General features: G+C 38.8%; 1 protein-coding gene and 2 long non-coding RNA genes across 4 annotated transcripts in view; 2 read left to right on the top strand and 1 right to left on the bottom strand.

The window, feature by feature from the left end:
• Nucleotides 1-41,150, bottom strand: part of LOC123478836 (uncharacterized) — a 45,740-nt gene extending 4,590 nt beyond the window's left edge. Inside the window, exons 1-4 of the long non-coding RNA XR_006654198.2 lie at nt 40,933-41,150; nt 40,551-40,846; nt 9,367-9,520; nt 1,824-1,936 (exon numbers count right to left, since the gene is read on the bottom strand). This is a non-coding gene — a long non-coding RNA (uncharacterized lncRNA). The remainder of the gene's footprint in view (nt 1-1,823; nt 1,937-9,366; nt 9,521-40,550; nt 40,847-40,932) is intronic.
• A 1,791-nt stretch (nt 41,151-42,941) lies between these two features.
• Nucleotides 42,942-83,847, top strand: LOC123478896 (uncharacterized). Its single transcript, XR_006654301.2, has 3 exons — nt 42,942-43,093; nt 57,424-57,510; nt 83,234-83,847. It is a non-coding gene; the product is annotated as an uncharacterized lncRNA (long non-coding RNA).
• Nucleotides 83,848-122,802: 38,955 nt separating this feature from the next.
• Nucleotides 122,803-270,075, top strand: MAN1A1 (mannosidase alpha class 1A member 1). 2 transcript variants are annotated; one of them, XM_024551843.3, is made up of 13 exons: nt 122,803-123,060; nt 123,319-124,173; nt 166,717-166,813; nt 168,973-169,088; nt 177,047-177,127; nt 211,564-211,658; nt 246,350-246,473; nt 248,649-248,742; nt 254,345-254,460; nt 258,607-258,826; nt 259,580-259,752; nt 266,895-267,010; nt 267,380-270,075. In XM_024551843.3, exons 2-13 carry the CDS (start codon nt 123,559-123,561, stop codon nt 267,504-267,506), a joined length of 1,974 nt encoding a protein of 657 aa, XP_024407611.2. In that variant the 5' UTR covers nt 122,803-123,060; nt 123,319-123,558; the 3' UTR covers nt 267,507-270,075. The 2 variants fall into 2 exon arrangements, with proteins under 2 accessions (XP_024407611.2, XP_045044658.2); XM_045188723.2 differs by having other exon boundaries at nt 122,803-123,106.
• The last annotated feature ends 18,283 nt before the right edge of the window (nt 270,076-288,358 follow it).

The following is a 288,358-nucleotide window of genomic DNA, read 5'->3' as shown; positions in this document are numbered from 1 at the left end:
GCAACAAAAGATAAATATTAAATTGTACATTATTATTATTTTTAAATAATAAAGAAGAATATTCAGTATACCTTTTGTTTAAAACTATATATACATGTATATGAACAATGTTAAGTAAAATACGACAAAATATTAATAAAAGCTGTATTCAAATGAGAAGATACAGTTTTTGCTTCCCTTCTTGTTTTTCTATGTTTACCAAGTTTTTTGCATTGAATATGCATCGTCTTACAATCTAAAAATTAAATGTTATTTTAAATATATTTATTCACTATTTGATGAATAGCTACCATGTGCCAGAAAAGAATGAACAAAGCTTACATTTCATTATGTAACCACACTATATACTGATTATTAATGTATGCATATATTCTGTAAGTGCAAAAAAATAAACTGGAAGGATATATACCAATTTCATGATAGTGGAAGTATTTCAAAATGAAGAGAAGGCAATAAAGCTATGGAAGATTAGAAAGAAATTTAAATTGTGTCCATAAAGTTTCATGTTTTTAAAGAAAAATTATCTAAAGCAAATGATAGGATGCCATCATTTTTCAGTTATGGGTGGTAAGTATGACCATCTTGGGTTTCTTTACTTTTAAAAGATCAATAATAAAATAAAATGTAAAACTTTTAGCAATAAATACTGCATTACAATAAGTATTATAAAAAGCAGTGGACATGAAAATGATGTACTCTATGACTGAACAATTCCCCTCCAACTTAAATGAGTCCATATGTTCACCAGGAGACACATTTAAGAATGTTTATTGCACCTTTACTCATAATAATGCAAAACTGGAACCAATACATGTGTCTATTAACTATAGAATGGAGAAATAAATTATGGTATTTTTAAACAATGCTAGTGAGATATAATTAACATACCAAAACATTCACTCGACTTAAAATGTTCAATTCAATGATTTTTAGTAAATGTACAAGGTTGAGTAACTATTATCATAGCCTAGTTTTAGAATATTTTTATTACCCTAAAAGTTCCTCATGTTTTTTACAGTTGATACCTGTTTTCACCTTCAGTTCTAAGCAACCATTAATCTACTTTCTTTCTCTATAGAATGTCCAAATTGTGGTATTTTCTTACAATAAAAGCAAATTGTAGCATATTTTTATAAAGAAAAATTATAGCTACACTCAACAACACTGATGACTCTCAAAGACAAAACATATAGTATAAGTAGACCAACAAACAAAAATATCATATTTTGCCATGTATAATGTGCACTTTTTTTGCCCAAATTTCTGAGGGAAAAATAAGGAAGCACATTACACATGGGTAGTATCTGAAATACCTTGTATCTGCTCTTGTGTTTTGTAATTAATTGTTATATAAAATTTCTTGTACCATAATGTGTTCAAAAATAAATGCTAAAATTCTTTTATAATACAAAAAACAAGCATCTAAATATAAATAAATAAATAAATAATTGAATTAAAAAATTAAAATGAAAGGTTTTCTTCCTGAAAGTTTGGAACAAAAACATGGTTGTGCATTATACACAGCAAAATGCGGTAGCTTATGCTCTATGATTCCATTTGTAAGTGTTCGAGGAGAGTAAACACAATTCCATAGCCCCAAAGGTTAGAATAGTGATTATCAGTAGAGGAGTGTTGACATGGAGTAAAGGAGGAAGTGCTGGAAATACTCTACCAGTCGATCTGGGAGACGGTTACATGGGTATGTACATATGTGAAAATTAATCCATCCATTCATTTAAATATTTTTATTTTACACTTCAATAAATATTAAGAAAACTAATACCACACCCACACCAATTTTTGTGTCTTAAACCCTTGATTACCTCATCATTTCCTCCCTCCCCTTTTGCATCTGTTTCTAACATGACAAGGCCAAGTTGAATGTGAAGCTTCTGAGACATGTTCCTGAAACCAACCAGGTATTTAGTGAAAAGACCTAGGAAAAGACAAAGTAAATGTCATAAACTCATCTTTGCCTTCTCTTCTCTACTGATTTACATTTTTTGAATTTATGTTCTATGACAATAGATATGAGAAGAGGAAATGGGTTTATAAAGACAATAAAGCAATAATGCAAATAAGAATAAAGCACCCAGTTTGGCTGAAAATAACTATAAAACCAGTATCACAGCCAGACTATTATAATTTTTTTTGAAAACTGGAAGGAAGGAAAAAAGGAAAGAAGGAAGGAAGGAAGGGAGAGGGATTTTCCATCCACGCTGTTAAATTACTTAAATTTTGCATGCCTTAAAATGTAAAATGTACTATGTAAAATGATAAGATTGCAAGATTGAAAGAATTTTCCTTTTGAATGCCACATTTAACACCTTACAGTAGTAACACACATGCTACTTTTAGACTTAAAAAGTCTAGTGTCTGGATATTACAATGTATCTGGTATTCAAAAATCAGCAATAGTAAAACCTCTGTGGTGTCTATGCCCTAGGTAGTGTGCTTCAATATTAAGTCAATCACAGGAACTCTACACTACAAACCCACCTCTAAATACACTGCTTAATCTCAGGGCAAGGACACCATCTACTACATGGCCACATTCTTTAGGGAGTTCCAGTGGATTGAAATCAGTTAATCAATACCTATCACAACACCTGTGCTCAATAGTGTGCCTCTGAAATACCTACTGTCCATTTGAGGAGACTGTGGGAGAGCACTATTTAATGACTTATCAAAATTTTCTTAGCATCGCTTCAATATCATTCTTTAATAATGTAGCCATTTTCAGAAGAGAGTTGTGCAAGCAAACAGGAGCAAATTTGAAACAATTCTTTTATTAGGAAACCAGAGTGCTGTCTCATTATTTCCATGCCATGTTCTTTCTCATTCTATTTATACCTATTTCCAGATTAAAATCAAAGTATGAAATGTAGCCATCAATATCTTCTGAACAATAATAATCTTGAGTATCTGACAGGTTATGATATTATTGAGGTAATAATCAACAACATTTTAGTTGAGAGTGACAAAAGAATCAACAGCAATTCAACCTACCTTTTTAAAAGGGGGAGGAGCTAATTTATTACATAAGTATATAAGAGTTGAGAGTTTAGTACCAATTTCAGGCTTAGCTAGTTTCAGGTCTTCAATCTTCCATCACATCTCTTTCTCTGCTTCTTTACACATTGACCTCAAACTTCTTTTACAGAAGAAGCAAAGAACATGACTTCAATAAGCCCCAACTTGTATTTTCAATACAGTTTATCATCCAAAAGAAAATGTGACCTTTCTTTCTGCTCCCCAGCCCCATCCCAAGGGCTGACATATCAAATCTTAAGGAAAATTAACCTAGTTTTGGGCACATGCTTGTTTTTGGAAAAAATCACAAAGGCCAAGAGCAAGGCACAAGTAATTGACCATTCTGGTCCTAAGGCACCCCTGAGGCAGAGAAGAGAGTGCCCCATGACGTCGAGCTCCCATAGGGCTACATGGAGTTGAGGAGAGGATATTCAAAAGAAAACTGATGCGCTGCTACTGAGGGAGAAGAGGTGCTGAGAAAGCCAGATGTCTACTACTGTCATCACACTTACGAGCTAATTCTTTCCATGTTCTCAGCAGAGGTTTTCTGGCAAACAGAATGCGCAGTTCTGGTCTTCTCCAGGGAAAGCAATGAAAACTTTACTGCTGTCGGCCATCAAGAAAACTGAAAGTCATTTGAGAGGTTCAGATGTAGGGAAGAAAAAATTACATTTATTGCTCATAAAGTTGGTAATAAAAATCATGAAAATTTCCTGAGGAAAAAGTCATCCTCCACCCCCATCCATCCTGCATACATTTTGACAGTTGACTTGACCTATTTTTTTTAAACATGGATATTTTGACTTGGCTGCACTACAATGATAACCAAGAGGTGTAAAATTACTGTTTTTGTTTGTTGGTTTGGTTTGGTTTGGTTTGGTTTAATGATGTGTTAAGAGAAACTAGTGCCTCCAAACTATATCCCATCACCAACTCGGCTTCCCCTGATGAAGCTGGGTGAGTGGGGTCAAGCTGAAGGATGGGCTGACAGTGTCTGCTCTGCACAATAATTGATTCTCAAAATCATGAGAAAAAAACTAGAAGGAAACTTAGTTGAATATTTTTCTAACTACAAACTTGGCATGTCAAAATACTGCTAAATATTTAAAATATCTAAGCCAAGAAATCATCAAGGAAAGATGGCTAGATTTCACTGCCACAGTGAACATCATTGTTAACAAAGTTATGAGAAAATGGAGAACTAGTAAAAATAATTGTAACATATATAATGAACATAGGATTAATACTTTTAATATAGAGCTTTAAAATCAATAGGAAAAAGGCAAATGCAGCAGTAAAAATAGTCAAAGAACATGTAAAAGTAATTCTAAAAGAAGTAAATGAAAAAATATAATCCGATGACATGTGATGAGATGTTCAAATTCATTATTAATAAAAGAAATAAAAATTAAACAAATTTGACTTTATATTGGCAAATATTAAAACACTTAATAACACCCACTGCTATTAGATGTTTAGATTGGTGCAGCCTTTCAGGAAAGCCATTTAGCATTATGTATAATTTTAAATTTTAAGTGTATATTCTCCTTGACCCAGTATTTCTGCTTCTGAAACTTAACAACAAAGGAGGGAAAAGAAAAGAACCATGTGGAAAGATTGTTAGTGTGTATATGCGTGCATTTGAGTGTATATGTTTGAGAGCATGTTCTTTAAAAGGGTTTGGAGGTTGTCTGTTCATAATGATAAACAGGTGTAACCCCTAAATGGCCAATAACAAAGGATTGATTAAATAAGCTAAAAATCCTTCTCTAAAATGGATCCTCTAGAACTTTTACATGGCGGTGTTGATCTCTGTGTGGAGACTTAAAAAGATGTCCTTGGATTTGCTCACCTTTTCTTTGTTGGGATTTGTTTTTTAAATGTACATACGACTAGGAGATCAAGATTCAGATCACCTATGTCCACGTTTGTTTCTCACTCCTCTTTTGGGGAGATTCTCTATTTTTCCATCAAATATTTTAGTGGGTAGAGCACCCTTCTTGAATGGCCAGACTACATACATGGACATCAAGATCTCTGCTCTTCTCTAAACAAAATGTTACAAAATTGCAAGCATGCCTAATTTTCCTGGACAGAGGATAAGAGACAGTAGAATTTTGCAGAATATTTTATGCTCTGAATTCATCCTAGTAGTAATGTGTATAAATTATCTCATAAGATAAAATAGTAAAGCCCAAGCTCTAAAAACAAGTAAACCAGTTTATCAATCAAAACTTTCCAGAATAAGAAGAAATCATCACATGACTTATGACCAAGAATGTCCCCACTACACATTCTGGGATCTAAGGACCTTCTGGCACACAGAGTTATAGCTGATGGGTATGGGAAGAGCCTAGATCAGCAAACAATATGAATGATGTGTTCTCACCTTTTAAGCACACAAATATGAAAAGTATTAACAATGATTATATCTAAGTAGTAACATTACGTTGATTTTTATTTTCTTTGTATATAATTCATAATATTGTTTTAACCATTTGTGGTTAAAAATAACACCCTTCTTTTTAAGTTTCTAAAAAAATTATCTTTGGGAATGATGAAACTCTTTATTGTTTAATTTGTACAATTTTTCAAAATATACCCTTGTCAAAACAACTGTAACTAAAAGGCTGTGTCAGTATGTTGTGTATTTCTTAAGACAATCGTGTTCACTCTTTTGCATCCATTGCCTTATTTCTGCTAGCCAGGGATTTTCTAGAAGTTTCCATGACATTAATTGTTATTACAAGAAAAAAGAATATATATGGGAAACACTACGATAAGCAAAATTAGGCAGGTTTCATTGCTTCAGACCTCAGAATATTAAATATGCTAACATATATAATATTTCCAGATTTTTTCTAAGTAAGCTCCTCACTGTATTAATCCTCCAAGGAACAGAGTAAGGCAAGAATTGTGGCTTGTTCTGATCTTCCTAAACTTCTCACAACTCTATTTACAGGTGGGTCCCACCTGTGGTACATTTCACCTCATTGTTTTGAGGCAGTCCTCATTAAATCAAGATCCTATATGGCTAAAGATGGGACTTTTTTTTTTCCAGTTCCCATCTCATTATACCTATCCTCAATTTCTTTAAGATCTTATTTATTTTATTTTTCAGAGAGAGGGAAAAGGAGGGAGAAAGAAAGAAACGTCAGTGGGAGAGAGAAACATCAATCAGTTGCCCCTCATACAAGCCCCAACCAGGGACCAAACCCACAACTGGGAATTGAATCAGTAACCTTTCACTGCAGAGGGTGATGCCCAACCAACTGAGCTACACTGGTCAGGGCTACCTGTCCTCAATTTTTGACAAGCTGGACTTCTACATCTTTAGAAGTGTCTTTTTCCTTGATTTTTCTCTATTGTCTCAGATGTCCTCATTTAGTTTCTTTTGCAGTTGCTGTTGCATTGTTGGCTACCTCTGCCCATTTTTCTTCTTAAAAATGTTGATTTTCCCTGGAGATTCTGTATGGCAACCACTGTTTTGACACCAAACACTCCCTGGGTGATTTCATCTTCACCAACAATTTCAACAAGCAGTTCTCACAAGCTCATGATTCATAAATCGTAAAGAACCTTTAACCCAGATCTATGTTCTGGGGTTGATGTTTATATAAACTGCCCCCCCTTAATATCTCTCCTAGGAAGTCCTACAGGCACATCAAACTAAATCCATATACCCATAATGGAAAAGTGTTTTTCTCCTCTTGTGCAACATTATTTCCCACATCAGCAAGTGACATCACTCATCCACCCAGCTCCAGCAGCTTCACTTATTTCTCTCCCTCACATACCAAGCCATTAATAATCAATTTCTGTTGATTTGCCTTCTTAAAGATCTACATCTCCCCATCCTGAAGGCCGTTATCTTAGTTCTCAACACCTTCATTTGTCACCTAAATTATTGCAGAGTTAGCACTCAATAAAAATTTGTTGAATAAATGAATGACGTTCCTTAAGTCCTGTCCCTTTCAATTCATTCTCCTACCTATAACATGGTGATCAGACTAAAACTCAAACGGAACATCTCGTCTCTAGGGTAACTGCTGCCCCAAAGAATACAAACAAATTGCACTATGCACATCAGTTCACGCGTTCTCTTCTTCACCTCCCTAGCCTACTTCCCTACTCACAGTACATCCTCCAGCCAGTCGTAGTAAACAATGTACAGATTGTTTATGATCTTAAGTGATACCAGAATAACCTTTCTCCTCTTTCTTCCCAAACCTCATCTGGACCTAATTCTTACTCCACATTCAAGATTCAACTAGAATGTCATCACTCTAAGAAAACTTCCAATTTGCCAATATTGAGTTAGGTGCCCTTTTTATAGGACTCTGTATTACTCTGTTGATTTCTTTAATGTCTTTCTCATCACTCTAATGAGTTCTCCTGATTAACTTACTGTCATATCCTTAAAAGCAGGATTTATAGGTTGTACATCACGTCATACTCAAGAATAGCCGAAGATCTGACACACAATAGGCCACACGGACTAAAAGTTCCAGTCTGTGTAATAGAGACATTGTCCTACCAACTTAACAGAATTATCAGAGGTTCAAATATAGAGTTGCCAAATAAAATACAGGACATCAAGTTAAGTTTAAATTCCAGAAAAACAAGAAATAAATTTTAGTATAAGTATGTCTCATGCAATATTTGGAACAAACACTAAAAAAAGATTGTTGTATATCTAGAACTCAAATTTAACTAGGATTCTATTTTCCTTCTAAATCTGACAACCCCAATCAAATAAGATTGTTTATCTATGAAAGTGTTTACAATCTATAAAAGTTTCTACAAAAATATAAGGAAATATAAGGTCTGTTCTCTCAAAAATCCATTATAGCTTTGAAATGAATAATGAGAGAAGTTTCCAGGTCAAGCTTCTATGATTTTCATTCATTATTGACGTATCTTGCTATGTGAATTTATTAGCTCTTCTTAAATTAAACAATATTCTTCTTGAAAATAAAAGTAATTTCTTCAGGAAATATGTTTAATCTCAGGCAACCAGACATCAAAATGCATGCTGACCCTTCACATGATCATTCAGCTAGAGAAGAGACAGAGGGAGGAAAGGAAAGAGGGACTTAGAGCATTATGCTAAGTGAAATAAGCCAGACGGTGAGGGACAAATACCATATGATCTCACCTTTAACTGGAACATAATCAACAAAAGAAAAAAGCAAACAAAATCTAACCAGAGACATTGAAGTTAAGAACAATCTAACAATGGTCAGGGGGGAGTGGGGAGGGGACAGTGAGGAGAGGGGATTACAGGAACTACTATAAAGGACACATGGACAAAATCAAGGGGGAGGGTGGGGGTGGGGGAGGGAGGTGGGTTCGCCTGGGGTGGGGTGGAGGGATGGGGAGAAAAGGCACACAACTGTAATTGAATAACAATAAAAAATTAAAATTAAAAAAAAAGAAAGAGGGACTTAGCACTGAGCTTGTACTCAAGTAATTTCAAGAGATGAAATCCTGGAGCTACTTCTTCTTTTAACACAATATCTATATTTACTACCGTAAGTTTAGAACTCACTGATCCACACTGATTAATCTAAATAAAGTAGTGAAACGTAAGTTTTCTAATTATCCACTTGATTTAAGATGTTAGAAGCATCAATACAAACTAGAAAAGTAGCTGTCCTAGAGGAAGCTAAGATGCCTACTTCCTCAATAACTCTCGTGTGTCCCCAGCCTGGCATCCATTTTCTCCTCTTTAAGAAACACAGTACCAATTCAGGTGATTTCTAAATGTCAACAGAGCTCTAACACAGTGAAAATTTATGAACTATTCACTGATATATCAGTCTAAAGGCATTAGCAAAAACAAAAGGTTTAAAAGTCTTATTTGTGTATAAATTTATCAAGTGAAATGTATAACTGCACTTGTTACTCTGTTATAATTATGTAAGTCTAGTCCACCCACAGAGAACAAGGAAGGCTAACAAATTTGAGTGGAGGCAGAACATAATGTTTGGAATTGCAATAAAATTACAGAAGATCCACAATTGGCTATGTTCACATAGACGGAAGGGCACAAAGCTCCATCTCTCCTCCCCCCTTCTCTTCGTTCTTTCAGAGGATGAGGGAAAGAGGAAACTAATTGAGAACTGAGCTTAGATGGCACAAGTGCAGGGACATCGGGAACAAGGACAATTATAGAATCAATAGACGACAAGAGATTTAAGAAATCACTCCAGGCAGACACAAATTACCACTGCTTAACAGATTGCCCTCGCAAGTGGTGAAGTTAAAGGACAGATGTCCGTGTTTTGCACACACCGATACCATAGAGGAGACTCCCAAAATATAACTGACCTTAAGTACGTGAGTAAACATTTTTCTCTGCTCATCCTTTTAACGTGCTTTTGGTCGTTGTCACTCATTAACTCCTCCCAAGCCCTCAGATTGCTTGGGCTCTGGGGGAAGAGTGTCCAGAGACCTCTAGGGCCCCTAAGATGAGACCTAACACCTGGAAATGAGAAAGAGTTAGTCATTAAAGGAGAGGAGAGGCATTTGAGGGAGACCTTTATTATTCAAGGGAATTGTTCACCATCCTGGCTTCTGATGAGAACTGCACCCTCCCCCCACTCTGCCACGGGAACCTCCAATAGGGAACTTCCTTCTTCTTAAGTGGTCCTGCCCTTGGGGCCACAGTGACTGGTCCAAGTGGCAAGTGTTCTAACATGGGCCAGTCATCCTCCTCCTTCATGATTGAAGGAAATAGAGTCTGTGGTGTTGAAGGGAGGAAAACGTCAGACAATAAGCTGTTGGCAGCCACGTTCAAGGCCATGTGGAAGAAATGTAGTGCAGAAACTGAATGCAGCCAACAAGCAGACAAACGAGATCAGAGGCAGCTGGCAGAGCCCTTGCTCTATTCAGGGCCTGGTTCCACCGTGTTCCTGCCCTTCCCTGCTTTGCTCAATTTATGTGAGCCAGTAACGCCTCTCCCTTTCTCTCCCAGGTTTTTTTACACTGAGTCTTTGCGGATGTGAAATCACTACAACATTAAAAACTGAAGTTCGCAATGGCAAGGAGCAGTGGCATAACTGGTAAAATGTCTAATGGGGGCCCCCAATCTCTGTCTCTTTCTAAAAGACTATAAAAATGTGCCACATTATAACAATCCAGGCAGACTGCACTTTTTCTCTAATGATTTATGGCATCGTTAATTTGGGAGAGGCCTTTATATGAGCAGAAAAGAAAAGTCTGAATTATAATAAGGGAAACCTTGATAAGTAATGTGTCTGGTATTGATTATACTCTCATGGATATTTGATCGGACATTTATAATTTGGCTATTCAACATCTCGGGAGGGTGGGCTTAATTTTTACCACCCAGTAGACAGAATTATGAACTTGTCCACAGGCCGGGCAGAGCAGCCTTTCACAGTCTGTGTTCTGAGAAGAGATGCATGCTCACGCTGGCTCAGGAAACACTGCCTAGTGGAGGCTTCCTCTTGGAGATGCACAATGCTTATTAACAGATACAAACAGTATCAGTAAATAAATCTGCTTAATTTGTATAATAGTTAAACAAACAAACTTATTTGCACAAGGAAAGATTTGCTTTGTTCTTCCCACATTTAACAACCCCCAAAGCAGTTTTCCCTTAATGCCAGTAAACATTTAAAACCACTAAGGGGCCCTGGCTGCTGTGGCTCAGTGAATAGAGCACCAGCCTGCGAACTAAAAGGTCACCAGTTTGATTCTCATACATCTTGTACATCAAGGTTTCTCTCCCTCCCTTTCCCTCTCTCTGAAAATAAATAAACAAACAAATAAAACCACCAAGGGAGCATACTGTATAGACATAAACTGAAGATTTCAGGGAGTTTTGCCCACTCTCTTGTGATGGAGACTCACTGAAAGATTCAATCACATGTTCCAGTACCATAAAGTCACAAACAGCTTTTAAAGAGATGCAGGCAATTTTTTTTCGAATCAAGTACATTTTTGGTATGCTAATAGTGTTGTGACTTAAGGTTAGTGATCAATTGAAAATTTTGTCTCCAATTTTTACCAGACCCTTCTAAGCCCAAGTAGGCAGATGGAGTGATTTAGCCACAGTGGTGTTAGCTTCAATCCTGGAAAAGGACAAAACAATACATCTCTTGCAGGGAAGAGCAACTAGCTCTGTTGGATGAGAGAGCAAGGTCCAAAGCCACCCAAGGCAGGTCAGGAGGATGAGGGTCCCAAATTTGGTCCCAAAATAAGGGTGACAACAAGAGCATGAATCCAAAAGTCAGATGATTGCTGACTACGTTAGCATAGAAGGGGTTGAGGGAGAATCGTGGGTGATGATGGGGTTTCTGCTGCGGCCACAGGTGGGTGGAGGACTGAAGATCAAATGAGCACCTTCTCATCCTATCAGGCCAGAAATTCAGTCTGAGTAAAGAGTCAGGGAAAGAAGACATTCTCTGCTTCTTGCCAGGCCAGCTCCTTTTTCTGATGTCCTCCCACTGTGTCTGATTCTAGAGCCCCAAGGGCATTTAAATCAGCACAAGGTGACAGAAACAAATGCACATAAGAAACCTGCTCATTCACAGATAAGCACATCTACCCAAGTGTGGAGAATCGTTTAGAATCATTTGAAACTAAATGAACTGTCAATACACACTGGCCGATAGCGAGTCGAGATAAAAATTGTGAAGTTAGTCTTGGCCTCACCTAGGCAGAGTAAATACAAAATTAAATCCACTAGAAGGCACTTAAGATGTGTTAAAATGACAGTTGGCTCTGAGGATGTGAGGGATGCAAGATTAATTTCCCTTTGAAAAAGGGTTTGTAACAAAATAGCCAGTAGTTCTAATCATTAGAAATAATTATAAGTGGTACATAAATAGATTCAAAGGCCTATATAAATAACTTAAAAAATTCATGAGCTGCCATCCTTTACTAAACTGTATATAATTTGGCAATATTTTAATAACTTGACAGCACTATAATACAATCAGCATTTCTAGAATAAATCATTTCTGCTTTTCACTACTGAAAACATAACCCAAAGCTTTTTTACTAATCCCACTCATCTTTATTCAAATACAGGAAAGGCTGTATTCAGCCATATCTAAAATGTAATGGAATAATTCTAGGATAAACTAAAGATGTTATCTTTATTCTTTTCTAAATAAATCTTATGAATATGTGTGATACATAATTCTCTCTTCTCAAAAAATAATTAAATTGTAATTCTTAGTAATTTTATACTAGCCCCCAAATTGCTTACATACTATAATGTTTCATCTCCTTCGGCATTACCTTGAATTCCTAGGGGATGAATGACAAGTAAAGATGGGTTGCTTTGTGAATGCTTTCCTATGAACTAAGGATACATATATATTTTTCTGGAACTTCAGTTGCTTTCAACCTGCCATTATTAACAACATCAGAGTAATAAATTTTTTGTATAATAATTTCACTTATTTTCCTACTAATGCAGATTTAGGGATAATCTATTCTTTACCAGCTCCCAATAAGATAAAACATATGACATTAAAGAGTAATTTGGATATTTTATTGACTTTATATTTTGGCAATGTTTCATGCCTCATTTGCCTGAAAGCTCATTAGATTAGTGCAGCACCATGTTTTAATGCAAATAGGTTCAGACTTATTTTTCCAAGTAAGTTGATCCCTGCTTATTTTCTGTATTTTCATGCTTGAGTTAATAAATTGCAAAGTTTCCCTCTTCTCTTTGCTCTGTTTTCCTTTATATACCATTTGTTGGAGGTTTTCTATTTTAAGAGAGAGGGAGGTGATGACAAGTAAATTATCCCCTTGGGCTTGTGAAATAAAGTTGGCCCATCTACAATGTGCAGTCTCAATCAATTCTTATATTTTACAGAGCCTTCAATTTGTGACAGGTGTGTGCACTAAAACTAGCATATCAGTGGGGAAGGAACCAGAAAACAGCGGGTGGGGACATGCCTGGCAAGGACAGCAATGGGGATTGCATCCTCTCAGTCAGTCCAATCACCACAGCCATGTGGGCTTGGAGGCTAGTAAGGCCCCAACTCTACTAAGACTTCATCACGCCCCGGAACGACTCCAAAAGACCTCCAAATTTCCCTTGAGAACCCCAGCAGAAGGCGTGTTTTCAAAAACTGAGCTGTCCCTTGAACTTCTTGGTCATCCAGCTTCATCCTCCTTATGATTAATTAGGTTACACTTGAATCTAACTAAAATATACACTTTCTTATAGAGTAATCTTTGGATCAGAATAAATCAGTTTCATCTCAATGAGTCTTGCTGTCTGGTCATTGGTCTCAATCGTCTGCATTTTGGAGGCATTTGGGAGTTGCCTGAAACATGAAGGTTTAAATGAATACAGGCTAGTTATCTCTCCTTCCACTGCCCTACTCCTTTGATCACTACCTAGACATCAATTGCATACCTTCTTAAGTATCTGAACTACCTTCTCTTTTCCGCGTTGAGTCTACAAATCCTTTACCATCCCCCCGGCCTTCTTCTGCTCCAGCTCTTGCTGGAGGTCTGGTCCTTTCACTCCCAGCTCGGTGCTCTCACCTCACCCTGACCACAGTAGGGAAGTATCGCTTGTCCCTTGGGTAGCCAGTAATCATATGTCACCTCTCTGCATTATCTGATTTTTCATGTAGTATGTTTTAGCTCCCCAATAAGAAAGCAGGTGCCTGATATATCTGTCATATCTCTACACTCAATAGTAACCTAAAAGGAGTATGTGCTCAGAAAATTCTTATTAGTTTGTTAACTTCCCTTATCATACAGCATAATTTAGACAAAACAAGAACATAAAGCTTTGTACCTTTCCTCCCTACTCTATGTTAAATTCATATCTATCATCCACATGCATATTCTTTTTCAAATTAGATGTTTTTTCATGGACACTTCAAGAACCAACCCCATTTTACCACAGTTCTAAAAACTGAGCTTCAACTACTGGAACTTTACCAGTACCCAAGGGAAACTTTAAAAAGCCCCTTCCGTTCAAATGTCACAGTATTTTCCTTCTTTCCCCATAGGGTTGTCTTCATTAAATTTGTGGAAACTGTTCTCGTCAAGATGGAGGCAGGTAAATACACTTTGCCTCTTCACACAACCACAGAAAAATTACAACTACACCTCAAAAGAAATAATACCCAGAACCATAAGAAAATCAAGCTGTGTGGAAGTCTGACAACCAAGGATTTAAAGAAGCCATGTGCATCCAGATGGGTAGGAGGTGCAGAGATTCAGAGATGAGCAGAGAGGCACAGAGCTGTGGTGTATTGTGGAGAGGCTGCGGGGGTGGAATGGGCAATCCCACTTTCATGTGTGGTGGATGAAAATTGGGAGGGATACCTTGGGAGACAGTGATCCCAGCCCCAGGCCAGACCACACAGCCCAGGGTTCCAGGACCAGGAAGATAAATTCCCATAACTTCTGGCTGTAAACACCAGTAGGGGTTGGGGTGGTGAAAGAAACTGCTGAATTTTCAAGAGACTCTGCTTAAAGGGTCAGCATGGATTCAAAATGTATTCAGCCTCACCCTTTCTGGGATTCAGCACCAGGGCAACAGCTAGAAGGGTGCCTGTCACACAGGGCAAGTGCCAGACAAACCTCCAGAAGCCAGGCAGCAGTGCTGTCCCTCTCTGAGCCCTACACACACACACCAGACAGAGCCACAAAGACGTGAGGCAGGTTACCCCACCCTGGGGATTACCTACATCTCTGCCCCACACAATTTACAGGTGTCTTTTTTACAGTAGGCCATGCTAACACAGGGAGTCAAAGCAGCTCTACCTAATACACAGAAACAAACACAGGGAGATTGCCATATTGAGTACACAAAGAAATATGGACCAAATGAAAGAACAGAACAAAACCCCAGAAAAAGAATGAAACAAAATGGAGATAACCAGCCTATCAGATGCAGAGTTCAAAACACTGGTAATCAGGATGCTCCAGGAACTCACTGAGTATGGCAACAACATAAAAAAAATCCAGGAAGACATGAAGGTTACACTAAGTGAAATAAAGAAAAATCTACAGAGAACCAACAGTATGGAAGATGACGTTGGGATTCAAATAAACAATTTGGAACATAAGGAAGGAATAAGCACTCAACCAAGACAGCAAGAAGAACAGAGAATTCAAAAAAATGAGAATATAAAGTGCCTCTAGGAGATCTCTAAACATGCCAACAACCAAATCATAGGGATACCAGAAGGAGAAGTGGAAGAGCAAGAAATTGAAAACATATTTGAAAAAATAATGATAGAAAACTTCTCCAAGGTGGTGAAGAAAATAGGCAGAAAATAGCCCCATTCAAAAAACTTGTATGGGATCCAGCATGGAGCCCTCAGTCAAGGTTCCTCAAATCACTTTTGTCTCAAACAATTTTAGCCCCCCAAACAGTACCTTTCATTAGTTGGTTCTTTATAGTTAGTGTCAATGCTTCCATATGCCTACCTATATATGGTAATATGGTAGAGAGAGTTTACTATTTCTATTTTGTGGATCAGGAAATTAAATCTCAGTGAGGTTAGCATGAATTGTCCTTGTCACTAGTAAATGATCCTCACAAACTACAGTTATTTGAACATTTGTCTGAAGATTCTTTCCACCACACCAGTCTGACTCAGATAAACCACTTTCTTCTCATTGATTCCCATTTAGAGTCAAAGTAGCCGTGCTGGCCAATATCGTAACCACTAGCTATGTGTGGCCATTGGGCACTGGACCTGGAGCTAGCACTGCGTGTTGAAATGATAATACTTTTTGGATATAGATAAAATTTATTTAACAATTAACTCCCCTCCGTCTATTATTGATGTGGCCACTAGAAACTTTTTAAATGCAGCAAGTATTGTATTTCTATTAGACTACGCTATAAGAGTCACCATAATTTGAATGCTATGCTCCCTCCCCACACCATCGCACCCAGCATTCTCCATTGCTGCAATAATACTCAGGTTAATATGACTGAGACCTAACTCTCTGAGGCCAATTAATCAGTAGCACCTTTGTAAGAAGCCATTGTCTCTCACCATATATCCCTTCAGTAAAGCAGATTGATATTTCCCTGTATCTACTACAGCTTGGTGGTTATTATAGCCCCAGGGAGTGGCATTGGCTCAATACGTGAGAGGCTAAGGCAGGGCTATTAGTAAAATAATATCTTTCCAGTTAACATAAGCAATGTAAAATTAAGAATGTTAATTTGTTTCAAACTATCATCATAATGAAAAGTATTTGACAAAATTGAGTATTTACAGAAAGGTCAAGTACTGTTAACAAAGTTAATTTCACTTGGTGTCCGCATGTTACACTCTTGTTTCTGACTCATGAACCAATTGCTTGAGTCCTTCAAAGTTCTCAAAGTAGATATAATAGAAATGGATTATGACATTTTTACCTGCTAACTCAGCATTGAAATTTTCACAGTGTCAGGTGGGAAATTAATTATCACATTACTTTTTACCACTGAACAGCTGTCAAAGAGAACAAAACCATGTCAAGCAGAAGCAAAGTACAGAGATGGAGCATTTGCGACACCATCTCTGGTCCCAGTGTGAAGCAGAAAGTGTAAGACAAGTTCAATATGTTTCCCCCAAAGTTAATTCACACAAAGTATGAGTGTAATAGGATAAATTAAATGAATTTACTATTCAGCCTGCTTTTAATCATGTATCAAGAAATTAATTTCGTCACATTAAAATGTAGAGAGATTTATCAAGTAAGGGTAAAAGTCGCAGCTCGGAAATCAAACTTCTGTAACAGAGATTCATCCTTACCTGGATAATATCCTTACTCGCACTAATGAGAATAAGTCAAGTCAGATTTCCCCCTAGTTACAGGAGGGATTCAGATCATCGATGCTTTAGATGCCGTGGCCCCTTGTGGTCTGGCTGTAACGTGATCAAGCCAGTTGCCAATTGAAAGTGTTTAACTATAAAAGATTATATCCGCAGGGTCTTGTGTAAAATAGACATGTTTATTCATAATGTAAGTATCCCCTATGTGATTTGATTTGTGAGTGACCGGAAAGATCCCTTCAATAAAAAATATTTTATGAATGGATTCCAAAAGTTCCTCCTAAGTAAAAGTCATCCATAAAATCCTTGTCCCCATCATCAGTATTTTGGGAATAAATCCAACTCATTTACTTCTCAGGGTGGTGGTGTCAGGGAGCCTCTGTCATGGTCTGGAGTAGAAAAGGGAAGGAGGTGGATATTAAAATCTATAGGAAGTGGGGGGCCATTTCAGAAGGGCTAGAAATAGGAGAAGGTATTAAAAAAACTTAACATTATTCTTCAATGTTTTCCCCAGGAAAAGAATTAATAGTCTTGAAAAGATGGCTGGGGTCTCAGGTTCACCCTGTACAAATCATGTGAAAGAGAAATGTATACTTTGCATCGATCCTGATCATCCCCTTGAGTCTTTGATGCTAAATAATTTTTTAAGAATACTGAAGAGCTTGGTGTTGTAAAGGAAAATCACCTGGGTAACGATTTCAAGATGCCAAGAGTCTCAGCACCCTGCTCTTATCAACAGCTGAAAAGCCAATAAGTCTTAATTGTCTCTAAACAATCTCCAGCTGTGTAACCTTCTTTCTGTGCAGAATCTTTATAAAAGAAAGGCCCATAAAATAGTTTTCTAAGCGCCATATTTCTGCTGAGATTTAAATTTCAATTACAAAGAGAAATTATATCTCCCATTTGATGCAAATGCATTTGAACATGTTATGACTATAAAAGCAAAACCTGCTTAATCCTCTCATAAACTTAGTAATTTTATAAAACTCATATTGTTTCCTATACATAAAGTGTGAGTGACAATCAGCATTCCAAACAGTAGCTTAAGTCAGAAACACACTACTTCATAATACTCTCAATGTTTTATCCTTCCATTTACTCTGTATAACAAGCACAGTGAAATATGCCTCCTGTATTTTAAAAGTGAAAATAGGAGTTTATTATTCTACAGTTTCTGGATCTCACTGATCTAATGTTCTACACAAAAGGCATTCAGAACTGTATTTTATACTTTTTTTAAGTTTGCACACCAATATTTCCTTAAGTGTATCCTGGCTTACAATATAAATCTAAACATTTTAAAAACTAAAAAAAAAAAACCCACTTCTTTTAGTCTTAACAATTCCAATTGTTATGGAAATCTAATAGCCACTCAATTCTCCCTGTAATTACAAATCAAAGTGGAACACTTTGGTTGGAAATAACTCGCCACTCTCCCTAAGGCCTACCGGTCAATGAACATTCCCTAAGTGTTGATGTGGAAAGACCACAACTCCAGAGAAGATGGAAAGAATTTGCATCACGAGGTGGTTGGAAATCCCAGTCTCCAGAAGGACTGAGATTGCCAGGGAGAAGGATTTGACAGTCCCTTTCCATGTTAGAAACCTATTTCCTGTCCTCAGCACTCACTTCCCTGCCCTCCTACAGGAAGCTTTGGGAGTCTCCAGATGTATGAGCTCCTCAGTGACATCCATTTCTCCCATCTTCTTGTGCCAACAGGGGACAGTTTGGATGTTACAGATTCCTAGGAAGTGAGTGAGGAGCCAAGAAGATTGAGAATGAAGGCAAAAGAGCTTTCTGCCAAACCTCTTTTATTTACCGCACACTTTTCCAGAAATACTAAGGTTGGTGGTAAAGAATTATAATATTTGTTCATATTAATGTTTTAGGAACGTTGTCTGAATAATCTATGTATATGTAACATATAATAAAGCAGGATATTAACATGGAATCTAAAAATAGTATCTGCTTTCCTGCCTTGCTCACTATTTCTAAGGAGAACACAAGCTCTCATTCTTAGAACTCCCAGAGTTATCTTTGCCTCAAAATTGGAAGGCATGAGGGAAAAGTTGCCATTCACTAATTATGTAACAAAGAAAATTCTGCACATTATGCCAAGACATTATGCAGTAGGTGGTGTTAACATGAGCAGCTTTTATCTTGAGAAAGTACAAACCCCATTGGCTCCTAATTAATAACTGCAACCCGTAATATGAAGTCCTATTTTAGTAGAGCTTTGTGTATTTTTAAAGAAAACTTCATTTGTCTCTCCTTCTATAAACCGGGCCAAACAATCAGTTGCCAATGCCTTTTCTTTTTTTATTCTTTTCCCTCAAAGAAGAGAAGGCAATAATAATAGTCTTATAAGGTTGACTCCACATGAAAGAACTAAATTCACAAGAATGAAATTTTTTCACAAGGGAGTTTCCCAGCATGGTTGGCAGAGATTAATATCTGGGAGTAAGTAGACTACAGACCATTTGATAAATTTTGTTTTAAACATCGTCTCTAAAGACTGATTTCAACAAAACCAGAACAAAATCTGTCTTTTTAATTTGCAGTCACACCATGTAAATCGGGCTTTTACAGAAATGCATCAGTCTCTGGGGAACGATTAGGGAATTGATGATACAGGCATGTTTCTGACAGCACCGCCGAGTGCCAGGCAGGAAGGAAATCTGCGCGCTCACACCAGCCCACCTGCTCAGGCCAGGTGAGCAAGATGAAGAGGTGGCTGAACTGGGCTTCCAGCAGGACAGGGCTCTGATGCTGCACACTTCAGGCCACATGAGGTTCTCTGTGGTTTTCCCACATTCTTGCTCAGAGAAAACAGTAAAGCCCTCAGTAAGCATTTATTGACCAGCTCTGCAAACCCTCTAATACCCTTATGCGAACATTTTGTGTCCTGCAGGACGCGTGAAAGGACATTACTGTGATGTAACCATATTTCATCGCAGTGTTCTGAAGGACATAGAGCATTCTTTCAACCGTTCATGAGCACCTCCAGAGTATCATCTTTAAAGAAAGGGGTGTGCTGGTTCGGACATCAGCAGGGCCACTAAATCAACTGAGCACACGCTGTTCAGGCGATTCTCTGCTACAGTACTGAACGAGGAGCCTTTACTTTGAAGCTCTCTAAGAATGAGAACAGAATGGGCTGGCAATGAAATAAAATGTCCATTTACAATGGTTATCCCAACTAAAAATGCGCAAAGCAATATAAATAACACCCACAGAAATTGCACTTTGGGCCTACTGTTTAGCTGCCAATCATTTTTCAATAAGATACAGATAAAATCCTAGCTATAATGTTGCTGCCCTAGTTGTGAACAAGATCTTTTTTCCCTTAATTAATTTTTTTAATTTAAATTAATGTTAGCATAAGTACCTCCCCAAAACTGTTCTAATTCTAGAGAACATGGTGATATAAAAGTTATATTAGAATGCTTTAGACTAGAGTAAAATGGAAAGATATGTCCACCCACTCTGGTTGGCTCATGTTAAAATGGGCTTACAATATTTAAAAAAGGAAGGATGGATTGATGGAAGGAAGAAGGAAGGAAGGAAGGAAGGAAGGAAGGAAGGAAGGAAGGAAGGAAGGAAAGGAAAAGGGAAAAAAGAGGGAGGGAGGGAGGAAGAAAGGAAGGAAGGATTTCGGCTTCAGGTCTGCATTTCATCCAGTCTCCTCCCATCCCCTTGCAGCCCTAACTTTCCTGGATCTTGAACCCTTTCTTTTCACCCTGTATCCCTGCTCCTGTTGCTCTGCTGCTCCATCCTAACAGACACCTAGGCTTGATTCACTTTCTGTGTTTTAATGTCAGCATTGTCCATCCACGACCTGACTTGTCACCCTATCACTGACCTTTAACTTGTAAGACCATGGGATGGAGGCACCCAGGACCTCATACCACACTGAGTCCCAGGGAGACCACTTAGAAGACAAGACTCTTCTCCCAATTCCTACCTGAGGAAAGGACTAGGCAAGAGACTGCAGAATGAGAAGTTCAGTGAGACTGGGAAAGCCAGCAGATGTTGGCCCTGCCTTCTGGGCTTCATCCACTTGTAGGAATTGGAAGCTTAAACTCTATGACACGTAGCCTGATGCAGCCTCTGAGTCCAGACTACAAGCCCAGAAGATTATTAGAAGCAACAGCTCTCCAGCCCATGGGGTCTAAAATAATCTTGGTACCTATAACCCAGCCTCCATATTCACCTCAGCCACAGCCTTCCCCCAAATCCCTCCACAACTGCCTGGTTCTATGCCCAATTTCTGGTTTCTAACAGATTTCCAACTGGGATTAGAACTCTGTCCTGATGCCAAATGACGACCTGCGTGCTAACGGCATAATCGCTGGCAGTCCTCTTATCCAGCATGGAACCTAGGTGCTGTCACTTGCTGCCTTGGGACCCAGCCTCAACCCAGACCTTTGGTGCCAAAACATTGCTACCTCACAAAGTATCATGAAAGCCAAAGACTTCAACCCCAATTATGCAGTAAGAATTCTTAGGTATCAATGTCCAGTCTTGCCTCCTTCAACACTGTGAATGATCTACTGCTACTTCTCTGCTCACCTAAACCCTTCAGCCCTCCTACAAAGTCAGTCTTCACATCCCTGATCCTGCCCTTTGCTAGCTCCTTCCCCTTCCCCTTCCCCTCAAGCTATATGTCCTGGTGACGTCCACATGGGTTATAACAAGGACATTAGGAGAACGTTATTGTCCAAGAAGAAAAAATAGGTTTCAGATTTCAGAAGTACAGTATTTCTGATAATGATAATAAGGTCTGGAGCTGAATATCTTTTGCATAGAGTCAAGGAACCTGAAAGTAAACCTGTAACAAGGGTCTCTGCACAAATTCTGAGACCCTCGTCATGATAGAAGTGTGATAGAATGGAAGATAAAATTACTCAGGTGGTCTGTGGATAGAGAAACTTCGCCTGGAGGTTGCTGAGAGGGGTAGGGAGAATTCTGAGAGAGCCCCATGACCTCTACTCCTCCCTGGTGTCCCGTGATGGTGCTACGTTATATAGCACATGGGATTTGCAGATATATTTAAGTGTATTCTTGGTTGACCTTAAAACAGGGTGATTATCCAGGTGAACCTTCTAAAAACAGAACTATTTCTCCAGCCAGTCACAGAAGAGGAAGTGGGAGAGTAGAAGCACAGGGGGGACTCGATACATAAAAAGCTCTCTGTTTCTGACTTAAAGGAGGATGGAGCCACATGAAAAAGACCTGAGAGCAGCCTGTAGGAGGTGAGATCCACCTCCTTCCCGTGGGCAAAAAGAGCACAGGGCTTCAGCCCTACAACCACAAAGAACCGAATTCTGCTAACAGTGAGAATGAACCTGGAAGCATATCTTTTCCCCAGAGCCTCCAGAAAAGAGCCCAGCCCAGACAACACTGATTTTGGCCTGCGAAATCCTGAGCAGAGAACCCCATCAAGTTTACCTAGGCTTTGACCTACAGAAAAGTGAGTTCATAAATGGGTGTTATTTTAAACACTAAGCTGGTGGCCATTGGTTATGCTCCAATAGCACAGTAATACAATGATAAGGATGACAGTGATGAGGATGAGAAGTTGACATGCGCAAGTGGTTGGCATCAGGATATTTAGTAGTACCACAGATGATTCTAATATGACATCAATCATGAAAAGCTTTGACCTAGAGGTTATATGTTTTATATGCAGGTTATAATCATCAATATACATTAAAAACTAAACATTAATACTAGATATTAAGATGTAGAATGTGTTTTTCCCTTATCACAAATTTTTCATTGTCACTTATTAATGTTTAAGAAATAAAATTAGTTGTATCAAAAGACTGACTCTTGGTATATTTATACTAGTATTAATTTTATTTTAAATATAAATTGTGATAGATAAGTGGATAGACATATAGAGTCATAAAATTAATGAGCTTTCAACATTTTACCAGTACTTCCTTATCATCAAAGAGATTTCTGTTGCATTAGCTAAATATTGGTAAAACAACATTATCGTGTAATGATCTTGTTTCTATAGTAAGTCTAAATCAATTTAGAGAATATACCACCTTATAAATGAATTGATTAATTAGATCAGTTATGAATTTTAATGTAAAATTATGATTACAAATTGTAAGCAAAATCATATTTTGTAATCGTTTAGTGGAAATGGAGAGGTATTCCTTATAATTGTGATAGAAGGAAGCATCTGATGCTATGAACAAAATTTTACACTGATTTAGTGTTTTAAGTGAACCAAATAAAACCATTATCTCAATTACTTACAATTTATAGAACTTTTATATCTCTACAATTAGGTGATGTCAAGTTGCCCTTAGAAATAGCCTGACACATCTGAGTAATAAATAGTAACTTCTGAATTTACTTGCAATTCACTTATTCAGGTAATTTTGCACTAAATTCCCTGTTTTAAAATTCACTACCCAATTAGAATTTTGTTATTTCCTGGCTATGAGGTTTAGCCTTTCTAAAAAATGTGTACTTTAATTTTCTCCTATAGTCATAGATAAAAAGGTACCTCCGTGGAGCTTTGTCAGCTTGAATACTTGAAAATGCTAATTGATTGTAAATAAGAATATGATTAACCTACAAGGAGAAATGAGGATGTGGATATCTTAAAAATGAAGAGAACTTTAGGGCTAGAGAAGAGCATAGGTAAGGTAACATGGACATGGGAACAAGAAAGGCCAAAATGGGGCTAAGTAAACAAAAAAGAAAAAGACCTGAAGAAAATATAGCAAAATATTACCCCTTGTGCAATAAAACAAATAAAAGAAACAAAAGCATAAGATTCAACGGGGTTTTGTAAGAATGCATTTACAGATGAAATTATTGTCTTGTAGAAAATCCTAAGAAATGTACAAAGCAACTAGAATCAGTAGGTGAATTTAGCCAAGTCACAAGATACAAGGTCAAAATTAAAATGTCAGTTGTATTTTCATTCATTGGCAGCAAACAATTGGATAGTGAAATTTAAATACTTTCATTTACAATAGTATCAAAAACAACATCTACATTGACACAAGAAAATGTTTAAAATATTGTTAAAGATCTAAGTAAAAAGAGATATAACATGATTTTAGATTGGAAGAATCAATATTATTAAGGTGTCAATTTGCCTTAAATTACTTGATAGATTCAATGCGATCCTAATCATAAGTCCAACAGACTCTTATAGACCCTTGCAAGCCAATTTTAAAATTTACCTGGAAATACAATGTTCCTCAATAGTCAGAACAATCATGAAAAAGAAAAAAACTACAGGACTTAGACCAGGTAACCTCAAGACTTAATCAAAAGCTACAGTAATCAAGACAGAGTGTATTGGCATAATGACAGGCAAGTACATCGACGTGAGAGAATGGAGAATTTGGAAATAGACTACAGTTAAAACATTCAAGTGGTTTTCAACAAAGACACCAAAGCAACTTTAATGGAAAAAGAAAATCTCAGTAAATGGTTCTATGGTAACGAGATACCCATGAGAAAGAGAAAACACAAAAACCCTGACCTCCTCTCTGAAACTGTACACAAAAATTAATTCAAGAAGAATTACAGGCCTACAAGTTAAAATGAAAACTTTAAATATTCTCAAACAAAACATTGAAAAATATCTTTATAAGTTGAGATAGGCAAAAAATGTAAAAGAAAAGTCACAGATGGGAAAAAAAATATTTACAATGCATATCTGACAAGGAACATATATACAGAATATAAAGAAGTCCTATAACTCAGGAATAAAAATACAACAAACAGAAAAAAAAAAAAACCCAGAAAGGAACAAAACACTTGAATAGAAACTTTAAATGAGAAGATATCTATGTGTCCAATAAGCACATGAAAGCATCTTTATTCATCAGGAAATGCAAAATAAAACCACTAGAATGACTAAAACAAAAGATTGACAATACCTCATATCGAGGAGGATGTGAATCAACTAGGACTCCTGCACATTGCTGGTGGGAGTGTAAAATGCTATAGTCACTTTGAAAAGTAATTTGGCATTTCTCACATACACCTACCTTCTGATTCAGCAATCTCACCCCTAAATAATTACCTCCTCAAGAAAAAAGAAAAAGACGAAAACATATTGTGGAAGAAGATTTGTACAAGAATGTTCACAGTAGCCTTAACTGGAAACAATCTAAATGGCATATATCAACTGGTAGAATGAACAAATGCAATAAAATACTATTCATCAATAAAAAGCAATAAATAACTGCAATATGCCCCAACACAGATGACCTTAGAAAACACCATGCTGAGTGAAAGAAGCTAAATGTAAAAGAGTGTATGCCATGTGTTTTAATTTATATGAACTACGAAAACAGGCAGAACAAGTCTGTGGTAAAAGAAAATCGGAAAGAACATCAGAAAGGTTGCCTCTTGAGTGGGGGGATGGATGGAAAAGTGTCTTGAGGGAGCTTTTGGACTCATGGGACTTCATATTGTGTTTGGAGTGGTTGTTAAGCAGGTACACAATATAGTTGTCAAAGTTTCTTACACTGCACACTGAAGGTCCACACACATTGCTGCATATAAACTATACGTCAACACTGTCGTGCCAACCAAAAGGAGTGTAAAAGTGTGACAGAATGTCACCCTTTGTTAATGCAGATTACTGAGTGTACGGCAAAGAATTGTTCTCGACATTTTCTTGTATTTACAAAAAAAATATTTTAAAATATTTTAAGGTTAAAATGTGTAAAATTATATTTAAGTCAAATGAGTACTTCCTACTCTAAGAGAGCTTGCAAAATAATGGGAATCAGACAAGTACATAAATGTTGGCATTTCCCAAGGATTATTATGACAGCAAAGACTGTTTCTCATGTTTCTGAGGTACCAGCATGTCTGGGATACAAGAGATTGGATCTGAAATGGGAGCCATTCCCAGAGCCCTAATGAGTTTACTTTGGGATATGACTACAGTGTCCAAGAGCACCTGGGCCTTTGTCTTGGGCCACCAAAATTTACAGGAAGCAACTAATAACTATTTTTAAATTTATTTCTTTTAATATATGACATTTGCATGTTTGCAGTATATACTCCCTTTCAGAAACTCAGAAACAAGGGAGCTCAGCACCTGGCTACAAAAGTAACTAATAAAAATAGTCAGGGACCAGATGGCACCTGCTGAACATAGCACTGTCTGAAAGAGAAAAAGCAATGTCACGAATCACACAGTTGGTGAGATTGTTTTTCATTCTGCTTGTCCTGGGCTCTAAAACTGGTCTGCTCTGAACTCAAAGGTCACCCAGTGAATGTTTTCCGCTCTAAATGTGCCAACAACTGGGTTCTAACTAATGAGGGGAAAGGATCCTTAAACACCAAAATTATGCTTGGATGTGTTTTAGTTGGATGTATGTCCCAGCCTTCATTCACAATGTTATTGTGATGGAAGCGTTTAGTTGAACTACATGACAAGTTCACTTATATTCCTCTGGGTGTTTCAGATACTGTTTCTGGATAAAACTGTATCATCAGAGAAATCAGTACTTCAACAACATTGCTTTGGTGCCTTTGAAATTACCTTTCACACACTTCTCATATCAGATAGGTTTTAAGGATGGCAATGAGGACATTGCCCACAATATCATAAGGTTCCATGTATGAAGATCCCACACTAAGGTGCCAGTGTTAGGGATGCTGTGCCTCCTCTGGACAGTGTTGTGATGGTGCATGATTCTTTCAATAAACAGCAATCTCCTTTTGCCTTAGCCACTAAGAAACTCAGAATTAGTCCTGGCCAGGTAGCTCAATTGGTTAGAGCATTGTCCTCATATGCTAAGGTTGTGTGTTTGATCCCTGGTCAGGGCACATACAAGAAACAACCAATGAATGTATAAATAAGTGGAACAAAAAATTGATCTCTCTCTCTCTCTCTCAAATCAATATTTTAAAAAATATTTTTATTAAACAACCTATCAGATGCACAGTTCAAAACACTGGTAATCAAGATGCTCACAGAAATGAATGAGTATGAACGCAAAATAAAGGAAGAAGTATGGGTTATACAAAGTGAATTAAAGAAAAATATACAGGGAACCAATGGTGAAGGGAAGGAAATCAGGACTCAAATCAATGATTTGGAACAGAAGGAAGAAATAAACATTCAATCAGAACAGAATGAAGAAACGAGAACTCAGAAAAATGAAGAGAAGCTTAGGAACTTCTCTGACAACTTTAAATGTGCCAACATCCAAATCATAGGATGGCGAGAAGGAAAAGAGGAAGTGCAAGCAACTGAAATCTTACTTGAAAAAATAATGAAGGAAAACTTCCCCAATCTGGTGAAGGAAATAGACATACAAGTCCAGGAAGCACAAAGAGTCCCAAAGAAGTTGGACCCAAGGAGGAACACACCAAGACACATCATGATTACATTATACAAGATTAAAGATAAGGAGAGAATATTAAAAGCAGCAAGAAAAAAGCAGAGAGTTATCTACAAAGGAGTTCCCATAAGACTATCCACTGATTTCTCAAAAGAAACCTTGCAGGCAAGAAGGGGCTGGAAAGAAGTAAAGTCATGAAAGTCAAGGACCTACATCCAAGATTACTCTATCCAGCAAAGCTATAATTTAGAATGGAAGAGCAGATAAAGTGCTTCCCGGATAAGGTCAAGTTAAAGGAGTTCATCATAACCAAGCTCTTCTAAAATGAAATGTTAAAGGGACTTATCTAAGAAAAAGAAAAAGAAGATGATCAAAAATATGAATAGTAAAATGACAACAAAATCACAACTATCAACAACTGAATCTAAAAAACAAACTAAGCAAACACGTAGAACAGGAACAGAATCACAGAAATGGAGCTCACAGGGAGGGTTATCAATGGGGAGGTGGGGGGAGAATGGGGTAAAAGGTACAGGGAATAAGAAGCATAAATGGTAGGTACGAAATAGACAGGGGAAGGTTAAGAATAGTATAGGAAATGTAGAAGCTAACTTATATGTATGATCCATAGACATAAAATAAGGGGGAAAATGCTGTTGGGGGGGTGCAGGGCAGAGGGGAATAAAGGGCAGAAAAAAAATGGAACAACTGTAGTAGCATAATCAATACAATATACTTAATTTTTTTTAAACCTCAGAATTAAATTTGCAATCCAGTTCTGGAATTTTCTATAAACTTATTGTATGATTTATTTTTATCTATTTAGTTTATCATGATATATTACTATATTCATTTCTGTTAGCTTCCTGAAATCCTTTCTTGGAAGAAATAAGATTATGAATAATTAAATTTACAAATTCATCAGTCATATGGCTATTTTTATTTATTTATATCCATAGCTACTTCCAAAAAGGATTTCAATTGTCTCCATTAGGTATAACTAAAAATAAATAGAAGCTTAGATTGTATTTACTTCAGTTTCATTTTGCTTCCTGGAGGTATGACACACACACAGACCATTTGGGTGAGTACTCACTGTGAGACCTAAAGAATGAACTGCAGTAAAAGATAAATTATTTACTCCATAGAGATCATTGAAGACATAAACTGGCTGTTGTTTAATGCATAGAGATAATTTAAGAAATTGAGTTTTTTACTTAGGATAATTCAGGACAGAAATAAGAGACATCTTTTCAGGTATCTCTATGGATGGACAAATGGCATTACTAGACAAGCCACCTTCCAATATCTTGACAGAGAGAAGACTCCCTCCAGACCTTAGTCATGACCCTGGGGGGTTTGGGAAAAACTCCCAGACTGAGAAGATTAAATTTCTACCATCCCTGAAAAGTAGGAGGTTGAAATGGAAATTACATTTTTAGAATAACAGAGTTCTATGTCCTGTACGCCTTAATATGTATACATACTGAGGCTGATAATATGAAGCGGGATGATATGTTTTTTCTGTATACATGCATATGCCCATGTGTATGAATTATATATGCATAATACTTCTCTGAGGAAAACTGGTAGTAAATATAGAAGCCAGTTTTTGTTTAAAGCCTATATTTTACCAAAAAAAATTCCTATACATTTTCCTGTGGGATTAAAACTGGCATTATTTTTTGTTTGTTTTCATCAGAAAAGGTAAAGTGGTTTGTTTTATGTAATACAGTTATTTTTAAATAAATATTAGGAATATCAATAGGGACACTTAAAGTAATTGACATGATATATTTCTCCAAGTAGAAAAATCTTTTACTGTAACTTCAAAGTATTTGGGGGAGTGTTTTCTTTTGTTTCCAGGTGAAAAGTTGTGCCCTAAAATTGTTAAATGAATAATGAAGTTGATACAGTAGGTCTATGATAATGAAATAATCAAAATATTCTACATATTGTTTGACCTTGAACATTAAAATTTATTGAGTAACGTATGGTATGCTTGTACCATACTGAGCCATCTTTTCTTGCCCTATTTTCACTGTCACCTCCTCTTCTACAAATACGACCCTCTCTTGAGTCTAACACATGGAATAGATAAATTCTTCATTATGGCAATTTCATGTAAATGCTTTTTTCTCTCCTGAAATCATGGGTCAGATAAATTATTTAAAAATAATTAGCAGGAACTGATTGTTGTGTGTGTGGTGCTCAAGACCCAGAAGCACACATATCACAACTACAACTATAATGCAAATCCACCAGCAAACCCTTTACCGGATCAAGAGCATGGCTTTGTCCGTACACTTCCTGCAGCTTGCTGTGGATTTCTGCCATAGGACTTTCCCATCTTAATTCATAATATTCTGTTTACAAAAGCATCTCCTTACCTGGACCATAAACCCCCTGAGGGCAGTAACAGTGCCATGCGGTCTTTGTATCCCCCTCAGTACCCAACACAGCTTTGTGCAGATCTGCCCTATAACAAGTGTGCGCTGAATTAAAACGATTTGCAACATGACCTAAAGGGAAAGTCTATTTACCCAAGGTCTCACTTACAGTAATTCATTTAGGTAAACAACCAACAGTTCAGCCAAGAACTGGCACGATACAGCAGCCATGAAAAGTTGGTGCTGCCTATTCATGTGTTTCTCTCCGCTGCCTGTCGTGCGTCTCAAATGACTGCAGAGCCGAGGCTCTGATGGACTGTCCTTGCCATTAGCCCGTGGCCATCTGTCTTGCCAGACTGCGAATGGCAGTAGGTCAAGGGATCCAGGCATGGAGCCAAAACCAGGAAACCAGGATACAGACAAGAATGAGGGTCACAACAGTAATGGGGTTGGTCAAAAGTCACTAAGCAAATAAAAGTCAAAAAGACACTGACAGCTAAGGCCACAGAATGCCAAAGGGCCTAACAATGAGCAAACGGGAAATCAGCAAAAGTTGAAGCTTAGCCCAGAGTGGAGGGTTATTATGCCCAAATGAGGTTACACACAGATGGAAAGATAAACTTACAGGATTGAGAAAAGTTACTTGTCGTGTAACTTTAAATAATAGTCCCACGACCAAACCTACAGTGCACTTTGAGCTAAACAAGTTTTTAATAAACCTTGTAATATCCAATGAGAAGCACGATTATGTTGCATTGTCTTATTGTCTGATAAAACATTAATTTATTGCATTTCAACATTTTACATTGACCATAATTTTTACTAATCTTTTTTGGATATTCTTCTGTTTTGGAACACATCAGGAACTTCAAAAATATAAGATACTTGACTTAAGTGGCACTTAAGAGAGTCCACTCTATATATTGTTTTTTTATCATATTAACAAGCAAACATCTAAGCAAACAAAATTCGTCCATCTCTTTCCTCAGCAAGACCACATCTGATCTCCTTACCCAGCTTTGTGAGGCCTTCTGTAACCTGGCTCCACCCTACTGTTCCAACTGATTTTTCCAGCCTTAACTCATACTATTGGTAAAGAATGAAGCTATCCCTCTCGACTTGCTCTCCTCCATGGCAGAAATAAAGAGGAAGCTACGGGTTCCATTAGCTCTGCATCAGTCTGAGCCTTCCTGAGCTCCCCTCACCATTGGCAGGAGTAAGGAGAGGACCTCAGTCCCAGCATGTTCCTGGCAAGTCCTCTACATTTTCCTCCCCTGACACACTCACAGCCTTGCCACCACCATATGCCTTGACACCTCTGGGGCGAGTTTCTCCCCTGTGTCTGTACACATATGTCAGAGAAGGCCATTTGAACCTCCAGGTCCAGACTCATTCCCAGAATCATGATACCATCTCTCATCATACTATTGCTCTCCTTTCCTCACTTTTCTTGTAACATTTGACATAAGATACATTTTCCTTATTAGGTGGCTGTCTGTCTTCCTCAGCTAAAACACAGCCTCTGTGAGGACAGGAATCTTTGTCAGTTTGGTTTTCTGCAATATCTTCTCTGATGAGAACAAGGCCTGGAACAAAATCGGCACCAAATATTTTTTCTAATGAATGGATGAAAAAAATATTTGAACAGTCTGCTCTACATGTTGGATACAAGCAAATATTACACTGTTCCACCACTCCATTCGAATAGTTCCTGATACTGCAGCTGGGAGCCCTCCCTCGCTCCTGTCTGCAAACCTATGTGTCAAGACCCAGCTACCACCCCTCCTCTTCCAGAAAGCTCTCTCAGCACTCCTGCTGCAGGTATCTTGTCCTCCTCTGAACTGCCATGGTACTTGCTGTCACTTAACCATTAGTCATTGCCTTGCCTGTGCCAGCTCTGCACAGCTATGTAGAACCATTTTCTATATCTACTGTGCTTATTTAACTTATCACTTTTAATGTGTCTTCTAAACTGGATTGTGACATGATAAGAGCAAGAATCTTAATTTTATCTTCCTTATTTTCCCTACAAAGCCTTCCACAAAATAGGAGTCCAGCAGATTGTTGCTGAATAAATGACTGAAATAATTTCATTTTAAAGGCAAAACAAATATAATTTTCAGTTACCTATTGTAAGGATGGGATTGGAGCTTCTCTTTGTTGTTGTTTACCTTTGAGTAAAAATAGAATAATAGATGTGAAAGTATTTCAGGAAACATGTCATAAGTTAGAAACAGTAGAGCAGTGTGAAACTGCCTTGGGACAGGCTTAATACCACAGTAGGCCTTGTCTACCCAACATCCATTTACTCTACCCTGGCAAACCCTGACATCATTTGGGTGTCCACTCTCCCCTGCACAGTCATATGCCTTAGGGGAAATTGTCGAAGACTCATTCCGAGGGAGTGAGTTCTGAATTCTATAAGCTAACTAAGGGGGTCCCACTGTTCTTGCCATCGGTTGTGTTACTCATTTGATGCAGTTCAATCTACTGAAAAATGAGCTACAGTCTATTGGGAGACTTCTGGGCAAGACTCCTTGACCTTCAGAAAAAACGTGATGGAAAAGACAGCTCCATCTTCTGTCCTGGACATTGTTCTTTGTGGGTGCGATGCAGCTATCTCGTGTGCAGGCAGAGGCTAGACTGAGGACAAAGACAGCAAAATGGAAGTCCGAAAAGAGGGAAGGAGCCTAGGTCTTTGTTAGCTGAGCTAACCACCCTACAAGCCATTCTTCTTTTGACTTTTTTCAATGAGATAAAACATTTCTATATTTTAAGTCAATTGGAGGCAGCTGCTTTCTGTTACTTGCAGACACAAGTACTCTACATGATGCAATGTTTTAAATGTTTGCTCAGAATAGAATGGGAACAAAGTACTGGACATAAATGTTCATAGCAGCCTTAATAATAGTTGCCAAAACCTGGAAACCAAAACCCAAATGTCCATCAACTGATATTTGGATAAGAAAATTATAGTATATCCACGCAATGGAAGGTTACTCAGTAATAAAAACAGAACTCTTGATACATCCAACAGTATGGATAAATCTCAAAAGCATTATGCTAAGTGAAATAAGCAAGCCACAGAAGGCTACATAGTACAAAATTCCATTTATCTAATATTCTAGAAAAGGAAACACTACAGTGTGATGTTTAATCTTATATGGCAGCCTGGCCAGGCCATGGTAGTCGGTTTGTGCTCAAACACCTGTCTAAATGTTACTGTGAAGGTATTTTTAAAATTGCGATAAAATATACATAACAGAATTTATTATCCTAACCACTTTTCAGTGTATATATGTTCAGTAGTGTTAAGTATGTTCACATTGTTATACAACCAGTCTCCAGAACCCTTTCATCTTAAAAAATTGCAACTCCATACCCACCCGTTAAACAACAACTTTCCATTTTACTCACCCCCTGCTCCTGACAACCACACTTTCACTTACTGTCGCTACGAATTTGGCCACTCTAGGTATCTCATATAAGTGGAATCATACAGAATCTGTCTTCTTGTGACTGGCTTATTTTACTTATCCCAATATCCCCAAGCTTTACCCATGCTGTAGCACATGTCACAGTTTCCTTTTTAAAGCTGAATAATATGACATTGTATGTACATGCCACATTTTATTGACACATTCATATGTGGATGGACACAGCAACTTGGGTTGCTACCACCTTTTGGCTGTTATAAATAATGGTGCTGTTAACATGGCTACACAAATATTTCTTTGAGATCCTGCTTTCAATTATTTGGGGTATATACTCAGAAGTGGAATTGCTGAATCATATCGTGTGAAGATTTTTTTTTTGAAGTCATTAACATTTAAATCAGTCAACTTTGAGTGAAGCAAATTATTCTCCATAATGTGGCTAAGCTTCATCCAATCAGTTAAAGGCTTTAAAAGAGAAAGCTCAAGTGCCCTCAAGAGAAAAGGAATTCTGCCTTTAGACTACTTCAGACCTGAGCTGCAACCCCAGTTCTCCTTTTGGTCTCCAGTTTATAGGCTTGCCCTGTAGATTTCAGACTTGCACTCTTACAGTCATGGGAGGCAGTTCCTTAAAATAAATCCCTCTAGATAGATTAGAGAGAAACAGAGATGATAGAGATAGGAATAGAAAGACAGAGAGATAGAGAGGTAGGTAGGGAAATAGAGAGATAGGGAGAGATAAATAGACATAGCGATATAGAGATACAACCCTTTAGTTCTGTTTCTCTGGAAAACCCTAATACATATAGGGACAGAAAACAGATTGGTAGTTGTAGGGCCCAGGTCTGGGGAAAAACAGATTTACTGCAAAGAAACAGAAGAGAGTTTTTTGCAATGAGGTGAATATTCTATATTCTGCACTGTCAATTACAGTAGCTGCTAAACACATGTGACTATTAAGCACTTGAAATGTGACTAGTCTGTATGGAGATGTGCTGTATAAAGACAAATCAGATTTCAAAGACTTTGTGTGAAAAAATAATGTAAAATATCTCATAACTTTTATATTGATTACATATTGAAATGATATACGAGGTGCTGGAAAAGGTCCAACCACTATTAATATGAGAATGGTTTGTGCAACATCGATGTAACCTGGCAGCCAGGGAGAGTGGACTGGAATGTGCATGCGTGAACAATGACAACTTCACTGTACTAGTCAGTGAGGGCAGTAGATGCCCTTGAGTGAGCAATGTACAAAGTACTGTGTGGTCGTCAAATTCAAAATGATTAAGCGAGTGGAGCAACAAATCTGTATCAAATTTTGCATCAATTTTGAACATTCCTCCATGGAAACTATTTTGATGATTCAGTAGGCTGCAGCTACAGGCAACTGGTGATTGGCAGCTTTATCATGCATCAACACACCCACTCATGCATCACATCTCATTCAGTTTTTTGGTGAAACATCAAATCACCGAGGCAACACAGCTACCATGCAGCCCAGACATGGTGCCCTGCAACTTCTGGCTTTTCCCAAAATTAAAATCACCTTTGAAAGGGAAGGGATTTCAGATCATTGATGAGATTCAGGAAAATAAAACAGGACAGCTGATGGTGATTGGAAGAACTGTGTGAGGTCCCAAGGTGCCTACTTTGAAAGGAATTGAGGCATCATTGTCCTATGAAAATTGTTGCTTGTATCTTCTTCAATAAATATCTCTACTTTTCATAATACATGGCTGGGCAGACCTCATGTTTTTATGTTTAGTTAAATAAAATATATATAAAATATATCATTAAAATAAATTTCACCTGTTTTTTTCTTACTTTTTAATGTGGATACTAGAAATTTAAAGTTATATATGTGGTTTATATTATATTTCTGTTGGGACATGCTGTTCTCTATCTTGATTGTGATGTTGGGTACATGACTGTATACTGTACCCAATACTGGCAAAGCTGACAAAACTCTTTTTTTTGGCACATTATGCTTTATTATTTAAAGAAAGGTAAAAACACAACTGAAACACACAGAAAAAGATTTGTGTAGTATATGGAGAAGGTGCTGTAACTGAATGTGTCAAAAGCTGACAAAACTCTTGAACTGTGCACTCAAAAGGATGAATTTTATTGCATGTAAACTATACTTCAATAAACTTAATTTTAAAATATGGGCTGGGAAAAATAGAAACAATTTTATCATACAAAAAAGTATTACATTATAATATTTGTATTATGCTGGTCCCTAATGTTGTATCTTTGCTTGTGCTGTTCCCAGTGTCTAGAAATAACCTTATCCATTTGTAAAGAACTGGCTGAGTCAGTTTCATGCATCATCCCCATTCCTGCTCTTTCCTGCCACTCTGATCTGTCTTCTCAAATCCTTACTGCAATGACAGTCCATTTAACTCTTCCCTCATAACATGAAATTTGAGCTTGTTGGGTCAGATACCAGTCATGAGAGTAGGAAGGACTTAGGAGCAGTGATTGTGTTCAAAGGGTAATGAACTCAAAACATGAGATCCTGCTAGTTTGGTTTCAAAGACCAGGACTGACAGCCCAATGCTACAGCTCAGCTCAGAATGTTTTCTAGGTGTTATGGGGTATATTAGGTATGTCTTCCTAGCTGGAGCAAGTTAACTAAAGCCAGGAACCATGTCTTATCCTTCTTGGACAACATCTGGGATAAAAAACTGCCCTTGACCTTGAGGTGCCAGACTACTGTATCTGACACTGATAGCAGCCCCTGTCCTAATTGAATCCTGGCCCTTCAAGGACTCCATATCCCCTGTGGCTCTCTCAAGGGTATCTATTTCTTCTCTCACACCTCATGTACCTCAGAATCTATACAGATTGTTGGTGTCTACCTTATTTCCTCTTTGATGTTTCCAGAACCATAGTTGTTCACCGTCTTGGAAAAAAAAGAAAGTTCTTTTAAAGAACATGAGTTTATGCTATTTCACCTCCTTCCTTTCCTCATCATATCTGGAAACTTCATTGTACACCCCTTATTGTCAAATCTTTGGAACCTGGTTCACATTGTCCTCTCCACTCTTGGTCCTGCTGTCAGTGACCCAAAGGGACAGCCCATCCAGCCCCTAAATTAACTTAATCTGGTTAAATTTAGCTGATAAACTTGCGCAACATGGGTAGAGATATTTAGCTGTCTACAGCTCCTGTTCCCTAATTCCATTCTTTCTCTTCACCAACCTTTGACGTTCTGGGGGGAATCCACTGAAGAAGGAGAAAGACCTGTACAAGAATAGGATGCGTGAGATACTAAAAAGATTTGAGGCTCTCCGGAAGCCTGCAGGGGGGTGATTTGTTTCAAAATGCTTATGGTTCCCCTTATAATTTAAGAATTTTTATACAAGTAATATCTTGTAGTGAGAGAATGTTGAATAATATAGGCAAAGAGAACAAAAGTTAAAATAACCCATAATTTTACCAACCGGAGGAAATCACTGTTATCCTTTCAGTAAATATCTCTTCACAGACTTCCCTTTCTAAGCATTGAAATTTTCTTTTTAATAAAATGCCAACCTGGGAAATTATAACCTGCTTTTTACATTTGAAATTGAGTAATGTCTTTCCAAATTAAAATATTTTCCTTTATATAATCACTTTTCATTTTATACCATAATTTATTTAACTAATTCACAATTTTTGGCCATTTAGCTCATCTGCAGTTTTTTTTTGTTATTATCAATAGAATAAAATGAGCAACTTTGTAGCTAGATCTTTATGTACATTTGTAATTTCCTTAGAGTAAATTCCTATAACATAATCTCTGGGTTAAAGAATTTTCAATGTTACATATAATAATGTCTAAATATATTTTAGATAGAACATCTAAGATCTGTGAATAACTACGTGTTTTTACATCTTACTAGACTATTGTGTGACAGAATTTCCTCTCTAAGATATATCAACAAGTAACTAAACTTTGCTGTCTGAATTAGTATGAAAGATTTTTGTTTATTTATTCATTCTTAACATTGCTGGCCTTTCTCACATTCATTCAACAAATGTTTATTTAGCATCTACTATGTGTGAGACACTGTGCCAGATGCTAGGAATAGGAAGTGAGTAAATAAATAAATAAATACAAAAAGACAGAAAGATAAAAGAACAGGTCCTTATGTGTAACTAGACCACACACCACTACAGCCTTTCTGAAACCTAATAAACACTACCAATATTTGGTGCTGAGGAAGTACTGTGTGAGAATTGTATTATTAGATTGCTAATATCATTAATTAATTATTTTCCTTTTTTATTTTTCATTATAGAAAGGACTTCTGCAGTCCTATTAATTCTAACTAAACTCAGTTTGATTTTTCTAATTTTGCCAAGGAATTAATGTTGGTCCTAGTCAAAAGAAAGTCCCTCCACACTATCATTGTGTTGGATAAACTCTACACAGGGCACAAATGGTTGAAGTTCAGACCTCCCCCCCAAGCCCCAAGGAAATGCACTTTTCAACCTCAGGAGACATCTTATTGGATGAACATATCAGACTTATTTTTCAAATGTTATACACTTATGCAGTAAGTGGGGGAAAGAAATACTCTTTCAGTTCTCTTTGTAATCAAAACAAAAAATCCATACAGGATAATTTTTTTCTTACTAAACACTGTTTAAAATGCATTATTATACCAAAGAACACAATTTTTTCTATATTTCAACCACAGCTGAAAAAGTAAAAGTTTTCCACTTATATTCAGCTTTAGAGTATTCAAAGCACTTCTCCATACTACTCATTTGAATCTCAAAACAACCTCGGGGAGTCTTCAGACTCAAAATATTACCTATTTTTGCAGAGAAGGAAACCAAAGCTGAAAGTAAGTAGCTTACCCAAACTCACACAATTATTATGACTCAAATATGCTGCTCAGAAGTCAGTTTAGCCATAATATAATCAAAGAAGCCTTTGAAAAAGTCTCATTCAAGACCGGACTAATTTGTCTTTCCAATGGGTTCCCATTGCCCGTGCCTGTCCCTACTAAAGCACTCCTTTCACCAGAGCTTCTCAAACTTCAGTGCCCATGCAAACCACCTGAGAATCCTGTTAAAATGTCCATTATGATTCAGTTGATTTGGGAGTGGGACCTGAGATTCTGCATTTCTTACCAAATCTGAGTGATACTGATATTTCTAGTCTAACACATATCAGTGGATCAATAGACTGTTTCTTGTTTTATTTTGTTTTGTTGTTAATTCTGCTGCACTCCGCTGAAGCTCCAATAAGGCCATGACCTATGCATTTTTAATCACAGCATTCCCAGCATTTAGCTCAAGATTTGACAAGTTATAAATGTCTCAGTAAATATGAAGTGAATGAATGAATAAGTAAATTAACAAAGAAATAAATAAAATCCATCTTTGCTAGCCTAGAGTTGTTTCCCTTATGTGAGGCTCTCTCAAAATCATGCGCCAGGACTACCCCTTGCTTTTAACTACCACACTAATTAAGGTGAACTCCAGCTTCCTTAAGAAACTCATCTCAGTGTCTAGGCACACTAGAGTGCTGTTCTTTTTTTCTTGCTCCCCTATGTACATGCGTGTTCCCATTGTGGACAGGAGAGGGAAAGCAGGGAATGCTCTGTTCCATTCAGTCATCAGAATCCAGGCTGACAGAGGTTTGGAGACCTTCAATGTCACCTTCAAAATCAATATTTAACTGGCACATGCAGCCTGGAAATAACCTATCACTTCTGCCTCTATTCCAAGAGAATCTGTGAAATATAGTCTTTGGTTAGGTAGTTGCTCTCTACCAACAATATACTAGAGAAAAGAGCAGGAATGTCAGGTGGACACAGCCCCCTCTACTTCTATATGATCCGTGTGACTACCCACTGCCCTTTAATGGCACTCCACACTTCCCCAGACTGTACGACAAATCAACGATTTTTCCCTTTCCCTGAATCTCCTTTACCCCCCTCAAGCTCCCTCTGTTCAATGCCTACCCATCTTTCAGTGCACACCTCAAAACATAGTGTTTACGCAGTTTTTCCAGATCTCCTAAATAAATATGTTATCCCTCCTTTTAAAAATCTTCCTCATCCTTCGCACTTTTCTAATTATTTCTAACACATTCTATCATGCATTTCAGTTACGGATGTACTCATAAGTGTCCAAAGAGCAGGAACTATCCCTGAATCATCTTGGTAGCCTTCTCCACATCTAGGAAAAAAGCAATCTTACATATAACAGTAATTCACTAAATAGTGCCATCTATAAGTTGAACTGAAACCACATACAATAAATATAAAGAGCTCATCTGGTAAAAAGCCTTGCTCTCTGTTTTCCAACACGAGGAGACAGCTATAACTCCAAAAGTGAAACAAACTAGAAGAACTACCAGTGCTCAAAAGCTACAAATATAGCTAGAGCCATGGTATAAAATGAAGTACTTCTGGTTCATATACTTCTACTGAGCAGCGCTGTATTTTATACACTCTTTCTTTAATGGTTCAGACATACAGTCCTTAACATCACATGGAGACTCATAACCTTCAGAATACAACATGAATCAGCTGGCTGCACTGCAAAGGGAATATAAAATGCCATCAAGAATGTCCTAACTGAAACAGTAAACTTTTAAAGTACAAACAATTCATCTGTTAGCAGCCTGGCATTTGGCTGTCTAGAAAGTAAATACATTAGAAAGATATCTGTAAAGAGATTCCATTACCTGAGTAAGTGAGAAATTTTCAGTCATGGGTGTATAGCAGATCCAGGGCAGGAGTGCGGTGATCTAGCCTTTTCGCACTGGACGCTGCATAAGCAATCCCTTGGCCCTAATGTGAAGACTTTCTAATTGCCAGTCCTTGAATCTGTAACAACCTCCTTAGGCTGAACCAGATTTGTCCTCATTTACCAGCTAATGGGGTGTGGATTATTAAATATACAATCTACTGGGTTGGCCAAAAAGTCTGTTAGTTTTTTTCCATAAAATAAAACACACATTTTTCACTTTCAACAATAACTTTATGGATTCTGATATTTGGAGTATGTCGGGTATCTCCCACTATTGACTTCTAGTGGGTGGAGGCCAGGGGAGCTGCTAAACATCTTCCAATACATAAGACAGCCCCACAGCAAGGAATTATTTGGCCAAAATGTCAATAGTACCAAGAAACTTTGCAAACCACCTTTGACACATTTGATCAGTCACAGTACCTTTTCCACACACTGCACAAATCTTTTTCTGCATTTCAGTTGCATTTTTACCTCTCCTGAAGTAATAAAGCATAATATGCCAAAAATGTTGTGTATTTTCTTCCGTCTTCAATATTAAAATGACTACACAAAAATTCACCAATTTGGATAAGTTTTTTTTAATGCACAATGATATGTCAGCTGTCACAATACAATCTAACAAAATTGTTTCAAATGATGTTAAAGACAACTAAGCACTACTAGAGCCATCTTACAAAAAAAAAAAAAAAAAAAAACCCTAAATGACCTTTTTGGCCAACCCAGTATAAAAGAATGTCATTAAAAATCTAAGTCTGAAAACAAATATGAGCCCCATTATCTTACCTTCTGGTTCTTCAAAACCTTGACTAAATGGTCTGGTTTTCTTCAGGGTGCTCCAGGGAACCCAGTGTCTGAGCTTAACTGCTCACCCAGAGAAACAGTTTCTGCTTTGGCTTAAGAACAGCTGTGACTTTTCATCTGAAACCTGGAATCAGCCGCTTTCTACAGCTCAAACTTTTCAGGGTGCAAATGGCTACCTTAGAAGGGAGCAGCAGTTAAGAAAATGTAGGTAGAGACTTTTCCCATGTGAAGAGATCCTCTTCATTCTTTACACTTCCCTGTTGGTTTTCCAATTGGCCCTGTACACAAAGAGCACAGACAGACTCAAGAAAGGTAAATCACTGTAGATTGGAAGGTGGCATTTCTAAAACGCAAGGGAACCTACATATGAGGCTTCTCTTGGGAGCTACAAGATGAGTAGATCTCCACATCCCCAGCAGAATCTTGAAAATTTATACAGAGGCATTAACTGGGCTCAGTCGGGTTTACCATCCAGACGGTCTCAACAAAACATTACTCTGTCACAGCTGTGTTCTGGAAAACTGCTCCCCCGTGGGAATGCTGGGCAGAAAGTACATTCTGAGGGTGTGGAGGGGGTGAAGAGTCTCTCATTGCCTGCATCCAGCTCACAGGTCAAGCAGCAGTCAGGTCCTTTTGAAGACCGCCTCTAACACTCCGCCCCTCATAACCCAACCCTCCCCAGCCTAAGAGACTTCATAAATCAGTGGTTCAGATCATGGGGCTCTTAGTAAGAAAAATGGGTTACTTATTTAGGGCATCATTGTCTTAACCTATGTTTCCTCTTGCATGTGCCTACATTATTGCTGTGTATCCGCCCGGAAGGCAGCCAGACAGCTGCCACCTGAGTGCCCTCCGTATTAAAGAAACCCCTTGCTGACCACGCAAATTGCAGGAACACGGTGTGTAAGATTGTAAGAGCTGCTCAGGAGGGGTGGAGTCCTACAGGAGGTCTTCGTGAGCACATGACTTCCGTTCAAGAGAACATGATCGCTGTTGGACTTCGGTTAAGATTTGGCCAGCAGTCGCGGAGATCTACTTAGTCACTTGCCAGTCCCAAGACAAGCCTCGTATGGCAGTTGCCTTGCTCATAAAAACTGCCACCTTCCAACCAGGAGTGGTCTGCTTTCTTTGGGTTCTCCTTGCCCTCTGTGTCTCAGATTTCACCTGGGGAATTTCTGAGGCTGTGAACCAACATTTCCACCACCACCACACACCCAACTGTAAAGCAAATGAGTGCAGAAGAATAAAAGAGAAAAAAAAGTAAATGAGCAAAGTTCCTTGCTGGGAAAAGGGGAAAACATAGGATCAGAGTAAGAACTTTACACCTTAAACACTGAAAAAATTATAGTGCAATCATTCCATCACCTCTGGTATATGTAAAGGAACCTCAACAAAGTTCTGATTTCTCATGTTGATTACTCAGGGAAATATAAAATGTGAAACTTTTTCCAAAGAATATTAGATACCACAATTTTATGGGTCTCCTGAGACAAAGCTTTCCTATTAAGTAGTCCCTTAGGATCTTGGGGCTACAGAAAGTAGTTAGCACCTAATTCTATGGCTGTCACTTTAAAAGGTAAGATTTCTGGGAATTACGACAGGTAATCCAGCAAACTGAATTTATTTAAGTTTAATCATTAATTTATCGATTAAACTTAAGTTATTAATTAAAAGGGCATCTGAGGATCTTCCATTTGACCATGGTGGATATTGCAGAGGACACAGAGTTAAGTAAAGCAGCAGCCTTACCTTCAAGGGGTCAATTGGCTGGGAACTTTTGTTGTAGTTTTTGAGTGCAGATGCAGTAGAAAAAGGTTTATAAAGTACAAAAGCAATGATAGGACACAGAGGAATATAAGTTCCCAAAGGACGTGAGGGTTCAGAGGATGGAAAGAAGATAACTGGGTGGATGGAGTAAGAAAAGAATTTATAAATAGGGTTTGAGAAAAGTCTTAAGACGTGAAGGATGGCAAGTGTCTTGTCAAAGGAAACAGAGGTTAAGGAAATTGATGTAAAAAAACAGCATAAACAATAGCATTCATCATCATCATCATCATCATCACAATTGGCATTAACTGAGTACTCACTTTATGTTAGGCACTGTGCTTAGTTTTTTTACCTGAGTTAACTCCTGTAATCTTCACCACAATCAAACTTAGAGTCTATTATTTGCATTTTACAAAAGAGGAAACTGAAACTCTGGTCAATTGCCCAGGACCATATAGCTAAAAGTAACACAATCTGAAACTGAGAATAGTTCAGGTAACTGAAAGATCAAGCTTGAATAGAGCATTTAGTGCATATAGGTAAATAAAGGGAACTAAGTCTAGCAATGGGGGTCAGAACTTCCCCAGTTTCCAAATGCTGAAATAAGGACTTTGTGCTTTGTTGGCAGGCAACAGGCAGCTCCTGAAAGGGGCTGAGTGTGTTTTGACATTGCCCAAGCTAATAGCATTATGAAGACCTACTGCGGTGGAAGGATCTAGAAAGACAGTAAGACCAAGAAGTCACTGCCAATTTTCCAGGTAAGAAGCAAACTTAGAGTGAGGGTCTTGATAATGAAATGAGGTAAGAAGTGTGGTAAACATAAGAAGGTCAAATCAATAGAACTTGTCCATTGACTGAGTTCTAGAAATCTTAGAGAAAATAGGAAGTGAACAGCGGCTCCCAGATTTGGGGTTAGAGGCTAAAATGGTGGTTTCAGAAAAAGAAATAAGCAAGGAAAAAATGTTGATGGGAAAACAATACATATAAAAGCCTCCACCTACTACTGCTCTTCCTCCTCTTCTTCTTCCTCCTTTTCCTTCTCCTCCTCATCATCATACCATCACCACCACCATAGTCTACAAGTGATGGCACTTAGTCTGTACCAGGCTACATTGTACACATGTTAATAATGTAGCACTAAAAGCCAGGTATGAAGTGCACACTAACAATGTCCTCATTTTATAAAGACAGACATGGAGGTGCCCATGCCCCCTTTGTCAAATATTAATTGACCATAAGAACATTGGGTTTTTTCTGGGCTCTCTATTTTGTTCCATGCATCTATGTGTCTGTTCTTATGCCAGTACCAGACTGTTTTGATTACTGTGGACTTGTAGCATAGTTTGATATCAAGTATTGTGATCCCTCCTACTTCGTTCTTCTTTCTCAAGATTTGACCAAGTGGGCATGAGCATACAGTGGAGTAAAAATAGCCCCTTCAATAAATGGTGTTGGGATGACTGGGCTGGTATGTGCAAAAAAATGAAAATAGATCACCAACTTACACCATACACCAGAATAAACTCAAAACAGATAAAAGGCTTGAATATAAGTCATGGCACCATAAAAGCCCTAGAGGAAAACATAGGCAGTAAAATTTCAGCTATCCCACTTAGCAATATTTTTGCCAATACATGTCTTAAGGCAAGGGAAATAAAGGAAAAAATAAATATATGGAACTACATCAAATTAAAAAGCTTCTTTACAGCTAAAGAAACCATCATCAAAATGAAAAGGGAACCAACTGTATGGGAGAACATATTTCCCAATGATACATCAGACAAGGGTTTGGTCTTGAAAATACATCAAGAACTCGTACTATTCAATACCAGGAAGACAAAAACCCAATTAAGAAATGGATGAAAGACCTGAACAGACACTTCTCCAAGGAGGACATACATATGTCCCATAGACATATGAAAATATGCTCAACCTCACTAGTCATCAGAAAAACGCAAATTAAAACCACAGTGAGATATCATCTCACAGCAGTCAGAATGGCCATCATTAATAAATCTACAAACATCAAGTGTTGGTGAGGATACAGGGAAAAGGGAATCCCAGTGCACTGTTGGTGGGAATGCAGACTGCTGCAGCCACTGTGGAAAACAGTATGGAATTTCCTCAAAAATACTAAAATGGAACTGCCTTTTGACCCAGCAATTCCACTGCTGGGAATATACCCCAAGAATCCAGAATCACCAATTCAAAAGAACTTATGCACCTCTATGTTCATAGCAGTGCTGTTTACAATAGCCAAGTTCTGGAAACAGCTTAAGTGCCCATCAGTAAATGAGTGGATTAAAAAACTGTGGTACATTTACACAATGGAATACTACACAGCAGAAATAAAGAAGGAACTCCTACCTTTTGTGACAGCATGGATGGAACTGGAGAATATTATGCTAAGTGAAATAAGCCAGCCAATGAAAGACAAATACCATATGATCTCCCCTATAAGAAGACCCTAATGAACAAGAAATAAACTAATGAACAAGATAGAACCACGGGCAGGGAAACATGGAACAGACTGACAGTGACCAGAGGGGAGGGTGATAATGGTAGAAAGAAGGGGAAGGGACTAGATAAAGAGCATGTATGAATGAATGACCCATGGACATGGACTACAGTGTGGGAATTGACTATGGGTGTGGGGGATAAAATGGGCAGAGAAGGCAAAGGGGGAAAAATTGGGACAACTGTAAAAGAATAACAATTAAAAATTAAAAAATAATAAGGAAGTGAAGAGATAGGAAAATGACTTGCCCAAGGTTACATCATTAATGAAAAAGCAGTAGAGCCTGAATTACAAACCTAAGCATTCTGGCTTCAAAGTCCACCTTGAAATTTTTTAAACTGAGTGAGGGGCAAATATCCAAATGTTCTTGTTGGAAAAACTTTTTTATTGGTGCTTCTCAGTAGTGTTCATAAGGGAAATTAGGCTTAATAAACAATCTCATACTTGCTGGGAGGACCTCTATCCATGATAGTACATGCAGAATATCAGTACTGAAGCCTTCCCTTGTTTCTCCTTCCACAGGTGGCCAGGTTTTCATTGGCTTGTACCTCGCAGTACTCCATTAATTTTGCAGAGGCTGCCTGCTAGGATCTGTCTCCCCAGCCCGTGTAATCCTCATTCTGCCCTTTATAAGTAATAGGGATATTCTCTGCTTTACAAAAGAGTATGTGACCATTCACACCTTTCATTCTTCAGGTCTAATACATCTGGACAATGTGTGATGCTGCCTGGGTTTTGTCTTTTCTTCAACAAGGCAATTTGAAAATATTTACACACAGGGTTTTACATGTGGTGGAGAATTCAGCTCTTGCTGTGGAGCTGGCTGCAGAGGAATTGTTTTCATTTTGCTCAATTACAGTCTTCTCCAGTGTCTTGGGTGATATATTTGTTTGATTTCTTTGTTTCTCTTTTCCTGGTTCCAAACAATGAAGTTGGGCCACTTGGGATCATGAGACAGTGAGCCACACCCAAGAAGAAAAGGAAAGGAAAGGAAAAGGGAAAGGAGGCCAAGAAGCCCCCAAGAGCCACCTGACATCTGGTGGCATAAGGAACCAAGTGGCTGAGTGAGGCAGCAGCTGGCCTGGGCCTTGCCTCTTGAGGCCAAGTGATGTAAAGCTGGCAAGACTGGGAGGGCACAAGAACAACGTTCCACATCATTCTGGACAGGACTCCAGGCCCACAAGCCACAGGTAGTGCAACATTGATGCTTTAGGACTTTCCCCCCAAACTTACTATGATAAGTTCTTTAAACATATAGAAAAGTTGAAAAATTGTTACATTGATCATAAGTATTTCTATTGCTTAAACTTGACAATTGTTAATATCTTTTAACATTGTACTATTTAGCTTTATCTGTGTGTGTACACATACATGAGTATACATTTATATATCTATGTATACATATATTTGTTTTACTGAACCATCTGAAAGTACCTTACAAATATCATCGTATTTTATTTATAATCATTTCAGCTTATCTCTAATAGAAATGAAAATGTTCTCCTTAAATAACATGCAATTATACCTCAAAAAACTAATAAATGTTTAATGTTCTCTAGTGTCTAGACAATTTTTTAATTTCTCATATCATTCCCAAAACATCTGATCAGGATCTAATCCTGGTTCAACTTTGCATTTGGGCGTCACGTCACTTCATTCTACTTTTTAAGTGTCTTTTTACTGCAGCATATTCACAGAAAAAAGCAACAAATCATGTGTCCAGCTCAGTTTTCACAAAGTAAACATATGTGTAACTACCACTCGGTCTGAGAAATAAAGTACTACCAGCTCCTCAGAAGTCTGCCTTGTGCTCCCCAAAGTGAACCACTACTCTGACATCAGTTACTAGTGATGACTTTTGCCTGAGTTTGAACTTTACATAATGGCCTCAAATACTTACACTTTGTTTTGTCTGGTTCCTTCCAAGCAGCAACATGCTTGTTCAATCCAACTGCATTGTCGAATGTAGCAGTAATGCCCATATTCTCAACACTATACACTTTTACATTTTATTAATATTCTATAATCTATTTGTCCATTATTGATTGGCCATTTGGATATCCTTTTCTGCAAAGCATGCTAAGTCTATGCACATTTTTAATTGGGTTTCCAATGACTTTAATTGATTTAAGAGTAATTTTTATACTAAGAATATGAGCTCTTTGTTACATATGTGTGTTCCAAATATATTCTTCCATGGTGGCTCACCTTCCGTTCTCTTAACTGTGTTTTCTGAGGAGCTATTTATTTCAATGAATTTCAATATTTCTTTTTATGGCTAGTGTTTTTTGTGTCCTTTTAAAGAATTCTCTGCCTACTCCAAAATCATAAACATATTCTCCTTTTGTTATCTTCTGTGAGTTTTACTGTTTCTCCTGTTACATTGAGATACGCAATCCATCTGGATTTAGCTTTTGAGTGTGACATGAGATAAGGGTCAGACTCATTTTTTCCATATAGATATCCCATTGAACCATTCCACTTATTGGAACAACCATCCTTTTTTTCTCTTCACTGCTGTGTCAACATTATCATACATCAGGTGACCACAAGTTTTAAATGTTATATTTTCAGTATAATTCAATTAAAAATTTTTAATTGCCAGTGTTATTTCCTCTTTGACCCATGGATTCTTTCCAAAAATTAGGGATTTTTAAAAATCATTGCATTACTGATTTCAAGTTTAATTATGATGCTACAATAACAGAAAAGTTGTGAAAAAAATCCTAAAATTGGGTATAAAGGAATAGCATTTGGCAGAGGAGCGCTTCTGATGAGAATGGTTTGAAAGGCTGAGCAAAATATAAAAATCAGCAACATGGTCTAGGAAATGAAAATAGCTAACAGAGGACAACAAATGGAATTATAAAACAAATACTGGATAGACCCTATGAAGAGCAAGAAATGAAAGGAAAGGAAAACAGATGGAATAAATAAAAAACAAGGGGTTATATGATAGTCATAAACTTAAGTGCACAGTAACTATAGTAAATGAAAAGGATCTAAAATCTCCAATTAAAAGAAAAAGATTGTCAGATATATTTAAAAAACAAACAATTCTTTCTTAACTTAAATATAAAGATGCACAAAACCTAAAAGTAAAAGAATGCACAAAGACATAGTAAGAGTATTAGTTTGCTATTGCTGCTGTAGCAAATTACCAGAAACATGGATGAAAACAACACAAATTTATTATCTTACCATTCTGGAGACAAGAAGTCTGAAATGAGTCTTTTGGGCCAAATTGAGGTGTCAACAGGGTTGTGTTTCCTCTGAGGCTTTAGGGGAGAGTCTGACCTTTGCCTTTGGCAGCTTTTAGAGGCTGCCTGCATTCCTCGTCTTGTGGCCCTATATCAGCAATCACATCACTCCAACCTCTGCAGCTGTTATCCCATTTCTTTCTCTGGTGCTCCTAGTTGTCATGTATGGAACATGGCCCTTACCAATATAACAGCACATATTATTTTCAAGTGCATATGTAACATTTATTCAAACTGATTATGTATTATATATTTTATATTATATTATAATATATATTATATGATTACATGACATAAAGTAGCTATCAACACATTTTAATGAATTTACATCATTAAGAATATTTGACCCTGCAATTCCACTGCAGAGATTATACCCTAAGAACCCTGAAACACCAATCCAAAAGAACCTATGCACTCCAATGTTCATAGCAGCACAATTTACAATAGCCAAGTGCTGGAAGCAACCTAAGTAAATGAATGGATCAAAAAACTATGGTACATTTACATAATGGAATACTACTCAGCAGAAAGAAAGAAGGAGTTCCTACCCTCTGTGACAGCATGGATGTAACTGGGAAGCACAATGCTAAGTGAAATAAGCCAGGCGGTGAAAGAAAAATACCATATGATCTCACCTATAAGTGGAACCTAATCAACAAAACAAAGAAGCAAGCAAAATAGAACCAGAGACAGTGAAATTAAGAACAAACTGACAGTACCCAGAGGGGATAGGATAATGAGGGGAAAGGAGAATGGGTTTTCAGGAACATCTATAAAGGACATATGGACAAACCCAAGGGAGTTTGGGATCAGGAGTGGAAAGTGGGGATGGCTGGGGTGGGGAGGAGTGGCAGGGGGGAAATGGAGACAACTATACTTGAACAACAATTAAAAAAAGGTAAAAGAAATAAAAAACAATAAAAAATAAAGAACATGGTGTAAAATACATTCTTCCCTTACATAAGCACCAGAAAACTAGTTTTGCTGTATTTCTCTGAATTCCAGGGACTCTATCTTCTAAATGTGATAAGAATGCATTTTAATCACAAACAAAAAATTAAGGTATTTGAATTCAGTACTCCTTTGGGGACTTATCCATCTCATTTTCTTTCTGAAGAGCAGAAGCATTTAGCTGCACTGAGTGAAGTGGGGACAATAATCATAAGTGTATTTACAGCTAACCCTTAGTATATAAAAACATGCTCCTGACTCCTAAACCCAAGGAGAAAAGTTGGGTGAGATTTTAACCTTCTTGAGTGCAAGGTCATGGGCTGTATATGTGGGATCTGCAGTGAATTTTTCAGTGGCCTGGAGTGGGTTGAAAACCCACTTGCTAATTTTTAATTATATGTTTTTGGGCAAGTCAGTTAGACACTCAGAACCTCTGTCTCTTCTTCTATAAAGTGATCAAAGTAATAGTAGTTCCTTCTTTTTTTGGAGTGAAGGTTAAATGAGATAAAACAGGTAAAACAATATAGTGCCTGGCACGTTATGTATACTCAGTAAATGCCAGCAATTTCTATTTCAATCCTAGCCCTCTGGTAGTGGTCCTTAGAGGACCACTGAATGACCTAGAGAGACATAGACCCAGCAGATGGGAGGGCAACGGGTAAACTTTACCTCTTTGACACTTTTAAACCTGAGAGTGGTTAAGAGATTGCAAGGTTAATTTGTAAAATTTTCCTGATTCTGCCCCCTAACCTCCTAGGACCTAAAAACCAGATGGTGAATAGGAAAAAATATCTATCTGCTATATTAGGATAGAGATACACTGTACATTTGTAAATGTGTGTGTAAGCCATCTTCTGTCGGGGGTCTCGGTAGGTGCATCCCTCTATCACTATCTATACTCATTCGCAAACATTTATTAAGCACCTCCTGTGTTCCTGTCATTAGGCATAGCAGCAGGTATGCCAATAAAGGCCTATACCAAGTGCCAGCGCTCTATCTCCTTTACGCGTTTATGTCATTTAGTCTCCACCAACTCTGAAGCGTACACTGTTGTCCTAACTTTTCAGACTAGGAGATGAGACACAAAAGGTTAAGCAATGTTTTGAAGTCACACTGCTAATTATTAATGATTTAGTCCTTGTTCTCATGGTGTTCACAGACTACAGAATAGACAGGGTTTGGGGGGTTGTTTTATTTTTTATTTTTTTGAATATTTTTAAACTTTATTAAATGTAATACTATCCAAAAACTGGCAAGCATCCAGGTAATCAGAAATTAGCTGGATACACAATTTTCATTTAAGCATCTGCAGTCTTGTAGTCACTGCCTCTTTCTGTGTCTCTAGCATTTCTGGCGTCTCATTGTTTGTCTATATAAGAAATATAATAGCTTCTTGTCCTAGTAATTTTGAGGGCTTTTAGTAGGTTAAACCAGAACTCTTTTAAAATCTATGAGAAATACTAATGTAATTCTGTTCTAAAAGAGAAGAAAACATAAAGTGTGCTAATTACAAGCATAAGTAGATTAACTGACAATTTTGTTAAAAGTGGTGTTAAGAAAGCTGAAATATTGTGCATTCCATTAGCAAAACACCAGCATATCCGATGTTTGTTAACAATAACAAAGATATAAAACATAATATGTGAGGGATTATTTAATGACTACCAAAACACCTAAAATTAAGTGCAATGCCTAGGAACATATGATTCAGAATGTTACTAATTAAATTGCAATCATATCAAGAATATTATTTTAACAAACATGTGAGCAGCATAATTTCCACATTCTGGATGTGATCATTGTTGACATAATGGGTGGGTCCAATGAGACTACATCTGGTTTTGGACTTTAAAATGTCAGTGGTACATATTTTAAGATGTAATATAAATATTGCCTTAAAGGAGATCATTCTCAAGAAACCACAGTCTTGCATGAAGGAAATACACCTGGAGTTGTAGAATATAGCTTCCTAGAGTTAAAAAGGATCTTGCAGTTTCCTCAGAATTTTAGGGTGGAGAATTTAAATCAACAAATACTAATAATCATCTGAGCATCTACTCTGTGTGGGCATCTATCTATACATGGGGCATAGATGCCTCTTCATAACATTTTTTTAAATTTTTTGTGTATTGTGTGCTTTTTCTCCTGCCATTTCTTCCCAATACACACACACACACACTAAAATATACTACAAGAAAAAGAATATTTTGAACTTCCAGCCAAGATGGAAGCATAGGTAGATACACTTTGCCTCCTCACACAACCAAAAGAAGGACAACAATGAATTTAAAATAAAAAAATAACCAGAACTGAGAGAAAATTGAACTGTATGGAAGTCTGACAACCAAGGAGTTAAAGAAGAACATTCATCCAGACTGATAGGAGGGGTAGAGCAGCTGGAGTGGAGAGGATGCCCAGCAAGGCAGCTGTGGGAGCCCTTGGAGGGGGGCGATTGGGCAGTGGCTGGCAGACCAGGCAGTCCCACATTTGCATGCAGATAAACCAGGAGGAACAACTGGGGAGCAAGACAGACCATGCAACCCAGGGTCCCAGCATGGAGAAATAAAGCCTCAAAACCTCTGATTGAAAAATTCTGTGGGGGTTGTGATGGCAGGAGAAATTCCCAGCCTCACAGGAAAGTTCATTGGAGAGACCCTCAGGGTCCTAGAATGTACACAAAACCACCCACCTGTGAATCAGCACCAGAAGGGCCCAATTTGATTGTTGGTAGTGGAGGAAGTGACTGAAAGGCAGCCGAGAGCTGAGCAAGCAGCGTTGTTCTCTCTCTGACCCCTCCCCCACATACAGTGTCACAACACAGTGACGTGAGTTGCCCCACTCTGGTGAATACCTAGGGCTATGCCCCTTACTACCTAATAGGTGTACCGGAACAAGGAAATATGGCCCAAATGAAAGAACAGAACAAAATTCCAAAAACAGAACTAAATGATGAAGAGATAGCCAACCTCTTAGATGCAGAATTCAAAACACTGATAATCAGGATGCTCACAGAATTGGTTGAGTATGGTCACAAAATAAAGGAAAATGTACGGGGAACCAACAGTGAAGGGAAGGAAACTGAGACTCAAATCAATGATTTGGAACAGAAGGAAGAAATAAACATTTGATCAGAACAAAATGAAGAAATAAGAACTCAAAAAAATGAGGAGAGGCTTAGGAACCTCCAGGACATCTTTAAATGTTCCAACAGCCGAATAATAGGGGTGCCAGGAGGAAAAGAGGAACCGCAAGAAATTAAAAACTTATTGGAAAAATAATGCAGGAGAACTTTCCCAATCTGGGAAAGGAAATAGACTTCCAGGAAGTCCAGGAAGCTCAGAGAGTCCCAAAGAAGCTGGACCCAAGGAGCACACCAAGTCACATCATAATTACATTATCCAAGATTAAAAATAAGGAGAGAATCTTAGAAGCAGCAAGAGAAAAGGAGAGAGTTATCTACAAAGGAGTTCCCATAAGACTCATCAGCTGATTTCTCAAGAGAAACCTTGAAGGCAAGAAGGGGCTGGAAAGAAGTATTCAAAGTCATGAAAGTCAAGGACATACATCCAAGATTACTTTATCCAGCAAAGCTATCACTTAGACTGGAAGGGCAGATAAAGTGCTTCCCAGACAAGGTAAAGCTAAAGAAGTTCATTATCACCAAACCATAATCACCTGACATGTTGAAAGGACTTATCCTAAGAACAAGAAGATGATCAAAAATATGAACAGTGAAATGACAACAAACTCACGACTACCAACAACTGAACCTAAACAAACACACAAAAAAACCTCTAAGCAAACAACTAGAACAGGAACAGAATCACAGAAATGGAGATCACATGGAGGAATATTAGCAGGAGATGGAGTGGGGAGAATGGGGAAAAAGGTACAGGGAATTAGAAGCATAAATGGTAGGTACAAAATAGACAGGTGGGAGTTAAGAATGGTATGGGAAATGGAGAAGCCAAAGAACTTATATGTACAACCCATGGACATGAACTAAGGGGTGGCAGTGCGGGTGGGAGGGAGGATGCAGGGCAGAGGGGAATAAAGAGGAGAAAAAAATGGGACAACTGTAATAGCATATACAATAATACATACTTTAAAAAAAAACATGTTTATAAAGTTCCACCCATAAGTCTAGAAGAGTTTTCAGCGAGTTTACACATGTAAACATTTACCACAATACCTGTGGCATTCAATAAATGCTAATAGTACTATTGAATATTTTTTAAAAGAATATTTTTGTCCTATCTTAGAATGTCCATATTTTGTGGTCAGTACACAATTGATAGATGAATAAATGGAACAAAAACAGTAAGACATAGCCTTCGCCCCTACAGGGTGGCAGCGCAATAGAAGAGAGTGCATTGAACTGGGAGTGCACACCTGGTTCTCTCCTTGGCTTGTCACCCTCAAGAAGAGGACCTTATTTTGCTCATGTGTAAAGCAATTGGACTATCTCTATTTTCTGTCAGGCTATGGAACCCCTCCCTGGCCAAAGACCAAATCAAACCCATCCTAATTTCATCAACTCTACAGCAAATTTCCTAAAATGAAGCATCAACTGGACATCCCCTAATACCCCTAAAGAAAGTTTATCAGATGCATTTGTCTTCATATCTGAGTGCACATGGTGGTCCCAACATTGCACCAGTGCCTTTCTCCTTTGGCTTGGGGCCCTGAGTCTGTCTCTTGGTGTAAGAGGCCTCTGTCTAGGCACTAGGGCAGGAGTTGGGGGGATTGTCTAGGACGTGGACGAGACCAGACAGCAAGGGAGGAAGGGCCAAGAAGAGGTGACAGTGTCCTCAGGGCCAGTGGACCTGGAGAGCAAAGGGCTGAAACAGTTTGTGTACACATCTGGAATGTGTTCTGAACAAGAGCCCAGCTGCAGGCAAGCAACACTCTGAGGCTGGAGAGTAAGGCCTGCGGAAGATGGAATAAGCAGCAGGATGAAAGGGTCTTTCTTTCCCCCTTTTTCCCCACAGACCACTTCCTCCTGTCTCTTTAATCTTGTCTCCCTCTTTCCGTGCATTTCCCCAGATGGAAAAACATCTCCTTCTCTTCCTTTATCTCTTCCTCTTTTCCCTTCAATTTTTCTTCACTCCTTCCTTTCATTCTTCCTCAAAAGTCTATAATATACATTTTGAATTGTTTTTATGTGTTAGACCAAATAGTACGTTCTATTTTCATTTTTTAAAAAAGAAATGAAATAATTTAAAATTTGTATTTTTTTCCTTTCTTAAAGAAAAGTGGCCCAAAGTTTGTTTTAAATTGTTCTGTGCACGCTCATTGCCCAAGATTATGTTTACCCTACAGGTCAAAGACCCCCAAAATAGATAGATTCCATACAAGACCTTTTGAACTCCTGCTTTCTACAGTTTTGTCCCCAAGAAGATTTGGTTTCTTTCTTTCTTGAATTCAGAGCAATATTATACAATTTGAGTCTATGGGCAAAAGTTAATGTCAGTGCAATTTGTGGAAGCTAGAATTTCACCCTGTCTTACACAGGACACCAGCCCAAGAACGCACATGCTGTATATAAAATAAACCATGTCTTTAGTAGGTGAAGGATTTGCCCATATGAAGGCAAGTGCCTCTTTCTCTGGTCACCTCAGTGTCTTAGAGGAAGAATTTAGGCTCCCCAAGGAAGGCCTGCAGATTGGCCTTTTGCATGGATTTCATGGGCTGTTTAGTTTGTGCAGTTATTTCTTAAAGAAAAAGATAGGATTAGGGTGCTCATGATCTCAGTTCCCAGACAAGCACTATAGCCTCATCCCAGACTAATGTGTCTTGTATATAATAATAGCTCCCTTTATTATGCCCATACTGTGTGATAATTATTATATACACTTATGTAATTTATTTCACTCACTGATTCTCTCAACTATTGTATATATGTGTGTGTGTGTGTATATATATATATATATACATATAATATGTAAGTGTCATTATTTCTACTTTAGAGATCAGGAAAATGAGGCTTGGAGAGGGCCAATAATTGACCCAAGTTAAATCGATGAGATGAGATGAGATTTTGACACAAGATCCCATGTTATTTCTACCACATTGTATTTATCATTTAAAATAATTGGCCTGTCATGTCCCTTCCTAACTTTAAGAGACTCCATGATCTCTGTGAAATCAACATTTTCATAAATTTCAAACAATATCCTGTTCATTGTCAGATTTTTTTTATTCAAGTTAGTTTTACTCTCCCCATATGTGCTCTTTCCAAGGAAATTTTCTCAGCTTATGCCTCAGAACCTTGCTTTCCACTATGGTTACTCACTTTGGATAGCAAATGCTTTATCTAGCTAAATCAGTCACCATACTATTAGTCATTCAAGTACGCAAAGCTGAGCACAGAGCACTGCCCATGGTAGATACTAAAAATGTGTGAAGAGGTGAATTGGATCTGGGGAATTCAGGGAGCGTGAGGAGTAACCAGCATGGATAAAATGAAGAGCGGAGACTGGTCTTTTCTGAGGAATTGGCTTGCCCGGTAGAATGTGGTCAGATTAGGAAAGAGGCTGAAAGCCACGCAAGTAGTTTAAACTTGATGTTTCAGGCAAGAGAAAGCCAATAAAGATATTTAATTAGCTGTGTGGCAATAAGAAAAGTGACATTTCAGAAAGATCCACCTCACAATATGGTGCAGGATGAACTACAGCTGGAAAGTGACTGGAACCAGATGCACCAGCCAATGAATGACAGAAAAATTCAAGCATGAGCTAATGATGGCTCAGACAGGGAGTCCAGGTAGAAACAGTAATGATGTCTCAACGGATAACATTTATCTGTTTAAATTACTTAGAGAGCTTAAGTGGTGCTGTAGTTGCTAATGTGTTTAACAATGAAAAAAACTGATATATTACACAATATTTTTTCTCAAATCCTTGCCATTTTTTCTCTCAATACACCGGAGCCATTATCTACTCGACAACATCCCAATAAATGACTTTGTTAAAAAGCTAATGCTTGGGAGAAAATTCCAGTTTTCATTACAAGTTTATTAACAGGCGCAGCTGTGGAGGGGCAGCTGGCATCAGAAGGCCTGGATTTTGATCCCAGGTCTACCAGTTAGAAGCTGTGTGGCTTTAAGCAATTTCTTTCACCATTCGGAACTTCAGGGTCCTCAGTTGTAAAACGAAGATTACAGTACCTTCTAATCTACAAAATAATGGCCACATTTAAATGAAAAATAAACATACATGAAAGTACTTCATGCACTTTACAGTGCAATGTGAGTGCAGAATTTTTTTGTACACTATTATATACGTAAATTGAAACTAAGGCATCTATTGGTATGATCATGTGATTTTTGTCTTAAAGGTTTAATCTCCAAAATATATAAAGAACTCACATGTCTCCACTCTAAGGAGACAAACAACCCAATTAAAAAATGGGCAAAGGATTTGAACAGACACTTCTCCAAGGAGGACATACAGAGGGTGCAGAGACATATGAAAGGATGCTCAGCATCACTAGCCATCAGAGAGATGCAAATTAAAACCACAATGAGATGCCACATCAAACCAGGCAGAGTGACCATCATAACTAAAGGAACAAACAACAAGTGTGGGAGAGGTTGTGGGGAAAAGGGAACCCTAGTGCACTGTTGGTGGGATTGTAGACTTGTACAACAACTATGGAAAACAGTATGGAATTTCCTCAGAAAACTAAAAATGGAACTGTCTTTCAACCCAATAATTCCACTGCTGTGATTATATCCTAAGAGCCCTGAAACACCAATCCAAAAGAAACCTATGCACTCCAATGTTTATAGCAGCACAATTTACAATAGCCAAGTGCTGGAAGCAACCTAAGTGCCCATCAGTAAATGAGTGGATGAAAAACTATGGTACATTTACATAGTGGAATACTATGCAGCAGAAAGAAAGAAGGAGCTTATACCCTTTGTGACAGCATGGATGGAACTGGAAAGCATTATGCTAAGTGAAATGAGCCAGGCGGTGAAAGACAAATACCATATGATCCCACTTTTAACAGGAACCTAATCAACAAAACAAACAAACAAGCAAAATATAACCAAAGACACTGAAATTGAGAAAAGGTTTACAGTGACCAGAGGGGAGAGGGGAGGGAATTTCAGGGGAAAAGGGTGAAGGTTTTGCAGGAACAATTCTAAAGGGTGCGTGGACAATAATGAGGGGGGGTGGAAGCAAGAGGGAGGTGGGGAGGGCTGGGGTGTTGGGCTGGGGTCAGGGGAAAAGGCAGAAAACTGTACTTGAACAACAATAAAAAATAAAATAAAATATTAAAAAACCCTAAGCTCTCACTCCTTCAAAATGAAACTTCATAAAAGATGTCTATAGTCACTCATTTCCTACAGGTTTTGGGGTGCACCCAGCAGCAGAAACTTGGAGGAAGTGGCATCAGGTGACATCAGAAATACTGTCAATCAAGAACAGGCCCCCAGGTAGGTCTGATGAATAGCAGCCATGACGCATGACAAACAGAAAACACACGAGGACTTGGGGAAGTGGGTTGGGTCTCAGGAAGGCCACGCACTGGGTCCTGGCATCTTGGAAGTTCAGGCCAGGGAGGATTTTCTGGAATGAATCCAAACCCCAATTTCAGAAAAACTTAGAAACAGAGAAACCAAGGCAAGAGCTTAGGCACAAAGACAAAAGCAGAGACAAAACCGTGCTACCAGAGATGGGTTACAAGAAAAAAATTTGGCATTAAGGAATAAGGCAACAATTTAGCTATGGAACCAGCAGTTAAGAGGTGAGCCATACAGCCATGAGAACCATACAAAGCTGAGCTGCCTGAGCTTCTGTGCTGGCCTAAGGTTCTGGATATTTCCCCTCTGCAGGCAAGGTTGATATGTTTTTAAACTTGAGTGCCGGAGGTTCTATTTATACCTATTAAATTTCATCTTGTTTTCTTTTGGCCCATCAGTCCAGCCTGTCAGTATCTTTTTGAATCTTGACACTGTCATCCAAGTAATTAGCTGTCGCTCCCAGCTTCATGTCATCTTCAGATTTGATGAGTGTGCCTTCCATGCTTTGCTGCTGGTTTTTTAAAAGTTTGATAGGGCCCTGTGGCACATCCCTAACAACTTCCTTGAGGAGATAGCCAGCTTCAAAGCCACTTCAGACACTCTCAGTGAGCCACATTTCTTCACCTTCCAGCAACTCTCAAACATCTTGCTAAAAGCCCACAACACTGAAAGTCTAGCTCTGCCCTCAATTTTCCACTCTCCACTCCCCTCTCACAGTTAGCTACCTCTGCACACCTGCTCACCTCCTCCCCCACTTCCTCTCACCTGCGATTTACAGTCACTATTTCTGCCAAGGTCCTCCCCTCACCCGGCACCTCTAATCTCCCCCAGGTCTTTTAATGCATTATTTTTCCTCTCTGTTTCCCACCTTCTCCCTTTTGCCAGCTTCTCCCTTAGCCTAACACGAGGATTCTCAAAGTTTTAGCATGCGTCAGAAACTCCTAGAAAGCTTGTGTGTGTAATAACAGGTTGCTGGAGACCAAGAATTTGCATTTCTAACAAATTCCCATGGTTCTAACATGTGGCCCTTGGAGCAGTAGCATCAACATACCTGGGAGCTGCTTACATATGCACATTCTCAGGCCCCACTTGGGACCTGGTGAATCCAAAATTAGGGGGCTAGATCAAGCCCAGCAGTCTGTATTTTAATCACTCATCCAGGGGAGTCTCTTGCAGGCTAAACAGAACATTACTGGCCAGGGAAATTTGAGTTCGGATCCCTGCTGTTTCCCTTCCTATCTGTGTACTAAGGTCACATGGCTTACTGTCCCTATTCCTCAATAGTTTAATCTATAAACCGGGAATGATAATACCCCCCTCTGTGAATGGTAATGAAGATTAAAGAAGATAATGTAGGTAAAATGCTGGCTCAGCGCAATGTCTAACTATTCAATCAATGGAAGCAGCACGTATTTGCTTCATCTATTAGTAAAATCCTGTATCTCTATCATCATATAAAAACAAAAGTCCTTCCCTCTATCCCATGTCACACTTTAACCTTCACAGCAAAGCCCATAAAAATCTCAACTCTCATTCTCCACTTTCTTCCATCTCATCGCTCCTTAGGTTGCCACAGTTGGCTTCTGTCCTCAACACTTCGCTATGGTGGCCTTGCTAAGATCATCAGTGTTCAAGTTCTGAAGGGAGTGGACTCCGCAGGTGTCATTTTTCTAATCTCTGTCTCCTTTGTTTCAGGACACTCTCACTTCCCTTGGGGTTTTTTGTTTGTTTGTTTGATTTTTGGGGTTTTTTGGCTGTTGTCAGTTTTTTTTATTTTTATTGTTATTCAATTACAGTTGTCTGCCTTTTCTCCCCATCCCTCCACCCCACCCCAGTCGAACCCACCTCCCTTTCCCACCTCCACCCTCCCCCTTGATTTTGTCCATGTGTCCATCATAGTAGTTCCTGTAATCCCCTCTCCCCACTGTCCTCTTCCCACTCCCCCCTGGCTATTGTTAGATTGTTCTTAACTTCAATGTCTCTGGTTATATTTTGTTTGCTTTTTTCTTCTGTTTTACATAGCTACTTTTTCATGATGCTGCTCCTATCTTCCTGCTAATTCTGTCTCAGCCTTTTTAACTGGGTCCTCCCCCCATTAACAGCCTTTCGCTGTTCACAGTTGTCTTTTGTTTCTTCTTGCCCATGACCACGGCTTTGCCTACCACCTATCTACCTTCCCAGACAAGAGCCCTCTGGAGCCCCAGACATCTCCAAATGACAACTAGATAACCCAACTCAGAAGATCCGTGGCCCCTCAAAGTCAGCACAACCCCAAGAACAAACTCACTGTGCTCCTCCACATCTGTTTCTCCTTCTCAATTCCTTATGTTCCCAGATAGACTGGGAGCTCTTGCAGTCAGAGTCAGGGGCAGACTACTGATTAACTGGCCTCAGAGCCAGTTAAACTCTTAATAATGTGTGTATTTATTGAATGCATGAATCAACAAAGTGAATTGCCATATTATCTAGTAACTTTCATAAAAAGAAATTTAAAATTCTCATAGGAAAAAAGGAAATGAACTACTTTCTAAACTCACAGTTGTTCGGAGATATCACTTCTTCTAGAGCTTGATTTTAAATTGACCAGTATTTAGTGCCTGAAATATGCCTTTCCCCATTATTAATAACTAGAATACTTACCTGTTCAAGACTCTGGATACTTCTCTTTATAAATCGTTCAAAATTACCAAGAATAGTTTCATAATCAACCAGTAAGCACTTTAATTCTACTAGAATCTGCTTTACCCAGAGACTCAATTACCTTTCAGCAGTTAAGTGTGTTCTCACTATTGCTTATTGGGGTTTCTGTTCCTTTTTAACTTTGTTTGTTCTGCTGTTTTTAGTTTGAAGATCATTCTCCCTAATAGAAAAAACAGAGGTGAAATCAAAGTTGAGGAGTTTTGTTCTCTTGGTCATTTAGCCTTACACCACCCATCCCAACTCCATCAAGCCTTTACCCCTGCCTGATTCTTTAATTCAAAAATATAGTTTCCAGTGTACTTTTTAATCATCCTTAGCATTTCATCATGACGACATTAGACTTGCTGATTATATTCTTACATTTTTAGCCACTTTAGGAATAATCATTACTGGCAATGAGCCTATCCTTCAATCTTCTGTATCCTGGCCAAAAGAGATCAGGGTGAAGAGATGAAATGGGGTAGGTAGGGAGCCAGGCTGAGAATAGAGCAGGTGTCCCCTGCCCGGGGGAGGTCCAAGTAGTACAAGCAGCACAGATATCAGACGGACACAAATTCTGAGCATCAGATCTCAGTTACCAGAAAAGGCAAGCCCTGGGCTAGCCAGATGTCTCCTGCTGAACCAGGCAGTCAAGTATTTTAGCTTTTCAAATTTGTTGTTATTTTAATTTCAGATTTGCCTTATCTTAATTCCAGATTGGTATTTAATCAGCAGTGGTTTGGAACATTTCAGCTTTTAGTTTCTTACGAAGTTAAGTATTTAATGATCTGTAAACAAACACTTGAGATGCTACTTAAAGGGCCTCTAATCCCTCTGTACTTTGTTAAATGAATGAATTCACTCCTGAATGTATCTTCTGATTTTCATTCCGCTACTAGTATGGAAAAAAAAAAAACCCTGCGTCTGGGGGTGCTGGAGGTTAAATATTTTGTGCTTTTTATTCCCCATTCTAGCTGGGAATAGTCTTTTCGTGGACAATCCTTGGCCATCACACCTGGGAGGTAAAGTGAAGGGAGGGGAAATGAAAGCAGGGAGGTGCAAGTATAGGGTTAGGAATACACAAGGGCTTTGAGGGAGGAGAACCTGTGTAAGTACAGATTAAAATCTAAAAGAAACTCCAAGAAGAAATTACAGGAATGAGGGAGATTTAAACACACAGGTGATTTTATAGGCAAAAGGGAATTAAAAGCCAGAGGAAAGAAAACAAGCAAGGGAAATGGACCAAAGGTGAGTAGGGAAGACAAGGCTGTGATAAAACAACTGCCCATTACCTACACTCACTTCGGATTCCAAGAATGAGATCGATATTCTGCAAGTTGTAATGCCTGGAGTACATCCTTCTGAAATATGCACTGACCCCTGAGACCTCCCTACTACTTTAGACAATTTAATTTTATCCATCGTAAGGAAAAGAACCATGTCTTACAGGACTGTCAGATTTTCTTCTTTTTTTTTCTTCTTCCTCTTCTTTTTCTTTTTTGGTAGCCACTCATGCCTTTTTGGTCCCTTCTAGAATCTCATGTTTGGGGATTATAGTTTTTGAAAAATCTGCCTCTCCCTAGACGTTAAAGTTCTTTCCCCTGGCTATTACATGTATCATAGTGTAGTCACTTCCACTTTAGCAAATAATCTTCCCTTGTTCATCAGACTTAGGTCCAGAGCAGCAGTTCCCCTTTTTCAGTTCTAAGAAATCAAACTGTCAGAAGGGCAAGTCAACTATTCTCAGATGTTCTTCTTCCAAGTTATTGCCATCATTGTCTCATATTTGAAAATCTGTCATGATGAGATTTCAGCCACCATCCTCCAAAATGTGTCCATCTAATTCTAACCTGAGGTCATAGAAGTAGAAACAGATCCACACTTCCAGGCTGACTGTGATCACAGAAGCCATCACCGTGCAGGCAACGCCACCAAGAAGCATTCTTGGTCTGCCTAACTGCCATGGTGTGGAAGGTGAAACTGGGCAGGTATCTTAAGACAAGGTCACCAGTGTTAAGTTCTAGCCTGAAGCAATGGGAAAGGCAGAAGTCACAGGGAAAGCAAAACTGGAGGTGATGAGGCAAGTAAAGACCCCAACTGCCTGGAGGGGAGTGTGCAAAACATCAAATGTGAGCTGCTTCCCAAACGGTGGGAGCTGACATTGAAGTGTGGAGCTAAGAGTTCATTAAAAAATAATAATATATATATATATATATACAAAAACTGCTTGAGCAACCCAGTAGAGCTTGTTTGATCCAGGAGGGATTTGTGCAGTTGTGTTATTTTACAGGTTCATGAAAGCAGCATCTCATCTGTTCACTCACTAGTCCATCCTTGGGGCCTAGCACAGACACTGGCATACAGTAAGTGCTCAAGAAATTAGTAGTGAGCCAATCAAATAATCGTGTTTTCAACTTAAAAAAAAAAAAATAAACCAGCATAGTTGTGGTGCAAGGTGATTAGAACTGATTTCAAGGGCCCATGTGAAGGTGGAGATTATCATGAAGTGCTGAATCCAGCCATTTGGCCAGGGTCTGTCCTCTGTCAGAGTTACATCAATTACTAATCCTCTTGCAGTTTCAATACTGCTAAACAACTTCTGCTTCTACAGATGAGAGAAACAGTTCTAGGTACTTTTACTGTAGCACTTTGCCATAGACATCTTTGCCACAAGTATTTTGGACATATAACTAACTGGCCATAAGGCAATTTTGCCATAAAAAAGATACGATTATGACAAAAAAGAGGGACATTAAAAGGGACACAACGAAACAGGAAAAAATGAATAACAAAATTGAAAAGACTTTTTTAATGTGTGTAGATACATGCCAATACCGCACAAATAACTGATCGCGTGCTGTGGATTGTGCCTAAGCACTTGTCTTCTTCCTACGGGAAATGTGCGTCCAACTCCGCACCTGCCAAGAGGGCCCTTGGCTTCTCTTTCTCCTCCCCGTGCAGTGTGTATCCAAATAAGAAAACAGCTCTGCGGCAAATCATCCTCATCTGGAAGGAATGCTAACCAGTCTAAGACTACCACCACATCTACTTGTTATTCTATAGACCATTATGAGGGCTGGCTAAGATTTATGTGTAATTTAAAAATGAAAGTAACTGAGAACTTTGTCAATAGAGATATGAAACCAACCAAAGAAAAGAAAACCCAACTGTCAACCAGTTATTTTCTCTTGTTTTACAACAAAATTGCCATACAGCCAATTAATTATGTGGTGAAAATGTTTACTGCAAAAATACCATGACAAAGATGTCTACAGCAAAGACGCCATGGCAAAAATATCGAACCTACATTTCATATAAGTATAAATCAATTACCCACTTCAATTACTTTTTTGAAAGATTTTTTCCTAAACAAAATTAATCTGAAACCTTAAATAATTCTGTTAAATGTGTTTTCACCTTGGTTTAAAATTGTTATTAGTAGGAGCCTTCTGAAAGGCATTAATTGGCTTTTTGAAAAATTTGTGTGCTGCAAAAATGAATGGACTTCATACCTATCTGAACTGTATAATTATTTAAGTTCACCAATTCCAAGCTACAATTCCTATCACAGTAATAACCCTACTACCATCACTTACGTTGAAGTCTGCCCAATGGGTTAAAAAGATTTCTGCTTATCATAACACTGCAGAGTAAGATGTTTTCATTTGATAATCTTTGCAGCAACAGAATACAAATAGCCAACTCTTTGTGACTTTAAAATGTTGTGAATTTTTGAACCCCACTTCTGTAAAAAACATTGAACACTTTCTGTGCTGGTTGCCCAATCCTGACAGCCACCCTCCTCTGCCCTGCAGCTGAGCACGGTGGGCACCTAGTAAACCACCAGAAGGTATCGCAAAGGGTGAGCGCTCAAGAAGTCATTTCCCATGGATGGATGAGCTTTTCTGGGGTTCTCTCCTGATGTTGACTTGCTTTGGGGATGATTATCTGGTGGATAATCATGTCTTTGATGTGGAGAAAGCTGAGCACAAGGGAAGGTCATGAAAAGCAGGAAATGGGGAGCAGCACCTCGGTTCAATCTTTCTCAGATTGTCGCTGAGACACAAGCCACGGAGGCTGCATTTGAGTGGATGATAATAAAAGCTAAATGCATGGGAATCATTCCGAAATGTTGTACTTTATAGAGTGAAAGGAAAGAGGACTTAAAATGGGTCTTAAGTAAGTGAGTGAGAAACCTCCTCTCTCTAAACCTCTTTCTTTCCAGGTACCCATAAAATGCTAGAATTCTACACTTAGCACACACACACTCATGACCATGATTGGAACAAAGAAGAGTAAAAGCATCTTATTTTCTTTACCAAATCCCTTTCCCTTATTTTTAGCCCTTGGGGCTGTGGCTGGTTATGGGATTGGGCAGTTAGCATGCTACCGAATGAGGAACGAATAGAAGTAAACTCTGATGCTAAGCAAAGGTGAAGGTTACCCATGAATGCAGGACATATGATCAAATGGGAACAATCATCCTAGATATGGTATGATTCTGACACCAATTCCAATACGTAGAGGCTTTCCCATACCACCAGGCAATTCTTGGATACCAGCTGAGTGTCCTATAATTCAACTCAATTCAGACACTATATACCTGGAGGTTGCATCAGATCCCACAGGTCAAGGACTCAGTCCTACAAGACCACCTTCCACTTAGAGGCCAATTGCAAGTTGCCTATGTTACTTATGCTTCTGACCTACCAGCTATAGATCAGGGAGGGGTTCCAACAACCCCCTCCTTGGGTTTGATTACTTTCCTAGAGTTTAATTAGTTGCCTCATAGAACCTAGAAAAATACTTTACCTATTTCCAGATTACCAGTTTATTATACAAGAATATAACTCAGGAACAGCCAGAGGAAGAGACCCATAGGGCAAAGTGTGGAGAAAAGGCACAGAACTCCCACCCAACCTCCCAGTGTATCCATCTCCCTGCATCTCCACCAACCCTCAAGCTCTCTGAACCTGGTCTTTTGAGGGGTTTTTTATGGAGGCTTCTTTATGGAGACACAATTAAATCACAGATCATTGGTGACTGAATTCACTCTCCAGTCCTTTTACCCTTCCTGAGGGGCTTGAGGGAGGTATTGAAAGTTCCAACCCTCTAATCACATGATTGGTTCCACTGGCAACCAGCCTCCATTCTTAGGTCACCTAGGGGCTTTCCTAAAATCATTTCACTAACATAATGAAATGCACCTGGATCACTTTCTAGACTTAGAAAATTCCAAAAGTTTTAGGAACTATGTGCCAGGAAGGGGGATAAAGACCAAATATGTATTTCTTACTATAAATCACAATACACATATGGACATGCTGGAAAGCAAGAGGAGCTCTAACGCACTATGAGCAAGGTCAGGTAGGAAAAAATGGGATCTGAAGCTGGAAGTCTATCTAAAAGAATGAGAACAGACAAGACAGACAGAGCGAGTTCAGGACACTGAACCTTCAGAGTGTCACCTGACACAGTGCTACAAGAAAAGGGCATGCAATCCATGTGTGCTGTCTTGGGCAGGAGGTTGGGGTGGGGGCGGTTAAAGGGCATCATGCTTGTTAAGACATTTTTAGGACCATACTCCCAGTTCTTTATATGCCGACATCATAACATAAGCACTTAGTGTGTGTGTGTGTGTGTGTGTGTATTGAGAAGTTTATTTCTACCTGGTCCCTTAGGATTCACAACAGCTACTACTTGAGCATAAGGTAAGACCCAGCGTTGGGCTGAAATAAATGCTGTTCTTCATATCAGTAATTCATGCTCAGAGAACGTGTGTTGTTACCGAGAGCAGAAAAGTGAGCTAAATAAAGGCTCTTTTTCTATAGGGTTTATGACATTTGAAGAATTATGTAGGTTATTGTTAATGTCAAATAAGAACCCTCTAACAAAATAAGAAAAATGCTCTGAGGGGACCTGAATTACACATATGTGGCATATGCCCCTATCTGCTTAACCAACGCGAGTCACAGGGAAGGGATATGTGGACATAAAACAGGAAACAGGAAACAAACAGAACCATTTATAACACATAAAAAATGGGAGGCAAGAAAGCTGGCATGCGTGAGGTGTAGAAAAAGAATACATTTGTACCTAATGCCTCTGGTGAGTTGTTCAAGAACACCTCACCCTTGGAGGAGGATTCCCTTTAATTCCGTCAAGGCTGGTGTCTGCATGGGTGATGTGCCAAGTAATTGTCCGGTCTCAAGTTCACAGTGTTGTGAGGCTATTTTAAAGATGAATGGGAACATAAAACATATTTTGTCCTATTTTCCACTTTAACTCTGTCTCTGGAACAAAACTTGTACTTGAAATGAAACAGAGAAATGTGATCTTTATGAGTTACAGAGGTGGTTTCTTTTCCTTCACACCACTGACAGTAGAACAAAAACATTTAGAGAAAGACAGCCCAATGTCATGGAAGTGTGTGTGCCTTTGTTCTCTCCGTGGTACACCAGGGATTTATGGAACAGCCCCCCAACCAAAAACAGGACTCCATTTAGGCTCTACCATCACACTCCAGTGCTCTTCAACAGCTAAAAGAGTTTTGCATTTCTTCCCATAGGAACTATAAACTCAAAAAGAAAGATTCTTCTGCAGCACACTCTATCAATAAATTGTACCCGTTGTACTTTCTGAAATAGTTACTTCTTAAAAATGTATGCTAAGAAAAAGTTAACAGGAAAAAAAAAGAGGCCCTCCACTTACGAATTGCTCTTTTTTATTCATACGGCTTATTCACACCGCCCCAGGACCAGGCAAATCATCATAATCTTCCTCACAGAGATACACAATCCCACCTAAGAATTACTGTTTTCCTAAACCAGTGAAAAAAGCCAAGTGTTCATTAGATGCTGAGATAAATCATCTGTATTGCTCACATGTGCACCCTGGCAATTCCTTCTGAATTTCAAGGTTATTAATAATTTCCAAACTCAAGTTGGTGCTTGTATTTTAATATAGATTATTTGTACTCCTCTGCTGGTGTCATTTCTTTTGATTTAATCATTATCTCGTACAGGCTGGCACTAGTCCATTCAGTACACTCATGGGAACCAAGCCATCATCCCACATAAGAATATCAATTATGTTTTGAAAGCTTACAATTTGACTCATGCAGAAACCACTGCACATGCATCATGGTGCTTTCATAAAGGCTCTTTTATTTACTCTAAACAGTATTGTTCCTTTCACTGTTTGGTCACATAGCAACTGTTTAACCTTCTTACGTCTTTTCAAGAAATCTTAAAGAACAAAAAGGAAATTCTGACCTCAAGAACATTTTTTTCCTTATAAAAACCAGCTCCTGTATGAATAGCTGAAAGGAGGCAAAGCTTCAAAGCCTCAGCCCGAAGTGCCATAAATACTGAACTGGAGAGATGGCTTTCAACCTGGTCTGATCGATCAGCAAAGGCAAGGCACTCTCCGCCAGCTTATGTCTTCTTCACAAGTTTTCTCCTCGTGCTTATACAAAAAGGATACTGAGCCATAATTTCTAGTAGATTTCCTGCTTCAGGCCTCTTAGCGGGATTCTTACAGTAGAAGCTGGACACACACTCACACATTCACTCACACACACTCACACCCTCACACACTGCCCCACTCCTTCACTCAGGATTATCAGGACTCAGCCCTGAGCCAGCTCTGCTCCTCGCACTGCTGATTTCTGGAAGCAGAGAGAGACTCACATAAGCCCAACATCTGCCCCCACCATCAGAAAGGAAAGTGCCTGCCTTTCTCTACCCCTTTTTAATAGGTCCATCATGAACTATGTCCAACCCCTCTGCTCAAGCCCTCTGATCCTATAGACCAACCACTTGCATCCTCTCCATACCCATGAGCTAACCCAGCAGCACCAGCACACAGATGCGCAGGTGCCTGCACACACACACTCACAGCAACTTCAGGCCAGCCACCCTTCCACCTACAAGACCACATACCCTGTGACGGAGACAGCAACAAGGATGCAAAATCACTTCACCTCCCCAAACCAAGCCCAAGGCCCTGAGTTCAGAGGAACTGGTACATGTTGCTGCCTGGGGGCTACCGTGCAGGAGCCAGAGCCCCGTGCTTCTCCAGACACATAGTCATCGAGAAATCATGAGCACAGCTGGACAGTAGAGAGTACAGATGAACAATCGCAGTACAGTTGAAAACTGCTCTGTGCAGCCGATTATCCAGAGTACCATGCTCTGCCAGGGTCAGTGTGGTAGAGAGAAGCTGTCAGCCCAAGCCGTTCTTCTAGGATCCGAGGATGGGCTATGTCACCTCATGTACAAAACTCCTCATTAAAAATGGCCCAAACCAGAAACTGTATCACACATGAGAGAAGACCCTCAGAATGTTCGTTCATAACCCCATCCTTGGTGGTCTACAGTGCAGGTTTGCCTGGATCTGCTTGCTGTACCTCTGAGGATGAATTTTGAAACATGGTCAAATGGTTTTGGTCATTTACTCACACTTTAACTCTTCAAAATAAACAAATGAATTATCTTTGTGAATAGTTCTTCAATGTGCATTTTTTTAAATTTAAGAATTGACCTCATATATTTCGTCAAGCTTTTTCACTTACACATTTTATTAAATATTATTTGATAATAATTTTTATAATTAAATATTCTTTGATAACTTTTTGGCATTTATTATTTTAATTAAGCATTAAACACTCAGGTCTAATTGGGGACAAACTTATCTATGGCATGGATCTGATAAAGCCTGGGGAAGCCTAGGGCCCCCCTTGCATCATGGAGACTTTTTTTTTCTGTTCTGTTATCAATATTTAATATATGGATTTGTTCATTGTCACTGATGCTTTCCAGTTCTTGGAAATTTATGTAATGGTCTTTATTAAGCCTAGGTGTGCTACTGTCTGGCTGATTGTGAAATATTATTTACCTCATTTGTAAAAATATACAATTCTTTACTAATGCAGAACTACAGCCACATTTGTTGTTAGAATCCCCATATAATTCTCATGATTATTCAATTCTAATTTTTAGGCTAACAGAGCATGAGCAGAGCTTATAATCTTTAGCATCCTTTCTCTTATAATCTTGTGAAGACACTTGTCAAGAGAAAAGTGCAACAGGACATCGGTCACACAACAGATGTTTTGATACAAAATGAAAGGTTGTTGACTGTCACTGGCCGTTACCTGCAGACTGGGAGCAATTATAGGTTAAGACTACGCCCCCAAGCTGGTAGCTCTCACACAGAACCTTCTCTTTAGCACCACCATCAGACTTAGGATCTGTTCAAAACTCCCTGAAAGATCAAACTGTAATTTAAACACTTTAAAAAGTGTATGATAATGAAATAAAAACCCACCTTACAATGATTTGAAAGCACATTCTGCAGCTAAAGAAAGAAAAATATCCCTCCCATACATTGATGACATACCTTCATTGTCATGAATTAATGGCCGCAATAATTACCTTGTTTAGCTGTCTGATGATTTGTAGAAATATTAGATTATGATCAATAATTCTGATAGTAAAAATCATTGTTTTGGTAGTTATTCCCTGGTTCAATCAGTTTATATTTAACAATTCCATCTAATAAATCCTCCCTGTGGTTACTTAGCACCTTGGCAGTTTCAGTGAGAAGCTCTTTCGGCAAACCAGATGTTTCCTGGGAAAACTACTAAAAACTCCCTGTGACTGACAGACAATTGGAAACTCCTTTGAAAATATTCCAGGGTATATCATACCCACCACGTTCTATAGTGTAGAGCTTTGAAACATTGATAATTCATTTGTTTTTGTAAATGGGTGTAGAGGGGTTCTCTAAAGAAAATTCTACACCCCATCCAAGGATCTTTTGAGTCATCTCAGTAGTGAATTGACATGGCCATCCACTCAGGCATGAGTTCTAGTGAGATTGTAATAGCATCAGCAAAAATTAGACTGGCTGATAATGGAGGAAGATGAGGTCAGGAGAGATTTCTAGAGAATGTGACCCCTGATAGGATTCTGAAGAACAAATGGGCTGGACCTTAATAGGAGAAAGGGAGGAAAGGTGCTCCAGACAGAGGGAACAGCATGTGGAAACAGAACTTGCATATTGTTGAGAATGGGAGAAATGAGGGTGCCAGAAACGGGAAGTATGGTGGGGAATGAGGTTATAGCACACAAGACAAGCCATGAAAGACATTGCGCATTAAACCAAAATGCCTGATCTTTATTCCGAAGAACATAAGAGCTCATTCAAGGATTTTAAAAGCAGGAATGTGACATCATATGATTTGCCTTCTAGAAAGATTACTGAGGCGACAGTGTGGAGAATGAGAGTGGGTGAGACTGTAGGCAGAGGACAGTTCAGAAGCTATTGAAGCAACACCAAGGTGAAAGGGCACAGGGAGGTAGTGACACTGAGAATGCACAGAAATAGAGGGATGCAAAGGTATTTAGCAAATAGGATTAACAGGACAGATGGAAGATAAAGAAAAAGAGAACAGAATTAAGAAGAGTACTCAGGTTCCTGGTGTGGGACATTACATGAAAAGTCGTGCCAGTTTTGGAAATCTGGAATCCTAGGATAAAATCAGAATCTTATACCAAGATAACAAATTTGACTAGGAACATGTTGAATTTGAAGTGCAGGTAAGATACCCAGGTAGAGCTATCATATCAGCAATTGGATTACATGAACAAGAAGGTTGTGAAAGACATCAGGACTACAAGTACAGATTTGAGAATCATCAATGCATAAGTGGCAAAGGTAGGCCATTGGTTTAAAGGAGGTCGCCCAGGGTAAGTGAATAGTGATGAGGCAGAGAGCCAGGGGTGGAGATCACTGCCCACCGGAAAAGCACCAGTAACCTTCACTGTATCCGCTGCACTGGAGTATTGGGGCAGGAGGCTCACAGCAATGAGTTAAGAAGTGAGTGGCAAGTACTGAGGCTGTCAAAACTTTGAATTTCAGTACCACCAATGCAGAAGTGTGGGGGACAGTGCGCTCCTTATCAGGGGGTTTAGTCATCAGTAAGAAAGCTAGGAATCTAGAATGAAGTCAGTAAAATAACTGATGTAATCGGAGGCTGGATTAAAGAAGTGCTGTATCTGGAACAAAAAAAAAAATTCACAGATGGAGTATTATACTCAATTCTGGGCATCACACCTTAAATTCCAGATTATTAATGGACTTGAAGTTCGAAGATTTGTTCCTCCTTTCCATAACTACTGCAACAAATGAAGAAAAGATGCCAGGGATTAAGTCAAAAGAAAAACCAGAAACCTGAACTTATTATTAGGACAAGTGTTGGGCTCTCTACAAAAACGGCAGAAAATGGTGGCGCCTCCTCCCTCTCCACAGTCTAAGTTAAAAACAGCCAGGCTTACAAAGGTATGGCTGACCTGGCACACTCATCCAGGAGTTACGAAAGTTGGAAATTAAAGCAAAATCGTGGAATTTCCTGGGGCCTTCTAGAACACAGGCTCCATTCTGACCTCCATGTGCTCACTTCCTAGTGAAAGAGACAGAATAGAGCCTGCTTATCACCTTTGAGATTAAGTAATCCTAGTCATTGTGAGAACCTTGGCTCAAAGGTTGTGATTCTCAACAACCAGGTTATTTTTAATATATTTTATAGGTTATGCTATTACAGTTGTCCCAATTTTCCCCCTTTGACCCTCTCAACCCAGTACCCTCCTTCTCTCCACCAATCCCCACCTTAGTTCATATCGATGGGTCGTGCATGTAAGTTCTTTGGCTTCTCCATTTCCTATACTATTCTTGACATCTCCCTGTCTATTTTGTACCTACCAATTATGCTTCTTAATCCTTGCACTTTTTCTCCTATCCTCTCCCTTCCCTCCAGCCCCCCTCCAGCTAATATCCCCTCTCTGCCCACCTCCAGCTGATATCCCTCCAAATGATCTCCATATCCATGATGCTGTTCCTATTCTGGTTGTTCGCTTAGTTTGTTTTTTATAGATTCAGGTGTTCATAGTTGTGAATTTGTTGCCCTTTTAATATTCATAGTTTTGATCTCCTTCTTTTTCTAAAATAAGTCCCTTTAACATTTCATGTAATAATGGCTTGGTGATGATGAACTCCTTTAGCTTTCCCTTGTCTGAGAAACACATTATCTGCTCTTCTATTCTAAATGGTAGCTTTGCTGGATACAGTAATCTAGGTTGTAGGCCCTTGCTTTTCATCACTTTAAATACTTCTTACCACTCCTTTCTACCCTGCAAAGTTGATTTTGAGAAATGAGCTGACAGTCTTATGGGAATTCCTTTGTAGGTCATTCTCTGCTTTTCCCTTGCTGCTTTTCAGATTCTGTCTTTATCTTTAACCCTTGGCATTTTAATTATGATGTGTCTTGGTGTGGTCCTCTTTGGGACTTTCTGTGCTTCCTGGACTTGTACGTCTATTTCCTTCACCAAATTTGGGGAGTTTTATTTCATTATTTTTCCAAATAAGTTTTCATTTTCTTGCTCTTCCACTTCTCTTTCTGGCACCCCTATGATTCAGATGTTGGTACGTTTAAAATTGTCCAGAGGTCCTAAGCCTATCCTCATGTTTTTTTTTCAATTTTTTTTTCTTCCTGCTGTTCTGATTGAATGCTTTTTACTTCCTTGTATTCCAAATCATTAATTTGATTCTCTACTTCACCTTCTCCACTGATGGTTCCCTGTAGATTTTCTTTATTTCACTTAGTGTAACCTACATTTCTTCCCTTATGTTTTTGCCATACTCAGTGAGTTCTTTGAGCATCTTGATCACCAGCATTTTGAACTCCGAATCTGACAGGTTGGCTATCTCCATTTCATTTAGTTCTTTTTCTGTTGTTGTTTTTTTTTTTTTCTGTTCTTTCATTTGGGCCATATTTCTTTGTCTCCTCAATTTGGAAGCCTCCCTGTACTGGTTTCTGTGTACTAGGTAAAGCTGCTTTGCCTCCCTGTCTTAGAAAAGGCACCTGTAAATTGTGTGGGGTAGAGCCTTAGGTAGTCACCAGGGTGGGGCAACTTGCTTCACTGCTCTGTGGCTCTGTGTGGGTAGGGGGAGGGCTCAGAGAGGGGAATATGCCACTGCCTGGCTTCTGGAGGTTTGCCTGACACTTGCCCCATTTCCAGTCACTTCACCCACTTCCCATATGCAACTGGCACCCTTTCAGCTGTTGCCCTGGTGGTGAACCCCAGAGTGGATGAGTTTGTGTACGTTATAAGTCTCTGCAGCCTTTTAAATAGACTTTCCTGAAAACCTGGCAGTTTATTCTGCCACCCCAACCCCCACTGTTTTTTACAGCTAAAAGTTATGAGGATTCAACTTGCTGATTCTGGAACCCTGGGCTGTGCAGTCTGGCCTGGGGCTGGGATTGCTCTCTCCCAAAGTATCCCTCCCAATTTTTATTTATCACATGTAAGTATGTGTCTGCCGATTGAGCCACCACCACTGGCCCCTCTCCACACCACAAGACATCTCCGCTCCTTTCCACCTGTCTCTGTGATTCTGCCCCTCCTACGCATCTGGATGGATGTGGCTTCTTTAAATCCTTGGTTGTTAGACTTCCATACAGTTCAATTTTCTGACAGTTCTTGCTTGTATTTGTTTTGAGATATACCATATCTTGCTGTGTGTGATGCACATCACATTTTTGTGCGCATTATACACAGGATTATTATGCCCATTATTATACCCATGATATGTTATCATTATACTCATGTATAATGTGCATCCTTATTTTTACCTCAAAAATTTGGGCAAAAAAGTGTTCATTATACACAGCAAAATACAGTACTTGTAATCCTCTCTGTGGTTGTGTGAGGAGGCTGAGCATGTCTACCTACCCCTCCATCTTGACTGGAAGTCTTCAACAATCAGATTAGCTGCAACTCTTCCTCTCAGTAAGGATTAACAGAAAAAGTGGGTGGCAAAACAACAAAAGTGTTCACACCCACCCTCTCTCCACAGAGAAGGAATATTCCCCTGTGTATGGAAACATGTGGAAAAGAATGGAAAGCTCCTCCCCCAGTGAAGGGCAGCACCATCTCAGCAGATCAAGTGGAAAATACAGAATCTAAAATTATGTGTTAGCTGAGAACTTTTGGAACAAGAGAATTATGTCAAAATGGATGTTGTTTGGAAGAAAAAATAGAACTTCTTTGCATAACCCAAGATGAAGAATAGGGCCAACAGATGAAAATAAAAGACAGAGTAATCAACTGTCCTACTTTTCCAGGAGTGACAGCTATCACAGAATGCAGAATTTTTTGTTAAATCCAGGACATTGCTGGGCAAACAAGAACAGTTGGTCACCTGGGATGACAGATTTCAGCTGAATTAAAGGAAGACAACTTTTAACAGCCACAGCTGTCCAATGGGAGGCAACAAGTTCACTCTCACTAGAGAAACCCAAACTCAGGTCAGCAGGAAGCTGCCAATAAAAGGAAGGTGAGAGTGGATGACTTTCCAAGGCAAATATTTCTACGGAATTCAGGACTTCATGAGGTGTGTGTCAAATGAGGGGATAAATTCCATGAGTCACCAAGGAAAAGAGTTTCTTTATTTTCCAACAGGCCTCATATTCTCTGTATTCATAGTTTTTTCTCATGGCTTACTGCTCATAGCTTAAAGCCAGTAGGAAGACCAGTGCTGGTGCCCTGCCCCTGGGCCAGCCTTAGGGTCTCAATTAAAGGAGAATAATCAGGATCCGCTCACAGGAGCCACTGTGAAGGAGGCATAGCATCCTGCTGTCCAGGCCTTGTCAAAATCTTACTGAAATATAAGCATTATCAAATTAATTATTGGTTTGCTTTTGGTATCTCTGTAACAACCTTCCTCTAAGAAATGTGTTCATTCATGTATTTTGTAAAAATATGTATTTGTGTATATATGTACCTGTACATATTTACACAGTTTAAAGGGAAGGGAAGAAAAATTTAGCTCTGATTCCAATCTCAGTTCTTTTCTATTCTATTTTTCCACCCACACCAGCATGCCTAATACACACATGCACACACATTTATATTTTTCTTCTAGCAACTGCATTGCAAATAAGATACTCTCTACAAAGGTCTTGATTTGACTTGCTATAGTAGACTATGGTTGAATTAAACAGTGATTGAACTGGGGAAGGGAAGTTAGTTCACTCACACCTCTCTCTTAGTTCCTTCTTAATTTATCGAGGGCCTGCTTTATTTTGTGAGAGGTGGGGTGGCAAATACTATAAAGGATATAGTCTGTCTTATCTTCAACTTGTGAGATTAGCAAAATGTCCTTGTAACAATTTAAGTCCCTAGTTTATGACTAATTATGCCTTTTATACACCTTTAAGCCTGGGGACTGAGGCCATTGATGAGTTGCAGCTACAAGGGACAGAGCCTATGTTTGGCTTGCAGGAGATAGGAGCGGTCCACAGTTATCAAAAAAAAAACCCCAAAAAAACCACACCTTATGTTTGAAATGACTACATGTTCACATTTTCTCAGGACAACCCCAGTTTACTCGTGTTATCCCAGCATAATTGTTAACAGTACCCAGCTTTGGACGGTTAGTTAAAAGATCGCACTACAAGTAGTGCCTCTGTTGGCCATGGTCAGAATAGAGGCTGAAATTGCACAGCCGGTGGCACTAGGTTACCCGTCTCGGCCTTTTGGAGTGTTAGGTCTCTAACACACACATGCTGAGTTTAGGTCTCAAGCAGATGTTATGCCTAAGTACATATGGCAATATTTTTATTACTATTAAATCATGATTAAAAAACATTTACAACCACTCAAAGAAAACACATAATAAAATTAGAATTCAGAATGTTTCCCAATAATACTTTGTTTTGTTTTCATGCTTGTTTAACAACAGGAGAGTGAAGAATAACAAGGTCTGGTTGATAGTGGCGAATTTTAAAAATGGGATACTCTGTTTAGCAATGTTGTTCATTTTTCCTGCCAGACTGACCAAACCCACCCTAGAAAAACAGAAAGGCTGAGATTCTCATAGGAACGCCCATTCTATTTTTCATTATCAGTGTGCTTCACTGGTTGACCACAATAGTTTAGTGGCTAGATGACAAAAGTCAAGTCTGCAAATAGCTGTGACCCAGATACCTAAGACTTCAGAAAACTGGAGACAAGATCTGGAACTTAGCCAGCTGGCCCCACACCGGGAAATTTTCCAGACTTACAGGGCAAGTGAAAGATGGTGACATTCCCAAACAAGCTCAGAGATGCCACCAATCACTGCCAACATGGTAACCTGTACTTACTGCTTAAGAAGGAGACTTTAAAACTGCGGATCATATAGAAAAAGAAAAGACTAGAAATGTGTGACCAGAAAAGGAAGAGAAGAGTGGGAAGAGAAGGTGGGAAGAGGAGGGAGATGGGAAACATAGACCCAAACTGAGGCTGGTCCTGTGGGAGACTCAGACCCACCCAAGAATGAGGGCAGCCCATCAAGAAGTCTCCTTCACTGAGGGACTAGAGAGCTATACTAACATGAGAGAGAGTCCGGCTGACCAACTCCATCCACTTCACAAAAGCTTTGTTGTTGGAGGGCAGAGAGGATTCTAAATACAGTATTGTGTCTATCACTCAACAAATCCTTATTGAGCATCTGTGATGTGTCAGGCACTGTTCTAGATGGGGGCAGGAGACACAGTCAACAAATGAACAAATACATGTACAAGATAAAGTCAGACAAGTGCTACGAGGAAAATAAAGGAGAGTAATATAAGGGCACCGTTATGGGAAAAGGGAGAGAATATTTCAGCTAGAGTCACCAGAGAAGGTCTTTCTAAAGAGATGAATCTGAATGTAAAGGGATGAATCCTGTGAGTGAATCAGCTTGTAAGATAGCATTGCATCCATTGGATTGGTCTGCATGGAATTCAGTGGTTCTCCTTACAAAAAGAGTTTCATTGGAGAAGTGGTGTAGATGCTGTGTAGGGGTGGGAAATGAGGTGGAGATACAGTAAATGTGGGGCAAGGCTGTGGAGACAGAGATTGCAGATAATGGCCCATCGGAGAGCGAAGCTTCCTCAAAATTGAAAGGATATGAGCAACTGCGTGAGAGTTCCTTCCTGGAACATTGCTGAGAGGGAGAGTTAGGCATGCAGAAAAGAGAAGAAGGAAAGTTCTCACAAAATCAGCAGGGAATCAGATCCAGAACACATGTAGAGGCTGGTCTTTGACAAGAAAAGGGATACTCCCTCTGTATTAACAGGAAGCGAGGAAAGGAAGGGACTACTGCAGGGCTGGTCTCATGGGTCTGAAGATGGAGAGTTGAAGGGGGTTTCCATCCCATTGGCTCTATTTTCTTAACAAAGGAAAAAACAAGGTCAACAGTGAGCGTGAGTGCTAAGGGAAGGTGTGCAAGGCTGGAGGTGAGTGGAAAAAGTGTAAACTAATTACTTTGGGAGTGCTTAAGTTTGGCAGGGAAATACCATACTGTCACACAGTGCCAGGTGCCTACATAAGACACTTAACTGTGATGATCAAGTTATCTAGTGAAAAAATCAAGCTGCCTGGTTATTGGCTTTTCTCCAACCATACACAATTGTTCCGATGTAGGTACAAAGAAGGTAGATAGTGGGCTCACCCTGTATTAAAGTTCTCCAGGTGAGCGTGAGAGGCAGAGAAGTGAGTAAAGGAATTGAGATTCTCTATAAGGATATGATTATGATTTGAACCCAAAGATCTAAGCTGAGCAAACAGACAAGTGGATGACAGCTGATAGATAATGAAGTTGTGGTGGTAATTATGGAGTGGGTGTCTCAGGAAGGAGGCACCAAAGTGGCAGTAGGCTGTGGTGAAATAGTGAGGTATAAGTTAGTGACTTCAGTGGTAGTGAAGGATGCAGGATGTGTTGTGGCAGTGAATGGCTAAGGTAAGGTGAAGAAGCTAGAAGAAGGAGTTTCATAAAAATAAGTGCAGAACGAGCCGCCCCACGCACTAAGAAAAAGCCTGGAGGAACTGTGGCAGAATTGGCTTTCAAAAGCTATGAGGCCAGGATATTATTACTGAATGGAGTGTAGTCGGTAGAATGTCGCCAGGCTGTGCACAGTGATTAAGAATATGAGTTCTACAGTCAGACCACCAGGGTTTGAATCCTAGCTTCTCCACTTCACACAGAGCCCCCCTGCACAACAAAAATAACAGCCAGCACTTCCATGGTGTTTACTGAGCACTTTACATATATTTATACCTCACAATAACTCAGTGAGTCAGGCATTCATATCTACGTAGGCAGATGTGAACAAGTTTCCTGGCCTCTGTAAAGTTCATAATGATATGATAATGATAGTTTCTACCTTATGGAGTTACGGTGTGTGTTCAGTGAAACAATCTGTGTGAAGTGATTAGCACACTGCCTGGCTCAGTAGAAGTGTTCAGGAAACGTTAACCGACGTTGTTCGATGGGAAGAAAAGGGTCGGCCACAGAGGAGCAGAGCTCCAGTGAGAAGGACTGACACTCTGACAGCAACACTGGGAACCAAGGACACCGACCCACTTCTGGCCTTGAACATGGAACGTGGAACAAACACACAAATCAAATAAAAATAAAATCGTGGCTGAGAGGATCCAGGTAGCTTCAGGCAAAGAAAAGAACCAGAGGAAGGAGTCAGAGAAAAAAGCTAAGAATATTGGGGAGTTTGTTGCTCAAGAAAGAGGAGTGTTAGAGTGGGGGTAATGGAGGGTGTTGGGCGGGAAGAGAAATGGACAGGGGAGTGCGGGTGGGGCTGAGAGTCCAGCAGGACCTCATCACACCCGTGCGTGCGTGCACACACACAGGTCTGACGGCCTGACTTCAGATCTCAGCCCTTGAGAAAGCTGTGACTCCACTTTGTGGTAATGAGACCAATGGCCATAAAAATGACAGCCATCCAAAGAGGAAAAGCAACTTGGCAAAACAGGAAACAGGTGGCCTATTTTCAAAGAGCAGTGTGTGCATTAATGTGACCAAGCAAGATGTAGCCTTGAGTCCAGCAAACATTTTTTGAGTGTTTACGGTATGTAGGGGGGACCCCAAAACACCTGGAATTAATTTATTAAAAATTTTGTATTTATTCGTACATGTTTAAACTCCAGTCACCTTCAAAGTACTCTCCATTTGATGTAATACCCCTATTGAGACATTTTTTCCACTGCTCAAAACTGTTTTCGAACTCATTAGTTTTGATGCCTTTTAGTGCTTTTGCCATTTTTTTGTTTCACCTCTTCCACATGGGCAAAACATTTCCCTTTGAGGACTTTTTTCATCTAGGGAAACAAACAAAAAAAAGCCACTTGGGGCGAGATCTGGTGAATAGGGAGGGTGGGGCATGGGGGTCATGTCGTTTTGGGTCAAAAACTACTGAAAACAGTGCAGTGTGGGCAACTGTGCTCATAAATCACCCATCGTGGAATGGGCAAACGTGTTGAAAGTCTTCAAAAAAGAATTCACTGAAGTCGAATGCAGCCTCTCACGCCAGCTAATGCACTGAAACACATGGGTTCCTAAACCATTCACCAGTGGAGGAAGCCTATACTACAAAGGGCCCACCCTCCAGACAATAATTCTGGGGATTTTTTTCAGGGCCTCCCCTTATATGCCATTAGACAGCAGATAAGATGGAATATCTCAGAATCCTCCATCCTGTTTACAGCTGGGGATGTAACGGTTACCCTGAAGGAGACAGACACGTCAGACACACCTGCCCGTAGTCTTTCCCTTTGTTCCTTTCTGTAGTCTGCCTCAGTGGTTCTCAAAGAATTGCTGTAAAGAATTTTACCCTTAAAACCATGTAAACAATTTTGTGAGGATAATTTAAAGGATTTCAAGAGTAATTCTGATTTTGCCTCAGACACTAACTGTATAGCCCAACTTCCTGTTCCCAAATTTATTGATACATAGAGAAGCTTGCATTGTGGATGATAACTCATAAAACAGAGACAACAGGCAAGGTGGATTGTTCCTAGTCCCTCTGGTAGTTGGAGAGCTCATTGCCCTAAAATCTCTTCTAAACATTGGGTTGCAAGGCAGTGGTACGTTGGCAACTTTCTAACAGAGTATTACATCCAAATAAAGAGAGGATGTCTCCCCTAACCGGCTTACAGAACACAAATCTTGGAAGTACAGCTGAGGTAGGAGGAAAACCAGAGGTGGAAGGACATGGGATAGTGAGAGTAAGGCTTCTCATTGATTGATGAAAACTGTTTTTGTGTGGTATATATAGAGAGAGGGTGGGGCAAAATTAGCTTTGGGGTATATTCTTGTATTATTACTTACTGTATTATTCTCCATACTACACACATACACACAATATTCTTGGTGAAAGGAAACTGATATGAGGCTAGACTCCCACATGATCAGGTAGGACAAGATTACAGATGGAAATTCTCAAAATCAAGAGAAATATTTAGGTGGTGGATTTTAGAAGGATTTGTGGGTGTTTGGTTGTTTATATTTTTGTTACTTGTTTACTTTTGATTTTTAGATCAAAACATCATTAAGCACACCAGTTTATCTGTCTTTCGAATGAACTTTAAATTGTAAGAACTTTTTGCCATTCCACAGAACTCTAATAATGTTTAAAGATATACGAATGCATATAACTGCAGCACCCAGCAATACGTTTTTAAACCCCTAATGATTACATGAGATCAAAATTACTGGCTAATTTATTCACAATTCCAGGTAATAGAGGCAAAAGTCAAAACCATTATATTAGATTAAGTAGACAAAACATTTGGGTGACTGAATTGGTTTAGTTCTCCACCATTACATTTGACAAGGTAGAAACAAAATTAAAATGGCAATGGAAACTTGTTTATGGTTGATAAACTTAGTAAATGATTTCAGAAAACATAATAATAAGGGAATATGTTCTTCCTTTGGATTTTGAAACTATACAGCTACAACGATGCTTATTTTGTTCTTTGTTAATAGAGAACATATACAGGTTACATTGTATTGTAACATTGCAGGTAACAATAAAGCCAAGGCAATGCTAATATCGCTAAAAGAGTATCTTAGAAAATGATACATTACAATGAATCAACTTTTATGTACATTATACCACTGAAAATACCTTAATAAGCAAAACTGCTTCATATGTAATTATCAGAGGACCTTGCATCTTGTCTTTAATAGTGTTGGTACACATGTATGTATTTGAAATATGTGTGGCTAGTAGACACAGACTTAATTTCTAAAGTATATCCTGGACCTAAAATTCTATACTTGGGAAATTCTATTGTCAAAATCTATCAGAAAGAAAATAAGAAATCATCATCACAACTGATTCTATTTTCTAGATAATGAAATTGAGTGGCCCTCTCAAATCTCTGTAAGTTAGAACAGAATCTCAGAGTTATTTTTATGACTCTAAGAAAACAGCTAATTTTCTTTTCATCTTGATTCATTCTTTTTCCATTTATTGAGCACCAACTCTCTATCAGTTTCTATGTTTCCAGACACTGAGAGATCAGAGATAAAGGTCCCTGACCTCCAGGAGTTTGAAGAGGAAAATAATTACAATATAAATGAAAAAGTTCTACGAGCCAAGCCCAGGATTTAAAATGAGCTCACAGGACAGACGAGTGAACTACTGAGAAGTTTCTTTGAGGAGCTGATTTCTGAAGGATACGTGGGCATGAAAGGGGTAGGAAAGTGTACCAAACAGCAGTAATAGGATTTTCAAATATACACAGGAGGATGAAGACTTGGCCTTTTCCAAACTGAGGGTGTGAAGACAGCAAGATACACGTGGCAGAGTACATTAAGACAAGAGTTTGGAGAGTCGGAAAAGGGCCAAATAAAAAACTTTCTTTATTTCTGAAGACACTAAATAACTATTAAAGATGTTAAACTGAGAATGACGTGATCTGATTTGTTCGTTTAAAAAATTCCTGTATTTTAAGGAGAATGGATTTTTTAATATATTTTATTGATTATGCTATTACAGTTGTCCATTTTTGTCTCCCCTCCATTCCCATCTGCCCTGTACCACCCTCCCACTATCATTCCCCCACCTAGTTCATGTCCATGGGTCATACATGTAAGTTCTTTGGCTTCTCCATTTCCCATACTATTCTTAACCTCCCCCTGTCTATTTTGTAGCTTCCATTTATGCGTCTTATTCCCTGTACCTTTCCCCCCATTCTCCCTATCCCCCTCCCCACTGATGGATTTCATTAGATCAGGGCTGGATTTTAAGAGAGTAGTATGGTCAAAACCCAACCAGTGACAAAGGGAAAGAAGTCAGAAGATATCGAGGGTGTCAAACTGATAAAACTCTGCCACTAATTAGACATGATATGAAGGAAAAAGTTGAAACCTAGACTGTGTATGAGTTTATCTCGGATAACTGGATAACTCCTGGTCCATTGAAGGAGAGAGCACACAGAAGAAAACCAGGTTCAGTAGAGATTCCAGTTTGACCAAGTTCCTTTGAGGTCCTGTGACACAGTCAAGGGCAAAAGTCCAGGACAGAAACCTGGGTTGTAATGTGGGTCGGAGGGTCATCAGCCTGCAGGTCATCACGGAAGCCAGGAAAGTAAAAAGCCTTTCTTAGAAAGTGTGTAGATTCAGTGAAAGGTCTGAGCACATACCACTGAGGATACCAATGTTTACGGAAAGGTAAAGGAAGAGGATGCCAAACACCTATCATTGAAAACCACGGAAATTTGTATAATAAAGAAGGAGAATATTTCATAGACAAACTGGATAATAATACTGAACATTGAGGAGCGATACAGTAAGAAAAAAAGATGAAAAAGGGTCACAGTTACCAACCAGGACCCTGGTGATTTGGAAAGAGAAATTTTAGTTAAATGATGAGAGTGGATTGCAGTGAATTCAGCAGCAAAAATGAGGTGAAACAGTGGAGACAACTAGCTTCTGGGGAGAATTTCAGCTATAAATGAATGGGAAAAAATCACCTAGTGGACAAAGGGTGTTGCAGAGCCAATGGGGGTTTTGCGGGAATGTGGGTTTGTGAAGGTGTTTCGTTTTCCCTTGTTTTGTTTGACAGAGGCCTCAGCGGGTTTCTATGCGGAGGAGGAAACCTGACAGGACAATGATGCAGGAGAAAGGGAAGAATCAAAGGGAAGAATCACAGTCGTTGGTAAAAGATGCTCGACTACACAGAGAGGAGTGGGATCAATGGAACGACTGAAGACTAAGTTCCTGACCGTAGGAAAAATAATCCCTCTAGCGCGAGGGAGTACGTTACATTCTGGTCTAGCAGCAACATTCTAGTAGAAGCGGGTGGAGAGACAAATAGGAAGTTGAGAGAGTTGACTCCTGAGAGACTTTCTGGGGTTTAGGGGATAAAGTCATCTGCTGAGAGCTGTGGGGGAAGCCCATGGGCCTGGGGAAAATTGTAAAGGTCTGAAGTAACTTAACATATTCATGGATGTGCTTGTTTGCTTGTTGGTAAATAGCTTCATAGAAAAACTAGTAATTTCACCATTTAAAACTTTTGTCAAAATGAAAGAGTTAAAAACTATATTTCTACTCCCCTAAGTTTTGTTTCTTAATTTCATTCGAATCCTTGTTCCCTGCCAATAAGCAGCACCAGCACTGTCAGAATATTCCACACAGTCGGCAATATGCTTTCTATTAGGCGAATTGCAGCTCTGTTGTAACAAGTATAAAAAATTATTGTCCAATATATTTGCCTTATGTTTACATTTACCAAACATTCTATTTTTTTCCAAGATGGTGGGAATCGTTTCTAATACCAGTGGTGCGAGACAGGCCTAAGAATATTTTAATAGGAAAACTGTATAAATGTAGTTTTTATGTGAAGAAAATACAATGTAACCACAGTGTACCTAAAGCCTTAACAAAGAACATTATAATAAACTTTGACTTGTAATTTTTTTTCTTATCCTGTCATTTTGTTTAAATTCCACTTTAATTGCATTTTTAATTATCTGAAAGAGAAGAGTAAAAATCAATGACACAATGATTTGCGCATAGCCACAGTTTAGCTTAGATTACAAATTGGTGATATATAACTTCGGTAATTGAAATATGCTACATGAGTGAGATTGTAAGGAAAAAAACCTGTATTTCATATGTGGTTAATAGTTGAATTCCTATGAAGTCACATTCCTAAGCCAAAAATAATGATTTAAATCTGAGCAAGAACTTTGGGTGGAAGTCTCCCAATAATTCATTGAGAATGTAAATGCAATGAACTATAAATTTATATCGCCTGCAAAGACGGAGGGAACATTCCTCAAAGTAATAAATGTGCTCAATATTTTTTTATGTAATCTGTTTCTTTCCCATAAAGGACAAATGGCTACCAAGAATGACAAAAGACCAGGCAATCAGAGCAATACTGGTACAAAATAACTTAGCTGTGCCCAGTAAAGATTGCTGTTAGATCTATAATCTTGAATTTGGTACAACCCCTGCACAGCACTTCAGTAACTGGACTATATCAAACTTGAGTTTAAACCATTTTCACTTTACAATAGTCAAGAGTCAGTCATTGGCAAAAAAACTTTTAAACATTGAACTCAGTGCCTCTTTCTAGTGTTTACAAGAGTTGTATTACATTGGTGAACAGAAAGGTTACACATATAATTTCCTAACTATACTGCAGTGTCTGATAATAGAAAATAAATTTATAATTGTAAAATGAGCAATCTGTCCATGAACTGTACCTATTAAATATGAATGCACAGTTTAAACAAAATAGTTAATTTCAATTAAAATTCCTTTTTTACTACCTAGATTTTTTACTTATAAATGTAATTAAACAACCATTTTAAAAGTTTGAAAGTAAAAATGAAAAGGAGAGTTTATTTGTGCTTTCTCTTCTCAACCTTTAAATTTTGGAAGATTAAAGTGTGGTTCGGGACTATTATATCACACTAAATGTAGAGTACTCCGCACATGCGCCGTCCTTTCTGTCTGTAACGCTCTTGTAAAACCAAACCGTTTACGTGTCCTGCCCAGCAGCAAGGCCATGAAACGCTGGGCAAACACTCGGAAAACAGCTGGCCAGGCCAACTCCTGCCGTGCCAGCACGCACAAGGTGGGGAAAGCTACCTGGCTCAAAGAAAGACAATTAGTATTCAGTCTTGGATTAGAATTAAGTTTCAGATTAGGGTTAAACCTTAGTGCCCGCTCTATCTAATTAAGCTAATTAGCCATCGTACAATGTTTACTTTTTTAACATTTATGTTTAATTGTGGTAAAAAATGAACATTAAAGATGAACATTAAGTGCACAGTTCAGTAGCGTTAAGTACATTCAAACTGTGGCGGTACAGATCTCCAGAACCTTTTCATCTTGTTAAACTGCAGTTCGGTACCTATGAACAGCTCCCCATTTCTTCTGCCCCCAGACCCCTGGCTGCCACCATTCTACTCTCTCCCTTTGGATTTGGCTGGCCGTCTCACGGCGATGGGACCGTACGTCGTCTGTCCTTTTGTGACTGGCTTGTTTCACTTAGAATAATGTCTTTAAGGTTCAGCCATGCATGTTGTAACATGTGAAATGACTTTCTTCTTTTTTAGGCTGAAAACATTTGATTGTATGTACAGACCACATTTTCTTTATCCACTCATCCACTGATGGACGTTTAGTTGTCTCGCACCTCTTGGCTGTTGTAAATAATGCCACTATGAACCTGCATACACAAATACCTCTGCAATCCTGCTAGCATTTACCGTTTTTTAACCAAATAATTATGAACTAAACAAATCGGTTTATAAATACAGACCATTGCATTTATTCTTTTATTATTTTTTATTTATTTGAGAGAGAGAGAGAGAGAGAGAGAAACATTGATTTGTTGTTCAACTTATTTATGCATTCATTGATTGTTTCTCATTTGTGCCCTGACTGGGGATCGAACACATAACCCTGGTGTATCATCAACCCCACGACCTTGGCGTATTAGGAAAATGCTCTAACCAACTGAACTACTTGGCCAGGGCCTCTATTTATTCTTTAATAAGCAGACAAATCTTTTGTAGAGAAAGGGCCCAAACAAAATAATAAATAACTATGCACACAAACCATGTTCAGTATGTAACCGGGCAACAACATCAAAAACAGAAAGGTTGTGTTTGAATCTCCTAAGGCCCTGGCCCAGTTGTTTGGCTCACTTTAGCAGTCAAGGTGATTAGAACAGTTCAGTTCGTTTCTCTGGCCTTTAATCATGTCAGAGCAGATGCCTGAATGCCATTCTGGGAAAGGTTCAGATGAGGCTTGCATTGCCGGGCTGCCCATGAGCAGCAGGACTGAAGGGCTGCCACCAGCCAGAGCTTGCAGGCAGATGAATCAAGAGGTAAACACAGAAAGATGAGAAGAGGCTCCCTGGAAATCATTTAGACTGTTCGTCTTTAGGGTCTAACTTATGCACATATATTTTCTCATTCTTTTCTAAAGAACTTATCAAAAGTCAGTAGAAAGTTCAGATTAAAACATACTTTGTTCTAAAAATAATAATAAACTCCATCCCAAAGATTTTAATTTTAAAGCTAAATTCGTATGAAAGAAAAACAGTGTTTAAATTAATAATATTGCTAGTTAACTTCCCAAAGCTCTTGTTCACATGTGTGAATCAGAGATAACAGCGATATAGGGTGGAGAAAAGTAAGTTTACAGTTGCGAGTACACAAAACGTAGTTCATTCTTGTATTATCATTTATTAATTTTCTATTGCGTTATTTTCTATACAAACAACTGTAAACCTACTTTTGCCCCACCCTGTATACTATAAATAGTTCTAAGTATAAAGTCAAATAAACTCAGTAAAATGAAATTTCAAGTCATCAGAATATTTGTTCAATAGCATACCACTTTTTTCCAAAATTGTCTACCATGATTTTTTTATTTTCTTAAAAAGAAAAAACAAATATTATTTTTAAAATACACAGAAAATCAGTGAAACAATCCATTGACCATCAAGTGTCTAAAATTACGGGTTAGAAAGTGTTTTCATGTTTATAGACTGAGCTTGATGTGGTCAGAAAGAATGGAATTTCATGCCCAGACACCAAACAGTGCTGCAGTCAGACGAGGCGAGGGCTTCCTGGTGTCAGGCAGATATTTTCATCACTGGAGGGCTGGTGAAAATTGTGTTCCGTGCACTGTAATGAAAAGCTGTTTCCTTCTACTGGCTCTATGGTGATTTAGCCTGGATTAAATATTTAAAGCTATATTCTTAACTGATACTACTTATCTTTATGTTCATAGTCCCCAAAAAAGATCCACAAGAAGACAGCAGTCACCCTTGATCCAGACTCTTGCTTCCAGAGCCAGGTTAACATCTGTGGAAGTCGTCTGGGAGGCTGATGCCATTTCCTGTCTTCGAATTAGTTTGGAATAAAAACTAAATATATGTATTCACCTACAAGACTGTCAACTCCCACTTCTCAAAAACCTACAAGACTTAAGAGGGCTCCATTTTTTTTTTGATTTGTTACAGTTTTGAGGGGATTGGAGGGAATTGGAACTATTTTTAGAACAATATTACTCCCTTTTAGCAGGTTTAATTAGTAATAAATAGGAGATGCATTATTCTGACTTAATAGAAGACTAATAGAAATAAAATAATAAATAATGCCAAAATGAACAAAGAACACAAGAATTCTTAAATCAATATTTTTAGGCATATTCTCAATATTTATCTTGGTGATAACATAAAACCGCCTAGTACATTTTACATAAAACCATTTTAATTATGGATGTTTCTTTTTACCCCCTGCTTGAAATAACTGCCAAGAGTCCTATTTTAAATCTTTTAACAAGTGAAGCTGCCCGAGAATATGACATCTTGCATTTCTATGCCAGTGGTTTTCTCACTTTGCAAACTCTGTGAAAGAATTAATTAGATATTTGTAAAAATGTTAATTCAGGGGTCTGAACCCTAGAGTGTCTGATACAGTAGGAACCTGACTGATACGCATACACCAGGTGATTCTGAGGCAAACGGTCTGGGGAACAGGACAGGCTATATAATTTGTGGGAGCCCAGTGCAAAAGGAAAATGTGGGCCTCTTCTTCCAAAATGATAATTTCGACATGGCGACAGCAGAGTGTTAAACCAAGATGAGGCCCTTCTAAGTGTGGGCCCTATGTGACAACACGGGCCAGGCGCCCACGAAGCCAGCCCTGCTGGGGAGTTTAGAGACATTGTTGCAAGTAAAGTTGAAGCCAGGCAGCCTTAGATGTCTCCAGAACCCCTAGTGGCTCAAATAGAACCTACCCCCCAAAGCAGGCATTAATCCAAGGGACAAGATAGCTTCTTTTTCTCAGAGATCCTTGAGGACTGGTGCCTGAGGACCTTCCTCTAGAATGGAACAATGCCTTTGTAAATTCTGTTTTTGGAAAAATTCAAGAAGAGCCAAATGTCAATAGCTCAATTTGGCACAAGTCTGTTTATTTTCATTTTTCTCTTTGATAGCTCTTCTGCAGTTCTGTCTGTTCCATGAGGCCGTCGTAAAGTGTAAAGACAGGCAGAGGATTTAAAGAACAATATGGTATGAGCCTTTTCTCCAGCTGTACACGGTCCTGGCCTTGAGCCCGAGCACGGTTTTAAATCCATCCTCCAAACCACACATGGAAAAGGACGGAAAGCAGAAAATGACTGTGAACCAGGATGTCTGTGTTTCCTCAAGGACTGTCTTGCCTGAGGCATTCTGCCTGGAAGCATTTCCTCCCCATTCAGAGCTCAGGCACAGGGTAATGGCTCTTCTCTCCAGGGTGAGAAGAGAGTCCACGTGAATTACCGGACACAAAGGTCACATCAGAACACAACAAAAGAGTCTGAGCTAAAATGGTAGTGTCCGGCAATTGAACCAAGGGGCCTTCAGCCTTGCTTCTGAGCTCAGGAGGCCACAGAAAATGTGTGTGCTTAGCTTACATAACTCAACACAAAATGCGCATGAGGGAAACCAAGCCCAGCACAGGAAATGCAACACAGAGCCCGTGGGCTCTGAACGGAAGGTAGCAGCACGGGCAGTAGAGAATTTATTGAGGCAAGTGGCAAGTCACCATACTAAACTAATCATGAAGGGAAAACCATTAGAAAATTCTCTAACAATGGTGAGGAGTAGGTGAGAATACGGAGAATACAAAGAGGGCCCTGGCAAGAACTCAGAATCGGCCTTTAATCCTAGGAATAGGAAGATGATAGATAGATGATTGATAGATAGAAAGATAGATAAATGATAGATAGATAGATAAAAATATGCCCCATCTTGTGTAGGTAACAGTGTAAAGAAGTCATTTTTTGTTGTACACATTGCAATGAATTCTCAAGTAATTCATTTTTTTTCCTAATGTCCTGACTTTTAAAGAAAAAAAAAAACCTCAAGAATTATAAATGGACAAATTAAATCAAACAGACTCTACAGACTGTATCATGCTCTTAGTTTCTAATTGGGGAATTAAATTTTCCAGGTCACAAGTTACAAATTTATTTCTGCTATACTGTTAATTAATGCAAACCAGGTATAGTCCTGATTGAGAATTTCTAGATTATTTCATTCTGCCAGTTGTGTTAAAATAAAATATCCCAATTTGGGTTAATTGAGTCAAGTCTTTAAAATATTGGCATCAGATAGTACATGGTTGAAACAGCCTGTGTGTAGCACAAGTTAATGAGGCAAAAAGAGAGAGTGTGGCAGATAGGAGAGAATAAAGCATTAACATTACATTGAAATGTGGACAGAAAAGGAAATTACAATAGAAATAAATCTCATGTTATTCTACTTGAAAATTGGCTTCAAAATTCTTACATTACTACATTATTCATTAGAAGTATTCCATTAAAAGCAAGTATATTTGGGGTTTTCACAAGACCGTGGTCAAGTCATGTAATTTTCTGAACATCTATCTCCTCATCAATAAAATGGAAATAATCTTTGAAACTATTAAGATTAAAGTAATAATGTATGAATTAGGTTCTTTCAAGTTTCAAGGAAAAGAGGTGCCTATTCTGATGGCTTCCATTTCAACAGCTACAGTGCCGGATCTCCTAGCTGGAGAAGAAACTGACCACCTCAAAACTGACCACCCCTGCTCCCTCCTCTAGCAATTCCAGTTCCTCTACCAGCTTCGCTCTCTCTGCTTCTAAGTTGTTTTCCCTCTGATTTATGACTTTCTCTCTTTTCCTGTTAGCCTCCACTGCCTCGTGACTTATGCTTCCTCTTTTCTGAATGCAAGTTTGTTCCAAACCACTTCTATCTACCCTGGTAGCATAGATTCAAATTCTCAAAAGAGAGACACAAGCCAGGAAAACATTTCTGCTGGATACAGTTCTCTTGCCAGGCCCAAGGTCACTGACTTGCCTATGGAGGTTGCCTTCAGATCACTCCATTGTCTTATCAGCTGTTGAACAAATCAGAAGGAATGACCTGCAGTAAGATATCTCAAAAGGGGCAATAGTTGGCCAGGCACTTAGAGCATCCAGTCCTGTTCCTTCGAATGGGTTAGCTCTTAGCTCAGTAGGGATCAGGGTGTGTGGATCCCCAGATGTGCTGGAAGTATAACGTGAAGAGGTAGTGATTGGAATCAGCCTCTCTGTTCTCTCCATTTCCAAAAGGTACACACCAAATCTTGACAAATATCAATCTTGATGAATATCAGGAGGCAAAAAAAAAAGTGTGTGTGGCCTTCAGGGACAGGGAATATGAAAAAACAGAGTAATGAGAAAGGAGCAAAGAGTGAGTATGGGTGGCAGGAATGAGAAGGCAATGAATAAGGACAAGTGACAGACAATGCGAGCAAAAAAATGGACCCAGGGAAAGTGGAGAAGACCGGAAAACTCATAGGGAAAGGAAACGCTAGCCTCCCACACATCACGATCTTTCTACTTTTAATCTTTATTCCCAACCAACCTCAGAGCCAAAGGTGGGGAGGAAAGAGAAGGCAAGAGTCTGAGTGGGCTTCTGATCCCCAGGCATTTCTCATTTCCTGCCTCTTAGACTGTGGCCATTCTTCAGACCTGAATCCATTTCTCTGACAAGGAGACTTGACTTTGGATGGTGAACACACAAGACAATATGCGGATGATGTATCATAGAACTGTACACCTGAAACCTATATAACTTTATTAACCAAAGCCACCCCAATACATTCAATAAAAATATTAAAAATGAAAGAAACATCTCATCAGTCATGTTAATTAGAAAAAACATAATATCCTCTTGCCTATTTGCTAAACTCAGGAATCAAGAACATGATAAAGACATAGCTAACAGTGCAGAAAAAAGACAGGAAAAAAGGGCTCCTTTTCTCTTCTACCTTTTCTACCTGTCTGCCCCCTACTAGGGATTATCAGAGCAAACAGGTAGGTGCATTTATCAACTCCCTGAAAGGTGGACATATCAAGCGCACTCAGGGCATGCATAGTGATTATGGTTGGACAAAAGTGAGGCATTTTTACCCCTCCTCCTTAAAGGATGGTTTCTATACACTATCCCACTCAAAAAACTCACCTATCTGACCTCCAAAAGCAAATGAGAATTAAAACCTTTACTGTAGTCTCTCAAAGAGACCTGAGTCATTTCATTTATAATGTACAGAAAAACTTCAAATTAGCCCTCACTCCATTTTTCTCTCAATATTTCTTATAGCATGAAGAGCTCTCATCTTTATCTCTATTCCAAAAATCCCCAGAATATTTCCCTTAAAACCAGCCCTTATTAAATCTCCTTTCTCTTCTTTCCGTTCTTCCTTTCCTGAATGTATTTTTTTTTCACCCTGAAGAAACTTTATGCTCTTTCCAATTTAATCAAGCAAATCTAGGTCACTTCTGTTCTCCTCTTTTACATGTTATTCCAATTCTGCACAAAGGCCCTGGAATGACCTAGCCAAGGCCACGCGATAGAATGGAAGGGGAGCATTGGAGGATACACAGAAGTCAATTCTTCTCTCCACCATAGTTGTCCTATTTTTTCATTTATAATTGATGACCTTACAACTTTAGATGGCCTAGACCATGGAGAAGGCTTTTGTCTTATCACTTTATAGGACCAGGGAACAAAGGTCATCACTAGAAATTTAGCTTTAAAAAAGAATCTTCTTCAAACCAGGCTTGGGACACAGGAGGTTTTATTTCCAGCCCAGTTCAAATTTATGCACTCCAAACAAAAATATGGCACAGACTTTGTGTTTTGTTGATGTGTTTCAGAAATCTTATTGTGCAAGGAGTTTATTTGAAAACTGTCTTCTTCCTATTGTACTTGTCCTCTCTACAGAGGAAAGGTAGCAGGCCTTGTCTCTCTCATGTCTTAAACAAGAACAAATAAAATAAGTCAGAAAAACTCAAGCTACCAGTCAAGTCCTTAGCAAGCTTACCAAACAACCAGCTGACTCAACTAAAATTTCATCCAATTTTCAGGGAACATAAACTAGACAAAGGAAAGCAGAGAGGTGGATTAAAGGTGCTGTACAACATAATGACTTTTCTTATGTTTATTTTAATTTAAAACTTTTAGTGTAAGTCTACAATTTCCTAACCTACACTTAAAGTCACTAAAATCATCATTCCACAAATATGTCTTCATTTTCTTCTATTAAGAAGGAAATTTCTAATTTGTTCCCATATTCTAGGGACCAAGTTTAATACTGATAAAAAACACATGCATTATTTTAAGAGACATAAGAACGTAGAGTAAAACTAACATATTGAAGTACAGTGAATAAATTACATAGCTTTCAGACTCTAGTCTTTCCTTCAGATGGAATGAGAAGTCAGTTCATTAGAAACATGAGAGTAGGAACTCTCTCTGCTTCTAGCTCATCATGTGAGAGTTCATTTTCAGAAACTCACCAGACTTGCAGGACTCCGTGACGTAAGACACCAAACACCATTCCATTCACCTTGTTGTCCTGCTTAATGCTTCTGAGTCCTGAGGAGATAATCCCCCTCAGCCGCTTGTCCTCCCAGACTGTCTTTCCCTGTCACAGGGGCTCCACCTGGCAGAAGAGATTGTTAGCAAGTCCCAGCAGTGGGAGTCGACCCTCAGTGTCCCCCCTGAAATCCTTTTCACTATGTTCTTTCCATTTTAGTTGCTTTCATTGCTTTGCCACCAAATAGGGAGTCATTTTTGGTGCCTTTCTCTTTCATATACACCCCCATCCAAGCCTTCAGCAACTCCTGGTGACTCAAACTTCACGGAGCCCAGCACCTCACCATTAATCACCACTGACACTGTTCTCCCCCGATCAATGCCATCACTGTCTCCCAACCTTATTATTGTAATAGCTTCCGAGCAGGTCATGCTGTTTCCATCTTGCTCTCCCACAGTCTATTTAGCAACTAAATTTTTACTGTTAAAATATAATTCAGATCATGTCAATCCTCCACTCCTCATTTCTTCCACAGTAAAAGCCAAAGTACTTGCAATGATTTATTACCCCTAAACAATCTGGCCCCCATCACCTCTCTCTCTGACCTCATCTCTCAATGCGCTCTCCCCCCTCACTCCACTCCAGCCATGCGGGCAGCTTGGTTCTCCTCAGAGCCTGTAATGGGCCGAACTGTATTCCCCTCAAATTTATATGTTGAACTTTTCCTGGTTCTTTAATTGTCTTTCATTATTTTTATCAGTATTTTCCATTAGTTTTGTGCTTTTACTTCTTCTTTGGAAATCCTTCCCAACCCTGGTTTATAAAGATATTCTCAAATTTTTCTTTCAAAAGTTTAAAATGTTGCCTGTCACATTTAAATCTATACTTCACCTGGAAATTTTGTTTTTCACGTTTAAAATAAAACTATTCTATTCTTCTGTAAAAAAAAAAATCGAGTAGTTTGAACAGTGCTTGCCTTCTTGTCACATAACATACAATACAGACTAAAACTCGAGTACATCTTTTCTATGTATTGGTGAATTATTATACTCCTTTCTAAGTCTGGATCATCTTTCAGCATTTTGCCCTTTGAGCTTCACTGTGGTGCAGCACCTTCAAGAGTGCCTTCAAAGAGAAGATTTTTTGTGGTGTCATTTTTGTGTTGAGCGATAAGATCTCAATTTCATTTTTTTCCACACTGAAAATTATTTTCATATAAGGTATTGAAAGAAAATTCTTTTCCCACTTATATTTAAAAAACCTTTACTGTATATCATATGCCCTTATATACCTGGTCCATTTCTAGGCCCCTTATTCTGTACCACTTATATATTTGTCACTGAACAAATACCTCACTGGATTAATAACTACAGCTTAACAATACAATCTGGAAATTAAAGAAAGAAAATACCCTCCAAGTCTTCATATCTAAGTGCCCATTGGCCATTCTAAGCCTTTGGCATTTTTACATAAAATTTTGAATCAGCTTGTTATATTTGCAACAATTTCCCCCAACTCCAAACAGAACCTTACTCGGAGCTTTATTGGGCCATCATTGAATCCACAGATCAATTAGGGAAGAATTGACATCTTTAAACTATTATTTCCAATGCATGAATATGGTATATCTCTTCTTTATTTAGGTCTACCTTGTAACCTTAATTAAAGTTTTATGATTTTCTCTATGGTAGTGATGCCCACATACAATTACATTTATTCCTCTATAGTGGATGATGATGATACTATTGATGACATTATTTTTTTAATTTCATCCTCCAAATATTTTTGTTGTTGTTGTATAGAACTTCAGTTAATATTTAACTCTAATAAATTTTTACTAGATTCTTTTGGATTTCCTTCATAATTAATTTTTTGAGAATAACAGTTTATTTTCTTTTCTGTAATATTGCATAGTTTTTTCTTGACATTTTGTACTGTTTAGGTCCTCCATTATTATAATGAATAACAAGACAGAGGGCATCTTTATCAACAATACCAAAAGGAAAACATTTCAGATTTTACTATTAATTATAATGTTTTCTGTAGCTTGTTTTTAAAAAAATAGACATTCTTTATCATGTTGAGGAAAGCTTCTTTCTATTGCTAATATGTTAAGAGAAGGTTTGGGTTTTATTCGAATTATAAAGGATGTTAATTTTATCACATTCTTTTTCTATACCTATAGAAATTATCATATACCTTTCCTCCTCTAATCTGTGAATGCTGTACATCAAATTAATATTTTTATACAAACTTTTCATTCCTGGTATAAAGCAAAATTGGTTATTCCTTCATTTCACAGTATACACTTTACTCCCAGTTTGCCAGGCACTGTTCTAGATATTACATAAATACCCTTGTAAGAGTACTATAGGAAGAAAGCAGTAAAAAAGAGAAATTGTAATAAGAAACTGAGATGCTTGCATCTTAGAATTTGGGTAGTTTTAACAGTGATATTGAAAAGGTCTAGTGCATGCTATCCAGAGTGAGTAGCTGAGGTAGAATAAAGAATGTTATCATTAAAAGAGAGGAGTTCTAGAAACTGAAAGGGCAGCTCTTAAAGGAATTACCTATGTGAGTATTAAAATTTCCTGCAACTAAGATAAGAATAAGGTTGGAAAGAGTAACAGGAAGTCAACAGCCAAAATTTTAAGGACTGAGGGTAAATGACCCAGGTCTGAGGAAATGACTGCAAAAAAAGGGATTGAATAGACTGATAATTTGAAATTCAAAGCTTGGCTGGTGTTGGGCTGGCAGGGAGGCGGCCAGGACAGAAGGAGAAAGGAAGAATGACCTGGAACAGAAATACGTCTCAAGGTCCATTTCTGGGAGCAAAGACAATGTTGAAGGAAAAACTGCCACCACTAGAGAAGGCTGGATGGGATACAGTGTCTTCTGCAGAGGGCCAGGTTTCCACTAAGGTGAGAAAGTGAAGAAAGCATTCTGACAAAAGGGTTGAGAATAAAAGTTTTGCTAATCATTGAATGTTAGTTCCAGAAGGCCCAGTGGAAAGTTTCGATGTTGAGGAGAGGTGAGAGAACAGAAGAGAAGGAGAATATTCAGAGGTATGGGGACAAAGGACTGGAGATGAGGCTGACTTGAGAATAACAGGTTTCTTGGGGAACTGGCCTAGCAAGTGAGAGCAGCATAATGCAACTGTTTTCATTAGCTTCTGAGGATCCTAGGTGGACAGTGATGTGAAGCTGAAAATTTAGGAGGAGAGAGTAATGGGGATCTGGGCTGTCCTCCTCTTCTTTAGACTTGAGAAGAGCAGCCTTAATCTAGTGCACATGGGGCTCTCTTGACCCAACCAGTGGACCAAAGGAAAGGGTTCAAGATGTACTTTCTCTGATATATGCTGCAGGAGGGAGGGGGGGTATAAAATGCATTTTACACATTGCTGATCGTATTTACTAATATTGTTTCTAAGCTTTTTCCATCTCTGTACATTAAGTGAAAATGTCCTGTGCCTGTTCTCTTTCTTTGTTACATTTTGCTATCAAGGTTAGGCCAATTTCTAAAATGAGTTGGGTAATGTTCTTTTTCTACAGCCTCGAATAATTTGTGTAATATTGAAATTGTTTGTTCTTCAAATGTTTAGCAGAAATCATCCTCAACATTATATACATCTGGACTTTCATTTGAGAGATTTCAAAATAGTGGTTCGATTACTTTAATGCAAGAGTCAGCAGCCTTATTCAGCAAAGGGCCCGATAATAAACATTTTAGACTTTATGGGCCATGTACATTCTCTGTCACATGTTCTTCTTGTTTATTCTTTTTTTTACAACCTTTAAAAATGTAAAAACTCTTTTTAGCTTGCAGGCTGTGCAAAACTGACCACAGGCCACATTTAGCCCAGGCAGCATAGTTTACTAACCCCAGTTTTAATGATGTAGGATATTCAGGGGGGGGGTTTTATCTATTTGAGTCACTTTGGTGGATGACATTTTTGTATATGAATGTGTTCATTTCTTTTAAATTTTTGATATGTTGGAATGAAGTAGTCCATTATAGCCTGTCAACCTTTTAATGTCTGCAACATCTGAAGCTATGGCCACTCCTTCATTTCCAATATTATTTGCTTTTTTCCCATTTTTTCAGATCATGTTCACTAAAACTTTGTCAATTTCATTAGTCTAACAAAGTTCACATTTTTATCTTTCTTGATCCTTTCTAGTTAATGTCTGTTATTTCACTAAACTCTGCTCTCACTTTTATATGTATTTCCTTGTGCTTTATTGGGGTTTACTTAGCTCTTCTTTTTTTAGCGTCATCTTAAGATGAATCACTTTCAGCCTTTCTAATAAAAGTATTTAAGACTATGTATATTCCTCCAATAATGCTTTAGCTACTTTCTATAAGTTTGCTAGACAGTGCTTTTGTTATGATTCAATTTTATATGTTTCCTAATTTTCCTCTGAATTTTTCCTTGATACATGAGTTATTTTACATATAATGAGCACCCATGTTATGTGTACATTATACCCATTTTTATACCCATGGTATGTGGTCATTATACCCATGTATAATGCTCATCCTTATTTTTCCCTTAAAAATTTGGCCAAAAAGTGTGCCTTATACATGGCAACATATAGAGATTAGAAATATGTTTCTTACTTTCCTAGCTACAGAATTTTTTGACAGATAATCTTTTTGTTAGAATTTTCTAGCTTAATTTTATTTTGGTCATATAACATGGTCTGAAAAATTCCAGTCCTTATAAAATTGTTGACACTTCGTTTTGTTATTCTAGTGGTTGTTTGTGTTTTAGAGTATGCATCTTTAAATTATCAATGTACCTTCAATAACATTTTACAGCTTCACAAGTAGTAAAATAACCTTATAAGCGCTTTTGTTTTCCCTCTCCCTGTCTTTGTGCTATTATTTTGTTTCTATATATGCCCTAAACTCCACAACATATTATTGTCACTTTTTTCTATAACCAATCAATTATCTTTTCAAGATATTTAAATGTAAAGAAAATAAAATATTTTATATGTAGTCATATAGTTTCCGTTTCTGGTTTCCGTTTCTTAATTCCTCTGTGTGGGTCCAGATTTCTATCTGGTGTGTTTCTTTTTTCTTACTTTCTTTTTTTCACCCCCAGGACTTTCTTTACAAATGTAGACTGATCATGCCACTCTCACTCAAAAAACTCTTCAATAGGTTCCAATCACACTTAATGTAAAACCCCAAATCCTAATTCATGAATCCATATAGAATCCTAGTGGATTCTATATGACCTGGTCCCAGGCTACCTTTCCGATTTAATTTCTCCTCTCACTGCCACGCTGGCCTTCTGCCAAATCCATGCTCCCCTCAGCGCTTTTGTACTCACTCTACCCTTTAGCTGGAGGGCTCTTTCCCAAGTGATCACATGTCCTTCTCTCTTATTTCCCGGAAATCTCTCCTTCAGCATCACCTTATCAGAATGAACACACACACACCACCTTAATTTCTCACGCTTTATTTTTTGGAGCATGTGTTACTTGAAATTATTATGTTTTTGTTGATTATCTCTTGTTGGCATCATTAAAATTAAGCTCCATGAACTTAAGCTCCATGACAAGAACTTTGTTTTATTCACCTATGTGTCTGTAATGCCTAGAACAGTGATGGCTGGCATATAGAAATGGCTTAGATGGAAAATTTCCTTTTAATAATTGCCAGAGTTAATTCTGATAACCATTACTATCCTATACCACCCCCCAAAAAAATCTGCTAAAGAAGATCCAGAGTAGCCTGGATTCTGGAAAAAAATCAGGAATAGTACAGAAGTATGGCAATCTTGAATTTACAATTTCTTTTCTATTAACCAAAATAAACTAGCTTTTAATTTCAAAGCTGTAATTAAAGTTCCACCTCAGGGCAATAGAGTATAAAGAACAAAGGGCAGAAAAGGCTTTTTTTCTTCTTAATTGTCCTTCGTATTTCCCAAACTCCCACATTTATTGAGTTTGCAAAGGCATTAGGAAGGAAGGAAGGGAGAGAAGGCTCAAGTGCCAAACTTCCTTCGAAGAGTAAGGAGCTACCTCCTCACCCTTACTCCCATTGTCACGACCTAACTGGTCCATACAGATTTTAGAGTCCAAGGAATTTGGAAGGGGATGAAATGTGTTCACCTAGGCCATCTCTGAGTGGCTTGTTCAATTATTTTATCCATCCATCTGAGGAATTAAGGGGTGACTAGAAGCCCGGACTATTGGACCCAGCCAAAGAGCCCAGCACCAAGGTCCTCTGCACACGGCATCTCCACGCATCTCTTCTGTACTCTGGTTCCCTGGGAGGACAAAGGGATCTTAGAATTATATTGTTAGTCCCAATGTATACCTAATATTTTTGGCTTATGCCATTATTAGTCATCAGTTTCTACAGCTTAGAGGTGAATTTATGCTATATAAATTCTATCTAGACCATGGTTGGTGTGGCTCAGTGGTTGAGTGCCAGCTTGCCAATCAAAGGGTTACCAGTTTGATTCCCAGTCAGGGTACAGGCCTGGGTTATGGGCCAGGTCCTGCAAGTAGGGGGCCCACAAGAAGCAACCACACATTGATATTTCTCTCCATCTCTTTCTCCCTCCCTTCCCCTCTCTCCAAAAATAAAGAAATAAAATCTTTTTAAAAATTCTATCTAACACAAACAATTTTCTATTTTATGTTTTTTCACCTACAAAAAAATCTAAACTTATAACCAAAGAAGAAATTATTATGTTAGTAAATTTGGGCAGAGCTCTATAAACAAGAATTATTTCCCAAATTCCTTTTACCACACCAGTATGTTTTTATACTTTATATATTTGAGAATAATATGCAAAGTAATTGCAAGAAATAAAGACACCAATTTTACATTGGAGTCCAGTCGTTATCTATGTTCCAGGAATGTTCATGATTACAACAGAAGTTAGTATTTTGACTACTTTAGTCTTTATATATAAATTGTCTAAAACCATCCTTATATAATCCATAGTTTACTAATGAAATTATTTTCAAGATTAAAAAATAATTTATGTAAAGCATATAATACATAACAAGCATTAAGAAATATTGGGTACTGTCAATATTTGTTAAGAAGTGATGGTATTTCATGTACATAGATTTATCTATCATATGCATAATATCTGAAAACTCTTCCTCCAGATTTTACAAACTGAAATTACAAGAAATGTCTGGTCAAAACAGTATAAAATGGAAGACATAAGGTAGAGCAACTTTTTAGAAATAACAATAATTTTATTATTTCTTCAGTTTATTCTGAAGTAAGAATAGGAACATCTCTCGTTCATCCATCAAGTACGTATGGAACATCTTTTATAGACCAGGTACTCGAATGCCGTGTCAAACAACACAGGCAAAGTCCCTGTCCCCACCGAACATGGAATCTACTGTGAAAGAGAAGTGTTAGGCACATTACGAATGTGATGAATATTAAGAAGGAGAAACAAAAGCAAGTAACATGCCCCTAAACTAAAATTGATCTGGGTTAAGAAAGGCTCCTTTGAGAAAATGACATGATTTTGTAGTTTATATCTCTATATAAGATTTCATTCTTTTAGAGATTTTGACATACTATGGACTGGAATTGCCAACTTGCGTAGGTGCTTATAACAATTGTAGAAAAGTCATCTTAAGCAATAGTTAGATTCTGCAGTTGTTACCTGATTATGGTATATAGTTTGAATTACCTTTGGAAACTTCTTAAATTACCCCTTGACATTCAGTATATGCAGTAATATTTATATACTATTGACAGTGTTGAGTTTTAACTCCTCCCTGAGTTCCTAAGTTAACAGCAAAGTTAATAAGCCCCTTCACCCTCTTGCGTTCCAGGAAATGACTCACTGTGAAGAACAACTCTTTCCTGTGTGACTCAGGTAAGAATTAGGGATGCCACCCTAGCTCCCTTGGATGAAACCAGACACAGATCCTCCAAATTCCCATTGTTTGCTACAAAAATGATTAGCCAAACTGCTCATCCCCACTGATCAATGTGAACAAAATGTTTCTTAACCAAGTCATGCTCCCCTCCTTGCCCAAGGTTCCTGAACTGTGTCACCCTCAGCCTGAGCCAGCACACAACCCCCCTCACACAACCCCCTCACACAACCCCCTCACACAACCCCCCTCACACAACCCCCTTACACAACCCCCTCACACAACCCCCTCACACAACCCCCCTCACACAACCCCCTCACACAACCCCCTTACACAACCCCCTCACACAACCCCCTCACACAACCCCCCTCACACAACCCCCTTACACAACCCCCTCACACAACCCCCCTCACACAACCCCCTTACACAACCCCCTCACACAACCCCCCTCACACAACCCCCCTCACACAACCCCCCTCACACAACCCCCTCACACAACCCCCCTCACACAACCCCCTTACACAACCCCCTCACACAACCCCCCTCACACAACCCCCTTACACAACCCCCTCACACAACCCCCCTCACACAACCCCCTTACACAACCCCCTCACACAACCCCCCTCACACAACCCCCCTCACACAACCCCCTTACACAACCCCCTCACACAACCCCCCTCACACAACCCCCCTCACACAACCCCCTCACACAACCCCCCTCACACAACCCCCTTACACAACCCCCTCACACAAACCCCCTCACACAACCCCCTTACACAACCCCCTCACACAACCCCCCTCACACAACCCCCTTACACAACCCCCTCACACAAACCCCCTCACACAACCCCCTTACACAACCCCCTCACACAACCCCCCTCACACAACCCCCTTACACAACCCCCTCACACAACCCCCCTCACACAACCCCCCTCACACAACCCCCTTACACAACCCCCTCACACAACCCCCCTCACACAACCCCCCTCACACAACCCCCTTACACAACCCCCTCACACAACCCCCCTTACACAACCCCCCTCACACAACCCCCTTACACAACCCCCTCACACAACCCCCCTCACACAACCCCCTTACACAACCCCCTCACACAACCCCCTCACACAACCCCCTCACATAACCCTCCTCACACAACCCCCCTCACACAACCCTCCTCACACAACCCCCCCTCACACAACCCTCCTCACACAACCCTCCTGGTAAAACCTTCTCTGAACTCCTAACAGACTGTGCCACTCTCTCATCCTACCTCTCCCTATCCCGTTCTTGCCAGCCTTATTTCTTCCTCTCTATAAAATAAAAACCAACCTGTTTGCCTCATTCTTAATATGCGTGCCCTTCCCCCATCCTGCAGAATCCTTTCAAATAAAGTCTCTCCTTACTAAGTTCAGATTAGTTTGTTTTAAATTTGACACTAAACACTGGAAACCAACACAGTTAAGTATAATATACTTTTTTCTCTTTAACTCCAGCATTTAAAGAGTTTAATGTTTTCTCAGTTCAACAGATAAAATATTTATTTTGTAATGGAGCACAAAAAACTAAGTGCCTTCAAACACTATAATCACAAAGCAAGATGCTGGCTTCACGAGAGCCCTAAGAGTGACTGAGATTGAAGTGACAGCAAAGACCTGTCTTCCATCCCAAGCTCATGCCAAAATATGTGCTCACTAGTGGAATGGCTGCATAATTTTTTCTTCTTTTCTTTCCTTTTTTTTTGTCCTGCATACATATGGTTGAATTTAGGTAAGTGTCTTTCCCATACTCTAAACCACTATAATAGAAGGGGAGACAAAAGAAAGTATAATGAATCTCATCTATCAGGAATCTTTAGAGGATGTGTCTGTCACTCTGAAACATTGAAGATTTGCTCACTTAAATCTCTCTATGGAAATCGTTCTGAATTGTATTGCATATTTTATTGCTTTCTTAAATAAAGTACTCTAAATATAACTTAACCTTTTCTTGGATGATGTACAATGATCTTTATTTTAAAATGAAATTCCACTCTAGTATAGAGCAATGATGACTGCATGATCTACTCTGGTGCATGGGACTGTGTATTACTGAGCTTTCTGTAGTCTCTTTCCTCCTGTTCTCCTCCCTCTCCTCCCCTCTTCCCTCTCCTCCCCTCTTCCCCCTCCTCCCCTCCTCCCTTTCCTCCCTCTCCTCCCCTCCTCCCTCTCCTCCCCTCTTCCCCCTCCTCCCCTCCTCCCTTTCCTCCCTCTCCTCCCCTCTTCCCTCTCCTCCCCTCCTCCCTTTCCTCCCTCTCCTCCCCCTCCTCTTCCCCCTCCTTTTTCCTCTTCTTTGACTACTGTCTCTTTTCTATTACAAAAGGTCAAATATATATATTTTTTACTTCATTGTATCTGTTTGTGATCAGAACTCTTTTTCTTCCAAATGCTGCTTTTTATATGCTTTAGCTTTCAGTGAGGGAGGAGGAATGACAAAAAATTTCCGTACTTCTAGGATCAGTTGCAGACCATTCCAACCCTGGGGGAGGGGTCCAGGAGCTTTTCTACTTGGGAGACTATTCACAAGCTTTAGTATTTTGATCTTTTTTTTCCACCTTGGCTGTGCAGAGCTCCCTTTATTTCCTGACCTTCAGCCATGTTCCAAATGCCAAAAAGTAAAATACACAGAGAAGAACATCTTAGAGGGAGCACGGTGATGATGGTGAAGGCTATTTTTTGGAGTATTAGAAGGGGCAGTCTGACAGATCATATGGGACAATTTGATTGGAAAAACCAATTCCCGCTCAGTCCATACAATTTCCAAAATCAGCTTTTTTTAATAGATAGAAGAATCTGGAAGTGCAATTTAATGAAAAATCCACTAGACTCAGTTTAAACTAAAGACCTGTGACGTATTAGCTGTGTGACCTTAAATAAGTGATTTATCTATATGAATTTTTAGCTTCTCAACTATACTATGGAAATAGGAACATTTGCTCTACATATATGACGATTTTTCTGCCAAGAAAATATTAGTGTATTTTTGAAGTAGCTTATAAACTATAAAAGTATTAAAAGTGAATGGACCGTCCAGATAAATACGAACTGTCGTGGACAAATTCTCTGTCCACACGTGTTCTGTGACTCAGGTCTACAATATCCTCTGTGACAGTTTCCCTCAACTTCCTGATGATTCAAAGCAACTAGAACAGTGCTTCTCAAACAGTAATCCACAGGAATCACGTTAAAATGCATTGCAAATGCAGATTCAGATTTAGAAGGCTCGAGATCAGATGGAAATTTTGCATTTCTAACAAGCTACCAGGTGATACAGGTACAACTGACTTGGAAGCAGTTTGCTAGCCACCTGAGAGTTTGAACTGCAAAATCCCCAGCCTCACCTAGGCCTACAGATTTAGAATCCACAGTCAACAAGATGACCAGGTAGTCATGGGTACCTTAAAGTTTAAGAAGCATGTTTAAGGAGCATGTCCATAGCCTCTAGTAGTGACTCTCAAAGTTAAAAATGCAAATTCTCAAACCTTACTCCACTTGGACAAATGATGTGCGTCCACATACAATGGTGGGACAGTCACAGGACAGACATTCTCCTGCTGTGTCCGGTTTCACAGGCTCCCAGCCGGAGAGGAATTGCACCTTCAGTCTCTCCCATATCTGATTTAAATTATATTTAGATGAGACTTCAGAGTTGATGCTGAAATGAGTTAAGCCTTTGGGGCTGCTTAGATAAAAGAAGTGTGTTTCACATTCATCAAGGACATGGATTCGGAGTACCAGGGGCAGAATAAACTGTGTCTGTACAAATTTGTCTGTTGAAGCCCCAACCCTCAGTGTAACTGTATTTAGATATAGGGTCTTTAGGAGGTAACTAAGATTAAATGAGATTACAAGGCTGGGGTGGTCATTAATAAGAGGAAGATATCCACCCTCCTCCCCTACTCCCTGCCTATGCGCCAAGGAAAGGCCATGTTAGGGCACAGTAAAAAGTTAGCTGTCTGAAAGGCAGGAAGAACACTCTCACCAGGAAACCAATCAGCCAGCATCTTGATCTTGGGCTTCCCAGGCTCCAGAACTGTGAGAAATAAATATCTGTATTTAAACCTCCCAGATATTTATTTAATATCTGTTAAATAAATACAGATATTTATTAAACCTTAAATATCTGTATTTAAATCTGTGGAATTTTGTTATAGCAGCCTGAGCAGACAGGACCAGACAGCAATCATGAAGAAAGGATATATGACAGAAGATGTGAAGGGTGAGCAGGAGGTAACTCTGTGAAGGGTGATGGGGAAGAAGAGAGTTTCAGAGAAAGGGAGCAGCAGCGTATGCAGAGGCCCGGAGGAAGGAAGCAGTAAGGGAATTTCCCAGGTGACTAAAAGAGAGAGGACTTAACTGGCTAATAGGGCTATGTGTAACAGGATCAAATTTTACATTTAGAAAAGAACAGATTAGAGGAGGGGAAAAAGTACTGATACACCAAAAAGGTTGTTATTGTTCCAGGTGAGATATGGCAGTGGTTTGGATTAGTGTGTTACAGCTAGAGAGAAGTGGATAGAGACAAGGGATATTTAGGAGGGAAAAAAATCAATAAAATTTAGTGATGGATTAGATGTGGGATTGAGAGCGAGGGATTGTCAAGGATGTACCCTGGGCTTTTGGCTTGCTCAACTCAATAAAAAACAGTGCCATTCACTGAGACAGGAGATATTAGAAGAGGACCATGATTATGAAGAAGAGAGCATTAGCATTTAAATTCTGTTTCTATTAGGATACAAATAACACGTGCAAGTAATATAAATGAACTCTATTTAGTACAAGAAAATGGAGAAGAAATGCTACTGAGATCTCACCAAATCAAAGTACTGCACTGAAACATAAGGCCTGGACACCAGGCAGAAATCTCAGCAGGTCTACACATCTGAGAGGAGGGAGCACTTGAAGTCTTAGGACACAAATCATTGGGCCAGAACACCCCTGACTCTGCAAGAATCGTGCCACTGTGCTAACAAAGATGAGTCCTCACCCTATCTTCATTACGTGCTCCATATTCAAATGTACAGTCCGAGGCAGCAATGACTAGCTGGTTAGGTTATATGCCCAAGCCTTGTCTTCCAAGAGCATGGAAAGAAAAGAGCTGACACCTTCAATGTCAGTGTAGGATGTGAGGCACTTTTCCATTCCAAGACAATATTCACTGGGAAATGCCCCAAATAGGAGTGTAGTGAAATGTAGACAGAAATAAAATTTTAAAATGTACACCACGTTCCACACCTTTGGCACACCAACTTTCACTCATATCTTTCTTTCCAAAGTTATACTTCCCCCAAAATTGTTCCTCCTAATATAATGTATATAGTACTGGTACCACAAATGAAGACAATCCTAAATCTATTCAGTTCCTCTATGTTGTCAAAAGTCCGCAAACTCCAGGTAATGTGCCTTCATCCTCTAGTTTCATTGTGATATGTATTCTGTAGCCTAAAGGATAATTTTTAGAGTTCACCACCACTAATAAGCCACATATATTATCCCTTAGTATAGAGCATGGAGAAAGAACTCTTCACCAGACATATAGCTTTTGGCTAGAGTAATAAAATGACCTTAATGGATTGTTTCTCCATTTCAGGCTCAAGGATTCCATGATTAATTAGTCACTGACAAAGATTCCTATAGTCGTTCTGTTCCATACCCTGCTACCATTATACTAGCCAGGCTCACCATTTCTCTAGTGGTGAGTGACCTATCTGTCTTCCGCCACCCTAGGGACTCACTGTTCCTACTGAAATCAGGAAACCCATTTCTGTTTCAGTTTTTCCCACAGTCTCCAGAGTACAACCATTACATCCCTTTCATAATATGCCAGAGCTTCAATCACAATATATGTCTCAAAGCCCAAGTGAATGGGGTATCTCCTGAACCTGCAGGAGGAATACACTTATTGGGTTGTCAAAAGCAATCACTCCAATCTCCCAATATTTTCTCTACATTATTACTCTGAAACATTTCTGACATCTCAAGTTCATCTGTAAGTCCAGGTTAGTGTTAACCAGCCCAGCTTTTTCCCATCACATGGCATCAGGAACCTCTGATGTAAACCTGTATCAATATATTCAGCCTAATCTAAAATTACGTTCCTCCATCTTTGGTCATATACCCCAAAACTCTATTTTTACACATGTCTCCAAATTACTGATGATGTAAATTGGTAAGGTCCTATAATCTTTCGATGTCTAAGCCTTCTCCTCCCAGGTTTTACTTTCATAATTGGTGCCCTGGGGATTTCTGGGTTCTAACTCTGGATACAATATGCAAATAATTCTAGTTCTCTCTAGCAGCATAAGTACCTCATTTAAAGGAATAGCAGTCACATGCTGATTTCATGAACCATACCCTTCTAATAAATCCCTCCTTACTATTATAGAACAATAATCTAAAAGTTTATGGCATACAATAACCAAAAAGTAATTAAATTATCTTTGGTTACCTGAACTCAAGGGCCCAAAAGATCTAAGGGGTGAGGTTGCCACCACCAGTGAAGGATTCAACCAGTTCAGTGACCATGGTGGAAGTTAGTGGATTTGATGGCATTAGAAATCTTAAAGAGATTGCTAAATTCAAATACCTAGATGACCTAAAACCTAAGAACTTTCAGTGATTGGGCTAACAGAGGCTTTCATGTCTAGCAAAACCAAAGCCAAAACCAGATTTTTCTCATTTCCAGCATGAATTCTTTCTGGGTTGCCACATTTCATTATCAATTCTTTTAGTCAGTTCTTGCATGAAAATAGGAGTTTATTGTGAAAGCGTGTACCAAAAGAATTCATATGAGGGCATAGGAAGGACCCCATCCAAATAAACACCCCTGTCCCCAGAAGCAAACTCTACTTTTCTGACTGATCAGGCTTCAATAGTAGGTAAGACCTGAGGTCATTCAGCAGGTCTTAGAACCACAGAGGACCATAAGCATGTTTTAGGAGCAAAAATCTGGACAGAACACCAAAACTACTGCAGCAGAATACCATTATTGCCGTCTAACCTTGGAATGAATGCTGAACGTATCTTTGCCTTTCAATCAGTTACCAAAGAGGCAAAGGAGCCTTTGGAAAAGCTTTGGTCATGTGTTATGAACTGGATGCCTGATGTCAGGGACAATGAGGACCAGGATCTTCTAGATTTAGTAGTAGAAGGTTGGGGTTTTTCCCTCACCAAGACTGGGGAGTCTCACCCAAATTAAAGGAGAAATGTAGTAATGAAAAGTTTCTAAGAAATGAGGCAGATGTCAATTGGAGATGTGTTAAGACTGAAATGTTTTGAGACAAGAAGAAGAAGGAGAAGTGGGATGGGGAGGAAGAAGAGGAAGAAGGAGGAGGAAGAAGAAGAAAAGAAGCAGGCAATTCAATATACAAAACTAAAACTCTGAGAGGCCTAGATCAGAAATATTAATTTTAAAATGCCTTGCATATATATACATATATACATATATATTATATTACACACACACACACACACATATATATATATATATGGCAAAGAGTCTGAATGACATTAGTTAGGAAGAAAGTGAACATTAAGAAGATGTGAAGTCACAACACTGAACCTTGAGGAAATGCCTACCTTTAAAGGCCAAGAAGAGGATGAATAAGCCAGAAAAAAAAAAAAGGAATTGATTAGAGGTGTTTAAAACCAAGATATTGTTGTGCCTCAGAAATCAAGGGAAAACTGGTTTAAAAAAGCAAGGAGTAATAGAATTGTTGAATGCTACTGAAAGGGGAATTCAAATGAAGATTTAAACTTATCTCAGAAATTTATGATGTGGAGGTCATTGGAGATCTCCATTGGAGCTGTTCTAATAGCGTGAGGAGCCCAGGAGACAGACTAGAGTGGGTCGAGTAATGAGTGAGAGGTGAGGAATTGCAGACCGCTGGGGTCTTTAAGAGTTATTTGGAGAAATGTGACTGCAAAGAGAAGACAGGTAGTACCTGGAGGGTAAAGAGAGGTGTTTTTTTGGGGGGAGGGGGGGTCTGTTAATTGAAGAAATGTTATAGTACTGAAAATCAAAAGGAAGAACCTAGAAGGCAAGATTAAAAATACATAGAGAAAATGAATAAATAAGTGTAATGTTATAGAGAAAGTGAGAGGCTTTGAAGTCAAAAGCACAGATGGTAGGGTTAGCCTCAGCCAGGAGAAGAAGATAACCATCTATTGTAATAAGATGGGAGGCTCTGTGTAGAAATATGTACTTTGTGTTTGAAATAGAAAAGATGAGGGAGTTCCCAGCAGTTGGCTCCTAATTTCTCCTTCAAGGAGGAAAGGCATCTGCTGAGCACAAAGGTGCTAGAGTCAGGTTTCTCAATCCTGTCATTACTGACCTATTAGACCAGATAATTCTATATTGTGTGGTACTGTCTTGTGCCTTGTAGGGTGTTGAACAGCGCAGACAGCCTTTACCTACTAGATATCAGTTGCAGTCCTCCCTCCCCTTCCCACTCCCAGCACGAGTCACTATCAAAACTGTCTTCAGACATTACTAGATGTCCCCTAGGGGTTGGGGGTGGGAGGAGGAGAGCAAAAGTGCCCCCAGCTGAGAATTACTGGGCTGGAGAAAGGATTGGAGGACAAAAATTGTTGTGTAGACTGGGAAAGCAAATTGACCAAATAGACACAGGAGGCTTGCTGGGCAGAGTCAAGGCTCATTTGAGGTTGGATATGAGTCCTGGTGGAATCAATCTGTCTTACTGTACTTTTTCTACCAAGATCTTGCTACTAGAGTACAGGCACTAAAAAAGTAAATGGTTGTGTTTCCCCAAAAGTTAGGTTTTGCCAGAGAAGTGTGACAAGAAGACATAGGGACAAAGGGCTTAGTATATTGGCAAAATATTTGTTGAAACTATGAACCACAGAATCTGTGCAGGTTGCGAGTGCAGCAGCAGTGAAAAAAATCTTTTTTTTAAAAATGAGAATGTTGAGATAACTTTGGATTCTAGAAATGAAGTTTTGGCCAAAATATCTTTGAGATACACACACACAGTTATTTCAAAAACAGTTTACATCATCACTTCTTCATGTACTAAATGAAAATGAGATTAAATAGAAAATAATATGGGTTATATTTACTTTATATCCTAATTTCAATACATTGTTTCCATCATGTTCAGTTTTTTATGAAATAAGTCTCAAAACTGATGCAAATTTACCTTTGTATTTCAGATTTCAAAGTCCCTTAATTTGCTACAGGTAATACATAAACAGTAAGGAACTTATGAAATGGCAAAGGACTCTAATTTTACTTAAATATTGGTGACTAAAAGGTCATGTAAGGTTGTTTTAGATCAGTGCCCAAAATTAAACCTTCATCTTTTGGAAAGACTAGTAACACTGAAGGGAGAAATTAAGAACAACAGATTCTATTTTGAGAGATGGTAAGAACTAATGAGCCAGTTTCTTCTAACTGCATGTAGCATATGAGGGGTAAGGCAAAACAAAACAAAACAACCAAATATTTTAAAATGAACTAAATACTTCCAAACAAAGGGGAAAGCAAACCATTATCAAAATTGAAGAGTAGCTACATCTTGTAGTTAACCAAATAGGACTGTATAATCTGACTCTAATAAGCATGTAAAAAAAGAGCTCATGCTAAGAAAAGTTCTCTTTGACTAGCTCACATAATTCTCTATACGTGCTAAGTTTTTATGTTTTGAGAAAGAAATTGCTGTTGATTGTTTAGATGTTTTACATTTATGGGTTTAAAATTTTTGTCTTTATGTGTAGTTTTTAATGACAAGAAAGATATAAAAGTATGTTAAATATGATCATTTCTGTGTGGTGAGAATAGTTGGTTTCTTTTTTCTTAATTTTTTCTTATTTCCCCAAATTTTTATAAAAACATGTCTCTGTAGTAAAAGAAAGAGTTACCACAATTTAATGATTTGGCATCAAGTGAAGGTAAAGAAATAGGTGGTTAGCATAAACAGAAAACTGCACTGATTAAAAAGAGGAAATCAGAATATACAGATGGCCCATTGACATATGAAAAAATGCTTAACTTCACCAGCCATCAGAGAGATGCAAATTAAAACCAAAATGAGATACCACCTCACACCTGCTAAAATGGCTATAACTAATAAATCAACAAAAATTCCCTGAGGGTGACATGGAGAACAGGGAACCTTAGTACATGTTGGAGGGAATGCAGACTGGTGCAGCCACTGTGGAAAACAGTATGGAATTTCCTCAGAAAACTAAAAATGGAACTGCCTTTTGACCCAGTGATTCCATTGCTGGGAATATACCCAACAAATCCCAAAACACCAATTCAAAACAGTGTATGCACCTCAGTGTTCACAGCAGCACTATTTACAATAGCCAAGATTTGGAAACAGCCTAAGTGCCCATCAATAGATGAGTGGATTAAAAAACTGTAGTACACCTACACAACGGAATAGTACGCAGCAAAAAGAAGGAATTCCTACCTTTTGTGACGGATGGAACTGGAGACTATTATGTTAAGTGAAATAAGCCAGTTGGTGAAAGACAAATACCATATTATCTCACTTGAAAGAGGAATCTAATGAACAAAATAAACAAATGAGCAAAATAGTACCAGAGGCATAGAATCATGGAACAGACTGGCAGCTGTAACTGGGGTGGGGGGAGGTGGGGACTGATTAAAAGAAGGCGATGAGATTAGTCAAAGAATATATATGAAGGATACGTGGACATGGACAAAGGTAAGGGGGCTGATTATGGTAGTGGAGGGGGTATGGGGTGGAGGGGGGCAAAGGAGAAAAAAGTGGGACAACTGTAATACCATAAACAATAAAAATTTTAAAAAGAGGAAATCAATGGTAAAGTCCCTTTCATTTCCCATTTGTTACCATGTTTAAAAAAGAGAAAGTTTAGAGGTTTAACAAATGCATTACACATCCCCATTTATCTTCAAGGTTAATTTTTAAAGAGATATCAGTTACCACAATAAGATTTTTAATGGTGACACAGGGAGAAGCAAGTAAATACAGAAACAATGTTTCCTGAACACATTGAAAGAAAGCACAGCTGTGCTACTTTACAAGATATGTACAAATGCATTATTGTTGTAAGAATTTGGGGGTTTTTTATGTTTTAAATAATATTTTATTGATTATGCTCTTACGGTGATCCCAATTTTGCCCCTTTGCTCCCTTCCACCCAGCACCGCCCACTCCCTCAGGCAATCCTCATACCACTGTTCATGTCCATGGGTCATGTGTATAAGTTCTTTGGCTACTTCATTTCCTATACTGTATTTTACATCCCCATGGCTATTCTGTAACTATCTATTTGTACTTAATCCCCTGACATCTTCACCCATTCCCCCATACCCCCCTCCTATCAGGCAACTATAAAAATGCTCTCCGTATCCATGATTCTGTTTCTCTTCTTCTTGTTTGCTTAGTTTGTTTTTTAGATTCAATTGTTGATAGATACGTATTTATTGCCTTCTTATTGTTCATAGTTTTGACCTTCTTTTCCATAAATAAGTCCCTTTAAAATTTCATATAATGATGGTTTGGTGATGATGAACTCCTTTAGTTTTTTCTTGCCAGGGAAGATCTTTATCTTCCCTATGACTCTAAATGATAGCTTTGCTGGGTAGAGCAATCTTGGCTATAGGTCCCTGCTTTTCATGACTTTGACTATTTCTTGCCAATCCCTTCTAGCCTGCAAAGTTTCTTTTGAGAAATCAGCTGACAGTCTTATGGGAACTCCCATGTAGGTAACTAACTGCTTTTCTGTTGCTGCTTTTAAGATTCATTCTTTATCTTTAACCTTTAGTATTTTAATTATGATGTGTCTTGGAGTGGACCTCTTTGCATCCATCATAATTGGGACTCTCTGTGCTTCCTGGACTTGTGTGTCTATTTTCTTCACCAAATTAAGGATGTTTTCTTTCATTATTTTTTCAAATAGATTTCCAATTTATCACTTTTTCTCTTCTCCTTCTGGCGCCCCTGTGATGTGAATATTGGAATGCCTGAAGTTGTCCCAGAGGTTACTTACACTATCCTCATTTTTTTGGATTCTTTTTTCTTCTTATTGTTCTGACTGGTTGCTTTTTGCTTCCGTATGTCCCAAATCATTGATTTGATTCTTGGCTTCATCCACTCTACTGTTGTTTCCCTATAAGTTGTTCTTTATTTTAATTACTGTATCCTTCATTTCTGACTGTGTCTTTTTTATGCTGTTGAGGGCCTCACTAAGATCCTTGAGCATCCTTATAACTAGTGTTTTGAGCAGTGCATCTGATAGGTTGCTTATCTCCATTTTGTTTAGTTCTTTTTCTGGAATTTTTGATTTGTTCTTTTATTTGGGCCATTTTTTTTGTCTCCTCATTTGGGCAGCCTCCCTGTGTTTGTTTCTATGTCTTAGATAGAACTGCTATGACTCCCTGTCTTGGTAGCGTGGCCTAATGTAATAGGTGTGTTTTATAGAGTCCAATGGCACAACCTCACCTATCACTGAAGCTGGGTACTCAAGGTGCTCCCTTCACATGGGCTGAGTACACCCTCCTCTCATAATTAAGACTTGATGACTTGATTGCTGTTGGTAGGTCAATGGGAGGAATTTACCCAAGCCAGTCAGCTATAAGGAACAGCTGTGACCACTTACCACCAACCTCTGCCCTCCGTAGAGGATCACCTATGCAGTGCAGCGTGGCAGTGCTTCAAAGAGGTCTGTAGCTGTCCACCGGGTGCACAGGATATGGGGTTTCTTGGGTGGTGCAGACCAAGGTCAGCCCCCAACTGGGTTTTGCCCAGGGAGACCCTACCTGAGCTATAAAGCAATATGAGATGGCTGCTATTTGTGCTGGGCTCAGAGATTCCCACAAGAAGCCAAGCTGTGAATCTAGGCTGCCTGCCACTAATGCTGGGCCTGTGGCCCCTTAGCAAGTGGTATGGGGGCTGTGGGCTCACTTAGCCTGGCTGTTGCTTGTTTGAGAGTATTTAGAAAGTTGTGAAGCATGAGCCAAGACCAGCCATTTATATAGAAAAGCAGCCTGAGTGGGCCCATAAGTTGGGTGGGACAGAGTCTCTGGGGATCTCCAGGGCAGGGCAAACCATCTTATCCAGGGTGATTGAGTCTCAGATATGGCACCCAACTGCCAGTTCTGTGGCTCTGTGGGAGGAGGGTTCTAAAAACGGTCAATGGCCTGCCTTTCTGTTGGGAAGAAGGCTGTCCCCCAGTTCTCGCCTTGATGCCAGACACTCCACTTTCTCCCTGAATGCCACAGGTGCCTTTCAAGCTGCTACCTGGTGCTGGAGCTCAGAAGGAATGAGTCTGATTAAGTCTGTGTGTAGGTTCTTTAAGAGGAACTGCTTAGGAGTCCAGAAGTTTCTTCCACTGACTCAATCTCTGCTGGTTTTCACAGCCAGAAGTTATGGGGACTTAATTTTCCTGGCACTAGAACCCTGGGGTTGGGACCTGGTTTGAGGCTGTGACCTCTCATTCTTGAGATACTCCTCCTGAATTTTTATCCACCACCTGTGGATATGGGACCAGCCCATTCCATGTCTCTGCCTCTCCTACCATCTTGATGGATGTGTTTTCTTTAATTCCGTAGTTGTCAGACATCCATTCAACTCAATGTCTGATGGTTCTGAGTGATGGTTGTTCTATATTTTAGTTGCAATTTTGATGTGGTTGTGTGAGGAGGTGAGCGATGTTTGCCTATGCCTCCATCCTGACTGAAAGTCTAGGGTTTTTTGTTTTTGTTTTTGTTGGTCCATATCTCCTAAATTTCTGTAATAAAGACATGTTACATTTGTAATAAGATGTAACTACAACAGTGCAAAAAGTAAAAGTCAGTCAAAGAGGGGAAAATGTAAGTTTAATGGAACTACGCATACTGTACAAAAGCAGAAATGTAAAAAATGTCTCAGGATGTTCTTGTTTTTATTACTTATTGAAGATATGTTAAGAGAATGGCTTCTGTTTTGGTGGGATGAAATGAACATAGAAGAGTTAGATATAGGTTCTGCTATAAGTTGGATTTGTCCTATTAAGTACTCATGATTTCTTTAAAAAATAAAATAGTATTAAATTTTTCAAAATATTTCAACTTTTTGAGTTTCGAAAGATCAATAAATGATAGATAGATAGATGATACATAGAAATAGAGAAGAAAGACAAACTGAGAAACAAAGAGCTAAAGGAAGAATCAAAGAAAATTATCCCTTTAGTTTTCTCAATGATTATTGTGTTGAAATTCTGATGCTAGGTTTTCCAAATGCTTAATTATTATTATTAAATAATATTAGTGTTAATCATTATTATAAATTATAGATAGCTGTTATAATACCTTATAGTTGTAGATCATTCTCTGATATACATATAATACCTAATTTTATTTTCACAACAATCCTTCCAATTAGGAGTCAGCATTTTTTTTCTTACAAAAGAAGAATGTGAAGCTTAATGTTTAAATTATCCAGAGAAATCAGAGCTGGTTTTTAAAATAAGTCCTTTGGCCCTGGTTGGGTAGCTCAGTGGGTTAGAGCATCATCCCTATGCACCCAAGTTGTAAGTTTGATCCCCTGTCAGGGCACATACAAGAATCAACCAATGAATAAATAAGTGGAACAGGTCAATGTCTTTGTCAGTCAGTCTGTCTGTCTGTCTCTCTCCTCTCTCTTTCCTTCCTCCCTCCATCACTTCCTGTCTGTCTCTCAAAATGTTTTTTTACAAAAATAAATCTTCTGATTCCTAATCCCCCTCTCGCCCCTGCATCATTTTGCTTAGTTTAAGATTCCTACTCTGAGCAAGTTAAGTTCTGGAAACGTTTTGGTCACTCTAGTGCTGTGAGGCACACTTGATTTAATAGCAATTTTCCACACATCAAAAAATATGAATGATATTACTTGTCTATGTTTTATTTAATATGAAAGAGTGTTGAGTATAGGAGTGATTCATAACTGTAAAACATTCCCTTGATCTGACTACTCAATAAAAATGTTTCTCAAACTGAGAAATTGCAGCATTTTCCCCTGTGAACTTAAGTATGTTTCTTGACTTTACTCTCTACTTACTACTTTATGAATTTAAATATTTAATAACACCATTTAGTGTAATATTAGCTTCATCTTGTTATTTTTATGTTGTTTGCATAAAGTATTTTTTGGTTTTTGAGAAAGCTTCTTTTAACCAATTTTGAAAGGAAACATTCTTTTTGCAATAGCTTTATTTAAATATAATTCACATACTACAAAAATCACCCATTTAGAGTGTACAATTCAATGGCTTTTAGTGTATTCACAGGGCCCTGCAACAATCAGCACAATCAATTTTAAACATTTCGTCACTCCCCAAAAGAAGCCTTATAGCCTTTAGTGGTGACCCTCCATTCCCCAGGAACGCCAGCCTAAAACAATCACTAGTATACTTAACGTCCCTGTAGATTTACCTATTTGACACACTTCTATAAATGGAACCATATCATGCGTGGTTTTGTGTGACTGGAGTCTTCAAGTGAGCATAATATCATCAAGATTTACCCATGTTATATGTAATGTTGTATGTAGTAGCATGTGTCAGTACTTTGTTATTCTTTCTGAATTATATTCTACTGTATGGCTATACCACATTTCATCAGTTGATGGACATTTCTGTTGTTTTCTCCTTGGGCTGTTATAAACAATGCTCTTACGTATTATGAACAATGGTGTTGTGAACAGTCATACAGATCTTTATATACACAAACATTTTCATTTCTCTTGGGTATAAATCTAGGACTGGAATTACTAGGTCATAAGGTAACTCTATATTTACCCTTTTAAAAAACTGCCAGATTCTTTTCCAAAGCAAGTGTACTGTTTTATATCCCCACCAGCAGGTTATGTTAATTTAAAACTTTTTCAAGGAGACAAAAATGTTGAAACTTTAAGCACTTAATAAAATGTACTTAATGGCACATTAAATATAGTCTATTGGTTAATTGAAAAGTTTCACAAATTTACATTTCCTTTCTTCTTATAGTAATTTATTCTACCTTATAAACACCTATTGGACAAAAGAAATGAACTCTAGGGTTACTTAAGTAAACTATAAATACTTTATAATGGCTACTTTTAAGAATATTGCAATTAATTTCTTAATAGGGATACATGTGAATTTGGATATTAAAAATGTAAAATCGATGGCACTGTTGGCACTTGGTGGTTTCATTTCCTGATGGTTACTGTTCAACATACGATATTATCGTAATAGTAGAATGCATTTTTAATATTTGGGAGAAACTGGAGAACCTAATAATGTTAATGGATGCTCAAAAGTGCTTATAATGTACGAGCCAGATTAAGTATCTCAAACTCAACACATTTTAAACCCAGTTATTTGCAGAAACCCTATATGAGAGCCTGACAGTTCCAGACCATTAATTCTAATAGATACATGGGTCACTGGTTTGGAATTCTTCCCCTCTGTTTCCTATGTTAATTTCAGCAGGTCCCTCTAATTCCCATAGTGAAGACCTGAATTAATTATAACAAAAAAAAATGAAAATAGACTATTATTCACACATTCAGCACTAACGGCAGCACAGATCTGGTTTTACCTTAGCTCCTAAATGAATCTATATATTGCAAGAGAATGCCCTGCCTCAACTTGAAAAACAAGTTCAGTGGACAGAGAACCCCAGGTGAATTCCTATCCATTTACAGAGCCCCAGAGCTAAAGCAAAGGTATGCCCTGAAGGACAATGTGAAAGACTGAACATGCAGTGCAGACAGCACACTTATTTTGCAATGAACTTGGGAAGCCAAGTGCTGTCGTGCCATAGCTGGGGATAGTTTCTCCAAAATAGGAACACGCACATGTGGTTTCATTTCACTTTATTTCATAAAAGTTTTTCAATTGGGCAGAATAATGTATCATAATTTTTCTTTTTCTGAGTTTGTTTGGTTTTTCTGGGAAAACATATGATCTTTTATGGGACAGGGAAAGGAGAAAAAATATATTTGAAAAGAAAAAGACTTTTAAAAACTGTACCTAGCAAATTAAAAACTAAAAACAAAAATTGTATCTCTTTGGCCATCGAAAGAAAGTTTTTCCTTTAGTTTCCACTCAGTTGAAAGAGTATATTCTCCTCAAGTCCTAAAATTCAAATATTTTACATATATGGTTCATAAAAAATGTTGTTGGCAATCTCTGCCCAGCTTTTCTCTACCTAATCCTTGGTTTCCTGATTCTTCAAGCGCTGAGCAATAACATCCTTCTTTTCACATTGAAAATTTGCCATCATTCACATTTTCTCAAGGCTTTAGGTACCATAAAGTTGGTTAGTTGGTAAATTTTGGGGTCCAGCTTATGTAAAGAATAGGGAAAGAGCCCCTCTTAAACCTGCAGCTGTTGCCCCCAATCCTTATCCAGTGCATATTATTTAAATAGAGGACAGAAATTGAAAAGTGACAACCACATAAAGAATATCTAATCCAATTTTTTTTTCTCTGCCACCCTTTTCTGGTTCTTCCTTACAAGAATCCCAGAGAAACTGTTATTTCAAGACTTCTGACATTAATTCCCTTTTCAGGGGAGGGGAGAAATTGCATTGATTGCAATTTATTGAATGCCTATTGTGCCAGACACATTAGTTATATCATTTAATCTGAGAGCCACAGAAATGTTACAGATGTAGAATGAGAGATTCAGCAGATAGGTGACTCATGACCCATGGTCACACAGCCAAGGACATGCACGTCCTCTACGATAAATGACTCTTGTTCAAACCCTTGCCCAGTTACCTCAGGAAAACCTCTCTCTGTGCTTATTGGTTTTGGTCCCTTTTTTAATCAAATAAGAACAAAACAAAACAAAACAAAAACACCATAAGAGTAGGACTAGTAATATACTTGAAACCAAAAGGAAGCTCTACTTAGTGAGGGGAAGCCGTACCTGAGAACTTCCATGAACCTTCCTGACCTTGAAAGTTGGTTTAGAATTTTCCGAAACAATCATTATATATCCTCTTCTTCCAAATAAATCTGTTTGTCCTCAGGCTCCAACATTTGATATAAATAAAACACCTTCTAATTTAATGATACTTTGATTAGTAGCATTGGAACAGTATTTTTTTTCCCAACATTTTATTCTTCCCCAGGGTCTTAAATCTTAGTATAACAGACTTGCAACCCAAAGCACCATTTACAACTTTGTTTCTATGGAGAGAAACGATCTGAAAGTTCCAGAGAGCCAATGCACAAATACTTTGTGGGACACACTGTTTTTATGTTGGGAACGGCCAATATTTATGAAATGAGTGTTCAAAACAAGAACAGAGCTTTCAACAGGAGCATGCAGAGACAGAGAGACCTCATTAATTTCGCCTCTTATTCGCTCTCCTCCCCCGCCAGCAACACACATACACGTACACAAGCGCACAGGAGTGATTGGAGAGCTAAAATAATAATATGCTGCTTAGGCAGTTCCCAAGCAAATTGGGGAGGGGAGGAGAGAACGAGAGATATGACTATAGCCTCTCATATGATCACAAACACTATTGATAGTTTATTTTAAAACTTTTGTTAATTCCCATCATAATAAACTTTATATAAAGTTTAGAGTTGTCCACTGAAGTATTGAAATATCAAGATGAATGTTCACAACGAACTTTTTTTTTTTGCATAGTACATTTTGGGGTTTTTTTTCCTAATAAAAGCAAAAACCTATTCAGACCTAGAATTTGAAGACAATTAGAGAATTGGCTATAGGAAGATTTTAACAGAAATCTAATTTGGTAGAGAATATCAGTAGTTAATTATTACATCTGTGTTAAATTAATTGCTTTTATTAGATTTTTTTTATTTTTAAATCATAAAATAAAAATTCTCAAATGGATTCTTTTGTAAACTTCCAACTAGTACCTTCTAGGAACTTCATACTAAGAAATAATTTCACACTTTAATTTTGAGAACTTACATTTCTAAAACTATCCATGTGCCAGTTTTCATAAAAATGACATCCCTTTCTCTCTGTAACCCTTTTATAATTATTATTATATTTAATTTTAGGCATGTTAATATAAAAGTTAAATCTACTCTTTGTTAAATATAATTTTCAAAACAGAGCTGCCAAATAAATTGGGGATTTCTTTACACTTATGAGGGATATCTCTAACCTAAGCTAGGTTTTAAAAAATTGCTTAATTCTAAAGATTTCATCTTGAAACTCAAAAATTTACAAACTGGCAAGGAAAGATACGGAGGCAAAAAGGATTGCAAAAGGAAAAAGTAAGAATTAAGTTTGCAAACAAACTTGCCAAAGGTACAAGGGAGTCATACTTCAGGACTGGGAGGTAAAATAAGAAAACACAGCAAATATTTAAACAGAAAAACCACACACAATTACTAAGGTTGCTAAGTTTACATTAGACTGACTATTCATAATGAGAAAATAGCAACTTTATCACAATCATTGAATTCACAAAAATCATGACAGATCTTTAAGCATATATAACAGGGGAGTCTGGATTTACAGTAATAGTCAAGGGTTATTATTTGGGGACCAAAATCAGCTTTATTTTTGCTTTGTCTCAGGATACAAAGTACTATTTTTCCCACTGTGGAATGTGACGTGCTTATGGTATTGAAATCAGGGCAAAGTGTCAGATTTTGCTTCAAAATGCATATTTTTATTTATTGACCATTCTGTACTCCTCCCTTACTATGAATACTCAGGGTTTTGCATGGTTATTTTAAAGAGTTTTACATGATTAATTTAGTTGGTATGTCTCTTCAAATACTTTCTGTGATTTTTCAAAACTTGTTCTATCCCAAATACAAGTGCTCCCACATATTTCTCATCCTACCTAACAACAGACTGGTACCCTTTAATACGTATCCCATAATGAACCACCAATGCTAATTTCATGTTTAACAAAGTATTAAAGGCAGGCTTTACTCGTCATGAGGCTCTGTTTTATAAGAAATGCAGGTGTTTTTTAAAAGCAATCTACATAAAGATCAACAGAAATAAACACATCAGTCACTTTAAACTATTCAAACACAATAAAGAGAAATCAAATTTAGAGTTTTTAAGGAAAATAAAATCATCCGTAAGTCCATATGTTAAATTTTGAATGTTTCCACTATAGGTGGTAGTTTAAATGTCCAAACTGGTTTGGTATCACCATTAAAGAGTGCCAGAAAGAAAGTTAGTTTTATAGCCTCCTTTCCCCACCATTTAACATGCACCTATAAGTAGATCTTTTTGCTTTCTGAGAATACTTAGTAGTATTAATTTTAAATCAAGGTGTCTAAATATTTTTTGGCTATAAGAAACAATTCCATTCTTAAAACATAAGAGTGGAATAATAAATTATTCTGAAAGAGATTGATTTCTAGGGTAATTAACTCTAATCATGATCTGTTATCTATCTATCAACGCTAACTCAATATTAAGGCTGTTATTGAAAACAGTATTATCTCACAGTGATTCAAACTTTTCAACCTATCCACAACTTTGAAACAAAAATTATCATTCCATCTTTTTTTAACAAAAAAAAAACCCATTGTTTTCTTTTTCAGTCCTCCTAAACTTACCCTGCTTGGGTATGCTGCACTCTTCTGGGCATAGAATTTCATAACAGTTATCAAAATAATCAAGCCAGAAAGTTGGTTTTATCAAACAATAATTTTCCATCAACAGAAACTTTGGATGTATGACTCAATTCACACAAAACAAATATACAACAAATAATGATGGTTGCAATGAATACTAAAATAAAAACTGAAGTAAAGATTTTTTTATTTACTTTTATATTTTCTCAAACAGTCTAACACCTGAAAACAACTGTATTGTTGGCACTTTCCTGAAAGGCGCCAGCTGTTTCCTCCGTTTTAAGACAAGCAGAAACAGCTAAAATCACGTTTCCAAAGGAGGGGGCGGGGAGATAAAGCCTCTACAAACTAGCTTTCAGAAATGGGAAGTCAGTCAACTTTTTCCTCTCTGATAACTCTTTATTTGCAGAGCAACAGGGGAATTACGAACACATTTTGGAAAATAATACTGTCTTAAAAACAATGTCTTTTGGACCAAGTTCTTAGTTCCATGGAATTAGTCAAATCCAAGCCTTAATTTCAACACAGTGTTCAAATTTATTACTTGAAGCTCTGGCAACATAAAACTGTCTTCTTTAAATGGAAAATGTGACAACTTCTATGAGGTAAATGAATTTGAAAGTGGGAGTGGGTGGGGGAGGCACACGCCTTTTTTTTTTTTTTTTTTTTTGGTAAAGGGGGAAAGGATGCATAGGAAGAATCTTAAGCAACCACAAAACCCTGGGTCTCTAACGATGTTAGATCAGGCTGCTCGAGGCTCCGGATCACAGCTCCTCACCCTGGGACTTTTGGGGTTTAACTGCTACGGGGCATCGGTGGAACCCCCGCCTTGGGTAAAAAGAGGGTAACTGTTGAAAAGACGCGCTTCCTTACAAGCCACTGCGTGGTGATTCTCCTGGAGACGCTGCCCTTCCCGGAGCCCCCTCGGGACCACCCGCACATGGCCCTGCACGCGTCCTCTGAGCAACGACTCGTGAACCGCCACCACCTCGAGCCCGGAGCCGGAGGCCGGGGCCAGATAAACTCCTCTACCTCGAGCCCCTCCCGCCGCCTAGCGCCCTGGACCTCTGCCTCGAGCAAGACCGCCTTCCCCAGCACCAGCACCGCGGCAGCCTGCTTCTCGCCTCCAGGACTTGCGCCCTCCCCACCCCCAGCCGGGCCCCCGGGAGGCTGCGCTTCCCGTAAACTCCCCGCCCCGCTCGGCCCCCTCCTCGCTGCGGCCCCGCCCCCGAGGGACCCTGAGCGGGGCGTGATTGGCCCAGCCGCGCCGTCACTCTCCGGCAGCGTCACCGCCCCCGTTTCCGACCGCGGGGAGACCGGCAGTGGTGTTAGTGCTCGCAGGGCGGCAGCGGCAGGCAGCGTGCAGTCCCGCTCGCTACCGTTCGCCCGCGGGTCAGCGCGCTCACCTATCCGAGCGGCGACTGCGGCTGCGGGGCTGCCGGGCTGCAAGGCTGCAGGGCTGCAGGCGCAGCCACCGCCTGAGAAGCAGAGGCAACTAGTCCCGGTCCGAGATGGGAAGAGGGCGAAGTTGACGGGTCCCCGACCCACGCGGCTTTCCTCCCGCCCCCAGGTGCGCTACTCTCTCCGGGAGGTGCCCGCACGCGGCCCTGCCCCAGGTGTGCGCGGGACTCCCCGCACCCCCCGGACCCGAAAACTTCACCCCAAGTCCAAAGAGTGGACTGGAGGGCGGTGCCCGGAGCGCGGCTCCTGACTCCAGAGCTGGGAGAGCTGTCCTGGAGGCTAGCGCAGAGGTCGGAGGGCGGAGACCCGCTGGAAACTTTATCACCATCATCGTAATTGCAACATTTTACTGTTTCTCTCCCCGCAGGGGCTGCAGCCAGCTGTCTGCCGCGCTTGCTTGTTTGCCGAAGGAGCCACTCCAGGAAGAAGACCCAGAGGGGAGTTGTTAGCCCGCGGGATACCTGCAGCCCAGCCCAGGGGTTCGGGCGGCCTGGATGCGCAGGACCCAAACCCGCAGCCGCTGACGCCGGGCTGTGGCGAAGTTTGGCTGCTGAGCGGTGGGGCGCAGGGCCACTGGACAGCGGGCAGCCCGTCGGCCGGGACGGCGATGCCGGTGGGGGGCCTGTTGCCTCTCTTCAGCAGCCCCGCCGGCGGCGGGCTGGGCGGCGGCCTGGGCGGGGGTCTCGGCGGCGTGGGCAGGAAGGGGTCAGGCCCCTCCGCCTTCCGCCTGACCGAGAAGTTCGTGTTGCTGCTGGTGTTCAGCGCCTTCATCACACTCTGCTTCGGGGCGATCTTCTTCCTGCCCGACTCCTCCAAGCTGCTCAGCGGGGTCCTGTTCCACTCCAGCCCCGCCCTGCAGTCGGCCGCTGACCACAAGCCTGGGCCCGGGGGGCGCGCTGAGGACACCGCAGCAGTAGGGCGAGCCTGGCGCGGCGAAGAGGGAGCTCCCGGGGACCCTGAGGCCGCCCTGGAAGACAACTTGGCCAGGATCCGCGAAAACCACGAGCGGGCTCTCAGGGAAGCCAAGGAGACCCTGCAGAAGCTGCCCGAGGAGATCCAAAGAGACATCCTGCTAGAGAAGGAGAAGGTGGCCCAGGACCAGCTGCGTGACAAGGAGGTGTTAAAGAGGTTGCCCCCGGTGGATTTCGTGCCCCCCATTGGGGCGGTTGGCCGGGCACCAGCCGACGCCACCATCTGCGAGAAGAGGGCAAAGATCAAAGAGGTGAGTGCACCGTGCTAGAAATCCCTCCCGACCCGCCGATTTTAAAGGGAGAAACGGCAAACCTTTGAAACTCTTAATACTGTAACACTACAGTGTAGGGGGTACATGGAGGTTTACCACCTGCACCAGGTGTAGTGCCAAAGGCGCTTTCGTTTCCCTTTTTCATTTACATAGTAGATATGGCCAGTTACCACCTGAGGTTAAATCCCGTTGCTTCTAACTTACATGCTTGGGTGAGCATAAGCCACATGGCAGGTGGCGTGCAGACCTTTTCTTTCACTGGCTGATACTGTTAATTGTCCCTGAGAACACAGACGGTGAAGGTCCCAAACAGCCACTGTAAGACTTGGACGTGGCTTTGGAATGAAGCTGGGTGTAAACGCTGAGCATCAGTCACTCCTTGTAAAAAGGTTCTGACAGCAAGTGAGTGCACCCCAGCGTTCAGTCTCGTGACCCCATTCTGCCAGGCGGCGTCCTGTGTGTGCTTACAGACTACAAAGGTGAAACTTGAGAACTTGCTATCATAGGGGGCACGCTGTTGTTTACTTCAAAAAAAAGAAAAGTTGAAAAAGCCAAACCTACTGCCTCTTGCATTTCTAGTGTAGTCAGAAAAGAAGTATCTCGGGTGATGCAACAGGTTCGCCTCCACAGCAGCGCAGTGATGACAGGCTCCATCGCAGACGAACACGCACTTTGATAAGGCTTTCATAATTCCCTTCTTGTTACTTTCGCGTAGAACTGGCACCACGTGCCTAGATCGCGACCGCCTTAAAGCTGAAGGGGACCTTAACATAATGTTAGACCCTCATTTTAAAAGTGAACTTGGAAGGTCCCAGAGCCCAGAACCTGTTACTGACTGAGCCATGACTTAAAACCTGACTTCTTCCTGGTCACCTGTCACTGGGCATGTGGACACTTCTCTCTCCCCAGCTATTCTCCTGTGTAAAATTATAGCAGCCTGGAGTTTTACACAGCCCAAGAGCTGTAGGGACAGTATTAAAAGCACTTCATCTCAAATCTTGATTCAGATTGCTAACCTACATTATGAAGGGAAGACATGTTTTTGTCATTTTATAAAATTTCAGAATTTCTGAAAATAAACTTTGTGTTTTGACATTTGGTGGGTAATCAAGAGAGGAAGCTTCCTGATCCCCCCATTTTCAGGCAGTAAACTGAATTTTGAGGTGCTGAAGAGGTATTTAGCGTGAGTGGCTGCAGAATGGAGGCAGCTCGATTGTCTAAGATTTGTGACTTTGCTGTAAAACCAGATGAATTTTGTTAATCTGTAATTGAGCAAGTTAGAGTGGATTTGGGTCCCTTTCAGTTGACTCTAGGTAGTTTGCTTTCATCCCTCCTGTACACATAGCTTCCTTCCATAGCCCATCAGCCTTTCTGCTTTGAGACCCTCCCTCAGGCATAGAAACCTGAACTTGGGCGAATGCATTTTACTCCCCTGACAACTTCTGTCTAGCAGTTTTCCTTCCCCATGAAATTCTGTCAGGGCTCCCAATCCATGAAGGTGGGAAAAGCTCTACTTCTCACCAACCATCTCCCTCCTGTCTTCGTCCCAGCCTCCTTAAAAATATCCCGTCAAAACCCGTAGGTAAATTAACTCCAAATCTGTATCTGCTTATGTTTATTTCCCTTAAGTTTGAAGCAGTGTGATTCACACATCTCATGCTGCTAAATTCCTTTGAGCTGCCAGTTACTGCAGCTCATTGTTGTCCTTGGAAATTATTCTAAATACTAAAGATGCATGGATGTTAAAATACTATTGGTACTGACTAATAGTAATTACAAGTGCATTTACAGCAAAAGCAGTGGGACAACAGCAGTCAATTCGGAACAGTATAGTAACAGTTGTGCATATATGTTCCTATTAGATTCATGTTATCTGTGTCTCTAAATCAAAAGGTCTTAACCGTGTAAAGGAAATTTATGTCGCCTTGTGTCCATGTGGTGCCAATATCTTAGCACCTAGATGTTTTGAAATTGTCCAGTCTTGCATAAAGTGGTAGAACTAAACATGCTCTTTAAATTCCATGTTGTGAGAATTAAAAAAAAAAAAAAAGGCCAACATAATTAGCTTTAGTATTTAGTCAAAGTCTAAAGGGGAGGAATGGACTATGGGTTTTCATCAGATTAGTTCAGGCAGATGTGTTCCTTGGTAAACCGAAAAAAAAATGTCATGCTAGTCTAAAACTGGGCTGTAAATGCTCATTTTTCAAGAGGAAGGAGTGGTTACTCATTATGAATAGGGCACTGGACTTTAATTGTACACATTTAGATTCAGTTTCAGGCACCACCATGGATTCCTTGTCATGGACCAATGGATCTTCATGGATCTTTGCCTTGTTTTGCTCTTTATCATACCTATATTTTATAGTTCTCTTTATATACTTAGGTTCTCTATCACGCCAGAATGTACTAATAGTTTTATAGTAAAATTAAAAAATATAGGCAATCTAATATGTTGGGAGCTTAGACTATAATTTCTGAACCAGTCTTTTATTTTGTAAATTTGTTTATTTAAAGATAGCCAATACTATTTTTATATTGCCAGTACAGTTTGTGTTACTGCTACTGTGGTAAATTTTTAACACATTTGTGCCTAGAGGAGACAGTCTGTAATTTCAAATAGGATGTTGTCTAGCTCACTTCACGAAAAGGCAGCGCCTGCTTTCCAGTACTTATTTGCTGGATGTTAAATCTTGATGTAAAACTTTTTGAAATTAGCACACCCCCCATGATAACTTTGTGAATAAATTAACTCTGAAATGTCCCTGGAATTTATATATATACAACATATTTTCATTAGTTTGATCTTTAAAAAATTGTACTCAAGTTCTTAGCTTTAAAAGCAGTGTTAGAATAATGAAGCACAGAATTTAAAATAGCACCGTGGAATTAAAAAAAAAATAGTCAACTTCCCATTCTACCCCAACTTTTTTTTAAATTAGGAAGCTTGGTTTTGGGGGGGGGATTCCCCACCCATCTAAATGTAGTGGGGGTTTAGGGGTGATTAGGCAGTTTGGGGTCTGTCAGGTAAGGCTTTAGGACCTATCAGCTCTGGGGTCACTGTTTGCCTGTCTGGGTTTCTCAAAACAGGCTTTAGTTTTTTATTACAGACCAATTTATATAATCATAAGTTTAAAAGAAATTTTAATATTGATGGCTGATAGTTAAAATATATTTTTATACCTTACACCAGCCTTAGGTTCTTCTTGAGTCTATAATTTATGTTAACTATTGACAATTAATCCTTTTATTAAAGATCAGACATAGGAATATTCTACCTTGGCAGATTAAAACAACACACTTTTATTTTGAAACTTAACTTTCCAGTTTATTTGTATGGGTAGTTCTAGTATAGAAGATAATTTTTGGAAAATGATAAAAGCCACAGTTTGAAGACCTGACTCTGAAGGAGCTTATTAAATACCCTTGGGTTGTTACCTTGCCCGTTTGGCTCGTCCTGCTCTAAAACACACCCACTAAATATGGACAAATGCAAGATAGCCCCATTCCCAGGACTTTTCCCAGAACAGGTACATCATGGAGAGTTTGTAAAGGTTTCTCTCTTTAACAAATAGATGAATAAATTCAGATCTCAACAGTGTAAGTACTGGGGTAGATGCCAACTATTGAACATTAATAGAAAAAAGCAAGAAAAGATTGTGAATGGATAATCAATTATGTTCAGTTTAATTTTCTGTAAGCTATTGATGATTTGAGAGGAATATTGTCTTCCTCTTATCAGGTAACTTAAGATTCATATAAAGAAGCTATATTTAGGACTTAGAACCTAGTTAAGGGTATGAAAAGAGGTTAAAAGAATGCATTTTTGAGTTAACGCATCTGCATTTCTTATGTGAGCTAATAAAGTAAGCCATCTGGAGAAATTTATCCTAGTATTTCACATGTATAAAAAGTACCTTTGTATGAGATCTGAATCTGTGAGAATTCAGTGGAGAACTTACATATTTGCACTAAATTATTACATAGTTCATGGTAGTGCAGATTTTTTGTGTAAGAGAGTTTAAAGCATGTGTCTCAAGGTCAGAGGGGAGGAGTGCCTACAGGTCTGTGTGAGTGATGAGGCCTAAGTTTACTTGTATACGTCAGAAGTGTCACTGGTTAGGTTCCAGACCATGGCAATAAAATGGGTATTGCCATACAGTGAGTTGTAATCTTTTTTCTGGTGAAAGGTCTTGCTTTCAGTTGTTAAACAAACAAACAAACAAAAGCAGCATCTGTGAAGTGTAATAAAGCAAAATGCAATAAGATGAGGTATGCCTGTACATAGGCAGATCAAAACTGCCCTGGGGCTGGCTTATACCGTATAGCCCGGCAGAGAATCTGCAGCCTTTTAGATTCTTTATAACCTGCAAAACCATTAAAGTGTATGTTTGTCAAAGATGAGTTACAGTTGGTCAGAATAGATGCAGCCATCCTCTGAGCTCCAGAGATACTGTGAAATGCCTTTCCCGTAAGTAGACAAAAATGATGAAGGAAAAACCAGTGTTTGATAGCTTAAGGATGAAATCCTTTCTTTGGGAAAATTAAGTCTTGACTTCTCCCTCAGTGTTCTTAGCCTTGTGCCTTGTTTAGTGGTTAAGTATGTAATTGAACTGTCTCTGACCCCTTCCCCCCCAACCTCTCAGCTCTAAATCTGTTTAAAGGTCCTTTACACAAACTCTGCAAATTAATATTTGTTACTAACAATATGCCATAAAAAATTGTAACCCTCTGGTTTTTAAAAGTAAACATATGCTCTGAGTCAAGTATTGTGTCTGGATGAGGCCTTAGAGATAGTTCAGTTTGTTCACTTTACAGTAGAGACCACTGAGGCAGAAACATTCTGGAAATCGTGTTGCCAGTTAATAGTAGAGCTGACTTGAGAATGGAAGCCCCATCATTGGTGAGTGTTGCTCACTGTCCTGTCACAGCTTGCCTCCTAAATAAAATGCCAAAAGAGTGTATAAATCGATTGTCCTTATTAATTATGTGCAGACCCTAATGTAGACTGAGTACAAATCACATACAGTATAATCTTCAGAATTGTAAATTTGCCCTCATATTAGTTCAGTTACGTTACCTATAGTAATTTTTTTTTTTAAATCTTACTAATGGCATGATTTAGAAGATTTAATCTTTCTAAAGCTTCCCAGGGAAAGTTTGATAGACATTTTTTTTCTCTTTATAAAAATGCCTGCAGGAAGCAGAGGTATTTGTAATCATCCACTTGGGCATTCTTTACACTGAGAGGTAAGGAAGAAAAAGGGAAGGGAGAAAAGAAGAGAGGAGAGGTGGCCTAGAGAAGAAGGTTGTTTCAATGTGGGGACTCTTTCAAACTATGTAAAAGAGTTTTATTTTTTAATTTATTTTTAAATTATGGTTAACACACAATATATATTACTTTTAGTTGTATGACATGGTGATTAGGCATTTATAAACCTAACGAAGTAATCACCATGGTAAGTCCAGAACCCATCTGTCACCACACCTAGTTATTACGATGTTATTGACTGTGTTCTCTGTGCTGTACATCACATCCCTGTGACTTTCTCTAAAACTGGTACTTCGCATGTCTTAATGCTCCTCATCCTTTTCAGCCGTCTCCTCACCTCTCCTCCCATCTGGCGACCATCAGTTTGTTCTCTGTATCTGAGTTGTTTTGGTTTTCCTTTGTTTGTTCATTTGTTTTGTTTTTTAGATTCCACATGTAAGTGAACTCATTAAGTATTTGCCCTTCTCTGATTTATTTCATTTAACATAATACCCTCTATATCCATTCATATTGTCACAGATAGCAAGATTTCATTGTTTTTTATTGGTGAATAACCGGCCATTGTGTGTGTGTATGTACCACATCTTTGTACACACTCTTTTTGACATTGCACTGCGTGTAACAGAGGAGTTGACAGTTAACATGAAGGACTTTAGTTTTTAAAAAGTAGTCCTACATTTAAAAATTATACCAGTCTGTAGGCTGTTCATTCCAGGAACACACTGTTCTCTTCACCCAAATAGGTTCTGGAGATTCTGTGATGCCTTCACCTTTCCCTGCTCCATCCATTTGGAGCAACAAGGTGGTAAGAAGGGATGGTTCTGAAGTCACATGTACTGGGTGTGAATTTGACCTCTTTCATTTACAAGGCTTGTAACCTTAAGGAAGTTTTTTAATCTTTTAGAGCTTCAGTTTTGTCATTTGTATAAAGGGGATAATCATAGTACCTGCTTTTTTGGATCAAAAGGCTTAAATGTGACTCACCACTCAAAGCACTTAGAATGGTGTCAGGCACAAAATGAGTAGCATTTATATGAGTAGCATTTATATAATAAATGCTACTTGCTATCGTTACTGTTATTAGTCACTACCTAAAGCCATCAAGCCAAGATTACATTGTTTCATATACTGTTTAATAAATCATAGAAGTGGGTAATGAAGTTTCCAAAAGTTACCAAAAACAGTTCAAATAAATTTGATTCTTTAAAGAGATTAAGATGATCTTTCCAAACAGCCATAATTTTATTGTGATACTGTCAACTCTGATTTTCTCAGATTTCTGACAAATTCCAAAAAACCTTAGGTGTTTTTAAAATTACATACTTCTTCAGCTTCTGTACTTTAAAATGTATGTTAAAGAATTATTTGTCTCTTTCTCACAGTCTCATGTGCTTTTCCTAAAGCACCATCTTTTCGCAGCAATCCCAGTTCTTGAGTGACCTCCTTAAGCATGGAAATTGGCCCCCAAAATAGAGAGAAAGATTGAGTAGAGTGCATTTGAACCTGTTTTGTCTTTGGAGGAATATTTTTAAGAAGTGAGAAGAAAATTATTTTAGACTTGGCAAAAATTTATATAATTATGATCAGTTCTATAATCACAGCTCAATCTGTCACTTGGTAGTCAAAAGTCATATAAATCAGTCCTACTTTATAACTCAAAGATTTTGGCCTTTTTTTTTTTTGAGAGCTTTGAATTTAGATTTACTTGGGTTTCAGGCCCAGAAGGACCTCAGAGACGGAAGACCAGTACCTACTTTATGTGTGAGAAACAGGGTCCACCAGCTGTGACACCCTGAGGTTCCCCCAGTGCTCTAGGGATGGAGGTGGGAACTGCCTCTTAGTGCCCAGGCCTTGCCAAGCCTATGTATGGTATCTCCACTCTAGTGGCTCCTGCTCAGCCCTGAGTGGTAGGCCTGCATTGAAGACTATCCTAAGGGGAGATCTTGGCTGGGTGAGGAATTACCCGAGAAAGCAATACTGGCTAATCCCTTTGCTCTGGAGAATGTAGCAGCCCTGCCCCACCCCCACTGAGTCCTGATAAAGACTTCTGTGATCATTTGGTGCTTGAAAGAAAACTTAATAAGATTTAGGTGTAAGCGCATTTAGAAGTCCCAGCGCTCTGTTCTGCTTGGGATACTCCAGCAGTTGTTTTAGGTACTTTAGAACCCCTCAGTCCTACAGAAAATTTGCAACAGAGATAATAAAATTTAAAAGCACAGGTAGGTGTCCTTTGTAGTTACTTGACTTTTGTGACTAGAGTACATCCCTCACTTCCTTTTTTCTGCCAGTTTATTTGTATCACTGGCTCTTAAGCTTATCAGAGGCCCAGTCCTTGATTTTCTTCACACTTTCTGATCACTCTTGCTCTAAATACAGTGACACTTAGGCTACATTATATGAGCTTTCATTTGCAGTTTTCCATGTATTTATATGTGGGTCTCCCGTTACATTACTATCCTGCCTCCAGTTCTTAGTGTGAGGGGCTGAAAACCTTCTGAAGGACGCCCAGTTCTTCAAGCGGTGCTGTAATACCACAGCAAGCCGCACACTGAGTCTTCCTTGCGGCACTGGTATGGGTGGCTCTTTGCCCAGGCCAGCAGCTGATGGAAAAGGGCGTGGCAATCACTGATGTACACAGGCTGTGAATGACCCTATTTGAGACAGGAACTCAGGTCATCCAGAGACCTTGAGCTGAAATCTCCTTATGTGCCAGATCCTTCTCATTGAATGGGCTTTTCAAAGTCCCACAAAGAACACTTGATTCCTAAGGGACAAGAGAGTCAAAAGGTAGAAGGCGGGGGCTCGTAGCCCACACTGGCGGTAGCAATGTCCAGCTTTCCTGAGCGGAGGTCTGGGACACGACTGGACTGTCGGACCCTAGTTCCCGTTAACTAAATAAGATTATGTGCTAGAACTACTGAACACAAACAGGGCTGTTTCCTCACTGTGCCTCTGTTTGTCGGGGCAAAAGGCAAAAGAAAAGGTGGAATGATTAAAGCAGCAGGGGAGTGCCTGCTCAGGCTCAAAATCTCATTCCCAGCTCCCTGAAGTTTTACCATCAGGGCCTCCCTAGGGCCACTGATGTATTGCTTCTTAAAGACTGCTGTTGAGAGTGTATCACTGAAGTTGCCCGGCAAAAATTGGTAAACTTTGAGATTTGTCTTAGCAAGGGCGAGAATATGTTTGTAGAAGTAAACACCTTTCATTGTGTAATTTCATTATGAACTAAGGCTTGCCTAGGAAAGAACATTTTAAAAGTACGCAAGAGTAGAAAAAAGCAAAAACATCCTTCATGGTTCTGTCACTCAATCGCAAGTAATGTCGACACTACAACCCACCCCAGCATATAGATTATTTCTTTCCACAGTTGTGACCACACAATGTGTGTGTGTGTCTGTGTGTCATTTTCTTTTAAAGTGTCATTATGCAATGGTATAATATATGGGAAAAAAGCATCCTAGCTTTTTAACCATTCCCTTGGACCTGAACAATTAGGTTATTTCCAGTTTTTTGTTTTTATAAAAAATGCTGAGACAATACCCTTGTCTATGAAGTTTCCACCTCATTTTTCATTGCTACCACCCCATAAGTAGGACTTCCCTTTAAATTCCTAAAAGGGGAAATGAATGGGTCAAAGGGTCATAGTACATTTTGAGAAATTACTTTCCAAAAACAATTTATACTTCCACCTGTAATATAATGAATGTAGTCTGTTGAATCTTTATTAATTTCCTAAGTGTTGGAAACAGTATTTTGTATATGTAATTCGCCTTTGAGAAACATTTTCTCTCATTTTGGTTGACTAGCTGCATTTCCTTATTGTGAGTTGTATAGAACAAGGACGTTTTTAAAGGAGCGGGACTGGGAAGAAGGCAGAGCTGAGAGGCCTGTTGGGTAGGGTATCATCAAAGTTTGATCTACTGTGGCAGTAGGACATGAACTCTAAAAAGAAGCAAAGTCCTGAAAAGCAATAGAGAGCATTTCATTTTAAAAAAACTAAACAAAATTTGCTTTTTGCCTGGGTTGATACCGAGGATAAAAAGTAGTCTTTATTGATAGGAGTGCAGTAGTTGCCCCTTATCCACAGGGATACGTTAAAGACCCCCCCAGTGGATGCCTGAAACCATGGATAATAGCGAACTCCATCTCATTGATGGCTCTTTTCTTAGACGTGTGTACCTTTTAACTTGAAGAAAGCACTATACTTTCTTTAAGTTAAAAGGTTCCTCTTTGGCATTAGCCCAATTGCCAGCATCACCACTCTTGAGCTTTGGGGCCATTATTAAATAAAATAAGGGTTACTTGAACACAAGCACTGCAGTACGGTAGAAGTTGATCTAAGAACCTGGAGGGCTACTAAGTGAGTAAGGGCGGGGTTCTGGAGCGTGTGCGGCGTCCATACCCTGGACAAATGGATGATTCCCACCAGGAGCAGAGCAGGTGAGACATTTTATCATTTTTATCACACTACTGAGAACAGCACACAATTTAAGAGTTATGAATTGTTTATTTCAGGAATTCTCCATGTAATAAGTTTTGAACCACAGTTGACTTTGGGTAACTGAAACCACAGATAGAGGAAGACTACTGAAAACACTTTGGGATAACCCATTTTACAAAGGCTGAGCTCCCATTGGCTCAGCTTCATTGTTAAGTTACAGTTGGGTTTTTGCCTCAGATATTTGAGGAAGCTGTGGTATCTCTGGAGATCTGGGGAAGAAGAGAGGGATCTTTCTATTTTTTGAACTCATCAGAATGGTTTTCTGTTATTTTCAGATTATAGTTGAAGATCAAAAATAGTCCAGATAGAATCTCAGAAGTGATTTGAGTGATACCAGAGAACGGCAAGTCTTACAAAGCTGAATTCTTAAAGAGGAAAATTAACCAAAAGGAAGTAATTCATAAGACTTCCTAGCAATAACTGTATACATCTTTATGTTTGAAGGGGTAGACTAATCTTTTAGAAATATGTTAGAGGTCTTTAGTTTTTCTTTTTTAAATAGGGTAAATGTGCATTTTATCTAAGGTATTTTAGTTTAGAGTAAAAGAAAAGCATGATTTGTTAGGAAGTTTGGTCTTACTTTTTGATTTGATTTAATGTTTTTTTGCTAATTCCTTCTAACAACATGTTTTTTTGGTCCTGCTTTTTAAAGATAGTGAAGAGCTGAACATTTCAAAATACATTTACAGCCTGATCTTGGTTAGTTCATACAAGTCTGTCAAACGCCAGAACTGTTTAAATTTGGCTTTGAGACTACATTAACATGGTGAATAACGATTGACATAAATGTACTATATTATTTTTATACATTGTGGTTTGAGATGATAGTAATTGTAGAATATTGAGGATGCCGTTCTTTAAGATGCTGGTATTTTTGTAGTCAGCTAGCAGTGTAGAATGTCTACTGCAGGGTCTCATCGAAGAGTGAGAAATGCCTCAAACAGTTCACATTGCATTTTCAGGAGTTATTAGCCAAAGTCAGCAATTTTATAAGGCATTCTTCATAAGTGTAAAAGGAATTTTACATAGTTAAAAAAGTATATTTTATAATTGGCAAGTGTTAATACTTTGTATGCAGTCACTCCTATTAGGCATTTCGGTTAGTCTTCATTATTTAATCCTCCTAGGGGTTACTTAGCTTAGAGTGTGTGATGAAGAACTCAGTAGCTTTAAAAAACAAAAGTGGGGGGAGCAATATGAGGAGCATAAAAAATGAAGATGATTTATTAACTACTGTTGAAAGCTGCTTTAACAGTTAGGGTGAATAAAAATGATGATTAATTAAGTGTTCCGTGACTGATAAGATAAAACTGTAGCATAGGGTAGACGTACTGCTGTTTTCTCTTACTCCAAGAGTACAGAATCCCTGTGACATTGGCTATTCATAGCCATGAATCTGTTCCAGACTACAATGTTGAGCAGGAGAAAGAGCTTTCCGCTTATTCACCCCCAAGTCAGCTAACCCTGGGCCTTGCCCATAATATGACCCAGTAAATACTTGTTGAGGGAATACGCTTTTTAAAACAAATATACCGCATGGAGTTACCCAGGTTAAGTGTGCCGACCCCCCACCTTTATACAATCACAGAATCCAAAAGAGGTATCCACTCATCTTTAGCGCCCCTTCTACCTATCGTCACGGCCCACAAGCCATTGTATTTTGAGGGGCACCTGAGTTTTTATACTCATATTAGTCAAATGTGACTTGTAAACTGGCTGCGAAGGTGGTCCCTAAAATATCTTTTGAGCAGATGTAATATTGCTGAAGTAATTGTAAATACTTGTGACGTTTCTTAAGGTCCACACTTACTTGAATATAAAAGCTCTGTTTCATTCAAAAGTTAGTCCACTTTATATTTATACTAGCATTTTGTTTTTCAAGTATAGTAGTCCACCCTTATCCATAGCTTTGCTTTCAGTGTTTTCAGTTACATATGGTCAACCATGCTCTGAAAATATTAAATGAAATTTTTAGAAATAAACAATGTATAAGTTTTAAATTATGTGCTCTTCTGAGGAGTGAGGTGAAATTTCCACTGTCCTGCATGAGATGTGAGTCTTCCCTTTGTCCAGAGTCTTCACACTGTATATGAGGTGTGACCCCCCCGCCAAACAGGAATTATTTTTAGGGGACAGGCTTCCCCCACTAGGTGAGTGTTCTAGGAACCTATCTGTATCGGTGCACCAACTGGCATTGTTGTGAGAGGCTGCGTTTAAATTTTTTTGAAGGATCTTTCAACGTGTTTGCCCATTTCATGATGGGTGATTTATGAGCGCACCTGCCTATACCACACTGCTGAGTGTTCAGCAGTTTTTGACCAAAAACAGCATGACCCCCTTGCCCCATCCTGCTTATTCACCTGATATTGCTCCAAGAGACATTTTTGTTTGTTTCCCAAATGAAAAAAGTCCTCAAGGGGATATGTTTTGCTGATGTGGAAGAGGTGAACCAAAAGACAGCAGAATTACTAAAAGGCATCAAATCAATGACTTAAAAATCTCTTTTGAGCAGTGGAAATAACGTCTCAGTAGGTGTATTGCATCAACTGGAGAGTTACTTTGAAGGTGACTGAAGTTTAAATATGTAAGAATAAGTACACAATGCTTTATAAATAAATTCTGGTTTTTTGGATCCCCCCTCGGGTGCTCCCTGTCCATTTGTCACATAGTAGCCATCCTGGTTATCAGATCAACTTTTCCTGCAGACAGTGCTTGTGTTTAAGTCACCGAGCGTCAGAAGGTCAGGCAGCAGGAGCCTAAGGCTGCGTTGCAGTCCCTGTGACGTCCACCTCACTTTATCTCCTCCCGTAGGCATTGCGTCATCTCACAGGAAGAAGGGTAAGTGCAGAACAATAAGATATTTTGAGAGAGGGAGACCACATTCACATAACTTTTATTATAGTATATTAATAATTATTCCATTTCATTATTAGTTGTTAATCTTACTGTGACTGATTTATAAATGAAACTTTAATATAGGTAATTAGTGTAGGAAAACCATAGTGTATAGAGGGTTTGATACTGTCTATGGTTCTTCAGGCATCCACTGAGGGTCTTGGAGTGTGTCCACTGTGGATAAGGAGGACTTCTGTATGTGATTTTAATTTAGGTAGAGTCCTCATTCATTTCTGTCCATTATTATCTAGAGTTGTGGACTGTATTTCACAAAAACTGTCTTTTTTTACATTTCAATGTCATACATGATACACCCAATTAAAGGTTTTTTTCTTATGCTAGCAAAAAATATTTGTGAGGAGCAATGGTGTTTTTATAAGTCACGCTAGCAGTACCACACTGAAACGAAAAGTCGTATGTTAAGGGTGACTTTCCACAAGAAAAGTTGGAATTTAACAAAAAATTTCTCTGTAAGAAGGTATACTTTAAGAAAGAAACTTGGTCTTCTGTTTCCTCATTTGATACTGCCTCTCCTGAAAAGTACTATCTCAAATAAATATTTGCACGGTACAGGCTCTATGCATTTTATGAATTTGCAAATGGTCCCTTTTGAATTCATTGTGCAGATCACTATTAGATTAATCTTTGTAGAATATCATTTCTCTCCTGTTGCCCAACTCAGAGGTTTTCGTGGGCCTTCATTTCGGAAGGAGAAGCTATTCAAAGAATCACCTGGAGGGCATGTTAACCGACTTTGCCTCTAAACTTTGAAACTCAGTAGGTCTGGGCAGGCCACATAATTTGCATTTTTAACATGTTCCTGGGTATTGCTGACACTGCTAGTCCAGTGACTGTAGTTTGAAAACTATTGCCCTGAAGTGAAGCCCCAGCTGCTTAGGCTGATGTTCGTAGTCTTCTACAAATCTGGCTCGGTCTGCTTCTGGGGTCATTTCTCTTACGTTAGGAGGGACTCTGCTTTAGCTAACTTCGTAGTTACTATTCCAAAACACATCTACTATATGCCTTTGCCTCTGACTTTATTCCTCTCGAATGGAGTGCCTTTCACTTGCTCAATATCCATGTCTTTCATGAAGCTTTCTATTACATTCCCAGCCTTTACTGATCTCGCCCTTCCCCAAATTCCCGTGGCATTTATTTGTCTCCAGCCCGTGTGTTGCTAATTTCATGGGCATATATTATCTGCCAGGCAGACCCCCTAAGTGTGGAGACACCTTTTTCTAGCTCAGAGGTTCATGGCCCAGAATTTAGAAGTGGGAGGCAATTTGTCTTACATATAACCAAAATTAAAAACAATTTAAGTATATCACCAGAATTCTAGTCACACTGTGAGGCTGTGTGGCAGACCAGAAACACTTTTGAACCTCCCTTTCCACATCTGTGAAAAGGGGCTAATAATTCCCTTTTGCAGACTTGTAAGAATTAAAGTAAAAAATGTATGTGATTTGCTATCACATACGCCTGGCATGTAGCATATTCAGAAAACAGTATTAGCAACTAGGGATTGACTGAAACAATAGCTAGGATTTTTCTTAAGAAAAGGGGCTGTTGATAAATAGTAATTGGACTCAAGAAGTCATTTCCAGGAAAGAAAAGGAAGTTTTGGCTGCAGTTATTGCTGTGTTAACCAACAGTCTGTTTAGCTGCTACCATCCTCTTTAGTTGTTGTTGCCCAAATCCCGGCTTCCTGTGGCAGTAAGCTTTTTTTTTTTTTTTTTCCTCCTTTCAATTGTTATCTCAAGGGCATGGTGCTCATCCTCAGGAAAACCAGGGAAAGGGTGTCCATTCATCAGGGCCCAGTTACATCTGGCTTCCCTGCCTGCTTTCACCCAGACACTCAGATTTCTTTTTGTTTTCCTGGGAGCGAGGGAAGAAACATAGAAGAATGAAATCTGGAGAAATACCTTGAGTGCACAGAAAGAAATATTTTTTGAGCCGAAAATGTTTCATTCAGAGATAGCTACAAGTATAAATTTAGCTCAATAATTAGGCGTATGGTGCTTTCATTTAGGAACTGTCTACACTCTTTGTGATAAGATCCATTGAATATTAGAGCCGCTGCAGCTTTTAACTGCGTCGGGAGCAGAGATCCCTAATGCACTTAAAACAAGAATTGAAGAGTGAAATGGAAAACAGTTAATAATTTGTCCTTGGTTGATTTTAATCTGCTCTTTATTAACTTTTTAGTTTATGCCTGAAGGATTAAATTTGGAAACAGAACACCAACTAATATTCTAAAAGTTTACTTCCTTTTACTGGAACATTATATTCTTAAAGACTTTCTGAAGAACATTTTGGCTGAATTTAGTCTTAACGTAAGAGATGACGACATTTTTATGATTCCACCTAAAATAATAGAAAGCTTTTAATCTGGGGTTTCATTTTTAACTTTTAAGTTATTTCATGTTAGAGTTCAAAGTAGGATTTATTTAATAAAAGCCAATTAATATAGAGAGGTAGTCTTCCCTGGCTGCAAGTATGTTTTAGTCTCATTTAGCCCCCACCCCATCTGTTGTTTTCTTATTAGAATTTTAAATCTGCTTTCTGTTGACGGTAAGGAAAATAGGAAAACTAAAAATCAAATGATGTTTGTATTCCTCATGCTTTGTCAAGTGTTTCTAAGGTTGATTGCAAACAAATAGTCAATTATAATTTTATAAATGGGAAAGAATCCTATTCTAAGATATATATTCCAAGATGAACTGAAATACAGAGTTTTAAAAACAATCACACTTGGTGGGGGAGTCAGGAAGGGTTAGATTCTGTTCAACTATTTCTTTCTTAATGCTTCTTTAGTATAGTGCCATTAGAATATGCCTGCAAGTCGTGTATTTGCTTCTGTGGTTGTAGTTCTCCACCCACCTGTGATCTAGTGAATTACACTCTAGGTTTTTATAAGGTAACAGCACCAGAGTTCAGGATTTGAGGTTTCTTTAGGGACTAAGAAAAAGCTCGACAAACTATATTACCAGGTCTGAGTTAACTAGTTCTAGATTCCTCATTAGGAAAACTACTCTGGATGTACGTATTCTTGATAAGTAAAAGTTTTTACCTTAATCCTCTACTTGACTTGATGTGGTAGGTGAGGTTTAGGATTTTATAATCATATATATGCCACCGGTAATCAGGATTTTCTGGCTATCTTAATTTAGTGGTCTTTTTCTGTCATACTTTTTTACCCACTTCTGTAAATCATCTTCCATCTGTTCATGTTTTGTCTCAGAGAGGTGATGCTAATGAACAAAGATAGAGAGCAGAAGAGTAGCGGAAGTGGGAAGAAGAGTATACATGTGCCATACACACACACACACACACACACATGGCACATGTGAGATTACTTAGTAGTCCAGAACTGACTGTGGTTAGCAGGGACTGAGCAGCTCTCTTGCTTCCTGGAACCTTGAGAGGTGAATTCTTAGACATTGGCGCTGACAGATCACCTTTTCCCTGACCGCTGGGCAGTCACTGCTATGTTTCAAAATTCCTGAAGGAGAAAGCTGTCTAGTTACATGATTGGTTAGTATATTTGTAGGCCTTTGGTTCTCAATGGAATTGCTCAGAAGCTATCTCAGGAAAGGAATGCCTTTGATTTGAAATCCCATGCATCACCATAGTATTGCTAGGGTTTTCCAAAACACTGGGAGATTTCTGCACACAACACTTTCAGGAGCTGATCTGAAGGTAGTAAACCAAACTGACAGGGAGAGAAGATTCTTCCTTCACCTCTAGGTGAGATCATGGCTTCTGTACTTCACTCTGGTGTGTCCTGTTTTCACAGACCCTGTAGGCACAGAACACATTAGTGGGCATAGAAGAGAGTGTCTGTTGTATGTAATGCACCCCAGAATTTTCCATCATTATGTAACAAGACTCCAAGTCAGATATTTTTAAAGTAGAATATGTCTTATTTAAAATAAGATTATTCTTCCATAATTGACTCTTAAACCTCAGCGATTGGTTTGCAGGCATATTTGGTTTATGCTTGATATTTTTTTCTTTTTCTTAGGTTAAATCAAGGTGGCCAGTTAAGACCAAACATTTAATAAAAATTATACAGCATCTCAGTTATACTCTAAAATACGCTTTCTTCTTTCTCCCAATATGATGCATGTTATTCTTCTTGTTCTGAGAATAATCTCCTTAGGCTTGATCCAAATATAATTAAAGCAACCAAGAACTAGATGTTTACAACCTCATCTTTGCATAGATTTTTTTCCTCCTTCATCGACAGCTTTACTTCTAGAGTGGTGAAGGTGTGAAAATAATTACAGCATACCATTTGTTGAGTGTTTACTTGTTGTCAGGCTCTGTGTTAACCACTTTATATATATAATCTCATTTAATTTTCAGAACAGCACTATGAATTCAGCATTATTTCCCCCATTTTAACACATGGGAAATTGAGGCCAGGAGGGTAAGCCAATGGCCCAGGGGTACAGAGCTTCTGAGTGCCTCACCTGGTACTTGACCTTGGGTCTGTCTGGCCCTGTCACACATCTTCCTCCCACTGCACTCACTCCCAGTGGACAGCCCGCAGTCCCCACTGAGCCCCTGCCTTGGCTCTCTGGAGGATCATACCTACCTCGATTAAAGACTGAGACTGCTGGCTGAGGAGTCACTCCTGTGCCGGAGAAATAGCAGGGAAGCAGAGGCCTGAGGGTTGACACTATTTCCGTCTCAGCTTGTGGCAAACAACATGCTGGGGTGATTTGTTTTGTTTTGTTTTTAACAATTCTGAAAGTAAAGCCCATAGTCAGTTTTTTTTGGAAAAAGCTTCTCTTAAGAATAATATTGTGGTCAACATTAAGCACATATTTTATTATTGTGTATTAATGTATATATATGCACCTTAATGATATGTATGGTATATACATGCTTTATGTGTATGTGTATAATTATCTAATACAATGCTTTAAGCATTAATGAAAGTAATTGGAAGTTCTGGAAAGTTGTTTAAATTAAAATGAGAGGAAAAAAGATAGTCTGAAAGTTGCTTCCTTTTCTCCCCCTAGTCCTGAGGCCAGTACAACTCCTGAATTTTGGAGGAACTAATCTTGCTGCTATTTAATTTTTAAGTGAGACATTTCATAAAGGATGACCACATTATCACAAATGAGATGTGAATTTTAAATTCATAATGAAGTATATTACCAAAAAAAGATTCTGTGAATCAAAGTGTAATACACTGTTACTGACTGGAGTCTGATGTTGTATATAGAAGTGACAACAAAAGCATATTGAACTCATCCTAAGCGATGATATACCAGATAGTATAATTCTTTCTGAAGTATATGCACATGAGGAAATACAGTGATCATTTCTATCCAAATGGTTTTTTTTTAATGAGCTTAGTATTATTTTCCTTAAGTAAAGGAAATTAAGAGACATTTCTGACCATATCTCTTCCAGAAATATTTAGGAGTACCTCCTATAGTGCTGGAGAGATAAGAGTAAACAAGACAAATGTAACAACTGCCGGTCTGGAACCCTAAGAGAGAAAGAGTAAAAGGCCAGTGTGAAGTCATAGGGTTTTTGTCCTTTTCCATCTGACTTACTTTACTTAGCGTAATGCCCTCAAGATCCATCCATGTTGTTACAAATTGTGGAATATAAAACAAAACAAAACAGAAACAAATTCATAGATACACACAACAAAGTGGTGGTTACAGGGGTGGGGGGAGGTGGTAAGAGGAGTGGAGTGATTAAAATGGGCAGAAGGAGTCAAATATAGTAATGAATGGAAATTAGACTTTTGGTAGCGAGCTTGCAATAGAGTATACCAATATCAAATTATAATGTTATCCACCTGAAATTTATATAGTGTTATTAACCAGTGTTACTTCAACAAAAATAAATACATAAATAAAATTTTTAAAAAGTGTGATAATTGCTTTAGTAGGGGAAGTTCAGAGTGTGGAGGAAGACAGTAATCAGGAGAGTTAGCTCAAATTTGGGGAATTCAGGAACACTTTCAAGAAGTGGTTAAGTATTAGAGAAACTGAAGAGGAGGAGAAGTTAGCCAGATGAAGGGCAGGATGAAGAAGGCTTAGGGAATGGGGCATGGCCTGTGTGAGGGTGAGCTAAAGATCCAAACCGGGAAGTGTGGCTGAGATGAGTGCCAAGGAGTGGGCCAGAGAAATAATGCAGAGAATTAATCTTACGAGGTGTTTAGAGATCACTGGGGGCTATGAAAAGGTTTTAAGTTGGGGAAATAATATCAAATTTGCATTTTTAGATAAGACTGGAGTCAGGGACTTATGTTAACAGACCATAGTAATTCAGGTGAGAAGTGATAATGGCCTAAATGCTGAAAGGGGTAATGGAGATTAAGAAAGATCCTTAAGATATTTTTAAAATAACATTTACAGAACCTGTGAGCACTTGTATGGAATGGGAAGGAGGAAATGGAGTCAAAGACAGCACTTGGGTTCCTGGTTTGTGGAAGGATTTGGGTGAAGATAGTAGGATCCAGGTGAAAGAGAGGAGTGGAGAGGGGTGACTGATTTAGTTTGGGGCGTTTGCATTAGATAAGAAAGATGTCCAAGAGGAGAGAGTCTCTTGTAGGCAGGTGGAAATAATACATTAAGCAGTGCAAAAGGAGGCATAAACTAAAGGTACCAGTCTTAAGGCCATCAAGCCATGGAAGTAAATAAGCACCTTTGGGGACATAGTGTCCTATTATAAGAGTCAGAGCCTGAAGCCTGAGCAGCATCAACTTTTAAGGGATATGCAGAATAAGAGACAACAGAGAGGGAACCATCAGAAGCACAGGGAGTCAACTTGCAGAGGGAGGCACCCTGGAGCATTTTTGGATATTTAATATTTTAAGGAGTGAGTCTCAGTGCTCACATGCTGCTGAAAGGCAAAGGAATGAGAACTGGCCCTTGGATTTGGTAACAAGCAGGTAGAAAGTGCCCCACACTGGAGCACATTTGATGGCATATTCTGGCAGAAGCCGCACCACAGTGGAGGTGAGGGAGTACAGATAACTCTTTGCAGAAGGTCACAGTGGATGTGACTGGAGAGGTGGAGTGGTAGGTGCAAGATGACAGGGGTCAACCAGAAGATTGAGTAGAGACTGGCGGCTTGCTGGACACTGCTGAGCACCCAGTTGGGACTGGCAGCCATGGATTTAGGATGGTTCCATCTGCTCATTTGTCTGATTTTTCTTTAGCAGGATTCAGCCACTCTAACATATTTGGGGAAGGCAAGCAAGTACATTGACCTAGTCTTGGGGTTTTCCCAAGTTTGGAACAGAAAGAAGACACATGGTCCTAAGTGCTTTATTTGAGAGTCTGATAAGGGATCGTTGGTTTTTGAGAATGTAAATCCACTTAATTTAGTCTAAAGAAACTGGGGAGGAATATGTATTACAAAGATAAGAGGGTGCACACACAGACCCAGGTCAAGAAGTACAGAAAGACTTCACAAATCTGGAAGGCCTCTGGAACCAGGACCGTTATTCTTCCAGTTTCTTATCTTGAGCTACTTCTTCTGTCTGTGGATATATCTGCTTTATTCTCTCCTCTGCAAATAAGCTTCTTAGGAATCAGTCCTCTAGTTTTTACATGGCCAGTGAGTTTAACTACTAACAGAGGTTCTAAAAAGCATCCTAGAGATTCAAATCCAAATTCCCAGAATGGAGACTCTGACCCAGCCATAGTTAGGTGTCTAATCAGCTGTGGCCAAGGGAAGGAGTACTGATTTTTAGTAGCTGTGTAGAATGGCACAGAGCCTCCTGAGCGGTGGAGGGAGAGGGCTGCACCCAGCTGCATTTATGTTATTGGAAGTGTCTGTTGTAGGATTACTTGTTAGAGGCAGATTGTCTGGGGGTCTGCTGTATAGTCACTCTTAGAAAGTTCTGCCTTCTTGAAGTGACAGTTTACCAGCATTAGCATTTTCAGATTCTTCTATTAACTAAGGTACAAACATGTCTGCAAAATATCAGTTTAAGAACCAAACGTACCTGCCCGGAAATGGTCACCATGTAACAGCCTACTGTATTGCTGCTTCATGTGATGAAGTTCAGATACTTTCAATGTTAACAGTGACCAATGTAGACCCTCACAAACACAAACACCAGAATTCAGTTTCAAATTTACAAATGGCAGGTCTTAACATTCTCTTTTGAAATCCTACCTGTCCGTCAAGACCCAATTTAAAATTTCATCAGGTGCACAAATTCTTACCTGTTTCTATTTTCCTTCACCAGAAAAGCATGTCTCTCTGTGCTTTTATGACTTGCTTTGTTTAGTCCTCTATCATAAACTTATTACATTTTTACTATTAAAGGCAGCACATTCAAAGGCAAAGAGATGAAAGAGTCATTAACAGTCCAACCCTGTGTGGGTACACAGCGCCTTTGAGCCTTTCCTCTCCTGTAAAGGAAGGACAACACCTACTTTTCAATGGCTGTTGGGAGCCACTGAGTGAATGGATGCAGAACTTTTACTTCCACTCTGATGCAGATGTTAATTATTTAGGGAAATAGTCCGAGGATTGAAAGACCAGGGTTCTAACCCATCTGCCACTTGGTAATTCATGGCGTGGCAGTGAATGAGCTACTGTTGTTCTTCCTCATCTCAGCTAGGTTGTGTGCTGTGTTAGTTTTCTGTCATGGCTACAGAAAATTATTATGAAGATAGCCACAGAGAACAATACAAATTAATGTCTCACAGAGGGCAGAGTCTAAGTGGGCTTGTTTGGTTTCTCTGTCCTGGGTCTCATAAAGCTGAAATCAAGGTGTCAGCAGGCCTGGGTTCTTACCTGGACATTCTGGAGGAGAATCCACTTAGACATTCATTCAGGTTGGTGGCAAAGTTTAGTTCCTTGCAACTGTAGGGCTGAGGTCCCATTCCCTTTCGGGCTAGGAGCCAGGAGCCTCTCAGCTGCTCCAGGCTGCCTGCAGGCACGTTCATGTTGCCCCTCCGGTCTCACACTGGCGACCTCACATGAAGCGCTGCGCAGGTGACCCTGCCACTCCCCCTTCTGCTGCACCTTGCCTGCCCCCAGATAAAGAACTGTCTCTGCTTTTAAGAGCTCAGGTGACCAGACTGAGTCCACCTGGATAACCAAGGCATATCTCTGTATTTTAAGGTCACTTTAATTATCCTCATGCAACTTTCATTACATTTTCATCACATCTGCAAACTCTCCTTTTGCCATGTAAAATAACATATTCACAGGTGCAGGGACTGGGGAGTGGACGTCTTTGGCAGGAGTGGGGGTGGGGAGTGGGGATTTCTACTTGCCATGTGGGTACTGTGTGTGTGATGCAGTTCGTGAAGCCAGGTGCAGTCCCTCACATGCCAGAGCTACTCTGCAGCCATTGGAGAACTGTGTGGCCAGTCGCTGTGGTTTGTGATCAGCCAAAAAGGTTACTCAGAACGTATTTTGTGACGCAGATAACTGGTAGGGTTAACCCAAACTGAAAGAGGTGGGGTTTGATAGCAGTTTCTTTGTATAACCAACTGTAATTACTAACTGCAGATAAATAGGGAAGAGAAACCAAAGATGTATTAACATGTAAAGAGTATGGATAAATACAAAGAATATTCTGCTGTGTATTCTCAGAGCTTCCTTTGAGGCCTTACTGAATGCCTTTGATAAAAGTATCTTAATTTAATCTCATTATTGTTCCTATTTTGCAAATGAGTATTTTGAACTCAGTAGGGATGTATGTATGTAAGGTGCCCAATGTTATAAGACTACTAAAAATCTTGAGTGACAAATAATTCTGATTTGTGCTTATTCACCCCACCTCACAGCAGGTACAGTGTCAGAGTTAGGAGCCCAGTCTCTGGAGCCATACTCCTCGGGTTTGACTTTCCTCAGCTACTTATGTGTCCAGTGGGCAAGTTACTTATCCTCTCTGTACCACAGTTTCCTCATCTGTAAAATGGGATTACAATAAGCCTTGCTTTGTAGAGTTTTTATTGAGGATCAAATCAAATTCTGCCTGGTACACGGTGCTATGTAAGTATTAGGATTATTCTAATCCAACAGTTTGTTTTAGCCATTGGTTTTCAGATGGGTCTGTGTTGCCCCCCAGGGGACATTTGGTGATGTCTGGAGACATACGTCACATCCAGGCATATGTACTATAGTATCTGGTGGGTAGAAGCCAGGGATACTGCTAAATATCCTACAGGTCAGCCCCCTACAACAAGGAGTTATCCATCCCAAATGTCACTAGTGCTGAGGTTGAGAAACCCTGTTTTAAACCCATGGCTTTTTATGATTTCAGTAACAACTTTTTTGGAAATGAGATATTCATGTTTCATTAGTGACTTTCAACACTGAGGATATTCATGCCTGATAGCCATGGGGCTCTGAGTTATACAATCAAATAAAAAGAACAGTTGCCAGTGTTAAAAAAGAAAAACCTTTACTCTGTGTCTATTTTCATATGTATCGTAGATCTCACAAGTGAAAGCTTAACCTCTAGAATACACAATTAGGTGTTAGAAATGCTCTGTTCGTGTGAAAAATAGAATGGAATTTCTAATTATCTTAATCCAGTGAGCTTTTTTCTTCAGATCACAGGAAAGAAATTACTTGAATTTGGGAACTTGCTGTTGCTACATATGTTGAAACACTTTAATAGTCAAGATAATTACCCATTACAGTTACCAGTTTACAATGTACCTACATTGTAGTGTATGGCTTGGAAAGGCCTGGAGAGTTTTTGCCAGTGTCATTATTATTTCTGACTATTGTGTAAGGCTTGTGTGTTTGCTGTCCTCACTCCCTCCTACTATCCTGTTCTTACACATATCTAATGATGTAGAATATTCTTTAACTACTCCTTTCTCTCTACCACTCACCCCTGTCCCCTCCACCTCACATTTGGCGATTTGAATTGTCTTTCTCACTATCCAAGACTACCTTTATCCGTGCTGATTTTTTAGAATTCGTTCCTTTGATGATTCCGTCAGTTAGTCATCAACACCTGCGTTACCACTGAGCACGGAGGCTGCACACTGACATCCTGGGAGGGAAAGGAAAGAATCTGGGTGTATTCCCATACCTTCCACTCTCTCCCCAACCTGGAGAAACTGAGAACCATGGGGCACAAACAGTGAACAACCTATGGTTGTAAATTGTTATGGATTAAGGGAACACTGACATGCAGAGAACCAATTAGTTGCTTAAAAATAATTAATAATTGATTACATAGTATAGTTACTAAGCATTGGTAAAATGTATGATTGTGATCATATTAAAATAGAAATACATTTTTCTTATTGTATTTATAACAAATTCTTGGCTTATATAAATATCATCAAAAGGAAAGTATTAATGGGAATGAAGATGACATCCACTTTGTTCTTTTTGAGTCATTATGTTACAACTTTGAATCTTCAGGCACAAAGAGAAACACCCAGGCACTTCATTTAAAAGGAACAAAATGTTTTTGATACAAACCCTGTCTGGCTAGAAACTGGGAGAAACAGTTTACAATAGAATTACATTTTTTAAATGTAAAGCTTCACAAGTGTTTTTATGACCCTGTTTAAAAGTGGTACAACAGTGATGACTACCGTATTTTTCGGACTACAAGACACACCTAGGTTTTAGAGAAGGAAAATAGGAAAAAAATTTTGAAGCAAAAAACGTGGTAAAATATTTAATAACATCTTTGAAACCAGAAATCCTTTTCTGCTTTGACATCTTCCCACAATTACAGTAGATTCAGCAGGAGACTACGGTACACTATCGTATCTTTCTACAACAAAATACAGTAATGACAGAACTATCAGCACTGTGTCCTTCACAGTTATGGGGGGCACCGAGAACATCAGTGGATGACACACTGTTATGGGGGGATCTGCTGCTGACACTGTTATGGGGGGATCTGCTGCTGACACTGTTATGGGGGGTCTGCTGCTGACACTGTTATGAGGGGATCTGCTGCTGACGCTGTTATGGGGGAGATCTGCTGCTGGAGGGCCACAGGTTGTGCAGCACTCTTGTATGGGGACAACAGTGTTACACAACCTGTGTGGCTCTGCAGCTGTTGCCAAATTACAGCTCCCACCATCCCAACCTGCCCAAGCATGATGGGAGTTGTAGTTTTGCAATAGCTGCAGGGCCACATTGACGGGTGACCCTGCAGTGGAATTTGCCTGTGTTAATGCTAATGGGGGACACACCAGTCACGTGAAGGAGGCCCGCACCTGTGCCACAGACTTTCTTCTCCTAACGTGCCTACACCGCTGTACCCTCCTCCCCAGCACTATAGTATGCCGCAGCGGGGACTCCACTCCTGCCTCCCTTGCTTTGCACTGCTGGGACACCCCCTCCTCCCAGCCCAGGGCCCGCAGCATCGCCCCACTCTTGCCTCTGCTGGCTTCCTGCAGCAGTGACCCCACTCCTGCCTCCTGTGACCCCGCTCCAGTGTCGCACACACCCCCCTCACCCCTGCCAGCAAGCCAGGTAAGCTACATTCGGACTATAAGACATACCCCCATTTTCCTCCCAAATTTGGGGGGGTGTGTGTCTTATAGTCTGAAAAATACAGTACTACTTCACACACTTCATGATTAAGAGGATTAGCCTTGAGTGTAATTGGCAGCTCCCAAGGGTTTGGACAAAGTCCAGCTCCTTCCCTATGATCTTGGGCAGTTTGAGTGGAGAACCTCATCTGCCCATAGCCACTGTAAGGGGGTTCGGTGGCACCCTTGAGCACCACATCAAAGGTCAAGCTACATAGTTGAAAACCAGTTAAGGCCTTCTTTCAATTTTGAAATGCCTGTTACCCAAATCTTATTTTGCTACTTCATAATTTACAACCTTATGCTGAAGACGTTTTGGAAAGCCACTTAACAGTTTTACCAGTGAAATATGGGGAAATGCTTACGTTTCTCCATAATTAGTTAATTTGAGGGAGGGAGACCCTGAATTACAATGAAGCAGCATTTATCTGTATTACTAAATAGAAAGAAATTTTGTAAATAAGAGTTAGTTCAGTGGCAAACATTATAGGACTGTGCTTCTGTAAGTGAGTATAATGGCACTTTACTGTGATGGCCTCGAACCACAAGGCCCCAAGGGCCAGACAGAGTTCGTGCTAGGGAAGCAGTTGTTTTACAAGAGATGGCTGTGAGTGGTTCTGAGAATAGTGTTGAGGTGTCTGAGTTTCAGAGAGAACCAGGACAGCATGTCATAGTAGTCCTGGATCTAAGGTAAGCAGAGCCCAGTACCCAGAGACCCAGGTCAGCTGAGGAGAAAAAGACGATAGAACCAGAGTACAGCACGTAGTAATAATGCTGATAAGACTCAGCACATATACAGCTGTGAATACTTTAGCCCCCTGTGCGCAGGAATTAAATGTAGTATTGGCCATGGAGTTACAAGCGAGCAGACGTTTGTGAGAGGAATGAACAGTTCAGCCTGGCACAGCAGAGCAGGTGGAACCGGAGTTGGGAATTGGGGTCCCATTGAATCTGTTCTGGGGTTTGCTCTCTGCCTAGCTGACAAAGGTTTGGTCTACTTCCTTCGGCGGCAGCATGTTCTGCAGGAGTCAGCCAGCGCGATGGAGGGCTGAGGCTACTGCACATCCTCCCCGTTGCCCAGGGTAAATATTTGCAGGCCATGTATTTGGTCTGTTAGATGTCAGGATCTCGGATCTTAGCCCGTAAAGTTTAAAGGTGCATAGTTAATTGCTGGGAGGGTGTCCTTCCAAGATGGGGCTGAGAAAGAAGGAAGAATGGACAGATCTCTCATAAATCCCGACAGCTCCCTGTGAAAAGGCAAACTATTTTTCGTATTCTGAGAAGCATTTTAAACAAGGATATTTTATATCAAGTTAATGAGTCCTAAGCCAAGGACAGTATTTTTTATTCAGTACTGGGAAGGTATTTTCTATCAATGGTAGAAGGTCACACTTCTCTATATGGAACAACTACCTTATTTCCAGAAAGAAAAAATATGGAATTCTAATATTGTTCAAACAGTAAGAAGAAGATACACAATATAAGAGATTCAGTTTATATGGAAATTGATAGTTGGAGATCACAAGTGTACTGACCTGTTTTAAATAAGATTTGGTGTAGGTATAATAAAAGAAAGATGAAAAAAAGTTGTATTTTTTCACATAAAACTATATATATATTTGATGGAGAGAATTTTTATGTTTGAGTAAAAGAAGTTGTAATGTAGCTAAAATGCTCTAAAGAAGTAGATAAAAATTAAACATTTCAACTAGTGTTGTTTTACTAACCAAAAGAACAGTATTTAGTAAAAACACTAGCTATAATTTTTTTAACCAGAACTTGTTTTTACTTTTTTTATTTTAATTTTTTCCATTATGATTTACATTTAATGTTATTTTGTATTTGTTTCAGGTATATAGCAGAGTGGCTAGATAATTATATATTTTACAAAGTGTTCTCCCTGTATTTCCAGGGAAGAAATAATACCTACACTGCCCAGCTGGCACTGTGGTTATTACAATATTACTGACTATATTCCCTATGCTGTACTTTACATCCCCAGGACTGTTTTGTAACAACCAACCTGTACTTCTCAATTCCTTCCCTTTTTCACTCAGTCCTCAAACCCCCTCTTCTGACAACCATCAGTCTCTTCTCTGTATCTAGGAGTCTGTTTCTGTTTCATTCATTTATATTGTTCTTTAGATTCCACATAAGTGAAATGATATGATATTTGTCTTTCTCTGACTGGCTTATTTCATTTAACATAATACCCGCTAGGTCCACTCATGCTATCACAAATGGTAAGATTTTGTTCTTTTTTATGGCTGACTAATATTCCATTTGTATATGTACCACAGCTTTTTTACCCACTCATCTATTGACGGGCTCCTGGTTTACTTTCATAGCTTGGCTATGGTAAATAATGCTGCAGTGAACATAGGGATGCTTATGTAACCAGGGCCTTTTTTCAGATAGCTCAGGCTAATTAATATAGTTAACAAGAATTGATCTGAAAGTGTTGGGATATCAGTTATTACCAACATGATGGGTAAATTATATTATAGAAGATACCTTAATGAATATTTGAGATTTAATGTTAAATAAGATATGTCTTTTTTGATAATAATATTTACTTGAATAATTTACCTCACTTTTGAATAAATATTCTATTTTTTTCAAGAAAAGTGGAGGAAAACAACTCATTGTTCCATGAAGTTACTGTTTAATGGGTGAGTTGAGGAGCCCTAACTGCATATATCTTCTTTTTTCAATCTTTTGTGTCCTTCCCCCCAGCCCCTGCAATGCATCAGTCATTGAAAGCTTGAACAAGGACTCAGCTACTATAAATTCATTGATAAAACACACCATTTATTATTATACAACTGTTCTGATCTAACATTTAGAGTGGTTTCAGCTACGAAACAACATTCTGAAATGAAATAATAGAGAGAAAAGCTTTTTATTTCCCCAAATTGGGAGTGTAAGTCCAATTTTGATGTGATCACTCATCTAAAAAAAAAACCAAAACTGAAGGGTAGCTACTCAAATGTTTAAGACATTAGTGGTTGGTAGTCGATGAGTTAAGAAACACAATACCCTTAGTTATTTGTTTGAACTTAAAACATAACTGGGGCAATCTGCCTCTGTCTCTTCCATCAGGGTGATGCTGCTGAAGCTCCCCTGGGTTTACAGTCGTTTCTGGGAAGCAGCACAGCCACTGTGACCGCACAGCTGCCGGCATCACTCCTGCATTCAAGGCCGAGGGAAGAGGGCGGGCGGGGCTGCTGGCCAGCCCTGGCAAATGTACGCTGGCCTGAACTTCGTCACATAGCCGCTTCTAGCTGTAGACACACTTGAGAAGCACACAGTTGGCTTTACAGCTCTGTTCCAGGGACAAGCAAGGGAGAAGAGGATTTGGGTATGGGTGACTCAATCTATAGTATTTGCCATAGGTAGACTATATATTCGTTTTTGTCTGTATTTTTATTATTGTTTTGCAGCTTTGTATAGGCTTTTTGAATAGTAAAATAATTTGACCTCTGCTGATAAATGTGGCATCTTTTTTTAATTCTTAAATTTATGAAAGTCTTTGCCTGATTTTTAAGCTGTGAAATAGCTGAACAAAACTGGAACTCATTGTACTCAAAGCTAATACTAAGTAATGCAGTCTACTTTAACAGGTCACTGAATTTCGCATATATTTAATGCTGGGCACTTGCCAACCGGCAACAGTAGAATGAATGATGATTATCTTTTTCTACCATTTGAAAAATAATTCCATCCAGCTTTATCATATTTTACAGTTCTAACAGAATGGTTAGAGTAATACATTTTCAGACCCAGAAAATATTTGCCATCACTTACAGAACATCTCAAATGAGCTTCAATCCACAGAAAATATTAGTTTATAGGGTGGTAATGACACAAGCATATTGGATGTTAATACATGCCTTAAAAATGGTACCACATATAGTACAAAATAACTGTTTTTCACCTTTAGTAGTAACCTTAGTAACATAGTAGAAGTCTATATGAAACTATCATAGAAAGAGCATTGAAAAATAATCAGTATATCTGCACATTTTTTTTTACAGATGTTTAGCAAGAAATCTGATGTTGCTAATTTAGGGACAATGTATAGAGTGTTATTGACATACAAATTCATATTTAGCAATGTCTTTTTTCAATAGCCATAAAGCAAAATTATTAATGTGTTCTGTTGGGAATAACATATCATCTGTAAAACCAGCAATAAAGGTTATGAGCTAGCACTGTAGGATGCCCAAATAGAGATGAACAAGTATCTTTCAAAGAAGGAACTTGTAGATGTTAAACTTTATGTAAAGCAAAATTCTTTATCAGCCTACGTAAGGTATTTTTATCCTACAGGGCACTAGAAGCAAGAGATATTCTCATTTTCATTTCAGTTTCTTAATCTACCAATATATTTAACATTTCCCTTCTGTATGAGTGAGGTTTTCAAAAAAAATGATTAGAAGGTAGTTTTGCATGTCATGTTTCCCAAAGTCTCACTTAGAAGTTAAATTTGCACCCAAATAATTAAGTAGGTAATAGGAAACACATGAAGAAGTATATCAATGACACGGGGAGTAGCGGTTTATTTGGAAGCTTTGGAAATTAAGTTCCTCAGACTGCATAGGTCACGTGCTTAGCTGAGGACAGTGTACAAGACAATATGTTATGGGCTTCAGCTTCAGCTTGAATTCAGAACCAGCCTCCACTCATATGGTAGAGGTCTGACCCTAGGAAAATTGCATAACCTTCTGGTTTCTTCATCTTTGCAAGGGAATCCCCATGGGGAGACGACCTTCCTTGCAGGAATCGTTGAAGAACTGAAGGAATATGTAATTGTTTTATATACTTCCTGACACAGAAGTGATCAATACATAATGGCTCTTCCAATTTTTAAGCATGATAATTAACTACCTTTTTTGTGACACACCAATTATGGATTTTAGTTCTTATAGAATCACTAGTTGCTACTCCAAAATTATACTTGGGATCCAGCATTCTTTGGTATTCAGTACATATAAATACTACATTTCATGAGTAATTTTTTAAAATACCACCTTTTAATACAAAATTTTTATTATTCCTGTGCCCAAATAATAATGTCTCAATCTATTATCCGCAATATACAAAAGGGTTACTTTCAGGAGTTTTAAAAACACTTCCCTATGTGACATTTTATACCCAATACATTTTTAATGAATTCTCCCTTCACATAGTAATAACATGAAATTAGGTCATAATTCTTTAGTTAGGAGAATAGGAATTTCTGGTTTTAATTTGTAAAGGAAACGCTTGCGCCCTGCAACTCTCCACTCCATAGCAGCTCTATTCGTAGCTGGCAAAACTTGGAAGCCACGAAGGTATCTTTCAGAAGGCGAATGGATAAATGGAGGAGACTTAAATTTATATTCACTGAGTGCAAGAGCCAATCTCAAAGAGCTACATACCATGTGATTTCAACTACATGACGTTCTGGACGAGGCACAACTGTGGAGACAGTGAAAAGATCAGCGGTCGTCAGGAGAGATGAAGCGCGGAGGAATTTTAGGGCAGTGAAATCATTCTGTATAATATCATAACAGTGGACACAAGTCGTTATACACTTATCAAAGCCCATAGTATGTAAAACAGCAAGAGTGAATCCTGGTATAAAGTGCAGACTTTGGACGATAATGATTTGTCCCTGCAGGTTCATCGATGTAACAAGTGTACCTCTCACACGATGTTGATAGTGGGGGAGGTAGTACTGTGTTCCAGCAGTGTGTAGATGGGCTATCTTTGTACTTTGCACAAAAATCAATGTTGCTCTGAACCTAAAACTGCTCCAAAAATGAAATGTAGTTAAAGAACATACACACAAAAGAAAGAAGGAAACCCTTGTGCCCTGCAACAAATGCTCTTGATAACTAAAGCCGAACAGGACTGGGCTCTCTAAGGCTAGCTGGTTTGCAGAGAGAGAGAGCGGGAGAGAGAGAGGGAGAGAGAGAGAGAGAGAGAGAGAGAGAGAGAGAGAGAGAGAGAGAGAGAGAGAGGGAGAGAGAGAGGGAGAGAGAGAGAGACACACAAAGGACTTGACTCTCTAAGGCTAGCTGGTTTGCAGAGAGAGAGAGCGGGAGAGAGAGAGAGAGAGAGACAGACACGAAAAGAATTTAAAAAGGTAAAACTTCTACTGGCTCCTGCTTATTTTTACAAAGCTCAAACTAATTCTTTTTCATTTACCATTAGTTCTAATTTCATAGTATTTGTGATGTTTAAAAAGAAAAAATTAAGGAACAAATAAAAGCTATTAGTCTTTATGAACCTGCTATAAACAAGTTCCTTAAAGAGAGCACATTTCTGTTTTAAAAAATCATCATGTCACTACTGCAAAAATATAAATGTTTCACAGTAGTGAAAATCTGAAGCTGTAGAGCAACATGCGTGGGTGAAGGAATCTTTGGACTTACCTTTTAATTACAAATAATAAAACTAAAACAAAATCTTTTCAAATGAGACACTCGATGAGGATCATATTTTGTTGTCTGTGGGATAATTTTTTAGAAATTCTTGTCAGAATAAAGGGAGTTTCAGGTACCCCCAGCTGGGGATACCGTTTTCTCTTGGCTAGAAAAGGTCTGTGGCTGCTGATATGTCCCAGGTTTGGAAAAGCCCTCCTGAGCCTTTGCCTGGGGACTGGTCAAGGAAGATCAGCCGGCATCCGGCCTGCAAAGGACCACTCGCTGGCCTCCATTGACCACACAGGCTCAGTGCAGGTAACCTAATGAATGCAGTTTTAGGTCAATTAAAAATTAACCAAATAAACAGACCAAGGACTCTGAAGTTGAACTTTTGGACCTTAGTGACAACGTCTGTGTAAAGAGACCCTAGTCACGAACCCACAAGACAGTTATTTTTGATGAGGAAATAACTGTAACTGATAGACCTCAGCCGATGCAAAACTTGTCTATGTAAAGACAATGTTCTCAGCAATAATGCTTCTTTCCAAAAAAGGAATCTACTAGATACTCACCTAGGAACAAGCCTTTTTCTAACCTCTAATTTTTGAGATGCTAAATTACTATCCTTTAGGCTAGTTTAGGGATATGTCCTACATTTTAGTCAAGTTTCGGGGTTGTTTCTTGGTTTGGGGGTCTTTATTGTATGTTTTTGTTTATTTGTTTTTGTACCCCCCATCCTTAGTAACAGCACAGAAGTTTTCTAAAATAATGTCAGAATTTGATCACAAAGCAAGAGGACCGTTAAATAGCATATGATCCAATTCCCTGAGCTAGACCTAGAAAAACCGGCTTTTTCTTATGAAAATGAGATACTTCTTAGAAGTAGGACAGTCTGTCCTCTAAAAGTAACAATTAACTAGAATTCTCATTTTTAAAAACTGACTTTATCAGGCATTCTGACTTTTTTCCCCAAGAGATTGCTGCTGCCAACCACTCTTTTAATTCACCGGGGAATTAATGATCTGCGGCCCACTAGGGTTCATACAATGGCATTAAGTAATTATCCCTCCTTTTTATATCTCCTGCTCTCTGGAAAAAAAAAAAAAGTATACTAAAATCGTATGTGGGAGAATTCAGGACACCTGGCTCTGAAGAAAAGACGCACGCGTATATACCCGCTCAGTGGTTAAGAGCCAGCCGTGAGCACTTGGTAACAAACAAATTGCACATCGGGGACAAGAGAGAAGTGGAGTGGTGGAGGAAAACCAGCCAACATTAGCCACGGTGGTGGTGACAAAGCTCAGGAAATACCACAGCTGGGGACGGCAGGCGTTGGTGCAGTCAGAAGCTTGTTGTGAAGGAGACGGGCTCACGGTGCCCCATAAATTCAGTGACAGGCAGGGCTGGAGTAGGACAGAGCCATCATCTTTGCCCAACAAGACAGGAGGGGAAGAGGAAAGGAGATGGGGGCAGGGCTGGACAGAGCTGAGGTGGAGGGAAAAGAAGATCTTGAGAGTTGAAGATGGGAGTCACGCAAGGAAAGGAAGTGCTGCAAGATTCCTTCCTTGAGCCAGCTCACAAGCCCAGATTGGTGTGTGTCACTTTGGTGCCAGTCCAAGCCTTCCCCTTTGGACCCCAGATGGGGCTGCCCTCTGAGTATGGAGCTGCAGGAGAGCTCAGAGGCTGCAGCTGACTGTCTTCAAGGTTCGCAAGTAGCAAAAAAGTCAGGGCTCTCTTAAGAGATGAAGTGGAAAGAATTAGAAAGTTCACAGCCTGCTCTTCCTCTGTGCTGTGCTGGGCCTCAGCTTCTTCACCTGTAAAATGGGTTAACGAGACCCCAGAAGGATGGTGCAAGGATTAAATGTGTGGTAAGTTGTTTCAAGTTCCTCTCACAGTGCCTTGTAGTAGGTGTTTGGCAGTTAAGTCACGTTCTCCTTTGCAGCGCCTGTGGTTGCATTTGCAGAACAGAGTATTTAGAATTCTAAATGCTTTCTAAAATGTGAAACTACCACTCATCCAGAAAGGAGAGAATTACTGAGAAGTGTATGCATAATGCTTTATATATCTCAAGTCTCCAGGACCTCATTCATTTTTAGCAGAGAGGCAGCCCGGATGGTGGGGCCAGGGCAGTCCAGGGCAGGCACTGTGAGCAGCCTGCACCAGAAATGCACGGGCCGCTGATTGAGCTGTAGGATGCAGGCTGGAGGGGAGAGACCTGCCCACAGGCTGAAACACAGAGCGGTCAGGTCTAGACCCGTGCCTATAAACCAGGGGGTGCAGTACAGACTGCTGGTCTATGGGCTGTGTGTGACTCAAAAATGTGTTTTTTATCTTTGGCTAGCATACTATTTTCTTCTTCCAGACCCCTGGAAAACATGGCTCAAAAACTTGAAAACAAGCTTGTATTTTTTTTTCATAGTATTTTTTTTAATGGTATTAGTCAGGACCTTCACTTTTGTTTTACCAAATTCCCCGTCATTTCCAGATGCTCTGGAACTGGTCGTTCCATTTCTGTCTAATTCTTGAGTTTTTCAACCTCTCTTCTGGGCCCAAGTCAAAGCAGGGCACGAGCCAGGGAGCTGGCCCTGGTGGCAAAAGCAGGGATTGAATGTGTTCTATCCCTCTGGCCTAGGGTTGCCCGATAAAGTGCAGGACTCTGTGTTAAATTTGCATGTCAGATAAACAAATACTTTTTTCAGTGTTAGTATGTCCTATGCAGTCTTTTTATTTCCTAAATCTGGCACCCTACTCTGTCCTCATTCATGTCCTACCACCATTAGGGATCAATAAGTACTCCTGTCATTGCAACATTGGGAAAAAGCATCTTGGAAGTATATATTTCAGTGTTTGGAAGAGATAGATTGATCGAGGCACATAAATGAGCATTTAAGTTTCTTATGGGAAAAAATCGGAAACTGTCATAGCTGGGATTGGTTTTCTCTGTGCTGGGCCATAACAGATAGAAAGTAACTGGACTCAGTTCTTGCTCGGTGAAAAACTGTGTCCAGAGATTATTCCCGGGACTGTCTCAGGGGACATCTTCCTGTCTAAGTAAGAGGGTGCTAAGTGCTGTACTTCTGATAGACTTCAGGCCTGTGACTGCAGAGCCATACCAAGCTCTGCATTCTGTCACCTCTAGGTGACATTGGTCTCTTTCCTGTTTTGTTCATTAACTGCTCCCTGTGTTGCCCTGCCCACTCGGAGTATTGTTACATGTCCTCTTTCCTTCTGGCTGTCCTTCCTTATCTCTGTTGAACCCCTGTGACCTGGCAGGCAGTGAGGAGTTGTTGTGGATGAAGGCCAGGAGCGCTCGCTGGCTGTTTCCCACCAGCCAGGCCATGATCAGACGTGCTTTCCAGACCATGCGTGTGGAAGATAGTAGTACTCTTTTCCTTATATAGACTTTATTTTTTTAGACCAGTTTTAGGATCATAGCAAAAGTGAATGGAAAGTGTAGAGAGTTGCCGTATGTCCCTGCCCCGACCCATTCTCATCCACCCCCACTATTAACATCAGGCACCGGAGCGGTATGTTTCTTAGCGTCGATTATTGTTTTTTAAAGATGAGAACACTAAGGGTTGGGAGGTCAGACCTGTCACAGCCGTCCTTGGCACCAGGTCTCTCCCTGGCCCAGTGTTCCTGCTGGTCCTCTCAGTCTTCATTCCCGCAGGGAAGTGTAGGTGGTGGGATAGCATCGATGAGAAATGGTGTCTCCATTGTTGTCTGATGTTCACATATCTAAAAATCCTTTCCCAGTGGCTAAGTGAGGGTTTGGGTGAGCTGTGACCTGGCTCCTTCAAGTTTATTTTGATCTTCTTTCCTTTCTCCATTTGCAGGTTCCACCCAATATTTTTTTTTAGGTTGGTACAATGATCTAAAAGTGTTTTGTGTTGAGATTTCATCTGAAAGTTCTAGAAGTTGCTTTCATGTGACAAGGAATTTCAGCCAAAGTTTTGTGGACATGATTCTCAGGCTTTTAAAATTAGTGTTTTTCAAAGCGTTAACTGTGAGTGTAATTGTAAGAGCAAAGGCCATCAATTTCCACTTTAATGATCAGTAAGGTAGATTGGCCTCCCACCCGAGAGTTCCTGAACCAGACTGCCCTTCACGGGGGGAATGTGTCGCTAAACTGCAGACCTGCCCGTTAGTGTCAAATGACAAGCAGTTACATAAATGAGCCAAAGATGGCCTCTGGCCCCGGGTTGCCCATTTCTTCGCTCGTTAGCTCCAAATCTAGCTGACACCAAATTCAAATTTTTACACTTCCAGTTATTTTTAAAATAGCCCAAACAAGCAGATGTTTGCCCATTCTGAGCTTGCCTGCTTTACATACCCCATGAAACTTTACCCAGCATATGTCGGCCATTGATAAGATAGGGCCTTGTGGTTATAAGATCCCAAGCTGCTGCTGCCCTTCGGAGTCCTCTGACCCAGAGACTCTGCCCCATGCCTCTGAGGGATGTCGCTCACACATGTGAGCCGCTCTCTCTGGGAGTTTGCCTGCCTTTCCCATTTGGGATGCAAGCCCCCTCCCCTTCATCCTCTGGGCAGGCTCGTGGTGTGAGAGACTTTCCCTCTCATACACTGCTGTGCAAGCACCGCACTACGAAGTGAGCTGTGTGTTACTTACCCTCACGGCCATACCTTTTTTTTCTGGAGCAGCCCTAAAATCCTTCAGGGAAACCCCCTACACAAGCATACCTTGCACAATCAAGATTTCAAGAATGTCAGTATATGAACCTTCAGAAACAAAGTTGACACATACTGCCTTAGAAAACCCATTGTATTTTAGAACAAGTCTGAATTCTTTTCTCCTCCATCTTTGGATACCAAATTATTTCCCCCTCAATCTTTGGATACATATTTACAAGGCGTTTTTGTGTGCTATATAGGTTTGCCTGGTTTTGTGTAGATTAGCCCCATTTATAGTATATGTTACTAGGCAAAAGTATGAAGCTCTTTCACGTTGCAAAGATCAGGGACATGCTTGGGTTCTCAATAATAATAATAATTACAATGCCCGTAATTTATCAAGCACTATGTGTCATGTGATGTATTAAGCTCTTTACATGCATTATTTCATTTAATCATCGTAGTAACCAACGAGACTGGTCTTTTTATTTATTTACACTTTATGGGTGCAGAAAGTGGGCTCAGAGAGATTAATTGCCTCACTTAGGGTCGGGGACGGCAGAGCTCAGGTATGAACCCAGCTTGTCAGCTGCCTATGCTGTGACCTGCTATTACTCATTCCTCCTCAGTAAAGGAGAAGATTTTCTATAAGGATGCATGGGAAGAAAGTCAACAGTCTCAGCAGGCAAAGAGCCATGTCTCGTGGAGTAGAGTTAAGATAATTTATCAACACTCAGAATTTAACATCATTTGGAGTTCCACAGCAGCTCTGCAGACCTAACGGAATTCTCCGTGTCTGCCTCCCAGCATCCTCGTACTTTTCTCTCCTTGCCTTTTGTGTCATGGTTTCACCTCATGGTTTCAGTTGCCTCGTAGCTTCTTTTTATAGCTTTTTCTCTTTGTGTATTTTGTATTTCTCTGCTCCTACATCACTTTAGCCTGTGAATTCTCTGTGAATGTCTCCCAGTTACACTCCCATAGGTAGGGTCGATGATTAGGTTGCTCCGTCCATTGGAGAGACAGTTTCACACCTGAGTGCCTCACCTGCAATGCTCATGGCCAACTCACAGTTGTCTGCCTTTGAGTCAGGCACCAGGCCCTGAATCAGTCAGCTGTGGCCAGGGACCCAGATCATACTGTATAAACTATGGAAATTTTGTGTAAGAGCCAATGGGAAGGGCTGTAAATAGGACTTGAATTTGTAGCTATTTTTAAGGGGACAGTGAAAGTTGAAAGCCTTTTTCTTTAAGTTGAAATTTCTTTTTTAACCTATATTTTTAAAATTTAAGTATAGTTGTTATACAATATGATATTAGTTTCAGGTATAAACTGAAGTGATTCGACATTTTTTACCTTACAATGTGATCATCTGTCACCATGCAAACGTATTACAATATTATGACTGTATTTCCCTTCACCTTTTCACCCATCCCCCATCTCTCTGGCAACCATCTTTTTGGTCTCTGTTTCTATGAATCTCGTTTGTTTGTTCGTTTTGTTTTTTTAGATTCCGTATATAAGTGTAACCATAACATATTAGTCTTTCTCTGTTTGACTTATTCACTTAGCATAATACTCTCTTAAGTCCATCTCTGTTGTAGCAAATAGCAAGGTTTTTTTTATTGCTGTGTGATATTCAATTATATATATGTGTGTATATATGTATATACACACATATATATATCACATCATCTTTATCCATTCATCTATCAATTGACACTTAGGTTATTTCAGTATCTTGGCTGTTGCAAATAGCATTGTAATGAACATACGGGTGCATATGTCTCTTTGAACGAGCATTTTCATTTTCTTTGGATAAATACCCAGAAGTGGAATTACTAGGTCATATTGTGACCTGCCTGGCAAAAACAGTAAGATTTTCAAAAATATTTTTACTGTGGCTATTATAAATAACTTAAGGTCATATGATTAAACGATCGGCCAGTAGAGATGATTGCTAAGGGTAGTTTCTAGCAATGAAAGCGTGGTTTATGAAATTAACACATACCTAGAAAAATTGAAGCGTATTTTTGTTTTTTTCCAAGATGTTATTTATTTTTTTAGAGAGGGGAAGAGAGGGAGAAACAACAATGTGTGGTTGCCTCTCAAGTGTCCCCTACTGGGGACCTGACCCGCAGCCTGGGCAAGTGCCCTGACTGGGAATCAAACTAGCAACCCTTTGGTTCTCAGGCCAGCGCTCAGTTCACTGAGCCAAACCAGCCAGGGCTAAAAATATTTTTCTTTATTCGTGGTTTCTCATGTCCTTGATTGGGTCAGGCCATAAAATTGAAAACAAAACTGTTAGGTATAACAGCACAACACTTAATTACTTTTTTCTTTGTTCATATATATATATATATATATGTATATATATATATATATATATACACACACACACATATATATACACATATATATACACACACACACATTTATGAGTATGTAAGAAGAACGTTAACCTTCCATACATTACCTATCATATTATAATAGAATGATAGAATAATGTACATTTCCCTTTAGTGCTTTAGTATCTTTATTATTTATAATTTAGCTGACCCTCAATAAATGACATTACATAATTACTCAGCCCTGATGCCACATGATAAAAAAATGCTAAACAAAGAATCCTCTATAAGCACAGAGTCAAGAGAAATAATGCCATTTTTTAAATATTCTATGCCTTAATTCTAACTTCTCTGGGTAAAAATAATGGATTGGTATTATGAAATTTTTTAAATCATTTTCTCTTATTTGTTCCCAGTCATACCATGCTTAGCTGTACCTTTCACCAATGCAAATATAAATATTCAGGAAAAATTAAAATTTTGGCTTACTTTCAATTTATCTTCTTTCATGAGCATTTCAGTATTGCATGCAAAGTCCCATCAACATTGAATTTAGGCCTATTTTAATCCTTCTTGGGATGTCAAGCTGTACAACCCTAATTAAATTGATGAAAGACTACAAAACAAAATTAAGGAACCTGTGAAGAGAGAGGATTAATCCTATTCATGGGCTTCTTCATTGGCAGTTGAGGTTTAGAAGTGACCTTCTTGTCCTATTAGCTCACAAGCATGTTGAGTGCGGAGAGATTAAATGCCTGCATCCCCATGGCCCCTTATAGCTGGTTAGCAGTTTAATACTGTGAACTTAGAAGCTAGTAGCATTTTGATGTTTTCAGATATCAATGCAAGTCATAAACCTGAGTTAAAAAGTTGATTTTATATATGACTTATAAATTCAATCTCACTGTTATTCTGTGCATGTGTGCACACACCCAGTGGGTTGTGTTGGGCCTTAACCTGGTAAAGTATTCTCAGAGGTCACCAGTCCCTGAAATTCCTGGAGAAGCCACTCTTGAGGCTCCATTCAGGGCATTTTAACCATCTTGTTTTCTTTTTCCTTAACTCATAGAAATCCTTTGAGATGAGGAACCCATCTTGAGAAAACAAGTCACAGAAACTTTGAAATGTAAAAAGCTAAGCAATTAGTGTCAGATTTTCCCTAGGGGGAAAAAGATAAGAAAAGTTAATATACACTACAGAGTTTACTGTGAAGGTTCTGGGGGTAGGTTCTGTGAGAGTAGCGCATTTTGTGAATGATAGCTTCTGACAGAGCAGCAGTCTCCGTGGGAGAGGTTGAGGGTCTCTTGGCCTCATTGATAGTTTACGACACCAGCTTCCATTCAGACCCAGTCAGATGTATCCCAAAGGCTTTTGAATTCATAAAGTATTTTTGGAAATTTACAGGAGCGTTTACCAAATGTCATACATTTAATAGCAAAACAAAATTAAACTCAGGTATAATCTCAAGGTGTTTTTGTGGATAGAATGTACCCAGTTTCTCCAGAGGCTCATTGGTTTCTGTTTCTGTGATGGGAACTTCACTGGTTTTGGCATAGGGTTAGAATTCAATAAACATGTGATTATCCACCATGTGCCCAGGAGGGTGCCAGGGGCCGTCCATCACACAGGCCACGTTCATGTAATCCTTCCGTGTACCCCTTGTGAGGAATTCTGATGCCAGTGTTTCAGATAAAGAGTCACAAAAACTGTGACTCATCCATGATTGGGACCAATCAGTGGCATTGTTGGGATTATAAATCAGGTTATTTTACCCTCAAATCTGTTATACTTTCCAATAAAATTAACTTAGAAATTCTTAAAAACACTGCCTCATATGCATTCTATTGAGTGTTGCGAGGTCAACAGTCTGATTCCCCAAAGGGAGTCTCTGGTGCTTACTCACGAAAGGGAGATGAGGCGCTGTGTTGGGTGACGGCGTGGGCTTCGGGGTCAGGCCACACTGGCGTGAACCCTGGCTCCCCAGCTGTGGAGAATTGTTATGACTTTGGGCTGAGTTGTTTGCATTTTAACTTCCAAGCCTCAGTTTCTGCATCTACCAAACAATGCTGATACAACACATTTCATAGGGTTGTGATGAGAATTGAGTAGTACAATATTGAATGTAGAGCATTTATCAGAGTTCCCAGCAGATAGTGCAGGGGTTTTTAAAATTATTTTAAATTAAATTTATTGGGGTAGCATTGAGTAATAGCATTATATAAATTTTAGGTGTACAACATTACAATTCAACATCTGCATGCTCACCACCCGAAGTCCAATTTCCTTCCATTACCATTCCATCGACCCACTTTTCCCACTTCGCCCACCCCCAGGCCCCATCCCCGCTCGTAACCATCATTCTGTTGTCTGTATCTATGGGTTTGTTTTTCTCTGTTTTGTTTGTTTTTGGTGCTTGTTGTTTTATATCCCACATATGATTGAAACCAGATGTTTTCGTTCTTTTCTGTCTTTTTTTCAGTTCACCTAATACCCTCAAGCTCCACCCATGTTGTTACCAATGGTGATATTTAATCTTTTTATGGCTGAGTAGTATTTTATTGTGTACATGAACCGCATCTTTATGCAGTCATTTGTCAGTGGACACTTACGTTGTTTCCAGGTCTTAGCTATTGTAAGTAATGCTGCATTGAGCACAGGGAGTACAAATTCTGGTAGAGCCGTTATTAGTAGCAGTTATGGTGAAGTAGGAAGGAATATACGTATTGGTTAAAGAAAAATAATAATTATTGTGTTAGGGACATCTGCAGACTTTCTTATTCATAAAATTATATTGATCTCACCGAAGATTTTTAATGATAAACAACTCTTATATAGTATTTATAACTTTATGTGATGTTTTTAAGAGATTTTAAAATATCAAGCCATATTAAAAGATTTTTAGATTATGACCATATTTTAATTACTGTTGTTAATAGGTTGGGAATAGTGGCATGAATAAGTTCTACTTAGGTGGGGAGTCCCCCTTTAAAAAATGTATGCAAACATAATTATATGTATCCTTTAACTTTATACAACTGTTATACAATAGTTACACAACTATTTTGACAGACTCTTAGAACAATTTCTCCCCTTGAAAATTATTCACTTTCTACTAGAGTTAATGTCTTTCACAGTAGATCAAGACTTTGTCTATCAGCCAGGAGAAATTAATTTGGTTTTCATTATATGTAGCTAAATTAATTTTGTTGAAAATTATAAAAGAAAAAATGATGCAACTAATTGGTGACAGAGAGGTTTGGACTTTAAAACATTCCTGGTATGAGGAGTCCAGGTTGGGAATATACAGGACCGGCCTTCAGTTGCATGGGAATGCACACATATGTATACTATTAAAAACTGATTATATTAAAATAAGCTGAAGTTTTCCAAAATCTAAATATAACCATAAAGTTTCATTTTTTTAAATTTCCTGCAGATATTTAAAAATACTTCTCTGTATAGACTTGGTCAAGATAAATCAAAGTGTTCAAAGCAGTAACCTTGGGTATTTGTCTTGGATGTTTGTGATATACTGTGAGGATGAAAGTAGAGAGAGCCTTGTATCAAAGCGTGAATTTTAAATATAGAGTCTTTGCAGATTTAATCTGTCCCAAGAATGAAATAGATAAATGTAAGAATGGTTCATCCTTTTAGGGATAAGCTAAATTTCTCTTGCTGGAAACTGACTTTTGAAAATGACGTGTATCTTAAATAGGACTAAATGGATCCAAGAAATAAAAATCTCCATTTATAAACATGAGGGGTGATGTATATGTGTGTATTTATATGTGTTCTAGGGCATTCATACCATTGGTACCGTTTTAATTAATCATCTTTTTAACAAAGCAGTGAGTTTTAATATTCTAACCTTTAGGTCTTTAATGTATGATCTACTTTGTAGCAAAAACATTTCAAATTCAAATCAGAATCCCATTTCCACCTCTTTTCTCAGATGATGAAACATGCCTGGAATAACTATAAACGTTATGCCTGGGGATTAAATGAGCTGAAACCTGTGTCAAAAGAAGGCCATTCGAGCAGTTTGTTTGGTGAGTAGAATATACTTTGTGTCACTTGTCACAATACAAATGACAGTAATGTCTGTTTAATTGACTCAGCTTGTGGGTAGTAGAGACATTTGCGTGGCCCTCCAGACCATGTGGCGAGGAAACTTGTACACCTGGAGTTATCTGCACAGACTGTGCAGAGTGTGTCCTTCAGACAGAGGAGGTGCCTGTTAGAACCACCTGCATACCTTAAAAAATACTGATACCTGGGACACACCTCCAGAGATTCTAATCTAATGGGTGTGGGTGCAGCATCGCGATTTCTAGATCCTAGCGTGATGCAGGTGGTTCCCAGCAGAGGAGTATTTTGTCAGCCACGTCAGCTGATGAAAGCTGTGTCTCCATCAATAAGCTGGCCGAGGCAGCCAGCTCTGGTGATCTTCACTGTATCTCAGTGACTCTCAGCTTTGGCTCCAGGTTTCTCCGATTTATACCACGGATGAGAAAGTGAGGGTGGATTAGGTTAGTTATGTGAACTTCCATATGTCCACCATGGCCCTCTGTGATTGGTTCTGTGGGCATTTTTAGCATTCCTGTTGTGGAGGTGAAGAAACTAACTAACAGCAAGGTTAGTTGGATACCTAGGGTCACAGAGCAACCCAGTATTCTTTCCCCTGCACTAGGTCCTTTTTAACCCCCACTGTTTAGTCTATAAGTAACAAGATGAAGGGAATGAAGTCTTACTCCAACACTTCCAAATTCACCATAGAAAACGTTACTTTCTGTACTTTAACTGAAAGTGTTAAATAGCATCAAATCATATAACAAACAACAGTAACAGCTGTCACCGTGTGCCAAGTGTTAGCCTCCTACGAACTGGCTGAGCTGGGCTTTAAACCCAGGTGTGGGTGCAGTCTCAGTCCTCCTAGTCACCGCACTGTGCGTTCCATTCATTTAGGATTTTCCATGTGTTTGGCTCTCCTGCCAGCACCGGTGTTAATACATACACTGCAAGTCTTTGCAGATTTCATAGGGTATTGCAGGGACTTATGTGTAAATACTAAATTATCAAAGCAGTAGGTAGTTTAGTAGATGTTCATATGAAGTTCTGAGGAACCAGCAGGATCTCAGGTAGAGGGAAGGGCATTCACTGCAAGAACAGGAAGCGGGAGCTGGGAAGGGTGGAAGAAAGGCGGTTGGTCTATCACAGTGACACATTTTAGAGATGAGGAGAGAACCTGAACCTGGAGTCGTGGCAGTCAAGATAACTTCAGATTACCGTTTCTGAAGCAGTGTCTTGAGAACATGAGCAACGGGAATTGAAAAGAGAAGCTTGGAAACTTTATGCAGACTCAGAAGCCTTTTTTTTTTTTTCCTGTTTACTGTAACTTTTTAAATGTAATTCCATTTTTGCTTTTATCTCTATGAAATTTTCTTGTACCATTAATAAATCAGTTATGTGTAAAGTTGTCATAACCAAACATTATTTAGCGCTATGTTATATTGATGGTTTTTAAATTTATTATTGAACCTTAAAAACCTACTAAGTCTCATACTATGGAATGTAGAGATAACAAGACATGACCTCTCGCTTCTAAGGAAGTTTACAGACTAAAAGAAATGCGTGTAAATAATTATTATAGAAAACAGAAAGGGCAAAAGCAGTGTAAAGTTGAGGGAGCTGAGAGGAAATAAATCAGTCAGGAGTGATTTGGTGAGTGGAGGGGGAGGTTAGGATCAGTGAGGGCTTCAAAGAGGGAGTCGAATTCCATTTTGGAGTAGTAGTTTCTTAGAGCTATCACTAAGCCATTTTAAAGCTAATTCTATTTAAACAGTTTTACACAGGTGCACTTTGATATAATTACATTAAAATTAATATATGTGTTGCTCCTGTTTTTTAGATCTATTGTTTTTCTTGCTAGAGAATGCAATCACAAATGAAATTTCTAAGAGATTTATTTTCTACAACTCAGAAGAAACTTTAAAGATTAGTGTATCCATCTATAGTCTGTGATAGATTTTAGGTTGGCTTTGGTGTAGTTTTTAAATTTTCTTTCACTGAAAGAACTTTAGATGTGTTCACTGTTACTGTTTATTAATAAATCCAGTATTACCCTCTCTCTTTCCAAGGTATGGTCAATTTGCATGTATGTATCTGTCAAAAGTAATGTATTGAACAAAATTTTTTCTGGTATTTTCAGGTAACATCAAAGGAGCAACAATAGTAGATGCTCTGGATACACTTTTTATTATGGAAATGAAAGACGAATTTGAAGAGGCAAAATCATGGGTTGAAGAAAATCTAGATTTTAATGTGGTAAGTTAAACAGAAGTTTCTGATTCAGTCTTTAACCTCAGTTAACATGGGCAGGTTATTGTGTTGTACCCTAGCAGAAACAAATTATGCAGCTTTCAAGTAGTAAATACTACATTCTTAAGTTGTCCTCCTTTACTACACAAGTACATGTCTTTGGTTTTTTGGCAATCTAAAAGAAGAAAGAAATTCATATTTATCTAGATCTGATTGTATCAAGTAATCTTATTCAAGTCCCACACCAGCCCTGTGAGCCAGGCGTTATTTTCACACCTTTACAGGTTAGAAACCTGAGCCTCGGAGCTCTAACCAGACCACATGGCAGTCTGCACTGTGAGTCTAAGACACCTGTGTGGCTTTAATGCTCAGGCTTTGCACTAAGCCAAGGTGTATTGTTATGACTTTGTTAAGGGGAGCGCAGGGTGCCAGATGGGGAGCTGCAATTTAACAAAAGACTGCAAGAGAAATTAAAATACAGAAGTTTATTACTCACAGGTCCTGAGGTAGTACAAGGCTTGTCCCCAGGAGCCACAGAGGAAAGTCAAGGCAAGAGTACAGACAGACTGAAAGACAGGACCTGGGGCACATTCCTTTATTAGCGTGGGTAGAGTGCTTTGGAATTTCCAGGCTAAGGCCAGATTGGGTCCTTTATTAGGATGGGTAGAGTGCTTTGGAATTTCCAGGCTAAGGCCAGATTTCCAGGCTAAGGTCAATTCAAACAAACAAACAGAAAAACAGTGGGGTTTTGATAAGCTCTACTGGTCTTTACTAAGAGGTACAGGAGGGGAAGGCCCCTGGGGAGGTCTCATCATGAGGGCTGTCTGGGGAGTCATATAAGGAACTCACATTTTCTTGTAACTCCCATTGGACACCAAGGAAAAGGTCCAGAATTAAAGGCAGTGGACTGTTCTAACACTTCCTGATAAATTTGATTCGGAAAGAGCAACGGCTTCGCAGGTGGAGCCTCGTATTCAGTTCAAGTATCTATAGAGGTGCATAGATCTGCACAGAAAACTAAGGATACACTCCAGTGGGTGAGTTTTCTGGCTTCAATTTAAAAATAATCCTAGGACGAAGAATCTAAAACAGCTCCTTGGTTATTCCTTACTCATTCATGCATTAATCATTTACTAAATATCTTTTAAAGATCAGATGCTTACCCTCCTAGAGCTTATAGTCTAAGAGAAAAAGTAGTCCAAGTACCTAGCTATGGCTGGTTTTCTTGAAAAGGCAGAAAGGAAGTTGGCCCGAAGGTTGTGGGTTATTGTTAGACTGAAAAGGCAGAAAGGAAGAGGAAATTACTAAAGAGTACTGAGACATACTAGGTAATTTTTTTCACGGGCTATCTTAGTTAGTCTTTGTGATAACCATATAGGGGAGGAGGTGATATTTTCCCTGTTTTTATAGATGAAGAGGTGTTTGCATAGTCTGCCCAGAATCATGCAGCAGGACCGAGGTCTGCCTAACTCAGTGACCCTGTTTTTGTTGGAGAGGAAATGCAGAGTTGAGAAATACATAGGCGTACAGAATTTGAGTCTTCCAAGGTTAGGTATGTAATCTTAGTATCACAGTGCTCATTAAGTGCATTGTTCCATTGGTATTCAATAAATATTAATTAAATGAAAGAGAAGCCTAGCTATCTTGGCCTGCTTCCTGACAGACTTAGCTGGAAGACAAGCTGACAGAGTGCAAGGGTGGCTGTAGTGTTTCATATTTTTGTATGGTTGAATTGATCTGGAGTTCAAGTGCAGTGGATCTACTTGTTTTTACCCACCCTGCTTTCAGAATGGATTTGTGGTGACTCCTGTGTTCATTAGCATAAAGACAAATGATCGAGAGGTTCATATTTGGGCATTTCTAAATTAAGTACTCAGCTCCCTGTCTTTACTGTCACTTTGAGGAAGTACTGATTACCCAGATCCTTACATGAGGAATATTGAAAACTATGAATTTTATAGGCCACATAGAAATTTTCCCCAGATAACAATTTCTTATATAAACTCTTAGTAAAAGCCAAAGTTACATTAAAATTATCCTTAAAAGGCTTTGTTCTACATTGAGGTAAAGTGATACTCTGTATGAAAGGCCAGGTGTTACAAATGACAAAGGAAGATGATTAGCTCGCTCTAGACACTAACCAGCAGCACACTGAGACTGTAATCTTTGGCGGGCACCTGGATTGTGTCTTTGATGGTAAAGAACACCATATGTTTTAGATAACAGAGATACTAGTGGCAAAAGTTAATTTGTTTTAAAGTTCCAGGCTGTTTTCTTATCTAGTCTGAATACGACCCTACTTTACAGGAAAGTAAGTTGTAGGGTTCTCTCTCTGAAGGATATAAATTGACCTCAAGAAGTGACTTTGGATTTTCTCAAATGCCTGAATGAGCACTTGGCTAAAGGTCCAGAGCTCCAAGGCATAGAGCATTGAAGAAGTGAGTCTTGCCTCACCCTTGTGCTTGTGAGAGGTCTCCCTTAGAGCTACATCCCAATGGGGTGTACCTAACCAAGTTTACTATCCTGCTGAATGGAGTTATGTAATATTTTCCATCTGAATGCTAATCAGTGCTTGCTTAGAGTGATGATTTGGGTTTTGGCTTTCAGGGGATACTGAGCAGCTTTCTCTGACTGTTATTAGTGATAAATCAGACTGCTACTCAAGGGCCCCTCTGGACCTGCATGGTAAAACCACCCTATCAACATAGAAAAACAGTTATTTGCCTATCTTTATGACTCAGAAAACTTAAACTTTGTTCATCTGAAGAGGTTTATGGTGTTACTTAAATATGAAACTAAAGGCCACTAGAACATATGTTACACTAAGTTACTCTGTTTAATATTGCAATCTAATCTGTTAAAATGAGTTTTATACTTATTTTTAATCCTCAAAATGTTAATGAAACACCTATTTTGAAGTGTTTTATAAATAAAGGTGTATACTAAGCCTAAAGGCCTATAGGCAGCTCCCTGTCTTTAATCAGCGGCTATGAAAAGTTTCATGTTGTCCGCAGCATGTTTCTCAGTAAGATAAAGCGTAGTTATAACATATGCTAGTGGTGGACAATGATTATTGAACAGTCACTGCACTGGATTGCAGTGGGACCGTTGTTACCACACAGAGTTAGTATCGGGTCCTAGTCGAGCAGTTACTATTAAACATTGTTACTGTGTTGGTTTGTGCGGGGACAGCCTGCTTGTATCTCTCGTACAGGAACAGGCTGAGAAACCCAGGCTTATGCTTATTGAGTAGAAAGCTGACAGGGCGTGTGGAAGAATAGCTAGTAAATGAGTAGTCTCTGAGAATTGCTTCGAGAAAGAGAGAATTACCTTTTAAAAAGTCTCTAAGAATTAGTATCGAACACTCAGAGTAGAATTAACATATTTTTGAAAATAAAAGTTCTTTTCCAGGAGGGCTCTTTTCAGTTTAATGTGATCAGTGGCATCTGTCAAGCTGTGTGGAATCACAGGATAACTAAGGAGAATTCTGGAACAAGTCGGATTCTAAATAATTGTCATAAGGCTTGAAGGTGCAAAGGAACAACATATCTGCCCTTTAGAGGAAGCATTTACATCCGTAGTCAATACTGTCAAATCTGTTATTTTATTTACTAAGATCTATTAAAACAGGTTGTTTGATAGATAATTTTGGTGAATAAATTGGTTATAAAAAATACAGCCTAGACCCTAGCTGTGTAGCTCAGTTAGTTAGAGTGTCATGCCAACACACCAAGGTTGCAGGTTCCACCCCTGATCAGGCCGTACTGGAGAATCTACCAGTGAATGCAGTGAGTGCATATGCAAGTGGAACAACAAATCTCTCATCTCTCTCCGTCTGTCTCTCTCTCTCAAAATTCAATAAAATAAAATTTTTTTTCCGAATACAACCTAACAAATTTCTTTGAGTTATTTAAAAGCTATCATGTCTAGTGGGAGGAAGTTGGGTCTTTCAAGTACTTGTTTTGAAACAGATATTTTGAAATACTCATTTTCCCGCTTACCCATGTCAGGTTACGGTCTCCATGCCCATGAGCTCATGGTGTGTTGGTTTGAGGAAAGCCTTTCTCAGTAGAGAAATGGAGGATAATGTTAAAGATTGGGGGAGGAAGAAATACAAAATGGTTTATTGACTTAACTCTTTTTTCGCTTTTAGAAATATTTATCAACTTAATAATTTTACATATGTTTATCAATCAGAGGACAGAAATAATAGGGAAAAGGATAAGCACTTAAAGTGGAAATTATCGGTCTAAGATAATTTGAGAGATTAGTACTGAAACCTAATTTTTTAACTGTGATTTTTAAGACTTAACTCTTGATTTTAGGCTTAGTTCTAAAATAAACTTAGTTCTGCCATATATTTTATTATATTTCTATGTGAATCTAGTTAAGTGTGTTCTTTGATTCAAAGGCTATTGGTAGAAGAAAGTCAAAATGAAAGAGTAATTTTTCCAACCCAGATATTTTTGTGAATATGCCTATAGTCAAAACTTTCCAACTTCCACTTGCTCCTCAGTTGTGATACTAACTAAGAGGTGCATGCAATTTAAACGGTAGACTGGGTCTGCATCTCAGACTGCAGACCACATGGACTGTGTACTGGAAGCCGTAGAATATATAGGGCATCTCCCTGGAAAGCAAGCACAGAAGCAGCAGACTGCGAAATTCACTTTTGCTATTAGGATAAATCACTCCAGATTTTAGCCCAAACAGGCTGTTCGGGTTTCCCCTCTTACATGCTGTCCCCTCTCTGTCCCAGCTCCAGTGCTGTCATTAGGGTAAGTCACCAGAAAAGTTTCAGAACACCTTAAAAGACACTACATGAATATTAACAGGAGGAATATATTCATTTAAATTTAATAAGATTATTTTAATCTTGGAAATTGAAACCAAAAGTTTATAATAATGGCCTAAAATCCTCATATTGTAGAAATTTACTTTTTCAAATCCAGATGTCATATGTTATATCAAGCCCAAAAGGAGGTTTGCTCAGGATTCTATATTTTAAAAGAAAGATTTGAGCCACTGAGAAACAACAGCTCCCCCGAGGGTCAGACATGGGTCAGTGTGCATTCTAGAATTTAGAATGTTATGATTCTAGTGTTTCTGACTTGCCAGTGACCTCTCGGGAAGGCAGTTTAGGCTGAGCTTCTCGGTACAGCAGTAATGGCAGCAGTCTCCACTGAGTGCTATCATTACTGCACGCAGTACCTGTGTCAGGCACTGAGCACCGTGCCTTACAGTCACAGACTGACAGGTAGTGCCTTGTAAGAAATGCATTGCTCCCTTCCCCGATGAGAAAACCACGACGCACAGAGAATGAGTGACTCGCCTAGGATCTCACAATCTGCTAGCTCCCAAACCAGCCTTCAGTCCCAGGTCTTTCTGCCTCTAGGGAAGTGTGTTTATAGTCAGCTGCCCCCAGTACAACCAAGGGATTTGTTGCAGTGGGAGAATTGTTATCTTCTTAGTCCTTCTTATCTAAGGATCTTTAAAGAGTGACCTAACATGTCTAAATTTCAGTCTTTTGACCAAAAATGTATTATAGCCCAAAAAGTTGAAAGAGCTCTCAAGTTAAGGTTTTTAAATAATTTAGAATTCGCTTTGAAAAAAAAGAAAGGAGAAAAAATTCTATGTTGAGAATTCAAATGTAATTCTAGTTCTCAAGGGGAGGAAGCTATGATGACTGTTGAGTGCTGCTAATGGTGAAGTGACATTCCAGAGCCAGATTTGTAAAGACAAGGACACAGCAATCACTGGGACGCAGAGTGGATTCACTAATAGCCAGATTTGCTTCTTAGACAGGCTCATTAGACTATTAGATCCATGAAATTCAAAAGGCAAAACAATTGACCTTGAGCATGGCACTGTGCAGGGTCACCTCTCAATATCTTACAGACGGAGTGGGATAAATAGAATTTAGGTTCGAAAGTATATGGCTGGATCAATAACTAGTGGAACAACTGTACCCAGTAGGTGATTGATAGGTAGTATCTCAATACATATCTCTGGTGGTGTTTGAAATGGCTGAGTCCTCTACCTTACAATAATTCTTATCAGATGTCTATATAAAAGTATTGATTATCTAAGATTTTTACAGGAGGAAGAATACATGTCTAATGAACCCATAGCCAAAGACTATAAAATCATCTTAACAGGTTTCAGTTGGCAGAAATGTGGAAAACTGTTCTCAGGTTTAAAAACTGAAAAACACAAGTACAAATTGAGAGTGATACAATTTGAGGGTTTAGATTCATTAGATTTTTATTAGTATACATTGTTACCCTTAAACATAAGACATACAGCTATGTGATCCAAAATAAATCAATGGGTTCCCTTTCCTTTTCCTTATCAGCAATTTTGTGGAATACTAAAACTTTTATGAATATTATATAAACTAATTGAGAGTGATACACTTCATGGATAAATTATAGCTAGATAGAGTGGTTTTAATCACATTATACTAAGTGCATATTTGAAATTATGAAACACTCACCAAAGAGTATTTTAATACTTTTCCGTAACTCTGCCCAGTAATTCTGCCTCCTAAGTAGCTTTCATAATTTTTTTGCAGAAAATGTTTTGAAAAGCAATTTAACTTAAGCAGTTACTTACCTTCAGTTGTTAGAACCTTATATCTTTTTAGAGAGAGCATGTGAAAACTGAATGAAGATATATTTCCTTTTTTCCCTGTAACTGTTTTCTCCCACTGCAGCGTAGACTGTACGCGTCTGAGGAGCTTGTTGGTCTTTATTGCCATGTCCCTAAAACCTAGGACAGTGCCTGGCACATGGAAGTTGGTTAATAAATGTTTGTTAGAGGAAATTAAAAAAAAAAGTCTTGGGTGACTTTGACTAAGTTTATCTGCTGAATATTTACTCCAAATATTATAATTTTCTATTCGCCCCCATGATTTGATGGTTCAGCATTAGGCAGAAGTGAACACTTACTGAGTAGGCCCAAAGAACGTGAAAGGACGATAACTAAAACTTGACGTGTGCCTTACATTTGTTGTAGGTTAGCTGTACTAAATTATCTAGTAAAAGAATGCAAGAAAATGCCCTTAACAGTCATATTTTGTAACTCAATAAAAGTATTGGCAGTAGTACAACCAGTAGTACTGCCACAATGATACAACCAGTAATAAAGAGACTTGGTGTATTATCATGGGGGGTGATATTGGAGTTCAGGTAGCAGAGCCCTGGACCAAGAATTGAGTAGTCAAGTTCAAATCCTGATTCAACTACTTATTAGTTGTCTGACCTTAAAAAGTCGCAGTAACCATTATACATCTCAGGCTCTCCATTTGCAAAATGGACATAAGGGCAGCAATATTTTATAGGGTGGGTGTGCGGATTAAAAGACATAGTCTATGTAAAGAGATTAGCATAAGACATGGCTTGTTGTCAGTAATAATAAAATCAAGCTATTACTGATGTAAACAGGAACTGTTTCGGCAGTGTGCATCATGATTGTGTTCCAGCAGCATACATTATGACCAGCATCTCCTTCAGGAGAAGATAAAATTTCTTCTCAGAGAGGTGTGACCATTCCAGGCTGCCGGCAGAAAGTTGGGAACCAGCGCGAAAACCAGGTCCAGCCAAAGAATGAGTCTGAATGGCCTTTCAGGAAGAGAAAGCAAATGAATAAAAGGAGAACACAGAATAGATAAACAGAGGCCCCGGCCCTAACACATCTGCACAAATAGAGGACACTAGGCATCGTATCTGCCGTTCTAATGAGGGAGGAAATAACATAAATAGTTGTATAATTGTTCTCTTAAGAGTCAAAATTACTTTATCTATATCCTTTGACAGGATTTTTCCCTTTCGTATATAAATCTCTCTGGGTAAGCATATATGACTTGAACAAAATTTGAAGATTTAGTGCGCTTTATCACGGTGGTTTTTTTCTCAATTGTGCACTATCATTTATGTATAAACCCCTTTGTCTTGTTTCCACAGAATGCTGAAGTTTCTGTTTTTGAAGTTAATATACGCTTTGTTGGCGGACTGCTCTCAGCCTACTATCTGTCTGGAGAAGAGGTAATAAAAAGTGGCATATAGGTGTGACTTAAAGTTACATTTTTAGGGTAAAATGTGCTTTTGTAGTATATATTTAGGGGTATCCAGTGAATTTTCATATTTTCTAGCCTCTAGAAAATATGAGGCCTCTAGCATACACTGAATTTCATAAAGTATGTACTAATCAAATGAGCACAGTGGCAATATTTGGCAGAACATGTTGTCAGGAAATGGTAAACAATGTCTTTGAAAAAGCCTGGCTCCATCATGTTAGGGAGAGTGTGGTTATAACGACAAATTATGCCTATGGATAACAGGAAGAGGTCTAGTGTAGTAGCAGGCTTGTAGATGAATTTTTTTCCTTTAAAAATTATTTTAACATTAGTATAATATTAGAGTAATTAAAAACTTTTTAAAATGAAGAAAACTTGGCAAGTAAGATATAAAAGTTACAGTATTTAAGCAATTGAAGGGCTTCGGTGAGATACTCAGCCTCGCAGTGAGGAGTCCTGTCAGCCAGTACCCTGTGCAGAGTGCTTTAGAGCTCTTCCTGGGCGAGGCTTAATTCATCATCTACAGTTTGGAGCAAAGCAGCAATTTTTAATTTCTCTGCATTATATTTAAAAACAGATTTTTGTATCATTCTCAAAAAGAGCACAGATTTTCTTAAAGGTTTTGGACAACTTTCGGAGTAACCTAAGCATCCACTAAGAGTCCTTGCATCGGCCGCACCTGTGATGTTGACAGTGTTAAAAGCTGACATCACAGAAAACCAGTCGTGTATTTCAATTACATCTGAATCAGATTTGTGTCAGCCTCACGTTCTAGCTCCAGGAAGAGTGGATCTCACCTAGGGTAGTGTTTCACGTGTCTCTCTGCTCCTTCAAACAGGTTAAGCAGAGCAATAAATGTTTAACAAGAACAGCTGCTTTAACATTGTTCTGTCTTTCAGGTACTTTCTTAGCCATAATAAAACAGCCTGCATAATCTTAACATGTTCTCTCTCGTTAGATTTTATTCTATCACAGAGCGTTTCAGTTGTATAGATGGCTTCTGTGTTCCCCTTTATCTGTCCTGTTTATGTCGTAAAGTCTGTTCTTCATTACAGACTTTGTCACCTTCTCAGCCAGGGTAAAGGGAAGGCACCCTCTGGTACATTATACTTCCCTTTTTCCAGGCCCAAATAATTTCGTTTGTTCAGTTTGGTTTAGGGTGTTCTATGCATTAAACCAGAGAATCCATACTTTTAGAAAGTCATACTTCAAATTAGCTGATGTTATTTTAGGTAACAGATTTCTGCTTTTAGAGTACTTGCTTTGAGTATCCAATGCCTGGGTGTTCTCATTGTTTTCCACATGGCAGATTTAGCATGGCCTTTGTTTTAACTTTCTTCATCATTTTATGTGGAGGTGAGACAATTTGGGGGAAATAAAGACTGCATGCATCCTTCCATACGTGGGCTCAAATAGGTTCATCAAGAGTACAAAGAGAAACGAACACATGTCTTTCTTCTAAATATGTATCATGTTCAGTTAGGATACTTTTCATATAACAATGTTTTAAGTTTGTACACGTATTTGTTTATGTATGCTTATTACTGACATCTAAGTATTCACATGCTTATATAAATACAATATCCACAGATACTATAGTTTGCCTATAGACAGAATCACTTGTCTATGGCGTAGGAAGGGTACTTTTTAAATTCTCTACAGTACTTAGCCAGCCTTAGTAAACAAAGGACTAAAAAGAATACCTCCATCGAAAACTATTATTTGTTCTGTGTATTTGCCTTGTTCTTACCCCTGTGGAAACATTGGTTTTTATTATATTTAGACTTCCTATACCTCAGTTTTATTACAAAAAGTAATATAAGGTATTTTTTATATATGCTTTTTATTTTTGTAGCATACATTTTAATTATAGTTCATAATAATCATCTTCTTAGTATAGTTTTTGCCTAACTCTTCTGTAAACATTGAGCAGTTGGGTTGTTTTCAGTGTCCTTGTGTTTTGAATCATGTAGCTGCAGTCAGTAAATACTTATTTTCTAAACTGGTACTGCCGGGTGAAAAGTGACTAGACTGTTTCAGCATCACTTCCTGCTTCCTCCTCCCAGTTCCCTCATCACTGACAATTGCTTCTCACTGACCAGGGCACTCAGGGCCATTGGTTATCAGGAATGTGATTAGAAAAAATTATTTTACCCCAAGCCTACGCTTGAGGTATGTCTCCATATGAAAGGAAAAAATTCGAGCATTTATTTAATAAAAAGAACACCAGCATGCCCCAATTGTGAATAAGTTGGTTTCAGATTGTTGACAACGTTCTGTACCACACACTTTTAGAAAGATCAAGGTATTTACTATGATAATCTAAGAAAATCTATCTTCCTAAATTATCTCATAGAGGAGCTACTAAATTACCATAATTTAACATTCTAATTTCATCACTGAGGCTCAGGAGTATTTTGAGAACATCTTATAAATCATCATCAGAAGTGTATAGGCCCCCATTGATATAAGCTCAAATTTTTTAAATTTATATTGCAAAAATAGAAGAGGAAGTACCACTGATTTGTGTTGCATGCTTCAGGAAAATTACAATCAGAAACACTGAACAGCAATCAGGAATGCCAATGAAACTCTAGAAGAGTTTTTGCACAGAAGAACAATAGAAACATTAAATACCTATAGTAAACTTTGACTTCTAGGACATATTCAGAAACTTTAAACACTCTAGCTCAGTAAAAATATCTTGTAATGCCACTGGCGGGGAAAAGTCAAGCCACAAGATTTTTAAAGTCTATATAAGAAATGCAAACAACCACAAGCACTACAAACAGGATGGAAATAAGATGAATACTAAATAGGAATGATCAGTATTAAAGATAAATAAAAGAAATAGCATTGCTCTATTATGAGCTCAAGGGAATTTAAAGTCCTCATTGGAGACAGTAAATAGCAGCATTTGGAATATCTTTATCCAAAATATGTTCTGCAGATCACCAGTTTCTTTAGATATGACAGGATAAATCTGTCTGTACACATACCAAAAATAAGTCAGAAAAAGCTACATCCTGTATTCTTTCTTAGACATTCACAATGCACAGAAAAACAAGTGAATTACATTATCAGTCTCTGTGTTTTCCATGCTTACTTAGCTATAATCCCCCTCCTTTTTTTATGTAACATCTTCTAACAATGAGTTATAAATATTGCTTCCCAGAACAAATTTTGGAAAACACCATTGTGAATAGAATAAGAGTAACCAAAGCAAAAAAATGATATTGAAAATCAGCTAATGTAAAGTAAGACATTGCAAGAGAAGATGACACATGTAGAAATAGCATGTGTGAATATCCCACGTATTACTGTTTTAGAGCAGAAACCTATGGCTATATTACGCAGAAAGTGAATTCAACAGGACACAGTGATGCCACAGAATCAGAGAGAAGGCTGAAGAACAGGTCAGAACTAACACTCGCAAGTTGCCACAGAGGATCTCTCTGGCTTAACAATCTCTCTGGGACATCCTAGAATTAATAAACTTGCACTATTTTTTATACCCTTGTCAAAAAACAAAGTCCCAGAAGAAAGAGATCAATTGGCAGTTTTGATTACGTGCGGTCCCTTGGGGACCTTGGGGAATGAGAGAGAGGAGGATATGATAGATGCAGTCTTCCAGAGGCTTTGAATTCAGTAGCCTGTGAAGGCCGAGGATAAGGAAGTATGCATAACTCCTGAACAGCGAAGTGATGCCCTGTTGGGAAGGTGGGGAAAATAAATGTTTGGGAGCCAAAAACTAAAACAAAGGAAAAAAAGATGTCAGTCTACTGGGGAAAAATAAGGTTGTCAGCAAAAATAGAGAAACTTATGGAAATTGGTAACTTAATGAAATGCTTCAAAAAACTTGCCTGAAGTTTTTGAAAAACTACTTTATTCTGCTAATGTAAAAGGAACATTTAGATCTAACAAGATATTTAACCTTCAAAGGAAATATTTTGAGTAGCATGTTTTAAATATGAACTAGAACCAAAGGCCAACTCCTGGACACTAAAAAGACTGAAGAACTAGCTTTCAGTGAGAAAGGGTCATGAGAACATCTGGTACAGGACTGGGGAAACACACATCATGGATTCTTACATTAGGTCAATTTCCTCTGCCAAGATAGCCTTCATTTGGAAGGCAGCAAAAGGACTTTTTTCCCCAAGTTCACCAGAAGAAGTCTGCTCCACACACCAACACCAAAGACTGCTGAAGGAGTTACTGAGAAAGAGAAGTAGCTGATACCACTCAGTTTTAGAATATCAAGGGGAAGACATGTAAGGAGAGGGTGGGATTGTGGAATGGGAAAGAAAGAAGATAGAGTTTAGTGCTGGAAAGATCTATTTTATTGTAATAGGATTCCGACTTGGGGTGTTTAGGGGCCTGGACATTGGTGTGGTAGAGTTTTTGTAGTGATGATCATAGAAGTGTTTATAAATCCCTTAGAAAATTAGGATGCGTTGATGGGGATGCATTTTAAATTCAGTGTTTGAAATAGTCCACTGCAGAGAAAAAGTCACCTCCCAGACCATCCATCTCCTGACTCATTCTGCAAAGAAATTCAAGTGACTTACAGAAAGTGCATAATATACACAGAGTTGTGAAAAAGAGAATAAATTCAGAGAATATTAAAGTCACAGTAAAATTAACAAACAGCTGGTACAGCAACTAGGCTTTTGGCCCATACTTGTCTTCGGATTTCCTCACAACCAAAGCAAAGAAGCGGGAGAGAACTAATAGTAATGTGGTTTTACCATTTTTGTGAACACTGAAATTTGATAACATAAAATAACTCATATAATATTACCTGTTTACATACTAAATTTCCACAAAACATAGAACTCTCTGGAGTAAACTAGAAAAATCCAACGATTTAATTGGATCCACTAGAAATACATTAGTACCCCTTCCCCAGATTCTACCTAATTGTAAAAAGTAGCCTTAGAGATTTATCCTGTGCTCTCAGATAGACGAAAGGGAGTTTAATTATGATCTCTAATAAAGATGAGAATAGAATACAGAAAGCAGAGACATCAACAGAGGGCATCACTGGAAAAAAATGACAAATTAAAAAAAAATGATGACAGTACTCCAAGATCAAAAGATAATACCCTAAATATTTACAATGAAGACATAATTACCCCCACCAATGGCTCAGTGGGTTGGGCAGCCATCGTTCCACAGAGCGAAAGGTCATCGGTTCGATTTTCAGTCAGGACACATGTTTGGGTTGCCAACCAGGTCCCGGTTGGGGCTGTGCAAGCAATGGATGTTTCTCTCAAACATCAGTGTTTTTCTCCTTTTCTTTCTCCCTCCCTTCCCCTCCTTCTAAAAAATAAATACAATCTTTTAAAAAAAGAAATAACAGATTTGAGCAATTTAAATAAAAGGAAGGCTTGAAATAATGCCACAACAAAATAGAAAAAATCAGGTAATTAAATTCTTGACCAATATTTATAATATGCTATAGACAATGAGAGTATTTCAGTAAAATACATATACAATGCCACCAGTCAAAATATAACATTGGAAATATTTAATATGCATATTTAAAATTGTAAAATAATGACATTGAAAACTTTAAAATAATCTCTTAAATAAAAACTAGATCGTGGAATGAATATATGGGGTAAAGAAAGGTAGGTTTACAGTTTGTAGAGAAAAAGATACACAGGTTATGATCATTACAGTAGATTTATTAACTGTGTTTTGCACACTCACAACTGTGAACCTACTTTTGTTCACCCCTGGATAATATTAAAATAGACTACCTAACAAACAACTAAAGTGTAAGCATCACCTTAAATTTTGTGGAGAGTAGCCAAAGTTGTACGTAAAGGAATACATAGTTCCGAACGCCTGCGTCATGAAAAAATTACTATACGATTAACTAAGTCAATATTTTATTAATTAGAAAAAAGAATCAAGAAGAAAGGAAAATAATAAAAATAAGGACATAAGTAGATTGTAAAATGAGAAAATAACTGGACTTACTGCAAAGCTTTTTCTTCTTCCCCCTCATTAACATTCTTAGAATAATTTTCAGGAAAAGAACTTCATAACAGGAAGAACCATATTATTCATCTGCTAAGCCAGCGATTTTCAACCGGTGCTGCAGCACGCTGGTGGGCCACAAAAATCTGTAAAACGTGCAATACCCAACTACTTAGTCAGGGGCACTGACCTCTTTTCCCTTAGATTTTCATATGAAAAATGACAACAGCCAACACAATAGCTGCCTAGTGTGAATGAATCAAAATTATACCTAAGTTTTTTGGTCAGATCAACAAAAACATATTTTTTGTTGTGCAGCTGAATTTTGGTGGTTAGGTTGTGTGTGCCGTGAGATGAAAAAGGTTGCAAATCACTGTACTAAGGAATGGAGGTGTTTGATAAGGCCAAGTCTGGGTGGCCCTCTCAGCAGGAAGGCTCTCGCAGTTGTGTGTTTGCATTGCAGCCACTGGAGCAAAGAGGTGTGTTGAAATGGTGGTAGTCAGATTGGGCAGTGACGCAGATAAAGCAGTGACGGATGTGTCCACAGACAGAGTCACAACCCAGGAGAAGCCATGTATCTCTTCAGTAGATGTCGCTTGCCTTCCCACCGTGTGCTGGACACTGTTCTTTGCCTTGAGATATAACTGAGGATAAAATCCCCTCAACTCCTGCCCCGTGGAGCTTATCTTTTAGTGAGGAAATGTAACTCATAAGCCCACACTGAGAAACTTGAACAGACCTGTGAGAAAAAAAAAGTGTTGTGATTTTAGTTAGTTTTACTTTTGGTGTGGCAGGACAGTAAACAGGCAGAAAACAGACTTTAAGATGTCCATCCGAACTGACCTTTATATTTTCAGCATCTTACCTCTTCAGTCAGTTCTCCACTTTAACACTAAATAAAAATGAAATCGTGTCACACAGCCCTTCTCTAAACCTTCACCAGTCTTTATGGCCTTAAAAGTTGACTTTTTCATTTGGCCTAAAAAACCTTTATAAATCTGACCTCAGCTTACTGTTTCTGGTTTCCTTCATTGCTCTCTTTATATACCTTCCTCTCTAACTACAGTGGACTTCCCCCCTCCCCCAAAAATACCCTAAGCACATCAGTGTGCTTTTTCTGTGCAGAGTCCCTCTGCCTACAGGTGGCTTTGCCCCTGTTCCTTCCACCGCCGCCCAACCTAGACACGGCCCCTCTTGTGGAGCCCTCGCTGACCGCACTGCTCAAGCCCCCTTTTGCTGCTCCTCCCTGGGGGAGTCAGGCACTTCCCTGTGACTTCTGCATATGCTGCTAATACACCTCCTTGTTTATGGGTCTGTGAGTCTTCTTACTCCCTCACTCCCTTTCCCCAATAGAATTTGTACAATTCAAAATTAAGGATTAAGTTTCTGCTCTTTTTTTAAATCCCTTCGTTTAGCACTGTATGCATAGCCCTAGAAAAATAGTGTTTGTTGACTAACCCTCTATTAGGTTTCCTGTGAACTCCGACAGAAGATCCTTCTAATAATTTTAAAAGTAAAACCTATACATCGGTAACATAAAAGGAAGTAACTGGCCCTGAAGGTTTAAGGTAGATTAGTGGGAAGGAGAGAATGTAATAAGTTGACTGAAAATATGCCCAGTCTCTAACCTGTTGTATAAGCCCCTGCAACTCTAACCCACTCCTCCTGCTAACCCCCTCCCCCAAGCCCCACAGAACATCTTCCTTTTTATTGGTTCTCTTCATGCTGGTTCTCTAACGAGAAAGAGATATGAAGACCAGTGAGCTAGAGGCTATATCTAAATTACAGTCATTAGTAAATACTGTAGGTCATTTACTGTAGACCTTTTAAATAGAATTAGCCATTAGTTAGAACATTTTCTGAAATTTTAAACCTAAGAAGAAATTAGAAAAGGTAAATGTGAAAGGGATTCAAATGCGTATATTTGCTTTAATTGGAGGAAACTATCTAGCTGAAACGTTCTTAACTATTTATTGACATTTATGCTAATTTCTCAGAAAGGGACAATTTTAATCATATTCGTTAAGTGTTATGGGTTGTTTCCTTGTTATTATGTACTAATGTATTTATCTTTAGAGTTTCTTAAAGGTTTTGATCCTTATACAGACTTGATTTACTGTTTTGCATTCATTATTCAATTTCTATGAAAGAAAAGAATATGATATAATGTATAGCTAACATTTTCATATAAAAGGTTTAATTTAGTAAATCATGGTATTAGAGAATGATAATTTTGCTTATACTTGTAATTAAATTACCATGGTTAGTGAGTTACAACTGTCTCATATTGAATATCTGATTATTATTGGAAGTCTGAACTGTACTTTAAAAAGATCTAGAGCATATGGAATTGATTCTAAAACGTTATACATTGAAGTCAAGTGAAATTATTTACAATTTTTGTCCCAGAGTGAATTACAGAAATCCTACCTACTCTTAAACTCAGGTTTGCTGTGTATGTCTCTGCATGTTATAAATCTCTATTCTGTATTTTAATTATTTTCAAAAGCACATCTTATCAGCCATAAGAACTTTATCTCAACAATTCTTGACAGCTGTTCTACAGCTTGCCATTAATTCCAGCTCCCACACTTATTCATGTTAATGTATAAATGAGAGAAGCTGGTCCCACTCCACATCTGATTGATGGCCATGGTAGACCAAACAGGAGTGGTTGGTGCCTAAAGGAAAGAGAAAGTCAAAAAACAACTTGTTTCTTAAATATTTGTAACTTGTTTAGTTTAGCATAGCATCTTACCCTTAGTAAGCTGACTACAAATGCACATCCATAAGAAGAGACCTAGGTTATGACGAAGTAGCAACCTCAAAATCTCAGTCTTTGAAGACAACATGCTCTGCACACTCTGTGTTCCGCCCACCCCACTGTATGGTTTACTCACAACTCTTTCTCATCATCCTCCCTCCAGACCCCAGACTAATGGAGCAGCTGCCATCTGGGTCATTTTTCTAAGGCGGGACTTAGGAAGTTAGGGGAAGGGAAGTGGCAAAAAAGAACCTGGAGAACCACACATTGGCTTTTACTACGTCTATCAGAAAGCTCACAGCTGAGTGGCCAAACCAAGTCACATGGCTGTTGTAACTTAAAGGGTTGTTGTTAGCACCATATGCCCAAGAGCAAAATTCAGAGAATAGTGTTAATGACTGCCACAGAGTGGCCACTGAAACTGCAGATAGCCTTCTCAACCGCCCGCAGTCGCAGAACACAGGAATTTGGGACACAGAGGAACTTCCAAGGTCCCACTGGAATCAGTCAGCAACAGGTAGGATAAAGCTTCCAGCCTTTGCAACCAAGGAAATAAGTAGAGAGTGCTGCCTTCAGACAGGAATACATACCTTCACTAACTTTTCTCTACAAAGTGCTGCTTCTCTGAGAAATATCTTCTACTCTAAGCTTCTCCCCTGACTTACCAAGTGTCAAACAGTAAAAAGTTGATGAACAGGACATAAACTACCCTATAAAAAAGGAATGCCTGTCACACCACTGCAGTGGTCTGGTGTTGGGGCTAATCCTTGCTCTTTGGCAGCATCCTCCTCTGTTGCCCAACATTAAGGACCTGGTGCTTTCCTTTAACCACTTTCTCCTTTTGACTTGTGTTCCCAAGGCCAGTCACTTCTCATTTTACAAAAGCCTAATGAAAGAGATGAGGTAAATGTTTGTATTTAGATTAACATTGAATTATTTCATAATTCATAATATCTGTTAAAACCAATACTTCGAATCATTTCTCTTGCCTGAATCTTACTGATGTGGATTTATTGTATCAGATTTGTGTGTGTGTGTGTTTTAAACAGAAGTTGGATTTTTCCAGGAATATTCCTATGCATTTTTTCTTTCATATTGTGGTTGGTATCCTTTAGAAGGGCACCACGAAGTAGGTATAGCAAGGAATTTAAAGATTCATAGGGCTACTAGAAAATTCCTCAGAATTGTGATAATTTACCATCTGGTAAGTTCATTTATTTAGTGAATAAGCAGATGCTTACTGAATACCTGCTTTGAGGCACTGCACTTGGTGCTGCAGAAATAATGAACAAATGTTAATTTATTAGATTTCACAACAACCCTATAAAGTAGGCGTAGGTATTGTTTTTATCCTCCTTTTATAGAGGAAGAAACAGCACAAAGGGTTAAGCCAAGAACATGCACAGTGGCAGACCTGGGCTTCAAGCTTGGGCATTCTGGCTCAAGCTGTCAAGTAGCAGCTAGACATTAGGGATCGTAAGATAGATACAGGCCCTAGTCCTGAACTCAGGAGTCCTCAACAGTTAAGTGATAACTGAAGGAAATGAAGTTGCCTAGAGCATATAGACTGAGAAAAGAGGATTTAACATTTGAACATTCATGAGAAGAAAGAGCTAGAAAAAAAGACTAGAAGTGGTGCTCCCAGAAGTAGGAAGAAAATCAGGAGAATAATTATCCTAGAAGCCAAGGGAAAATAGTATTCTGAAAAATGAGGAAGTGCTCAGTGTGTCAAAGGCTGCTGTAGGGCAAGCTGTATAAGAAGTGAAAAGTGCCTTTGGAATATAGCAACTTGGAGGTCACAGATGACTTTACTGAGAGCACTTGCGGTAGAGTAATAGCACCGAATCCAAGTTGTGCTTGATCAAAGAGGAGAAGGTCTTTAAGAAGCAGGGGAGGGTGGGATTCAGAGGTCAGGTGGCATTAGGGAGAGGTCCTTTCTCCATTGCACTCTGAGAGAGTGGAGGGAAAGAAGGGCACACACGTCAGTAGCTTCGTAGATTTGGTTGCAAAAATATTACACGATTATTGTCTCGTGGCCCCTGTTAACTGTATAAAGAAGTAAAAGACAGGACTATCTAGTGAGAGTTGGGGAGGGAACAAACATTTAAGATGAGCATGCATAATTTAAAATTGTCATTCTAGAGACGGTTGACTAGAGAAACATGGTAGAGTTTCTGGACAGTGTCTAGGTTGGGGACGTCAGTCCCTTCAGGTATGTGATGTTTCTTTCTCTAGCAGGGCTCAGCAGTTCAGATAGAAGCATACTGAAGATATTAATACTTGGTTGATTTCAGCTGGGTTTTGCTAGCCAGGTGTGACAAAGAAAAGCATGGATTTTAAGGTATTAGCAAAAATTCTATTGAAATTATAGTCCCTGAATCCAAAATGAGTGTAAGACAGTATGAAAAAAAGCAGGTGAGTGATGGCTAGAGAGAAAATGCACTCGTCAAATTGCCTGAAGCCTAGCTGAAATGGAATAGGAGCAGGCGCAGTAATTTAGACATGACAAGTAGTTAAGGCTATATAGTGAGATGTATGAATAAGACATTTTAAAAATGGGGCATGTTTGAGTGATTTCATAATTCAGGATAGCATCATGAGACTGAGTGGCTAAGGGAGGATTTTGCCATAATCTATTGACATGGCTATGAAATACATTTTAATTGAAAAAATATAATGTAAAAATTGGTCTTTAAAAAATACTAAGCAAAGAAAGTCCTTTAAATATTAAAGTATTTTTTTTAAAACTAAGTCCTTAGGTTTTAAAAAAAATACTAAGTCCTTTAAAGATTTCAGTAAACTTAATTTTTAAGTTGCTAAGATAAACATCATTTATATATTGTCAATCTGTGTGAAAATGCATGTTGAACAAAGGTCACTGCTTAAAAAAGAGAAAAATATATTTATGCTGTATGAAATTTAAATACAAGATTGTTGGACAAACATTCACAATTCTGGAGCTTTAAGAAATTAGTTCAGATAATTAGAGGTGACATTAGAAGTGTAAACAAAATGCGTGTTAGGTAATTAGTTGAATTTAACGCAACTAATATACCTATGCAGAGCTGTTTGCTTTAAATTATAACTGGGTGAAATTTATGTACAATAAATATAGTAAATTTGAGCATAATGATTTGAATTTGTTTTAGATTTCCTTTAAAAATTAAATCCTACCTCATGAAGAGCTCATTTGATTTACACAGATTTGCTTGGTTAAAATTTTTATGGTTTAGGAACTAAGTACTATCTTAGCCCATTTGGGATGCTATAATAAAATACCATAGACTGGATAGGTTATACACAACAAACATTTATTTCTCATTGTTCCGGAGTCTCAAAAGTCCAAGATCAAGGTGCCAGAAGATTTAGTGTCTCTAACTACTCCCATTCATGAGGGCTCCACTTCATGACTTCATGACCTCCCAAGGCCCCACCTCCAATTATCACATTGAGAATTATGAATTAACATGAATTTGGGGGGAGGGGAGCACAAACATTCAGTGGGTAGCAGGTGCCTTGTAAAGTAAGTCCTTTAAAGATTTTATTTACAAGCTTTCTTGTTACCCTTTTATGATGTAGATTTATACTACATGTATTTTTTAAAGTTTGTTCCTCTGAAACACTTCAGAAAATATATCATTGACAAATTTTAAGGCTAACCATTCTAGTAACTAAACTCATTTGTGCCCCCTTATGAAGTGTTTCTCCAAGCAACATTTGCTAATATGTCTGAATATGTCACCAGTAATTCTGCATTAGAAAGTAAAGAGTTCATTTTATCATTTAGCTGAAAATGCTTCTATATTGATGATAACATGAACCCAAGCCTTGAGGGTGATGTTTGTTTTTAACTTCATAACTAATCTTTATTTTAATTTGAAGTATCCAATTCCTCAGAAGCAGAACAAATAGTGATTAGTTCTAGAGTCTTGAAAAATGAGGGAACTCAAGACCTTTAATGGTATACGCATATAACACAAGGATTTTTTCAGCTCTTTATTCTAAACACTTGTTTTTTTTTCCATTTTTGCCCTTAGGAGGTTAGGGTTATACCAGATAAACAGAAGAGATTGTCACCTTTGTGTTGCAAGTCCTTTTTGTTTAACATATTTACTTGTTTAATCTTATTTTAACCGATTTTTTAAGTTCTTGGTATAATAATAGCAACAACTGCTCTAATTTGTAAATCACTACAAATTAGACTGCTGTGTTTCAATTCTTACATATAACTTGGTATTATAATTATTAAGTTATTAAATAGGCTTCTTACTGTAGTCTTCTCTCACAAATTCTCTCTAGTCAAGTAGCAGGTACACTTACTATTTAATTTAGGTTTAACTGTTAACTCAGATACCTACAACACTTGTGTATTTCTGCCATTTTATCTTTATAACTGTTTAATGTAATCCACTGCTTTATGACTACGCTTAACAATTATATTGGGTTGGCCAAAAAGTTCACCTACTTTTTTCCATATGATGACTCTAATAGCACTTAGTTGTCTTCAACTTCATTGGAAACAATTTTGTTAGATTGTATTGTGACAGCTGTCATATCAATGTGTATTTAAAGAAAAAACTTCTCAAAATTGGTGAATTTTTGTGCAGCCATTTTAATATTGAAGATGGAAGAAAATACACAACATTTTTGTCATATTATGCTTTATTATTTCAAGAAAGGTAAAAATGCACCCTGGCTGGTGTGGCTCAGTGGATTGAGCACCAGCTTACAAATCAAAGGGTCACCAGTTGGATTCCCAATCAGGGCACATGCCTGGGTTGAGGGCCCAGTCTCCAGTGGGAGTACATGAAAGGCAACCACACATTGATGTTTCTCTCCCTCTTTCTCCCTTACTTCCCCTCTGTCTAAAAATAAATAAATAAATAAAATCTTTAAAAAAAAATGCAACTGAAACAGAAAAAAGGATTTGTGCAGTGTATGGAGAAGGTTCTGTGACTGATCGAATGTGTCAAGAGTGGTTTGTGAAGTTTCTTGCTACTATTGACATTTTGGCCAAATAATTCTTGGCTGTAGAGCTGTCTGATGCATTGGAAGATGTTTAGCAGCATCCCTAGTGTATACAAATCAATAAAGTTAATGGTGAAAATAAAAAATGTGTCTTTTATTTTACAGAAAAAACTAAACAGACTTCTTGGCCAACCCAATACTAACCCAGTTTAACTTTGAAGAATTAGTTATAGTGGATCTTAAAGCTCTGTCATCAATAGTAACATTATTTCATTGCTTATGATTTTATACCTTTATTCAGCAAATATTATGTGCCATCTATGATTATTTGAAGCATCTATTATGTGCCAGACTGTGTTCTTGACTCTGGAGGATTGAGCAGTGAATTAGGCAAAGTGCCCCCTAATAAAATGTACATGCTAATGAGGTAAAATATGAAGCTCACATGATAATTTCAGAGAGGGGCTAAGTGCTGTGAAGAAAATACAGTACACTCATGTGATAAAGAGTGCTGGAGGGGAGGGGAGGGAGGTGGGGAGGACTACTTCAAACCAAGTGGGAGCCAGGATCGGAATGACACCATTGAAGATTTGGAGAAAATCACATTCTAAACATAGCAACCTGAGAGTTCTAAGTAGATTTTTCTGTTTCCTTGGGATGAGGAAGAGAAGAAGCGGGAGGGCAGCCGTGGTGATGGTAACGGTGATCATCAGACCATTTTCCCAAGGGTTTGTTGTGTGTCAGGGGTGCAGTGTGGATGCTGGGGGCGTTGCAGGACCTCCCTGTGGCAGACACGCGGAAGCTCAGTGCAGCTGATTCCTGGAAGCTGATTGCAGGAAGCAACCGAACTGGGATTAGACCCTGCTCTGCCTGCCGCACAGTCCTGTCCATGTGTTATTCCCAAAGCGAAAGTTATACCAGGGTTTCATTTCAGGGTTTCATACCAGGGTTAGGACCACAGTCTTTCTTTTTCACTTGATCATTAGTTCAACATCTAAACCACATATAGTGAAAAAGCAACAGTCTTCTATAACCCATGAAATCTTCCATAACAATTGTGAGTTTATAACATTTTATTCAAGTTGTATTTGAAATTATTTATTTCTTGCGTTTATGTCCTTTTTTCAAAATAGATACAAAGTTGTCCTTGAATTTTTCCAAATAATCCTTTAAGTTGTAAGCATTCTCATTTTTCTTCAATTTTTTATCCTCCATCCCCTCACATTCTTCATCAGTGGGATAAAATGCTTTTCATTTTCCAATGAGTATATGTGGCAAAAACCTTGTATATGTAACATATATAAAAATCTATGTAATTTTAGCACTAATCCTTTTTTTTCCTGAATTAGTGTTGAGTACAGATCAAAATGCTGGTAAAATTTATATCTGTATTTTGGTGCAACACTTTGATTAAGGTATACATTCAGCTTCTTTGTATGTAAGGCATATTGAAGATAATGGTAATTGAGAACACAGTGATATGGATGGACACAATTTAGAAAAAAGAATTGTATTTTCAATTTGAATCATATATTCCAATAAAGAAATATGAAGGAAAATGATATTACCCTGTTACTTCAAATGAAACTAAAATTGTTTGTATTAACAGACATAAATTGTGAAGGTTTACCAATACAATTGGAATGCTTTTATGTAATTAGAGAATTCCAAAAAGGATTTAGAAATAACTCATAAATCTACCGTATGTTGACAACACTTTAATAAATTTCTCCTGACTGTGAACAAAAATTTAGAATCCAGTTGCCTGTTTGCTTTTTACATTTTATTTATTTAGACAAAGAGAGGAAGGAGAGCCCAGATATATTGTCATATATCATAACAGTAACAGTAAAAATGATTTAAATATTTACTTACCATAGTCTTTAAGATTTGGAGTGAACAAACAATTTATAGTATGTTTTCTTTCAATCACATTAACTGCTGTCAAAAGACAAGATTCAAACCCAGGTCCCTGAAGGTTAAACTAAGATTAGATCCAGTGGCCCAGCATCCTGCCATGAGTTTTTCCTAGGGGTCCGTCCCCCTTGCGGAATTTAAAGAGGCCACCTCAAGTAATGGAGTTTAATTAGCCCTCAGGTAAATGGGCAGTCCCCATACGTTGTTCAATCACTGCCAAACTCATTTCACCTCCGTCTGGTTTTGCACATCCCCCTAGTTTTACTTACCCATTCGGTGCTTTCCCCCCATGTCCAGACAAAGGCAGAATAATCATTTACTCTCTTCGCAAATACTCAAAGGAAAGCAACAACACTTTGACTCCTCTCTCTCCCCCTTTTTTGCCATCAAATTAGCAACGACTAAAAACCATGTTAATACCCAGTTTGGTGAGAGTAGGGCAAAGATTTATTCAGACATTGCTCTGAAAAGCTATTAGGTACTATGCATATGAAAGATCCTTAATAAAGGCATTTTTAGCTATAGTTACTCTATACTAGGGAATCTATTCAAAGGAAATAATCTAAAATGCAATCATATTATGCCTAAAGAAGTTAATGGGTATATTGTGGAGACTCAGTAAATTAAATGAGACATCTCAAATATCCAATAACTGGAGACTGCTGGTGGAGCAGATCGTGGGATGATCACATCACGGCATGCTGTGCCACCACTGAGACTCATGCGTGTGCATTCATATAATGGCATGGACGAGCACTGGTGTAGTAAATAAAGCAAGATGCAAAACTTTGTTTATAATATAATTTCAGCTATGGAAAACAGAGAGAATAATTACACAGGAAACTGTTCCTAAATATAAATTTTATTTGCCTCTGGTTGGTATATAATCTTTCCCCCAGCCTTTTTGTTCTTCTATACTTACCAGGTTTTTCATAGTGAACTAACAATAATCCTATGATCAGAAAAATGTCAAAGGAAAATTGGAGTACACATAGAAAAAAATCATAATCAAACTCTTGCCCTCAGCCGTACTCGGGATTCAGATTTGAATTTTTTAAATTTTTCTTACAAGAATATAGACATCTAACATCTGTTTCATAAAGAAAATGACCTTTACTCAGAAATAATTGAATTTCCTTCTTCATAGTCCATTTATAGATTGGCATTTCAGAGGGTGGTTTATTTACAGCAACATCTATTAGACGTCAATGTTATCCTCAGTTTACACGGAAATGGAGTTGAAACAAAGCTTAAGTAAACATATTGCTCATAAATCCTCGCAGTCTCACGTCCACTACTTAATGTTTGCATTATCAAGAGCAGTTTTAAAAGACAAAGGATAATTATACTAACAATTTTTTTGTTAAGCACAAATCAATCTAAAATGTGATACAATTAGTATGTATTGTAGATTATTTCATATTCTAAAATATATGTGCATTGGAAATTTCTTTGCATTTTCTATTATCAACCATTTAAAAGGCAAAATAGTAGGGTTATTTGTGATAAGTGTAGAGACTCAATAAAAAAGATTGTGTTTATTACTAACATAGAAGGAAATCTAGGAATACTGAGGCACTTGGCACAATCTGTGATTTTGCCTTTCTCTGCAGGATTTGATTAAAAGAAGGTATTAGGGAAGACATAGCAGAGACCCTTTTTTCTCTTGTTACAGCAGTAACTATCTCTTAAGAAACTTCTAAAGCAATGTATGCTTGCTTGAGGAAGAAGAAAATAAGAGAAAAGCTGTTCAGGAACAAGCCAGGGAAAAAGAAAGCCTTGTCTGAGGGATAAAGGAGGTGACTATGTAAAGGAAAACATACAGTCTACCAGACACTCTTGAGACTTCTCAAATCAAAATACAGATTCATTTTATGGTGGAAACCCAAGGTAATTAGAAACTGTACTATTTTACTTTATTTTTTTTAAATCCAAAGCAAATTTCACTATATGACTACATGATATGAATTGATAGAGCTTGGTTACTGGTACACAGGTATTAGAAATTCCTATATTATTTAAATATAATCTTAAAAAAGGTTTGGAGGAACCTATAGATGTGATAAAAAGCCGACAATGTCTTCTGTCATTTTACTCTCTCCTCACCCTAAAAAAACTCTGCTTCTCTGACATCTATAATCAGAGTAGACTTTCGTGTAATGATCTGAGGCTCTTACTACTTAAAAATTGTATTTCTAAGGGAAACTGTCAAATTTGAGTCTCTAGGTAAACCATTTGTAAATATGGGGCTACTTGAACTATTCGTTGTATTAGATACATCACCATAATGAACTTAACTTTTATGGCCCTGATGGTGTGGCTCGGGTGGGCATCGTCCCACTGAGGAAAAGGTCACCAGTTCAATTCCCAGTGAGGACACAAGCCTGGGATGTGGGTTCGCTCCCTGGTTGGGGCATGTACAAGAGGCACCTGATCGGTGTTTCTCTCCCTCTCCCTCCCTTCCCCTCTCTCTAAGAATAAATGAATAAAATATATTTTTTAAAAAAGTAACTCTCAGGGAATGGGAAGCACATCACGCGTAGAATCTGGGATCCACGCTTCTCAGACCACAGTAAGTTGTTGACTCACTGCACTACTCTGAGCAAGTCATTTTATCACTTTCAGGGTTTTTCTATTAATTGAAAATAATGGGATATGAAATAAATATCTTTTAAACGTTCCTCTAAGTCAAGTGTTCTCAAACTTTGATACACTGATTTGCAGGTTCACAGAATGTTATAAATTGGAGGAAGAGTGTGGTGAGAAGCTTTCTTCCATAACTCACAACTTACTAACTCATTTTGGGGCATAAACAATGACACTTTCTGGTACAAGGTTGAGTTATGCTTCATGCTGTACAATACTTACATAGTCCAGATACATAAATGCCTGGGAATGAAGAAAGTAGGAAAGTTGGACAACTCTATCCCCTAGAAAACCATGGAAGAGAGATGCTAGGAGTAGAGGAGCACCACAAAGATTACTGCTGTAGACACAGAAACAACTGGGAACCAGTACGGATCCCGAACTTGTGGAATAGCCAGTCTTGGCTCCCGCCTTACTGAAAACTTGAATGAGGAGTTTTATCCATTATAAACCATTGCCCATTTTAATAACAAACTCAAGTGTAATTCTGACAGCTGTAGCAAGAATGAGAAACAAGGATCTTCCATTCAGCAAAACTGACTTTTCAGTGTAAAGGACACAAAAGCAAACTAATTAGCATGTAAGAACTTAGGGAATATTGATTCCCGGAGACCTTCCTGATGATTCTGCCAGAGAACAAGCTTCAGACAACCAAAAGACCACATGTTGTATGATTCAATCTTAATCTTAAGAAAGCTATATCATGCATAAGTCTTCTTTACATTATTCATACAAGCCATGCCTGATTTTATGAATGTGTGTCAATTACATTATTCCAAATGTATAGTATTGGCATAGCTCCAACTGCTGAAAAATAATTTTCATTTTTTTAATGTTTTAAAGCTTGTATAACTAGTCCTATGCTAAAACAGGAAGGATTATTTTACCTGTGAACTACCATCAATAGATACAAGAGCTACTTTACATATAAATGTCCCTTTCAAACTAAATACTGTTGTGTGCTGATTTGCAACAGAGTCTGTGTAAAGGGAGAAAAGACTTAGAAATGCTGTGTTGTGAACCAATAATTAGATTCTCAATGTGGCATAAAGTACTCATAGGAGGTTCGTTCTTGGCCTCATAATTTTGACCATATCTTTCCATCCTAATGCTATTAAATGACTTAGAGACATGACTTAACAGTAAAATAAGCTCCTAAACCACAGTGACAAGCACATAAGGCTGAAATTACACAGTCATGACTGCCATTCATTTAGGAATTGGCTGTGCCAAGTGCTCTGAAATACCAGGCAAAAGCAAGTGGAGAGTTCGCTGTTAAACTGCAAATTCAGCATCACATGGCTCAATACCCCTTGCACTGTTTGCAAAACGTAAAGATTGTTAAATATTTCTGCTTGATTCACTGAAGAAACAGTATAATACCTGTAGTATAAGTATTTTTGACTGAAGTACTGTTTTTAATCAATTTATTTCCCATTCTTACTGAATTACCTGTGTCCATCTTCTGAGAAGTTTAGTGCTTCTCAAACTTTGTAGCATACCAGAATCCCCAGGAAAGCTTATCAAAAAAAATTATAGTTCCCACTCTCAGGGTTTCTTACTCTGTAATTCTGGGTGGAGGTCCAATAAATTATATTCCTTACATGTTCCCAGCTGAGGCTGGGGGTGGAAGAACCACACTTTGAGAACCGCTGACCTAGTATCATGCAATTAACAGGATTCCTTTCTTCAAAAAATGAACTAAGAAAATAGACATCCAGAAGTAGTTATCACCATTGTCTAGGAAACCATACCCTAATGTACTAAAGCAAGAATTGAGGGAAACATTTCCTCTACTAGGAATCATAGTGAACTCCTTCCCTAGAATCTAACAAATGTTGTATCAAATGCAGTGTAAGTTACTTGGTGTTTCATTTACATTCAGGAAAACTCTAGTTAAATAAAGCAAATAGAAGAACCCTCTTATATAATCCCTGAAGAATTTGTGACACAAATTTCTATTATTAATATATAATGAAGATTTTTAAAGAATCTTTTGAAATCTTATTTCTTCAAAGTCCCAGATTCATGTTGGACTATACCAGAATTTTTGTTTGTTTTTATTTTTGTATCACAACCCCTTAAAGAAAAAGTTGTTTTTTCTCATGGTTCTCTGTCATTTGTCTTCAAGAGTAGTGCCTTGGATTGAGTAAAATTAGGGACAAGGTAATAATACTCCACTCTCGTTCTATTTTGTTCACAGGTGAAATTTTCAGCCTTCATCTTAAGTTTTCACCAAGGGCACGCTTTTTGTTTAATGTTAGAAGAACTTGTCTCCATTTCTTTTGCACTTTGATTCCGTGAGGCTGCCGCCTGCCCCTTCTTCTGGACTATGGACTCAAGCTAGACACTCCTGTTTTCACTTCCCTTTTATCTTTGACTGCCATGTTTTTCCCACTCTGCTTTGCCTCACAACTTGGAGTCTTACTTTTTTTTTTTCAGCTTTACTGAGATGTGATTGACTTATAAGATGTACAATTGATGGTGATTTTGTTACAGGGCAAAATGGGATTCAGCCACCTGCCGCCATACACAAGCATAACAAATAACTGGCGGGGAAGGAAAAAGGTTTTTATTAACAGGGTCCCCGATTTGGGGGAGATGGGGACTCCTCCAAGGTATTCTCTTCTGCAAAACACAGAAATCCCCTTGTTCCCGAAAAGACTGAAATTCAAATCCATGCCCAAAGACCAACCCCCCCTCCATTCTTATCTGCCTCCCTGTGGCCCAAGGCTGCTACACGAATGGGTCTCCATCTCTCCAGCTCCAGGCTCTCTCTGTCCCTCTCTCTGGTGCATACACTTGTGAGGCCAGCATCTCCATTGCCTCGCTGCAGCATTCTCCTTCTCTAGGTGCCAGAGAGCACTGCCAGATCACTGCAGGTGGTAATGCTAGGGATTCAGTCCACTGAGCTCCAGCATTGAAGGCTGCTCACACCCCTGGAGCGGACAAACTTTCCCAGCCACAGTCTGTGTGCCACTCTCAGGGCAAGAGAATGGGAGCAGTGCAGGGTTCATGCACTGTGGCATGGGGCTACGGTATCCTGCCCCAGCCCACTGCTGGCAAGGTGCTGGCAAGGTGCGTGTACCCCTAGAGCCTGCTGCCGACCACACAAGCAGGCCAACGCAAGAACTGAGAGTGGGGCCCAGTGTCCCATGGGGCCCCCACTGGTGGGGCACACATCCTGCTCACACAACTCAGCCTCTGTGAGCTGGCTCCTGACTGCAAGCAAGGGAAATGCAAATAGGGGAGGGCCTCTGCACACCCTCCATTTTAAACTTTGCCCCCCAAATCCTACACACTGCGGAAGTGTTCAAATTCTCAGCCAATTCAGGCCAACATCCAAGATGAGCATCAGCCCACACTGTGTGTGCCCCTCCTCCCACCACTGTCATCTGGAAGGGTGAAGAGGCTAGTGCAGCCTCTCCTGCTGGATCGGGTTTCCCTTGCCCCCCAGCGATCTAGCCAGAACCACCTCCCCATTACAATTTGATACATGTATATATTGCAAAATGATTAATAACCACAGTAGCATTAGTTAACAGCTCCATCTCCTCGCATAATTACTATTTCTTTTTTGTCCTAAGAACACTGAAGATAACTCTCTTAGCAGCTTTCAAGTACATTACACAGTATTGTTAACTTTAATCACCCTGCTGTGCATTAGATCACTGGGACTCAGTCATGTTTTAACTGGAAGTCCTGCACTCTGACCCGTCCCATTTCCCCCGCCTCCACCCCAGGCAGCCAGCATTCTGCTGTCTGTTTCTGTGAGTTCAGCTTTTTCAGATTTCACATTTGTGATATCATACAGTGTTACAGTGTTTGTCTTTCTCGTTTCACGAGTTTTACTTTTTTAGAACCCACAGTGCTGCCATCGCAGTCTTTCACTGAGTGCTAGTTGTTTTGAACAGATCTAATAGAGCAGCTTCTTAGCTACCACCAGTGACTCCCATCGGAACGATGAGAGGTGGACCGTTCACAGAAGAAAAGATGTATATCTGGTGTACCTAGCTCACACTGTGGGAAGTCTGCTCTGTCTGGAGCTGAATTGCAGTCTTCGAAAACACCTAAGTGATCACTTTCTCTACAGTTGTATGCAATTGTTTTTCTATGTGTCTCTGATGCTATTGCCGGTTTTACATGGTCAGGCTTCATGACGGCAAGGATTTGCCTGAGTGCCTTGTGCGGTACTCACAACAATGTTAGATCCGTCTTCGTTTTCTTTTTGGAGGAGAAATGGAAGTAATTACTTCAGCCTTCCCCATGCATCATAAAATGCTACTCTGCAGACGTTTCTCCACTGTTAAACTTCAAAAGCAAGTGTTACTATGAGTCATTGACCACAGCTGTCTTCTTGACTTATGTATTCCAAGTGCCTTGTGCGACTTGGCTTGTAGTACATAGGCCTTCAATAAATATTTGTTAAAAAAATGAATTGACATTTTTAAAAGGTCAGAATTATAGAAGAGGTTTCTTTTAAAAGTTTATAATTTAGAAAGTTCAAACTATTTTGGGGGGGTGTGTGTGAGAGAGAGAGAGCTTTTAAAGCATTCTCAGGGGTGTCAAACTCATTTTCACCGGGGCCACATCAGCCTTGCGGTTGCCTTTAAAGGGCCAAATGTAATTTTAGGACTATATAAATTAACTACTCCTTAACTAGGAGCAAGGAGCTCGGCGCTGCCGCCAGGTGGAAACAAGGCACCGGGCCAGATAAAACAAGGTGGAGGGCTGGATTTGGGCCTTGTGTTTGCCACCTGTGATTTTTAGATAGTTCAAGAGTAGCCATAATAGATGAGATAAGTTATGTATTCTGTTAGTTATTACTTATTTGTATTTTAAAGAGAAAATTTGTCTCAAATTATTTCAATTTGATATTTTCAAAACTCTTGAAAATAAAAAAGCATTCAGTTATGTGACATTTTGATATTCTGATGGTGATTGTTGTTAGTATAAGGTATTATTTCATTGAACTATTTATCGTACCATAAGAATATAACTGATGTATTCAAAACATATAGTGTCATGAAATATTTTAAAACTTCTTAATTTAAATGAAAAATATTTAAGACGCTTTCAGTCAAGTTAACATAATCCAGGGGTTGACAAGCTACAGACATGCCCCTTCGCTTACATTTTGTCTGTGGCTGCTCTGACTCTGCAGCTATAGTTAGCGAATGAGTGAGTGAATTACGGAATGCCCTCTGACCGGAAATTCCACTCGCAAACATTTAACCTGAAGACGTAGTCATGTGTGTAAGTATGTACAGGGATGTTCATTCTACTGCTGCTTGTAATACCAAGGTAATGGAAATCTAAGAGTCAAATAATAAGGGACTGGCTAAATCGTGGTACATCCATACCCTGGTAAACTATGTAGCAGTTTTAAAAAGATGTTAGAGAAACATATCCACTGATATAAACCAGGGGTCATCAAACTAAAGCACTCTGACCAAATTCTGCCTGAGACCTGTTTTTGTTCTGCCAAAGCTAAAAATGTTTTTGCAATTTAAAGGATTATAAGAAAAAAATTACAGCATGAGATACAAAGAGTATGTAGTTGTCAAAGTCTAAAATACTATCTGACCCTTTACAGAAAATATTTGCTGACCTCTGACATATAATGTTGTATTTAATGTAGATTAACTTGAGATAGATTTAAAACATTATAACATAGTATATGTGGAATGATACCATTTTTTCTAACAAAAATGCAATCGATACCATTAGAAGGATAGACAAAATGTTAACAATAATTGTAGTGGGTGTATAGGATTAATGATGTTCTATAATTTTTGTCTATTTGACATTACAATTTTTCAATAATGAGAATATGTTCATTGTGTAATGAGAAAATTTAAATTTTTAATTCGGATGTGGAAAATAAGAATAGGAAAAAGAGAGAACTTCTCTGAGTTCTAAAGTGCAAAGGTATACAAGGTCTGTCCAGAAGGTATCCAGCCACATAATATGAAAACTAGAGACATTTTTCAAGAAGATACAAGATACAAGAAACATTGTACATAGGACAATGACACCTCAGTCCCTTCAAAGTAGGCACCTTGAGACCTCACACAGTTCTCCCAGTTGCCATCAGCTGCCCTGTCCTATTTTCCTGAATCTTATCAACAGTCTGAAATCTCTTCCCTTTCAAAGGTGAATTTAGTTTTGGGAAAAGCCAGAAGTCACAGGGCACCAAATCTGGTCTGTAGCGGGGCTGAGTCACCTGGGTGATTTGATGTTTTGCCAAAACACTCTGTACAACACACAATGCATGAGTGGGTGTGTTGTCGTGATGAAGCTGCCAACCACCAGTTGCCCATAGCTGTGGCCTTCGGAATAATCTGAATAGTTTCCGTGGATGAATATTCCAGCTTAATGCAAAATTTGATGCAGATTTGTTGCTCTGCTCGCTCAGTCATTTTGAATGTGACAGCCACACAGTACATATGCTCATTCAATGGTGTCTACCACCCCCCACTGACTAGTACAGTGAAGTTGTCATTGTTCATGCATGCACATTCCCGTCCACTCTCCTTGGCTGCCAGGTTACATTGATGTTGCGCAAACCGTTCTGGTTGTGTTAACAATGGCTGTTAACCTCTCCAGACAGACCTCGGATTTCACTTTGTAGATGAAGGAAGTCATGCTGAGAGGTTAATCAACCTGCCAAAGGGGGAACAAACATGAGAACAATTGCAGTGCTCCCAAATTTTCTGTCCAGCAGCGTCACCATTTAATAATTTAAAATGTTCCTCTGTCAGCTCACATATAAAATTTTGAACTCTGTGCCCAAAGGTACTTTACGGGTATCAGTGTATAATATGTGAAAAGGAGGGTCATGCAGAAACCAAAGCACCAGCTTAATGGGATTCAATGCACAACCAGATAGGTTTCCATTTACTTAGATAGAAAAAAGAAAAAACATTTCTTTATATTTTGCATTTTTTTTTCAAAAAAGCAAGCACAACCTATGTAGACATGGATATTTAGTTTACTTTGTATATCTACAAACTATTACTGCTAAATGATACACTACTTTATTGCTTTTCATACCTATAGAGTTAATAGTTCAAATTTAGTCATCTTACACAAAAAGGGCACATTTCCTGAAGTTCATTCCCTTCCCAAAAGATATATACAGGAGAGACTTTCGACTTGTCCTCAGGCCCCGTTCACAAAACTACTCAGCGACTTGGGCGAGCAAATGCACTTGGACAGACAGTAGCCTTCATTGTAATGAACCGACAGCTAATCACAGAAGGAACAGTAGGGCCATAGAAGGCAGACATGAAAGCGCAGCAGTTTTTGGACCATTTAGTATATGGACAAAGATCCTAACATCTTCAGTTATTCCCGAGGGAACCACTGTCTTACAGCAAAGAACAATGACGATGATAACTATTGTTACAGCTTTCTAAAAAGCCCTTGTGCATTTAATCACATTTAATCATCTTGTGATTTGGGGAATGATTCCCTATTCATCTGTCTAGAAACTGAGGTACAGAGCGGGTTAAGTGAATGTGCAAGATAATACGGCCCAGACAGCTGATGACTGGCCCTGGATCTCCCAGCTCCAGCTGGGGGTCACCGTGTGATGCTGATGCTGAGTCACCAAAACAAGATCCCTGTACATTTCACTAAATCAAAAGAACAGATAAACATGTTTTTAAAATCAATGCAAAGAAAAATGTTAAACTATAAATATTTTGATGCTCTTTAGCAGTGAGATTCGGTATCTAGAAAAATTTACTAGCTTAAAATACCTTCTAACTCAAAAATGCCAGGGAATCACAATATACTTGCACAGATGAGGCTGTCTTCTTCCTCTTACCTTTCTATTGAGCAAAGGTTTCCAAGCCTGGAGTTTGCATATTTCAAATGATTTGTGATGTTTGCTGCAAACAGAATAACAGAACAGTCCCTGTTTTAACCTGTGATGTCACATATGAGCAGCCCCTGTGTGGTGGGTCCGCACAGCCAGAGAGGGTGCATGCTTTCATGATCCCCGTCTCTTTAGCAGGCGTTACGGTTTATTTAAAGATGTTTTCTTTTTGGTGAAAATTTGTGTTCAGAAACTATTTGGCATACTTACCTAATATTAAATGTTATTTTTTTAAAACGTCATGTTGGTAACTTGTCCATTCTTTTAGTGTCAATTGAGATAAAATGAGCAGCTTAACAACCCATCTTTTGAGCACCAGATAACGGTTTGAACCATTATGCTGTTATTTACTGTTCTTGGGCTGGTGCTTGAGGAGTTAAAACATCTAAGATAATTGTCCTTAGGTGTTGTTAGAAGAACATACAACTCTCTATCATTATACTGTATTGCTTTTCTCAACTTCCCCCTCTGCACCATTTATCTCTACAACAAACTTTATTCTTGGGAAGACGGTTTATTTTTTTAATATATTTTATTGATTATGCTATTACAGTTGTCCAATTTTTTTCTCTCTTTTATTCCCCTCTGCCCTGTACCCGCCTCCTATCATACCTCCCCTTAGTTCATGTCCATGGGTTGTACACAGAAGTTCTTTGGCTTCTCCATTTCCCGTACTATTCTTAACCGAGAAGGCACTGTTTTAAAGGACCTTAATTATTTCTCAAGATATTTCCTTTATCAGATGGTCAATATAATGTTTCTTAGTGTTGTCATTTATGTGTCTTTGTCCTTTATCTCTCAGAAAATTTCCATAACCAGTGAGAAGTGAAGTGATCCATCTTCATGGTGGCAGAACTAGTGAGTAGCAGGCCCTGAACTAGGACTCGGGCCACCCAATTCCCTGTTCAGTGTGTCGGTTACCACATCACCTTGACTTTGGCTTATGCTCAGGGAAAATGCAGGCCAGGTTCCAGGAGCAAGTAGCACTGGTTGCTGCCCACGTGGATACTGGTGATTTCTATTTGAACAGCCTGAAAATATACCTAGTATTTCTCCCCATTTTTCATCTTGCTATTTTAACATTATAACATCTTCCCAACTCAGGAACTAAGGAATGAAATCAGATCCCTCAGGGAAAAAAAAAAATCCGTATTCATTTATTTATCAACGTTTGTTCATTTTGACTAGGGAATAGTATAAAGGCAAATTTTTTTAAAAAGTTAACTTGCTTTTAATTTTTTCATAAGAAGAAATATCTTTTAAAAAGCTAGCTAAGTCTAAAGTGCATTCTTCATCTAGATTTTTAAATTATAAGAAGTGTTTTCTTGCTCTTAAATTTTGTGCTTTCATAATTAGAAACTCAAGGCTAAGGTACAATTATATTGATTCTTCTTGGTTACGACTCAGGGTTACTGGCAGGTTAGCATACTTACCCTCTATGTTTTGAGTAAACACGTTGGGGAGATGTTAGTGCTTTAATTTTTCAGGAAAGTGCAGAACACTCTCTTCATCTAATTGCCTAAAGGCTAAAAACTGAATTGTATTGAATCACAGGGAAGAAAAACAAAACAATCAACAAAAGTATTCACCTAATTAAAACTTACAAAGTTTAAAAAAATGAAGTTCATAATGCAATTTGACCAATGCAACCATTAATTATTTTAATTTAAAAAATGTCAGGTTTTGTTTTTAATCAATTAGAGAAGACGCAACGATTAGAAACAGGCAGTAAAAGAAAGATGTGTGCGCACACCCTTACGAGGGACCCACGGGGGACAGTCCCTCTAGATCAAAAGAATCACAGATATTCGAAAAGGCGTGAATCCGGCATTCACTTGGCTGTGGTTTCATCAAACCACGCCCCCTCAAAGTGTTTAGGAGAAGAGGGCCTCTCTGAACCCAGTTTCCTCATCGACATACCGAGATTATGGAAACATTGGGCCTTCGATGTCCCTTCCAGCTGTACATTTCTGCTGGATTAACTATTTTTATATGTATTTATTAGAATATTTAAACCATTAGAGGTTCCAGTCTAAACTGAAAAACCAGAGTAGCTCCATATTTGTTGGTTGAATGATTAAATTTGGTCCATATTGTGTGTGTTAATCAACTCAGCTAACAATATATGGGTTATTTTAGTTATTTTTCAGTCAAAGATATTTATCATACCTACGGCATCTCATGCTGAAAGCTTTTTGTAGGAAAAATGAGTAATAGGCAAACTGTGCTTCTACTAATGGGGAATTAGGGTTTGATCTTTAACAGTGAAGTTTTCAGCGTGAGCGTGTGAAGAAAGCCTTTGACAGTGAGTGTGCACGGCAAACTGAAGAATGCCGGGATTGAAGCTGGTTCTTTCCAGCGCTGTCGGTTCTTATTCATTTCTTCTTTCCTGACTCTTTACTCTGGCATGTAAACATTCTTGTACAGTTCTTCAGGGATCTGCAAGCTAGAAGAGCAAAGAAAGCCATACATCTTGTTTTAGAGCCTTGTCTAGTCCTATCTATAAGGACAAAGTAACAAGATGAATGTTTTTATTTATAGATTCTAAAGTCTGAAGTTTCTTAAACATTGATCAAAGACTGTGATGATTTACTTAATTATAATGACGAGATACAGTTTTGGTGTAGTCATTTTGAAATTCTTAACTTTGGATCATAAACGTTGCTGCCTAAACCTGTGTGTGACCTGCATGCTTGAAAGATTATTTTAGAAGCTATTCCATCATATTTTACCACCCTCCTTTTGGCACATTATATTAGCTTTTAGTTTTGCTGTGAATAGAATCAGAATCCCTGTAACGCAGGGATTTTTTTTTTTTGAAGATTCGTGTTGAATCATAAGGTAATCATCTATCTCAAACTGATTAGTGTGAATTGCGTGAATACTCTATTTAATTTTAATGGTCATTTTTTCAAAAAAGAAAACATCTATTATCAGCATAGATTACGTTTTATGAACTGTCATTTTTTTCTTGCCATTTTAACTTCATGAAATCCTTTCCACCAAATATAAGTACCAACAAACCCTGGAAACCAAGATTGAGGAAGAATCAGGTGGCAGATTAACACTTATCTTCGTGGAACCTGACCATAATTTTGCTTTTGTGCCAGTCTCGTTTTAGTACTAGCTGTATGACTTCTGAATACTAGTTTCATCAGTGACAAATCGAAAGTTAGAAATTATGAGCCCTGCTCTCCCATTTTACTGGGGAAACTGACAAGCAGGAAAGTGAAGTGACTGGTCCAGGCCTCCCACGGAAGCCACAGTGGAGCCAGACCTGGCGTCCACGTGCCGACCGAGTTCAGCACCCCCTGCACCGCACCTCCCCATTTAAAGGAGCACTGAAGTCCCACTTAGGATGCTTGTGATCACTTGCTTTCTAGCACATTATCCAAGATGTTAAAATTTAACTGCCATTTAGAAAGATTTGTGACATTTCTCCCTTATTCTTTTAATATTAATTCTGTAAGCTAGCTAGGAGTTTTATTACATACTCACTACGTTATCTAGAAAGATGTTCTCTTTAAATATCTGGATTCCTCCTCCAGGTAACCTCTCTTTATATCTCAAGAGAAGGCAACAAATCAAACATTAAGAATTGGAACTGATTCAGGCTTACATGTGATTTTGCTGAAAGCATCAATAGTTTAATTAATGTTTAAGCCCAAACTATTTTGTAATTGTGCTCAAGATTGAGACACCAGAATATTTGACATAATTATTTATAGATAGTAGAAACCAATGGAATAGGATGGAGCAATTTGCAAACACTAGAATATCAATGGTTTCTCATTACAATGCCCCAGGTATGTCTGTTTATCAAATGAACATTTATTGTTTTGTAACACTAGTCATTATGGAGTATTTTTATTATAATTTTTATGAACTTAAATGCATAGATCTTAAGTATACAGATAGATGAATTTTGACAATTCTGTACACATGTGTAACTAATACCTCCATCAATATATGGAACATTTCCATTATCACAAAAAGTTTCTTTTTGTGTGTGTTGGTTGTTTTTATTTTTTATATATTTTTTTAACATTACTGAGAACCAGTTACTTTGCTTGATACTACATGTGTGTATATATGTGTGTATACTTATATATGTGTATATATGTTTACGTATATATATTATCCAGCAATATATATGCACACACAGGCTCATTCGCACATACCACTGAACCAGACAAAGTCCATGCGTTCAGGAGGCTTACATTTGGTGGGGTTGTCAAATAATAAACAATAAGCAAATAAGGAAATTAGAATGTGATAGTGAGACAGAAATAAAAAGGATGATATGATAAGCAGTAAATAAGAATAGCCAAATTTATGTAGGATTGTTGAAAAAGACCTGTTTTAAAAAGGAACATTTAAAGAGATGGCTGAGGTTAAGAAGAACCAGGCATTCAAACAGGAGAGAAAGAGCCTTGTAGCCAGAGACGCCAGCAAAGGCAGAAACCTCAAGATGGGAAGAGCCATTGCTTCCTGTTAACTGAGATATAAATATTTTCTTACCTGATACTCATAGAAGTATTGTGACATCAATAAATTTAAATAGGAAATTACCTAATCTACCTGATCTGGGGTGGATATGTATAATAGGAAATGACCAAGAAATGGAGATCTTTTCTCTACTTTTAGAAAGAAAGGAAAATTACTCAGGGATAGAAGAAGGTAACACAAGGACACATTTAGTGATCTGTACCTTGTTTTCTGTAACCAAATGTTGCATTGTGTGATACCACTGTAGGAGTTTGTAGAAGGAAAAGATCTTGGCCTGGGACCTGAAGAATGGATGAACTTGTATTGGCCAACCGAAGGCAGAAAAGGGTGTTGCAGGATCAGAGAACTCTGTAAATAAACACTTATATACTAAGGTGGAAGGTGGCACAACCAGTAAAAACAAAGGATGTGGAGTTATTAACTAACTTGATTGTGTAATCATCTCATACTGTATGCATGTATTAAACCATCACATTGTACACAATGTTACATGTCAATTATATCTCAATAAAACTGGGGGCGTACATTTAAAAAAAAAAAACAGATACTAAAGTGAACCGAACTTGAATGAGTGCTTGAGACCATGAAGTCTCAAGCTGGAGCCCAATGGGTCTTTGACAGAACAGAACCTAATAGGTTGGCCTGATTCATAGAGGTTGTGGAAGGCCGACAGATCAGTTTTGACCTGGTACGTTAGACAACACAAGGAATCGCTATGGTCTCTCAAACAGGAACGTTGTACGGCAGAAAGAGGAAATGGGGTACTGGGTTGGAGAACCTTCTTTTTGGCTACGCCATTTCATTGTACCCAGTGATAAAAATACGGACTATCCTCTATCGTGGAAAGGGAATGAACCTTGTATAAGACACATCAGGGAGATTGATGTCGATACTTAATGACTGAAGAGCAATAAATCTAAAGTCAAAATGCCTGCTCTCTGGAGCCCCTGGGACTTGGTGTCAGTGTTAGTGATGGGACTGGGGAAGTCTGCCTGGGACCTGAAGTGACTGATTTCATCTTAAACATGTTAAGTGCCAGTAGCCAGAGAACAACACACCCGAATTGTGGTGTGAGCACACAAGTAAAAACTACAGAACTAAAGCTGAAACGGGGAGTTGAATCTGGGAGCGCAAACAGCTGATGAGAACGAAGGGCCTAGCTCTTGAGAGTGCACGCTCCTGATGAAGAGTGTGTGCGAGGCAGTGAGGGGGGGCACACTCACAGCCTGCGCAGAAGGTACCAGAACAGCAGCTGGGTAAAAGCCAAGATAAGAAAGAATTTTAAGCAGTTAAATAAGGGAAGTTCTTGGGGAAATACCATAATTATTATCACCATAAAAACTACAACTAACCTTTCAGTGATTGCTATGTACCCTAAGGTCTTTAAATATAATAATGCATTCATTTCTTTCCACGACCTTTAAAGGAGTAAATGCTATTGCTATTCCCATTTTAAAATGAGGAAATCTAGGCACAGAAGATTAAGCAATTTGCCCAAGATTACCCAATTTGAAGAATGTTTTTAAAGCCTGAGCCCTTAACTTGTATGCCATATGATTATAGTATCAGCGATGGTGTTTTAACTCCATAGTTTAACTTTTACCTCATATAAGTTTCTTGAAAAGGAGTTAATTAACAGTTTAAAACGTTGGGTTGAAACTAAAAAGTCAGTAGATGGCTGGGCAGTAATTGCATAATCCCTAACAGGAGAGAACTTGGAATTTACTAGGTTAAAGACAGAGAAACGGGAGGAAGAATGTAGCTTTTGGTCTTTTATTTTTTTCTTCCTCCCTTTCCATACACTATGAGTTGTTGAAAGAGGAAATTGTCCACTCTAAAGAGGAGTTTTAATAATTGGTGGGGGTAAAGCATGGTACCTCCATTTTTCAGCTCTTTCTACAAACTACAAATTCCTGAACTCCTGGAATATTAGTTTATCGAAATTGAATGTAAATCAGATTTTTTACATTAAAAAACACTACTTTCTTAATTTTCATTACTAAATGAGAGTGGGATTCCAAAAGAATAGTGTTTCTGAAATAGTGTCAACATTGGTATTACTGGATTATCTTCAGTGTGGGACCCCAAATAGCCAGGTCTGTCTGTGGGAAGACTCGGGTCTTAGAGCAGGAGCCGTGACTGGAACCCTTTCCTCTGGAGAAGCCACACCCGACTGCTTTGACAGCGCTTTGATGAATGCTGCCCCATTGGCTGGGAGAGGACTTCACTCTCTTCTCCATGTTTTTCAGGGCTTCCCCAGCTTCTCTCGCATCTCCCTTGTTTGAGTAAGAGGCAGGAGGAAACTGTTAGTTCCCAGCCCCCAAGCTCAGGCACACAGTGTGGCAAGGAGAAGGGACAAGGTGCCTGCCTGCTGCTGTAGCTGTAGCTGCCAAGGCTGTGGCAGTCTTTCCTTCAACGAGTAAATTAACTCAGTGCTTTTCTTTGCACTGGAACTGTGGATGGAAGTCAACTAATTTATCTTCCTAAAGCACAATTTTTCTCAAGTGAATTGGCTGCTCAAAAACTTTCAATATCTTTCCACTTTAACAGAATAAAATTCTTAGCTTTACATTTATGACCCCCCACAATTTAGGCCAACGCTGGCTGGTTATGCCAAGCCTTACTCAGCAGTATTCCCCTTTTTGGTCAGGCAAGCTGGCCAGTTCCATTTCTTCAGGCCGCACTTGTCTCTGCCTGTGTTTAGACTGATACCTTCGGGGATGCCCCCTCCACTCCTCACTCCAGTCTCTAGCACCATCAGCCCCCAGCACGTGCTGCACACGGCCCCTCCCCCAAGTGCCATCCCCACCCACAGCCGTACCAAACTGCCATGAACTCCTGGACCATTTTATCTCCAGCTCTCATTTTATCTGTGTCCTAGGTATTTATGGGCATATATCATCTTCTTTGCTAAATTCTGGGCAAAACTGGTACCTAATTTAACTTCGTATCTTTCAAATCACCTATACTTAACACCAGGGGAAGTTAAAATTATAAATGACTAAGAGGACATATCAATTACTTACGTAATAATGTTTTTACAATCTCTTTTCCTTTTTTGTGGGTGTTAATTTATTTTATTATTTTATTAAATGTTGTGGGGTGATATTGGTTAATACAATTATATAGGTTCCAAGTGCAGTTTCTGTGATGTATGACCTGTACACTGCACGGGTGCACACCACCCCACAGTCAGATCATCTCCCATCACCATGGATTTGGTCCCCTTTGCCCTTCACTCCCCCACCCCGTTCCCTCTGATCTCCTTTCACTGTGCCTGAGTAAATAAGTAAAGAGAGAAGGGACCAGAGCTCCTGATTTTCAGGGCAAGACTTACCCACCAGCAGCAGTGGTTCTCCCCCAGCTTGCACATTCGAATCACCCGATATCACCTGTGTTGCTTTAAAATATTCTGGTCTGGAAGCCCCAGACCATGGAAATTAGAATCTCACGAGTGCAACCCAGACATCAGTACTACTTGAAATCTCCCATGTGATGCTAATGTGCAACCAAAATTGGAATAAATACCCCACAGCCCAGTGGCCCTTGGACCACTCTTGCTTTCCTAGGTAATTCTATTAATTTGGGAATTCTTGCAATTTGAGAAACTTTACTTTTTTTCATATGTAGAAAATTTTAAAGTAGAAAGGTGCTAAATGTGAGATGGTAGTGTGGTACATTTTGTTTTGCTTGCAACAGTAGCTTACTTCACTGTTTAACTTTTCAGATATTTCGAAAGAAAGCAGTGGAACTTGGGGTAAAATTGCTACCTGCATTTCATACTCCCTCTGGAATACCTTGGGCATTGCTGAATATAAAAAGGTAAAACTCTTCATTTTTGACAAAATATTTTAAGTTGAAATAGACACTGGATGGATAATTAGTTGTGTGGTGTCGGCCACTTACACCACTGGGAGTCTTGGCATCTGTCCTGATGTTGAAAGCTATTAATTTTGCAGTGTTCCATGGCTTTAGATGGGTTCCTGTCCTGGGACAGCACGAGCCCAACAGAGCAACTGAAGTCAGGCGTCATTTGAGAGGTTTTCACTGTCATGGTGCATTGCCTCAGTGAAACTGTCTCCGGAGACCCCAACAGCATGCCATTATGTTTAAAATTGCCATGAAAGTGTTTCAGAGACAGAACACTCGGACTAATCACATCTCCCACACAGTGAGACTGGGAGTGCATGAGGCTGCCCCACCCACCCTCACAGGAAAGAGGGGGACTGCCCACTGACGCATATCAAACGAACCTACTTGTCCCATTTGGGTGGAGAACCCTGGTGTGACAAGTCCATGGAAATGTGGCCTCAAGAAACACCTGGGCTGAAGACTTTCTGGTATCGTCCCAGGAAATAGTTTGAATTTTCATGATAGCTTGAGCCTTTTGTTAATAAACAGTTTTATCTTAAGCTTACTTCTTAACTCTTTCTGCCCCATGAGTAATTAATTGTATATGTGCCTTCCGGTAATGATGATAATGATGATAGCTATTTGTAAAATCGTAAAATATGAAGCTTTGTTGGAGAAACTTTACACATATGACCACATTTAATCCTCGTAACAGTCCGAAAATGTCAGCACTGTTGTTGTCTCCGTTTTAATAACAAGGAACTTGAGTCACAGACAGATTTAGTCATTTGCCTGGCATCACCCTGTATATAAATGGTGGAACTGGAGTACGTACTCTGATGTTTACACACACCATTGCTGCAGAGGCATAAATTAAACCACTTTCTTGTTTTGTAAATGTCAAGATGCGCAGGTGGTTTGGCAGGGTTATCAGTTAAATGTCATGCATTGTTTTGATTTGTATGTTATAAATGGATACCTTGAAATCATCCTGTACCTGTCTGTGTGTGTGTGTGTGTGTGTGTGTGTGGTTGGACAGGGGCTGTGGTGCCGAGGCAGCGAGGTGGGAAGAGTCCCCACAACCTGTCCGTGTTAGTTGAGGTAGTCCTCTCCTTCATAATGTGATGTCTCGGGATCTGCGTTTCCTTTGAAGGGCCCTACGGCTTTCTCTGTGATCTTGGAGACCAGAGCATTTGCTGCTGCAGGGTCGGAAGGCAGGGTTGGGTGTGGGCTTGGCCTAGAGGCAGCATGGCATTTGAGGTTTGTTTTCCTCTTTTGACTCATGTAGACCACTTTTATTACCTTCCCCATCTTCAGACTTTGTATTTATAGACAGTATTCTGACCTAGAAACTACTCTTGTTACCTGAAATGAGGTCTGGTTACAAAAACACCATGCACATTTAACACAGTTTTTCCCCACCTACGCTCCGAGAAAAATGATATGGGCAGAATAGTACGCTGAGCTAATTGCTTATCAAGAGACCTGGTTCTAGGTATTGTATAGCTGCTGTAGGTTTGTCTTTAGAGCAATTATTTCAGCTCTCCAGGCTTATTTGTAAACTGGACGTTGGGCTACTTTAATTGTTATTTTGTGAAAATTTTCAGGTTCACCGGCCACTTTGAAATTCTGATGAAACATGACCCTCTCCTCATTAATTGCATATTCCTGAATATACATATTTTTAGTTTCCAAAAGCTGACAAATTCAAAATAGTGGAATAAGTGATCACTCTAACTGTCTACTCTAAGATTCCATGGAACTAGTTCTTACTGCTTGGTGGAAGGGAATGAAATTATGTAAAGACCTACTAAAACTAATAGAGAGACATGAGGGCCTACATCTTTGCAAAAATGTAGTCAGTTATTTTAAGGTGCTAATAACATTTAATTAGTTCTGGCCTCTCTTGAAATAAGCAAAAGAAATTGGGTTATTTTAAAGCATACTTTACTTTACTTAGTGTTTATTTCTAACAGCCGAGAGAATTTTTCCTTCGTTAAATCTGTCCTTAGTGTACAGTGGAGATATTTTTTGGTACATAAAGGAATATTTCTAAAAACTATTAAATACTGAATCCTCTTTTATCTTTCCTATCTGTGCCCCTTGAAAATTCATTATCAGGGGCGTTCAAGTTTTTCTTAACACCTTATTTTGCTTGTACAGTATTTTACAGAGATGTTATTACATAATTTGTAAGATTATAGGAAAATTGTATACGGTGAAAAACAATGTTCCATTTTATGTATGTGTTCTCTAATGTTTTCAAGTTAAACTAGAGGAAATTAAGTGACTATTTGACAGCTGATGGGAAGACTTTTAATTTCCTCTGGGGTAAGAACGCATTTCATATTTATCTGCAACAATTACATTTCAGGATACACTGTTAATGTCAACTTGGACATGTATGCTGTTTCATCGAAATCTGTGCATTTTCACAGGTTGGGCCAGGGAGTAAGGGACAGCTGCCATGGGGCTTCTCTTCTAGTGTTTGAAGGCCGTCACCAGTAGAAGTTTCAAAGAAGAGAGGAAAAACACGTCTGGCACAATCATATTTTCTTAATTACCTTCTCGGAATAAGGGAGTGTCTGTTGAAGGAATGCCCAAAGAGGAAAAAAGTACTTGAAGATGCTTTTTAAAATAGCTGTGTATTCACTGTTGACTGGCTTTGAAACTCTTGGCAATAATTAGGATCAGAGAGGCACAGATATGCCATCTATAGTATAATTCTGCTCTTGCCTCCCAATTTCGAAATTGTTATGGATGCTACTCTTTGCCAACAACTATCTGTTAACAAAAATGTGAACTTCTTGTTATTATCTGTCCACATCTTTCTAGCCTTCAGGTTATTACCTAAAGATAATTGGTTTCTTTACCTTTTCTTTGTGAAAATAAATATTTATTTGAGTCCCTGCTCTCATGAAGGTTTATGCTAGTTCCTAGGGAGACTGTTCTCTTCTTTTCACTTTATTTAAAAGGAAAGCAGACATGGGCTTTCCCTCAGGGTATCTACAGCCTGGTTGGTAAAGCACAATATATGTATTTTATATTATATTATCTACTCACTCATGTAATTGACAAATGTAACATAGTCTGTGCCAAGGAGACATAATAAGAATATACTGGACTGAATTTAAAGTAAGCAGTATTTTGACTTGGGGAGGTTTACGTATTTGGAGCCAAAACACCAATAAGCTAAATTGGAATTCAGTGTTTGTGCAAACTGAGAGTAGCAGAGAACCTAAATAATTTACCCATACTCCACATTAGGAACTCTGTCCCAAAACTCTGTTCAGAAAAAAAGTATTTTATAATTATCTGTTCTGCTACATCTGTAATAAATCCTTAATTCAAGAGCTGAGCTGCTATATTAAGTTGTAAATTAATCGGAATTGTGATTTAATAGCAAGTGGTAATTTGAACAAACACCTAGGTAGTACAGACCTAGGCTAACACGTGTGCTTCACCAACACACCAGCAAGGATGAAAAATGTATAACTTACATACACCTCTGCTAAAAGAAAATCATTGGCTTTCTAACAGATTAGATTTTGATAGAACTCAATTTCTCTTATGTGAAAATGTCAAAATCTGATGTCTGATCTTGTTATTACTATTAGCAAGAAGCCAAGTGCATTTTCTCTTCCAACTAAAGAAGAAAAATTACCTCTGTGGTTTGTAAAATCAAGTATTTCATCATTTCCATATATATATATATGGAAATATATATATATGTATATATATATATAAAGATGTATGCATAAGTCAAGCCTAGATTGAGTAAACCCACTAGATTTTGAGTTTTCTAAAGTGTGTTCTTAATTTTAAATAATATAGGTACTATTCTCATTATTCATTTCTATCACAGGGCGTACCTTCTAGACATTCCTAATAATTATTCTGTCTTTCTTGATAAATGAGTTAGTTTTAGCTATGTACTATTTTATCACTTGTTTTCTCTTCGTGGATTTTTCTGAAATGATGCTTTCCTGGTGGTTATATTAGGTTAGCAGAACTGTCTGTAGCATGGGCTTGTACTGTGCGTGTCCAGGAATGTTCAGGGAGATGAGTGACCTTCACTCCCGCTCTCATTAGTCAGGAGGGCAATAAGCGAGACGCAACGCCCTCACCTGTTTTTATTTCCTGTATGTAAAGTTTTATTCATTGACTACTCTATCCAGAGCAAATGTATACTATATCATTATTTACGTTGCAGTTTGTGTTATTATAATTAAATTGCAAATTGCTCTACTCTAACTGAAACGGAGCCTTAATTAAGAATAGTACATAACTTAATGTTTTCCAATAGTGAAAGGTTATCCTGTTGAAGCATGTAGTATATATATTATAACAAAAGGCAGTAGCACCTTTATTAGATTTCTTAATACTTCAGGGTTACAAAATGCTTAAATATTAAATTATAGTTGGTTAGTTTTAATAGACACAAACTCTGAAAGACAGTCTAATTAAGTACTTAAAAATATATTCTGTATATCTCCTTGTGTTTTTACTTGACAGTTGAAATATAAAGTTCTCAATCATTACATTTGCTAACCATTTTTTAAAGTATCTGATTTCGGATTTGAAAGAATTAGAGAATACTGTTCTCTACCTTAACATCATAAGAATAATGTAAAAAATATCAAGGAACACATTTTCTGAACAGAAGCAGATCGAAGTTATATAGAATATTTGCCAATCTTCTAAGAGGCAAATAGCCCGTGGTACCCTACACAGTGTCCACAGCAGGGGTACGCCCTGAGCAGTACGCCAGAGCTGCATCTTATAGTTTTATCCTTTATTACATGTGTATGGATCCGTTAAATTCAAAGTTCTACAAACTCTAGAAAAGTAAAACAGGTTACAGTCTTACCAAGTATTTTAAGATAAGCTGTTTTATGTTTTTATTTTTTCTGATTGGATGATTTATTATATTAGGTTTCCCTCTTCTATCTATTTTAATTTACTTAGCCATTTAAACTCTTCTGGAAACAGTAATAACCATACTTTAAGGTTTTAATATTGATATGCATAGTTATTAATATTAGACATTAGAATATTATCAACCTAGTTAAAGCTGCTATTTATTAACATGGTCATTGTAGCTCTTAGCCTTGGACAATTCAGGTAACTGTGTTTGTCTTCTTATAAGTAAAAGTGAAATACCAACAATAGTAGTATCTATCCTGATGATCTTATAAGGCTTTTGTAGAAACCTATTGAATTAATATGTAGAAGACGATTAATCATTGCTAAGTTCTATGAAGTAAATGTAAATTGGAATTATTTATGATCTTGTTCTGAATTTTCATTATAAAATACTGTATATGATAAAATAACATGGCTAAAGCTAACTTGGTTCTGATGCCCTTTTATGGTACTCTTCCGTTTTTTAGCCACTCATTGCTTCTAATCTATTCTCAAGCTCAAGTCCCATTTTCTTTGGTCAGGAAGGAAGATGGCATTGGTAGAAATAGCTGCAAATGTGGAGAGAATGTCCATGTAGTCCACGTGAGATAGTTGTGGCTCCATGCTCAAACATTTAATTTTAAAATTATTTTGGAATCTATAGGTTCAAAACAATTCCTCCCTAAAATTATGTTTATTGTTGAATTATCTCCTCTGCAAATAAGAACTGTTTAGCCATAATATTTAAGAAGAGTGTAAGGCAATAAAATGTAATGTTTTTCCCCAAGTCCCGCATGCTAGCTAGGACTTAATCTGTATGGTAGAACCAGTCTATGGAAAGGTATATGCATCCTTGCTGTAAACACTCACATTCTATTTCCTACTTCCTGGGCTGTGCTACTTCCTTCAGGGGTCTGACTGCTCTGGTTACTTACTTTCTGTCATTGATGCTCTACCTTCCCAGTGCTTTGAATAACTGGGACTTTTTTTTTTTAATCATTGCAGCCTCCCTACTCCCAATCTATTTCCATTGCCAAGAGTAAGGTCCTGGCATTTTTATAAGCCTCCTCGGGGGGCATTCTCATATTCAGCTGGGGTGAGAATCACCACTTTATGTCCAATATGTATATCCTGAGGATATCTTCCTTTCTCCTCTCATTGAACTTTGAAAACTTTCCCCTGCCCATTGATTGTCGACTTATTGAAATATAGAATGTTAGAAAATGGACTGAAAATGCCCAGCTTGAAGTAGAACAATGGGTCTCAAACTTAGACTATATGAGAATTGCCTGGGCAGCTTATTAAAACACCTATTGCTGGGCCCCACCCACGGAGATTTGGATTGATAAGGTTTTGGACAAGACCCCAGATTGATGTTTCTTTCTTTCTTTTTGTTTTAAGACTGTATGTATTTATTTTTAGATAGAGGGGAAGGGAAGGAGAAAGAGAGGAAGAGACACATCCATGTATGGTTGCACTCCTGTGCCCCGTACTGGGGACCTGGCCTGCAACTCAGGCATGTGTCCTGACTGAGAATTGAACCGGTGACCATTTGATTCTCAGGCCGGCACTCAGTCCACTGACCCACACCATCCAGGGCCAGATTGGTGTTTCAAACTGGACCCCAGCTAATAAGAGAGACTGATGCTGCTGGTCCAAGTTACACTTTGAGAACTGCTGTAATACAAGGAATGAGCCAGCCATCAGAGCTGTTCAGATTCTTAAATCTCACAGCTGCTCAGGGAGGCAGCCAACTCCAAACATCTCCGGAAAGGGAAAGGGCTGTTGTTTCTATATTTCATTTACTTTTTTTACCCAACATTTTCACTTAAATCTAAGCAGTACATCACTTCTAGAAAGAAGTTAATTCCAGCTACTGATTACCCAACAAGAGTTTACAATGTCCTTTTCCCCCTTGCATTATTATTATTACTGTTTAATCCAATAAGACTAGAAAGCACACTTTGTGCCATTTTAACATAGCAGAGGGGGGAAATGTATTTTTAACTAACGACTTTAAAATGAGAGTCACTTTGATGAAGCCATTCTTGTGGCTTCAGGCAAAGTGACTCTATTATGAGCAGCTGGTGACCTGGCCCTGCACCTGAAGGCACTCCAGGGCCAAAGAAAAGAGGCAGCCCCTATCCTCCCACCCAAGGACCAGGAACCTCCACTTCTTCTGGGTCATTTAATCTTCTTGCCAAGCTTCAGATCACTGTGTCCATGCCAGGAATGCAGTAGCTTGAACAAACTAAAGGCATTTATTTATTGCAAGTGGACAAGAAAGATGGTGACACTTAATTTAAATGGCACCTGTGTACAGGCCTCCTCTGTTGAGATTTAAGGGACAAACAATTCTGAGCAAAGGATACTTCCCTGTTTCTTAGTCATGCATTGTGAGGCAGGAGGAATTGAAGGGCATAAGGGTGCCCGAACTGTTCCCTTTCTTCCCATTCATTCAGTCATAATTGAAGTTAATGACCAGGTAAATGACGCTGTCAGAATCTTTTTTTTAATCCCTGGGTGAAGCAGCAGACCATATCCGTCTTTGAACCCAGGCTCTAGCAGTCCTCTTTACCTCTGTACCACCCTTCCTTCTTTCTCTCCATGAGTCCCCTTGGCCACAGACCACTTCTCCTGTGCTGCTGGCGGAGCAATGGCCGAAAATTGGCATGTGAATGGAGTAAACCAGCTGGCCTTTTATTCAACCGTGTATTAGTTCCCGAAAAAAAAAGGGGTTTTGTTCTTTACTTTTGTAAGGTCCCACGTTTTAAGGCTAAATTGCAACATATGAGTAATCAAAATGCAGACATTTATCAAAGGTAATGTGTAGTCCATTTAGACACAGTCGATCCCAAGAGGATTGCTTACATCCCTTGAAAATGACTTGAGGTTTGTGGGAAGTCTGATAAGGGGCCTGACTCACTCTTCAATTTTTGGTAGGTAGAGAGTCTTGGTACAAAAACCCATGAGACTGGATTGTTAACTATGGCCACTACTTTCTCCACAACATCCCCATGGTTTAAGCAGTTAACACACCAGGAAAATTTTGCTTAAGGACAATTACAGTTATTTGAATGCTGCCAACTCAAAGCCGCTTTCATTTCAAGTGTTTCAAATGCACATAACTAGTGTTTTACAGATTCAGCTTTGTTCACACTATTCACACAATCAGTGGCAAATCAGCCTTGGCGATTTGTAATGTATTCCATCTACAGAACTTAGATTCGGAACAAGTCAGAATACATGATTCTTACATTGCCTTTATGGGTCAGCAGTTGAATAATCTTTTCAAGCAACTCGCCATCCTAGGTTTTTAATGAAACAACAATCAGTTTTCCTGTGATTATTCTCAAGACCAGGCTCATGTTGTCAGTGTGGGGCAAACCTTTTGAAGTATCTAATTAATAAAGTTTAATTTAAAGATTTATGAAATTGTTTGAATAGGTATTGGAAAATCAGCTTGGTATCAGACACTTCCTCAGCCCTTATAACTGTTACTCATTGTAAATATTAAACTAACCGCTATGAATCTTTGAGTGGGAATTGGAAGGTCAATATAAAATATTTATACCACAACCAATAGTTTTTAAAGGCCTCACGACCTCAGTGGGTGCATTAACCACTCTGCGTTTCCTGCTTATGCGGTAATGGCTGTAGTTGACCTGTTTTGAAAAATGGGATGAGCAATAATTGATTACAGTTTCTTTTATTCACTGGAAACGGAAAAGTGATGGAGCAATAGTAAGAATTAATTGTAATTATTAATCTGAAAATTAATATGCAGCTGGGCATAAGTACAGGCAGTACAATTAGGTGATTTAGCAACCATGACAAATTATCTCCATCTGTAAGGTGAAGAGGTGCTAGGTTTCCTTTATTTGACTGTTAGTGGCAGACCCAGTTTCAGGAAGGCTGTATGACTGTCATGTTGCCCTTTTACCCTGGAAATGTCAATTAGAGTTTAGCCTTATTAATTAAATCTCACTTTCCTCCTTTGTCATGTCATGCTATAGTTTTTATGGAACATTTATACAAAACAGTGATTACTGGTAATTGACCTGCATATGTTGAATAATCTTAAGATGCTACTGAGAGTTTAATGTACCTTGTAAATTGAGAGGCTTCCAATTAAGTTGAGTTCTTAAGATAATCACTTTCAAAACCAATCAAGTAATAGGACATTAGTAAAGCTCTTATTGACTTAATTGTGACAAATTAATAAACAGACCCAGTGCAATTACTGTAATGGCTTTATCAGTGAGCAGTTTTCCAAAATTTATGCATAAATCTATTCTACCCCCTCAAAGTACAATAAAAGTTACAGAAGTCCTTCTAAGATGGATGTCATTACTAATAGTTACACATGAGTACATTGTGCAAATAGCTTGGAATTTTTGTGTGTGTTTCTTTCTTTTTAAATGTGATTACATTTCCTTCAAAGGTCCCTGACTCTACTTGCTAAGCCCTTAAACCATATGATTTTACAAGATCTTCTGTACGTGTCGGACAAAACTGTTGCACATTGTTGTGTTTCCTCATCTCTCCTTTTTTGTGCCTGTGCCCTTGGGTTGGTGCCCTCTCTTCTCCGAGAGCTATGGAATGTCCTGTCCCAAAGCGCTGTCAGCATCGTGCCTTTTATACCCGCCCGGCACTCTGCAAATAGACGTCAGAAAACAAATGAGTTGTGAATTACATATTTACCGTATTGCTTTAATGTGTGACAGTGCCAATTCTTGTAACTTTACTGATTGTGTTGAAGACAATGGCAGCAAAAAGAACAGGAATATAAGCCCTGCGTCCACTACTTTAAGAATAGTGTGACAAGTTTATACATTTCTCAAACTACATCTATGTGTTTAAAACCCTGCATTTTACTGAATATAGTAGCTCTATTAAAAATACGGTGATGACACATATTTTTCTAAAATGCCTTGGTTTTCTCATTTTTTTAAAGTTGGGTTAACAGCATCAATTTTACATGACAAAACCTAGAAATTCAAGGAATCAGGGGTCTTTTATATCTAGAAGGGTTGTCACTGTGGAATTACCAGATCCTGAAATCATGCTGCGCATCCATACAATCTACGTTTAAGTTAGACCTTAACAAGGAAGAAGGCACTTTCCAGTGAAGTGCGAGTGTGCGGTACACACTCTGTGATTCTACCAGGCCTCTCACGTGTTCAGTTTGTAACACACAGTCTTCCTCAAACAAGGGTGGCATAGAGTCCTCATAGTAATTGTCGTCATCTGGGACAACAAAGGGACGAACACAATGAAACTGCCCAGCTGAAGAAGGGTTATTTTTAGATTATTGGAATACCCTAAAATAAGGACTGCAAATGGAACTAAAATCGTGGCAATTTCATTAATTAGGAGGTATTTAAACTTATGGTTCTTGAATTTAACACTGTATAAAAGCAGCACATTTAGGCATTTGTTCACAGGCAGTTACTGTAGCCCATGGGTGGATTTGCTCCCCACAGTTACACCAGGGCCACAAGGCTAAGCCTGTGGCTTGGAAACCTTTTTGATCTCTTACGTAAAATATTTTCGAACACTCACCCCAGAGTATATACTCTCATTTATGAGTTTTACATACATATAGCAGTGTTTTAATGTCACGTTCATTTTAAAACATTCAAAAAATAAAATTGTATACGAATAAGATGTAGATGATGAAAAAACATTTTACTAAGAGAAGATAAATGATATTTTTAGTGAAAACGGTGTGATTCATTATTTTTTTTTAATTTTAGTTTAATGCTTGTAATACTATGAGTAATTCGGAGTTCTTGTTATGTGTTACTTCGAAATTGGGTTTTAACTCTGTCCAGGTGGAGAAGATGGTTGAGTCATATGGATGAGAGAAGCGTGGTATTGACTCACCTGCCTAAAGCGTGTTTGTGTTAAATCCCACCCTTTAGTTACGCAAAGGGTGTTTTTGTAATTCTGCTAGAAAATGTCACTCTTTCCTGATATCATCGTTTGTCCTTGCACACTTACAGAAAACTCTTCCTGTGAAAGACTTTAAAGCAGGATACAAAATTTCTTTTTCAAGTTTGAGAGGAATATGAGTTTAAAGGTGAACCACTTTCACAGATATTTTCATAAACATCCAATTTCAAATGATTTTCCTTAGAGTTGCTTTAAAATTCAGATTTTTTTAATTCATGTTATATTGTCATCTTTATCTTCAAGTGGTAGACTAAGTGTGTTTTCTTCCTACTTCTTTTACTTTTTAAATTATCTGTTAGGTAGCGTACTTCTGACAACCACTTGCCCCAGAAAACATCAGCAAATAGGGACACATTTTTTTTTTTAATCCTTACCTAAGGATATGTTTGTTGATTTTAGAGAGAGTGGAAGGAAGGGAGAGGGAGAAATATCAATGTGAGAGAGAAACATCAGTCACGTGCCTCCCGTAGGTGCCCTGACTAGGGATCAAACCCACAACCTTCTGGTGTAGGGCACGATGCTCCAACTGACTAAGCCACCTGGCCAGGGCATTGTCTTTGCCTCAAGACAATCAGAAAATCTCTTTCGGTACAAAATATTTTCATGCTCACTCTCCCTCTGTTTACAAAGTATTGTAATTAATCTCTATAAAGGTCTTGGAGTTTAAAATTAACCACATCATGACATTCTGTTGCTCATGAACCCCAATATAGTTGGCCCTCCTCCATTTCTGTGGGTTCCTCATTTGTGGAGTCAACCAACCTCAGAGCAAAAATATTCAAAAAGTAAAATGTTCTGTGGCTGACATGTGCTATGTGGTTAGCCCTACGATGGTCGCTAATATACTGAACATGGGTAAACATTGCTCTGTTGTCATTCCCTAAACAATACAGTATAACAAGTATTTATATAGCATTTACGTGGTATTAGGTATTTTAAGTAATCTAGAGATGATTTAAAGTACATGGGAGAATGTGCGCAGGTTGTATGCAAATACTACCTCATTTGATAGAAGGGATTTGAGCGTCCCTGGGGTTTGGTGTTTGAGTGGGGGTCCTGGAACCCTCCCCCACAGAGAGCGAGGGGGGACTGTGCATCAGAAGGCTCTAAAAGCTGTGGAACCAGTGAAGGTGCCCCTGTCAACCTCTCCTCATTGTGCTGTCATCTCTACAAAAGATGGGTGGGCCTGCCTCTTTTATATGAAACGCTTCACATAAGCACCAAGGGAGGGGAGCCGTGTGTATCTGAATATTTAATTTAATAAAGCTTTTTTCTTACTTTTAGATAAAAAAAATTTTAGAAACAGCAGCTTTGATAGTTTCTTCCTGCACTCTAATTAAGAGCTTGGCATTCTGCTTCAAAGGCTGCTGCCACAAACAATCCTATCGAAATGTCACTTACCTTTATCAGGGCCAGACAAATGTCTCATCATTTGGCAGTTTATAATGGGCATATTGTCTCATTATATCATGCGGACTTTGATCCTCTTTAGATTACTCTTGAGAATACTTTTTAAATTGGTTTCAGTGGAAGTTCTAAATTAGTTTCAACCAGATCCAAATATTATAATTCTAAATAATCTTGTGGCACTTACTCCTTTATTTGTATAAGTTTCCCCACTTTAAAGTGGGCCGGTTGTGGAAGTATGCCTGAAAAGGTTTTTAATTAGATCAAGCGCTTTTCTTAGGTGAGTTACTTGCTTTAATGTGTAATAGGTCAGAACATGCTTAAAGACATTAATCTTTAATATTGATTTGGTAAGCAATAAAACGACGGGGGCGTCGGTTTGTACTGGACGAAGGATAGTTTAACATGAACAACACATTTGGTGCTGGGATCCAGAATTTTTAATAAACTTAGAGGGTTTTAAAATAATCTGAGGCCCATGGCCAAGAGAGTGGTGATTTCATATTTATGTTTGAAAAAGAAGTTTCAAAAACTGCAATTACAAAGTAGAAGCTCTATAGAATAATGTACAAAAACAATAAATTTGCTTTTAAACTTTTTCTCAAGACAATAAGGTTTAAGCCTCTTTTCTAACTAAAAGAGTACTACAAAATGAAAGGTGTGTAAAGGGTAGGAGATGGAAAGCAAGAAGAATTATGAGTGTCCAAGCTATTAGGCAACAAGACAAGTGAATGTATTAGTGCCTTCTGCATCTATAATTCTCTGTAGTCCACAAAGGAGTTCCAAATATATGTATTTTTTTAAAGTTTCATTAATTTGATTTAATCTGATCTGGCACAGACATAAATATCCAATTTTATAATTCAAGTTTTAAAAAAATAGTTTGGAACAAAAAATAATTTTATGCTTTTAATTTTTCTGATACATGGCAGAAAGACAGGGGAGAGAAAACTGCCCTAATATTTTACTGCCACTATAGGCTAGCACTGCATTTGTGCGCTTGTACTAACTTGATCATTAAGCACTCCCACGTTATTAAGAAAGCTTCCCATGGGTCTGGTTGCATTCCACATGCTCCCAGAATTAAGTTTTAACAGTAACCCTAGGGTTTGATATATACAAACAACCATTTATTAAGTTCACTTTCACTATTTAGGGATAAAAATAAATGTAAAATAGAATCACCTCCCTAAAGTTTTAGTTAGCGAATCACCTCACTAACTAAAAATGAGAAATTCTGTGCATGCCGTATTTTTTATCTGGATATAAAAACAAGGGTTGTCCAAATCTTCCCTTCATCTTCTGTTCTAGAAAAAAATGAATTCATTTAAACCTTGTTAGAATCAATTTTTCTGCTTTTCTGCCATATTAGTGACACTTCTACTTCTGTACTGCCTCCTCATCTTTGTGATTCTGTGATCAAAATTTGAAACTGTACTCAGAGTGTTAGCTAGTCAGGAAGAGCGAATGCATTTTTCTGGAACTCAGCCACTTGTACTGTCTTTACTACGTTGGCCAGGCCCTCAGCGCAGTGAGGGAGGCCTTTTGGTCCTCTCTCCCACCTTGACTGGACTGTTTAAGGCATCAGTCCTCTCTTCATCTTTTGCACAGCCTACTCATCAACACCTCTTCCTTCCCTCTCTACAGATGTGAAGATTTTCTATGTAAGCCTTGTCTATATATTTTTTTAAATATTGGTAGCCTATTATTAAGTTCTAAATTTATACCGGAATCACCTCTCATTCTCTCCTCTTTCCCCCGGAAGGGAGTATTTAAGGCCATCAGTGTACTCCTGAACACATTCCCTCGTTTTCTGAGCCCTCTCCTCTTCCCGCTTGCTGATTCCCCATTCATAACGTTTCCCTTCAATCTGTTTCTTTATTTCTTTCTGCTTATCTCTTCCATCTGTTCCCTTCAGGCCCACGTCATCACTTACTTCAACAGTTGCAATAACCTCTAATGGATCTTCCTGCTGCCAGTTTCCCAAGGCACCTTCCAAAGCTCCACACTGTTGACATGTTTTCTAAAATGGGAATTTCATGTCGCTTCCTTATATATTCTTCTTTAGTGGTTATTCATTACTACTACCAATTGGTCTTTCTCATTCAATTCCCTTGTTTCTCAGACAAAAACAACTGGAAAAAAAAGGAATCTGTTAATTTAATTTGGAGAAGAGTACATTATATAAGTTACATCAGGTTCAAAATTGCTATAACTAGAGATGAGTCCATCATCAAAAAACTAAACTCACCAAGTGCAGGTATACAAGGTCTATCCAGAAAGTATCCATCTATGTAATATGCAAAATAGAGACATTTATTGAAGAAGATGCAAGGTACAAGAAACATTGTACATAGGACAATGACGCCTCAGTCCCTTCAAAGTAGGCACCTTGGGACCTCACACAGCTCTCCGAATCACCATCAGATGCCCAGTATGGTATTTTCGTAAATCTCGTCTATGGTCTAAAATCTCTTCACTTTCAAAGGTGATTTTGGTTTTGGGAAAAGCCAAAAGTTTGGCAGGGCACCAAATCTGGGCTGTAGTGGGGCTGAGTCACCTGGGGGATTTGATGTTTTGCCAAACAACTCTGCACCAGACATGAAATATGAGCAGGCACATTGTCGTGATGAAGCTCCCAATCACCAGTTGCCCATAGCTGTGGCCTTCTGAATCATCCAAATAGTTTCCACAGAGGAACGTCCAAGCTTAACACCAAATCTGATGCTGATCTGTTGCTCTACTCACTCGGTCATTTTTAATGTGACAGCCACACAGTACACATGCTTGCTCAATGGCATCTCCCACTATCTCCCACTCAGCCACCCCCACTGACTAGTACAGTGAAGTTGTCATTATTCACGCATGAGCATTCCAGTCCACTCTCCTTGGCTGCCAGGTTACATCGATGTTGCACAAACTGTTCTCGCTATATTAACAATGGCTGGACTTTTTCTGGACAGACTTTGTATATGCATATCTTTAGCAGTTTAATTTATATTTATTTAAATAGAGAACAAGTGATTACATGAGTTGAGAACATGACAGAGGGAGTAGCCCTCAGAAAAAAAGGGAAAGGTTCATGAAAGATGAAACATTCTCCTCTAGTATTATTACAGCACTTATCCTCATATATGGTAAGCATGTGTTCTCGATTCGCAATCAGAAATGCTTCCTTCCAACTCACCTGCATTTGTGAAATATGTATGTATTTTTAAAGCCAACATAGCAGAAGTTATAGGTTAGTATTTCCCAAACTGTGTTTCACAGAATATTACGTCTATCGAAAATTTATAGATGACCTATGAAAAGAAGGCAGGGCTCTGTGGGTAAATGTGAACACCGGGTGAAAGAGCTTTCCTTACTGTAAACTTCTCAGAGCGATTCATTCGGTAATTTGCCGTGTGCATTGCCCATCCTTGGGACAGAGCTGTATTAGAACGTTGCTTCCTAAACTTCTTTTACCTTGAACCTCTTTTCTGCATAACAACTCTTGCCATTTTCTGATCTGCATTTTCTAGGCTTCAAAACACACTGTCATAAATTACTGATTCCGATGAATATTGTTACATGCCCTTCAAAGTAGTCATCTTAGTTAATAAACTTACTGCCCCAAATATATTTGGAAATAATTAAGAAACATCATTTGTTGTTCATTTATGTTAGCTATGAATACCACATGTTTAGGAATATGAAATCTTAATCTCGAAAAGTACCCATTGTAGAAAATCAGTGTTGTTCCTTATGTTTATGCTTCTTTTTAATCAGAAAGGAGCAGGCTTACTTACATACTGGCCCTCAGGGGAGAGTGTGAACACTGGGAGATTATGTGTGATTCTGCCAGCACTCGTGACAGTTAATCTCCCAGTGTTCCACACTTAGTTACCGATGTGAAGCTTTGCTATGGGCCGATGGGAAGGCCCACACTTTTTATTTCTGTATTTCATAATTTGTAAAAGGTGTAAGACTGACACAAACTATAGCTATTAATTTTCTTCTGTGGGTAGGTAAACCATTTGCATTTTTATTTAGAAAGATTTTAATATTCTTTCCATGTTTTCTAAAGCTCTTCAGATGTATTCTCAATTTCTAGTAACCTTGTGACTAAGAAATTAGTTTTTTGACAATTAGTTTCCTAAAAGAGTCTGAGCTATTTGATTTTGTGAGAAAAATTTAATATGTGTAGCTATAGAAACTCTTATATTGTTGAATTACAAGTATCTTTTGTGTACCAATGACTTACGCATGTTTGAAAGGCAAGTCTAGGCGGTCAAGTTTCTCCATTAAAAGATGTTGACACCATTAAAAGATATTTGAGGATTATCCATATATTTTAAAGAAAACCCTAAATCATTACCACAATATCATGATATTTTCAGAGTGTGATCATTTTTATTGACCAAAGCTTTAGATTCATTGTAAATAACGTAAAAATGCCAGTGGGGTTAGAATGAAGTTAATCAGATTCTTTGCTCTTGTACTAAAGGTAAAACTTTCTTCAGTTAAGTTATTAAGGAGTAAATATGCTGGTGAATAATCAATGCATAATTACCACAAAGGTGTACTGCAAGAGTCCGTCTGAACCATGTCTGAAAAGTTTAGTATTCTGACATCAGCTTTCCATTGAATATGTTCAGCGGAAAGCTAGAAAATCAGCTAGCTAATTTTTTGTCTTCTTTTTTTAGTCTAATTGGTATTTTTACATACTTAGAAAAATTTTGGTTTCATTTAAAAAAAATGTCATGTAGATACTACAGATGTATTTCTATGTAATGAGTTTTCTTTTAATCTTAATGAACAAATTAATCTTTTATACATTTATTATTTTAATAAATTGTACAGTTTCTTTTTTTCTGGTTATAGAATTTGAATCCACTGTAAAATCCTGTTATGTATCGCTCGGTTTTCATTTTTAAAAAGATAACAATGATATATATTTTCATTTTTAAATTAAATGTATCGGAGTAACATTGGTTAATAACAGTATATAAGTTCCAAGTATACAGTTCTATAATATACGTCATCTGTTTATTGTCTCTGTGCTCACCACCCATAGCCTGTGGTAGTCTGTAGTCTATAGTAGACTATAGACCAGCAGTCTGCATTTGACTGCTTCCCCCCCCAGCTCCTCTTCCTGCCTCCCTTCCTGTCTGGTGAACCATCATACCATTGCAGTGTCTATGAGTTTGTTTATTTATTCGTTTGTTGCTTTCTGTTTTATATCCGATATATCAGTGAAATCGTGTGGTTCTTGTCCTTTTCCCTTGGACTTTCTTCTGCTCCTCCGGAACTTCAGTTACACTTCTGTTTGACCTCTAAATATTATTCCACAAGCCTCTTTGGCTCTGTTCAGTTATGTTTAATCCATGTTCTCTCTATTCAGATATGATCAGATTTATTGATTCCCCCAAATTTGCTCTTTTTCTTTGGCAAGGTTTCCTTTAATTCTTTGAATGTATTTAACTAGTTGCTTTGAAGTCTTTGCTAAATCAGCATCTAGACCCACTTAGGGGTAGGTTCTGTTAACTGTCTCTTCCTGAGCATGTCACATTTTCCTGTTTCTTTGACTATTTAGTGATTTTTGGTTAAAAACTAGATATTGTGGATATATTTGGGAATCCTTGAGGTGTGTTACATGCTTCTTAGAATTACTTTGTGGTTTATCAAGAAGCCAACTTGCTTGGATTCAAATCATAAATGCTATCTCCCCCGCAGTATGCAACAGCTGAGGTTTCTGCTAGTTCTTTCAGTTTCCAGCTGTTGTTTTTAACCTGAGCTCTGGGGATCTTTCATACACCTGTGCAACTTAGCATTCAGTCAGTAGTTGGGCAGAATTGTTGGTAGGCCATCACCGGCTGCGTGCCCTTGACACGTGAAATCAGTATGGCTTTAGCTTTCTGTCTCCTGAATTAGTCGTGGATTCAGGAGTACTCAGTCAGCAAAAGCAGCAAATTCAAAAATCTCATCTACTACAGTTACGTCTTACACATGTTCCTCGGATTTTTTTTCATTGTTCATGCTATTACAGTTGTCCCAATTTTCCCCCTTTGCTCCCCTCCCCGCCCCCCGCCTGCCCGCCATTCCCACAGCAGTCCCCACACCGATGTTTATGTCCATGGGTCATGCATATATGTTCTTTGTCCAATTGTCCAAACCTTGCACCTTCTTTCAACCAGTCCCCACCTCTGTTTTATGTCAGCTGTTTTTCTGGTAATCCACTGATATCTTATTAAGAGGTTCTCCAGTGATTGGGGGCAGAGATTATACTTAGATATTTGCTCCCACTCCTCTATGGCTCACTAGTTTTCAGGATTTTTCTTCACTCCTAGATTTTCAGCTGCTCCGCCAACCTTTAGCTCTGTTGAAAGTAAGACTGCAGTTTTGTGAGATCCAGGAAAAACGCACTAACTCGAATTCTAACTCACTACAGTTACTACCTGTCAGTGGTTAACACTCTTAGTTTATGCTTGCTCTGGTCACTTCCTTTGTCTTTAAATAACAATTTATTGAGTTTTAAAAATCTATACATACACAGTACAGATTTTATAATTGTTACCTATTGGAGTATTTGCCAAACAATTTCCTTTACTATTACTGAAAGCCAGCAGTCCCTACATTTAAAAATACCATGTAAGGAATTCTTTGTGTTATTAAACATTTTCTTACATGATCCTTAATGACTGAATACTATTAGATCTTCTAAATTGGCCATAATTTTTCATCTTCCCTTTATTGTTAGATAGCCAAGCTCTTTTCAATCTTACTACTAGTATAAATCATCTCTAATGTACAATATATGTATTTGAGGGTATAATATTACTTACACTTGAGGATAAAATTATAATTGTTTCTTTAGGGTAAATTTATGGAAATTGAATTATTATATTAGTCAGCGTGAATATTATTAATACTTTTGATACATTTTGCCAAATACCCCTGCAGAGTAGTTGTACCGGGTGTCAGTGCCAATTGTCAGTAATCCTATCGGATCACTCACTTCTCTTCAAGTCACAGAAAGTTAAATTTATCATGAGGGGTTTCTTTTTTTTTTTTTTTGCTAAAAGAATTATTTGATTGGTTTTTATAAAGCAAAAAATATTTCTAATTTGTTCCTTTTTATAAACTGCATAACTAGGCTTATATTAACAAATAAGCAAAATATTGAATTGAGTAGGAGCTTTGGTTTATTTACTTTAATAGGTTTTTATTCAGTACTAAGAATGCATAGAAAAATTTTATATTTCACTTAGAACACAGAAGATATTTTAGAACAAGTTTTATATTTATTTCCTCCCTTCCCTCTTTTTAAAAACTGCTCTATTGCGATATAATTCACACACATGCAATTCACCCATTTAACTTGTACAGTTCAAAGGTTTTTAGTCTATTCAGAGTAGTGCCGCCATCACCACACCTGATTTCCCTGCCTTCTGAGTACTAAAACGAGGGTTTGGGGTAGGACACTGGCAAGGTCATTGAGCTGAGGGATTATGGGGCAGGGAAAAGGGAAATCCTGCCTCCTGAGAGCTCGTCTTCTCCCTGCCCAGTTCCTAATTCAGAGGGTCTCCTGCGATTTTACCAACAGCATTTTTAGGCAGTTTTATGCGCGTCCAACTGTGGAAGGCTAGTCGTGGTGAATAATTTCCTATGCTGATGTCAAATGAAAATGAGACAGTATTTTTGATAGAGATGAAAGGCACTAGTAAAAATAAGATAACAATAACCAAATAAAAAATAAACACTTTAAACTTTTACTTCTCTTTTGCTAGAAATACAGCAGCAAAAACAAAATCTGTGACAGATAATGGTTCTTCACATTTTGAGATCAGTTAGTTGGTGAAATTCAGATAAGGACTAGGCATTGGATGACCTGAGGAAACTTTCATTAATGATCTTTGGCGCCTTGTGATATTGCGGTCATATAGGAACATGTTGAAATGCTGAATGCTGAAATATTTAGTGTCTTGATGGATGTAATTCCTTTAAAATAATTCCCCCAAATCAGTAATTCATTAATATGCTTACATATAGATACATGAAGCCAATATGGCATTAATATAATTGTAAATATTAACAGGTGTTAAATTTAGGTGGTGGCATTTGGGTAAATCTAAGTGTTTATTGAACTTCTGCTTTACTTTGTATAGTTGAAACTTTTATTAAAATAAAGTTTCTAAAATTATCTGAATATTGAAGAGGTGAAATAAGAGATGTCTTCAGTGTTTAGTCAGCTACTATTGATGTAAAAAGGGGTGGATATTTATTCATCTTGTTAGTGTATGCAAAAAAATTATCTTTGGAATGCAATTCAAAAACAATAGTGATTATCTGTGGACGAGAAGAAATAGGAAAACAGTGGATGGGGCAGAAATTGGAAGTAAAATTTACTCTACTTTTTTATGCTTTTTGATACTTGAAACATTTTATATCTATTAAAAGTAGAGACAAAGAATATAATCTCTAGGTACCATTAAGAATTGGATCATTAAAAAAGAAAAATATTTTTTTCATGCTCTAAAGACTTCACAGTTTTGTAAAGCATCAGGCTTGTGGATATAGTAGCTACTGTTGACCTGGAAATTTAGAATTTGTTTTGGGGGCATTAAAAGAACAACTTGTTTAACTTTGTTGCATTATTTATATCAGCATGATATTTCTTTTTCATCTCCTCATAGCATGTTTGCACTGGGGAGTTTTATTTTAAAGGCAAAAAGTATGTTATGAGTTAGTTTTATATATATTATTTTCTTCCTTTTCAAGTATCATCTTGTTTCAAACAAGTCAATACTGATTGGTAACACCTCAGCTTTTCACTGCTAACAAATTCCTCTTGCTCCAGATGGAGGAAATTGGCTAATTGACCCCTAACATATATAAGAACGTAAAAGAAGACATGATGTAGTATGTGAAGAATGGAGCGCACATGGCAGAGACAGTCAGTCCTGGTGTGCAGACCTGCCTCATCCCTGCCACTTCACTGAAGATCATAGGCAAGCGCTTAACGTGGCTGAGTCCCAGTTTCCTTTGGTAAATAGTAAGAGAGTACCACCTACATGGGGTTCTGAAGATAAAATGAATTAAATAGAGAACCTCCTTCCTGCCGTGCCCTCATTCAAAGGAGGCACCCATTAGCTTTTTCTTAAGTGTAGATTGCCAGTAAGTGTATGAAGGGCTGCTATTTTTAACATTGGTTACACTTCTTCATTTATTTGCAGGTAATTCTAATGAGAATGAAATTTAAACGATTTACTTGCAAACAAGACATTATATGAAGGTAATTTTAATAAAATTTAAAACTTAAATTTCAAAAATTATTTTAGACCAAAGTCTCTTCAAACTTGCCAAGTAAAAACAAATTCCTGAATTATCAAATCTTTACCCTTTAGAATTAAGCTTTACACTTTCAGTTGGTTGAACCCATTGGTTCATTCAATTGGATCAGCAGCTCCAGAAATTATAATGTCCTTTAGAAACATTACATGTTGTCTCCAGTAAAATACTTGGCATAATGAGCAAGTTTGGGCCTAAGAAATACCTCTGTGGTCGGCTTTTGGAAATGATTCTGAAAATGAATGTTGTGATAAAAATCCTCTTCTGGCAAAGGATAATTTACGAGAATAATCTTAACTAATTTCCTGTGCATATGGATATTCATGAGTAGATGGGTTTTTAAGTGATGATTCATTAAGGACTCATATGATTACTTAGCCACCCAGCAGAAGGGGTTTGCATCTGTCTGAAGCAGACTAAGATTTCTTACCTTTGTGGGGTGGTGGTGAGGGGCCACTGGACGGGACTTCGGTGCTCCACCCGAGTAACTCATAGAAGATGTCATTGGTCTGTGCAGCTGTCTCAACACTGGAAATATTTTTTAACTTAATTTTTCTGGAAGACTTACAAGACATGAAAGATTTCTTAAAGTGCTACATATTTGGTAGTTGTACAGCAATTAAATTGCTTTAAGAACGTTGGCTAACAGTAGTGATTTGTTAAATGTTTAACTCTTGGGAATGCCTTACTTTGTTTCATTATTACTTGTGTTATAATTTCTATCTCCAAGTGAACATTTGGTGAATTTATTTTTGAGTAGACATCTCTAAAATTAAAGAAGAAAACCTGAAAACAGATTTCTTTTGGTTAGCTAAATGTCAGTTGCTAATGCAAAAGATAAAAATACCTTTCTGGACTAAACTCTTTATAGTTTCAAAGCACTTTCACGTGTATTACCCCATTTGAGCGTGCTAAAATCCTACAAGGTGGGTTTTGCAAGTGTTACTTTGTTTTAAAGATTTTGCTGCCTTAGAGAGTTTAAGGAACCTGTTCAAAGTCACACCTGGAAATTCTCTCGATGCATAAATTAAGTTTAAAGATGACCTGGCCTATTTGCTGATTTACCTATAGCTTCTCCCTTGTCTAAATTCTCTGGATAAAATGTTTTCCATCGTTTTTTTCCTCCCCTCTTAATGGAGAAATATTGATGAAATTACTAAATCTCTAAAGGAAGAAAACCAGTAAAATTTTGCATTAAGATCAAAAGGAGAAAGAAATAGAGAAATTAACTTTCTAATAGTTAAATATTCAATAGCTATAATTAAGCTATTGAACAGATGAGAATAATACATTTACAAAAAAGGTGTTAAGTGGCATGAGAAACAACACAAAAATATAGTTTCAAAGTACAAATTTTATACTTATTTATGTACAATAATACTGTGACTTTTTTACTGTTGAATATGACTTAAAGTTATTGCCCAGATTTTCAAGATTTTTAAAATATCTTGAGTGAGGAGAGACTTTCTGAATAGGGCACAGAGCTACAACATATATATGAAAAAAATACCAAATAAAAATAAGTGTAGCAAAAAAGTGACTAGAAGCAAAAGACAAGCCACAGTCGGGGGCAGGGGGGAATTGCAAAGCACATGATGGATAAAAAACAAGTTTTCTTAATGTATAAAAAGCTCTTCCTAAAAGCGTTAGTATGAATATAGCTGGTTGATGTGGCACGATTATTGTATTTAAAAGTTAGAACAGATCTATCAATAGAGGATTGGCTTAGTAAAATGTGATTATCACTTTTATGAAATATTATTTGTCATATGGCTGTTAAAAATTATTATTCTGGAAAGGTGTCTGTGATGAGCTACTGAGACAGGTACTCTGCAAAGTAATGTATATAATACAATCCTATTTATTGGAAAGAACAAATCCTAAATATATATGTCCATATGTTTATGTATGTATGTGGGTAGATAGCATTATTTAACCAGGATTGGAAAGTGGCAGAAATTGCAGGGGGGTAGGGATACAATATTAGCTTTTCACAGTTCATCTTTACATTGTTTCACTCATAATAATGAGTATGTATTACTTGTGTAATTTTTAAAGGTATAAAAATAATAGAACTGGTACAGAGGCAGGAACACCAATATATCAATAATGCAAGTTCATACGCATGTACTTCCCAGAAAAAGATGTGCACTGGCATTGAATATCAGAAGCTCGTGTAAAGAAATGCAAATTAAAATGGCATTAAGATGTTTGGGGTATTTTTTTACCTGACAGATTCACCAAGTTTTCAAAATTTGATAAATGCCCAGAGTTAGGAGCTAGAACATTCTTGCACACAAGGGAGTATGTATTGGGGCAAACTCTTTAGAAGGTAATTGGAGGGTGTTTATTAAATTTTAAATACACATGTACAATATGGAAATTCCACTTGCAGGATTTTATCCTGGAACTCTACTCAAGAATCTACAACATTGCTTATAACAGCAAAACTTCAGACACTGGTATAGCAGGCAGCTGTAATGAGGCACCGCACCAAGATACTTTACTTTTTCATGAAACACAGTATATAACAATAGGGATAGTATACTTCCTTTTTTTTTTTTTTGTCTGGTGATCGTGCACTAGGAAATTTTGGAAGAGATGTCAGTACATTATTGATTGTTTTTACTCTGAGAAATAATAATGGGATCTGGAATATAAGGAAGTTCCTTTCCATTCCATAATCCTTTGTGTGTTTGAAATTTTGTTGCCTTATGACTGTTGTTTTCATAACTTAAAAATTATTTTAGAAAAGGCATTGCAAAAAAAATATTTCCTTGAATTTAATAAATTTATTTTTATTAGAAACTGAAAAGGGAAAATTAATATGATCAAATTTATTTTTTTCCTTGCAGTTGTTAATAACAGTTATTAGAACAAAATCTAAAAACAGAATTCACGCTTTTCTTTATCAGGGCCATTCCTGTCTCAGTCTTTCCCATCTTATGGCACCAGTACCCACCCAGCTGCTAAAGCCAAAAGTCTAGAAATCGTCCTTAATTTCTGTCTTCCCTCATCCCCAAATACAATTCTTCCTGACAACTCTTACATCCAGACATAGCCTGAACCCTTCCATATCCGTCTGTCTCTGCACTTGGTATGCATTCCAGACCACCGTAGCCTCTCGCCTGGACACCTGTTTGCTAGCCTCCTTCCAGTCTTGCTCTCCCATAATCAGTTCCTCCCCCAGTGTTCAGAGTGAACTTTTAAATGTGCAAATCAGCTCTCATTGCCTCCTATAGAACCCTTGAGTGATGTCCCATTGCCCTTAGAACACATCCAAATACTTTCTGTGGCCTACTACAGGTTCCTTTGTGTTCTGCCCCTTCCTCAGCTCTCCAGTGTCCCTCCCTTCACCAATTGTCCTTCAGCACACAGCCGGCCTTCCGGAGAGTCTTGTCCTTGGGGCACTTGCAGGAGCCGCACCCAGGTCTTCCACTGACAGGTTCTTTCTTTATCTTCCTGGTCTCAGCTTAAAGACCAGCGACAAAAAAAGATCTCTCCTTCAATGAGGTCTTCCCAAGAAGCCCTGCTGAAGAAGCTCCCTGTCAGCCTCTGTCACATCATCCTGTTTTATTGTCTTCTTAGCACTTAACCTTACAAGATAATTGTGCCATGTTTCATGTGGGCATTTGCTGTTAACCGAAGTAGGTAATCTTAAATTCTAAGAATGTCCCTTTTGCCCGTGGATCCAAGAGAGCGTTTTCATTTTAAATGAGAGGAAAGTAGCCCACAAACACTGTTATTGTTCTTATACTGGCATTTTAGGAAGAAGAAGGCACTCCTCAAAGCTGAAAGATTTATTTTGTGCCAAGAGTAGCCCCAGTTCATAAACCCCTAGACTCCACCTACCAATTTCCCAGCAGTTCATTTCAGACCAGATCTGTGTGGAAAGTCTTGTCTTCCTTACTCTGGTACAGTATTAATTTGTCCTCAGTTCAGCCTCTCCCCTTCCATTCCAGGTTCCTCTGTCTCTCAGAAATTCTTTTCACGGCATCATAAAATCCCATACTCAGCAGGTTGGGAGCAGCAGTGTTTGGGACCTAATTATGACACACAGTTTTCTGAGCTTGCAGTTTGCACTGGACCCTTACTGCGATGCGAACCCCATTAGCAGAAAGGAAAGAATGAAGGGCTTTTTCTCTCTTCCTTCTCATTAAGGGTAAAATGATTGTGATTATTATCTCTAATTTCAAAATACTATTTTGATGTTTTCATTTTAGTGCTTTATAATGTTTTCTAGTAAATTGAAGTCACCAAAAGCTACAAATTTTGTGTGGGCACTCATTTATCTAAGTATTTCCTTAAAGGTAAAATAGGAATGATTGTATGGTCTCAAGATACTATACTGATATTTTCATTCTACAGAACTAACAGATACTAAATAATGAAGATTTTTAAAAGCTACAGTTTTATGTCTGCCAACATATATTTTGAATATGTCTGCTATAAAATAGGTAGTTTTACTATCAAAGTTCTACCACCCATTGATGTAGTACAGTTGACCCTTGAACAACATGGGGGTCAGGGTCTCTCCCCCCCCACAGACACAGTTGAAAATTCGTGTGTAACTTTTGACTCCCAAAAAGTTAACTACTAGTAGCCTACCATTGACCAAAAGTCTTACCGTAATATATACAGTTGATTCACACATAATTGTATGTTATGTATTATATACTATATTCTTATAATAAAGTAAGCTAGAAAAAAGGAAATGTTGTTAAGAAAATTATAAAGAAAACACATTTACAGTATTTTCTGAAAACAAAATCCACGTGTAAGTGGACCCACACCGTTCAAACTCATGTTGAAACACTTTTTGATGTTAATATCAGCAGTAGGAGGCTATCAAAAGTTGAGACCATGTAAACTACCCGTTTTTATTATTTTTACTTAATAAAAGTTGTTAGGAGTTCAGTTACATTTTTCATAATTTGTCCTATAATATAAAGAATCTTAATTACTAAAAATGTATAAACATATAAGTTAAAGGTAAACATCAGTGCAAAATACATTGAGTAATAAACCTTGCTTAGAGTATTTCCAGATATTTTTAAAATATGCATTAATGTTAGAAGTGGATTTGTTTCTGCCATATATAAATGCAACCATTATCAAACTATGGCATCTACTATGCAACTATCTTTTTGAGGGGTTGACGGTGGTAGACGATACAGAATTGTATTTCTGCATTTTGGTCTTCGTCTGCAGTTAGGGGCATGAGTTTAAGCATGTAGAAAGTTTACTAACAGAGAAGATGTCACAAAGCAGCGTATAGGTACACGGACTGTTCCCCATTGTCCTTTTTATTCATTTGTCATGATTTTTCTAATCCTTATGCCTGAAACTTTAGGTGCCACACTGTTTCATAACACAGTTTGCCACAGCCTCTAAACCATAAGTCGCAGGCAGAAGGCAGGAAAACGAGAGGGAAGCAGCGTGATGGCTTTATTCTCCAGCATCTGTTCTGAGTGATCCTGAATCTATTTGCTCTAACCACAAGCTATGCACACATTTTTATTTGCGTGATACTTCTTATGTAAAAATTCCAAACTAAGAAAAGCTAGCATTTTAAATTATAAGGTGGTTTAATTCACTAAGTTTCTTTTTGCTGGTTAGATTTCCATTAGATGTTGAGAAATACCTGAATTCACATAATGCAGCTTAAAACAACATGCTGATTATTGGCCCTGATTACCTAGACATCAGCTATTTTCTTGAAATTTATTGCTGTTAATTTATTGTTTGGGAATTTTAATAGCATTTGTAGCATTTAGCAACATTTGTCCACTACAGGTTTCTTCATTTAGCACTTATTTCACTGATCTTGCCTTAAAAGCAATGTATTGCCTACTCTGAAGTATAACGATAACTACTTTATTAAGCATTAGAGAATGAATCTTCCCCAATTACTCCCAAGTAGTTTAATGTCTGGAAAAAACCTATAGTGAGGCTCTGCTAAACTTCTTGATAGAATATCAATGTCCTTCGTATACCAGTCAGACAAAGTTCACTTTCTTTTATTAAAAGTTAATTAGACCCACTTGATTTCTCCCCTAAAGACCTCTAAGGAATGCCCAAAGGAAAATCAGACGTTGTTCTCCAAAAAACTGTTTTACCTCTACTCGGGGGCCTGAATGAAAATTTAATTGAGTTGCAATTGATACCCTAAAGCTCCAAAATTTCAGAACAGGTATATTGATCATTAAAAGAAGCCTCAGCAGGTTCCTGCAGAGTTTGCTGGTTGTACTGCACAGTACCTGGCGCATAGTAAGCACCCAGTAGATGACAGTTGACTGACTGACTCATCGTCCTTGCTGACTTTGGCAAGATACCCCCAAAGTGCTCATCTTTTCATCTGTTGAACAAAATCATTTAATATTATTCTTTTTACCTCAGAATTTCTGCCAAAAACTTACATTAGTTATGGCAAAGTGGATAGTGAGCTGTTCTTTCCATTAGTAATTGCTTCATAGCTTCAGCTGCATCTTAAGATCAGTGGTGCCAGAGTTTTAGTTTTCATGGACCAAGTAAAATTTCCCCAGTTATTGAAAAACTTGCCAATGTTTGAAGACACCAAAAAAGAAAAACTACCTACTATCATTATTTCATCTCAAAGGAAAAATACAAGCCTGACATCGCAAAAATGGGAAGGACATAGATTCAGAATAAAAGGCAATCTTTAAATTGAATAAAAGTTAGCCTTCAGAAAAATTTACCATCCTGTCCTTATTTTTCTCATTGTGTCATAGCTCAGCTCTCAGAAATCACAACTTCAGACCCCTTCAAGTTTGTGATAGTAGCCTGAATGAACAGTTGTTCTTGAATTGGCTATCAGAGAGCTATATGGCGACATTAATATAAGATTAAATTATTTCGATATGGTAGGGGTGGAACCAATGACACAACACTTTCATTACTTTTTTTTTTAAATTTTATTAAATGAAATGTGCACTGAGCACTTCTGTTTCTTGGCACTGCCCTAGACTTAGAGATCACACAGGTGCATGAAACAGAGTCTGTCCCTGGAGATCCGAGACTTTAGTAGAAGAGAACAGTCCCTACACCCTGGTCACTGGAAAAGACTGGAACAGAATTTGGCGAATTAAAAACCTGGGTCTGAACTATTTCACTTAGCTTAGTCCATAGATGATTCATAGACCCATAAATGAATGGCAGACAAAGAGATGAATAAACAGCCAAATTTCAGAATAGTCTTGAATCTTAAGTAATGTCTTAGAAGTGATGATCTGTGTTAAGCTCCTACAATAGTGAACAATTGTGTATAAAAGCTGAAACCAAGGGAAGGAGTTGTCTGGCAAATGAATATTAGTGAATTACCATTTCTGAAGGTGGACTCTACTATGCATCCTGAGGTTTATTTTAAAAAGTGTTTGCACAAAAATGCTTGCCTGTAGCTCCCCCTCCCCCAGTTTTAAAGGACTTGATGCAGTGATCTGCAGTCGATGGATTTGAGGCATCCCAAGAATTCTAGAAGCTACCAAATGGGATATAGCTGGCCCACACGGTAAAGAGAAATAAGTTTCTACACCTTAGACATTTTTGCCTCCATTACACATTCCCATAATCCGTGCTTATTATCAGTTAAACTAACATCTCCCAGTTATTTATGTAGATATTTTTTATGAATACATGTTGGCTTTTTAAAAAATGAGCTAGACAAGCGCATTGGACTTCTAAAAAAAGATCTAGACATACTACTAAATTGTTTATAGTGGCAAAAAAGATAAAAATAAAAAATAAATTAGCCTCAATGTCCATTGGTAGGGGTATGTTTAAATAAATTAGAATTTATTCAATCATATGCTATGCACTCAGCAACAATGATGATATACATGGATTAGCATGGGAAATGTTCATGAAAAATACAATGTATATTTTTAAAAACATGTGAAATAATTTATTAAGTTCAATAAAATAAATGTTTGCAAGCCCACACACCTTAAATGCACTGAAATGCTTTCTCATCAGTACTGCTAACCTTTCCCCAAACCTAGTGATAGGATATCCCAGTTTGCCTCATAACTGGGCAGGAACTACATTCAATTATTACAGGCCGTTGATAGTGGTGGGCAAGGAGATCTTACCCAGAGGACAACTGAAAAACGGAATTCTTGACTAGCTTTAGAATGCCGGTCTCTGGGACTGCTGGCTCACCTCCAGGGAGGCCTTGCACTACAAACCCGAAAGTGTGGCACTGTGTGAACCCTTTCAAGAAAAAGGCATTTGTAATAATTTAAGATGAAATCACTTAATCTCAAAATCAATGAGCTTTGGGGATTCAGTTAAACGAAGCAATCATTCATGAACTTCCTAATTAGTATTTTCTAATTTGTGCTAAAATCCAAAAAGAATAATTTTGGATTATCTGCTCCTTTGAAATAAATATCCCTGGGTGCCTCTCCATTTGCATATATAAAGCTTTATCGTGATATACAGAATGTAGGGGATTTTTTTGTCTAAAACTTGTTGACTCCATTGCCCACAAGTAGCATATTCTGGACTATGGCCACGAAGGGAGTTTGTTTACTGATCAGCTAATCAGAAATTATTCAGGCATGAATCCTCAAGAAAAAATTTTATAGGCCCATTTCCCATTTTGCATAGAATAGCAACCATCAAGGAAAAGTGGATTGAAAGTCAAAGCTAATTAAGATTTTATAACTATTTACTGCTTTGTGAATATCAACATCTGGCTTTCTAGAATTGTTTCAGTTCTGTAAATTTTTTTGTTGCATTTAATTATCCTAAGTGCCCAAATGTATTTATTAATGATGCAAATTGTACCTGGGCAGTAACAAGAACATATAACTTTTATGTACCTCAATTTAAGATTATTTTGAAGACATACACATCAATTTAGAACAACCCTCTGGCTACTTGATCCATTCCAAGCTCTTGTAGAAAAAGAGTTAGCAGCTCTCCCCTGGGATTCAGCCCTGAGTAGAATAGTGTCATTAGTACTATAATTCCTTCCTCTGGTGCTGTTAACTATTCCCAGGAGAAAAAAGGAAAAACATATAATGTCCATTGCTTATCAGAGCTAAGAGGTCTGTAAATAATGATACCTTCTTGTTCTGAGTGCAGGAGGAGGAGGAAGAATATTGCCACTGCTAATAAACTACATTAAAATTAAGTCTCTAAAGAATACAATAGTATTCCACATTTTCAAAAGAATCATAGTGATTTAATTTTTTGAAGGCATGATTCTAATTGCAATTGTCAAAATCAGTTATTTTCACTTTGATGTTTTATTTTCAAAGAAATATTACCTTTGTAGACTATTGAAAACTTAAAAACTAAATTAAAAATCAAAACATATTCGAACCTTGAACAATGTAGAGGTTAGGGATGCCAACTCCCCATGAATTAGAAAATCCACATGTAACTTTTGACTACCTAAAGCCTTAATTACGAATAGCTACTATTGACTGGAAGCCTCATGGATAACATAAACAGCTGATTGACACATAGTTCGTATGCTTTATGTATTACCTACTGTGTTCTTACAATAAAGTAAGCAAGAAAAAGGAAAATCATAGAAAAAAGAAAATACATTTATAGTGTTTGTGGGGGAAAAATCTGCATGCAGTTCAAACCCATGCTGTTCCGGTGTCAGCTGTACATTAAATGACACTTCAATTTAAAATGGAAAACCTGGAGATCGGAGGAAACAGGAAGAAATGAAGTCAGAGTGATACAAAAGTTTGAAGTTCTGTTCCAGGATTCATTGAACCAAAACAAACACTTGGCTGCTCCCCAAATCGTGCTAATTGCCTTTTTGTGTATACATTTCCATATGCTGACTCACGGTTTTGGCTTAAAACTCAGCCATTGTAACAAAATTGGGAATACTTAAATATTCTTTCCCTTCATGCCTGGCCTGTGGAACTAATAGTTCTGAACACAAGCTGTGATTTTATCTTTAAAATATTGTTTAAATAGTATTAGCATTAGCAAAATGAAGGTACAATAGATAAAGAACACCATGGCTGCTTTAAAATACCGTGTTCGCCGATCCCATTAAAGTCACTGTAAACCCCTCCTCCCTCGGGCGAGACTGGTTGTGAGCCAGAGGTGCAGAAAGCCTAACCGCCTCGTGACACGCCCAGGGCACCCTGACGCCCAGACCAAGGCAGCAAAACTCTCCGGCTCACTTCCTTTTGTCACAGGTCCACCAGTTTGGTGTCAGGTGCCCACTGTTCATATAGATCATTTTAGATATTAGAGCCACACAAATAAATAGATTCCTCAATAGACTCTTAGAATTTAAAGATAAAATTTTGGTGGAACTCACTCGGTGAGTTCTCACTCATTGCACACATTTTGTGCAAGTAGACAGCCCTTTCCCTCACACACACACACACACACACACACACACACACACATATGTTTTAAAGGTCATGGCCTTTGGTTTGTGCCCCATGCTCTATGTCCAGCCAACCTCCAAGTCTTTAAACCTTTGCCTAAGAAAAGGCAAGTGACCTAATTTAATATCTAGATATAATGATGCCTTCTCTGATTTCTTGAAACCCTTCCCTGACCAATGCAACTGTTAATCTTACAGTTTTACTGAAATACATTAATTGTGTAGGTTGAAAAAATAGTGACCAAAGCCACCCTTTCATAGAAACATACCATGTACTCTCAACTCAGCATTCTTTCTGTTAGCATGCATATTCTTTTCCAGTGCTTTTAATGTTCTTGCTCCCTATTTAATTAAAGTGGTAGAAAAGAATGCTGTTTTCCTTCTGATATGAATGTGTGCAAAGAAGGAAAGAGTGTATTTTTAACAACTCTTTTAAATTTTAATTGTTTAAGAACATACTGAAAATTCTCAGTATATCTCTGGTTTTCTCTCAACTTATCACATTAATAGCAGGAAACATATGCCTAGATACAGAAGTACTTTGCATTTTAGTGTAGTACATGCCTACTGTCTGTTTCCCATCTGAGTAAGCCACCACACTCTCTAATACCTTGAACCGAAAAGAACCAGTCCCTGAAGACCTGGGAACCAGGCAGGGTTCCTCAGCACACTGCGCTCTTCCCTCTCCAGATGAAGTCGCCGTTCCCTTCCCGACCATCCTGACATTGCCATATGTTGCAGCTTTGTGTTTAAGAATTGCTTTAGAATATAGAAATCTGTAATGTCGCTCAGTATGCTTATTGTCTTTGGTCAGTGATGGAATAGTTGGACTATAAAAAATAACATCATGACAACAAATTAATGACCAATTGCTATATGCATTTGCTATATGTTAATAAAATTTGAAAGTAGCTGTTCATCTTATTTAGATGATTGGATACTCCTTTTATCTAAGCCAACCATAAAAATAAAAACTGATTCACATTCTCAGAACTTAATAAATATCAGGCATTTCTAAAATGAATTAATATGATTTCCATATCTCTTCTGCTTACTTTTTATTAGGCTGACTATAAATCATTGTTTTGAAATGAAATCTAGGCTTTGCTCTACGAGGAAATCAGGAGTAAGGGTGAGGCCAGCTTAGACGTCAGACGCCAGTTGTCCTCATTGTTTCCCTTCTCTTCAGCCGGCCTCGGCATCCCTGCAGCAGCAGCAACAAGAGAACTGGAAGGGTTTCCCCAGAGCTTGTTGTGCATAATATAAGGAAAAGACAGAGGGGGTTAGCAAATCTAGGGGACACCAAGAGCAGTATTTAAATGGGGCCACCTTGGCAAGAGAGGAAAGTGAGAGTCCACAACACTCAGGCCTGGCCTCGGTGGAGCCTGGTGCCTTCTCGCCTGTCCCCCGCCCTTCCCTCCACTCACCAGTGTCAGGCGCTTCCTCCAGTGCTGCTGTGTGCTCCCCATGTCCAGAGGCTCCCTCTCACCATTCTTTCCTCAGGCTGCTAATTTATCCTCCAAAACGCAACTCAAGACTCTCTTCCTCAAAGAAGCCTTCCTCACTCTACTGGATGCCTACCCTGTTGGACTGCATGTCCCAGCTGTAGGTGCTCCCACATTGATCTTGGCCTTTACCACGTTCAGCTGGGATTATTATGATTAGAACTCTCTCTCCCATTGCACTCTAAGGTCTTTGAGAAAATGGCGATTTATCCATCAGAACCGTCTTATAACCCAGGGTCATGTGTAGTCCCGGACAAACGGTAGGCATACAATGAATGTGCATCTGGACTAAAACCAAAAGGGGGGTTTTTAGATTTCTGCAGGGGCATTTACCGGTCAGGAGAATCCTTGTCTTGATTCTTTACTTGAATTATCATGTATGTTGTGACATGTTAAGTGGCTTTCAGAAACAAACTGCACCCAAGAGAACGGCCATGTTTCAGCAGCTTCCTTACATGGATGTGTGTGCGTTGTGTATATTTAGGGCTAACTCGTTTTAAAAAGCACTTCTCCAAGATGAGCCATGAATGAGGCAATAAGTTTTGAAGCTCCTACCTTTGACCCCTTTCAAATTTGAATTGCATCATTTCGCTGACGTTTTTAAGTGTAGATTATATGTGTCAGGAAGTGTCCTTAGGATAGGTAAAGTATCATGAAGAGAAGCATAAGAAAGGAAGTTCGGTGAATGGAAGGTTTGGAAAAGATGTAGTGTGAGTATACTGCTAATGAATCTGAAATCTATCCCATATCCGAGAAAAAAAGGGGTATATAGTGTGAATGTCTATAATAATCTGTGGAATCTCAGGCTGAATTAACTGAAATGTTGAAGTGGATAGTTTAGTCTGATTTTGCTTTATATGCTACTTGGAATGGTGTACATCTCAATATGGCACTTGGACCTTCCAAAATATTTATGTTTGTCAACAACAAGCACATAGTAACTTCTTTACAACTTGGGTCAACACTAATTTTCAACTTGGAAAAAGAGGTGAAAGCCTGAAACTGGTAGCCAAACGCAACAATGCTGGATATTTTTTTAATAGCCAGAGTGGACTATTAGCTAAGGAGCCATTATTCAAAAGCTGTCTCTCTCATTTCTGCTTTTTAGAGTGGAAAACAATGGAATTAGTCTGACCCATAACTCTTCGCTCTCTTCTCTTCTCCAGTGGGATTGGAAGGAACTGGCCCTGGGCCTCAGGAGGCAGCAGTATTTTGGCCGAATTTGGAACTCTGCATTTGGAGTTTATGCACTTGAGCCACTTATCAGGAAACCCCATCTTCGCTGAAAAAGTGAGGTTCTCCACTATGCCTTACATTGCAAAGCATTGCTTGCGAGAAACAATATCCTCTGCTGAGAGATTTGATAATATTGGGTGTGGAAAAGAGCAACCAAGTTTAATATAGCTCTTTTTATTTTTTAATTACTTTATTATTGTTCAATTACAGTTGTCTGCATTTTCCCCCCACCACTCCCCACCACCCCAGCCAAACCCACCTCCCTTCCTTGCTTCCACCCTCCCCCTTGGTTTTGTCCACATGTCCTTTATAGTAGTTCCTGAAAACCCTTCTCCCCACTGTCCCCTCCCTACTCCCTCTGGCTATTGTTAGATTGTTCTTAACTTCAATGGCTCTGGTTATATTTTGTTTGCTTTTCGGTTTTTGTTGATTATGTTCCAGATAAAGACGAAGCTTTGTTATGTGCACCATTTCAATTAACCAAACTAAACTCACAGTCTTCCCAGGGTGACATTCTAACTCAGTGTGAGAGGGCCCAGCTTACACAATTGATTCCCTGCACCTCAAACAAGTCGCCTGACCTGTCATATTTTTTCCATATGTAAAAATATGTAATGTTGTATGGACTGTATGAACCAAGGATGTGAAAGACTTTTTAAACTCAAAGTGTTACATAAATGCAAAGTAGCTATTGAGTCAATTTCCAATTTTCAAGAAACAAACTTACAGATTTTGGATAAATTCATACTCGCCCCATCATGCTGCCCTTAGCTTTCAGCACTATTCTCAGCTCCCCCTTACAGCAAAATTCCTTGGAAAAGTTGTCCCTGTTTGTTACCCTCTCTTTTTGTCTCCCACTTTCTTCACTGCTTTCCCACTGGGCCTCTCTCCCAGCCACACCTGTCACGGTGACCAGTACGCACCACATTGCCAGATCCGCTCATGGTTCCCACCCCTCGTCTTCCTTGTCCTCTCAGTGTTTGTCACGCTTGGTTTTTTCCCTCTGCCCGAGATGCTCCTCCCTGGGCAGCAGGCACAGGGTACTCCCCTGGCTTGTCTCCTTCCTCAGGTGCTGCTTCTCAGTCTCCTCTCTGGGATCTTTGTCATCACCCCAAATTCTAGATATTAGAAAGCCCCAGAACTCCACCCTGGGTCTCTTCCTTTTATGTTCACTCCCTACATTATTTCATCCATGGGTTTACATGCTATCTATATTCTGTTGATTCCAAACTGATCAGTCCCAACCTGTCCCCTGAACTCCAGACTCCATATCCAAGTACCTGTGCAACATCTCATTAAGAGGTCCAATAGACAGCTCCCACTTAAAATATCTCAGACTCAACCCCCAGGCCTGCTCCTGCTCAGTCTTCACTGTCTTGGTAACTGGCACCTCAGTTCACCCAGCGGCTCGGGCCAAAACTCTTGAGGTCACCCAGTTCCTCTCTCTCTGGTAACTTCAGGTCCAAACGGCTCTGTGCTGTCGCCTCTGCTGCCACCCTGGTACAAGCACCCGTCACCTCCCACCTGGACTCAGCAGTAGCCGCTGGCTCCCACTCCCTCTCTTGCACGCTAGTCACACCAATTGCAAACAAAAGCCTTTCCTGGCTCCCCATCACACTCAGAATAAAGTAAGCCCTCATGGCCTGCATCTCTCTCCCTTTGCTCCCTGTCCTCAAACCCACTGTCTTCTCACAGCTTTTATACTTGCTCTTCCCTCTGTCCCAGTTACTCTTCCTCCAGTTTTCTACATGGCCTGCTCCTTCATTTCCGCTCATTTAAAATTTCCACTCACACACTCATCCATCGGCCGCCCCAGACCACCTTGAGCAGCACGGGGCAGTCTCAGCACTTCAGCCAGCGTACGTTCTGTCCTGTTGCCACCTTGTGTCGTTTCCGTCACTTTTACCACCACACGTTATCTAGTACTTACATTGTGAATATTATGCTGCTTTTACTGTCTCTGTCCTCCCACTGGAATGGACTTTACTTATATACTGAAATACCCCTGGTTCCTGTTATGGCATCTGACATATGGTAGATCAGTGTGCCTGTGTTCACTTACTGCCTATTATTTTTATAAGCCGGCAGCAACTGTCTTTGTTCTAATTCTGCATCATTTAAATCAACTTTTTTCTCTCTAACATGGGAAACTGTAATCAAGAAAGACAGAAGAATGGCACCAAAATTGCTTTTTGGATTTTAATAGCAACATTTTATTTTGTATTGTAGGTAATGAATATTCGAACAGTACTGAACAACCTGGAAAAGCCACAAGGCCTTTATCCTAACTATCTGAATCCCAGCAGTGGACAGTGGGGTCAATGTAAGTCAAAGGACTGATCCTGTTTCGGCTCTTCATGGCACCCAGCACTGTTCTCCTAACCAAGGGAAAAAGTAGGATAAAGCACAATCTTTCGGGAGGAAGTTTAGAAAAGGGGAAAGAAGGCATGGTTCCTTTAATATGAAGGTGTCTGTCATAAGGAAGACAGACTGCAAGTGTTACCAGGAAACTAGAGTGTTTATTTTTCATGCGTAACTGTGAGCATGGTGACATATAAGCACATTTAAAGCTGTTAATCACAAGGGGAAGATCTAGTCAGGGTAGCGTGAGGGTGTTAGCCTGTAATAAGCTGGTCATGTGGGTGGGAGGGAAAATTGTTCCTTTGTTTTAATGACTTCATCCGAGTTTCAGACAGAGTGGCTAGATCATTCTACTTCACAACATTTTCTTTCTGCTTGACTACAAGATGAGAGAGGAGTCGGAATCTTTAAGGGCTGGGAAATTGAAAGCGCAAACAGGGTATTTTCCCTACTTAATTTTAAGCCCAGCAGATAAAGGTTTCTTGCCAGGAGAACTACTTTTAGGGCAGGAGAAATTATTATGCCAGAAGCCCTCACTCGAGATCCTTACAGAGTCTGACCGGGGATATAATGATTCAGAGGAGTTGAAAGAAATGTTCTCAAGCTGATTTGGAAAAAACAGCAGTAGATTAAGCAGCAGCTGAGAGCAAGTGAAGAATACTAAGTGAGATGCCTAGCTGTGCCGAGTGTGTCAGAATGCCTTAAAATTTTACTGTAATTTGAGTTTTTTCATTATATTTAAATGCCCTATATTCTTAGATGACTGTGCCTCATTGTTACTTTAGAAGCACTTTGCCTAAAGAATAATTCAGTAGAAAAAATGCTAAAAATGCACGTCTGTGGGTCAGTAATGGCAAGAGTAGGCCTAGCTGTTGAGATCCTCAAACTATAATCAAGGTTGCCACCTAACAGAAGTGTGGCCCACAGATCACTCGACATGCCTGAGACCTTTCCAAGGGCTCCGCAAGGTCACAGCTGTTTTTATAGTAACACTAAGACCTTCCTCCACTGTGTTGACATTTGCACTTACGTTACAGAAGTGTCCGTGGGTAAAACCAGCAAAGGCACAGCGCAAACCATGGCAGAGGCTCCACAAGGTGCTAACGGTCACTTTCTAGATCTTCACCGCGGGCTAAAACAAATAAAAAGGAAGAGAAGCCAGTTTCACTTATGAAAATGTTCCTAATGAGGCAAAAATAAATTATTGATTCTCAGCCATTGAATACACATCTTTGTGATTTTCTGTGTGGTTAAATTGAAAGTCCACTGAAAACACTTGCGCATAATAAAAACTAGTGGTCACCTCATTGAAAGGCACTTGTGCGATGGTCTGACTGGTGAGCTGACCTGGTCACTGTGGTTTGTGGTCACCAGTTTCACCTGAAAGAACGACTGAAAACGGAATGGTTTTTCCGAGTTGGGTAATTAGTAGATGTGTTCTCGGAAATGAGCCTGTCACTTCAAGGAAAGCTGACAGTATCTGTGTCAGTGCTGAAATTTGAACTTCTAAGTGAAAATCTGAATTTTGGAAAACTTGTATATGCCACCATGAATGAGCCCATGACCCTTAACCAACACTTGAAGACTGTTCTGATGAGATTGGTGGTGATATTAACAACTACGGCTTTTTGATGCTGTCTGATAACATGTGTCAGCGTTTGGAAGATCTGTGTAATTCCGTGAGCAGTGTTTTCCGAATGACCAATGCTTGCTTTTACAAAATCGTGTATGAGAAAAAGATCCATTCCAACTGCAAGATAGACCAATGGCTTTAAACTGCAGCAATACAAAAGCTCACCAATATGGCTTGTAATTTGGCATTGCAATTAACTTTTTAAAAACTATAACCTTTTAAAAAACCTAGTTGTCAAGTTTTGTTTTAGTATTAAAGCAAAATATTCATAACAATCTGAAAAGACTATTAAAATACTCCTCCCTTTTCCAGCTCTATAACCATGAGGCTGAATTTTCTTCATCTGTTTCAGCCAGGTCTTCAAGATATAGTATGGATTGAAGGTAGAACAGATAGGAAAATCCAGCTCTCTTCTACTACAGGAAACATTAAAGAGACTTACAAAAATGTAAAATAGCATCACTCTTCTCACTAATTATTTTTCTCTTGTAAAATACAATCTATTTTTATGAAAATACTATATTATAAGGGGTATGTTATTATTTTAAATAAATTAATTAAAATATATTAAATTCTGTTTTAATTTCCAATATGGTAAACATTGCTAATATTACATAAACAAGTTTTGGGGGTACATATTCATTTTTAAAAGTGTATAGAGGGGTGCTAAGATGATAAAAAGTTTGAGGGCCACTAGAATATTTGAGGTAAAACAGAACTTGAGTAGCTTTCTAAGGACAAGATGACTAAATATGATTCTCTAAAGGACAAGGGTGTTTAGAGTTCTCCTTCTCATGAAAGATTCAAAAGTTTAAGAAAAGCCTTTAGCTAGGATTTACAGTTTTCTTCCTATGATTAAGGAATCTCTGTGAAAAGGGACAGAAGAGTCGATTGTACTGAAACATCCTGGCTTCACCTTCTGGGTCACAAATATACTATGTATTTGGCCATGTTTCCTGGTACAAAGAGCCCTTTATATTTGGGTTGCTTATGGGTCAGTTTCCTGATGGAAAACCAAACAGAGCTGATGAGTCCTGGGTCTCTCCTCTCCCAGCCCCATCCTGTGTTCCAGCCACAAGGAAGACACAGTTACGTTTTTATTCTTCAATCAAGGCCCGCTTGACCGTGCTCAGATCTGGGCTTGTTCTGCTTCCTCAGCCCTTTCACCACTCCTCTGACCCTACCAAGGCCTGGCTCAATTGCCGTTTCTTCTGGGAGGCCTTCTTCTTTAAGACCCAGTTTGGGATTTGTGAGCACCCACTCCTCCTCTACCCACCCCCTTGTTCCTCCCCATCCCTACACTTTGGGTGCCGTCCTGTCACAACCCTTTTCCTAACAATTTACATACAAAACCATCCACCTAGGGATCCAAAACCTTTGAGGGCGGTGACTTTGTCTTAGTCGTTTTTGTTAACCCAACACGTGTGCCTCATGTACCCATCATGTACCTCATAGGTGTTTGTTTACTTGAAATCTGTGAACGCTCATGCACTCTGTATCCAATCTGACTTTCTGCCTCTGCTTTGAACAGTGGTTCTATTTATTCTTTTTGAAGTTTGCCCCTGCTCCTCAATTGTGGCTAAGAGGCAGCATCTAGTCCTGGTCACAGATACTGTAAAGAGATCTGGTGGCTGTTGAGGCCAGATATGAGGCTCCATGTCAATAAACAAAATAATTATCATATAGTGTCACGACATCATTGGGGGATCACTTTGAGGAGAGAAGTTTAGATCTACATGAAGTTTATAAAATTAAAAATTGAAGATACTGAGTATGGAATTTTTTTGTCTTAATTATTTTGCTGTTTGCTTTGTTTTTTCTCTTTTTAAGTATTAGGAATCTTCAATGGGACCTATTTCTATTGGGGAGAAAAGAATAAATTACCCCCTCCAGAAAAGAATGTAATATTTGAGTGACTATAGTACACGTTACCTTTAGAGCATTTGGGAATAAAAATAGTACATATGTTCTTTCTAGAAATAGGCGGCCCTTTTCTGCTGACAAAATCAGGCATGTTCTCTTCTATATCCACTAAGATATTTATTTACACAGGACTCTGTTGCCAACACAAATAGTCATCCAGACATAAGGGGATCTTATTGAGTGATTTGCTAAAACCTCGAAAGAACTTTCTCTTGTTGCTCCTCTCTGTTCCTTAATTTTCATTCCTTCCAAATATGAAAATTTTATAGGTAGGAAATAAAGGAATAGAAAATTAACTACCACTTCCCAAAGTTAATTGAAATAGCTGTATCAATATGTAATCCTTTCCCCCTTTTAAAAAATCACCAAATGCCCAAACTTGCTTCTTTCATTTCTTATAGATTCATAACCCAAAGAGGAAGAAAATGAAGCTGCTTCTGGCTGTTAGTTTTCAATGCTCATTGCTTTAACTCGGAAGGACTTGTCTGGGCCGTGGCCTCATTTCCTATTACTTCACTTAGTCCTAGTTATTCTGACAGGAACCAGACAGTGGCTTGCTTTGCCGTGCATATCTTGCATTTGTCCCCTGCAATCATGTTTATAACAACGGGGCTGATTACTGATGACATAGGTCGCAGCCTATTTAATTTTTAAATGTCAGAGGTTTCTGTGGTGATTTATTTAGAAACCATAAAGGTTACTTCAAACATTGCTATTTTAAGAACCAGCTCTACAATTGTAAAAGCACTAATTTTACATGAAAATTAAAACTACAATATAATTTTGGACTTAATAATAAAATCACATACTTAATCATTTAAAAATACAGCCCTTCTAGCTTGAACAGATGCAGTCCTTACTGAGACGGACTTAGAAGAATTTTGTGTTGTTCACTGGTTTACCGAGTAGCCACTCAATGCGGTTTCCAAAATAAGTGCATCTTTATTAATGCTCAAGTTCTCTGCGAATTCTGGAAAAGATACGTCAAATAGACTGCATCTGTTCTCGTAGGTAAACATGCTTGAAAAATAAAAGTGTTAATTCAAGCCCATCCAAATGTGAGACTCCGTGTGGGTTGAATCAAATGGCAATTACCAAGGTTAGAATCTCATTTAGAGTCTGTAGTCAGTTTTCTCACTTTTTAAAAAATTTTATTTTTTTATCCTCACCTGAGGACATTTTTTCAATTCTTCCAGAGAGAGAGAAAGGGAAAGAAAGAGAAATACCGATGAGAAAGGAAAGGATTGATTGGTTGCCTCCCGCATGTGCCCTCACCAGAACTCGAACCCACAACCTCTCGGTTACGGGGACAATGCGCCAACCAACGGAGCCACACTGGCCAGGGTGGTGCTCTCACTTTTAATGAGGATACCTACCCTACAATTTGCAAGGTTGTTGGTAATGTGTGTAGTGGACCTGGCATAACCAGTGGCAGCAGAAGAGGATTGTTGAAACGGTGTGTAAGGAAGAAACAGTTCTGCCCTATCTTCTTTCTCCCAGCCCTACCAGAGAATGTGAACCCTTCAGACTGATAACACTAGAAAACCCGTCTGCTAATAGTAGTCATGATAATGAACCAGAAGAAGCTGCAGAGCTTCTTGTGTTATTGCAAGCCACTCTTTAAAAAGATTTGCTAATACTCAAAACTTTGACATGTGTGTATTATTGAGAGCTAAAGCAATTAAAAATTTATTTGAATATATACTGTGAAATGTTTTGGTATTTTTTACTAGAGAACCTGATTTTGGGAATTAGGGGAGATGATATGTTTTTTATCCTCATGCTTACAAAAGTAGCTTGGTAATTATTTAGAGTATATCACGTTACTTAATAGCATATCTGCTCATTTTAGAACATCTTTCTGAAAACAGGAGATTTGCTGGAATTTAAATGTGACGTTGGGTTGCAGTTGATGTGAGGTTTCGCATCCTGGCTTGCTAATGTGATTTTGCTGCATTATCTGAATTAAAGGCTGAATCACTCTAACATGCATTTCCCTCCCTTGCAGATCACGTCTCAGTGGGAGGACTCGGAGACAGCTTTTATGAATATTTGCTAAAGGCATGGTTAATGTCTGACAAGACAGATCTGGAAGCTAAGAAGATGTATTTTGATGCTGTTCAGGTAAACCCAATACTTAAATCACCTTTGCCACTCAACTCCAACTTGTAACTTACATAGTATTCAAGCTTTAGCAGGGAAAGAATAGAATACTGCATGAATGGGTTATAAATTATTCCCGGTTAGGTAGAAGAAAGTATCTACTAATACAACTATAATTATACTTGATGTATTTAGTTCTAAGAGGGCAGTTACATTTTTTACATGATTCAAACCTCAGTGAAGATTTACATATCTAAAAAAAAAATAGGTTCACATACCTGGGAAAAAAAGGTATTTTTCTTCAGTGAGCATGATTTCTGTACTTAGACTCTATTAAAATTATGGAGAGGGAAAATCCTGAATTTACGTCCTGAAAATTGACTAAGTTAAAATTTCCCGAGATTATGGACAACCCTCCTGCCTACCTCCATTCGAAGGGAACGCATCTCCAGAGCTGTAGGGACAGTCTTCTCAAATAGAAGTCTGAACTGACCGAACTGATACTAAAGGAACGATGATTAGTAGTTTCCAAAGGTCTGAGATGGAGGACTGACAGCTAGGGAAGGGTGTGGGGAGGTGGGGGTGTGGAGGGTTGAGCAAAAAGGAAAGTGGACTCATGGACGTGGACAACAGCGTGGTGACTGCTGAGAGGAGGGGAGCGTAAGAGGGCTACATGGTAATGGGGAAAATACAATAAAGATTAAATCAAAAAATAAAAATAAAGTAAAATAGAGGACCGATAAGAGGGAAAAAGTACTTGTTGAACTGTATACTGTGTGGTAAGTAGCGTGTTAGGGACATACTTTAAAACGTTAGTTTGTTTCCTCTCAGTGGTTTAGATATTGTTCACCTTGCATTGCAGACTGTATTGCAGTTCTGTTATAAATAAGACAACTGCCCTTCAGAGAGGTTGAGTGTGAGACCAAAATTCAAACTAAAATCCGTGTCAACCCCTGCTCCTCTATTCCTCACCACTATGGACTTATTTGTGAATGTAATTTCCATACTAAGTGTCAGTATTTCTCTCTGGGCAGTAAGTTAGCAAGATCAGTTAGAAACTACTTAGGAAAGTCTATAGTCAGTGTAAGAGTAAATTAAGCCTCCTTCAGAAATGAAAACAAATTTTGAAAGTAAATAAAGTAAAAAAAAGAAAATTATTTTATATAAAATACTTGAACTTGTACCCAACTTTTCACAACAAATTTTGTAACAGAATCAATTACCCTTATGATTAATAAAAGTAGTTTATATATACTTTAACATTAATTATTATCAAGGCATCTCAAGTAATGTAAAACTATGGCTAAGTCATCAGAAAATTGACCTTTTTATTGACTGCCTAATTTTTTTTTATAATTGAGAGTAGTAATTTATACAAGGAAAAAAATGGAAATTTGGAATCCCAATACTGAAGCCATTATTCTGAAACTGGTCTCCCTAGAAGAGGTCTGGCTGATTTTGACATGGGCTGACTTATCTGTTCAAATACGAATGCAGCTTGCTTTGCTCTGGTTGACCAGATTAAACATCACATCGGTCCCTTCTCAAGGTCAATAGGGAGCTTCTCTAATAGAGCAGGTACAACTTGCTATTTCACACACGGGAACCAGAACACCTTAGTTAGAACACTGGCCTTCATTTAGCACAGCCTTTATTAAGGAATGTGATGAACGTCAGAAGTCTGCTAAGATATGGTCCACATGGCCTTTCACAATTTTTTTTTTCATTTCTGTGAGGTTTAGGTTTTAACCTAGGGAGTTCTCCATACTTACAGTATGGTTTCCGTTACATCATTTTTTAATTACTACCCTGGCAGACATTTTAATTATTTTGATCTCGGCCCTCTAAGACCTGATGTTCCAGGAAAAGCAACTTTAAAATATTCTTTGAAGTATTGTTTTCCCTCAGTTTCTAGAACTGTGAGAGGTATACCCACACAGCTTTTAACATACTGTATTTAGGCAAACCATTGACAGGAAAATCCATTAAGAACAATTGAAGTCAAAATGTTTCCTGTTTCTCTTAATAGTAAAAACATTTTCAATACGTTGTGCATTCAACTTAGAAAGCAAAGCTAAAGCACTTAAACTTCTGCTTGTGAGAAGTAGCCGTGCCTTGCGTAGCGAAGATTCTTTGTCTAGTGGTACTTACAGTGATCATCATCATCAAGGAAAGGACCCTTTACATCACTGTTCTGGACAGTTGAGTTACTGGAGATACATAGTTCATCAGTTTTAGCTTCCAGTGGATTTTAGAAAGTGTTTAACCCTGGAGTGGTATGTTTCCTTTGGCTGTTTTAATGAGAAAATATCTTGGGCTTTTAATTGGCTATCGTGGCCACCGCTGGAGACCACACTACGCATCCACAGCGATGGATGCCCACCCTGCCAGAGGTCCATTGGAATGAATGGTACCTGTGTGGGCGATGTACATATTAGATGATTAGGATTCTGTAGGCTTCACCAAATGGATTTTTTTCAAATATACAAGGATAAAAATCACAAAATATATGACTGTTTTTCCTAATCACTTCTCTGTAGACTTGACACATTTTTTTTTTAGAGCCATTAAAGACTGTTTTCCTTCTCTGTGTTTATTTACATTTTTTAATTGCCATACAAACGTTGCTTTAAAGGTCTTGGAACTTGGTTGTCTAATTTATTTTGAGAAGTAGCAACTTGGTCAGAATAATGCCAAAAATAATACAGTAGTATTATTTTCTAATGTTTCTCTAATCCATGCTCCAAAGCTATTACTCTTGCTCTGTAGAAAGAATAATTTCTCGGGTGATGAACAGGTATCTGCCTAAAGGACTTTATTACAATTTCTACTATGAGAAGCATAAATAGCTAAGTTGTTCAGTTACATTAAATAAGAATGAAATATTAATGTAATAACTAAATCATCAATAAAATTAGCTTAACTACAGTTAATGAGCACAGTAGTGTATTTATTTCTTACATCTTGGTTTCATTTGTTCACTTCTAATAAAGGTAGGGTAAGTTTTATCTGCCTGTGTATTCATTTTTATTTATTCTTCTTTATCACAAGTTTTATCTGTGTCTACTATTCCCAAATGTCCTAAAAACCCCTCTTTTTTGACAATAGTGTAATAGGTCTAGGCATTCTCATAGCTCTTGTTCCTCTATGAAGTAATTGGGGCGAGGGGATCATTTCCTGTTACAGTAATGGGAAGTTAGTAATTCCAAACATACTTAATTTTTGCTTTTTAAAATATAAGGCTTATTTTATTTTCTCTAGGTACTTTAAAAGAATATCAGTAGTCCTGGGGCAGAAATAAAAGCTGTTTTATAAATAATTTTTGTAAATGTTAACATTTCTCCCAAATTTACAGATCTGTATTCTTTTTTAGAAATATTTATCCATTGTATACTAATGTGCTTTGTAATAGAATTATGAGGGCAGGCCTTGATTCTAGTGTTACCCAAATGGGGGTATGAATGATGTGATAAATGACCTTTACTGAGGGCTAGTCACACACTAGCCACTTTATAAACAAAATGCTACAGGGTTTTCTCAGCAGATGCTGCTATTCCCATTTCATGAAAAGAATACTGAGGTTTAGGGATATAGTAAGCAAATTACTCACAAAGTTCACAGATAGAAAAAAGCTTATCAAAGCTGGGATTTGAAGCCAAGCAATCCGAGTAAAGAACAGGCCCTTCCCCCGCTCTGTTTTGTTACACCTTGAAACCCGACAGAGCAAAAAAAGGGCGATACCCCCGGCCTGCATTTCATACACAAATGTGCTCTGATGTTCATCCATGGCAGGGCCTGTGCTTTGTGTTGTTTTCCCATTTCTGAAAATGGAAATGTGCTCGACCAGCCATCCCCACTCCAGCAGTAGCCTGTCTGGGAGAAGGGGACAGCGTTTTAGGTGCGTGGACTACCAGTGTTTGATCACAGAGCCATGCAAAACCCACCGGACTGGCCCCACGAGGTTCTTTGTAAGTCACCAAACTAATAAGGCATAGAGTAGAGGAAGAATGCAGAAAGAAATCACATAAAGTTTGAGTCTGAAGTGGAGTCGTAACACCAGATTCAAATTGTGAATGTTACATTATTTTTCTTTTAATGTTGGGGGGGATGTTTTTAGTATAAATTTGAAAAGAGATTACAAATGCTGAAAATAAGTGCTGTTTTCAGGCAATTGAGACTCACTTGATCCGCAAGTCCAGTAGGGGACTGACGTACATTGCAGAGTGGAAAGGGGGCCTCCTAGAACACAAGATGGGCCACCTGACCTGCTTTGCTGGCGGCATGTTTGCACTTGGGGCCGACGACGCCCCCGCAGACCGGACCCAGCACTACCTTCAACTGGGGGCCGAGATTGCCCGTACCTGTCACGAATCCTATAATCGCACGTGTGAGTACTTGTTATTCTTCACTTACAATCTATTGCCACATGCTTTCATTTCATTCAGTAAGGAACTTTGTCATTGCTGCCCGCAAAAATATATCCACTGGACCAAATCATGATAAATACCTTAAAGGAATTTGTACTTTCATTTTAAAAGACACTGGGTTTCTACATAAAAATATTTACTTTTAGTTTGCCAAGAAACAGAAATCCAAACCATACAACATTAAGCCGGTCTAATTTTTTTACCTTATTTTAGGTAAGTAACATTGGATACAAGTTTCTGTCCCAGTGCAAAAGAAGCTTAGTGTATTTACATGGAAACCATTATTAATCTTCCCAGTGTCTCCAGGAAATAGATTTTCAGTCTGGCTTCCTCCTTTTAAAATAGGGTTTGAAGCACAAACATGAAATAACCTTTCATGATGTAATGACTTAAAATTTAGAATGACTGATTTTCTCGCTAGCTTAGAAGGTCTTTGGTGGTGCCTTGCACCTACGCAGTGGGTGCTCCATAAATGGTGATTAAGTGAAAGAAAATGAAGAATCAGTAACATTTTCTCAAATGCAGTCTTTGGGATGACTAAACTTGAAAAGCATATTGAATATTATTTACTATCTGATGTTTATAACTATTCTTTAAAATGATTTGGCATCATTCTTGAATGTTGTGAAGTACTTTCTTAGTTTCAGTTACGTTGTAGACACTTAAACATTACCCAGGACAATAACCTTTGTCAACCGTTGCTTATTCTGCAGATGTGAAACTGGGACCAGAAGCCTTCAGATTCGATGGCGGTGTTGAAGCCATTGCTACAAGGCAGAACGAAAAATACTACATCCTACGGCCAGAAGTGGTTGAGACTTACATGTACATGTGGCGACTGACTCATGATCCAAAGTACAGGAAATGGGCCTGGGAAGCTGTAGAGGTGACATTTTAATTTGCTTATATTTGTTACAGATAAATGTCTCAGAAAAAAAATGTGCAGTGGTACCTATAAATTCATCATACCAACTTTTCTATAATTTTTAAAGCTTTGACCAGACTTTTTTTTCATTCAGGACTGAGTGTTGTCAGTTAAGTCATCCTGTATCTCTGGCTTCAGCTTTGTTTAATATAACTATAACTATATATATATTTATGTGTGTATATATATATATAAAGCATATATATATGTGCTTAATATAACTATATATACACACACACACTTTGATATTGAAGGAGATATCTAGAATGGCATATTATAAAATTAAGTTCCCACAACTGTGGAAGTGATGACCATTTAATTCCACAAAGGGTTGTAAGCAACTCAGGGATAGTCCCCGCTGCCTGTTGTTGGTTTTAAGAAACCACTATGTATTTTTTTTTCTTAGTCTTTGGCCACGGAAATGATAATACAGTATATGCTTTTACTTAGGTTAAATTAGCTACTTAGTTTTTAAAAGAACCTGTAGAAAAACTACTTTCTGCAAGAATATTCCCTCACTAGTCTCGGGTTTCTCTGAATATCTGTAAGTATGCTGTTTTGATTCTTTGTCACCTCTTGGGTCTCTTCCTGCTGAATGTGGTGTATCGTCTTCCGAAGCTAATGGAGGTGTGCTGGATGCCAGTGGAGGCGCCCTCCAGGGTGTGCACCAAACAGTGTCTAATTTTAAGAGCTATTATTCTGAAAGGAGTGGGAGGAGATTCAGGGGATAGAAACAAGCAAACGCTTTAATTATACTCTCTTACATTCTAGCACTCTTTGTTAGAAAAGTTAGCTGTCTTTAAAAGCAGTCTATTAGGAGTAACATCTCTCAGGAAATCTGAGATGAATATGCCTTTGTGTGAAATTTAATATCTTAGAAGCCATTAATGAATCTTGCTTATTGCCTTGTTCATTTAGTGCATATTATCACTCGTCATCAGTCATTGTAAGTAATAGATTCTTTAGGCCTCTTCTTTTTATTTTTTGCAAAGTTTTCTAATTACATTTAGTCAATAGTAATTTCAACTTCTTTAAATTTTTTTTCTCTGAAAAAATGTATTAAAATTATAGTTCATCAAAGTTCTGACGATAGGGAATTATTTTGGTCTTCAAATAGGCTAGCAAAGGAATTAAGGCTAGTACCCACCTTGCAAATGTCAGTTTCAATTAAAAATAGCAAGAATAACGTATTTCATCAAATCGAAAACACCATAATTGATTTAAAAAACCCATTATTTTATATACCATTAAGAAAGTGTAACACTACCAACTAAATTATGACATGACAATGTTAGAGATGTTACAATGTGAAAGATGTATGACAGAACTGGTCAAAAATGGAAAGTGAGTGAATCTCTGTTGCCATAGCAGGGGTGTCAAACTCATTTTCACCAGGGGCCACATCAGCCTCGCGGTTGCCTTCAAAGGGCCGAATGTCATTTTAGGACTGTATAAGTGTAACTACTCCTTAACTAGGGGCAAGGAGCTCAGCGCTGCCACGGGGCAGAAACAAGGTGGAGGGCAGGATTTGGCCCACAGGCCTTGTGTGTGCCACCTGTGCCATATGGGCAGGAAGCTTTGATTTGCTTGGTTCTTCAGGGTAGTGTGTGTGAAGCAGAAAGGTTGATTCGATGAGTTAGGAATTCTATCTGTTGCCAGCTTTTAATGCAGACTATGATGTGAAATTGTTTCACTGTGTCCCAACACAGGGACGCCCCTGTTTTTGCCACTAGTAACTTCTAGGACTGCTGCGATGTAGTGGAGAGGGAGACGTGCTGGGGGATCGAGCCTTTTCTGAGGCACAGAAATCAGATTAGGGAGGTGTGGCGGCCACGCTTTCTTGCTGTGCCGCACCCCTTCAGCCGCTGTGCTGCAGCAGCTGCTGCTGCAGGGGGCGACGCCCTCACTGCTGGCAGCATTATCTCCAGTGCCTGTGCTTCTCAGCTGCCCTGACTCAGAGCTTCTTCCCGGCAGCTGGCGAAGGTCTGGGAAGTATGGGAGAGTTCCTGGTCCCAGGGGGCAGCCCTCAGCCCATGAGATATTGGAGTGGAACAGATAGCGATCCCAGGCTTCCCTTGAAGAAGAATTCTGCGATGTGTCCTGCGCAGTTCCTCGGAGGGTTTCCAGCAGCAGTGAGCCCCTGTTGCACACGGCTGCAAGCCACTCAACATATTTCACTGGCTCTTCTCCCTTCCCTGTTTCACTCTCCCCACTTCCTGATATCACCTTCCCCCCAAATTTCCTGCATCCAGCCCTGGGCTTGTGCTCTGTTTGTAGAACCCAAACTGAAACATGTGGGACCTTTAAAATCACCTAGTCCCGATTCCACTCAAAGGAAAGACTCTTCTACATATATCTTTGCTGGGTAGCTATTCTTCATCAATTCAAGGACTTTGTAACAAAAAGGAATGTGCTACTAATAATGTAATTCATGTTAATTTTTAGTGGCCAAAAACATTAGAAAGTTACTCCTTTTAAAACCAGAACTTATGGTGTTCTGTGCTGTAAGGTAACTGAAAACCAATCCCCTCTCTCGTACACTTCAGTTGTCTGAAGACAGCGCTTTCCGCAGATGGTTTCTTCCCTCATTCATTCCTTTCCTCCACCTTCTCAAAACATGGTTTCCAGCTGTGATTTTCCAGGGCTGAGCGTGTGACTCAAGAACCTCTCTTCTGAGTGCTATTTGCTACAGCCTATGGCCCAACTTGTTCTTTTGGTAAATGTAGAAAGCCCCTGGCTTACATCGACGTTATGGTCAAATGATATGAACTACTACATTAACTACCGTTGAGACATCTCTTTTGTTCCCTGCTTGTTTACACCCATACTCACAATTTATAAAGGGTTAGTCAGCCATCTTCCCATCTCCTAACAGGCCCTCCCTTCCCAGCCTTCTTTCAGTGATACGCTTGATGAACCTGCTCTCCATGTCTTAACTACATTACTTAAGAGTGTCAAACAAGATATGAAGGCATATAATCCAGCGCTGAATGGGTCACTATCCCAGTCTTCCTGGAGACCTCCTCCACAGGTTACCAGCAAGCCATTAATCACTGGTGTTCAAGCACTTGGGAACTGACCTACCAGAAAAAAACACCTACCTGGATGGTTCTTTTGCTTTTGCTCAATAATGTCATGAATAACTTTATTGAATGCCTCCCAATTAAACATGTATAATTAATATTCTGATAAAACTTGTACTATAAATTACACGTATATGTTCACATGCATGCATGTAAATATAGATTGTGTAATGGCTACAAGTATAGGTTAGTTATGTGTAGGTTATATAGTGTCTCTGTTACTGGACAGGGACTTGGCTCTGAGCAGGACTGCCTAGGGCCAGCTGTAGTGTGTAGATTCTTGCCTTTGCCTAGGAAACATTTCACAACACAAGTCCAGGTGACTATGAGGATGTGTTTATTAAAGCTGGGGACAGTAGAACAAGGAAGGGCTTAGCATAGAAGAAGCAACAGGAGAGCCTAGGCTGGGCTGCCTTAGCTCACTGGGAAGTCAGAGATAAGAGGGCCCTGGGGGCAGAATCAGGGGGTTAGCCTCGGACAAGCTAGGGGCTTCCTATTGCCTTAGAGTTTAGCTGCCAGGTGCCTGTCGGGGAAGAAGAAGGCAAAGGGAATGGCTGGGGCTCTGGGGAGATGGAAGGCTGGGCCCTTTGTCTTGAGGCTTTTTTCTCTTTCTTGCCTTAGGGAATCTTAGGGGAGGGTTGCAGCAGAATTTGATCAGTTTTCCAGGTGTGTCCTTTTAGGGTCATGGTCGCTGCTGATTGGCCAGTGCCAGGGATCATTAGTCATTGCATTTTGTCCTAGTGTTGACCACCTAGTTTTGCTGCTTTTCTGGGCCTGGAGCTGAAATACACTGAGGCCTAGATGTTATCTCTAGACAGGTGACCTTTTTGTATCTGGCTGTAAATTACTCAGCCAGTTTGTTCAACTCTTGTCTCAGTTTTCCTATTCCACTTGCCAAGGAATTTTCCTAGCTTCTGACTCACCTGTCTCATCTCCCCTGGACCACAGCTGTGGATAAGCCTTATGTAGGGATGTTCATTTCTTTGTTTGCACACACGTTTTTCTCTAGTGCCCTGAAGTTCACCTTTTCCATGTGGACATTCCGACTCTCAGAGAATGATTTGTCTTCCCAGTTCCGGCATCTTCCTCCCCAGGATGTATCCCTGTTCTCAGACCCTGATATGTTCATTTAGACGGGTGCTCAGACCACACTCAACCTGTTAGCCTTGTTGTTAGTGCTGTTCCCAGGATCCACTTTGGAAATCCTCACTGGTCAGCTCTTTCTAACCCGGTAGATAGACAATGCTTTTCTGTTCTCGCAGTGATGCTCCCTGACTTATGATTTAACTCATGCTGCCCACTATTCTCTTACCCTTCTCCCCCCCTCCAAAAATGCACAGTCACTTGGAGTCAGGTGTGTTTTGTTTAGAACTCCAGTCACTGTAAACATCCTCCTATCCTTTTCTTCGCTATTAGCACATCCCAGTCACACATAGACACTTACAGTAAGTAATGTAAGCATTTACTAAAATCAGGGTGAGCTCCATGCCCAGAGGCTGAGTCCCAAAAATAGACTGTAGTGAAACGGTGCTCTGATCAGACTCTGCTGTAGGTACATCCTTCCACTGCTGAGACTCTGTAAAACGAGAGCCTGTGCTAGGGGCCCAGGAGAGCTGCGTATCCCCAGCTTTACCTACCTAAAGTTCTAAAATTTAGACTTGACATGAAGGTTTTTCATTTTTTGAAAATTTAAAATGCATCTTTAGCACTTTTCCTTTTGTTTTGTTTTTAATTTACCAAGAGCCTGAAGAAAACAAAAGAAGCTAGGCCTCTCTGGACCTCTGACAGCCCCCAGTTCTATTCTGACTGTGTCTTCATCTTGTTGTGTTGGGACAGCAACCCCATATTGACCAAGGAATACTGCCTGGGTCCAGGAAGCGCTGAGGCCACAGATAGCAAGTCTGGGTTGTGTTCTGAACCACTGTGGCTTGCTGTATGAGGACTATGGAGGAAAAGAACAAATGGGTGAACTGAAAAGAGGAAACACTTTAGGCCTTGCCAACCCCCCCAAGTAACTCTTTTTCTATAACAAAAGAAGGAGCTTATAGAAATTTCTATGGGAGCAAGGGCGGCCTGGCATTCGTATTATGTTATCTCCAAAGAACTTCAACAGGAAAACCAAAAAAAATTTTGTAGTTAAATTATTTTTTTAGGAAATGTCTGGAATAAGATTTCAGTATGTTACATAATAATAAACTTGCCTATTTCTTCTAAATCTCAATTTTTTCTTTTTCTCCTTTTTACAAATAATTTTTAATCTACTCCAGTAAGTCTAGTATTCGATTTTTTATCAAAAGGAACTTGGATCAAAAAAGGAAGGAAGGAGAAAAACATTTGGACCTGAAAGTTCTTTTCTGCAGGCTTTTCCACTTGGCTCATTGTCTGCAACTCAGAATATAATCAAAGCTCTTTTTTTTTTTTTTAAGTTGATCTTATTATCCCTGAGGCTTTTTAAAAAATACCAAATCATGAAACATTTTCTTTATTCATGTAGCCTGCCAGTTAGATTTTCTTTAACCTGGTAATTAAATGCTTCAACTTGTGGCCGAGGGCTGTGGTACTTCTGCCCTCCGGCCCTCGTGTGCAAAATCCACGTCCTCATTGCCTGCATCTGCACCTGCAGACGGAGGCTGAGCTCAGCCCTGTGTCCCTGCTCACGGGATTCGCCTTCTCTCTCGTCTGGACTCTGCATTCTCACAGGCATATTGTCCTCCAAAATTCTTTTCTAGCCAATAAAGATTTTTCTCAACTAATAAGACAAGGTCTATGTTCTCCATCTTTTCAGTAGTTGGGCTAAATGGGAGAATATAATTATGCACATAAAAAGGGGCGGGGTTATGATTCATAAGAGTAAACTGAAAAATTTTAAATGACATGAGAACCTAAGAATAACTTTATCCTGTTAATGTTTTCTATATTTTCTTCATTTCGTTATAAATATTAGGTTTTGCAGTCTTGAAGTTTATTTTTTTGGTCCACATTCTATGAATTAGAACCAGGTTTCAGGTGAGGATTTTTATGTGACCATACGGTTAATAGGATTAACAGGATGTGGTGAGTAGGACATAACTTTTTCATAGACGACTAGGCCTGGTAACTAGCTAAGCAGCCAGTGTAATTTCAAAAGCAAAGAGCAGTCAACTTAGTGGCAGCAGACAATGTAGAAGGCAAGTTATTGTCCCCTAAACATTTATTCCCACGCTACCCAGTCCATCTCTTTTTCCAAATACTTGTTATGGTAGGACAACTACAGGAATGTAGGATCCTTTCTCTGTAGACAGTTAGCAGTGGATCCATTCCATCTCCTCCCATCCCAGACTAAAGAAAAGGAAAATGTATTTTAGAAATAAATACCAGCCACATTTGTCTCACCGCTTTCCACCTTCTTATATCTGTCCCCTATATCACTAATTAGTGTCCCACCATCAATTTTTAAGCAATAAGACATTCTGATTATAGCAGCAGCTGGTTTTGGTCCAGCACACTTTCTTTACCAGTGGTTTATAACCCCATCTGACATGAGTAATCTTCCTGGGCCAGGGGTCAGCAAATGTTTTCTATGAGGGCTGAAGAGAATTAGGTTTGGGGCCATGCTCAACTGCTCAGCTGTCACTGTAGCAAAGAAACAGCCACAGACAACATGTAAACAAATGAGTATGGCTGTGAGTCAGTAACACTTTACCAAAATAGCAGACAGGATTCAGCCGGTGGTGGGTAGTTTGATGAACCCTGTTCCAGGTCATAGGAGCAAATGGTAAAAATTACTGAAAAATTATTGCAAAACTCAGTGTAGAAGTCTGTCCAATTAGGTGAAAAGATATTTTATCCATATATCCTTTAAGTTTTCATACTTTATTTGCATTCACATTTTATAGGTTCTTTAATTTCCACCTAAAACTGTTGTAATCTATCAATTCAATTCAGATCCTTATTTTGTTTGAACCTGACAATCTAGTAATAAAAATGAATCACATTCAGTTGACTGACTTGTGACCATTTGCCCCTCTTCTTCGTGTTTAGGCGCTGGAAAGTCACTGCAGGGTGAACGGGGGCTATTCAGGCCTCAGGGACGTTTACCTCAAACATGACAGTTACGATGACGTGCAGCAGAGTTTCTTCTTGGCAGAGACACTAAAGTAAGTAGAAATTATTCTGAAAGTATGCGGCTGAGGGAGCTGAACAGATCTTCGTAGGTGTCTTTATCTTGAACACCTTCAGACACTATCAAGTATGACTGCCTCTGACTTGCCACTCTCCACATGTGGCAGGGACTGCGTGTTTGCTTTCAGTCACTGTGTGTGTGAGTCTGGTAACTTGACACTGCTCGTCCACTAGGAACACAGCACAGAGCAGCTCCTGCGCTCTGCATTAGTGACTGTTTCCTCAGGGTTTTGCTGTCCTTGACTCTCGTCCATGGTTCCCCGTAAGATGAGTAGAGACATTGATGTAGCTTTGCTGTATCTTTCTGGTTTTACTGCCTCATATACTCATGTTTCTCTCTCCAGATATTTGTACTTAATATTTTCTGATGACGATCTACTTCCACTGGAACATTGGATCTTCAATACCGAGGCACATCTTCTCCCTATACTCCGTACAAATAAAAAGGAAGTTGAAGTCAATGAGAAATAAAAAGACATTTTACATTTTACTCTGCTCCATTCCCATCACTGCATACCTTAATACTTCCTTTTCTGGTATTCAGGCACATGATGAATTTTTATTACTAGGTCTGTGATTATTCTGAGCTCTAAAATTGTTTTGCAGTCTTTTTATGTTTATTATCATAGGCTTAGATGGACTTCAATTCCTTATCACACCCTTTATTATTCAGCCAGTAGATCACAGATTTTTTTCATTTTATGTAATCTATTATCTCTGGAGTTCATGAAGGTGTGGTATTGTTTTTATTAAACTGAATAGAACGGTATACCAGAGACCTCTTAATTATAATTTTGATTTGACTGCAAAACTTTATCCTCCTCCATGAGGAGATGATGTCTGCTTTAAGCTGTAATGTTTTGCCATGTTGCAAAAAGCCATAATAATAAATTAATATTAAAAAAGCTTTTTTCTTTTCAATTTCATGTTAATATAGTTTGTCTATCCACCAGAGACAAATCTTATAACTGTGACAGCCTTCTTATGCGGGTCTATCATTATTTGATAGAACGTCTTCTAAAATACTTCACTTATATTTTAATTCAAAATAGAATCATCCCAAAAGGATCATCTCATACTGAGTGCAATGTATTTTTGTTGGTGAATTATATTAGTGTTTACTAATTTGTGAATTAGTTCTCAAACTTCACTTTAAATGTCCTGTGTCATTTCTGGATCATGTACTGGTTAATTTCTCCCATTCACCGTCACACAGCAAAGTGAGCTTTCAGGTTTTACAGATTTCTGCTATTACTGAATTATCTTTTGTAAAGGGAAATAGTGTCACGCTCAGTGTGTTAGCTTTTACTTTTATACTGAATACATGAAGAATTGGTTCTCACTAAAGAGAGGGTGAATATTTCACGTGGTTTTTAATTTGCATTTCATCTTTAATTTTTTTTTCTTGAAGAAAGCATTACATGTTGATCAGATTTTTCCAAGGGCCCTTTCTCAAATGTAATAAGTTATTTCATTTCAGTTTATGAAAGCAGGATTTAACTCTGAAAGAAGCTTTACCAATGTATCTATTCATGATTAATTAAGGAAAATCTAATAAACTTTTAGATCAAATAAAAATATAGACTCTTTTGTCTGGTTAAATTCAACAGAGATATCCCAGTTTAGAAGGAATATATAGGAATGGATGCTCCCAATCCCTCGCAGTCCTATAACAGATCAGAATAATTATATGGCTCTTCCAAAGCATTGTTTTGAGATATGAGTGGTTTTCCCAGGAATAGATTCGATAGATTTAGTGATACCTTGTGTTTTCTTCTATTGGGTCATTAATTTTTTTTTCCCCCATGAAAGGGCTAATTTGATGATGTATATTCTGAGGTACAAAGACTTTAATTTGACCGTATTCAACCTAAGTGGTCAAATAGATCAGTGCAATCCCATGGACTAAGCTGAAGCATATGAAATTGCTGCAGTTATAGTTTAAAAACTATCCAATGTCAGCAATTTCATATGGTTCAACTTAATATTTTTAAGACAGTTATTTTCTCAGACCTCTACATACTTCATTGTTTTAGCTATTTCAGTTTTTTAAAGTGTTTCAAAAGATTTCCTTTGTCTGAAAGGAACCTCACATGTGACCTGCTCTTGTATTGTACATTGCTATACAAAATATATGTCAAAGAATAAATTAATAAAATTAGTAAATGAAAAATATCTGTTAATACATCATTATTGCCATGCTAATGTGTTTTGAGACCCGGAATATCTTCCACTCATATCTTCAGCTCCCCTTCGAAATGAATGGATAGTGAAAGCTCTTTTTTCCAGGACTTAAAGGCAAAATATAAAAGATTATTGCTAAAAGGGACCATATGTATTTAGATTATAATTTTTATATAAATGTCCTTGGACTAACAATCCAAGTTCATTTCTTTTCTTTGCTCTTAAATTTGATTTGAAAGAGCACAAGCTGATACGTGTTTCTGCAGCAGAAGGGATTTTAATACCAGGTTTATGTACATGCTGCTCTATGATGTGTCCAGGTTTAAATGGGCGAAAGATCGTACTGCGTGTTGTTCTGCCCATGGCAAGAATAAAGCTTTTTTCAGTTCTAGAACTCGGATTTTCTTCACATAAGTCCCAAACACCAAAAACAAGAATTTAATATTATGGTGATATAATTTAATTAAAGTTATATTTTGTGTTAATTGTTTTAAACACCTGAAGTCCTTAAGTAGTCACTGTCTTTCATTCATTTTCAGCAATTTCACCTCAAAGGTGAATAATTAAATTAGCACTTAATTTTCTCTTTCTATGTATGTTTTTGGTATACTTTGTACGATTAGTATTACACATACAAGTTCTATGGTAGTGTATAGGACTCGATGGTTGTCATAACTCCTCCAGCTATATTACCCATTCTTTACGATGAATGTTTTTGATTTGTGCAAAAGTCCATTCTGCCATGTCCAACTTTCTATAAATCTTTAATGTTATGGGAAACATAATAGATTGACATGTAATTTTTAAAAACTATATTTGTAAAATTTCTCTATTGTGAATAAAGCCTTTTAATATATCTCCTTATTTGTTATCTTTTCCTCCTTTTAAGTAATTTTTTATATATGTAGGGGTGAGTGGGTACAGTTGCAAATGAACATGTGAAATCCTGACAGTGATTCTATTCCACACCCAGAGTATCCTAACAAGGAAACATTTCCCATTAAAAACTTTAATTTGCAAATAATTTTGCATACACAGCCTTTGGTTAATCAAATAACTTTATTAAGATTCTAACATGATCAACACCAGCACATACAGGTTGAAGACAGGGAGTTGGTGTCGGAAATAGCACAAAGTGTGGTCCTTGTCCTTAGGTTTACAGTTGAGGATAACAGACTCACCCTGCCCCAAAACACAACAGAGCAGCGTGTAGTTGTATTAAGTGACAAGTTAAATTCTTCTGTTCAGGGAGCAGGTCACTAGGATTTGGGTAGTCAAAGAGGCTTAGTAGAAAAGAGAGAACTTAAGCTACAGGAGAGCCTCCAATATTTTTGAAAAAGCCTGGGTTATTAGAATGTTCTAGACATTTTGGGTTTTGTTCTCACTGCCTGGAACTGTCTTTGCTCAGGGGTTTTATGAACTCATTCCTCACTTCACTTGTGTGCCTGCTCCACGGGCACTCACCAGCGTTGCTGTTTTGACGAATTCAGTATGACATTTCTTACCACCTTTTGCCCCTTAGAACTTACTGTTATTTTCTGCCTCACATTTGTTAGATCGCATATTAATTTCCTTATTTGTTTATTGTCTTTCTAACCCTTTAGAATTTAAGCCTCGTGAGAACAGAAGTTACGTTATGTGGTATTCCCCTTCCCCCCATCTCCAGTGGCGAAGGCAGCATCTAGCACTTGGTAGCACACTGTGAATGCTTGGTGAACAGGCGAATGAAGGAATGAGATTCACAGGGTTTGCTACAGCTGTTTGCACATTTTTAATAAGGTGTACATCGTTTTTAAATATTTAGTACCAGTATTACATAACATGCTATTATTTAAAATAAATAATTATAAGAAGAGACAATTTCTTTTATTGCTGCTTGTACTAGTTAAAACTACAAAATACAGAGTAAATTTGTGTTTTCCCAGTTCACATATAAAAAATCACATATATCATGTATGGCACTATGTAAAAAACACACCAAAAAATGTAAGTCATAATCTCACCAATATAGATTGCTTTCAGTGTTACTATTTGAATAGCCTACTGTTGTTTTCTGACTTAATCTCACAGTCCTTGTCTCATTAAAAAAAAAAACTTACTACAGCATCAAGCAAAAGAATTGGTTTTTCATTTAAAATAGAGCTACTCATATGAGAACCCTCTGAATTCAATTATTTGAAACACAGATCATGTTGGTTGTGTTTATTTTGTTGGCAACCAAATTATTAAAAAGTATTCTAAACATAATTTTTATGTATACTAATTGGCAACCATCCACACAGAGTTGGCAGCTTGGCAATTGATACACCCAATTTCTGATAATTATATGTAGACAGTTTCTTAAAATTTTAAGAAAACAAGATAAATCATTTTTTCATTTAAGCATAAAATTCATATATCTAATTGTCATTCCAGCTCCCTAGGTCCTGGCTGAAATGTGGGAGTGGGGAAAGGAATCTTATTTAATCTTGATTTAATGGCCCGAAGACTCATTTCTGTTTTTCCTAGCTGATTCCGTCCACCCTGGCCAACACATGAGTCATTATCTTCAAGAAGTATCCACCAGGCATCAGATATGCATAGGAAGTGTGAGAACTACATAGGAGTCTAGACAGCATTTAGTCCAACTCTTACTTAAAACATGAGGAAATGGGATTTTCCCAAGGTCAGGAACAGTTTTGTATCCTGGCTCCATACATCCAAACACAGGAGTTTGCTAAGATTTATGAGAGTACACGTTACATCCAACTACTCCAAGATAAAGGTGTAAATTCAGTTCACCTTTGAAAATTGACCCAAGGCCCTGTTTCTCAAAGTGTAGGCTCCAGTTCACCTATATCAGAACCTCTTGTCAGTCTTGTTAAAAATGCAGATGCCAGAGCATACCCCAAATCCAACAAATCAAAACTGCGGTAGGACCCTGGAATGCCGAGGTGGAGAAGCACAACTTTAAGTTACAGGGAGGTGGAAGTCCCGGGCTAACAGAAGAAATAATGAATTAACTAGCGAGTCATGACAAGCACACGCACATTTTTTCTGTATTTTTGTTTCTATTTCAAGATTTAAGCACAACAACTTGAAACATGATTTGGATCACTCAGGAAACGTAGATTCATCCTTTCACAAAAGTATTTCTGAGCAAAAAGCCAAATAACCTAAATCTTTTAGATAAAGATTCACATTGGATTTTTAAAAATAATCCTCATGTGCAAACTCAAAAGCATTAACTTCAATCACCACTGTTTTTATTCAGTGACTGTCTCATTTGCTTTCTTCTCCCAATGTCTGCTTTTAAAGTCAGTTGTCAAATGGTTTCCTCTGTTCTTGTTGAATTTTTGCATGCCACTTGCACAGACAACACAAGAATTCCTAGTTTGGCCATGTGTCCTGTAAATATGTAAGATACTCTTGGAAATGACGTCTGAAAAGGACCTTAATTTCTATCCCCTCTCCCCTGTGTTTTTGCATTCATTGCAATGATAACTATCAAAATTTGTTGGCCCGCAATTTTTATGATCACTTGGAATCCTCTTAAAACGTGCCATTACTTACTGAATCAATTAAGGTAAATTTGTGTTACAGATCCATTTAATTCCCCAGGGCATGCAAATTATGCAAGCTTAGGATACAGTAATAGACATATAGCTTTGTAACAAACTTTTCACACACTGGGATGTTTTGGCCTTAGGCTATGAGCACATATTAATTCATAATTTTACGAGCAAGTCCTTAAAATGTACTACTGTTTAAATCATATTTTTCAAAATGACTGGCACCTGAGAGGTTTTTTATTTGCTTTGTCTTATTCTGTTTTTGATTCTCTCAGAGGGAACAAATAAATGACTCATTCACCAAATCTTTGGGAACTTCGTTCTTGACTTTCTGACTCCGGTAGAGTGGAAAGTGGAAACACAGCTTGAAATCATCTCCTAGGACGAGTATGGGAGACCAGCGCATCAACTTCTCAAAGCAGGCCCCATGTCATGGACATGACCACTTGGCCTGTTGTGACCTCTGTTTAGTAAACAACAGAAAGAGAACAAGTGAGGTCTCCCTTCTGTGTGCAAAATATCATCACCACTCTGCCACTCAATACAACACTTTAACCTCAGTGGTTAAATGAACCCTAGGTACATTTCACTGCTATTCACACTTCCAGCTTGCTAGTGCCAAACTAATAACTCTGTGACTTACTATAGTCTTAGCCAGGAGCTGCAAAATTACTCACATTTTGAAAGCCACCCTTATAATAAGTTAAATCCCTCTAGTTTCTTTATCTGGTGCAGTATATAAAGGGTGGGAAGTACAGGTGCATTTGGACCAACAGTATGCAGACTTCACAAGGAATCAGGACAACTGAGATCCAAACTTAGCTCTGTTATTAACTTCCTGTGTGATATGGAGCAAGCACTCCAATCTTCACATCTCAGTTTCCGCATCTGTAAAATGAGAGGAGTGATTAGTCCACAGAGAGCCACTAGGCGCTGCCCAGAACAATGTCTATTGTGAGATGCTGGAGCAGGAAGCAGCAGTACACAGCCCAGGAATTCCACACCCATGGACCAGAGACCACCACACCCAAATTACGGAGACATCGAAACCTTAGTTTCCTCATCTATAACGTGGGATGACTACTACCCACTACCTGAGGATTAAAATTGCCAACATATGTGAAAGTTCTTAGCTCTCTACCTGGCAGGATCATGCCTTCAAACCCTTGAATTCCAGTCCCTATTTCCAGCTCGTACATCTATGAAAGAATTCTCTCTCATTGGGAAGCTGCCAGGTAGTTTTGCTATGACAACACATTTGCTATTATTTTGCTTGCTGTTTCCAACTACCCCTGGGTTTTTGGATAGCGTCCTTCAATCAGACTGCTTCAAATACATGTTATTACTCATCTTCCAAGGTCAGAGTTTAGCACTTACTTTCTGACATGAGAAGATAGAAAAAATCAGCTCTTCACACTTGTATTGTGCACTAATTAAAGACCTTTTCACTTTTTTTTTTTTAACTGAACAGCAGAGGTTTCCTTTTAGCATTTGTAGAAGAAATAAGAATCAACCTGCATGATTGTCGCACTGGTGAGAACACTGTCATCAGTTGCGTCAATGATCTATTGAAATAATGCTGTGAAGAGAAAACAATGACTGCAAGGTAAGGACTCCTTTCAAATTTTAGTTTTATTTGCATTTCAGAGTAGCTTTAAAAACCACCCAAATCAATGTTATGAACTGGGAAGGACTGTGGAAATAATCTCTGAAAGAGACAGTTTTGCTTCCAAAATCAGTTTATATGTTTGAAAATCACTTGTAGAGACTGGAAACTAATCACATCCAAAGAAAAATGCATAAAGTAATTTTGACTGAGAGTCTATTCAACCTGTCCCCACCCACCCAACCCACACCTCCCAAAAACCCTTAGTTCCTGCAGCATTGGGGACACAAATTCTGTGAGAGTAACACTTCCTTTTCTTCTGGTCCTCCTCCCACGAGAAAGTAAGACTTAGCTTCTGAGGAGGGACTTGCAGTTCTGCCCCCAGGTTCTGCATAACTAAGTACTTGGGGTCCTCCTTTCCTCCCCTGGGATGCCACCCTCTTGCTGCCATTCACTCTTCTGCACTCTGCCTGAAATGGCTCTTCCCGTCGTCTTTTCCTCCTCTTCTTTGGAAATGCCTTCTCCTTTAAGTCTCAACTTACCTGTCTTCTTCTCTGTTCCACCAATTTATTCTTGCTTCTGGGACTCCCAAGGATTTTATACAAACTCTTATTCAAATGCATTACACTATAGGTCACTATTTCTTTTCATTCATTCATTCATTTCACAACTATTTACTAAGCACCAAGAATGCTCGAGACACTACCCTAGGACCTAGGGATTCAGCAGGGAGCAAGTTAGACTTGCTTCTTGTTTTCAAAGAGCTGAAGACTAGAAAAAAGGCAAATGTACACCAAAAAATAAATAAAAGTTTAAAAGGAAGGTGCAATGGCTTGTTCATTCATATAAATAAGGATTTTTTTCTTTAATCAAAATTTTTATTGTACTTTTTCTGTTACCATTTACCCCCTTATAACCCCATCCCCCACCCAGCAATTACCACACTGTTATCCAAGTCCATGAGTCCTTTTCCTTTTTGCTCAATCCCTCCACACTATAGCCTGCCCCCCAGAGCTATCAGCCTGCTCTCTATCTGTGACTCTCTCTCTGTTTTGCTTGTTAGTTCAGTTTGTTCTTTAGACTCCATATATGAGTGAAATCATGTGGTATTTATCTTTCTCTGACTGGCTGATTGGCTTATTTCACTTAGCCTCGTGTTTTCCAGGTCCATCCATGCTGTGCCAAGGTGTAAAATTTTCTTCTTTTTTATGGCCAACTAGTTTTCAGTAATTATTTCTTCAAATAGGTTCTCAGCCCTTTGCTTGCTCTCTTCTCCTTCTGATATTCCCGTGATGCAGATGTTGTCACACTTTATGTTGTCCCAAAGGTTTCTTAAACTCTTCATTTCTTTTAAATTCTTTTTTTCTTTTTTAAATATATTTTATTGATTATGTTATTACAATTGTCCCATTTTTGTCTCTCTCTTATCCCCCTCCACCCTTTACCCCCTCTCCTACCATCATTCCCCCACCTTAGTTCATGTCCCTGGGTTGTACATATAAATTCTTTGTTTTCTCCATTACCCATACTATTCTTAACCCCCCCCATCTATTTTGTAGCTACCATTTATGCTTCTTATTCCCTGTTCCTTTTCCCCCATTCTCCCCCTCCCTTCCTCCTTCCTGCTGATAACCCTCCATGTGATTTCTATTTCTGTGAATCTGTTCCTGTTCCAGTTGTTTGCTTAGTTCATTTTTGTTTTTGTTTTTGTTTTTTTAGGTTCTGTTGTTGATAGTTGTAAGTCTGTTGTCATTTTACTGTTCACATTTTTGATCATCTTCTTTTTCGTACATAAGTCCCTTTAACATTTCATATAATAAGGGCTGGGTGATGATAAACTCCTTTAACTTGACCTTATCTGGGAAGCACTGCCCTTCCATTCTAAATGACAGCTTTGCTAGATAGAGTAATCTTGATGTAGGTCCTTTCAGGACTTTGAATACTTCTTTCAAGCCCCTTCTTGCCTGCACGGTTTTTTTTTCAGAAATCAGCTGATAGTCTTATGGGAACTCCTTTGTAGGTAACTGTCTTCTCTTGCTGCTTTTAAGATTCTCTCCTTATCTTTAATCTTGGCTAATGTAATTATGATGTGCCTTGGTGTGTGCTTCCTTGCATCCAACTTTTTTTTGTGACTCTTTGAGCTTCCTGGACTTCCTGGAAGTCTATTTCCTTTGCCAGATTAGGGAAGTTCTCCTTCATTATTTGTTCAAATAAGTTTTAGATTCCTTGCTCTCCTTTTTCTCCTTCTGGCACCCCTATGATTCAGATGTTGGAACGTTTCAAGTTGTCCCAGAGGTTCCTAAGCCTCTCTTACTTTTTTGAATTCTTGTTTCTTCATTCTGTTCTGATCAAATGTTTATTTCTTCCTCCTGGTCCAAACCATTGATTTGAGTGCCAATTTCCTTCCCTTCACAGGTTGGTTCCCTCTACATTTTCCTTTATTTCACTTTGCATAGCCTTCACTTCTTCCTCTATTTTGTGACCACACTCAACCATTTCTGTGAGCATCCTGATTACCAGCGTTTTGAACTCTGCATTTGATAGGTTGGCTATCTCTTCATCGTTTAGTTGTAGTTTTTCTGGAGCTTTGATCTGTTCTTTCATTTGGGCCATTTTTTTCTCTTGGGGTGCCTGTTACATAGTAAGGAGTGGAGCCTTAGGTATTTGCCAGTGTGGGGCAACCCACAACACTGCATTGTGGCGCTGTAGGTGGGAGAGGGGTCCGAGAGGGAACAATGCCACTTGCTCAGCTCTGGGCTGGCTTTCAGTCACTTCCCCCATGACCCACAAGCAAGTTGAGCCCTTCTGATGCTGATTCCCAGATGGGTGGGTTTTTGTATGTTCTAGAACCCTGTGGGTCTCTCCAACAAACTCCTGTAAAGCTGGGAGTTTCTCCCACCACCGCAACCCCCACAGGTTTTTTCAGTCAGAGGTTTTGAGGCTATATTTCCCTGCGCTGGAACCCTGGATTGTGTGGTCTGTCATGCTCCCCAGTTTTTCCTCCCAGTTTATCCACTAGTGAATGTGGGACCGCCTGCTCCACCAGCTGCTGCCTCACCTGCCCTGGTCCTCCAGCCATTGCCTTGCAGTGAGTCCTCTCCACTCCAGCTGCCCATCTCCGCCCCTCCTACTGGTCTGGATGAATGTTTCTTCTTTAACTCCTTGGTAGTCAGGCTTCCATACAGTTCAATTTTCTGGCAGTTCTGGTTATTTTTTGTTTATAAATTTGTTGTTGTCTTTCTTTTGGTTGTGCGAGGAGGCAAAGTGTATCTACCTACATCTCCATCTTGGCTGGAGGTCAAAGAAATTCCCCTAAATTCCTCTTTTTTTTTTTTTTGCTGCTCCATTTCTGTGTTGTTTTTCTACCTTGCCCTTGTCTTCCAAATCACTGATTCAATCTTCTGCTTCATCTAACATACTGTATCTTCCTTCTAGTGTGTTATGATTTCAGATATTGCACTTTTTGTTTTTGACTGATCTTTTTTATGGTTTCTATGTTTTTTTTCTTGCTGTTAAATATCCTTATAATCATTACTCTAAACTCTATATCAGATAAATTGCTTACCTCCATTTCATTTAGTTCTTCTGGAGAATTCTCTTGTTCTTTCATTGGAACTATTTCTCTGACTTCCCATTTTGGGCTGCCTCTTTGCGTTTGTTTCTATGCATTAGGTAGATCTGCAAAGACTATGGTATAGGCCTATGTCAGATGCTACCTGTGAGTGACCTGGACAACCTGTTTGGAGCCATCATTGATCCACAGCTTGTGGCTCCTTCTGCTGGGCCTGGGTGTGTGTGGAAAGAACCAAACTGTGCACCAAGGCCATCTTTTACCAGTACTGGGCCTGGGGGAGGTTCAGCTGAAGTCTCAGAGCTCCCAGAGTTCTGTCATGTCCTGCAGACTTGCTGTTAGGCTTTGTCACTAAAATAACCTTCAGCTGCACTCCTCAGCATACTGCCTAAGATGCACAGGGTGGTGTGAGAGGGATTCTTGCAGGCAGGGCTATTGCTTCCCCTCAGGCTGATGCCACTTGGAAGGGAGTGCTCTGCCTGAGAAAGATGGTTTCTGCAGTATGGGGGATGATAGCGCACAGGGATCCTGGTGGCTGACCCTTCAGCTCTCTCCCCAGAGCCACCAACACCAGATTCTCCTCACATGTCTCTAGTCCACTCTGCACTTCCTCTGTTGGAGCCCAGGGTAAGTGGCTGCAAATGAAATTTTGTGCATTGGCTCTTGAAGAGACTCTTTGGGTCTCCAGCCATCTTTCCCTGACAGACAGAAACCTTGCTGCTTTTCACAGCCTGATGTTATTTGGGTTCCTTTCTTGCTTCTGGTGCTCTAGTCTGAGAAGCCTAGCTTGGGCTTTAGACCCTACATTTCTCAGAGGGAACCCCACAACCACCGAAATATCACTCCAGAACTTCAGCTGCCCCCCATAGAAGCCCAGCCAGACTTCTCGCATCTCCTACACACTCCCTACCAGTCTCATTGTGGTGGTGGTGTTTCTTTCATATGTCCTTGGTTATAAGGCTTCTTTCTAGCTAGCGTTCAGTTGATTTTTCAACTGATAATGTGGTTGTAATCCTAGTTTGGTCCTGGGAGGATGTTAGTGTAGCTCCCACCTACTCTGCCACCATCTTGGATTTAACATGGCATTTGGTACATATTTGTATTCAACCCAGCTGAGTTATTTTGTCCTGTATAGGAGGCATTCAGAGAGCATTTGTTAAAGAGTGAAAAATTGTTTAAAAAATGAAGAAAAAGTCACAAACTTTTGCTCAAAACATATAAACACGGTTTTTACCTTAAGTTTTCCTGCAAGAAGACAAAGCCCCTGCTAGGCCCTATTAATTCAGTAGTATATCTAACTTCAAAGTTCATTACAGATTTTATCTTTAGGGGATAATCTAGGGCTTACCTTAACTGTGAGATACCTAATTATACGCTGTCATTAGGAAATGTTCATCACTGTGCTTGCAAAAGCAAATTCACCAAAAATAGGACACTTTTCTCATATTTTAGTATGTTCAAAATTTATCAGTTTTCTCAGGGAAAACCTACAGGAGTCCAAGGTGTATCCCTCCATTTAAATTTCTTCTGGACTCCAGGCTGTTGGTAAAATCACATCACATACTCTCAGTGCCATTGGGATTTGGCTGCTTTTGTTTGTGGGGGTGAGGTGGTGTTTGTTTGTTTGTATTAGCCATCCTAGATAAAGGCTGCTCACTGGCATGCCCACCCACCCGGGCCTGACTTCTTCTGGTCAGTGAGAGACTTAAGGAACACTTTCAGTGATATAAAGAAAAAAAGCACTCCTCTATGGTGAATGCAGCCCTTTTGTAAACCTCTTTAGTACTAGGACAAGGGATTCTAGGACTAAAACAAATCCATTACTAATTAGATTGTTATATTCTTCCTAATAAGTTCAGCTCACTCTTCTCAAGGGGCCTTTGCTCAACCATTCTAACAAGTGACAAAAATGACTAATTAGAATTTGCACCCTCCTTGCCTCTACCTTATCTTTTTGTCTCGAACATGTAGAGGAAGTGTTAATATAAATGAGCACCCAACAGAGAGGGAGGAAAATAAGGATCTCAGAACAATGAATCAGTCCCTGAAAAATTTGAAAGTGACATTTGTGACAACTATAAATCAATATGCAGGATTTCTTTGAACGCTAGATAAAAACTAGATAGTATGTCAACCCCTGATTAAAAGGTAAACAAATACAATAGTGAATTCCAACAGGAGCTTAGATTTATTGTGCAGCTTTAAAAAAAAGTGTAGGATAGATTGTTTTCTTCCTTCTGCTCCCCTTCACACAATGATGATTACATTAAGGAGAGGTTTCAAAATTTCCACATTGTTTATCAGGGCTTTTAACCTCTCCCAAAGATCAGATAAAGGCTGCCAAACCAAAAAGCATTCTTGGCTCATGTACACAGCTCATTCTTTAAATAGGAGTTTCAACATGTCCAGGCAGGAGCAAAGGCTTCTCAAGAGTCTTTATCTATTGATTAATTGTAGGAGAGGTTTTTTTTTTAGTGATTCATGAATATTCTCTAAAATAAATGTTTAATTCTGTTTTAGAATAAAGAATGTAAAGGGAAAACTGAGACATACATATTTCTTCTCTACCCTGCATATATGTTACATTAGTTTTATGCCCATGATATTTCTATTAAGAGCTAGAAACAGGAAAAAAAAAATCCATTTGGCAATGAGATTGTATTTTTTCCTCCTGAGATGGAAATCTAAGACCAAGTGCCAATTACTACTCTGCTGGGCAGAGGTCATTTGGCTGCTCCCCAGTACACAGTGGAGCCTTCTCTGAGACCTTTGCTTAAACTACTGATGTGCCCCACATCTCAGGGAAGGGAAATCAGGGAAACCTTCCTTTATCTGTATGGTTAAGACACCAAGATTCCTAGATAAGAACCTCAGAAGCAGGCATCACATTATGAAAAAAAAAATAGTTTAAAGCAAGAATTTTTTGTGTTCTTTTGTGGTCATTGTCTTTGTCATTATTACAAGTGGTATGTCAGCCACAAAAACAGAGATCATTCCATCTCAGAAAGAAGAAATTGAACACAGGGACTTAGTTACATAGGTGATCGGAGAGCTGAGAAGCCAAAGGGGATGGTGAATTCTCATGGAAATTCAGAAATTAGTAACTGCAAGATGGCACTATCTGGGCATGTGCTGGAAAGACACAAAGTGGATGTAATGTTACCAGAGATCAGAAATGGCCAGAGCATGAACTACATCTACACTGGAGGACTTCCCAGCAGGAACTGAGATCAAGAGGGAAGAAACAGTCCAACGGGAGCTAGAATCGTGAAGGTGATGTAGCTACTGCTTGAGACACAAGTAAAAGCACAATCAATGGGGAAAATACCCTGGCTTCTCTTTCTCCTCCTTTCCAATCTTCTACCTCCCATTGTTCAAGACTACCAGAAAACAGGGCAAGGAAGTCTGGGAAATGTAGTTCCCTGAGAGGCAGAGCCAAGCTTAGGAAGAGTTTAGGAAATATTTATGGAAAAAATCAGGTAAATTACTGGCAAAAGTGACAAAAGCTAGATCCACCATTTAGGACCTCTGCTTAGCTTGAGAGGTCCTTACTGAAAAAACAAGCCCTAGGACTACCAGATGCTTGAACTGACAGAGTTTTGATTGCAATGATCTATGCTTTATCCCTGAGCTATACAGCAAAAACTATTAGATGTATTTCTGAGCCTTCTTACCTCAGTAGTTAATGTGCTAGACAGAAGCCACATCTGCCCCTCCACGAAAGTTCAAAACAGTTTAACAAGTGCTTTCATTAAAAGAATAGGCCTGAGAGAAGGAAATCTGTGAGTCCATGAAGCACTTCCTGTCGGAGAATAGAAAGACAGGTAGGCCTAAAATAAAACCTTCAGAAGGCGTGGCCGTCCAAATGATCCCTTTAGATGTCAGTGATTAAACATTGACCAAACTGCTTTGGATCACAACTGATTTTCATTCCAAATTTTCAAATGACTGATAGTACCACTTTCTAAGCCCTTATCTGCCAACCCAAATACATCAGCCTCGTTTTATATCCTACTTAGTGAAGCATAAAAATGATGAAAGTTAAATGATTATGCAAAGGAGAGAACATAGGCTTTGTGTGTGTGTGTGTAAGATTATAACTCCATTTCATAGCAGGGTTTGGTTTGGTTTTGTTAGCTACTTAAAGAAAAGACATTTTTGTTCATTTAGTTTTGCATCCCTCACTGGGTTTATATGGCAAAGCCTACCTTTCTAAGCCCAGTTCAAATGTCACCTCTGAACCTTTTCCTGTCTTCCTCCTTGTTGCTCTGTTAGCACCTTGGTTAAGTTCAACATGTATATTTATTACATTATATTGGAATTATTTACCATTCTATCTCTTTCTACTAATGATTTAAACCGAAACAACATATCGAAAGCAATTTAACTTTACACATTGGACAAACATTAGCCTGTCTACTCTATAATTTGATGAGAAATTGATACCCCCATCACTGTTGCCAAGTTTGATCATTTTGGTGTCAAATGAGGTTGTTTTGCAATACATTGTAGGTCCAGAATTTAATCTTTTTTTGTCATTTTTACAGAAATGACAGTGGAGCTTTTCTCGTTTTTGCTAATTTATTTTTAGCTAGTTGTTGCTAGTCTCTTATTCGCAAAAGTTGAAACAACTATAATATCCAATTGAAGGGATTGGTTGCAACAAATCTGCAGTACGAGAACAAACTGGGACAGCCTTAAAATCTAAAACTGATTGGCTGAAAATAACTTATTTTTCTTTTTGTAGAAAAATATTATCATGATGCCCATTAATACTTGACCCTAGCTCATAGTATAAAATGAGCATCTAATAAATGAGTGTGTGCTATAGACCAAATGTTTGTGCCCCCACAAAAAATTCCGATGTTGAAACCTAATCCCCAATGTGATGGCATTAGGAGGCGGGGACTTGGGGAGGTGATTAGGTCATGAGGGTGGAGCCCTCATGCAAGAGACCCGAAAGAGCTTCCTCACCCCTCTTTCCATGTGAGGACACAGGAAAAAGTCTATAAACCAGAAATAGGGCTTTCACGAGAAACTGAATCTGCCAACACCTTGATCTCAAACTTCCCAGCCCCCGGAACTGTGAGAAACAAATTTCTGTTATTCATAAGCCACCCAGTCTATGATATTCTGTAATGGCAGCCTGAATGGATGAAGGAACTATGAATGAAATGCTGTTGTTATTCCTTCCAAGTTCAGTCCCTCTCAATAGATGACCCTCCCTCTTTCAGGCATTCAATAAATGTGTGTATATTGAGAGTTCTTTCTATGCTGAAGATTTTGCATAAATGCACTGGTTCAAATTTAATTTTACTGAGCTAAGATGTTATTATTCCAAATGGGAAGTAAACATCGTTTCTCTCCTAACATCTTCTCTCAGACAGAAGTCTGTTTCTTCAGTTCCCAGTTCCTCCCCTGCCCTACTCCTCCTCCCCAAATGTTAAGCAAAACACTCACAATCTATAAACCATATGCTAGGACAAAGTTATGCCTTTCCTAAGTTATATTCTGCCCAACTTCAAGAATTTCATTTAGACAACACTCCTAAGGGCTCTCTATATCAGTATTGTATATTACCACTTAAGGCACAAGGGGAAAAAAGAATCAGCAAGCTCATAAATTATTCTCGAGTGGTTATCCACTTCCAAAATCATACATGAGTGTAACTGCAGCAGGCATCCTTTATAGCCGGTCCTGGCAATGTGTTGACTGGCGTTACTTCCAGGATATGGTGCAGGAAATATAAGATTGAATTCACTATATTAATGAACATTAATGGTTTATAATCAGTTTGTAAGAAGAAATCACTCAAACAAAAAAGTAATCGGCTTACTTAAAATGTAATTAATACAATGACTAATTCAGGTCAGAAGTGAAGTGCTTTGGGCAAGAATTTGATGGAGTTACAGTAAGATGCATGCCCATCAGAGGACTGCAGAGAAGTGGGCTTGTTTGGTTGTGTGTTTGCTTGTTTTACAGGATGCAAAGGTCTCTCCTCTAGTCTACAACCAAAAGTGCCTGTCCTTCAAAATTGGAGTGTAGGCCTGTGGTGATGTTTTTAAGTGAATTATTAGAATGAAACAAGAATAAAGAGGTATTTTGGATTATGAGATGGAAAGGTCATATTTTACAGCAGTTTCCATAAGACAAATTATTTGCTCCCACATCAACTAACAGCTTTAGTGCTGAAGTTTTAAATGGCCAATGCAAATAATAATTAATAATATCAACTCTCTCATATTTGACTTTTTATGACATATCTTCACATACACTATTTCATTTAATCGTTCTCAGGGAGAAAATGTCATTCATATGTGTATGTGTTGTGTGCACGTGTTTCAGTGTGAACAGCAAATTTTGGCATGTTTCCAGAGTGCCCACCAGAGAGCGTGAACACAGGAAATTCCCTGTGTGGTTTCAGGTACGCAACTGGTGATCGAGGTGCCCACGCATGGGGTCTGCAAGTGTGTGTACATTTTTCACGGATAAGAATCTAAAACTTAATCAGATCTTCAAAGGGGGAGGAGGAGAGTCTCTGACCTAAAAAAAAAAAAAAAGAGAGAGATCAAAACTGCTGCTTTAGAGAGATGCTACAGTTAACAAATATAGTTGGTTCAGTTAACCTCAGAGCTCCCAAAATGTAGGCTTGTGGCACTATTTAGATCTGGAGATTTCTGCTGAAATCTCTCATTTTATCTTTGTGATCTTAATTAATATAAAGGAAGAGATGAGCCTCTTTTTTATTCATTTGGCAGCTTTTTTAATAAAGATTTTATTTATTTATCTATTTATTTATTTTTAGAGTAGGGAAGGGAGGGAGAAAGAGAGGGAGAGAAACATCAATGTTAGAGAGAAACATTGATCAGTTGCCTCCCACATGGGGACCAAACCTGCCACCCAGGCATGTTCCCTGACCAGGAATCACACCAATGACCTTTTGCTTTGCAGGACAATGCCCCATAAACTGAGCCACACAGCTCAGGGCTCATTTGGAAGTTTTTACTAGAATACCAAGTAAGAGATACACATGTGTAAAAGGAAGTTTCGAGTGTGCGACACTCTGTATATTTTCTGCTAGACAAGGCAGTCTGGGGTCAGAGCCAAACTGCATCCTGGTAAACTGCATACACACTTTGGGAAGCTATGTATAGTCTCTCATGTCTCCAGGGTGCTGATTAAAAGATCTGTTGTATTTATTTGTTAGGTGATCAAAAGTAACAATCTGAACCTAACATTCTTTGAGATCTTCTGTTACAAAGCAACTCAGGAAGAAAATGTACGTCCATTGGGGACAAAACGAAAGCACCCGGGATTGACTAAATGACACGCTTATTCCAGGCACTGAGATTATCTACAGATACTAGTTTCTTGCAATGGGAAGACATAGGGAGGTGGTGTGTCTTCATTAAGTTCATTTTCTTCTTTTTAATTTTTATTGAATTTATTGGGGTCACATTGGTTAGTAAAATCATATAGGTTTCAGCTATAAAATTCTCTAATACACCATCTGTGTATTGTACTGTGTGTTCACCACCCTAAATCAAGTCTCCTTCCATCACTATTTATCCTCCCCTTACCCTCTTCTACCTCCCCCACACCCCCCCTACCCTCCGGTAATCACCGTAGTGTTGTCTGTGTTTATGAGTTTTAGGGTTTTTTGCTTAATCCCTTCATCTTTTTCACCCAGCCCTCCAACCCCCCCAAGTGCTGTTCCCGAGAACACTCACTGGCTTTCCTGTATGTCACCAGCCACAGCCTGATTTGTGCTTCTGTTCTGATTTTCCTCATCATAATATTTTCCCAAATACTCTATTTTATAGTTATATGTGCAATCGATCTCTGTATAGAGATTTATGTCAAAATAGATGCCACAAGCTAGGAAATGCTAAATTAATCCCATTACTCTCTTTTGTGGGGAAGAAATGCTGTTGTTGACCAAATACCAGCCTCACTGGCTGCTCTCTGACTGGGTTAATATGTTCCAGAATTGTATTCCTAAGCAGTTGGAGTGTTCATTAAAACATTAATTCTGGAGCTACCCTAGAAATAAATACAAACAGTGCACCAGTTAAGAATGAGAATAAATATGACTGTTCCCTTTCACCTGGAATCCACATAATGTGGAACTTTCTATCACCATGCTATTGAGATTAGGGTGAAAAGTCTCCTTAATGCCAACATAAGCAAGGTCAGCTAATCACAGGAACAAAAATGAGAAAAACAGCAGAAACCAGAGCCACGAACATAACAAGGAAAATGTCCTGGTGAGTGAGAGTTCAGGAGAGGGTCTGAGGGACCCGACTATGAGACAAGCAGTGAAACGCTTGCATCCTTAAAGCCAGTGGACCCCAGCTGGCCTGTTGCTGCCCTCATATTACAGTTTCTTTACAATAATCAGGGTTTATATTCAGACTCTAATTAAAAACAAAACCACTGTGGCAACCCAAGCCTCAGGGGCTCAGCTGCATTTCCACCCAGAGAGCAGCCAACCAGGGAAGGCCCGGTGTCCCTGCACCACGGGCTTCTCCTCACATCCTCTCGGGCTCTGTCCTTCTCTGGCACCTCCAGCTCATGCCTTACTAGCCCCAGCTGTTTCCCTCCATCATTTCCTAGAGAGCAGACCGTTCGCAGGGCCGGGAGCCAGTGCTGGATTCGACAGGTGCTGGACTTGGACAGATCACAAACGTATGTCTGGAGCACTCAGCATGGGCCCAACAGCCTGTGTTGCTGTCAGAGACCTTCATTCAGGACACTCCCAAGGACCCTAGAGTCTAGTGCTCTGTGACCTCATCAGGATGTGCAGGAAGCCAGCAGACCTGTCACCCAGGAAAAACAAGGCAAGGCCTTGTGTCCACACACATAACTCTAGTGTCTCTGCTAGGGGGAGTGGTCTGATGGGGAAATCTAATTAGCAGGCATCTCTCGGGCAGCCAGTACTGTACTCTCCGCCAGAACATGTAGGCCCCAGGTTCTGAGGTGGGAAAGCAGGAAGCCCAGCTTTGGAGCTCAAATCCAGCTCTGCCTCTTGCTAGATCGATGCCAGGGTCACCTTTCATTGCACTGATTTCTTAGCTATTGATGGAGCGCCTACCGTGTCTCAGTTACTCTTCCAAGTATTTTGGAGACAACAGTGGACAAACAGACCAAACTCTCTTTTCCTGGGCAGCATACATCCTAGAAGACCAAAAAAACCCTTCATGAATAAGGGAGTTACATAAATGTTAGCAGATGAGAACTCTAGGGAAATTTAAATGTGGAACAGGGTAAGACCATCAGGAGCGCTGAGGACGGTACATGCTGTATGAGTTGTGTGAGGATGGTGTGGTCAGCGTGGGCCTCACGGACAGCTGATGGGAGCAAAGGCACATAAGATGTGGAGAATTAGCCAAGGAATTATTTGGGATCTCGAGGGGAAGAGTGTTCCAGGCCAATGGACTGGCTGGAGCAAAGGGCTTTAGAGATTATGGGGCGTGAGGATGGGAAGAGAAGGCTGAGGAACAACAAGGCCCCAGGAGTGGAGGAGTGAGGGCATGTGTGAGAGGGGAGGGCAGCAGGAGGAGGGCATTTCTCTCAGCCCTCACTTTTCGCGGGTATGATATATATAAACACGCCTCTGCCGCGGCTGTGAGGAAGTGATAACAGGTGTGACAGGCTCAGCACAGCACAAAGCAGAGCCGCCTTAAAGCTCAGGCAGTTTCTTTCCACCTCTTTCACCTCAGACGATATACCTTGTACAAATGAGCCCAAAATTAGGGCTTGGAAATGGGAGCTGCGCCCCACACTGTTGTGCAGAGGGCAAACATTTTAAAAGAAGGTATTTTTTTCCCAGCAAAGTTGAACCTTTCCAGTACCCTCCACTCCTACCCTCCCCGACCAGCCAGGAGTCCAAACTCATGGCCACCCCAGTCCCTGGCAGCAGGTGGAGACCGTACAACTTAAAGACTCAAGGTCAAGGGAAAGAGTCTGAAATGGAGGAACTTTGGTTCTCAAGGGGATTTTTTTCCCTTCCCTTGTCCCCCTCGCCTTCCTACACTCCAGGGTTAACCAGGCCCTAAACTGGGGGGGGGGAGGAATCTTATCCTGTGGGCCCCCTGGTTGCGTGCCGCTGGACACAATTAAGAGTTCCCCACCTATTCCTTTAAGGAATGAAGTCGGTGTGGACCAGCAGGTTCTTGGGAAGGAGGAGGGCACATGGGAGAAGGAAAAGGGAGGAGGTGGGGGGCTTTCCCAGGAAGGAATGCTTAGCACCAGGAAATCTAAAGGGCTGTGCCTCTCTGCACACCTTGGAGGTAGGAGAGGCTAGTTGCAACTGCCCAGGCTGGGGCTTCCCCCACTTCTCTTATGGCCAATGAGAGGAAGTGAAATGCTGGCATGAAGAGAAGGAAGTCTTGCCTTCCTACCTCAGAGG

This window comes from Desmodus rotundus, chromosome 11 (genome assembly GCF_022682495.2).
Source record: "Desmodus rotundus isolate HL8 chromosome 11, HLdesRot8A.1, whole genome shotgun sequence".
NCBI lineage: Eukaryota > Metazoa > Chordata > Mammalia > Chiroptera > Phyllostomidae > Desmodus > Desmodus rotundus.
Note: the sequence above shows the minus strand (reverse complement) of the source record. Positions and strands in the feature narration are given on the sequence as shown.

Excerpts from the sequence above, each read along its gene's own strand:
- MAN1A1 (XM_024551843.3), top strand. The coding sequence starts at position 123,559 with ATGCCGGTGGGGGGCCTGTTGCCTCTCTTCAGCAGCCCCGCCGGCGGC. Across the intron at positions 248,743-254,344 it reads CAGTGGACAGTGGGGTCAAT|ATCACGTCTCAGTGGGAGGA; the intron begins GTAAGTCAAAGG and ends CCTCCCTTGCAG. Across the intron at positions 258,827-259,579 it reads CGAATCCTATAATCGCACGT|ATGTGAAACTGGGACCAGAA; the intron begins GTGAGTACTTGT and ends CTTATTCTGCAG.